Genomic DNA, 288,358 nt, shown 5'->3' with positions numbered 1-288,358 from the left:
TGCAATGGAAACTGAGTACTTACAAGGTTAAAACATTTTAGTTGTTGTTTTCAGACACACCTGAAGGTGCTCAAGGCTCATGCCTGGGGATACTATGGGATTCCAGAATCAAACCCAGCCATGTGTAAAGTAAATTTCTTACCTGCTATACCAGGGGTCTCAAATTTTTGGCCTGCGAGCCATTTGCAGCCCTCCGTACAACATTTTGTGGCCCGCGGCAGGTCTTCAAATATCGCAGTATTCGCAATTATTTGCTTACCGAATAAGCGCAATAAAAATCGCATTAGTAAGAAAAAAAATCACATTAAACATTAGCATACCCTGACCAGTTTCGTTCAGGATCTGCAAATGTTTAATGCAATTTTTTGCGATATTTTTTCTTACTAATGAAATTTTTTATTGTGAATATTCAGTAAGCGAATAATCGTGAATACTTTGCGCCTAGCACTGACGTCATTTCTGCTGCTCCTGCCCACTGTCCCTTGCATTATCGGAGTCCTAAGGGAGAGAAGGGAGAAAAATTTATTACGGATTTAGATTTTGCCATATCTTTATCATGACTTCATCAAAGCCTGCAGTGAAGAGAAAGATTATTGATGAGCACAGACAATTTCAGGAAAAGTGGGAGACGCAGTATTTCTTTGTTGAGCACAGGGGCATCCCCACATGTCTTATTTGCTCAGAGAAAGTTGCAGTGCACAAGGAATACAACTTGAAACGCCATTATTCAAATAAACATGCTAAGAAATGTGCAAAATATTAAGGAAATGAGAGAGCCAAGCGGGTTGCCAGTCTTAAAGCATGTCTAATGAGGCAACAAGATTTCTTCAAGAAAGCAACCAAAGAGAATGTTGCATCAGTAGAAGCTAGTTACATGGTTAGTGAGATGATTGCTAAGGCAGGGAAACCATTCACAGAAGGAGAGTTTGTTAAAAAAAAATGCATGTTACAGGCTGCAAGTATTATCTGTCCGGAAAAGAAAGGTCAGTTTAGCAAAATCAGCCTTTCTGCCAACACTGTGGCAGAGCACATTTCTGACATGTCAAGTGACATTTATCATCATCTGTGTGAGAAAGCCAAATGTTTTGATGCATACTCAGTTGCTCATGATGAGGGCACAGATATAACAGACACTGCACAGCTCACAATTTATGTCCGTGGTGTTGATTGCAATTTTGATTTGACAGAGGAGCTGCTCATAGTAATTCCAATGCATGGCCAGACCACCGCTAATGAGATATTTCGGCATCTGTGTGATGCCATTGAGAATGCAGGTTTGCCATGGGAGAGGTTTGTTGGAATAATAACCGATGGAGCGCCATCAATGACAGGGAGGAAAAATGGACTGGTGGCACTTGTTCAAAAAAAAACTTGAAGAGGAGAGTGTAGAGAAGGCCATTGCTCTTCACTGCATTATCCATCAGCAGACCCTTTGCAGTAAATGCCTGCCTTGTGACAATGTGATGTCTGTTGTTGTAAAATGCATCAACCAAGTCAGATCCAGGGGCTTAAAGCACAGGAGGTTCAGCACTTTTTTAGAGGAAAGGGAGTCAGAATATGGAGATGTGCTCTATTTCACTGAGGTACGTTGGCTCAGCAGGGGAAATGTCCTGAAAAGAATTTTTGAGTTGAGAGAAGAAATGAAAGCCTTCATGGAGAAGGATGGGAATCCTGTTTCTGAGTTGAGTGATCACAAATGGCTCATGGACTTAGCTTTTCTTGTTGACATCACACATAAGCTGAATGTACTAAACAAGATGTTACAAGGCCCAGGGCAGTTTATCAGTGCTGCCTATGACAACGTGAGAGCATTCTTCACAAAACTTGTGTAATGGAAATCCCAGCTCTCTCAGACAAACCTTTGCCATTTCCCAGCATGCAAGGAACTTGTGGATGCAGGCATACCATTCAGTGGTGAGAAATATGTTGATGCTATTTTTAAGTAGAGAAGAAATTTGATCACAGATTTGCAGACTTCAAAAAGCACAAAGCCACTTTCCAAATTTTTGTGGACCCCCTTTCCTTTGATGTGCAAGATGCCCCTCCTGTGCTTCAAATGGAGCTCATTGACCTGCAGTGCAACTCTGATCTCAAAGCCAAGTTCAGGGAGATTAGTGGAAAAGCACACATGCATGGGCAATTTTTGAGACAATTGCACCCAGCATCCCTGAGCTTTCTTGAATGTTCAAGTGCACCATGTACCTTTTTGGGAACACATATTTGTGTGAAAAGTTATTCTCCACATTGAACTTCAATAAGTCAAAGTACAGGTCTAGACTTAATGATGATCATCTTCATGCCATACTGAGGATCTCAACTGCTTTCTCTCTAAAGCCAAATGTGGTTCAGATTTGTGAGAAGTGGCAGCAAGGAATAGGCAAAAGATGCCATGTTCAAAAGAACTGTTCATGATCTTCACTCAATGTTCTATTCATGTTCAGAGGAAAAAATTAAAACTGTTAATAATGACGTTTGAGGACTTTTTTTTTTTTGTAAAATTCCTTATGCTGCCCTGCCTCACCCCGACTTTGCCTCCTGCAGTCCCCAGGTAAATTGAGTTTGAGACCCCTGTACTATACTATCTGTCCAACCCCAAAGTTACAGACAATTTTAATACTGATAAGACATTGATCCTACTTCAAATGGATTATGTTCTCAGTAGGAAAAAAAAAACTGTTAAGCATTTGAAGAGAATAAAATTCATTGGTCAATGAACTAGGTAATAGTTCAAAAAAGATGTAAATCCTTGAGGCCTTTCAATGTTTCTTAAAAATATGTTAAATAATAAAATATTTATCTTGAAACCTTGTCCTATCCTTCCAGGTGAGGTTAATCAATCCCCTGCCTTTATATCTAACCTCTGCCATTTCAATGGGCCCAGCTTCACATTTCCTAAACCTCACAACTGTGTGTGTGACTATGTGATAGCTCCCTGTCAAATTTCACACTGTCAGGGAAGAAAAAGAGCAATTCTCAACCTAACTCCTTAGAGAATCCATGAAGTGTGTTGGGGTGGGTTATAATTACAAATATTTGCCCTCAGCAAAGCAGGAACACAGCAACCCCAGCAGGAAAGCCCACCAAATTCAATGAATGAATACAATGGTATTGATGGTTCAACAGGCATCAACCAACTAAGTAATTTGTCAGAGAATGACTGTTGTGACACCATTGTGAGGATGTTTAATAAGCTCAATAAAATGATAGCACCAGTAGTCAGCAAAGTACAAGATGCCATGGAAGTTAAAATAAGAAAACTATAGCAGAAATGACAGAAATGAAGACTATGACATACAATATAAATATCTCATATAAGATCTGAGCAGCAGAGCTTTTTTAATTCTTCTCACTCTTATTAAATTTGTATTTGTGGGATTTATCTATTCACATAATATTAAAAATTATAGCACATACTTATTATAATATTATTTTTATTTATATACCTGTAGTTTAGAAATTTTTCCTTTATCAATTTATCATTAAAGGAATTTATCATTAAGGAATTTTAAGAGATTAGGTTTATTTATCTGTATGTTTCTAGGTGTCCCCACTTCTACAATAAAAAATAAAGTGTTTCCACATGTAATAAAAAAGAAACATAATAAGGTAATAACAAATGATTAAAGTCATCAGAACTGAAGATTTTTTCCTATAGAACTGAGCTTGCATGGATGGGTCCATGAGATGCTGTGGAGAGAAGCAGGTTCTCTTGTGATGGGTGTGATGTCAGAATGATATATCTACTTAAGGTATGATTAACAGTACTGTAAATCCCAGTACCTCAATAAAAATGGTTTAAAATATAAAATAAAACAGGGGCCAGAGTGGTGGTACAAACAATAAGGCATCTGCCTTGCCCACACTAGCCTAAGACAAACTGCAGTTCAATCCTCCCATGTCCCATATGGTCCCCCAAATCCAGGAGCGATTTCTGAGTGCACAGCCAGGAGTAACCTCTGAGCATCACCAGGTGTGGTCCAAAAGAACAAAAAAAAATCTTTATCTGAGTTCCAAGGATTAAATGTGCTAAATCCAATGGTGTTTACTCAAGTAAAAAACTAATTGTTTTGATCTTTGTTAGCATATTAGTGTAAGTATTACAAAGTAAACATGTACATAAAAGTACTCTTGTCTAGACAAAGAATAGACTCGCAACAAGAATTATCCATGAACCAGAAATATTAATAATCTGACACCTTTTGATTAATGAATAAGGTCCCAATATTGGAACCAGTTTTTAGAGCATTCCCTCATTTTAGAGCACAAAACAATTTTACATTTTATCCTCAACGACAGCAAGAGAGAGTTACAGTTCTCATCAAAGATTTTGGAAAGAGTTAATCTACAAAAGGGTTTCAAAAATTCTAGGAAATATTAAAAAAATACCACATAACTCTGCCTGACATTGTTTTTCCTAACCTTGTTTTTTTATTCATACTTGTCTATAATGAGGCATTCTCTGGGAACTGGATTTATTCCACAGTTCCCAGAAGGAAGAGGGAATTCCTATTCCCCTGTCCAGCAAGGACAGGAGAAGTAGCTTCAGTCATATAGACCTGTGGTAATAATCTACACAGATAAGAGGACAGGAAGAGGCAAGAAACACGAGCACAGCCATTTACCAGCCAGCCAGCTACTCCAAATCTGGAGCTAGCAAACCTGCTGCAACAAGCCCCCTCCTCTAAGCCTTGCCTCCAATTATTCAGATTCACTCAGCCCCCTATCCCTAAAAGGAAGATGGGAAAAAGGAAGCAGCAAGAAGCAATACCAAAGAAAATTATTATAAAGACCTCTCTATCCTTCACACTTTACCTCTGCTTTTTGTTCTGTTTTCAATGCCACTATTTCTTTTCACCATATTTTTCTTTTCTTTCAATTATTTTTTATTTATTTATTAAAATTAACATACATTCAGAATAAAAACAGTTTAATAGGTACAGGGACTGGTGAGACAGTATGGAGTACAGGAAGTATTTGTCTTGAATTGGCCAACACTGATCTGATTTCAAGCAATGATTATGATTCTCCAAGTACTTCTAGGAGTTATCTCTAAGCATAGAGCCAGAAGTAAGCTCTGAAACTTTGGCCCATATTTTTTTTTTATAAAATCTTTATTTAAGCACCATGATTACGATCATGATTGTAGTTGGGTTTCAGTCATAAACAGAACACTTCCCTTCACCAGTGCAACATTCCCACCACCCATGCCCCTCCTCCCTTCTTCCCAACCCTTGCCTGTATTTGAGGCAGTAATTCTACTTCTCTCACTCATTAACAATGTCACGATAGTTGTTAGTGTAGGTATTTTCCCAACAGCACCACTACTCTTTATGGTGAGCTTAATATTGTGAACCTGTCCTTCGACCCTCATCTCTATCGTCTCTGGGCATTATTACAATAATGTCCTTAGTTTTTCTTAAAACCCACAAATGAGTGAGACTATTCTGTGTCCATCTCTCTCCCTCTAACTTATTTCACTCAGCATAATATATTCCATGTAAATCCACGTATAGGAAAATGTTATGACATCATCTCTCCTGACAGCTGCATAATATTCCATTGTGTATATGTGCCAGTTTCTTTAGCCATTCATACGTTGAAGGGCATCTTGGTTATTTCCAGAGTCTGGCTATTGTAAATAGTGCTGCAATATATATAGGAATCTCCATATTGTTTTTCCATAAAGGCTGGACTAGATGGCATTTCCACTAGCTGTGAAGGAGAGTTCCTTTCTCTCCATTTCCCCACCAGCACTGATTGTTCTTGTTCTTTGTGTTCTGTGCCAGTCTCCGTGGTGTGAGATGGTACCTCATTGTTGTTTTGATTTGCATCTCCCTGATGATTAATAATGTGGAGCATTTTTTCATGTGTCTTTTGGCCATTTGTATTTCTTCTTTGTTCATTTCTTCTCCCCCATTTTTTGGTGGGGGTTCTATGTTTTTTTCTTGTTAAGTTCTGTCAATACCTTGTATATCTTAGATATTAGCTCCTTGTCTGATGGGTATTGGGTGAATAGTTTCTCCTAATCTGTGGGTGGCTTTTGTATCCTAGGCACTATGTTCTTTGAGGTGCAGAAGCTTCTCAGCTTAATAGAGTCCTATGTGTTTATCTCTGTTTCCACTTGTTTATAGAGTGCTGTTTCCTCCTTGAACATGACTTTAGTCTCAGTGTCATGGAGTGTTTTACCTATGTGTTGTTCTATATACCTTATGGTTTCAGGCCTGATATCCAGGTCTTTAATCCATTTGGATTTGACCTTTATTCATGGTGTTAGATGTGAGTCTGAGTTCGCTCTTTTGCAAGTGGTTGACCAGTTGTGCCAACACCACTTGTTGAAGAGGCTTTCCTTGCTCCATTTTGGATTTCTTGCCCCTTTATCAAAGATTAGCTGACTGTATGACTGGAGAACATTTTCTGAATACTCAAGTCTATTCCACTGATCTAAGGATCTGTCTTTATTCCAGTACCATGCTGTTTTAATAACTATTGCTTTGTAATACAATTTAAAATTGGGAAAATTAATGACTCCCAAAGTCTTTTTCTCAAGAATTGCTTTAGCTATTCATTGGGTGTTTATTGTTCCAAATGAATTTCAGGAGTGTTTGATCCACTTCTTTGAAGAATGTCATGGGTATCTTTAGAGGGATTGCATTGTACAATGCTTTGGGGAGTATTGCCATTTTAATGTGGCCATATTTTAAATATGCAGATTATAACATATAATTTAGTCAATTTTATTTTATTTTAGTCTATTTTAATGTATAAAGTAACCACATCATCCAAGTCCACATAAAGAAATGGAACCTGACCAGCAATAAAAATTACTTTGTCTCTCTTAGTTATAACTTTTAAGAAAAATATTTATATTGCTAGCTTTATAATAACTTTATTAAAATGGACCAAGTTAGTATATGCAATTTGCTCAAAATTGTTTTTATAAAATTTATCCAGATGCCATTTGTATTTCACTCATTTGCTTTGCTTTTTAATAATTTTTTGTTTTGTTTTGTTTTTGGGCCACACCTAGTAACGCTCAGGGGTGACTCCTGGCTATGTGCTCAGAAGTTGCTCCTGGCTTGGGGGACCATATGGGACACCGGGGGATCGAACCGTGGTCCGTCCAAGGCTAGCGCAGGCAAGGCAGGCACCTTACCTTTAGCGCCACCACCCGGCCCAATAATATTTTAGTTAATCAACCACAAAGTGTGTATTTATTCTACATCTGAGAAACTTACTATTTCCAACTAAGGTGCAAAAGTTATGTTATAAATATTTTTGATAAACAGAAAAATAGAGATTTTAGTAAATACATACCCATTTTTCTATTGTGTGTTACTCAGGAGTGAAACTGTTGATTCAACAGAATAATAAAATCTAGCTTTATTAGACATGTCAAAAGGTTTCCAGAGCAATTGTGACAATTTACTCTTTAAGCTTCGTTTTTACACATTCCTCCCACTTTTTTGTGGATGAAGGTTGTCACACTGGTGATGCTCAAGTGTTACTCCTTGCTCTGTGTTCAGAAATCACTACTGGAGAGCCCATCATTATACTATTGCCCTGGCTCTAAACTTTAGATTTTTAATACTCTAGTTTTTTTTTTCATAACTGTACTATGGTCTTTCTCATTGTGATGAATCTGGTGGCTATAATAGTATACTATTTAAATTTTTATTTCCGTATTTAAAAAATCAATAATATTGATTACTATTTAATATATAGGTATTTCATATTATGCAAAATGTCTATTCAAAACTACCTATTTTCAGTTTCTCTTTTTCTTACTTTTAAGCCATCTATGATTGAAATATTTTTTGTTGGAACTACATTTCCTCCTACTTTGGTCTAATATTTCTCTTTACTTTGAGTATTTCCAAAGTTGATTAATTTAGTCACTTACCAATGCCAATCTTTGACCTATAGAAACTTTTCTTTGATAGGTTCAAGATGGCTGTCACAGTACCAACTAGCATGTCCTCTCAGAACAATAGCAAAAGCAGGAAAGGAAATTAAAGAAATTTTTCTTATATTACTGTTTCCTTTTAAATAAAAAAAGTCATTTCTTGTAATATTATTCATTCACCTTGGGATATTCTCAGATAAAGAGACTTCTCAGTTTTCATGAGCCAGAGTTGAGTCATATTCCATCACCAATACCATTTTCATTGGCAAAGAGAAGCAAAGTATTAAAACTGACTGAGAACAAGAACAATTAATCTCTTGAGGCTAGGGAAGAGGCTAGTAAAACCTTGTTCTGTTCCTGACCAAACTGGTATTTTGTTAACAGGGAAGGGAAAGGAAAAAGTAGCAAGGAAAAATTGCTAGTTAACTAGTCAAAACATTACTAAGTAAGCATATACCTTGTTCACTGAGGAAGCGTCAGTCAAAATTGGAGAATAGTACAAGATGTTTTTCAAAAGTAATTTTTGTAACTTTAGCTTTAATTAACTTAAATTGGAAATATTATAGGTATTTTTACTTATATTTAAATAAAAATAATAAGACTTTAACTCTGAATGACTCTTTGGTCTCAAATTTCTGGCATTCAGATGATTGATTTAAATAAAGTTGAAAATTGTAAACAGGAAAACACAATCATGGAAAGAGTGGAAATTCTTAGACTAAATTTATTGTGGAGCCTGAGCAATAGCACAATGGGTAGGGCATTTGCCTTGCAAGTGGCCAACCCGGGACCAACCCAGTTTGATCCCCAGTATTCCATATGGTTCCCCAAGCCTGCCAGGAGCAATTTCTGAGCTCAGAGTCAGGAATAACCCCTGGGTGCTGCCAGGTGTGGGCCCCCCAAAATATTAAAATATTCTTTAAAAAAATTAATTTATAGTGACAGTGGAAAGAACTACCCAGGTAATTGTAAAGCTTAAGATTTTTTTAATTATCTTTATTTAAACACCGTGATTACAAATATGATTTAGTTGTATGATAACAGTCATATAAAGAACACCCCCCTTCACCAGTGCAAGGTTCCCACCACCAATTTCCCAGATCTCCCTCCTCCCCACCCCACCCACACCTGTACTCAAGACAGGCTTTCTATTTCCCTCATTCATTCACATTGTTATGATAGTTTTCAATGTAGTTATTTCTCTAACTGCACTCATCACTGTATGTGTTGAGCTTCATGTCATGAGCTGTACCTACATGGGAAGATGGGGGGAAATAAGGGTTGGGACTGAGGCAGTAAAAGATTAGATATGAGCTTTGTAGGACAGTATCAAGGACACAATACAAGTTGGATATTATTCATATATAAACTATATGCATACAATACTGTCAATAGGAGACCAAGGAGAAAACATTTCCAGTGACTGTCCCAACATAAACCAGGGCAAGAACAACCCGCCCTCCTCCCAAAGTGCATTCCCTTTAGTGTAGGGAAAGGTAGGGGGAAAGCCTGATGACTCCTATAGAGCCTACCTGGACCAGTGCCCAGGGAAGGCCTGGAGTCCAGGGGAAAAAGAGAGGGACGGATGGGGGCCTGCCAAGCATCCCAGCACTCACCAGGCTAGGGAGAATGCCTTTGGCATGGGGACTCCCCAAACCCCATACCTGGCATGAGGTGGCCTCCAGAATCAAAGAGGAAACCAGAAGCCAGATATCTGGCTACCCTCCTGCCCATGCACCTCTCCCCTGGAATATGAAGTGAGGGGGGAAGCCTGAGAACCCCTAAGGATCCACCTGAACCCACTCTGGCCATCTGAGCAGGCACCCAGGGAGGGCCTGGAGTCCAGGGGAAAAAAAGGGGGATAGCTGGGGGCCTGCCAAGCCTCCCAGCACTCCCTAGGCCAGGGAGAAGGCCTCTGGCATGGGGCCTCCCCAAACCCCATACCTGGCAAGAACTGGCCTCTAGAATCAAAGAGGAAACCAGAAACCAGATATCTGGCCACCCTCCTGCCCATGCATGCCCCCCCCCGGAATACGAAGGGAGGGGGGAAGCCTGAGGACCCCTAAGAGTCCACCTGAACTCACTTCTGGCCATCTGAGATGGCACCCAGGGAAGGCCTGGAGTCAGGGGATAAAGAGGGGGACAGCTTTGGGGCCTGCCAAGCCTCCCAGCACTCAACAGGCTAGGGAGAAAGCCCCCAGCATGGGGTCTCCCCAAACCCCATGCTGGCAAGAGTTTCATGAGCTCAGTTTTCAGACCTGTTATTTCAGTGTGAAAATTTCCAATTTCAGTCATCAAATCCTCTTGATGCTTAACTGTGCTCCAGTCAAGTCTATCAATGCCTTTTTAGTGCTCCCTGAACATCTTCCATAATTTTAATCTAAAATTCTTATTTGAGAGGATACCTAGCTATTTCCTACTTTTTAGATTATCAGAGCAGCCATCTTGATTTCTTTAAACATGGGGGTGTTCTGCAAAATTTCTCCATTGATAAGGCTGTAGATTGCTTCTTACAATGTGGAGAAATGGAATTCAGGGATTAAAAGATAAGTGCGGCCGGAGCTCTGTGCTTCTCGGGGGTGGGTCCTGGAGAGATTTTGATCCTTGGTGTCTCTAGGCTGGCTCAACAGAAAAAAGGCAGAGAGCATGGCCGCCATCCCTTTAAGTCTCTGGGTGCCCAATCACATGGCAGGAATCGGCCCCACATTTGTTGGGTGGGGACATCTTACCGGGTGTGGGTCCTGGAGGGATTATGGTCCTTGGTGTCTCTAGGCTGGCTCAGCAGAAAAAAGCAGCTTAAGATTTTTGTTCTTTTTGAATTGATATTAATGGACTATATAATAATGGGAAAACTACAAATAAAGAACAAACTAGATTCAGAAGCCTCTTACATAGAAGAGTGAAATATATTGTCACATGTGAACCTCTTAACAGCTCTTTTATATATGCAGAATAAATGCTATGTCTCCATGTTTATTCATGGTGAGATTAATAATAAAAAATTAATGAGGAAATAATCTGAATTAATTAACAAATGAAGGCAGAGTATTCTCTAAGAAAACTGCCATATTATGATAATTAAATAAGTATAATGTCACACAATTATATATTGCAGGGAGTTGGTGATAGGACTCAAAGGTTAAGTGCCTGCCTTGCACATACAAGGCCTCCAATTTTATCTCTAGTGCCTCCACGTTACACATTTTATTGGAATTCAGAAATCTTGCTCCCTAGATCATTTATCTAGCATCTATATTCATTATAAATTTTCCATAGACCTATGTAATAACCAAAGTGCCTTAATGATGATAAAATTGATCAAATTGACCTACATTAATATATATAATATATATTATATATAATAATAAAGATCATCATATTTAACCAGTGACTTTTCTCTAGAAGAGAATGGCAAGGGAGGGAGAATATGTCTTCATTGATATAAATAATCATTTAATTATCATTTAATCCCATGTTCCAGGGACATATCTTGAAGGTTACCCCTAAAACCCATAATTTAGGCCAATTTGGCCTAGCAAACATTCTTTGGGAAGCACAAAAATATTATGATTTATTAGACAAGATGGTAGAGAGAGATGAGAACACAGTTTCACAAAGAAGTATCAGGGGCCAGAGCAATAGCACAGCAGTAGGGCATTTGCCTTGCACATGGCTGACCCAAGACAAACACAGGTTTGATCCCGGCATCTCATACGGTCCCTGAGCCAGGAGCAATTTCTGAGCACAGAGCCAGGAGTAACCCCTGAGCATCTCTGGGTGTGGCCCAAAAAACAAAATGAAAACACAAAGAAGGATCAGAGAATGCTACTTCCCAATGAAATTTCTATGATGCTAACTCAGATAATGAGTGTTTCTTGGTGAATTAACTAAGAAGCTTATCATGAGGAAGAAATATCCAGCTGAAAAAGGTAACTCTCGGCTTTCTCAATAAAGAGAGAAATGTGCAGAAGAACAAAGACTCAAGGTAAGAAGTAGACAATATGCTCAGGGTGCCAAGTGGAAATTGAAAATGGTTGATACACTAGAGCTGTTTGTCTTAAGGTCAACAAATTCAAATGTGTGTGATGAGCGAGGTAGGGAGTTCAGTTGTCTATATATAGGCTACAGGGTCAGATGAGGTAGATTTATCTGATTTTATTTGTGTTTGAATGAATTTAATCCATTGAGTTAAAATAGACTGAAGAGAAAAGCCAAAGGTAAAATGAGATTAAAGGTCAAGGGAAAAAAAAAAACAAGAAATATGAAAAAACAATAAACTACAGATGGAACACAGAGCCTTATCAAGATGATTAGAGATAAACTGATAAGTGCCAGATTGGAATAGAGAAAAAATAGACTTCTAAATAGAGAAGAAATGAAGAAGTTTAAGTAGTACATGTCAATCATATCAATCATATTTTTGGAATGATTCACAACAATAAAACAACAAAACTAAAAGGGGCACATGGGTATTTCATGTCCCAGTATACAGATGTCCTGTTAAATATTGTCCCAAATTTACAATTGATCCCTTCAACAACCTATGACATAATTTTTTTTATTCTACCTTATTTACAAATTAGACTTCTGTAGATTAGCTATCCCAACAGCATGTGGCTAGTAAAAGTTTATTAAGGTCTAAAAATCAGCTCACAGAAACTAAGGTTAAACTGGCTTCTTCTTTCAGCTTAAAAGAGAATGTAGCCAGGGCTTGGAGATATTTCTTACATTATTAGGCCAAAATGCTCAACCTTGCCTAGACATGGAGGACAAAGTGACAGAATTCAGGATTCCTTGCTGTGTCTCAATGGTAAAGTATTTGCCTTGTATGCATGCAACTCTGGGGTCTCTCCTAACACTGATCTCCAGCTCTGCAGGTGTGATCCTTGAAGCCACATCCAAGTGTGAAAGACCCAGAGGACCACAGCAACAACAATAACAACAATGAATAACAGAAAACTGATTGACATAAAGGAGAAAGAAAGCCATTTCAGTTTCTACCAAGTAAAAATAAAAAAAGCTTATATTACATAAGACATAGTGATATTTGACCTTCATTTTCTATTCTAAATTGATTATTCTTTAAAATCATTATTATACTGCTGCTTAAAGAAGTTCATTTTTGGCAAAAGCTGGCTCCCTGTGTGTGACACCAGGCGGGGAAAATCCGTGAAAGTACACCGGCCCAGTGGGGCTCAGCTGTGAAAGACTGTGAGTGTGACCTGTCTATGTCTGTCTACTGTCCTCTTGCGTGAAACTCTTGCGAGTAGGGCAAAAAGAGCCTCCTGAAACCTCGCTCGCCCAGACGCCATTTTCAGGGAGGGACTTCAGAGCATAAAAAACGGCTAACCTTTGCAAAAGCTGGCTCCCTGTGTGTGACACCAGGCGGGGAAAATCCGCAAAAGTACACCGGCCCAGTGGGGCTCAGCTGTGAAAGACTGTGAGTGTGACCTGTCTATGTCTGTCTACTGTCCTCTTGCGTGAAACTCTTGCGAGTGGGGCAAAAAGAGGCTCAGAGGAGCACAGCCGCTCCGCTTCGCTACGCGGCCGTGCACTCTTTCTAAGGAAAGAACTCCATTGCAACAAGAAGGAAAAATCACACTAAGAACGGCGCTATATCACAGAAGCAAACATTTCTCTCTGGACTGTCTTCTCTGTTGCATGCTCGGGCCTAAGATTTGACCCAGTGTGAGGCTTCATCCACGGAGGACTCCCCTCCCTTAGAGGCAAGTCAGCCCATCCAGAAAGGGAGGAGCCAGAGGAGTGTGCTGCCTACATCATATAGACAATGAATACCACCACGACACGTAGAAAAACCCACAATACAAGTGTGACAATGGGGAAACAACGCAGGCCAGCATCAGACATAGAGAATGAAGATGACAATTCTGAGGACCAGATAATGACTGAACAACTAATCAACCTCTCAGATAAGGACTTTAGACTAGCAATATGGAAGGTGCTCAACAGACTCCAAGAAACCATGGATTGAGTTGAACAGAACACTAATAAGAACCAAGAAAATATGAAGGCAGAAATGACAAAACTCCAAACTGAAATAACATGTCAACTAACAGGACTGAAAAAGTCAGTAAACAAAGTGAATGACAAAATGGATAAGCTCTGGGACAGGGTATCAGAAGCTGAGAATAGACTTGGTGCTGTGGAAGATGAGATACATAACAATTCCATACAGCAGGAGAGATTGGACAAAAAACTTAAAGCAAATGAGCAGACAATGGAAAAATTAGTCAAAGAATGGGAACAGACGAAAATAGAAGTCTATGATAAGATCAACAGAAACAACTTAAGAATCATTGGAGTCCCAGAGACCCAGGAAGAAAATTTCCAGGAAGAATCAATGGTCAAGAACATCATTAAAGAGAAACTTCCAGAGCTAAAGAATATATGTGATCAAATCCTGCATGCCCGAAGAGTACCAACCAAAAGAGACCCCAGAAAAACCACCCCAAGACACATCCTAGTCACAATGACAAATCCCACAGATAGAGACAGAATTCTGAAAACAGCAAGATCAAAAGGGGAAATCATGTTCAAGCAAGCTTCCCTGAGATTTACAGCAGACCTGTCACCAGAAACGCTCAATGCCAGAAAGCAGTGGTGGGATATTGTGACAAGACTGAATGAAATGAATGCTTCACCCAGAATACTATACCCAGCAAAACTCACTTTCCGGTTTGATGGAAGAATACATGGTTTCACAGACAAAAAACAGCTCAGAAACTTCACAGACACAAAACCAGTCTTAAGAGAAAAACTGAAAGACCTAATCTAAGACAAGACTACCCAAAAGACACACCAAATTTTGAAATAAAGATGGTGTTAAATCCCAGGACAATTCTTTCTCTCAACGTCAATGGACTAAATGCACCAGTTAAGAGACACAGAGTGGCTAAATGGATCAAAAAACTCAATCCAACCTTCTGCTGCCTACAAGAAACGCACCTGAATAGTCAGAACAAACATAGACTCAAAATAAAAGGCTGGAGAAAAGTTATCCAAGCAAACAACACCCATAAAAAAGCTGGAGTGGCCATACTAATATCAGATAATGCAAACTTTATACTCAGGAAGGTTGTAAGGGACAAAGACGGGCATTCTATATTAATCAAGGGGTACGTAGAGCAAGAATTCACTCTCCTAAACATATATGCACCGAATGAGGGGCCAGCAAAATATTTAATACAACTGTTGACAAATCTGAAAAATAATATCAACAACAACACAATAATTGTGGGGGACCTTAACACGGCTTTGTCAACACTGGACAGGTCAACCAGACTGAAACCCAACAAGAATATACTAGACCTGAGGAGAGAAATGGAAGAAAGAGGCCTAGTGGATATATATAGGACTCTCCATCCCCAGAAACCTGGATACACATTCTTCTCCAATGTACATGGGACATTCTCCAGGATAGACTACATGCTGGCACATAAAACATACCTCCATAAGATCAAGAGGATAGAAATTTTGCAGACTACCTTCGCTGACCACAAGGCTCTGAAATTATTTGTGAACTCCAAAGGGACTCAGAAGAAACACTTTAACACCTGGAAGTTAAACAGCCTCATGCTCAATAACCAGTGGGTCCGAGATGAAATCAAGGAGGAAATAAAAAGGTTCCTGGAAACAAATGACAATAAAGACACAAACTCTCAGAACTTATGGGACACAGCAAAAGCAGTACTGAGAGGAAAATTTATAGCTTTGCAAGCACACATCAGGAAGGAAGAAGGAGCTTACCTGAGTAGCTTAATGACACAGCTAATAGAACTAGAAAATGCTCAACAAAAGGACCCAAGAATAGGAAGACAGAAGGAAATAACAAAGCTGAGAGCAGAAATCAACGAAGTGGAAACTCAAAAAACAATCCAAAAGATCAACGAAAGCAGAAGTTGGTTCTTTGAAAAAATAAACAAGATTGATAGACCACTGGCAAACCTAACAAAGAAAGAGAGAGAGAGAAACTTGATAACTCGTATCAGGAATGAAAAAGGAGAGATCACTACTGATATGACAGAGATTCAAAGGGTAATCAGAAACTACTTTGAAAAACTCTACGCCACTAAAAATGAGAACCTGGAAGAAATGTATAAATTCTTGGACTCTTATAATCTTCCACGGTTGAAGGAAGAGGATGTAGCATATCTAAACACCCCCATCACCATTGATGAAATTAAAACAGTAATCAAATGTCTGCAGAAAAACAAAAGCCCAGGTCCAGATGGATTCACTAATGAATTCTATCAAACTTTCCAAGAGGAACTACTGCCAATCTTGGCAAGACTCTTTCATGAAATTGAACAAACAGAAACACTTCCAAATAGCTTTTATGAAGCCAACATCACCTTGATACCTAAACCAGACAGAGACGCTACCAAAAAAGAAAATTACAGACCAATATCACTGATGAATGCAGATGCAAAGATCCTCAACAAAATCCTGGCAAATAGGATTCAATGCCTCGTTAAGAAGATCATCCACTACGATCAAGTAGGTTTCATCCCAGGAATGCAAGGCTGGTTTAACATCCGTAAATCTATCAACATAATACACAACATCAATAACAAGAAAAATAAAAACCACATGATCATATCAATAGATGCAGAGAAAGCATTTGATAAGGTCCAACACCCATTCTTGATCAAAACTCTCAGCAAGATGGGAATGGAGGGAACCTTTCTCAATATAGTGAAGGCCATCTACCACAAGCCAGTGGCAAATATTATCCTCAATGGAGAAAAACTGAAAGCCTTCCCTCTAAATTCTGGCACAAGACAAGGCTGTCCTCTCTCACCACTCCTATTCAACATAGCACTGGAAGTACTTGCTATAGCGATTAGGCAAGAAAAAGATATCAAGGGAATCCAGATAGGAAAGGAAGAAGTCAAGCTCTCACTGTTTGCAGATGACATGATACTCTACTTAGAAAACCCTAAAGACTCTACCAAAAAGCTTCTAGAAACAATAGACTCATACAGCAAGGTGGCAGGCTACAAAATTAACACACAAAAATCAATGGCCTTTCTATATACCAATAATAATAAGGATGAAATGGACATTAAGAAAACAACCCCATTCACAATAGTACCACACAAACTCAAATATCTTGGAATCAACTTGACTAAATATGTGAAGGACCTATACAAAGAAAACTATAAAACTCTGCTCCAAGAAATAAGAGAGGACACACGGAAATGGAAACACATACCCTGCTCATGGATTGGCAGGATTAACATCATCAAAATGTCAATACTCCCCAAGGCATTATACAGATTTAATGCCATCCCTCTAAAGATACCCATGACATTCTTCAAAGAAGTGGATCAGACACTTTTGAAATTTATTTGGAACAATAAACACCCTCGAATAGCTAAAGCAATCATTGGGAAAAAGAATATGGGAGGAATTACTTTTCCCAACTTTAAACTGTACTACAAAGCAACAATTATCAAAACAGCATGGTATTGGAATAAGGATAGGTCCTCAGATCAGTGGAATAGGCTTGAATACTCAGAAAATGTTCCCCAGAGATACAACCATCTAATTTTTGATAAAGGAGCAGGAAATCCTAAATGGAGCAGGGAAAGCCTCTTCAACAAGTGGTGTTGGCACAATTGGATAGCCACTTGCAAAAAATTAAACTTAGACCCCCAGCTAACATCATGTACAAAGGTAAAATCCAAATGGATTAAAGACCTCGATATCAGCCCCAAAACCATAAGATATATAGAACAGCACATAGGCAAAACACTACAGGACATTACAGGCATCTTCAAGGAGGAAACTGCACTCTCCAAGCAAGTGAAAGCAGAGATTAACAGATGGGAATATATTAAGCTGAGAAGCTTCTGCACCTCAAAGGAAATAGTGCCCAGGATACAAGAGCCACCCACTGAGTGGGAGAAACTATTCACCCAATACCCATCAGATAAGGGGCTAATCTCCAAAATATACAAGGCACTGACAGAACTTTACAAGAAAAAAACATCTAACCCCATCAAAAAATGGGGAGAAGAAATGAACAGACACTTTGACAAAGAAGAAATACGCATGGCCAAAAGACACATGAAAAAATGTTCCACATCACTAATCATCAGGGAGATGCAAATCAAAACAACGGTGAGATACCACCTCACACCCCAGAGAATGGCACACATCACAAAGAATGAGAATAAACAGTGTTGGCGGGGATGTGGAGAGAAAGGAACTCTTATCCACTGCTGGTGGGAATGCTGTCTAGTTCAACCTTTATGGAAAGCGATATGGAGATTCCTCCAAAAACTGGAAATCGAGCTCCCATACGATCCAGCTATACCACTCCTAGGAATATACCCTAGGAACACAAAAATACAATACAAAAACCCCTTCCTTACACCTATATTCATTGCAGCTCTATTTACCATAGCAAGACTCTGGAAACAACCAAGATGCCCTTCAACAGACGAATGGCTAAAGAAACTGTGGTACATATACACAATGGAATATTATGCAGCTGTCAGGAGAGATGAAGTCATGAAATTTTCCTATACATGGATGTACATGGAATCTATTATGCTGAGTGAAATAAGTCAGAGAGAGAGAGAAAAACACAGAATGGTCTCACTCATCTATGGGTTTTAAGAAAAATGAAAGACACCCTTGTAATAATAATTTTCAGACACAAAAGAGAAAAGAGCTGGAAGTTCCAGCTCACCTCAGGAAGCTCACCACAAAGAGTGATGAGTTTAGTTAGAGAAATAACTACATTTTGAACTGTCCTAATATTGAGAATGTATGAGGGAAATGTAGAGCCTGTTTAGGGTACAGGCGGGGGTTGGGGGGGAGGAGGGAGATTTGGGACTTGGGTGATGGGAATGTTGCACTGGTGATGGGTGGTGTTCCTTTTATGACTGAAACCCAAACACAATCATGTATGTAATCAAGGTGTTTAAATAAAAAAAATTAATAAAAAAAAAGAAGTTCATTTTTACCATTGCTTTCAAAAGTAAAATCAAAATAACTGTCTCCACAATAAATCAAGAAACTTCACAGCTGGTGAAATGTCCAATATCTTCCAATTAATAATCCTTTTATTAGGAGAATAAGGAGAATAAATCAAATGAGCCCAAGAACAAGGAGGCTAGGTGGTGTAGCTGTGCAGGCTCAGATGTCACCAAAAGTCCATGGACTCTGGTCCCCTACATCCTTGGCTTCATGCTTTATTATAACTGAAGCTCAGAAAGCTAGCTACACAGAGGAATGAAAAGTATACATGAATATTTTAAAGACCTATTCTCCAATAGATACATGTATGTCCAGGTACGCTATTTAATAACTGCTTTTTCATATTTCTATTTTAAAATTACATCATTTCTTTCATCTTTGTCATCAGTCACCTATTTGAGTGCTTCCTCCAAATTACTGGGAGATTTTGCTATTATTGTAAGCTTTGTGTATTTACCTAAAAACATAACTAGTTAAGGACATAGTAGGAAATATTATTAGTATGTTTTTATTGAAAGTATTTCTTAGTAGAGCCTGGAGAGATAATAAAGTAGGTATGGTACTTGCCTTGCATGTGACTGATCTTATTTCAATCCCTACACTGCTTATGGCACCCCAAGACTCAGCAAGAGTGATCCCTAAGCACAGATCCAGGTGTATGCCCAGAACTCTGTCAGATGTGGCCAAAACAATAAAATATAAAGCATTTCTTATCTATTCACATATTTCATAGTTAAATGTGTTGGCATCTTCTTTGGCATGGACTTATGTTCCCTCTAGTTGGTGAGGGTAGATCTTCCACCAGTTGAGCAGTTTTTGGTGCCATTAATCTCTTTGACAGGCTTCTGAATAATACTCATGACAAGAGGTAGAGCTGAATTTCACAGTCAAGAGTGAGTGGGAAAATTAAAATATCATTTTTTGCCATCCATGTTTGGCCTAAGTCCCCCAAAGTAGCCCTGATAAAAATAAATTTGAAATGTGGGTTGTTTTATGTCCAGAAGGTAAAAAATATTCTCTGATGCTAGCTGCATCTTTCACCAACTTGCCACATTTCTCACGTGTCTTTCATATAATCTTTTAAAACATTTTAAAAATAAAAATCCTTCATAAACAACCAACTTGAAATAAGTTTATATGGCCTGTTTCACAAAATAGAAACACAGGAAGAATATCCATTTTCAGGATAAATGAAAACAATTGTTCCCCAACATGAAGGGATACCCCAATCTCTCCATCATTTTCCCTTAATCAGCCTTTGATTAACCTTTTATTTAGAGAGTTAAGTTATGAATCAAAATGCACTGTTGGGCTTGGATGATAACATAATTGGTAGTATTTGCCTTGCACACAGAAGACCTGGGTTTGAACCCCAGAATCCTATATGGTTCCCCACACTTGCCAGAAGTAACTTCCCAGGAGTATCACTTGAACACTACGGGGTTTGGCCAAAAAGAACAAAAGCAAAGATACATCATCTACAGCAACTCCTGAGCAAAGCTGCACTTGAAGCTACACCCTATTCCCATTTTTCAGTAATGCATCTAAAACCATTTCTTTCTCATTCTCTTAAGCATCTGCAGGTTTGCTGATGGATCATTCTTTGTATCAGAGTAAGAATATTCTAGGAGATCCTGAGAACCATTTGAAAGTTTACCATTCTGCCATGAAATTTTGGATAAATTATCACACTATGATTCATGCATGGGAAAGAAGAGCTCATTGATTCACTGAAGAAGTGTTATTAAATAATTGAAAAAATTAAACCCTCAAATTATTATTTTTAATCAACTAATTACATGAGAAAATTATTGGAATGAAAAAGTCAGGGGGATTCTTTAGTAATTTCTTTTTAACAAATGACAAAATTAACTAGTACTTGGAGCTGGTTGAAAACCAAGCCATTTCCTTAGATTGAATTCTGAAATTGGTCTTTAAAGAAATAGGGAAGCTGATGCATAAAGGAAGTTTGCTGTTTCCTCCCCTCCCTAAAATACCAGCTTCAATTTTCACTTTGGCAAATGAGCTCAAGCCATTTGGTCCAGGCCCGTTCTCTGCTGTGCTTTTCATTCACTCTAGCCCTTCTGGAAAAGTGTCATTATCCTGGACTCTGCCAGCTGCCTTAATGGAATAATACACCCCTCTGTGTGCCAAGGGGAACAGCAGGTATTGCTGAAAACAAAGACTACCTGGCTTTCAGATACAGAGAACGCCCAGTCTGGAAATCTGTGTCTTGTTCTCTCCAGCTGCTTGGCAAAACTGAGATCTACATTTCATGAGCTGGGAGCAGCTGTCGGAAGAGAGGCTGGCCAGAGTCTAGCTAGCAAAGAGGTGTTTGAGCTGCTTTAAACCACACACTGGATCTGACACACTATCTGACACACATCTGCAGTGCAGGAGAGACGGTACAGCAGGTAAGGTTCCTGCCTTGCATGCAGCCAACCTGCGATTGAGCCTTTCCAGGAGTGATCCCTGAGTCCTGGCCCCAGGAGTAAGTTCTGAGCACAACCTGGTAATTATACTTATAATAATAATAATAACAATCATTATAAATAAAATTATAAATAATTATATAATTATATATCATATCATAATAATATAAACAACTAATATATCATATATAAAACCACAAAGAACTAACTTCCAAACCTTTAACACTAATAAGCAATAAAAGTTGTAAAACACAAGGTTATCATATATAAAAGTCCATTTTTCCTATATACCAACATTATAAAATGAAATTGCAATTAAAAACTCTTACTGTTTACATTAATACTTCAAAAATTACTTGAGTGTAAAAATAACAAAATAATACAATATCTGTGTGTGGAAAACTACAAATACTTTATAAAAATATTAACTCAATTTTGGGGGTTTTGGGGGGAGTGCCATACCTAGCAATATTCAGGAATCACTCCTGGCTTGGAGCTCAGGAATCACTTCTGGTGGAGTGCAGGAAACCATATGGGATGTTGGGGAGTCAAGTCTAGGCCAACAGCATGCAAAGCAAGAGCCCTATGCACTCCAGCCTTTTAATTCAATTTTTATGCTATCCTAAAACATCTCTTAAAATGAAGTCAACAGGCTTGAGACAAACGTGCATTATTTGCAAATGGTAAATAAACCCTGGTTAAATCCCCAGCATCACATATTCTCCAAGAATGGAGACCCCAGGCCGCTCTTGTACAATACTTGGGAGAATCCCCCAACCCAAATTATTTTAAATGCATGTTGATTAAAATAACAACTTCTTTTCAATTAAATGATATGTCCCTTTATTATTAGCACAATAATATCAAGCCTAATAACAAGCAAAATTTTAATGAAATCACAATGTGAAAGAAAATTTAAAATACTCGTAGCAAAGACAAGATGACCCAGTGTAAGGTGTTCTGTTAATGAAGGCCAGAGTGATAGTAGTGGATAGGGCCCTTGTCTTGATATGGCATTGAAATTCATATTTACAAATATGAATTTATGTAATTCATAATTCTATATGGTTTTCTGAGTTCACCAAAAATGATCCCTAAATGCAGAGTCAACAGTAAACTCTCAACACCAAGAATTGTGCTCCCCTCCCCCGAAAAAACAAGATGTTTATTAATGAGCAAGTCACACATAATGCTGATATTATAGTGGTTTGTTGCTTTTTTATTTATGATAAAAGAAGAACGCTACATTTTAGCTAGATGCTAATGAAATAAAAATTTCAAATTTGTAGTCCCTAAATTTTATTTAAGAATTTGGGGGGAGGGAGGGTTATGAAGTGATAGTACAGCAGCAGGGTGTTTGCCTTGCAAGAGGCCAACCTGGGACAGACCCGGGTTCAATTCTTGGTATTCCATATGGTCTTCCGAGACTGCCAGGAGGGATTTCTGAACACAGAGTCAGGGCTAACCCCTGAGCACTGTTGGGTATGGCCCAAAAGTAAAAACAACAGCAAAGAATTGGGGAACAGAGAAATAGTAGGATAAAAGGGCTTTTTCCTTGTATATTGCTACTCTGGGTTCAATCCTTGGCATCTCATGTTGTCCCCTAAGACTACCAGAAGTAATTTCTGAATGCAAAAGCAAGGAGTAAGCCCAGAGCACTTCTGAGTGTGGCTAAAAAAAAAATGAATCACTTGGAACTGAGAGACTGTCCTCTGTGAGGAACTGGGGCTCAATATTATAATAGTATCATCAAGGGTCAGCAAACTGGAAGTAATAATTTTACTCTGTACAAGACCCTGGTCTAACCATTCTTCACATGCAAACTCATTTAATTTTTACCACAACCATGTGTAAGGGATACTATGAGCATTCCCATTTTAAGAGATGAAGAAACATCAACTCAAAAATGTTAAGAATTTTCCTACATAAAAAGGTGAAGAAAATAAGATTTGAGACAAATAAAGAAATCCTTGAGAATTTTCAGAATTTATTAGAACAGGTACCATGAGAATGATGTCATAACTGGAAGTTTAAAAGGGAGAATATGGCATAGAGGACTACGTCAAATAAATACACTGCCAATACATGACAATAATATCAGTACTGTTGTAAATTATTATATCTTAATTTAAAAAGAAAACATTAAAAAAGTATAGGGGAATAACCAAAAAAAAGTTAATTCCCTTTAATTTGGTATTGTGCAGCTTCTGTTTTGGAAGACTTAAAAAGAAAACCGAATTAAATCCACTTGAATGTCCACCTGTAAGAAAAAAAAAATTGAACCTTTCTTGTTATCTAAGTGAGTTTTTTATGTATAGTTGCTTGTGTTATTTCGGATATTCAACTGTCAGATGATTCTTCCACTAAATTGCTTTTGTAATATGAAAAATGTATTACTACAAACTAATCAAATATATACTGTAAAATAAAAAAAGTCTAGGGCAATAGTACAGCAGGTAGGGTATGTGCCTTGCAAGTGGCCAATCTGGGTTCAATCCCAGGCAGCCCATATGGTCCCCCAAGTACTGCCAAACAAGCAAATTAAAAATGAGTAGACCACAAAAAGGGAAACAGAGGTCTCAGACCTAAAGTCATTTGGAGACTCTTTCTGGCACTATCCTTCATGACCTGTCATGTAGATTCTTCTCCAGTTTCAGGGGGGAAATAAAAAGAACAGAGCCCTACTCTACCGCTTGTCTTAATTATCTTGTGATATTCTGGAGCAGAGAAATCAGCCAAACCCACCAGACATTTGTGAATCAATAACCTGTGTATTAATAAGGAACTGTTGTTTTCAGTCATTAAGCTTGTGATAATTTGTTATGCCAGCATTTAATATATATAGAACCACTTATCCTCTGTCACACAAATGACTGACTCTAAGCCAAGTTTTCTGTTTTCCACTGTTAGGACAGTTTGAATTGGGTTCACCCAACCAAACTGCTTGTTAACATAATTTAATATACAGTGCTTCCTCTCCTTATAACACTGACCTTGTTTGTCTTTCCTGTCACAGTATTGGGTTTTGTTTTGTTTTGTTTTACCTGCTGCTGGTCCAACATCTATTAATTACCCTCGGCCATTGACTCAGGGTCACAGTCAGCTCTGTATTATCTGATCCCCTGGCTGTTGTGTTATCTCAGATGCTTGACATTTGGTTAGCCTGGCTCTATCTTTCAGCAATCTTTTCCCCTCCATCTTGGGTTTTATCATTTTTATCAACGTGTGAGATGTAACACCAACTGAACTGCTAGTGGAATTAGTTTTGTTCCCCACACAACAGCATTGTTTTTTATCCTCTAATTATCTTTTGCTTTGTTATTTGCTTGATTGCAGACTCAGGGAGTTGAAAATGTCAACCTCACTAAGCAATATTGGATTTCCCTTGTCCTTGCAACTATACCATATAGTTGAGTTTTCTATGGTGGAAAAATAGGAATGTGTAGTTTTCTGAAGAAATTTGATCCATGATCAATTTATATGGAGATTCAGTGAAAAGTGACTCCTTTCTCCAAGGAGACCATGCAGGTCACTATGTTCTATTTAAGATTTGAGGGGCTGGAGAGATAGCATAGTGGAAGGGCATTTGCCTTGCAAGCAGTCGACCCAGGATTGATGTTGATTCAAATTCCAGCATCCCATATGGTCCCCCAAGCCTAATAGGAGCAATTTCTGAGCACAGAGCCAGGAGTAACCCTTGAGTGCCACAGGGTGTGCCCCCCCTAAAAAAAGATTCTTGAATCAAAGGCCTGAGTAATAGAACAGATAGAGCACTTGCCTTGCACGTGGTCAACCTGAGTTCAATTCCTTATATCCCATATAGCTCCTAAGCTATAATATCTCTCCACCCCCCAGCGCCACACACAAAAATTTTAATGGAGTTATTTGGGATCACAAAATTAATACAGTGGTAAGGTAGCTTGCATTGCATGCTGCTGACCCAAAGTTGATTTTTGGTTCCTCGTATGGTCCCATGAGCACTGCCAGGATTGATTCCTGAGTGAATAGTAAGGATTAACCCTTGAACAAGGCCAGATGTAGCCTAAAAATAAAACGGGAAAAAATGGAGTTATTTGACACAAACATTTTTTAATTCACTCCAAATTTTAAATATATTTAAATAAATGTTAATGTATATATACTCATTCTTCAATTAAAGTACCTCCATCTCCAATGAGGAAGGTGCCCAAGATTCCTATCTAGCAGATAGATATCAAAAAAATTAGATCCAGCAGAATACAATCAGATGGTCTAAGAATGAACATGGCTTTTCCATGGAGCCTGGTGTAGTTGTAAACAGTATCTCCCTTGGTTATGTGTGCTTCCAGAGGCTTGATTAGGCTGCCATGATTGTCCTTGGAAATATCACTTTATGGTAGATATTCATTTCTGCCCTCATGTTGTCCCCAGTCTTAGGTTCAGATAGGAATGTTACATGCCCTGAGAAAGTCTCAAGATCTAGGACCCTGTCTACATTGGCCATGTCACTGTGTCCATCCACACCAAACATGTGTGAGGTCACACAGTATGAGGTCAAGTTCAAAGTCAAGTTCAAGTTCCTGACTACTAGAATATCCACATCCCCAAGAAATGGAGCGGTATTAGGTTTAAGGAGGATGTGTTGAAGTCTGTGTGGTTAAACAAATACTCAACTCAGGTGACTAGGGCAAATATATCCCTAACCTTGACCTCAGGACAAATGGTGAGTACTGCATCCTTGAAAACTATGGAGATGCCCCACAGCCCCTACTATAACCCCACTAAACCCATTTTCCTTTTTGTAATGAATGAAAATTTACAAATGAATAAATGGTTTGGACATAGAGTCCAACCGAAACAGTCTAAAGATCCTGTCTCCCCGTCTGGAGAAAATTAGAGAAAGTCTTTAAGGAATCAATTAAATAAACAGACTGAGAAGTCTTTTGTTCATATTAGAAGGAAATGAGAAGCTCTTTTGAACGCAGAGCAAGAAGTCTTTGACTACAAAGATAATTTTCAATAGAGTATTTGAAAAGTGAGCAGTTAAAACAATCACGAAATGCCACTACACTCTTATTAGAATGGCCGCAATCCAGAACACTGACAGCACCAAATGTTGATAAGGGTGTCAAACAGCAGGATCCCTCAGAACTCTCATCTGTTACTGATGGAAAAGCGAAACTGCATATCTACTTTGGAAGACAGTTCGGCAATTTCTTAAAAAGCTAAAAATACTCTTACCATATGATACAATGATCATGCTGCTTGGTATTTATCCACATGAATTATCCTTTTATGTCCACACAAAACCCCACACACAGATGTTTCTGGAAACTGAATTCATAATTGTCTAAACTTGGAAGCAATCAAGTCTTTTGGTAAATGAATGGATAAGCTGTGGTGATTCCATACAGTAGAATATTATTTAGAACTAAAGAAAAGGAATAGAAAGTAATTAAAGGGCCAGAGAGATAGCACAGTGGTAGGGCGTTTGCTTTCTATGCAGCCAACCCAGGAGAAACCCGTTCAATTCCTGGCATCCCATATGGTCCACCAGCCTGCCAAGGGATTTCTGAGTGCAGAGCCAGGAGTGCCCTCTGAGCACTGCTGGGTGTGGCCAAAAAAAACCAATAAATAAATAAATAAAGTTTTTTAAAAAAGAAAGTAATTTAAAAATAACAGGAAATGAAAGCAGAAAGATAGTGCAGAAATTAGAGCACTAACACATGTCAATTAACTTGGATTCAAGCCCCAGTAATCATATGACCCTTAAGCATGGCCAGGTGTAGGCCTGAAGTCCTTGTTCAATGCTGGGGTGATCCTAGTGATCTAGAGCTGCATGGATTTCTTTTTTTTATTTTATTTTATCTTTTTTATAATTATCTTTATTAAAACACCGTGATTACAAATATGATTATAGTTGTATGATTACAGTCATGTAAAGAACACCCCCCTTCACCAGTGCAATATTCCTGTCACCAATTTCCCAGATCTCCCTCCTCCCCACCCCCCACACCTGTACTCGAGACAGGCTTTCTACTTCCCTCATTCATTCACATTGTTAAAATAGTTTTCAGTGCAGTCATCTCTCCAACTGCACTCATCACTCTATGTGATGAGCTTTATGTCATGAGCTGTACCTACCAGCCCTCATCTCTCTAGTCTCTGAGATACTGTTAAAAATGTCTTTCATTTTTCTTAAAAGCTCATAGATGAGTGAAACCATTCTGCGTCTCTCTCTCCCTCTGACTTACTTCACTCAGCATAATAGATTCCATGTTCATCCATGTATAGGAAAATTTCATGACTTCATCTCTCCTGATGGCTGCATAGTATTCCATTGTGTATATGTACCACAGTTTCTTTAACCACTCATCTGTTGAAGGGCATCTTGGTTGTTTCCAGAATCTGGCTATTGTAAATAGCGCTGCAATGAATATGGGTGTAAGGAAGAGATTTTTGTATTGTATTTTTGTGTTCCTTGGGTATATTCCTAGGAGTGGTATAGCTGGATCGTATGGAAACTCAATTTCCAGTTTGTGAAGGAATCTCCATATCGCTTTCCATAAAGGTTGTACTAGACGGCATTCCCACCAGCAGTGAAAAAGAGTTCCTTTCTCTCCACATCCCCGCCAGCACTGCTTGTTTCCTTTTTTGTGATGTGTGCCAATCTCAGTGGCATGAGGTGGTACCTCATAGTACTTTTGATTTGCATCTCCCTGACAATTAGTGATGTTGAGCATCTTTTCATGTGCCTTTTGGCCATTTGCTTTTCTTCTTTTTCAAAGTGTCTGTTCATTTCTTCTCCCCATTTTTTGATGGGGTTAGTTGTTTTTTTCTTGTATAGTTCTGTCAGTACCTTGTAAATTTTGGATATTAGTCTTTTATCTGATGAGTATTGGGTGAATAATTTCTCCCACTCAGTGGGTGGCCTTTGTATTCTGGGCACTATTTCCTTTGAGATGCAGAAGCTTCTCAGCTTAATATAGTCCCATCTGTTTATCTCTGCTTCCACTTGTTTGGAAAGTGCTGTCTCCTCCTTAAAGATGCCTTTAGTCTCAGTGTTCTGGAGTGTTACACCTACATGTTGTTCTATATACCTTATAGTTTCAGATCTGATATCAAGGTCTTTAATCCATTTGGATTTTACCTTTGTACATAGTGTTAGCTGGGGGTCTGAGTTCGCTTTTTTGCAAGTGGCTAACCAGTTGTGCTAACACCACTTGTTGAATAGGCTTTCCTTGCTCCATTTAGGATTTCTTGCTCCTTTATCAAAAACTAAGTGGTTATATGTCTGAGGAATCTTCTCTGAGTACTCAAGCCTATTCCACATATCTGAGGGTCTGTCTTTATTCCAATACCATGCTGTTTTTATAACTATTGCTTTGTAATACAGCTTAAAATTGGGGAAAGTAATGCCTCCCATATTCCTTTTCCCAAGGAGTGCTTTAGCTATTCGAGGTTGTTTATTGTTCCAAATAAATTTCAGAAGTGTTTGATCCACTTCTTTGAAGAATGTCATGGGTATTTTTAGGAGAATCGTGTTAAATCTGTATAATGCTTTTGGAAGTATTGCCATTTTAACGATGTTGATCCTACCAATCCATGAGCAAGGTATGTGTTTCCATTTCCACGTGTCCTCTCTTATTTCTTGGAGCAGTGTTTTATAGTTTTCTTTGTATAGATCCTTCACATCTTTAGTCAGGTTGACTCCAAGATATTTGAGTTTGTGTGGCACTAATGTGAATGGGACTGTTCTCTTAATGTTCATTTCTTCCCTATCATTATTAGTATATAAAAAGGCCATTGATTTTTGTGTGTTAATTTTGTAGCCTGCCACTTTGCTATATTATATATATATATATATATATATATATATATATATATATATATATATATATATATATATATATAATATTGCTATATTATTTCTAGAAGCTTTTTGGTAGAGTCTTTAGGGTTTTCTAAGTAGAGTATCATGTCATCTGCAAACAGTGAGAGCTTGACTTCTTCCTTTTCTATCTGGGTTCCCTTTATATCTTTTTCTTGCCTAATCACTATAGCCAGTAATTTCAGTACTATGTTGAATAGGAGTGGTGAGAGAGGACAGCCTTGTCTTGTACCAGAACTTAGAGGGAAGGCTTTTAGTTTATCTCCATTGAGGATAATATTTGCCACTGGCTTCTGGTAGATGGCTTTAACTATATTGAGAAAGGTTCCTTTTATTCCTATCTTGCTGAGAGTTTTCATCAAGAATGGGTGTTGAACCTTATCAAATGATTTTTCTGCGTCTATTGATATGACCATGTGATTTTTATTTTTCTTGTTGTTGATGTTGTGTATGATCTTGATAGATTTATGGATGTTAAACCACCCTTGCATTCCTGGGATGAAACCTACTTAATCAAAGTGACTGATCTTCTTGATGAGGCACTGGATCCTGTTCGCCAGGATTTTGTTGAGCATCTTTGCATCTGTGTTCATCAGGGATATTGGTCTGTAATTTTCTTTTTTCACAGCATCTCTATCTGGTTTTGGTATTAAGGTGATGTTGGCTTCATAAAAGCTATTTGGAAGTGTTCCTGTTTTTTCGATTTCATAAAAGAGCCTGGCCAGGATTGGTAGTAGTTCCTCTTGAAAGGTTTGAAAGAATTCATTCGTGAATCCATCAGGGCCTGGGCTTTTGTTTTTGAGCAAATTTTTGATTGCGATTTTAATTTTCTCAATAGTGATGGGGGTTTTTTAGATATGCTACATCTTCTTTATTCAACCGTGGAAGGTTATATGAGCTCAAAAATTTATCCATTTCGTCCAGGTTCTCATATTTAGTGGCATAGAGTTTCTCAAAGTATTCTCTGAATACCCTTTGAATATCTGCAGTATCTGTAGTGATCTCCCCCTTTTCATTTCTAATACGCGTTATCAAGTTTCTCTCTCTCCTTTGCTTTGTGAGTTTTGCCAATGGTCTATCAATCTTGTTTATTTTTTCAAAGAACCAACTTCTGCTTTTGTTGATCTTTCGAATTGTTTTTTGGGTTTCCATTTCATTAATTTCTGCTCTCAGCTTTGTTATTTCCTTCTGTCTCCCTATTTTTAGTTTCTTTTGTAGATCATTTTCTAATTCTATAAGCTGCGTCATTAAGCTATTCATGTATGCTCCTTCTTCCTTCCTGATGTGTGCTTGCAAAAAAAAAAAGACAACAAACTAAATAGATGTCAAAGAAATCAATCTGGAAAGATTAGATAAAAGTCTTATTCCAGGGGCCAGAGCAAGAGTACAGAGTTACAGCATTTGCCTTGCACGCAGCTAATTTAGGATGAACCTTGGTTCGATCCCTGGCATCCCATACGGTTCCCCAAGCCAGGATTGATTTCTGAGAGCATAACTAGGAGTAAGTTGAGTATCACTGAGTGTGGTCCAAAAACTAAAACCCCTCCAAAAAAATCTGATTCCAACTTCATAGTATTCTGGGAGAAATAAAATATGGAAACCAGTTAGGAGGTGCTAGACTTAATGTGGAGAAAGAGAAGCACAATGAGTCCATCTTGAAGAACTTTTAGGGTAGTAAAATTAGTCAGTATCATTTTGTAGTGGCAGCTACATCACTCTACCCATAGAATATCTTTTCCAAGAGTAAAACCTAATGTAAATTATGAACTTTGAGAAATTATGAGGTGCCCATGCGTAATTTGCCCATGTAATCTTATCAACTTTAACAAGTATTATTCTCATGGGGGAAATGAATGGGAGAGGACATGATGTGCAAGAGGGGTGAATCCAAAGCAATCTACCTTCTTTCAAATCTAAAGCTGGTCTTAAACAAATAGTCTTGGGTTAAAGAAGTTAAGCTGCTAAATAGAGTTTTGAAAATCTTGTTGGTAGTATAAAAGGAAACAGATCTTTGACTTTGATCACTGAAAGGTCATTATTCATCTTGGGTATTTTGATAATGGACAGGCACAGAAACATCAGAAAGGACAGCATGGCTGTGACTATGTTACTTAAGCTACGAAAAAGATGTTTTATTTCATTTAAGATGTGATCATTCGGGGCCAGAGAGATAGCATGGAGGTAAGGCATTTGCCTTTCATGCAGGAGGTCATTGGTTCAAATCCTGACATCCCATATGGTCCCCTGTGCCTGCCAGGAGCAATTTCTGAGCCTGGAGCCAGGAATAACCCTTGAGCACTGCCAGTGTAACCCAAAAACCACAAAAAAAAAAAAAAAAAAAAGATGTGATCATTCAGTACTATTAAAAAAAAACATTGTGGATTCTGGATTTATCAACCAATGGTTATTTCTTATCATACTGTACTAACAGCTAGAAGTCTTAAATCAGAACCCCAGTAAAGTCAACTTCATAGTGAAAATGGGTTTATAGATACTGTGTCTTCACAATCGACAGAGCAAAAGGTCAAGAGTAGAAATTTCAATCCCTGACATTGCATGTCCTCCTGAACACTTCTAGGAGAGACCCCCAAGCCTAGAGCTGGAAGTAGACCCCAGACTCTGCCAGTTATGTTTGCCTCCCCCGCCCAATTATAGTCAACAATGAACCATTATGGCAGTTGGAAGAGACAGTTGGAGAGAGTCGGTTGGCTGTTGAAAGAAATATGGGAGTTGAACTTGGACACGCCCCTAGGCATACCCCCTTGTCATGCTGTATAAAAGAAAAACTTTGACTGTTGATGGGGGAGGGGTGGCAGAATAGTAACCAAAGCAGTGCCTGTTGGCTTGAGGGGAAGGGGAACAGAGATAAAGCATCTGAGTAGGGCCCAGAGAGATAGCACAGCAGTGTTTGCCTTGCAAGCAGCCGATCCAGGTCCAAAGGTGGTTGGTTCGAATCCCGGTGTCCCATATGGTCCCCCGTGCCTGCCAGGAGCTATTTCTGAGCAGACAGCCAGGAGTAACCCTTGAGCACCGCCGGGTGTGGCCCAAAAACCAAAAAAAAAAAAAAAAAAAAAAGCATCTGAGTAATGCTGCCTACTTTGCAGCATTTTATATCTTTCACTTTTACATTTTTTTTGAACCCAGACCTCGCCAAGCCACTTCTGGCTAGTGAACTTTTATCTAACTCTCTCACCCTCTCTCTGGAACCCCTGGGCAGCAGCATCAGACCTCAGACACCAGGAGGAATAAAAGGTGTTCTTAGTTTCTTCTCTTCCCTCTCTCTCAGTCCTGCCTACAAGAAGCACATCTGAATAGTCAGAACAAACGTAGACTCAAAGTCAAAGACTGGAGAAAAATCATCCAAGCAAACAACTCCCTTAAAAAAGCTAAAGTGGCCATATTAATATTGAACGACACAAACTTTAGACTCAGAAAAGTTATAAGGGACAAAGATGGACATTTTGTACTATTCAAAGGATATGTACAACAGGAAGAAATCACACTCTTAAACATATATACATCCAATAAGGGACCAGCAAAATATTTAATACAATGTTTGACAAATCTGAAACAAGATATCAATAGTAATACAATAACAGTGGGAGACCTCAACAATGCCCTATCACCCCTTGATAGGTCAACAAGGGTGAAAACCAACAAGCATATACTAGTTCTGAAAAGAGAAATGTAAGAAAGTGGGCTGGTATATATACATATATATATATATATATATATATATATATATATATATATATATATATATATATATATATATATATATATATGTCATTCTCCAGGATATAGAGACCAGGATATGCTGGCCTATAAAACAAATCTCCATAAAGTCAAGAGGATAAAAATTGTACAGACTACCATCTCAGATCACAAGACACTGAAATTAGACGTAAACTACAAAGGGACACAGAAGAAAAACTTTAACACCTGGAAATTAAACAGATCACTACTGAGCAACCAGTGGGTCAGAGATGAAATCAAAGAGGAAATCAAAACATTCCTGGAAACAAATGACAATAAAAACACAAATTACCAGAATTTATGCAACACAGCAAAAGAGTTCTAAGAGGAAATTTTATTGCTTTGCAAGCACACAGCAGAAAGGAAGAAGGGGCCTATATGAAAAGCTTAATGACACAGCTTATAAAATTAGAAAACAATCAACAAAATGAATCAAAAATATGTAGGCAGAAGGTAATGACAAAGCTTAGAGCAAAAATCAATTAAGTGTAAATCAATAAAACAATATGAAAGATCAATGAAAGCAAAATTTGGTTCTTTGACAAAACAAACAAGATTGATAAACCACTAGCAAAACTCACAAAGGAGAGAAACTTAATAAATCAGATTAGAAATGAACAGGGGAAAATCACTACAGATACTGCAGAGATTCAAAGGGTAAACAGAGACTACTTTGAGAGACTCCATATCACAAAACATGAAACGAAATGAAATGAAATGAAAGAAATGAATAAATTCTTGGACTCTTATAATCTTCCACCATTAAACCAGTATGATTTAACATATCTAAACAGACCCATCACTACTGAGAAAATTAAAATCATAATCAAAAATCTTCCCCAAAACAAAAGCACAGGCCCAGATGGATTTACTAATGAATTCTTTCAAACCTTTCAAATCCTTTTTAGGCTCTTTCATGAAATTAAAAAATCAGGTACATTCCCAAGTAGTTTTTATGAAGCTAACATCATCTTGATACCAAAAACAGCCAGAGATGATGCAAAAAAAGAGAGAGAGAGAGAGAGAAAAAACTACAAACCAATATCCTTGATAAACACAGATGCAAAGATTCCCAACAAAATTCTAGCAAATAGAATCCAACATCTCATCAAGCAGGTCATACACCATGACAAAGTGGGTTTCATTCCAGGAATGCAAGGATGGTTTAACATACGTAAATCAATCAAAATAATACACCATATCAACAAAAAGGAAAAGAAAAATCATATGATCATATCAATAGATGCAGAGAAAGCATTCGATAAGGTACAACACCCTTTCTTTTTTATAATTTTTATTTTGACCAAAGTGGATTAGAAATCTTTCACAGTAATATTTTAGGCACATAGTGACATAGTGACAATCAGGGACATTCCCGCCACCAATGTTGTCCTTTCTCCAATCCTTTTCATAGCATGCATCCCATATCCCCCATGCTCTCTATGTCTAGCAAGTTGTAGATGGGTATCAATTCTGTTGTCATTGGCATTGGATTTGGTGTTTAAATCTGATCTTTTTTTTATTTCTACCTAATGTTCATACAACTTTTTGGTCTTCGTACCCTCCATTATTTCCCCCTCAATTTGTGAGGTGGAACAAGATGGTTCAAGTTATGTGGTTCTGTTTGAAGGAAAGAAAATAATAATAATAAAATAGAATGGGGAAAAATTAAACAAGAATAGGGCAAAAATCAAACAAGCAAAGTCCTTCTAGAGTCCTTCTAAAAGCTGTAAATTTCAATTTAAGGGAAGAAAGGGAAAAAGGAAGAAAAGTATAACAATACAAAGAAAATTAAACAAAAAACTCGAAAAGCACTACAGCAATAAAGACAATGACCACACAAAAACCACGGTCTTAAAATAAAAAACTAAACAAAAACAAAAAAATGAACAGCAATAACAAAACTAAAAAAATTAATTTGTGTTTCGCTCTTTTTTTTCTTGCATAGGCACAGTAAATATTGGGGAGATTATAAAGGGAATTCCCTTGGCCTAAGAGATATAGGGTTTTTCCGGCCTTGAAGTTTACTGTCCCTGGAATAACTACAGGCTCCGTATATGTTCTTTGACTCTACCCTAGGTCCTTTTGTGGTGTCTGGAAACTTTCTGCTCCACCGTAAATGATAAAATCATGCTTCTGTAGCTAGAAATCGTGGTATTTGCACAGGTCAAAGAATGGAACCTAGGATGGAGTCTTTCTTTACAGTTCGAGGAGTTGTGTTCCATCAGTGTTGTTTTAATGAGTCTTCTGTAGTTGGAGGTCTTGGTTTTTGCCCCGAACCTAGGACAAAGCCTAGGATAGAGTCTTTTATTATGTTTCCAGAAGATCTGCTCGGTTGCAGTTGTCTCAGTCAGACCTCTGGAATTAGAGATCTTGGTTGTTGTACGTATCATAGGCAAAGGCCTAGACTAGGGTCTTTTTTATTGGTACCAGGATAAGTTCTTCCCAGTCATGATTGTCACAGTCAATCTTCTATTGATAGAAAACTTGGCTTTTAAACAAATCAAAAGATGACATGTCTTCTGATTTCATCTTATCATTAGAATGTGAGACAAGACAACCTGCTCTCAGACCAAGTTGTTGACATTTCCTCATTGTTAGAATGTCATATCAAAACTGGTGCATGTTGGTGTCAGAGCAGTATTAAGAATGTCCCAGAGAGAGATTGTTTCCTGGAACTGTTGCAGAGAACTGTGTTTGTTCTATGTCTGAAATCTAGGTTTTGGGGTCAGACGGTCACTGTCTAATCACTTGAGATCTAAATTGGGTCCAAATGATATATGTTCAAGGTGGGAGGTGTAAAGTGTGATTTCTTATCCCTAGTAAATAAGAGCTTGTTTCTATACATAAAATTTCCCCATTTTTAGTATGCCTTTGCAAGAAAAAATGGTGCTATATTATATTGCTGGTGCATTTGAAAGGGGTGGGAGTGTCAGGCTCCATCATCTCTGTGCCCTGGTTTTGACCTGAGCTATTATCCCAGGCAAGACATTTTCTTATAGGTTTTTGTATCAAGCAGAACCAAAACAGGTGGAGCTAAGGAAGAAAAGAAAACAGAAACAAGGCAATATATATATGTGTATATATATATATATATATACATACTCACATATATAAAGGAAAAAATAAATAAAAAGAAGTTTAAAAAACATTAAGGGAACAAAGCAACACCCATTCTTATTAAAAATCTTATCAAGATGGGAATGGAAGGAAATTTTCTCAATATAGTCAAAGCCATCTACCACAGGCCAATGGCAAATATTATTCTCAATGGAGATGAACTGAAAACCTTTCCTCTAAAATATGGTACAAGATAAGGCTGCCCTCTCTCACCACTCCCATTCAATATAGTGCTGGAAGTTCTTGCCATAGTGATTAGGCAAGAAAAAGATATCAAGGAATCCAGATAGGAAAGGAAGAAATCAAACTCTCACTGTTTGCAGATAACATGATATTATATTTAGAAAACCCTAAAGACTCTACCAAAAAGCTTCTAGGAAAAATAGATTCATATAGCAAAGTGGCAGGCTACAACAATAACACGCAAAAATCAATAGCCTTCTTGTATACCAACAATGATAGAGAAGAAATGGATATTAATAAAACAATCCCATTCACATTAGGGTCACACATACTCAAATATATTGGAGTCAGCTTAACTAAAGACAAAAAGGACATATATAAAGAAAACTACAAAAAACTGCTTCAAGAAATAAAAGAGAACACACAAAAATGGAGACACATACCCTGCTCATGGATTGGGAAGATTAACATCATTAAAATGGCAATACTTTTCCCAAAGAATTGTACAGATTTAATGCCCAGAGACAATAGAGATGAGGGCTGGCTGGACCTGCTCACGACATGAAGCTCACTACAAAGAGAGGTGAATACAGTTAGAGAAATAACTACACTGGAAACTATAGTGACAATGTCAATGAGTGAGAGATGTAGAACTTCTGACTCAAATACAAGTAAGGGGGAGGAGGGAAATTGGGGACATTGGTGATGGGAATGTTGCATTGGTAAACAAGGTGTTTAGAAAGAAACAGTAAAAAAATACAATAATGTCTTTTCTTTTTCTTTTTTTTATTATCTTTTTTCCCATTTCTTCCAAGATCTCATTTTTCATGGCATAGAGTTTCTCAAAGTAGTTTCTGGTTACCCTTTGGATCTCTGTATTATTTGTAGTGATCTCCCCCTTTTCATTTCTAATCCGGTTTATTAAATGTTTTTCTCTCTCTACCTTTCTTTGTGAGTTTTGCTAGTGGTTTATCAATCTTGTTTATTTTTTAAAGAACCAAATTTTGCTGTCTAATCTTTCAGATTGTTTTGTTGGTTTTCTATTTAATTAATTTCTGCTCTAAGCTTTGTTATTTCCTTCTGCCTACTTAGTTTGGGTTCATTTTGTTGATCGTTTTCTAATTTTATAAGTTGTCATTAAGCTATTTATGTAGGCCCCTTCTTCCTTCCTGATGTGTGCTTGCAACTTTTATTTTGAGTCTGTGTTTGTTCTGACTATTCAGATGTGTTTCTTGTATGCAGCAGAATGGTGGATTTAGCTTTTTGATCCATTTTGCCATTTTGTGTCTCTTAACTGGTGCATTTGAAATTCCATTGATGCTAAGAAAGATAAATATCATGGAATTTAGAGCCATCTTTGCTCAGAAGTTTTGTGTATCTTTAGGCCTCTCTTGTCTTAAAATGGACTTTCAGTTTATCTTTTTTTTTTTAGTATGAACACTTCATGAATTTACATGTCATCCTTGTGCAGGGGCCATGCTAATTTTCTCTGTATCATTCCAATTTTAGTATATGTGCTGCCAAAGCAAGCACTCAGTTTATCTTTTAAGGCTGGTTTTTTTTAGTCTGTTAAGTTTTGGAGCTGCTATTTATTAAGTTATGTGTACTTGCTTCAAACCTGAAAGTGTGTCTGGTTGGGTGCTACTTTCTAGCTGATGCATTCATTTCATTGAGTTTTGTCACTATATTCCACCACTGCCTTCGGTCTTGAGGGTTTCTTGTGACAGGTCTGCTGTAAATCTTTTTTTAATAATATCTTTAAACCCCTTGATTACAAACATGATTGTAGTTGGGTTTCAGTCATGTAAAGAACACCCCCTTCAGCAGTGCAAAATTCCCATCACCAATGTCCCAAATCTCCCTCCTCCCCACTCCATTCCCACCTGTACTCTATCTAGACAGGCTTCCTACTTCCCACATTCATTTGCATTGTTATTATAGCTCTCAATGTAGTTATTTCTCTAACTGTACTCATCAATCTTTGTGGTGAGCTTCATGTCGTGAACTGGACCTTCCAGCCCTCCTCTTTTGAATCTGAGAATTATTGCAAAAATGTCCTTTATTTTTCTTAAAACTCATAGATGAGTGAGACTATTCTGCATCTATCTCTCTCCCTCTGGCTTATTTCACCCAGCATAATAGATTCCAGGTACATCCATGTAATTTCATGACTTTGTCTCTCCTGACAGCTGCATAATATTCCATTGTGTGTATGTACCACAGTTTTCTTTAGTCATTCATCTGTTAAAGGGCATCTTGGTTATTCCTAGAGTCTGGCTATTGTAAATAATGATGCAATGAATTTAAGTGTGAGGAAGGGGTTTTTGTATTGTATTTTGTGTTCCTAGGGTATATCCCTAGGAGTGGTATAGCTGGATTGTATGGGAGCTTAATTTCCAGTTTTTGGAGGAATTTCCATATCACTTTCCATAGTGCTGTAAATCTTAAGGATCCTTTGAATGTAATTTTCCATTTTGATCTTGCTGCTTTCAGTATTCTATTCCTATCTGTGGGGTTCATCAATGTGACTAGGATGTATATTGGGATGTTTTTCTTTGGATCTTTTTTAGCTGTTATTCTTTTGGCATGCAAGATTTGGTTGCATGCAGTCTTTAGCTCTGGGAATTTCTCTATAATGATATCTTTTTTTTTTTTTTTTTTTTTTTTTTTTTTTTTTTTGTTTTTTGGGCCACACCCTGTGACGCTCAGGGGTTACTCCTGGCTATGCGCTCAGAAGTCGCTCCTGGCTTGGGGGACCATATGGGACGGGGGATCGAACCGCGGTCCGTCCGAGGCTAGCGCAGGCAAGGCAGGCACCTTACCTTTAGCGCCACCGCCCGGCCCCTATAATGATATCTTGACTGTTGATTTTTTTCTGGGAATTTCTTCCTGGGTCTCTGGAGTACCAATGATTCTTACATTGTTTCTGCTGAGTTTATCAAAGACTTCTATTTTCATCTGTTCACATTCTTTGAGGATTTTTTTCTGTTGCCTGATTATTTTCTTTAAGTTTCCTTTCCAATTTCTTCTGCTGTATAAAGTTGTTCTGAATCTCATTCTCTAGCTCACTGATTCTGTCCTCAGCTGCTGTCACTCTGTTAAAGAGGCTTTTCATTGAGGCCTTAACCTCATAAACAAAGTTTTTCAGTCCTGTTACTTCAGCTTGAAGTTTTCTGATTTTCATCTTTGTGGTCTGTTCGGCTCAATCTATGCTTTCTTTGAGTTCTCTGAGCATCCTTCATATTTCTACTTTAAACTCCCTATCTGAGGGGCTAACCAAGTGGTTGGTACTTTCAGGTCATTAGAGATGCCATCTTCATTCTCTATGCATGGTGTTGTCTTGCATTGTTTCGCCCTTGCCACAATTGTGGCAATTGTGATTTTTATTACGTGTTTTGGTGGGGTTCATATGCTAGAAGATGTGCATGGCCATTGAGTGAAGTAGTGTGGCCACACTTGTCCAGGTCCACCCTTACTGGGTGGAGACAGCTTACCCTGTGCTGGACCCTAAAGAGATTATATTCACTGTCATCTTCTTGGCTGCCTCATGCAGGAAAGCAAAAAGCAGGGAGTGAGGCAACAGCCGTTTATAATGGCTCTCTTGTGCCCAAATACATAGCAGGAATCAGCCTCCACCCTTATTGGGCAGGGAGAGCTTACCCTGTGCTGAACCCTGAAAAAATTATGTTTGCTTTCCTTTTCTTGGCTGTCTCATGCAGGAAAGCAGATGCTGCAAACCATATTAAACATTTTATAAGGAGGATAGAATAAATAGCAGGAAGGTATTGATAATAAAGGAGAGTATCTGATACAAAAGAATATTGGGATGGGATTCAGTAGCCAAGTGGAAAAGCTGGTATTAAGAATTTTGATCCCATCTTAATGAGTGAGTGAAGTAGAATGCCTATCTCGAATACAGGCAAGGGGTTAGGAAGGAGGGGGGAAGGTGGTGGGAATGTTGCACTGGTGAAGGGGGCAGGTGTTCTTTTTATGACTGAAACCCAACTACAATCATGCTTATAATCATGGTGCTTAAATAGAGATTTTTATTAAGAAATTAAAATATAAAAATATTTAAACATTTGGGGCAAGGTGGCGCTAGAGGTAAGGTGTCTGCCTTGCAAGCACTAGCCAAGGAAGGACCACAGTTCAATCCCCTGGTGTCCCATATGGTCCCCCCAAGCCAGGGGCAATTTCTGAGCGCTTAGCCAGGAGTAATCCCTGAGCATCAAACAAGTGTAGCCCGAAAAACCAAAATAAATATATTTAAACACTGTTGTTAAAAAAAAAAAAAAAGAATCTTGATCTCTCTGAGGTGGAATAGAAAGGAAGGATGGTATAGAATGTTTATCAAATAGCCCATCTTATTCATGCTAGCATGTTTTGTCAACAGCTGAGGTGTCAATGAAGAGGGTAGTAGGAGCTTGAAGTGTATGAGAGTTGAGGTGAAAATGTCAAAAGGAATTGACCTGAGACCAAAAGCTTATGGAAAAATATTTAGTCCCTCTCTGTATTATTCTTTCATAATTCAAAATTGGATTTCTATTATGGTAAGACTAAGATTTCTGTGGCCATAACCATAGCACAGTAGGTAGGGTATTTGTCCTGCACATTGCTGACCTGGGTTCGATCCCCAGTACCCATATGGTCTCTCAAACTTTTTCAGAGTAACCCCTGAGCATCATCAGATGTGGCCCAAAAACAAAAGGAAAAGAAAAAGAGTGAAATAAAAATTTAAGACTTCTCTTAGAATTGAATTGACCACTGGCAGACACTCTTTGAAACTCTTTGAGAGTAGGAGTTGAGAAACAGCTTCCTCCAAAAGCAGAAGCTGTCTGGTCAGATGTGAAGAAACAAGGGATTGGCATCTGATAAGGCCTGACATTCATGTAACCTTGGAATGCCATCAAGATAGCAAAGTGGCAATTCTCACATCTATAACATTTGTGAGATACCCCAAAGTCATTACCAACAACCCTTTACAGAAAAGGAAACCAGATAAGTGATGAAGCCAGGCATTTTGACCCAAGCCTTCCGCGCTCTGAAAATTCTTCACAGAACATGCTGAGCAGCATATTGAGGAATGTGAACTGCACATGTGAGAGAGGCAGGAGACAAGTGACAAGTTTCAGATCACAGGGTTTCTGAAGGCCACATTCTGGAGAAACAGATACATCAGCGACTGGAATGGAAAATTGTCACTAAGTCCTCCTCAGAAGCAACCAGGCACAAACAGACACTAGTGCACATCTTAGTAAAAATGAGTCTTAGGAAAAATTATTACAAGTCTTTGAGGCAGTCTACAACTAAGTGAGGGGAAGGAATAGTCTACAATTGTTGGTGGGAAGAGAGTTATTTGGGTCACATTGAGTGGTTCCCAGGATTTACTCCTGACTAAGTGTTCAGGGATCACTCCTGAAGATTCTAGAGAGACCATATGTGGAGGATCAAATTGAGGTCAGCACCCTCCCTGTTTCTTTGTTCAGCTATTTCGTTTTTGGAAGATTCCTACCATCTCCCCCCGGTGTTTCTCTAGATTCTAGTCTCTTATGCTGAATAGAAAAGCTTTACAGTTTGTCTGAAGAGCTATTCTTCCAAGTTATGGCAAAGGCTGGACTTTGAAAATTGGAGCAATCAGCTTATACCATATAAACTATAGAAAAACAAGTTACAACGCTTAGAAGAAATAAGCAGTTTAATGGAATTATATTCTCAAATTTCACATTTGACAGGTTGAGGGAGGAGTGACTATCTTCTCTATATATATATAAAAAATGAAAACATTGATTGGTACGTGGAAAATATCAGAAAGCCTTGGACTCACTGCTTCTGAGATATGCTGGGAATGCAGATTGGTTTTGTTTCTGTGTTTTTTGAATCACTACCAAATTTATCCTGAAAATGAGAAGCGGAAATGATTTTCAAAAAAGATTCTCCAATTCTGTCTCAAATGTGAGAAAGGCTCATTATTTCTCTGGTCATCTTCCATCTGTCTAATTTCTGTGATACCCTCCCCGTCCACTCCTACTGAAGATACCTCCAGAAACCTCTGGCTCAGCCCTGTTGGGACCAGTTTCCCGATCCTTACTTAATGAATGAGAGGTATATGGATGCTGATTGCAGATAAAGATAAAGCCACAAGATGGCAGTAGCACACATTAGCCTTCTTTGAGGGTCACTTAGACACATTCACGCTGAGAAAAGGGTCCTGACATTGGGTTATAGTGCAGGGGTCAGTCCATAGAGGCTATATTCAGAAAAGGCAAGCAAGAAAACTATCAGAGGAGAGGGGTATCAAAGAGGGTCTTCCACATCTGAATAGTGGCTCTCAGTATCTTTACTGGTAGTCTCTAAAGGTGACATCAACTAGAGAACTTTATAATCTGGACACCTGTCTTCTATATGGTGAGCAGATGTCCAGTTTCACTAGGTAAGCACACAAAGAAGGTTCTAAATGGAAATAAGATTTTCTCTTCTGAGTTGGAGAGATCTTTCAGTAGGCTAAGCACAGGCTTTGTACTAGATGAGGTCTTGGTTTTATCCCCAGATCCATATGTTTCGTCTCATAATCATCATCAGAAATGAAACCCTCTCCCCAAGTATGGAGTCAAGAGTATCTCCAAAGCACTGTTTGAATGTGGCCTGAAAAACAAACAAAAAGCCTTTGCCTATTTGTATTGCATGAAAATATTGGATATATAGAGATGGATGAGTTTGGCACTACATAGCTTTTGAACTGGAAGAGTGCAGGCTGCTATAAAAATAAAAATTAACAAGCAGGCCAGAGCAATAGTACGACAAGTAAAGGAGCTTGTCACACGTATAGTCAACTCAAGTTTGATTCCCAGAATCACATATGGTCCCCAAGAACTGTCAGGAATGATCTTGAGCACAAAGCTAGGAGTAAGCCGTGAGCACTGCAGGGTGTAGCTCAAAAAGAAAAAGAAAAAAGAAAATCAACTATCTGTACCTACTGGTTATCCTTATGTCTTCTTCGGAGACATGATATTTTTTGATGGAATTATTAAGGTTTCATTGTTGAGCTTTATGAGTTCAGTATATGCCTTGGCTAAATATCTTCTCCCACTTTATACAGTGTCTTTTCATTTTAACCTATTTTTAATTAATTTTTTATTTTTTAATTATGAGAACAAAGATGCAAGGAAAGAGGACAAGGTAAAGTTACAGTGGAAGGACAATCACCCATAAACAAAATTCTCAGTAGTCCCATTGCTGATATATTAACTTTGAACTTTCAGCCAAAGAACATTAAGAAAAATAAAACAGAACCCTTGTACAATTACTTTGTCCCTCAAGTCCCCAGATTGTAGTACATAATATTTCTTAGCAGCACACAAAGCAATCTAAAGCCATAAAACTTATGTAACTCCTTAAACATTGAAGGCAAAGTACTTTTTTATATTTCCATGCACATGCACATTAGTTTAAGTTAACCTCAAAAGTTTAAGTGGATTGCTTTTCTTAAGGATTAGAGTCAAAGGAGCACAGTAAAAATGGTGTTAGAGTGGCAATTATTGTTTGCATAGGCCCACCAAAATACGAGGGACATGGAAAGGAAAAGCTTTTGCCTAAATACAAGGAGACCCTACCCCTGAAGTTTTCTGGCATAAGACCAACTCTAGGCTCCAGGCAAACTAGTTTGTCCAATCCAGGTCATTGTTTGTAGTGCTAATACACTTTTATTTTTCACACAGTCTTTGTTGTTGGTATCATGTTGCTGTATTAAAGATCCTGGAACCTGCATATCTTATATTGCAGTCAGGATGGTGCAGAGCATCCTCTCGTTTCACCTCATAATTAAAGGGCAATGCTGAGAACCCTGTCCTGTAAGCAGGTCGTTGTTGTGGTCAAGTCTTCTTAGTGTTAAGGGAAGTCTCTTTTGAGCAGGTAGATGTCAGAGCCATGGTAGGGTCTTTCCTGGTAGAGGATTGCTTTCAGGTGTTCTTTTTTTTTTTTAATTTTTTTATTTTGAATTATGAGAACAAAAGATGCAAAGAAAGAGGACAAGGTAAAGTTACAGTGGAAGGGCAATCACCCATAACATAATTCTCAGAAGTCCCCTTGCTGATATCTTAACTTTGAACTTTCAGCCAAAGAACGTTAAGATAAATAAAACAAAATCCATGTACAATTACTTTGTCCCTCAAGTCTCCAGATTGTAACACATTATAATATTTCTTAACAGCACACAAGGCAATCTAAAGCCATAAAATTTACGTAACTCCTTAAACATTAGAGACATAGTATTTTTTACATTTTCATGTACATGCATATTAGCTTAAGTTAACCTCAAATTTTAAGTGGGTTTTTTTTTAAGGATTAGAGTCAAAGGAGCACAGTAAAAACGGTGTTAGAGTGGCAATTGTTGTTTGCATAGGCCCACCAAAATATGAGAGGCATGGAAAGGAATAACCTTGGCCTAAATACAAAGAGATCCTACCCCTGAAGTTTTCTGGCATAAGACCAACTCTAGGCTTCAGGCAATTTATCATCCAATCCAAGACATTGTCCATAGTGCCAACACACTTTTCACACAGTCTCTGTTGTTGGTATCATGTTTCTGTATTAAAGATCCTGGAATTTGCATATCCTACATTGAAGTCATGATGTGGAGCGTCTTCTCATTTCACCTCACCATTAAAGGGCAATGCAGGAAGCCCTGTCCTGTAAGCAGGTCGTTGTTGTTAAGTCTTCTCAGTGTTAAGGGAAGTCTCTTTTGAGCAGGTCGATGTCTGAGCAGTGGTAGAGTCTTCTGTGGTAGAGGATTGCTTCAAGGTGATGTTATAAACAAACCTCACAATTAAGGGACAATACAGCAAGCCCTGTCCAGTAAGCAGGTCATTGTTCTTGTTAAGTCTTCTCAGTGTTAAGCGAAGTCTCTTTTGAGTAGATCGATGTCAGAGCAGCTGTAGGGTCTTCCCTGGTAGAGGAATGCCTCCAGGTGATGTTATATACAACATTGGATGTTTTGTAGGTGTCTTCTCTAGATCAGGGGTGAATGGAGAATGCCCATTCTTCTGAGGCCTGTCTTTATGTCAATGTTCAGGGTGTAAGCTCCCATTGCACTACAAGATTTGTGTGTTCTCATCTCTATTAGATAAGAACTTATTGGTATGTATAGTATTTTCCCATTTTAGTGTGCCTAAGCAAACAAGAAATAACGCCACGTGGCACTATCAGAGTATATGGGGACGTAAGAACATTTCCAACAATACCCATGACTTGGTTCAAACATAAGCATTAAACTGAGGGATTCTTTCATGCCAAATTCCATATTGAGCAGTTCACAAAGAGAAGATAAAAAAAATGGGAGGGGATCGTCACTGTATAAGAAAATATTCAGCAAAAGTTATACCCATCAAAGAAAACACCCATAAAATGTTAAAAAGACATAAGTGTCCTTTTTATGCCTTTTAAAATAGTTGGGTGGGTGTTAACTCCAGGGCACCACTTTGGTCTGTGACTTAGGACTCTACAGTACTTAAGTTAGAAAGGGTAAATGAGGAGTAATGATGATAGGAGCTAAGGAAGTTAAAGAGAAATATGATCTTTTGAAGGGGTATGCAAAAGGGCAGAGTACAAAATGGACATTCTGCATACATAAAAACATAATTCAATGATAGTGAGTACTATTAATGTTTCTTCTGCGTGCAGGGGCAGTAGCCCCCACGCAATTTTGAAAATATAGACTGGAAAGAGATTACCAGTGACTTCAAGAAGCTGAGAGGCCAGAAGTTCAGAGCCCCACCCAGACCCTCCCTAAGGAGCTGAATAGACAATGGGGGAAAGCCTAGGGTACCTTCAAGCTTCACCAAGAAGCCCAACTCACCGGCTTGCCCAGGCACGTGGCCTGGGGAAGCCCTGGAGATCTGGAGCAAGGCAGTAGAGGGGTGCTGGGGTTACCCAAGTCCCACACACACCCCCAGGCCTGGTTAAGAAAGCCTCTGGCATGGAAGGGGCCTGCCGAACCCCATACTGCTAGACTCCCGGCTCCCAAGAAGGAGAGAGATCCTTCAAGAAGCTGGGAGGCCAGAAGTTCAGAGCCCCACCCAGACCCTCCCTAAGGAGCTGAATGAATAATGGGGGAAAGCCTAGGGTACCTTCAAGCTCCACCAAGGGACCCAACTCACCGGCTTGCCCAGGCACCTGGCCTGGGAAAGCCCTGGAGATCTGGAGCAAGGCAGTAGATGGGTGCTGGGGTTACCCAAGTCCCACACCCCCCCAGGCCTGGTTAAGAAGGCCTCTGGCATGGAGGGGGCCTGCCGAACCCCATACTGCTAGACTCCCTGCTCCTAACTTAAGTTTCTTATCTCATGTAAAAAGTGTTCTATTTGATGTAGCCCAATTTATTTATTTTTGTTTTTGTTGTCTTTGTCTCTGAAATGCAATCATTAAAGAAATCTCTGAGACCATTTTCTGGAAGGTTTTCCCAAGGTCTTTAGTTCACTTGAATTAACTTTTTGTGAATGCTGTGAGATATGGCTCCAATTTCTTTTTACTTTTTGCATGTAACTATCCATTTTTCCTAACACTGTTTGTTGAAGAGATTTTGCTTGTTCCACTTTATGCATCCAGCTCCTTTGTCAAAGATTAACAATTCATAAATATGAGAGTTTGTCTCTGGGCTCTCAATTCCATTCCACTGGCCTGAGAGTCTATCTTTATTCCAGTACTACACAGTTGTAATTATTATAGATTTATAGTATAATTTGAAGTCAAGGTGATGCAATACCTCCCAACTCTTTTTTTTTTTTCAAAATTGCTTTAGAAATGACTATAAGAACAACATTAAGATACCACTGATCTCCAGTGAGAAAGGCATATATTACTATAAAACTTAAATTAAAAAACAGTGATGGTGGGGATGTAAGGAGAAAGGAGCCTCCATCACTGTTGGTGGTAAAGTCATGGGGTTCATCCTCTATAGAATACATTTTGTAGATGATACAAAAGAGTAAGACTAGAAACTCCAATACAATCAATGATTCCACTTCATGACATTTCCACTTCATGACCTCTATCTAGCCCTAAAACACAAAAATACTAATTCAAAAAGACACATGCATACCCTTGTCCATTGCATTAGAACTGTTTGATAATAATATTTGTAATCTCAGTTTGCTTTTGAGGTGCCTAGTAACTCTGTATATTAATACTATAAGCTTATAAATTGCTTCCTAAACTATAATTTTAAACCTAAACTAGGAAATAGACAACCTAGGGGATCTATATTGAGAGACTATCTTTGTTTCACTGAGGCTGCTGAATCTTCTTAGAAATTCCCATCTTCTGCATGGAGATGCCTGATACAGCTCTTCTCACCTGGCCTCTCCCGGACCTCCCCACCCAGCCCTTGACTCCCAACTAGACTGGAGATACTCAGACTTCCACTTCCCCTGATGGTCTCTGAAGCCTAGAGTAGAAGAGACTCCATTTTGATGAGCCAATGTTAAGTTTCCATTTAAGGCTAGCAAAGCTAAGTTTCCATTTAAGGTCTAAATTTCTATCCCAACAATAATGAATAGGTACCAAGGCCTTATAAACCACAATATGCTGCCCTAGACATCTAGGTATAAAAGTGATAAAGTACCCTAGACAACAGCCAATCAACTTAAAGGTCAAGACTTTCTACTTATAGTCCTATATAACCTAGTTTGTGATCCCTGAGCAGGGTCATCTTTTGTGGGAGGTGGCCCTGGCTCGTTAGTTGGAAGCTGTTGGTAGACAGAATAAAGTCTGCTTTGCCTTATTTCAATTGTGTGGTCTTGTCCTTCAACTCCAGACCCTAACATTCTAATCTACCTGGACTCACTCCCACATTTTCTTTATTCCATAATAGTGTCTTCTCCCCACCCTGAAGTTCTTCCCCTTCTTTGCAATTTACCTCACAGCTCTCTTTTCTGTTATCTCACTGCTAAATTGTTTAACTTTTAATTATATATATTTCCCTTCTGGTTTCTCACTAGGAGACACCTGATGACATAGATCTCCTCAGCTCTGTTCACTCCTGGATTCCTAATGCCTGAAATAGTCCCTAAACCAAGGCAATACAAAGTTTTCTAATGAATTAATGATATGTCCAATCATCATAACATCTAAACCTTTTCTGAGGAATGAAATAGACATGTTTTCAAAGTCATTTACTTAAACAGGAATAGTCATGCAGAAGATTTGGGAAGCTGGTTTGAAATCACATGCAGACTATTGAGATGTCTTTTCTTCTCCCTTCTAAAGGGAGAATGGTCAGTTTAGGCCAGTTTAGTTGAAAATGGAACCAAAGGAGCTGCTCATAATGACCAGAAAGATGTTTCTGGCTGTCTAAAAACAACAGTCATATCACAAATATTTGAGAATTGCTTCACTTGGGACTTTAGGTAGAAAAATATTGCTGATATTTCATTTCTTTAACAAGCATGTATATACAACCCAGTTTGTGTCAGGTATTATATTACATCTCAAGAATAACAAATTAAAGTAAAATAGGTAAAATATAAGTTATGATATTTTCTTTCTATTTGTTTGTTTTGGGTTTGGGGTCACATTTGACTGTGATCAGAGCTTACTTCTAGAGGGACTAAGGGTGCCAAGACTTGAACTCAGGTCAGCTACTTGCAAGGTACGTACACCACCTGCTATTCTATCTCTGGACCCCAAAATATCATATTTTTATAAGCCAAGATTTCTCTAGAAAGTGTTCTGAAAAGCATAGAAAGTTAAATTCTTCCCTAGTCTGACAGGCTTGAGAAACCCTCTAGCGAATGTTCTTTATGAAGATTCAGTACATAGATGAGAATGAGAAAAAATGAGAAATGCTGTCATTTAGTCCAAAAAGTATCTGGATTCAAATGTTCAAACTTATATTTGACTACAGATGTCCTCAGGGCATAACTCATAATGACTCTTTGGAAAAATATTCCTTCTTCTAACTAGGTCTAATAAAGAAGTATAAACTAGAATTCAGAAGTTATGAGAAGCTAGAGATTCTCTGCTTTCAGACCTGGGAACAGTAGCAAGAACTCTGAAAATCAGCAGGGCTTAGTATAATTACCTTTATACCTTTGATAGTTGAGGTTTCTAGTAGAACTAGCAGTCAACAGAATATTTCAGTTTCTCTATTAGGTTCTTATCAGAAGTAGCTTTCATCCTTTTATTAACTCCTATAAAGGGCTAAGGTAATGATTGTTTTCATTATTGCAGCATATAAGAGTAAACAAAATATTTAAAGCATTAGATCTTACTTGAAGTTCCAATGATTTCAGAGACTAAAAATCTTTGTCAAAGACACTTTGACAAAGAAGAAATACGCATGGCCAAAAGACACATGAAAAAATGTTCCACATCACTAATCATCAGGGAGATGCAAATCAAAACAACGATGAGATACCACCTCACACCCCAGAGAATGGCACACATCACAAAGAATGAGAATAAACAGTGTTGGCGGGGATGTGGAGAGAAAGGAACTCTTATCCACTGCTGGTGGGAATGCTGTCTAGTTCAACCTTTATGGAAAGCGATATGGAGATTCCTCCAAAAACTGGAAATCGAGCTCCCATACGATCCAGCTATACCACTCCTAGGAATATACCCTAGGAACACAAAAATACAATACAAAAACCCCTTCCTTACACCTATATTCATTGCAGCACTATTTACCATAGCAAGACTCTGGAAACAACCAAGATGCCCTTCAACAGACGAATGGCTAAAGAAACTGTGGTACATATACACAATGGAATATTATGCAGCTGTCAGGAGAGATGAAGTCATGAAATTTTCCTATACATGGATGTACATGGAATCTATTATGCTGAGTGAAATAAGTCAGAGAGAGAGAGAGAAACGCAGAATGGTCTCACTCATCTATGGGTTTTAAGAAAAATGAAAGACACCCTTGTAATAATAATTTTCAGACACAAAAGAGAAAAGAGCTGGAAGTTCCAGCTCACCTCAGGAAGCTCACCACAAAGAGTGATGAGTTTAGTTAGAGAAATAACTACATTTTGAACTGTCCTAATATTGAGAATGTATGAGGGAAATGTAGAGCCTGTTTAGGGTACAGGCGGGGGTTGGGTGGGGAGGAGGGAGATTTGGGACTTGGGTGATGGGAATGTTGCACTGGTGATGGGTGGTGTTCCTTTTATGACTGAAACCCAAACACAATCATGTATGTAATCAAGGTGTTTAAATAAAAAAAAAATTAAAAAAAAATATTTTACTGTACTTATACTATGACCCTTCCCTGTGAATATGCAGGCACACTGTTAATAAATACTTTAACAAATATGATTATGCAAAAAAAAAAATAAAAAAATAAAAAAAAAATAAATGTTTTATCTAATCCTAAAAGGTTATCCCCATGAAGTTTCTACTAATGATACTTCCAACCAATTTCAAGGAGAAAAAACATCCCTATGTGTGTGTGTTGGTGGTATGTGGCAATGATCTAAATCCTAATCCCAGGCCTCTAACTCAGATCTTTCTTAATTCCAATGTCAAACATATATTTGCTTTGGATTTTCTGTCCAAGTCAGTAGCCATTGTCCCCAGGCACCATCAAACACTTGTAATTAGGAAGAAGTTAAGAGAACTTCATTCAATACTGAATTAAGATGCAAGATGAGAGATGAAGAAGGAGAAATGTAGTTTGAGATGGAGATTAGCAAATGGAATTTCCTAAAAGTCAAGTAAAGAAAGTCTTTTAAGAGGACAGAGAAATCAACTGTCATACAATGGTCAGCTGGTCATCAGACCTTGGTTTCGTGCATTGAAACCATCTGAATTTTCCCGAGCTTGTCCCCTGCAAAAAGCAGAGCATGTCTGCATGTAGAGCCTTGGTGTAACCAGCTTACTTGGTAGAGTATAAGAGGCTACAAAAATGTGTCAAATTCTGACTATAAACGTACATCTGAAGGCCCCTTCTAGTTAGCGCATAGACACAGACACAAGATCCAAAAAGCAACCAGATTCCTTCTTATTGACATGGGATTGAGGGGGGCAGCTGTCTTCCTTAACTCCGTGAAGCTTTTCAGACACATCTTCAAACACTTGACAGAGATTTCTGGAAAGTGTCACTTTAATAATTCTTACAGATAGCATTTGCCAAGCCCTCTTCATGCAATCCCTATCACACAGCTTTAATTATTCATCTCTTTGTTTCAGTGACCAGTTATGCCAGGATATGTCCCTGCCAACATTCTTCTCCATGGCTCCCCTCTCCACATTCAGAATATTTGATTCTCATATCATGAATCGACCATGCCTGCCCAAATGAATAGTCACAGGACAGGCCTGATTTCTTCAAAATCAGGAATCTGTTGAATTTCACCAATAAGATAATTCTTTTCAAATGAGTTTGGGGGCATTTTAAAGCTTAGTTAGAAGGGTATTTTAATGAAAAAGGCCATTATTCAGAGACAAAGAGGAAACACCTACTTTCTATAAAAATTTCTAATCATGTTCTTTCTCTTCTCTTTTCAGACCAGATTCAATCTACTTCAAGACCCACAGGGATGGGGTTGGTTTGTTTACTACTTTATTTGTTTTGTTTTTTTAATTCAGGGACAGACCATACCTGATGGTCATTGGTCCTATTCCTGGATGTAGTCAGGGGTCATTTCTAGGGGTTTTTAGGGGCCCCTATTTAGTGCCAGGAGTTGAACCTGGATCATGCAGGACAAGTGCCTTAACCCTTGTACTAGTTTTCTGGCCCTTTATGGTGATTCAGTTCAAGTGTGTTTACCTCAAAGAGGACAGTTCTATCTAAAAACAGCTATTCCCAAGGCCTGTTGAACTATTGTTGCATTTTCCTTTTCTGAGACATAATCAACATAATTTCTAATAAGCATCCAGTATCTAGGCCATTTGATCTGGCACCAAGCACATAATCTAATAAATAAATAAAACATTGATTCAATTACTTTTACATTATATTTAAGTAGAGATTGCAATGCATAATATTATAAGTTAAATTTTTATATTTAAGCATTAACTGAATGAAAGACCTAATGAAGGTGCCAGTACACCAAGGATGGCTCAAAACCTCATCTTGGGCAGAGCAATTTCTTGGTTTAAAATTATAATTAGTAAACAGTTACTTAAATATCAGCTTCAGAGGGGCCAAAGTAATAGCACAATGGGTAGGGCATTTGCGTTGCATGTGGCCCACCTGGGTTCTATCCCCAGTATTTTATATGGTACTCTGAGCACTGCCAGGAGTGACCTCTGAGCACTTTCAAGGGTGACCCAAAAATTTAAAAAAAAACTATTTTTGGTTGATTGCAGATCAATAAAATAAGAGAACAAAGTAAATAAAATTTACTTTTTTTTAAAGCAGAAATCATCCCAGTCTATGCATGTCACTGAAGGGAATATATGGAAATTTTCTGTTGAAAAGAGAATTTCATTTATCCAAGAAGAAAAATAAAGAGAAATGCCAGTGTAGAAGATCATCTTTCTGGAAAAGTAAGTGCTGGAAATTAAGTCTTATAATAGAGTCTTAGAAAAGAATCTCACAATGGGAACTCCTGGGGTCTTTGACAAAGCACTTTCATTAGTGTAAGTTATGTCATCCTTGGAGTGAGCATGTCAAGATAAACACATCTCAAATACAACAATAGCACAGAATGGTCCACAGAGCTCCTTCTTGTCTGGTTTTGAGAAATTAGGAAGTCTGCCTTCTAGTTGATAATCACACTGGTATTTATGGGAATTGCTGTGTTAAGTTACATGAGGTATTCCTCACCAAAGGATCGATTTAATGTTCTGCTCTAAGGCGCATCAATCGTCGGAATAATTTCCTCCTTATAGATTCAGGCAGCATGAGACAACATTTTCAGACATTCCTGGCTGAATTCCAACTCAGTATTCACAAATGCATTGATTTCAGTGGGACATGAGGGAGGAGGAGGGATAGATTAGGGGAAGGAGCAGACACAGAGGCCAAAGCAAATCAAATGAAACTATAGCTCAGCTTCAGCAATTATACCACCTACCTCCTGCTCAGGTTGCATTTTCCATTTGAAAAAAAAAATCATGCTAGCTACATGATTTTATAATCTATAGACATGTGCCTATTGATTCATTTCTTTTAAAATGTATTATGTATAATTCCCTTAGCCCTAAGATGTTGTCCCAGTGTCTTATTTCTAAACTTTGGATATCTACTTAAGCTGAAATCTACAATGTCCTTCTAAAGTCTGTTTATTTTGTTCTGGGGTCACATCAGCAGTGCTCAGTGACCCCATTTTGTCATTGCTCCAGGGTCATTCCTGGCAGTGATCAGGGTGACCATCTGGTGCCAGGGACTAGCTGATGCTCCTACTTGCAGAGCATGCCCAAAAGATCATTGAGTTATCTCCCCTGCCCTCATCTGGAATTCTTTTTTTTTTTGGGGGGGGTCACACCCAGCAGTGCTCAGGGGTTACTCTTGGCTCTATGCTCAGAAATCGCTCCTAGCAGGCTAGAGGGACCATATGGGATGCCAGGATTCGAACCACCAACCTTCTGCATGCAAGGCAAATACTTTACCTCCATGCTATCTCTCTGGCCCCTCAGCTGGAATTTTTTTCTATGGTGTGTGAGCAAGCTAAAATACAATTTCACAAAATAATAATAATGATACATTCTAAATATCATGTCCAACCTGCTACCCACCTTAAAACATATTTACCTAAAAAAGCATGTTTACCTATTCATAAACATTTCATGCTTGTTGTATTATTGTTTGCTTTCTTATTTTTGGACTATATCTGGTAATGCTCAGAGCTTAACTCTGGTTCTGGGTTTAGGGATATCTCATAGCAGGAAACCAGCATGTTCATGGAACTACTATAGGTGGTATTATATTGCATACTTTTCTGAAAGTGTTCATCTTTTTGAGGGTGGGAAGGTCCGACCTGTGATATGAAACTACCACAAAGAATGGTGAATTTATTTAGAGAAACAACTACACTGACAACTACCATGACAATGGTAGTGGGTGAGAGAAATAGAATGCCTATCTTAAATACAGGCAAGGGGTGGGGTAGGAAGGAGAAGGAGTACATTGATGGTGGAACGTTGTACTGGTGAAGGGAGTTTTCTTAGTTTTATATAACTAAAACCCCATTACAAACATGCTTCTAATCATGACACTTAAAGATATTTATAACTGGTGAAGGGGTGTTCTTTTTTTATTATTTATATAACTGAAACCCAACTACAAACATATTTGTAATCATGGTTCTTAAATAAAGATATAAGAAAAATATATTTATAAAACAAAAAAATTATCTTTTAAGATAACTTGTTTTTAAGACTTCAATAGACCTCCCTGGCATAAAATATTTTCTTAAATTTCTAAACTTACCCAAGTACTAGCTGGTTGTACATCCAAGTTTAATTTAATAAAACTTAAACTTGATTTTTTGGTCTCAAAGACAGTCCATATCTCTAAAATTAAATGACTTAGAAATGAACGAAGGTCTAATATTTCACACCAACTTTGCTTTCTATGCTGGAAGATTTTTCTTTTTGTTCCCTGAAAGTAAAATGCATTCATTTGTTCAACCATCACTTATTTACAACCCTTTGATTCATTGAGTCTTTGTGGGAATCACTTATGAGATGGACATATGCTAGGTGGAGATACAACATATCTCATCAATAATGACTTTCTATCTTGAGGTTGTTGTTACTGTTTTGAGCCTAAAGGCAACATCCTCAGTGAGGCTATGGGATCCTCCAGAGATAGCTCAGTGTTCTTTGGAAGCCAAGTGTAATGGGAGATACTGTTCATGCCCAGCAAGCACTCTGGCACTCCGTCTCCTGTCTCTTCATTCATGCTCTTCATTCTTGGAAAAGCCTCTTTTCTTTGTGCTTTGCAGAAATCTATTATTCCCCACACACCTAGTAAGCCCCTCTTATAGGACTCATCACTTAACTCCAAGAAACAGTCAAGGCTTTAGGCTTCTAATGCACATTAACACTTACTGGTACCTTGAAGCAGATGCTGTGTATATCTTAGCGGGTGTGGGGGGCAGAGTCCAGGGTGCCTGTGGAGGATACTCACTGAGTAGATTCAGACTCTTGCTGGCTCATTTCATTGCACTTCGGTCGACCCAGGAAATGGTTCTTCTCCAAGGGTCAGATCAGATGTCTATGGCATCTGATGTTTTCTTTATCTTCTTCTGGCATGAATAATTTATCCAAAAGCATTCTCAAATTCTGAACCATTCAAACACAGGATGAATTATTAACACAAGCTTTCTTGACCTAATCATCTTCTCTTCCTCTTAGACTTTATTCTCCTCACCCTCTTCACATGACTCATAGAAAAATCTATTCTGAGCTCTTCCATCCAACAGCAGCTATGAACTCGGTGTTTGAATCTTTCTATCTAAAGGGGATTAAATTACTTTAGGACAATCACTTCTGACTGTCATTTTTATGATTTAGGATTAAGGGATGATTTTTGCACCCTATCCCATATGAAAAGGGGTGCAAAAGAAATCTCTACTCAAGATGAGGTAATGTGAGGCTAGAATAATAGTATGGCAGGTAATTGTTTGCTTTGCATATGACAAACTGGGATTCAATCCCTGGCATCCCGTGATTCTCTGAGCTCACCATGAGTGATTCCTAAGTGCAGAGCCAGAAGTAACCCCTGAGTACCACTCAGTGTGGTCCAAAAGCAAAAACACAACAAAAGATCAATGCTTAGGAAGTACCCACTGATTACTACCAAAATAATACATCCAAATCATCGATAAAACTAGTTCAAAACTGAAAGAAGAGATAAAAAAAATCAAGGGAAATCTGAGCTCAGTCTGGGTACTGATGATGTCAGACTTGAATTTGTTTTTCCCTCAGAACCTTGGCAGCCTAATGAATGGACACTGTTTGGCAGAGAAATACATTGTGGATGATGCATTAGTGAAAAAACTCAGTGGAGCCACAGATAAAGTTCCCACCAGCTGCTTCTCAGGGATGCATCTCAGTCAACTCTCTGAGAGAAGATCCTTCCATTGACTGCTTTGTTCTTATGTAGCATCTCCTGCTGCCTCAGCCCTGCCTTAATATCAGCATGTTTCCAACCGGTTTCCATGCACTTCCTGTATTTCCACTCACCACTTCCTACTTTCATAATCCCATGGCTCCTTCACACCCCCAATGCCCTCTCCTTCTTTCTTTCTTTCTTTCTTTTTTATTTTTGGGTCACACCTGGCAGTGCTCAGGAGTTACTCCTGGCTCTGCGCTCAAAAGTCGCTTCTGGAAAGATGCAGAATGGTCTCACTCATCTATGGGTTTTAAGAAAAATGAAAGGCACTCGCAATAATTTTCAGAGACACAAGAGAGGAGAGCTGGAAGATGCAGCTCACAACATGAAGCTCACCACATAGAGTGATGAGTGCTGTTAGAGAAATAACTACATCGAGAACTATCCTCACAATGTGAATGAATGAGGGAATTAGAAAGCCTGTCTTGAGTACAGATGTGGTTGGGTTTGGGTGGTGTGAGGGATATTTGGGACATTGGTGGTGGGGATGTTGCACTGGTGAAGGGGGTGTTCTTTACATGACTGCTGTCATATTTGTAATCACGGTGTTTAAAGATAAGAAAAAAAAAAAGAAGGGCCCGAAGAGATAGCACAGCAGTGTTTGCCTTGCAAGCAGCCGATTCAGGACCAAAGGTGGTTGGTTCAAATCCTGGTGTCCCATATGGTCCCCCATGCCTGCCAGGAGCTATTTCTGAGAAGACAGCCAGGAGTAACTCTTGAGCACTGCTGGGTGTGGCCCAAAAACCAAAAGAAAAAAAAAAAAGAAGTCACTCCTGGCAGGCGTGGGGACCATATGGGATGCCGGAATTTGAACCTGTGTTGGCCTCATGCAAAGCAAACACCTTACTGCTGTGCTATCCCTCCTTATTTCTGTGATCAATTGTTATGATTTTTCCATATGAAATGAAGTTTAAATACAGTCAAGGGAGGAGAGAGAGAGAGAGAGAGAGAGAGAGAGAGAGAGAGAGAGAGAGAGAGAGAGAGAGAGAGAGAGAGAGAATCATTGTATACTGGAAACAGAAATATATGTTCAGTCAGAGTGTATGAGTCTTGCTTAGTTCTGCTTTTTCTTTGCCTGCCTCCCCTGCTCCCTGGTCCAAGAACTTCGCTTTGAAAAGACTTGCACTGTGAGCCCCATGGGCAAATAATTAGGCCTAGAGCGTGCTGGGTAATGTCAAGATCAGCACATCCTGTGATGAGTGTGGTTCTGCCGGATATGGTGCCTTCAGGGAGTCAGAAGTCTGGGACTCCACGGTCACTTAAATAAAGTTAGCAATTTGTCAAAGTGACTGGAGGAGGAAACTCAGGAAAGGAGAGGAGGTGTGGGGAGAGTGTGTGAGGCAAGTGGAGCAGAAGAGGGAGGTTGTGCCTTTGCCTCTCAGTCCATCTTGCCAGGGCACATCTGGGTTTCTTGGTCTGGGTGTTGATGACATCAGATTGCATTTTGTTTGTCTCCTTTAGAACCTTAAAGAAAAAGAATGACCTCAACCAAAATGGCATTGGTGACCTAATGAATGGATGCTGTTTGTCAGAGAGACACTTTGTGGATTATGCATCTGTGGAGAACACACAACACCACAGATGAGTTCTGTCAAATGTTTCTCAAGGGACTTCTAAAGACTCTCAGTTGGGTTTGACACTTATGAGGACTTTCTGCACCAAGCCCTTCAGTACTAAAGAATGAAGAGGGGCAGAACTGATGAAACAAGGGTTAAGGCAGGGGTTCCCAAACTATGGCCTGTGGGCCACATGTGGTTTACCAACATTTATCTGGTCACCTGAAGTTTATACCACCACTGCCTGTCCTGCTTAGCAGCCAACTCGACCTTGGCCAGCAGAGCTCATGTGCAGGATGTGTGCCTCAGTCTTTGACTCTCCTCTTTCTCTCTGTCTCTAGACTTTTCCTCTGAGTCTCAGGCAGGGGTCCTGGAGCTACAGCCCACCGTAGCTCCCATTGAAATACTAGTACATTTGTTTATTTAACTTTACTTGTTTTTCATCTTAAATATTGTATTTGTTCCCATTTTGGTTTTTTACTTCAGAATAAGATATGTGCAGTGTGATTAGGAATTTGTTCATAGTCTGGTCCTCCAATGTAAGGTGAACCTAGGTAAAAGCCTAAGCAAAGATTTTCTCTCAACTTTCTTTTTCTCTAATCTCTTCTTTTGGTACGTAAAGCCCACTGGATAGTTGCTCTTGTATTTGACTTGACCTTCCCCTTTCCTGGATTTGGAGTTGGTTTGAATAAAAAAAAAAAAAGAGGGGGGGAGAGAAAGAGAGAGAGACCATGGAGAAGAGAGGGAGCGCATGGTAGAGAGAGGCCATGAGGCAAAAATCAGGCTGTCTCCTATGAATCTCATCATAACTGCTTGGTGTTTTATTTCTCCTCCACTTCCTTGCTTCCTCAAACCCATACACCTAAGGGATTAGAAACACGGTGCCTGGGGTGCCTGGGGTGAAATCACCAACTCATGGATTTTTCTTATTTTATGCTCCAATGATCTGAAGGACACTGAACTGGCCCCTGTTTAAAGAGTTTGAGAACCCCTGGGTTAAGGGGTATGCCTGGCTTGATCCCCTGTACTACATGATTTCCAGAGCACCACCAGGGTGGCCCAGGAAATACCTGGCTCTACATTCATGGCAAAAAATGTGCACTGTGAAGGATATTGGACTAAGACTCGATCATGAACAACTTTGTTACTGCGTCCCCATAATGATTCAATTTAAAAAATTATTTTAAAGACTATACTTTCAGGGATCATCTCTTTAGTATGTGACTAGAGAAGTTTCTCTGATCGTGTAGAGCACCTAAAGCCATGAGGAGGAGCCAGAGGATCCTCTCCTGAGCGTGAAGCCAGCTCGAGGTGTCGCTTCTGCGGCTGCCTCTTGCCATTGATGATCGTTCTCCCTTTCCTCTGGAGAGGGAATAGGGAGAGGATGCAGTCTGAGTGATAAAAATAAAAAATTATTTTAAAGGGGCCAGAGAGATAGCATGGAGGTAAGGCGTCTGCCTTGCATGCAGGTCGGTGGTTCAAATCCCGGCATCCCATATGGTCCCCTGAGCCTGCCAGGAGCGATTTCTGAGCATAGAGCCAGGAGTAACCCCTGAGCACTGCTGGGTGTGACCCAAAAAACAACAACAATAACAAAAAAAAAAACATTATTTTTAAAATGCCCAGGACTTCCCAGGGGCTGTTGAGTGAAATCCAAACACCTCTTTCTCTCCAATAGGTCCTTTCCTGAATTTTATCCTCTTCATTTCACCTTACTATCCAAACCCCAGTCCACTGAAGTGTCCTGAGTATGTCAGTCTAGACATACATAAAAGTCTACACAACTTTTGGGGAGGCCAACTCATTCCTTCAACTGGAATGGAATTCCCTCTCATCCCATGTGTGTAACACCCATTTCTGTCTTTAGACTTATGTTAATGAAGGCACCTCGAAAACAATAGCATAGCAAGTAAGATGCTTGCCTTGCAAGCAGCCAACCTGAGTTTGATTACTGGCATCCTGTATGGTTCAGTCCTAACTGTGACCCTGATTGGCCCTTGGATCTGTACACAGCCTCTTTACCTGTACAATCCAAGAAGGGAAGATATTGTTGATATCCATGTCCCCTCTTATCAGAATCCAACAATATTAATTCCATCATTGCCAGCCCTGTGAGGAGTTATGATATTCCATGTTTTATTTATTTTTAATTTTCAGAGAGGCAGGGCCAAAGAGGTAGTACAATGGGTAAAGCTCTTAACTTGTACATAGCCAAAATAGGATCGAATCCCAGCATCATGTATGGCACCCCTCCCCAAGCATCTCCAGTGTGATTCCCAAGTGCAAAGTCAAGAATAAGCCCTGAATGCTATCATGTGTGACCCCAAAACAAACATCCAGTGTGCAATATGGAAAAAGCAAACCTTGTGCTACAGGCAGAATGAAGAGCTGGGTTTTTTTTCTCTCACCTTTATCTTATCTGGATGTTTCATTATTCCTCAATCCTATGAAAAGAGCAGGTTCCATAAGGCAGGATCTGTCTGAACAACAGACTAGAAAGATCATTTCTAATTATGTCCCTAGGGTGACTGACAACAGTGGTGTCCAGGTCATCTGCTGACTAAAATCAGCTCTTGGCTATGACACGGCAGAGTCTGAGCCCCTTTGCTTTCCTGTTTCCTCCTTCAAACCACGTTCTCTTTTTTCATTTCTCTTGCTCGGTTTCATTGTTTTCTTCCTCCCTTCCCTTAACTGTTGCTTTTCCTATAAAAGAAAGTTCTGCTGAGCCTGTAGCTGCACTGCTAGAGACACAGCTTCGGTGCTCACCCAAGTGCCCCTGGGGCATTTTACTATCTGGTCGTGGTGCCTCCATATTTTTTACTTATGCTGTTCCTTGAAGGTTGCCGCCCCTTTATTTGTGATTTTCATACACATCTGTTTGCATTGTGGCCAGAAATCGATTGTGGATCCAAGATCACAGACTGCAGAGCTGACATGACATGGTGCTGTCAAATGTGTCACTGCAGGAATCAAACTCATGACTTTATTTAAATTATTTTATTGGAATACCATGGTTACTAAATTGCTTATAATATAGTTGGGGGGGTACTTTTTCACAAAGTTGTTTATGATTGAGCTTCAGTAAATGTCCAAAACCCTTCATCAGTGCACATTTCCCGCACCAATGTCCCCAGTTTCTCTCCCACCTCCCCCTGCCCTCTTCTCTGCCTACCTCTGACTTCCTCATTTTTCTTTTTTCATTCTTTCTTTCTTTCTTTCTTTCTTTCTTTCTTTCTTTCTTTCTTTCTTTCTTCTTTCTTCCTTCCTTCCTTCTTTCTTTCTTTCTTTTTCTTTCTTTCTTTTCTTTCTTCTTCTTTTCTTTCTTTCTTCTTCTTATCTTCTCTTTCTTTCTTTCTTTCTTCTCTCTTTCTTTCTTCTCTACTTTCTATCTCTTCTCTCTCACCACCTCCCCTCTCCTTTTAAATAATCTGGCTTGTGAATATTGTTGTATACATATCACGTCCCTCCTTTCAGCACCTAGTTCTTATCTAGAGTGATCATGTGCAACTATCATGATCCTACCATGATAGCTCTGGTCCTCCTGGACTTGTTCTCCTGGTCCTCATCTCTATGGCCTTTGAATACTATTACCATACCATATATTACCATACATATATATATATGTATATGTTATATCCCACAAAAGCAAACTAATAATAAAAAATAGCAAACTAACAACTTTATACTTGCAAGGCACTCTAAATCATGGAATTATGCCCTAGGCTTTCTTTTGGGCATTTCTCAGAAAGCCAAGGCTCTGCCCTTGCATCTCCATCTCCCTGAAAACTCTTCCCCAGCAGGCTACCTCCCCACCTTCTCTGGTCTTGGCCACACAGACCATCCCTTTCTCAGGTAGCCCATCCCTAAAGGCCTGCTGGTGACATGTAAACTCAATTCCCACTGTGTTGCTCTTTCTAAAGATGTTTCTCTCCTTCACATTTTCCTCTCCTTCCCCAATGATAAAAAAATCTTCCAAAGCATGTGAGTAAGCTGGGATCTAGAACCTTCTGCCCTACATCACTAAACCCATGCAGTGATAATGCAAGTTGGGTTCCCTCTAGTGCCATTTCACAGAGGAGGAGATAGATACCCTTCATCAGTGCACACTTCCCCCACCAATGTCCCGAGTTTCTTTCCCACTTCCTGCCGCCCTCTTCACTGCCTACCTCTGACTTCTGCCTCATTTTCACCAACCCCAGCAATCCCCAAATAATTCAGTAACAAGGCCATCGATGGGATTATTCACATAGTTATTCCTAATATGCTTTCATTGCACTTACCTGGTAGGAGCGATTCCATCATCACGAAAATGATTTCCCCAGGGTGAGGCTCGCCCATTGCACTCCAGGTGTGCTGACCCCTGTGATTTCCCCAAATGTGGGAAACTCGACTGCGTAATTTATGGTAGTGAGGGACTGTGTGCGCGTACTTCCCAAGAAAAAAAATTTAAAAAACATGCTTTCATTGCGGGAATTATTATTTTTTCTCTTGAGATTATCTTTCCTTATTGTAATATAAACTCCCCTAGAATAGAACTTTGTTTTTGTTTAATTGTTGTGTTTCAAAAAACAACTGTGTGTTTCCTATGCTCAGTCCAGAGCCTAGTCCAAAGTTGTTTACCAATAGATATGTCTAGTGAATGAATGTGAACTCTAATGTCTGTCATTAATATGTTAAGCATGAAATAAATCTGTAAGATAACCAGAACCCATCACCCATTTATCATCAAATAATAATTATTACACTACAGCTACTTCAATGGGGGTTGAAGATTATTATATTTTTGCAAAGGAGATTTTTAGGGAGATTTTCTTAAGCACATTCACCCACTGCCTTGCTCTGGAAGGGACACAGACAAAAAATAATTAGGACTAATATCTACTAGCTCCAATTCCAGAACAGTGATGTCAGCCGAGTAAGCTTGTCTGTGATTCTGCAGCTAAAGTCACAGAGACAGGCAAGATGGTACCTGACACTGTCCATTCTCCGCACTGGAACCAAAGCTACAGCAGCAGCAAGTTCTGAGAGTCATGAATTCACTTTTAAGGCTTTCTCTGATCTGAACAGAAGGTACAATTGATAGGAGTACAAGTGACTGTCACTCAGCAGTCATTCCCCCACAGGATGCCTCCCCCAACTTGTGCTCCCTTCATCCTGTCCCCAGGCGCCCTAAGAAAAGCAATTGGATGTCTGGTTTGGTTCATCCACTGAACCTGCAAACCTGTCTCAATGCATTAATTCACATTAACCTGCCTCCTCCTGCCTCATCCACCAGCCAAGCCAAGCCACACCCTGATGAAGACAGAACATGCCACAGATCACAAGAGACAGACCTTCAAATGCTCGTACTCAACCTCCTCCTTAAACAAAGTCCAAATACAGTTAGTCGCTTTGTTAACACTCCTGGTTCCCAACCAGATCCTTTAATCAGTTGTTTCAACTCTGCACCGAAGTGCTCAGATTGAATAACATCTTTCCTGAGCAGCGGGCAGCCTGCTGATGCCTTGTGCATCTCTCCAGATACAATCTCTGTCTCTGTGCAGCTGCTGGCCAGCCTCTCCATCTGTCAGGCTGACCCTCTGCCCAGGGCAAAGAGAGAAGCCAGCGGTTTTCTGAGGCCAGTAAAAGTGCTCATGAAGACTGAATTTTACTGGATCGTGGTGCTGAGCCATATTCTACCCCTCTGGTGGGATTTCTTCCAATTACACCTTTCATCAACTCTCCCCAGTCAGACCTAGCACCTCCTATCACCTGGCAGTGATAACATCTTGCAGCACCTTGCCTATGCCATTAAGGAAGTTTCCCTTAAGCTCAGTTCCCTCTTGAGTCCTCCCAGCTGTTCCATCATCCCAAATCACCTGTTGCCAGTAAGGTTGCCAGTAAGAGAAAGCAGCAGTAAGCTGACTTGAAATGGCTTGAACATGGTGAGTCATCTACAGGATTTGCATGATGGCATCACTGCCAACATATTCCAGGCAGAACTTCTTCAATGAAGGGCTCTTGGGGCAGAATGCTTAGTCACAGTCCTGCCTACCTGACTTCTGTTTTAGGGAAGGAGTTGACCATTGGGTAGAGGGAGGTAGAGTAGGGGCAATTGACAAGACAGGCTAGACAGAGTATAATTCACCAGACATAGCAATCTGCAATCAAATCAAGATTGTGGGAACTTGTCTCGGGGCACCCTTTAATAAAATAGACAGACTGTGTTCTTAGGAAACATTGTACTGCAATATAAAATCATGGCAGCCACCTATTCTTTACAAGTCCTAATCTGGTAGCTTTGGGACATTGAGAGCCAGTAGCTTCAATGACAACCTTAGTAAATCACACAGTGAAAATAATTAATGAATTAATAAGACCAGGATACAGAAAAATCCTAAGGCAAACGGCTTAGCTTTCAGCCCACTCTAAACAGAGCAGGTCTACCCATGAGAGGACACCAAGATGATGTTGGTAGTCTCTGACATTGTAGAATTCAAATAGTACTACATCCTCAGACCCTAACATAGATGGTTGAGTATCAGCAGTGATACACCCACTCCAAAATCAAAAACCAAATTGACACCCTGCCAACATATGAGATGACAGGAGTAGAATCTGAATGATAGAAATCATGCATGGCCATATAGTGATTTAGACTAGGGACAAATCAAAATAGAAGTGGTCTAGCTATTTGCAGTAATCTCCAAGAATCTCTAAAAATAACTAGTTCAGAAAATAACTAACATCAGGTCAATAGTCTTCAACTAAAACCAGTTGGTCTTGTTCTATTCTGAGACACCAACACCACACCCCACAGGAGGTAATCACACCCCAGGAAATTCTCTGTAAATTTCTACAATCATTACATAAGGAATTTTTCCCCCTGCAAAGAGTGAAAGAAAGAAATCCCAATTATCCAGTTCCCCCAAAGTGCTGGTGGGTCTGTGGAATCAAGGTCTGCCTACAATGTGTACATTATTTTTAGGGGCCCACCCGGGTGTAGGAAGTTCTGACTCAACATTTGCATTATCCAAACCACTGCACTTTAGAGCACTCTTCTGGTCCTGTTGCTATTCTCTGCTTCCTTTTCCTGTTATGTACTTTCAACCTACTAATTTATTTATTCATGCTTCGGTGAGACTTAAGTTTATAATGGTCAATAAACTGACATCGCTGTTAAATGATGCAAGCTCTCTGCTGGGGAGCATCGCCAAGCTGGAGAGAGCAACTCTGCATTCACCGTGCAAGGATTCTCTGCCCACGATATGGACAAGACCCTGGTCACCAGCTTAATTGTCTATGGCACGGACCATTGTCCACGGTTTGCTGAGCTGAGACCGTGCAATTTACTTGTCTTTGCTAAGAATCCTGATGAAAGCTAAGATGTTGGAGGCCATTAAATATATTCCCATCCGTTAAGTAGGCCAGGAAATTATGCATTCTTTCCACCAAGTTTCTCTACCTGAATTGAAATGTTCACAAAATGGCTGACGGGCAGAGTATAAAATAATATTGATTCTCTAACTTTAGTCTACAACCAGTTTAAAGCTGCTCTATGGTCAAGCACTAATTGGGCATTATTGGGTGTATATCAAGTGTATCATTGGGCACATCAAGTCAAAGTCTTTCTAGCCTAAAATGAAATGATAGACAATTGCAATAAAATAGATCTTAAAGATTCTGGAATTTAAAATGAAGTTCCTGATGGGAAGAACAGAAATGCCTGGAACTAGGGAAAGGCATATTCCAAATCACACAGTTCAGTCTGTCTTTTGATCCCTGTGAGAATTCTAATAAAAGCATCTTCACCAATTATTTGGACCACACTTGTGACTTGGCTTTCTTATGAAGAGCCCTAAAATAACCCAGCTTTCAAGCTCTCTTACCCTCTCCCCACCCTTCACTTAGGGTCCTTTACATTTGGTTGCTTTGTTAGTTTGGGGGGGGGCATGCCTGGAGATGTTCAGGGATAGTTCCAATTTCTGTACTCAGGAATCACTTCTTGTAGTGCATGAGGGACCAAATGGGGTGGGAGGGATAGAAACCAAGTCAGCCATGTGCAAGACAAATGGCTCTACTATGGCTGGTCCAGGAGTCCTCATTATTACAGAGTTCAGCATAATGGGAACCCCATTTCAAATTTGTCCCAAATCATGGTCTACTTCGTTTGCAGAAAGACACTTTGAAATTCTGCAATGTGTGTTTGTGTGTGTGCATGGTACATGCTTGCATGCGTGTGTGTGCTTGTGTGTGTGTGTGTGTGTGTGTGATACAGAGAGAGAGAGAGTGAGAGACCGAGAGAGAGAGAGAGAGAGAGAGAGAGAGAGAGAGAGAGAGGCTTCTCCAAGTAGATAACTCCTACTTGGAGTTATTTACCTTTCTGACTGCCAAGAATTTCTGAGGCGAGATGATCCAATAGACTGAATGGTAAAATTTCAACTCCAGACTCCCCCTTACACTGCTGAAATCACCATATTAGAGTTAAATCTTCCTTCATTTTAAAACATTTTTAATTTCCTTACTTTCTTTCTTAAAAATCACTTTCTTTGAGACCAGAAGTTGCCAACTGACCTGACCTACCATCTGGCTTTTCAGGAAGAAAATAATAATTAGTGTCCTTTAGAAATCTACCTTCTTTAACTGGGAGAAAAAAAAAAAAAAAAACCAAGCACCTTCCAATTGGACCTGAGGCAACTTCTGCCATCCTCTGGTTTCATTCTAGAACCTTCCTGAGAGGATGTGGGTGGACTCAGGAGGGTGGTGACTCAGGGGGTGGTGATGGCAGTATTTCACTCTGGGAAACTGCTTTAGTTTTAGAGCACTCCTGGCTGGTTCTTCTATTACTGTGTTCACTGCACTCTCAAGCGTGTGCCAGTCTGGCTGTGTGTGTTTTGCTCCTTTTGGGTCTGCTCCTGTACATTTGCACTAGTAACTCATGTGGCACTTACTTTTTCTTTCTTCTTTCTTTCTTTCTTTCTTTTCTTTCTTTTCTTTCTTTCTCTCTCTCTTTCTCTCTCTTTCTCTCTCTCTTTCCTCTCTCTCTCTTTCTTTCTTTCTTTCTTTTTTTCCTTTCTTTCTTTCTTTCTTTCTTTCTTATTTATTTCCTCTCTTCCTCTTCTCTCTCTCTTTCTTCCCTTTCTCTCTCTCTTTCTTTCCTTTCTCTCTCTCTCTTTCTTTTTCTTTTTTTGGGGGTCACACCCAATCCCATGAGTAATGCTCCGGGATTACTCCTGGCTCCTATGCTCAGAAATCACTCCCTGGCAGGGGACCATATGGGATGCCGGGATTCAAAACACACCATCCTCCTGCATGCAAGGGAAAATGCCCCTACCCTCCATGCCATCTCTCTGGCCCCTCTTTCTTCTTTCTTTCTCTCTCTCATCTCTCTCTCTTTTTTTTGTGGTTTTTCTCTTTTGGGGGGTCACACCCGGCAGTGCTCAGGGGTTACTCCTGGCCTTCAGGCTCAGAAATTGCCTCCTGGCAGGCACGGGGGACCATATGGGATGCCGGGATTCGAACTGATGACCTTCTGCATGAAAGGCAAACACCTTACCTTCATGCCTATCTCTCCGGTCCATTCTCTCTCCTTCTCTCTCTCTCTTCTCTCTCTCTCTCTCCTCTCTCCTCTCCTACTCCTCTCTCTCTCTCTCCTCTCTCTCTCTCGGTGTTTGGGTCACACCCAGCAGCGGTCAGGGGTTACTCCTGGCTCTATGCTCAGAAATCGCCCCTGGCAGACACGAGGGACCATTTGGGATGCCAGGATTCAGAACCACCGTTCCTTCTGCATGAAAGGCAAACACCTTACCTCCATACTATCACTCCAGCCCCCTTTCTTCTCCTTTCTTTTTCCTTCTTTCTTCTTGCTTTCTTTTTCTTCTTTCTTTCTTTCCTTTTCTTCTTGTCTTTTCTCTCTTTCTTTTTCTTTCATTCGTTCTTTCTTTTTCTTTCTTTTTTTCTTTCCTTCCTTCCTTCCTTCCTTCCTTCTTCTTTCTTTCTTTCTTTTCTTTCTTTCAATTCTTTTTTATTTGGCTTTTGGGCCACCAACCTGGCAGTCCCCAAGTGTTACTCTTGACTCTGTGCTCAGAAATTGCCTCCTGGAAAAAAAAGAAAAAGAAATTGCTCCTGGCAGGCTCATGGCACTATATGGGATGCCTGGAATTGACCTAGGGTCGGCCACAGGCAAGGCAAACTCCCTACCTGCTGTGCTATCACTCTGGACCTTGTGTCGTGACCTATCTCTAGTCCATGTAATGGACCTTTCAATGAAGATGTTACTGGCTCTGCCTTAAAAGACTAAAGAACTAGAAACAAATGGAGATAAAATTAAAATAGAGTAAGCTGCTGAGCCATGATGTTGCTTGCAATGCAACATTTCTTCCCCTCCCCTAGTGGGCTCCTTCTAGAGAAGGAACGCCCCCATTAATTGAAGTCCTTTAGTCCTCTTGCTTCCCCTCCTAGCTCTTCTGCCTAGGGCAGTCCCAGTGTGATACCTAAGACCTCTTAGCTTCCTTTTTACCCTTCCATTCCTCTTTTGCAAAGACCACTGTGCCTCTCTGCTCCTTCAGACAATAAATTCTTCTCATGCAGTCTCAACTTCTGTGGCCAATGAGGCAAGGGACTGTACGTGAAGAGATAAAGCCTCAGTGTACCAATACAGGTCATAATATACCATTGATCTCAGGGACAATCTAAGAAGTGAAATTTTGGGAAAGGGAAAACCTATGGAGAATAACTGAATCCATAAAGGAACTTTGAGCCTCAAATTTTCTTTGTCTGAACAGATGTTCTGAGCTCCAAATTTTACCAGGCTTATTTATAAAAGTTAATCCAATGTTATAACTGAAATTTAAGTACAGTAGCCTGGGCAAAAGCTTTTACCTTAGACTAATAGTATTTTGAATTTAGGGACTTAGACCAGCTTTGTACAGAGCCCACAGATGAGCATAGTTGCTCTCATAGGACCAAAAGCTGATAAAGCTCCATCAGCTATAACAAGCACAAAGCAACTGCAGAGAGGAGCAAAGGCAAGTAAAAAAGCACAAAACACTTGATGGTGGCTGCCAGGGCAATGCACTAAACAGAGTCACATGGAGGGGAACTTGGCAGATGGCAGGTGGTGGAACACAGATAGAAGCAAAAGTACAAGTGACCCTACAGTTAAAACGGGAGAGGCAGAGTTTCCTTAGCAAATGTGACCAAGGAGTTGATTGTGCCTTCAAAGAGAAGAGTATGCTGACTGGTTTTCTTTTTTCTTTTCTTTATTAATGTCTCTTTATACAATTTTATTATTAAACATGATTCTTAGTTGAGTTCAGTATCTAAAGAAACACCCCCACTTCACCAGTAGAGAACATTACATCACCAATGCCCCAAAGCTACAACCTCCCTACACACACACACCCCTGCCCTGTATTTGAGACAGGCTTTTCTACTTACCTTATGCTGGAAAGTTCTCGTTTGCATGACAGAACCCTGAGTGAGGTTCTAGATTCTAACTAGAAATGTCAACTAGAGTCAAACTCCAGCAGACAAAGCCAGTGGGAAACAGGGCTTCTGAGAGCACAAAGGAAAGACCCCACCTCTGCCATGGGTACCCTGATATACGTTCTGCCAGGAGGCAGCCAGCCTCCAATGCTGCCTAGAGTGGCAGGGGACCCCACTGGGCCTCTTCCGGACTACAACAGACTCCAACTTGGAGAAATGCTTCTAGATTAAGTCTCATATCAACTCTCAGACAGGTCGCACTGGTGAAGGGGGTTGTTCTTTTTATAACTGAAGCCAGCTACAAACGTTTATGTTTGTAATCGTGGTGATTAAATAAAGATATTATTTTAAAAAAAACTCTCAGGGGCCAGAGAGTTAGCATGGAGGTAAGGCATTTGCCTTTCATGCAGAAGGTCATTGGTTCGAATCACCAGTGTCCCATATGGTCCCTGAGCCTGCCAGGAGTGATTCTCTGAGCGTGGAGCTCAGGGGTAACCCCTGAGCGCTGCCCGGGTGTGCACCCCCCCCCAAAAAATAAAGACCTCTCAGACATTCCAGATAAACCTTTTATCTGAAGAAGACAGACTGAATGCTTTGTCACCTCCCCACATTGTCATTTGTCACCTTTCCCTCTTTCCTTTCTTCTTTCCTTTCTTCCTTTCTCATTCTTGCTTTTCTTTATTTAAGTTACTTTATTTAAAACACCATAGTTACAAAGGTTGTTACATAAATGCAATTGGATGGATTTTTTTTAATTACAACGTTGTTTATGATTGAGTTTCTGTAATACAACTGCCCAACACCCTTGACCAGAGCACATTTCCCTCCACCAATGTCCCCAGTTTCTCTCCTGCCCTTCCCCACAAACCTGTCTCTATGGCAGACATTTTTCCTCCTCTCTCTGTCTCTCTCTGTCTCTCTCTCTGTCTCTCTCCTCCTCTCTTCTATCTATTATCTATCTATCTCTTCTCCCCCTTTTTTCTTTTAGACACTGTGTTTTGCAATACTGTTATTGAAGGAGTATCATGCATATCACTTTATCACCTTTCAGCTCCATTTGTATGGTTGTCTGCTCCTTCTGCTCTGGCAAACTTCCAGATCCCCTATAAGGTTGTGGTTGTGGTTGTTGTGGTTGTTTGAGTCACACCTGAGTACTCTTGGCTCTGCACTCAGGAATTACTCCTAGAGGTTCCTGGAGGACCATATGGGATGCTGGAGATTGAACCCTGATCTCCTGCATGCAAAGCAAACATCCTCCCATAATGCTCTTACACTGGCCCTAGAAGCCTCAAGTCAGGGTCAGCTTCTTTTCTGAGCTGATGGTGACAGAATCGAGGCCTTGGCCCTGTGTGTGTTCTCATATGTTCCTGTGAAGAATCTAAAGTGCTGTTGTGTCCTTACTTCCCACTCTGTCAATGGTGAGGAACAGAATTCACGCCTCGGAAAGTGTATGAGCCACTCTGCACTCCTGAAATTCCTTTAGAAAGGCTCCTGAGAGACATTTCGTCGAATTCATCCAACTCCTTTTTCTTGGTTATTTTTTTTTTTGTTTGTTTTGTTTTTTTGTTTGTTTTGTTTTTTGGTTTTTGGGCCACACCGGCGTATGCTCAGGGGTTACTCCTGGCTGTCTGCTCAGAAATAGTTTATGGCAGGCATGAGGGACCATATGGGACACCGGGATTCGAACCAACCACCTTTGGTCCCTGGATCGGCTGCTTAAAGGCAAACGCCGCTCGTTGCTATCTCTCAGGGCTCCTTCTTTTTTTTTTTTTCTTTCTTTCAATTTTTCATCTGACTTCTAAAAGCCCTGACAGGAGACGTTGTCCTTTGCAAGGAAGAAAACAGCTTGAAACCCTGTCCCCAGACTACAGAGAATAGAGGGCCCAGCCAGCAATAGCTGCCTGTCAAGACTGCCAACACCCTTTCACAGGACTCTGGTAGGTTTCAAACCTTTCCCTACAGATAAGCTGGTATTGGCCATCTTCGGGGTATTGGCTTGTGCATGGATGAAGCAGAATCAAGACTATGCAAGGCAGCTAGGAAACCAGCGGGCCTGGAGGTTATTGAGTACTCTACATCACAACACAAACACAGTTTTAATCCTATGCCTCCTTAAGAATGGTCTTGGCAGGCTGGGCTGGTGGCGCCTAATGGTAAGGTGCCTGCCTCTGCCTGCGCTAGCCTTGGACAGACCGCGGTTCGATCCCCCGGTGTCCCATATGGTCCCCCAAGCCAGGAGCAACTTCTGAGCACACTAGCCAGGAGTAACCCCTGAGCGTTACCGGGTGTGGCCCAAAAAAAAAAAAAAAAAAAGAATGGCCCCTTAGGCATTCTTAAGAATTCTTTAAGAAGTAGAAAGCCTGTCTAGAGTACAGGCCAGTGTGGGGGTGGGGAGGAGGGACACTTGGGACTACTGGTGATGGATTGTTGCACTGGTGAAGGGTTATATATATATATATATATATATATATATATATATATATATATATTATATATATACATACATACATACATACATACTAATATACAATACTATATGTATATTAAATCAAAGAGGAAAAAGTTAACTAGAGAGAAATAATACATAAAAGAATTAATAGGGGAATCCAGCAGGAGGAGGCTTGGGCGGGCCCCCTGCCATGCCGGAGGCCTGCTTGACCAGGCCTAGTGGGGGTGCGGGACTTGGGTAACCCCAGCACCCCTCTACCGCCTTGGCTCCAGATCCTCCAGGGCCTTTCCCGGGCCACATGCCTGGGCAAGCCGGTGAGTTGGGTCCCCTTGGTGGAGCTTGAAGGTACCCTAGGCCTTTGCCCACTATCCATTCAGCTCCCTTAGGGAGGGTCTGGGTGGGGCTCTGAACTTCTGGTCTCCCAGCTTCTTGAAGGATCTCTCCTTTCTTGGAGCCGGGAATCTAGCAGGAGGAGGTTGGGACGGGCCCCTGCCATGCCGGAGGCCTGCTTGACCAGGCCTAGTGGGGGTGGCGGGACTTGGGTAACCCCAGCACCCCTCTACGCCTTGCTCCCAGATCTCCAGGGCTTTCCCGGGCCACATGCCCTGAGCAAGCCCAGTGAGTTGGGTCCCTTGGTGGAGCTTGAAGGTACCCTAGGCCTTCCCCATTATCATATCATTGAAGTTACTGGTAATCTCTCTCCAGTCTATATTTTTCAGAATCGCTGCGGGGGCTATCGCACATGAAACATTAATAGTACTCATACAAGAATCATTAATAGTACTCACTATCATTGAATTATATTTTTACGTATGCAGAATGTCTATTTTGTACTCTGCCCTTTTGCATACCCCTTCATAATTTCATATTTCTCTTTAACTTCTTTAATCATCTTTTATCATCATTACTCCCCATTTACCCTTTCTAACTTAAGTACTGTAGAGTCCTAAGACACAGACCAAAGTGGTGTCCTATAGTTAACACCCACCCAACTATTTTAAATGGCATAAAAGTGACACATATGTTTTCAACATTGTATGGGTGTTTTCTTTGATGTCTATAAACTTTTGCTGAATATTTTCTTATACAGTGACGATCCCCCCCCCATGTTTTTTTATCTTCTCTTTATGAACTGCTCAATATGGAATTTGGTGTGAAAGAATCTCTCAGTTTAGTACTTATGTTTGAACCAGGTCTATGGGTCTTGTTGTAAATATTCTTATGCCCCCATATATCTGATAGCACCACGTGGCTTTATTTCTTGTTTGCTTAGGCACACTAAAATGGGAAAATACTATATATACCAATAGGTTCTTATCTAATAGAGATGGGAACAGACAAATCTTGTAGTGCAATGAGACCTTACACCCTGAACATTGACATAAAGACCAGGCACAGGCCTCAGAAGAATGGGCATTCTCCATTCACCCCTTGATCTACAGAAGATATTTACAAAACATACAAGGTTGTATATAACATTACCTGGTGGCATTCCTGTACCAGGGAAGACCCTACAAATACTCAAAAGTAACACACCTTAACACTGAGAAGACAACAAGAACAATGACCTGCTTACTGGACAGGGCTTGCTGTATTGCCCCTTAATTGTGAGGTTTGTCTATAACATCACCTGGAAGTAATCCTCTACCACGGTAGACCCTACCACTGCTCAGACATCGTCCTGCTCAAAAGAGACTTCCCTTAACACTGAGAAGACTTAACAACAACAACCTGCTTACAGGAAAGGCCCTCCTGCATTGCCCTTTCATGGTGAGGTGAAACGAGAAGACACTCCACATCATGACTTCAATGTAGGACATGCAGATTCCAGAATCTTCAATACAGAAACACGATACCAACAACAGAGACTGTGAAAAGTGTGTTGGCACTATGATCCGACGATAACTTGCCTGAGGCCTAGAGCTGGTCTTATGCCAGGAAACTTCAGGGGTAGGATCTCTTTGTATTTAGGCCAAGGTTATTCCTTTCCATGCCTCTCATATTTTGGTGGGTCTATGCAAACAACAATTGCCACTAACAATGTTTTTACTGTGCTCCTTTGACGCTAATCCTTAAAACACACCCACTTAAAATTTGAGGTTAACTTAAGCTAATATTCATGTACATGGAAATGTTAAAAATACTATGCCTCTAATGTTAAAGGAGTTACGTAAGTTTGATGGCTTTAGATTGCCTTGTGTGCTGTTAAGAAATATTATAATGTGTTACAATCTGGGGACTCGGACAAAATAATCGCACATGGATTCTGTTTTATTTTATCTTAACGTTCTTTGGCTGAAAGTTCAAAATTAAGATATCAGCATGGGGACTTCTTCTGAGAATTATGTTATGGGTGATTGTTATTCCACTGTAACTTTACCTTGTCCTCTTTCTCTGCAACTTTTGTTCTCATAATTCAAAATAAAAAAATTAAAAAAAAAAGAATAATAAAATAAAATTTAAAAAATAAAATAAAATAAAAAGAACAGTCTTGGCAGGGCCAGATTGATAGCACATAAGGTAGGGCATTTGTCTTGCTCACAGCAGGCCCAGGTTTGATACTGGTCCACCGAGCTTGCATGGAGTAATTCCTGAGCACAGAGCCAGGAATAAACCCTGAGTACTGCCAGATAGGGGCACCCACACACACATAAGGAAAAGTTAATTTGTGTGTGTTTTTTTGTTTTTTTGTTTTTTGGGTTTTTTTTTGCTGTTTAGGGGCCTCGTCCACAGTGCTCAAGGGGCTGGGGTTGGCCACATGCAAGGAAAATACCTTCACTCCTGTACTATCTGTGGCTTTTTTGTGCAGTGAGCACAGTGAGCACTAGTGGTGCTCAGTGGCTACTTCTGGCTGATGCTTCTGTCAGTACTCAAGGGTCCATGAGATATTGGGAATAGAACCCTCAGTCTTCACATGCAAAATATGTAGTGAACCCACTGGACCATCTTTCTCAACTTCAAATCTCAAATGTTTAATATGTATCCTCCTTTACGAACTTGGCTTCTTCCCAAGACTTAGAGACATTTTTTAATATTAACAGATAAGATTTTAATGCTGCATTATAAAATATGTCAACAGTGAGAAAAATCTGCCTGTCTCAAGGAACCAGTATTTTCTAAAGAATCTAAGGCCAATATTAGCAAATACAATATTATAGAAGTGCTATATTACCCGCATGAAGTCCAGGTAGAAAATCCTTTCAAAATGCAAGATATCCCAAGGGATTTTTCTATCACAGTTTCTGAAAAGGGTAGTGATAGGATTTCAAATTCCCTTGAGGGAAACACTCCTTGTCAATATCAGGGGGCATTCAGAAAGAAAATCCACAATTATGTAAAATGGGGGAACATACCTACTGTTCCCACTGCACAGGCCTGTATGGCTAGAACATCTGACTTGAAGAACTTATTACAAAGAACTGAATCCAAGAATCTGGATTTTTTCCCCCTGAACATGAAAACGAGTTGCAAACATGTGAAAACAAATGCTACTCTTCATGTGAAAACAAATGCTACTTTTGAAAACAAAAAAAAATTTGGTTTCCAAATTTTCCATTTCTAATTAAAAATGTTATTTTTGTTATATTGTAATGAGTTTATTGTACTCATTTTGAATTATTTTGAATGTCTCGATTTTGAGTTATAATGTGGTAAATCTTTTCAATAAAAGTCCAAAAAGTTCACTGTATTTTATTCATGAAGAGGCTAATTGTTCCCAATTTTGTATTTTGCCTTTGGGGAAACTGATTAATTTCTAGGTTTCCCCATTTATATTGTAAATACAATCATTTCTCTACATACTAATTCCTTCATTCATTTTAAATCCATTACATGTCCCAGAAATGATATACTAGACATGGGGAAAGAAAGTTTCGGTAATAATTTGTATAATTTTTCAGAATTCAAAGGCATATGCAATATTTGAATACCACTGACCTATACCATGGGGTCCTTCTGGACAAAACAGCCAGCTGACAAAAATGAGGGATGAGAAGATTGCAATGCCTTTGCATTTTTTTGGGGGGGGGGGGCTACACCCGGCGGTGCTCAGAGGTTACTCCTGGCTGTCTGCTCAGAAATAGCTCCTGTAGGCACGGGGGACCATATGGGACACCGGGATTCGAACCAACCACCTTTGGTCCTGGATCGGCTGCTTGCAAGGCAAACGCCACTGTGCTATCTCTCCGGGCCCAATGTCTTTGCATTTTTAATTCACAGAGGTAACATGTCCTTATCATGTTTCACAAGGGAAACATGATATAAATGTTTATATTTATTTAAACTTAAACCTGAAAGGAGATTTAATCTTTGGCCTCTAAATTGGAGGCTTCAGAATGAACTAAACTGAACAACATGGCTATGAAAATGGAGGATTGTTTTCATCCTTATGTTAACAGTGACCTGGGCCCAGAGCAATAGCACAGTGGAGGAGTGTAGTGTACCTAAGACCCACCCATTTCTGGGAGGGGTCTTGGGAACTGAATATTAGGTGTAACCTTACCTGCAAAACCCTCCCATTCCTGGGAGGGGTCTTGGAAAAGTTAGATAAGGCTGGGACCAAGGAAATTCGGCCCCTTTTGGCCGTTTCCTTTGGCCCTGAAGATGGCTGAAGTGAGTTAAGATGCAGGGCTAGCCAAGAATGACTGAATGCTTGAAAGGTTATGAGTAGGCCACACACATGTGGTGGATAGGGCATGAATAAAGTTGTTGCTTCCTGACGCCTGCCTGTGAGTGAGTGATTACGCCGATTACCTGGGCCTGGAACCCGCTGGCTAAATGGGGATGCGGAGCCACGTGGCCTGGAGTAGCAGAAAGAAATCCTTCACCATCCATCGCCATCCAGCTCCATCGTTAATTATTTCATGCTACAGAGGAGGACATTTGCCTTGCATGCAGCTGACCTAGATTAGATCCCCAGCATCCCATATGGTCCCCTGAGCCTTCCTGGAGTAATTTCTGAGCACAGAGCTAGAAGTAACCCTTGAATGAATATGTCTTTTATTTTGCCCCAAGACAAAACAAAAACAAGAGTGACCTTAGCTATGATTTTATTAATGTACCTTTGTAATTCATTCCAGCAAGTTTTAGGAGTAAAATCTCCACTCTCCAGTAAATCATATAGGAAGTACCAAAAGATATTGATTAGCACTGAAACCAGCTGAGAGGGATAAGTAGGTCTTTCTTAAGACCCATTCTGACCAAAACTCCAGGTATGCCAGTATTTTGGTTGGCATTATCAGGACTTTTTTTGGAGTGAGTACAGGCATCCTCCCCCTGTCATCTCAGACTTCCAGAAGACCTAGCAGCTGAAAACACACATCCATGAAATCCAAAATATCTTCTAGAAGAATATTTGCTCACTTATTTGTTTGAAAGACTACTTCCAGTAGTTGGGGGGGGGGTCCATATGGTCCAAAGAATTGAATCTGTGACTCCATGTCCATGTGCTCCAGCTCTTTGAGCCATTTGGCCAACATTAGCATTTTCCTGGACTCCTGGACCAAATGCTCTTTTTTTTTTTAATGCTCCTTTTTATCCCTACAGCCCTTAATGTACATCATTTCTTTTGTCATCTTAATATCAACCATGCTTCAGGACAAATGATTGGCAGTTTAAAGGTAAGGAATTAATTTGCTGTTTCTTCTACTCTTCCTCACCTACAAGAACTCAGAGAGCATGAATGATGAGCAACTTTCGATCTCAACTGATACTGCGTAAGAACCTGCTTAATTCAAACATTCCAGAATGAGGAAATCAACTGCCATGCCACGTCCTCCAAATATCACCTCATTAATACTGATTTCCTCTGTGCTCTGGCTTGGCCTCACCTTTTAGGAGTTTCAAGTGTCATGTTATGAAGCAGTGTGACTTATTGGGTACCCTCAACATCGTGAAGCTAAACTTAGTTTCACTGGGTTCCAGAGGAACATTCCTTCCAATTCATTACACAATGTCTACTTACTGCATTCAATAGCTCCAAGATCAATCCTTCACGCTACTTACTTTTGGAGTGATTGAAGAATGAATTGTTAAATGAGACATTATTAGTTGTGGTGGGCTAGGACAATATTCCAGCGACCACATTATTTCTGCACTGTGTGAATTAGTCTCTAAAATCAAGCAGAACATTTTTTCTTGTCTGACTATATTATAACATAATTGCTAGGACTAATTCAAACAGAAGGACTTTCTTTGTATTAATCATTTTTCAGAGGTTATACCTGGTGGTGCTCAGGGATCACTCCTATCAAACACAGGGATAACAGGGATCAAATTTAGGCTGTTCACATGCAAGGCAAGCACCCTATCCCACTGTACTAATGATTTATGTAATAGAATTTATATAATATAATATTATAATAGAATAGACTAGAATCTCGATACCACTGATGAATGGATCGAGAAATTGTAGTTTGCACACAGGATGGAAAAGTGTGCAGCTCTAAGAACAAAGGGTAGTAACAAAGGGCCAATGACAACAGACTGGAAAAATTTGTCCACAGAACTAAGTTCAGAGAAGGGTGGGAGGGGGTAGAAAGGGAGTAGCCTTAGAGATCTTGGGGAAGGGAGGCAGGCGCTCAGGTGATGGGTGTGGTGTTAAAATTACATACATATAAAACCATCATGAATATTACTAAAAATTACAGTCAATTGGGGCCGGGCGGTGGCGCTAAAGGTAAGGTGCCTGCCTTGCCTGCGCTAGCCTTGGACGGACCGCGGTTCGATCCCCCGGTGTCCCATATGGTCCCCCCAAGCCAGGAGCTACTTCTGAGCACATAGCCAGGAGTAACCCCTGAGCATTACCGGGTGTGGCCCAAAAATAAAAAAAAAAATTACAGTCAATAAAGAGATAACAAATTTTAAATTAAAAAAAACTTCGTTTTTTAAAAAATATGCTCATGTCCATAGCCTACTTGAATATTTTTTAATAGTACTTTTTTCCTTTGGTTTAAAGAAAAATTAAGTTTTCTTCCTAAATTAAAATTAAGTTTCCTTCTTTCCCAATTATTTGACAGATAATGAGTTTATGTTTAAACTTATTTGCAAAATAAGATGTTTGTTGGTTAAAAATCATGTTTAGTAATTACTTCTTGTTTCCAAATATATCATGGGAAAACATAAAGAAGAAAATTCCAGGAACATAATGCATAATTTATAGCAAATAACCCCAAAACTTGGTGACTCAAAAACTACAATAGAGGAAACATGCCCACAAATGCAGTCGCCATGTCTGCACCTGGCTAGTTCCATAGTCTCACTCTAGTCTTAAAAGAGATGTGAAGCAAGTCATGAAAAATCATGGGTACAATGATTGCCTCCTGGCAATCTCAGGAGGAGAAATGGGTCAAGTCCCCACCTTGCTGAAGCTACGTCAGCTGCACTCAATCACCCACAACTGCCACTTTACCAATGGCCCTCCTTAATCACTCATCTATGGCTCTGCAGAGATACTAATCTGACCATGACTCCAGGTATGCTGGTATTTGGGTTGACATCACCAAAATTCTTTTGAAGTGAGTGCAAGCACTCTTCCCACCCCCTGCCTTCTCATACTTCCAGATGTCCTGGCAGCAGGAACCATGCCCTGTGAAAGCCAAAGTAGCAGCCACAATGCTTGTAATTCCTGCACTGAGGGGCCATGTGCCTCTCCAAAATAAAACTATAATAGACATGTAGCCTCTCACATAGTTTCTGTGGGTAAGAATTTTCAACTTTATGTGGGGATGTAGGAACTCAGGTGATGGGTGTGGGATATATAACCATTTTTCATTTGTTATACTTGTTCTACAAAGAAGGGACAAAGGAGAACAAGATGGCACAAAAAAATTAATAATTTTGTGATACACAGGTAGCACTTTAATATCAAAGGATGTAATAATTGCTCAATTTTATTTTTATTTGGGTGCACACCCAACTGTGCTCAGGAAGTTCTCCTAGCTCTGAACTCAGGAATTCCTCCTGAGGGAGCTCAGAAGACCATATAAGATGCCGAGAACTGAACAAAACTTAGCTGCGTACATGACAAGTATCCTACTATCATGACTGGAGGGGTTCAGAAGCATCTCTTGATGAGTGCCCAGCTATGTGTAGTGGGCCATGAATGCCAAGAATTGAACAGAGAAATTTCACATGCATAAAATGTGCTCTAACTCTTGGAGTTATCTCCCCAGGCTCCACTCAATGTCTTTAAACAAACCATCACAACAAACCACAAAGCTGAATTTATTACTCCTTTATTTAAGGGAATGCTAAGGCGAGGTAGACATGGTTTCTTTGAGATGAGTTGGAAGCTCATTTGATAAAAGGCATTTGGGATGTGTGGACTTCAGAGACTGGTTTGCAAAGTGTGATGATAGCAACTATAGAAATAGTCACCAGTGAGATGTGCTAATGGGACCCCTTTCAGAAACCTTTATAACTAGAGTGAGCTTCATTCCAGTTAGATGACTTTCCGAAGTGAAAGGCTAATGTTGACTAGTTGCTTTTTCAAAAAGTACACTCACTGGAATGAGTTATTGATTGGTGATTGATTAAATAGACTTCAAATTAGTTCTGATGGCTTTGTGGCTTTAATAGACATATATATATACATATATAAATACACAGTTTAAAAGACCCTTTTGTTATTTGTTTTTTGCTTGTTGCTATGATTACAAGATAATGGGATTTTTTTTTTTTTTTTTGGTTTTTGGGCCACACCCGGCGATGCTCAGGGGTTACTCCTGGCTGTCTGCTCAGAAATAGCTCCTGGCAGGCACAGGGGACCATATGGGACACCAGGATGCGAACCAACCACCTTTGGTCCTGGATCGGCTGCTTGCAAGGCAAACACCACTGTGCTATCTCTCCGGGCCCGATAATGGGATTTTTTTATTGGCAAAAAAATGTTATCAAGAAAAAAGTCTGGGGCTGGGAAGGTGGCACTAGAGGTAAGGTATCTGCTTTGCAAGTGCTAGTGTAGGACAGACTGCGGTACGATCCCCCGGTGTCCCATATGGTCCCCCCAAGCCAGGGGCGATTTCTGAGTGCATAGCCAGGAGTAACCCCTGAGCGTCAAACGGGTGTGGCCCGAAAACCAAAAAAAAAAAAAAGAAAAAAGAAAAAAAGAAAAAAGACAATAATTTGTAGGAATAAACTGCAACAAAACCTCAATTTTTATAGAGTTCTAAAATAATTAAGTGGAGATTAACCTACCAATAACCTTATGATCCTGCATCTATGTACACAACTGATAATAAATAGGCAAAGATGAGACATTGTTCCGGTCCTGGGTCAACTCACATCTTAGATAATTCAATGCACTAGTCAAGAGGTAAAAACTCAACTGCTTGGAAGTCACAGAACAAAGTTCTCAATGTTTAGGAGTTGCTCTCAACAATGCTCAATGGGCCCCATAGAGCCAAGGATTGAACATAAGGTACCAACAAATTATAAAATAAAAAATACTAAACTTAATAATTAACTAGAGTAACCATAAAGATAGTAAAAGCTTAAAACTTTTAAGGTGCCAAGCCTAGTTTAATCCCTGGTACCTCATGGCTCACCAAGTATAGTTGAATACAATCCTGGAGATGCCTGAGCATTCTCAGAGTACTTTCCAAGCCTACTGAACACCACTTGGGAGATTTGGGGAGCAAAAAAAAAAAAAAATAATAATAATAATAATAATAATAAACAATGAGGAGCTGGGATAGATAGTATAGAAGGTAAGGTGCTTGTTTTTTATGCAGCCACTTTAGACAAGACCCTGGTTCGAATTCCTTTGCAACAAATGTGGTCCCCTTAGCACCACCAGGGGTCACTCCTGAGCCCAGAGCTAGGAACAGTGCCAAGCACTTCTGGGAGTATTCCAAGCCACCCTTATCCCCACCCCAAAGACTGAAAAGAAATGAACTAAGTCATGTAATTTCCTCAAGATATTAATTAATGCCAATTACATGGAAATTAAAATAAATGAAATTAAAATAGCAACAATTTGGGATCCAAAAATACTTAGGAAATTTCGTGCAGAAATTTCCAGTGCAAGTTCTAAAGACACAACCCTGTGGCACCGCTGCTTGGAACCACAGCTGTGCTCTGCAAGAGCAGACTATTAAGTTTGTTGTTTTTCATCCCATTTTCAGAATGTGACTGTATTTGGGGACAGGGTCTTCACCAAGATAATGAAGTGAGTACAGCCATTAAGATGGGCTCTAATGCAATGTAACAAGTTGTTCTTCCAAGAAGAGATTTAGACACAGTTTTGCATATCAACTTGACCTTCCAGCCTCTGGAACAGCTGAGAAAAATGAACTTCCATGGCATTAGAATCATTGCTTACAATATTTTGTTATGGAAGCTCTTGGAAACTCAGACATCCACAAAATGGGACAATACTGAATTTCTGTTATGGGGTGGTTGTACTGAGGGTATCAATCACTAAATGCAAGGTAATCTTAGCGACCAGCATCTCCTGACCACAGGCCCTGAAGGCTACTTGCTACTTGGTCAATGACACTTCCTGTCTACTTTCATCACTCTTTTAAATCAAGGTTTTCTCAGTGAGAACAGGATATTATTGAGAATCTTGCTATGGACATTAAATCTTTCCTGTGGACTGTTCACCTTGCTTCCAATCTTGGAAAAGACAGCCACCCTCTTTCCTGAGTGACAGTCATGTTTACTTTCTGATTCACATGTAGATGAACCACAGTTTGAGGAATGAAAAGCTTTCACTTTTCCTCATCCACTCCATCCCATGGTCTACAGCCGAGAAATGTGTGTTATTTCCAGTGTCAGGCAATAATTCACAGAATCAAAGGAGATAATCAGTTTTAGCCCTACCCTCTGCACTTGCAGTGATAGAGAGTGAGTATCAATTTTTAAGTGCTGTCATCTATTTCAATAAAAAATGGAGACAGCTGAAATCAAAGTATGGTTTGGGGAGAGACAGAAGAGAAGCGAGGAGATGTTGTAAATCTGCCGGGCTGGGGCAGACCATGAAGACAGGAAGATACATAGACCAAGGCTTCTTAAACTATTTCCACTTGGCAATATGAAACAGGTATACAAATCAGTTTTTTTTTTATTTTACTTTAGGTTTCCTGGCTCACAGAACTGACACTGTAGGGTTTCCTACATATCACATTCTAGCACCACACTCTGTACCAGTGTGTATGCTTTCCCTCCACATTGTCCCAGTGTCATTCAGTCCCAAGCCCCTGTGGTAAGCTTCCCACTGAAGTCCAGGTCTCAATTTCTGATGCCCTTGGGCATCTGTCGTTCCCCTCCTCTGTTTCTTTACGACTCACATATAAGAGTGATTGTTTTGTGTCTGTCCCTCTCCTTCTGACTAACTTTACTCAAAGTGACACTTTCCAAATCCATCACATAACAAACAACACATTTTATGATTTCACCTTATAGCTGAACAACATCCCATTGTGACTATATATGATAGTTTTTTTAACAGTTCTTGGACTCTTAGTTTTCTCCAGATTTGGGCTATGGTGATTAGTGCTGCAATGAATCTAAGATGCAGAACACAGGGGTCTTTTCTGAATGGATATCAGCAAGTGGTTGACATGTGCTGAGTCACATTGAAGCTCAATTCCTAGTTTTGAGTCATCTGTGTGTTGTTTTCCCAAAAGATGAGTCAAGTCAACCATCTCTCAAGAAATGAATGAGTGTACCTCTTTTCTGAAACCCACATCAATACTGATTCTTTCAATTCTTGGGGATGTGTGCCAGTGTCACTGATGTGAGACATGGATATTTTGATTTGCATTTCCCTGATAAGTGATGCAGAGCATATTTTCATATACATCTTTGCCATCTGTATATCTTCTTTGAGAAAGTTTTTGTTCATTGATTCCTCATATTTTATGAAGTTGTTTTTCTTTTCTTGTAAAATTTAACCTGTCAGATGAGTAGTGGGCAACTATCCTCTCAGCTGCTGATAATAAACCATTAAAAATAATTTAAACAAATTTTTAAAATGTGTTATACATCCAGTTATACTGTTCCAAACAGCAATACAACTTGCATTTTAAGAAGGGAGGACAGAAAACAGCTGGCATTGACTTGAAGAACTACATATCAGTTATTTTGCATTGGTGAACAAGAAGATTTGGTAGATTATTTGGAATCTGTAAGATGAAACCCAGCTATTAACCCAAAACAAAGGTGGTCCCCCATCTTCCTCTTTCCTTTAAACCTCCCCCATTTTATAGGTAAAAGACCACCTGGATTTGGGACTGGAGCAGTGGCACAAGAAGTAGGGTGTTTGCCTTGCATGCACTAACCTAGGATGAACCACAGTTCGATCCTTTGGTGTCCCATATGGTCCCCCAAGCCAGGAGTGATTTCTGAGCACATAGCCAGGAGTAACCACTGAGAATCACCAGGTGTGGCCCAAAAAGCAAAAAGACCACCTGGATCACTTGACCTTCCTCCTCCGCCTGGTGAATGGCATTGGTTTAATAATAAAGGCAGTCTAGCTTTGGTGCTCAGAGATACCACAAGGGAAGAAGTAAACTGACTCCATGATTCTTTCCTCATTGACTTGGCTTATTAATACATTCTGACTACCTATCTTTAGACCTATCTACCTGGGGGTGGAAATACACATGTGTGGTAATTTCACAACATGGGTATTTATTTTACAGAGTCAATATAGAGGACTAGCTAGAAAGTAAGTAACCTAGGCGATCCTAGTAAACCTAAAACCATTCTTGTGGTCTTGGATAAAAACTCTCCCTAAAGACTTATGCATAGGGATCTAGAACTCTATGGAGATTTATCAGAAACAGATGGGCTTAGGGGCTGGAGTGACAACACAACAAGTAGGGTGTTTGCCTTGCATGCAACAGACCCAGGTTCAATTCCAGGCATCTCAAATTGTCCCCCAAACACTGCCAAGAGTAGTTCCTAAGCACAAAGCCAGGAGTAACCTCTGAGTACTGCCAGGTGTGACCCAAAAACAAAAACAAAAACAAAAAAAAAAAAGAAGAAGAAGAAATGGGGCCTGGAGAGATAGCACAGCGGTGTTTGCCTTGCAAGCAGCCCATCCAGGACCAAAGGTGGTTGGTTCGAATCCTGGTGTCCCATATGGTCCCCCGTGCCTGCCAGGAGCTATTTCTGAGCAGACAGCCAGGAGTCACCCCTGAGCACTGCCGGGTGTGGACCAAAAAAAAAAAAAAAAGAAGAAGAAGAAATAAAAAAGAAACAGGTTAAACTCTATTTTGTCCATCCATTACAGCGAAGAGGAATTCAAAACAAAATTTTAAGATGCATATCAATGGGTAAAAAGGCAAGCTTGGAACTCAAAAGATTTTCAAAGTCCTGTCTTTATATTTCTAAAACTTTCAGTAACTTGAAATAGTCACACAAATTGTGAAAATTCAGGTGACTTTGTTTAATCAAAGAATCACATATTTAAACAAAGAATCATGTATAATTTTAGAACACAAGTGTTTATACATAATTAGGGCTTGCTTTTCTCAATTTTAGCAAGTTTTAAGTTATTCCTTATTTATAAATATGTTGTAATTGGTATGTGAATGACTATGCATTTCATCCTCACCTCTTGACCAATTTTTGTTCAGACATACAATATTTATGACAAATACTCAGCCAGGGGTCAGAGAGATAACATAGTAGGGCATTTGCCTTGCATGCAGTCAACCCAGGAGGGACCCAGTTTGATTCCTAGCATCAATTCCTAGCTATCTCTCTGGTACAGAAGCAATTTCTGAGTATAGAGCCAGGAGTGACCCCTGAGCGCTGCTGGATGTGGCCCAGAAAACCAATCAATCAATCAATCAAGTTAAAAAATATTCATGAGTCTGGAGAGATACCATGGAGGTAAGGCGTTTGCCTTTCATGCAGAAGGATGGTGGTTCGAAACCCAACATTCCATATGGTCCCCGAGCCTGCCAGAGCGATTTCTGATTGTAGAGCCAGGAGTAACCCCTGAGTGCTGCTGGGTGTGACCCAAAAACAAAAACAAAAAATTCAGCCAGGCAAATCATTCTCAGTCTTGTTCCTACCCAGGACAGCTTAGTATATTTACAACAAATGATCCTCTTAATATCATTTACAATACTTCCTGTAAGGTGGTATTACCAATATGTAAAAACATAAAAACACATTTTTTATGGATGTGTCTTCATCAAACATCTTAGCAGTAGTAGGTTAGGAGGAGGAGAACTGGGTGCATCTGTTGCCTAGCAATAAGGACCATTTTTGTATACATGCAATTACTAGCTAAGCACTGATTGGAGATTTATGAATAAAAAGACTGAGAAGACAAAATTTCTTTGCCAAGCTGTTCACTGAGTTACCAGTTGTCAAAGTAACTGTTATAGTGATTTGTATATAAAACCACAATGACAATAAAGACAATGTTTGGGAGAAAAAGTTCTAGGACATATAACTACATCAAGAATGAGCTTGATGATACCTATTCAGGATTAACTGATGTTGACTTTAACACTCATCACACCAGGTGTTTCACTGACCCGACTGCCTCTTCAGTCTAGAAAATGAGCAAGTTAGGCCCACATGTAAGAATGAAATTGTTACTTGGTCTCCTCCATTTGTCTTTCAAAGTAGAAAGCTGTAGATCTCCCCCTTCATTCCTGGTCACAAATTCCTTTTTTTGTTCTCTTAATTCACCTCTGACCAACAAATGATCAATCAATTAAAGAACCACTATGTCAGTTGAGAGGAATGGTTCAATCATGAAATTCACTGCAACATGGATAGAACTGGAAGATTTTGTGTTAAATGAGGTAAGCCAGAAGAAGAAGGATAAACACAAGATGATATCACTTATATGTGGTATTTAGAATAACTACATGAAGAAATGCAATGATTTAAATTGGGGTTGTTGAGAACATGCTAGACCCCAAAGTACAGTGAGGAGAAGAAAAGAAATTGAGGGAGGGAGGAGGATAATAAGAAAAATGGGGCAAGAGCAATAGCACATCGGTAAGGTGCTTACCTTGCATGCGGCCATCACAGGACAGACTCCGGTTCTAATCTGTGAGTCCCATATGGTTCTCTGAGCCTTCCAGGAATGACTTTTGAGTGCAGAATCAGGAGTAACTCATGAGTGCCACCAGTTGTGATCCAAAAACTATATATATATATATATATATATATATATATATATATATATATATATATATATATATATATATATATATATATATATATATATATATATATATATATGCAAAGACAACAGGGGCAGGGGTCAAGCAGTCTCAGGTACACTGGTGGTATTAAAAAATAACAAAACTGGGGCCAGAGAGATAGCATGGAGGTAAGGCATTTGCCTTACATACAGAAGGACGGTGGTTCGAATCCCAGCATCATATGGTCCCCTGAGCTTGCCAGTGCAGATTTCTGAGTGTAGAGCCAGGAGTAACTCCTGAGCGCTGCCGGGTGTGTCCCAAAAACAAAAAACAAACAAACAAACAAAAAACAAAAAAACAAAAGAAATGACAGAACTAAATATCCAAGCCAGAGTTAAAAACAATAAAATCATGAGATCCAAACTATAATAACCAAAATGAAAAATGTTTGTTTTTCTGGTAGGCTGGGAGGTGGGGGGTCATGGCATGGAATAGACTCTGGAAACATTGATCAAGGGAAATTGACACTGGTGATGGGATGGGTCCTAAAACTTTGTATGTTCTAAAACCCAACTATGAATAACTTTGTAAATCACAATGCTTTAAATAAAAAATAAAAAGAATCACCATGTCACCATCAGTAGTAACGTCATTAACTGCTCTGAGAACCGCATCCAGCAATCTCAGGAGGGGAACTGGAATGGAAAATAGCTGAATCAAAGGTGCCTATTTCCAGATGGTGAGAAAGGCCTCCCTATTGTTCCTGCTCAGTGATGGAAATTGTTATTACCCAGATGGACATTAAGGAACAGCAGGAAAGAGGACTCACACCCCCGCAAAAGAAGGCACGTGGTGACGGGGAGTGTGAATTTGTTATTGAGGTAGCTGCACGGAAGTCAGCAGCATAATTTCCTCCCACAAGTGATTCATCTTAAGGAAAAAAGGGAAAAGGCCTGCATACCAAGATGAAGCCTGTGCAGTTAGTTATCAGACATCTGCAAACTGCTTTTCTCTTTTTCCACTCAATCTGCAGGTATTCCAGACTGGTTTGATAACACTGATGGGAGGCAACGAGAAAACTGTGATTTACAGAGACACAGGCTCTTGGATAAACACAGCCAGGTCTGTTATCACTTACAGAAAGTGTCTCCGACGAGGTGACAACGTATGTTATAAATAGTGTTTTCTAAAGAGGCAGAAACAGAATGAGCTGGGCTTGGCACTTGAAAACAGGTTGCCTACAGACTGGAGAGAATTAGTATGCACCATGGAATTATCCCAGCTACCTCGCGTTGCTAATATTGATTTGTACTCAATCGCAGAGAAGGACAACTGAGAGAGAAAGATAGTAAGTATTTAAAAAAAAAAATGAAATTTCCCAGATAGAGACAATCCAACAACCCAAATTCATCCTCTCTTAGGAGATCTTTTATGTCAACCCTTAAGAAAAAAAGAAGGGAGGTTCTCTCCTTCCTTCTGTTCTTTTGTTACTCCTGTCTTTCCTTGCTATTTGGACCATAGACTAATCCATGAGTCATTCTGCAGGGAGAGACAGAGACAGAGAGACAGAGGATGGGGCTGACTGAGAGAAAATGAAAGCTGGTCTCATCACTTGGAAGGACTTGATTTGAAATTGACTAAATAGAGTTGAAGCTAATCTTATTAGCATGCATCAGCTCTCAGATTTCTTTTAGAGATGCATTTGTTGGCTACTTATGTTTTCATAAAAGCTTTTGCATAAGTTTGATGCTTTTAACTTTCATTCTTCGAACAGAACACAGTGGGGAAGAAAATGATTATTCCAGAGTTGCAAAAAGATCCCTGATAAATGCTCTCTAGGGATTCACTGGGGTTCACTCCCCGTCCCCAGAGTTCTGCTGCTGCTCAGGTTGCTTCTAGCAAAGCAAACACATAATGAATGGACTTTATTCTTAGAAAAGGCAAGGCCCACCTTCCAAAATACAAAAGCAATGGTTTGGCAATTTGAAAATTTGTATTGCCAATCTATTGTTGATGTTGTCTTAATATTTCTGGAAAACTTTACCTTTTTCTTTCTTTTTTTTTCCCCAGCCTTCCTACATGCACATACTAGTTTTGAATATAAGTTTTGAAGATAAAGTCTAGTCAGACTCACTTCATGAGCTTTCTGTCTCAATAAACCACATAGACCACATGGTGGTCCCATTAGGTTATACCATAGAGCCACATTGGGTAGGGGCTATTCCAACTGGGTTTCTGTAATTACACTTCAACTAAGATGGTGCAATGCCTACATCCCCTTTAATGAATTTTTCAGAACCTGTCTCAGTCATGAAGTACCATATTTTTTGTACCATAAAACATACTTTTCTCCCCAAAAGATGGGGAAAAAAATGTCTGTGCACCTTATGGAGTGAATGCCACCTGGAGCTGAAGTTTGAGTGCAGGGGACTTTTAACTTTTTAATATTAACAAAAAAAAGTATATTTAAAATGTGTTGGTTTTTTTTCTGATGTAAAAAAGAGTTAGGTAAATGTGTTTAACCAGCTGTGAACTGGCATATTGTAAATATACTTTGGCCTCCCAGACTGGTTGTTCCCAGCAACCATCTCCTGATGTCTCTTGTTTTCCTCATCTAAAACTATGTGCTTCCTATGGTCAGGTGTCACCCCACCCCCATCTTCCTATGTAACCTTACCTGATAGTAAGACCTGACCATTTCTGGGAGGGGTCTTTGAGAGGTATCCAGAGGATTACCTCAGGGGCAAGAAGAGGATTTGGAGGAGGAATTGAGAAGGATTCAGCCAGAGGGAAGCAGAGGGTGCTGGTAGAATAGAGAGATGGGACAAACAAGGTTGAATGCAGGGCTGATTAAGGATCCAGCGTAAAAGGGTTTAAATCTTAGAGGCCACATATGTTGGCCAGGGTCTGAATAAAATTGATGTCTCCTGAAACCTGTCTGTGGATCATTTCCTCGCCGCTATTCTGAATCTTCAGATCCAAAGGCTGAAGGAAATTGTAGGACCATGGCCTGAACCGGTGGAGAAAGGTCCCTCCATCCATTCCATCACCATCCAGCCCCATCCAGGGCTGTTATTCTATAGTCAGGTGCATCTAATAGAGAGAAAAATACGGTAAATCCTGACTGGAAAGGCACAGAACATAGCCCCATATAGAGACTAATATATTGCTAGCTGTTCACTTTAGATCTTCATAGTTTGTCTCTACCTGACTCTACTAACAGGTCCAATTGTGAACTAATTTGTTTTGTGATCATTGCAGGTTCAGTTGAATGAGTCAACAGTTGAATAGGGACAGCAAATTCAGGAAATGAACAGCCTGAATTCAAAAATTATGTGAAATAGAAGTTTTTATAGAGTCTTAATAACAAGGAGTTTGGATATCTCCAACTGTCTCAGTGTCTGCTTCATTCTTTATACAGGCAGATACCAAGGGATGTGGACCAGTTGTAGAGCATGCCTTGCAGCCATCATGTCAGGAGTTCAGTTCATGACATCACCTCATAGTCCAAGTACAAACCCCATGGCAATGTCACTGTGAATCCTGCCTCCAGAACAAAATTCTGACCTCTAATAAGTACTGCAATCAACTGTGTGAACTCTGGTTATTGTAACAATAAAGGTAAGGGAAAGGGAAAAAACTGAAATGCTGTATAGTATGTTTCAAAGACTAAATAAAAATATCTAAATTAAAGTTTGTAATTTGAAAATATAAAGTCCAATATTATATCTGGCATGCAGCAATTGATAAATATATTTTGTCATTTATTATATATTAGTTAAAAACATTTTGACAATAAGGTTTTTGGGGTTTTCTTTCTTCCTTCCTTTTTCTTTCTGTCCTTTCTTTTTCCCTCTCCCTCTACCTTTTTCCTTTCTCTTACTTTTCTCTTTCTTCTTCCTTTTTCTCTCTATCCCTTTTATTCTTTCTCTTTTCTTCTGTCCCTCCCTTGCCTTCCTCTTTCTCTCCCTCTTTTTTCTTTCCTTTCTTCTTTTTTTTGTTTTTCCTTTTTTTTTTTTGTTTTGGGGTCACACCCTGCAGTACTCAGGGGTTACTCAGAAATCGCTCCTGGGAGGCTCAGGGGACCATATGAGATGCCGGGACTTTAACCACCATCCTTCTGCATGTTAGGCAAACACCCTGCCTCCATGCTATCTCTCTCGCCCCCCTTTCTTCCTTCTTTCCTTTCTTTCTTTTCTTCCTTTTTCTTTCCTTCCTTCCATTCTTTTCTTTCTTTCTTTCTTTAAGAATAAATATATTTTTAGTGCTGATGCCAGACAATTCCTGGCTTCGTGCCAATGGAAGCATGTGTGTCAGGGATCGAACCCAAGCCTCCTGCATGCAAAGAATTAGCTACAGCCCTTTGAGTCATCTTCCTACCCAAGACATCTTTGCTTTAAGATTCAAGTTGTCTGTGCCACCAGTATAACAACTGGATTTAACACAAAGAGATGTGTTCTAAAATGAAGTCATGAAATTTTCCTATACATGGATACTATTATGCTGAGTGAAATAAGTCAGAGAGAGATAGACACAAAATAGTCTCACTCATCTGTGGGATTTAAGAAAAATAAAATACATTATTGTAATAGTACCCAGAGATCATAGAGATGAGGGCTGGAAGGTCCTGCCCACAAAGAGTGGTAAGTTCATTTAGAGAAATAACTACACTGACAGCTACCATGACAGTAGTAGTGAATGAGAGAAATAGAATGCTTGTCTTGAATGCAGGCAAGAGGTGGGGGAGGAGGGAAATAGAGGGTATTGGTGTTGGGAACATGGCATTGGTGAAGGGGGGTGTTCTTTTTTTTAATATATAACTGAAACCCAACTACAAACATGCTTGTAATCATGCTGCTTAAATAATTATATTTATAAAAATATTTTTTGTAATAGCAAAGAAATGTGTTCTGCCAGTTTTACTATTTGAAAAACAGAAGAGAGGGGTGATAGCCATCCATTTTTAGGAGGAATGAAAGATATTTTAGGGGGACCATTTACTGGGAAACAAAGAGGGAATCACACATGCAGGGAAAACTCCCTACTGCTAAGCTCTACCCATCCTCAATCCCCCAAAAGGATTGTTAAGTGTTGACATGTGTTCCAAATAAGTTAAATGTTTAGAGCAGCCCAAATAAATCCAGACTATTTACAAGTGGCCTTTCTGAGACAGGGTGCAAATCTTTCGGGATAAAGTCAGACCTTGTAAATGTCTCGCTTCATCACTCCATCCTTGGCAACAGACACAAATTAAAGCAAGCTAATGGGAACTTGAAGTCCAAGAGCTTCCTGAATCATAAATGTATTTTTCAAACGTCTGGAAAAGCCTCAATATTTCTAATCCTGTTTTTCCCCTAAAAATGACATCACCCTCCATAAAATGGTTCAAGGACATGTAACCCCACCCATAATTTACCAGTGCACAGGTGGCACCCAACCTACAGAGGGAGGGTCACAACTTTAAATTTAGTCACTGGATCAACGTGACATAAAAAGCAGCCACCCCTTTGTTAATAGAGCTCTAGGACCTCTAAAGCATTTTGAGCATAAATTCAAGGATATAAAGATCTCACCTCTATTAATTCCAAAATATAAATCTTTAGGCACAGAGTCCTACATTGGCTCCGAGCTGTTTACATAAAGCAACAAACCAGTTATTTGTCAAACATATGCACTGTCTGGCTGATTTCCAAGGTGCTCATTAGCTGCAACACCCCAAGTTAAGTGTATGGGAACATGAAGGACATAAAGGATTCGGAAAAGAAACTATTCCCTGATGAAGACATGCAGAGAGCCACATGTAAGCAAAAAACACAGTGAGACACCATCTCTCAGCAGCAGGAATGGCCACTGCAGCAAGGAGCAGGAACCCAGAGGGCTGGAGAAGGATGTGGAGCAAAGAGAAATCTGGTGCCCTGCTGAGATATAAATTGGAGCAGCCACTGAGGAAAACAAAAGGGTGTATCTCTCAAAATATTAAAAAATAGAAATACCATTTGATCTAGCAATTCTCCTTGTGTGTATTTAGCCAAAAGAAATCTAGAGAGAGAAGCTGGAGCAATAGCATAGTGTGACAGACATTTGACTTACATGTGGCATTGATCTTCAGCATTCCATATGGTCTCCCAAGCTTTCCAGGAGTGATTTCTGACTGCAGAGCCATGGGAAAGAGAAAGAGAAGGAAGGAAGGAAGGAAGGAAGGAAGGAAGGAAGGAAGGAAGGAAGGAAGGAAGGAAGGAAGGAAGGAAGGAAGGAAGGAAGGAAGGGAGGGAGGGAGGGAGGGAGGGAGGGAGGGAGGGAGGGAAGGAGGGAGGAGGGAGGGAGGGAGGAAAGGAGGAGGGAGGGAGGAAAGGAGGAGGGAGGGAAGGAGGGAGGGAGGGAGAGAGGGAGGAAGGGAGGAAGGAAGGAAGGAAGGAAGGAAGGAAGGAAGGAAGGAAGGAAGGAAGGAAGGAAGGAAGGAAGGAAGGAAGGAAGGAAGGAAGGAAGGAAGGAAGGAAGGAAGGAAGGAAGGAAGGAAGGAAGAGGGAGGGAGGGAAGGAGGGAGGGAGGGAGGGAGGGAGGGAGGGAGGGAGGGAGGAGGGAGGGAGGGTGAGAGAGTACAGGAGTCAAGGCACTTGCCTTAAATATTGTCAACCCCATTTTGAATCCCCAGGACCACATTTGGTCCCCCAAACACTGCCAGGATTTAGTCCTGAGCACAGTCAGAAATAGCCCCTGTACTATCCAACATGGTCCAAAAATAATTAACTAAGAAAGAGCAATTTAAAAAAAAGAAATGAAAAACACTAACTCAAACATGCACACCATGTTTATTGTAAGTCTATTTATAATAGTCAAGATATAGAAATTGTTTGATGGATTGTCATGTCTTCATACATATATACATGTATATGTATATATATATATTCCTATATATAATGAAATGTTACTCTGCATAAAAATCAAATGTTGAGGATGCAGCGGTAGCCCGTTTGCCTTGCATGAGGCTGACCCAGAACAGAATTGATCCCCAGCGTCCCATATGGTTCCCCAAGCCAGGAGCAATCTCTGAGTGCATCGCCAGGAGTAACCCCTGAGCATCACCGGATGTGCCCCCCCCAAAATAAAGAAAAATCAAATGTTATCAGTTGTAGCAGTATGAATACATCCTGGGGATTTTATTTTAAGTAAATTAGACAAAGATAAAAACTATATATCTCATTTACACATGTAATGAAGCCCAGGAAACTCAAGAGATTCTAAGAACAAATTGGTAGTTACCAGTCACAAGGAGTGTAAAGGAAGTGGGAAAATGGATCAAAGAAATGAAAAAAAATTGAAATCAGATTTCACTACATAATTTCTGTGCCCTGTTTTTTCAGTCCAAAAACTAATTTATAACATCTCAGGTCACAAATGCTGCAAATCCATTTCATATACTTGTTTGTCACACTGCTGAAAAGGTAAACAGCGTTTGCCAGGGCCACAGGCATGCACATTAATCTGTTCATGGACTGCAAGCCAGGGCCTGGATTTCAGCACTTGCACCTTCTCAGTATGTGCAAACAAACTCTTTGAACATCGCATGTGCCATTTCTACAATGAGTAGATGATGAGGGGTGATGACCTTCTGGAAATCTGAAAAGCCAGTCCTGGGCCGGGCGGTGGCGCAAGAGGTAAGGTGCCTGCCTTGCCTGCGCTAGCCTTGGACGGACCGTGGTTCGATCCCCCGGTGTCCCATATGGTCCCCCAAGCCAGGAGCAACTTCTGAGCGCATAGCCAGGAGTAACCCCTGAGTGTCAATGGGTGTGGCCCAAAAACCAAAAAAAAAAAAAAAAAAGAAAAGCCAGTCCTTGGAACTATTAAGCACATGGGTAATGAAGAGTTGGGATCTTATGCCCCAAGAAACAGTGATCAAAAACTTTCCAAAATGCTCGAGATCAGTGTAAAGACGATTCACTGGAAAGAACAGTGAAGTAAACATGTCTAGCACATGTGGTACTGAGGACATTGAGTCAGACAGTGAAACCAAGGAGACAGTGCAGAATCTTCAGGCACAGAAGAGGAAATGTGTGACTCTGTAATTCACAACACCATAGTAAGTTTTCTCAAGTAGAATATATATAGTGTAATGTAAAGATCAATAATAGGTTGTTTTGTTTTTATTTTTTCAGACCAGAAAATCTTCACTAAACTGCCAGGAAGAAATGATGTGAGCTAAATTGGACTATTCAGTTTTAATATATATTTAATGTATATTCATGTGGACAGTTATGCATCCTAGTCTTGTGCCAAAAAACAATTTGATAATAACTTACTTTTAGGTAACATTGGCACAATTTTTTCAAAGTTTAATGTAATGGTTGCACCCCACTTTTGCGAAAGAGAAAAGTTGGCACAGAATTTGTGGCAATTCTGAAATGAAATATAGTTACTTCATGGGCTAGAAGCCTTTTTTGCATGATAAGGTGCTTAGGTTTTATTTCTGATACTGCATGTTTCTCTAAGGACTACCAAGAATGACCCTTATGTACCATGTAGAAAGTAGCTCCTGAGGGGGAAAAAAAAAGAAGTCTGAAAAAAAATCACAATGTCAATTGTACAATATTAAACATTGGAATTATAATTCTACAACATAGTAAATATAAAGGAAGTAGCTAAAGAACTCTTCCATGAGAAATGCTTAGGTTTAGAGACACTAAAGAGCTGAAAATTTAGGAGCCAGAGCAATAGCACAGCAGTAGGGTATTTGCTTTGCCAAATTCAGAATGAACGTGGCCAATTCAGAATGAATCTTAGTTCGATCTCAGTCCCATATCTCCAAGAGCAATTTCTGAGCACACAGCCAAGAGTAACACCTGAGCATCACAGGGTGTACCCAAAAAGAAAAAAAAAACTGAAAATTTAGGAAAAAAATATTAAGAACAGAAAAATAATTCATGAGACAAATTTGTAGAAACAATATACAGTTCATGAAGTTAATATCTGGTTCATTAAAATAAAAATTGATCAATTTGGGGGAATGATACATAAAAAGTAATCTGCTATTAGACTCACAATAAATAAAAGCTAGAAAACACCAAAGACAATGCAATATTAGTAAAAAAAAAAAAATAGCACGAAGGAAAAATTTATCACCCAGCAAAGATCAAAGTTAGATGGTCATAGAAGGGTCAAGAGCAAAACAGAAGTCAGAAGAAAAATAAACACTATATTGGCAGGGCTGAAGGAAAATGATAATCTGCCTAGAATTATAGGCCTGGCAAGATGGTTTCTCAGTTAGAAGGTTGAAATGTTGACAAATCAATTCCATGAAAACTGAGTTTATCACAGACAGATTCTCACTTAAGGATGTGATAACCCTGCCAAAGGATGTGATAACCTTTCCAAAGATAAACCTGCCAATCTCAGATGGAAGAGCCAAGAGGCAAAGAGAAGGCATGGGAAGTCCATAAGCCTTTGCTTTAAAATATGGAGAAATCTTAATATTGATGCTACAAGTCAGTAGTTGTGGCAACTTCAGACATTGAATACTATCAAGATAAAGAAAAATGTCAGAGGGGCCGGAGAGATAGCATGGAGGTAAGGCGTTTGCCTTTCATGCAGGAGGTCATCGGTTTGAATCCTGGTGCCCCATATGGTCCCCCGTGCCTGCCAGGAGCAATTTCTGAGCCTGGAGCCAGGAATAACCCCTGAGCGCTGCCGGGTGTGACCCAAAAACTACAAAAAAAAAAAAAAAAAAAAGAAAGAAAAAGAAAAATGTCAGAGCAACAACTAATACTAGACTAAAAGCAAGCTGAGGTTCATGTCTATAGGAAGTGAATCTTGACTTTTTAAAAAATTAGTAAAAAAAATAAGCTTAAAATTTAGCTTTGTAGGGACCAGAGAGATAGCACAGCAGAAGGGCATTTGTCTTGCACTCAGCCATTCCAGGATGGATGGTGGTTCAAATCCCGGCATCCCAGATGGTCCCCGTGCCTGCCAATAGCAATTTCTGAGCACAGAGCCAGGAGTAACCCCTGAGCACTGCCAGATCTGACCCAAAAACCAAATAAAAATTTAGCTCTTTAAATACTCAGAGCAAAAGGAAAGAATAAACACATTGTTGGTGCATGCAACCATCTGAATGGATCTCCAGAGCATTGGGAGCAGTGAGAAAAGTCAATCTTAATATCTCACGCACTGTGTGAATCCATTTGTGTAGCAATGACAAAAATGTACAAAAGAGGGTATATTTGGGCTCTCAAGTACAGGACCAGAATGGACTGTGAGCATGAAAAACTCTGTGTGATAGTTACATGATCTAGAAATGGGATCTCATTACATGCAACTTCTTGTGCACACATGCACAAAAACTTTCTGTTTTCTCCCATCATTGACCAATACCAGCACTAACTCCTTGCCAAGCAATGACAGGTGCCATGGATAACCATAGAGAACACAGGGAAGTTGTGATCTATGCCAAAACCCAATGTTAGGGACAATGACACATACATAAATTCAGAGACTGTTACATCCATAAGGAATTATTTTTGCATAGCAGAACCCATAATTCTAGGGGTACAAGTTCTCCATCTGGGTTTTAAATACCTATATAGTATTTATTTTCTACACACTAAGTCCAGTTCTATGCATAATATTGGGAATATATTAGCTATCGAATGTTTTTTTTTTGTTTCAATGTACCATTCTAAATGCTTTAATTATAAATGCTTTGACAATGTTAAAGAATGAAAGAAGTAGGGGCCAGAGAGATAGCACAGCAGAAGGGCATTTGCCTTGCACGCAGAAGGACGGTGGTTCGAATCCCGTCATCCATATGGTCCCCGGAGCCAACCAGGGGCAATTTATGAGCATAGAACTAGGAGTAGCCCCTGATCGCTACTGGGTGGGACCCCCAAAAATAAACAAACAAACAAACAAACAAAATTAAAAAATGAGAAGTATAATTCATGTCTCAAATACAGGCAGGGAGGAGGGAGGGGGAGGGTTGCATTGGTAGTGGGAATGTTGCACTGGTGAAGGATGTTCTGTTTATGACTTAAACTCAACTGCTATCATGCTTGTTATCATGGTGCTTAAATAAAGATTTTAAAAAAAATTATAAATGCTTTATAATCATATAATTATAGAAATTATATAGTCATTAATATATAATTATAAAATGTTTTGATTATAAAATAGAGTACATTGAGAATGAATATACAATAAATGCTATAATTTCTATTTATTAAGTGTAGTGTTGAAAGAACAAATACAATGTCAGTCAAGACTAGGTATTATTAGACAAAGACAAAATGGCTAAGTCTTTGACATCCTCTGTTTGAATCTCAAATTGCCTTCCAACACTGTGAAGAATAGTCAATGTCATTGCTTAAAACTTTGGTGTCCTGTTCACCCTTTCTCCCTAATGCTCAATAGGATTACTGGTCACCAAGTTTAATGCCCACTTAATAATGGCAATATAATCTCTCCCTCCTCCAGAGACTTCCATGGTTCTATTTTCATTTTCCATCATCTCTCCTAAATTACTGTATTCAACCTCTCCACCAACTAATCTTTTCTAATTCACATTTTACTGATGAAATGAACCTTTACTGCATAGAGCAGGCTAAAGCCTTGTGCTCATTTCCAAATCCTTGAAAAGGTATTTTTCAGATTGTTGATGTCACACCAGTCCCATCTCTTGGGTACAAGCACAGAGAAAGAACAACAAGAAACCTTACATTTCTTTTTAGTCACGTGTGCAAATGAGAGCTGTTACTATTGATCCCCTCCTTGTCCAGGGCACTGGGTTAGGAGCTGAGGGGGGATAGAAAACGTGTAAACAAGAGTCCTGTAGCATTACACAATCAATTAATTCCACTAGTTACCTCTGTGTCCATGTGAAATCTTTGTTGTGTTTCTGGAGAGCATCAACAAGTACTGTTAATCCTCTATTGTCTCTAGGCTTTAGCCCTTTAATTAAGTGGATTCATTAATGTACTACATCCTCCATTACGTAAATTTAGCCACAAATAGGGTTGTGCTAGAAAAACTAGTTCAACAGACACTTTATTCAATTCATTTCTGATCGTGAGGATCAGAACAGAACAGACAGCAGAGGTCATTATCTTGATAATGACCTTGAATGTTCCCCCTGATCTCCTTAAGGATATCAAATATTTTCAGGGAAATCAACTTTATCATTTATGGGGAAAACAAAATATTTATTCTCAGTAGGTGTTTCCATACCATATGCGAAGAAAATATGAAGAATGGTACCTTCTCATATGAGATGAGACAGCCTTTCTAAAGCCAGAGTTAAAATGTTCAAGTGTGTCAGGAGTAATCAAATACTTTGGTTCTCTTGAATTGCCAGGGATCTGGGTGAGATTTTCTTTTCTATTTGTGACACTGTCCTAAGAGTGAAAAAACTCAGATGTAAAAGTCGAAGAACCACAGAGTATGGTGGACCCAAAAGGAGAATCAAAAGGCCATGATAAGAATATGAAAGGATGCAGGCCCGGAGAGATAGCACAGCAGTGTTTGCCTTGCAAGCAGCCGATCCAGGACCAAAGGTGGTTGGTGCGAATCCCGGTGTCCCATATGGTCCCCCGTGCCTGCCAGGAGCTATTTCTGAGCAGACAGCCAGGAGTAACCCCTGAGCACCGCCGGGTGTGGCCCAAAAACCAAAAACCAAAAAAAAAAAAAAAAAAAAAAAAAAAAAAAGGATCCAAATTAATGTTTATGTATTCAGAGATGGCCAGGCCAAGAGATTTAGAAAAATTGTATAGAACCATCTCTGAATAACCATTCTAGACTTTCAACCCCTTTAGAGAATCCTGTGTTCTCAAACATGAATCTCTCTTTCTCTTCTGTCACATGTCTCTGAGCAAATTTCTTTCAATAAAACTTTGATTTCGTGCTCACTTTGGCAGCACATATACTAAAATTGGAATGATTGGAAGATTAGCATGACCCCTGCGCAAGGATGACAAGCAAATTCATGAAGTGTTCTATATTTTTTTGAAGAAAAAAATAAACAACTTTGATTTCAGTAAATAAAGAGTAAATGAACTCTGCTAGTGTGTCTGGTCCACAATGCTGTAACAAATAGATGCCCCTGGAATCAAGATCTGTCCAGCCACATGGTTCAGGGATAAAGCATTTACCTTACATGTGTGAGGCTTGGGTTCCATGGCTAGCACCACATGATCCACAGAGCACTACCAGGAGCAAACTCTGATCATCAAGCCAAGAGTAGCTCCTGAGTAGTGGTGCCCAAAAACCAAACAGAAAAAAAGAACTAGTACAGGAATGTTCCCTTTGTCACCTTAGAGTTGACTCGACCACCTTAGGAGAATGATTCTCTTTTTTATTTTTTTTAACTATTTTATTGATTGATTGATTGGTTGGTTGGTTGGTTGGTTGGTTGGTTGGTTGGTTGGTTGGTTGGTATTGGAGCTGCATCTGGTGGTGCTCAGGGTTTACTCCTGGCTCTGCACTCAGAAATCATCCCTGGCAAGCTGAGGGCCCTTATGGGATACCAGAAATCAAATTGGGTCTCTCTGGGTCAGCCACATGCAAGGCAAATGCCCTATTACATACTATGCTATCTCTTCAGCTTCAGGAGAATGTCTCATTGTCTCAATGGGGCTGGCTTGCACAGTAGAGTTTCAAAAGAGATTAATTTGGTTTTTTATTCTTTGTTCATGTGAACCATGCAGTTGGGCAAGTCTGCTGGACACAAAGCCTAGTTCAAGAGTATTCCTGTAACCTGTCCTTTTCCTAGACTTTGGAAGTCAACCATTCATGTGAGCAAGTGAGTGAGCAAAAGAAAGAGAAAGTAATAAGTGTAAAAATAATTAAAATATGTAATGTAGGGCCCGGAGAGATAGCACAGCAGTGTTTGCCTTGCAAGCAGCCGATCCAGGACCAAAGGTGGTGGGTTTGAATCCCGGTGTCCCATATAGTCCACCGTGCCTGCCAGGAGCTATTTCTGAGCAGCCAGCCAGAAGTAACCCCTAAGCACCGCCGGGTGTGACCCAAAAACCAAAAAAAAAAAAAAATGTAATGTAAAAAGTAAAAAAAATATTTTTTTGGTTTTTGAGTCATACCCGGCAGCACTCCAGGTACTCCTGGCTCTATGCTCAGAAATTGCTCCTGGCAGGCTTGGGGGACCATATGGGATGCCTGGATTTGAACCACCATCCTTCTGCATGCAAGGCAAACACCTTACCTCCATGCTATCTCTCTGGCCCCAAAGTAAATATTTTTAATAAAATAAAATAATAAATAATTACACAGCAATACAGTGGGAGAAATCTTTGATTTAGTGTTTTTGGTAAAGACAAGAGCATGTAACATTCATTCATCCAGGAAAACATTTCTGAAACATGGTCACTCTCTTCACAGAAGCTCCCAGTCATATGCTTTGGGATGGGCTGTGTTCAGTTCTTGCTCTCAAGAGGTCTATAGAGATCCGGGCAGACATAAAAGTCTGAGGAAGATGCCTGGGCAATGGGTTTGTTCTAAGTGTTTTGTTCCCTAATTGAATCTGATCATCCCTTTTAAGTATAGTGAAAACCCAATTGTAGAAGGCCTTTCATTTAAAATGGAAAAAAAAAAAAAAAAACTCTGTGATTTCCTCCTACTGGAAATTTAGACAAAGGGGAGGGCCTATTATCTAATAAATTATCTGCATTAAAAATGCATTAGCCATCTATCTTCATAAAATCTAGTGACAGCTACACTACTTACTAAAAATAATGAATAAATAAAACAACACAGTCTTCTCTCCACGAGTCTGCTTTATGGTTCTTTTGAAAGAAACTCGTTAAACTCTAATACGGAAGAAAGGAAACAGCTTTACAATAAATCCATATGTTATAAATAAGAAAATGTTTTACATAATACTTTAATTGGTAATTTAATTTAAGGTCCCCTGCCTTCCTTCCAGCCCCCAAACTGCAGAAACCTAGAGAGTAAATTATGCTGTTGAGGGGGTCAACATACAAGAAGTCCAGCCTCAGGATTTGCTTACCTGCTCTGCCAACCATATGGTGGGATTCAGAAGTACTTCCTGTACCAGCCCTAGCCATGGATATGCCTCCTTTTCTTTATGAAAACCCAGAGAACCCAGTTGTCCCAAGGGCCCCCATTGCCCAGAGTTAGAAAGGTAGATACTTCCAAAGACACACTGGCTCCCTAAAAATTTGAGATATGTTGATAAATTGAACTGAGTCCTGGACAGGCATCCACAAGGACCATGGGAACCCAAAAAGCATCCTCATTAGTTATGGCCTTTGTTTGATTTAGAAAAACAATGCAGCAGTCAGAGCAATAGTATAGTGGGGAAGGCATTTGTCTTGCATGTGGCCAAATCAGGTTTGATCCCCAGGATCTCATATGGTCAACTATGCATCACCAGGGAGTAATTTCTGAATGTGTAGTCAGGAATAACCCCTGAGCATCGTTGGATGTGTCTTTCCCCAAGAAAGAGAAACAGGGTATATTTCCATCAGTGCTGAGAAAGAGGCATTATTTACTCAACAGAAGCAGCCAGGCCATGAGAACACTTGCAGGGCTGCTGTCCACAGCCTACAGAGCCACTGTGGAAGAAAAACTGAGCATCACCAATGGCCTGGGCTCCAGCAAAGAGACAGAGGCAGCAGCCCAATGTGAGGAAGGAAAGGCTGGAAGAAGAGCAAGATGAATCTTTGTGAAATTGGGAATTGGAACTCAGAGTCCACTAGGGTCAAGTAAGGAACTTGTAATTATGAAGTAATAGCTATGAAGGGTAAATCAATGAATGTTTGAGAAAAATATGAAATTGTATCCTTCTGGCTGATTTCAGTCAGCATAATGGTCCCCATCCCAGTTCCATCCACATTGTAGCAAAGAGTGTGATTTCATCTTTTCTGAAAGTTGCATCATATTCCTTTTGTAGATGAATCTCGTGGCCACACTCAACTGTGTATTATGAGATTACATGAAGATGGAGAAAAAAAAGAATTGATAGCAAAACATGAATTGATAACAAACCCTGAGTCCTGCAGTACAAACTCAGAACACCAGATTAGGCAGGAAGTAGATTAAATATGTGTGACACTTGGGCATGTTGATGGTGGTGAGGTAAACATATTGGTGATAAAGTTTCACCAACACCATAAGCCTCAACACCGTTGCAAACCCATGGCCTTAACTACCAGACAGTACTTTTAAAAAGGAATGAAAAGTAGATGGAATTTTCCTTCGCATTTCTCATCCTCTCCTTCCCTCTCACCCTCCATGCTCTCATGCATTAGAGTTCAAGTATTTCCTCTCGTGATTTTCTCCATCTTGCTTCTGCTTTCCTATGGTCTATTTCCTATCTCATCCTTTTTTAATATCAACTACATGATAATATTCTGTGAGTGGCAGGTGTATGAAACAGCCTGTGATTAAATGACCTCAAGTTCCTCACTGGGGGAGAGAGGGTCCAACTCTGACAATTGTCCCCTTGGCCCAATAGGTCAACAGTCAGTGCTAGCCTGTTGCTACTCTTCCTCCTTGGCACCTCCCACAACTGGAGTATTTGACCTAGATCTAAGTATCAAGGCAGACAAAGTTAACCTGGGAGAAACTCAAATACCAAACACAAAGGCTTCCTCCTCCAAACATCTGCATAAGAGAATCATCCTGAACCCCCAGATATGTAATTCTATAGAGTGGTTTTTCCTCTGTGATCCTGTGAGCTGGGACAAGCTTCATGAGAACATTCCAGAGCCACAGGAACATGTTTGGGATGTGTATCGCCAGGGTACAACTGAACCTAAATCAAGGGTGGGTTGAAGCAGTAGCAATGGCTGCCTAATTTGCTGATACTGGCCCTCCCAAAGGTTCTGTGTTGGATGAAAAGGAAGAAAACATTATTTTCTGCCTCAACTTTGGGTGCTCCTTCTTGGTACCACCTGGACCTCCTGAAATCCCTACATTTTGGGATAGAACATAGAGCAAAGGTCCAGGTCACTCCTTATGGACATCTATGTATGCATCATTCTAGGCAGAAGGAAAATCCTAGGAAGTATTTTATTCTCACATGTGTGCACCACCACCACCACATAGAACCACACAATTAGTTACAGACAGTCTTGGTCAGAAGCTGTCATAAAACTATCACAGATTGGGTGGATTATTCAACAAAATGCTTGTTGAATTTTGATTGTTGTTATTATGTTGTTATTTTGATTTGTGGATCCATTCAGCAGTTCTTAGGACCTATTCCTGGCTCTGTACTCAGATATCACTCCTGGCAATGCTAGCAGGTGACCACAATACAGTGCTGGCTTTTGAACATGGGTCAGCAGTGTCCAGATCAATAGTCTAACCCTCTGTACTCTCTCTTTCTGATACCCACAACAGAAATATATTTATCAGAGTTTTACTGGGAGGTTCCAGATCAGGAAGAAAGTTAGTTCCTGTATCTTCTTAAGAAGTTACTATTCCTTGAGGTCATGGAGTCAGTTAGCAGGTGTGAACCCCAAATTCCATCCTGGGCACCACATATGCACCCCACATACACACCATCAAGTGTAACCTCTGTGGCCCCAAAACTCTACTGGGTTGGATGTCTAATTTAAATCAGCAAGATCTTGATTTCTTCATTACCACTAACTACTGACCTATTGGCCACGCAGTCTCAGCTCTGCTAAGAGAGGCCAAAAGTATTGCCTGGTGCATAGTGTAGATGGACTTGTTAAAAATAAGGGTCACTGAAGCTGGCTTTCAAGGCCAGGTCTGGCATCTGAGCTCTGGGAAGATGGAGAGGAGGCAAACTCCTCCCCCATGCTTTTTCATACTGAAGAGGGAGGCTGCAGCTGGACCCAGACGATCCCACATGCCAGGATTCCTGCTCCTTTCCTACGGGTATGGCTGGGAATCTGGGCAGACAGCTGGCCAATGGCCTCCTGGGCTGACCACTTAGTCCAGGAGACCGAGATCCCCCCATGCCAAACTGGTCTTCAGGGCCAGGTATGGCAACTGGGCTCTGGGGGGAGGGGGGAGGAGGGAAACTCCTCCCATATTCATACTGGACTCCCTGCAGCGGTGTCTTTTCTTACTAATACTCATTTTTATAACCGTGTGGGCGTAATGCAGCAAAGCATCTCTCAAACTCAATTCCAAGGCCTGTGAATCAAAAAGTACCTTGGCTTTTACTCCTCACAAGAATATATCAAAAGACTTAATTGGGAGTCTTATATTGCCTATGGAAGCTCAATACCTGTATAACAATACATCTTAAGATGTGTATTTCTAAATATACAAGTAGCCTCCTCCACCACTTGTTTTATTTGAATACCTTTTCTTTTTAACTCAATTTTATTTATTTGTTCTATCTTAATATATACATTTTTTCTCTATCCTTACCATTTTTGGTGCTGCTTGGTACAAAAAGCCTTGACTGGGATAAAAGCTCAGAACAAAACCAGACAACAGAGACTGTGTGTGCAGCCTGTCATCCTTACCCAGAATAGCACCAGCAACATAGTATTACACCATATGTTTTTGTATGGGCACAGTAAAAAAGGGGGGAAACCATAGACACAGAAACAATATCTTATCTTCTAGGGATAAGAACTCACTTTTTATAGCAGAAGGATGCCTCCCATCCTGAACATGTGTCATGTGGATACAACCAGTCCCCAGGAGATTGGACAGTGTTAGTCCAATCTGAAACCCCAGATCTCCGACATAGAAATGATACAGCTCCGGGCAACACCACCAGGAACTAAGCTCCATTAGGAGATTTATAGCACTACTCTGGCACCAACTTGTGCCAGTTTTGATAAAACAACAAGGAAAGGAAAACTTGGCCTAAGACCAGGCTGTCCTACCACATCACCTAGCACTAAATGGAAATCAAAAGAGATACCGTCCTTTGAACTGTGAAAAATAAGAGCACCAACAAAAGAAAACTGACTTTGACAACCATGACTGAACAGAGTCTACCTTGGAACTAATAAGGAAAACCCTACCCTAGGCTGTAGTCCAGGACACATAAAAAACAACAACAACAAGATGTCTTATTGCAGAGGTCCAACTTGGACAACAGAGACTGAGCAGAACCTTTGGATCCATAATATCCTAGGCTTCGGCTTAGGGACGGAACGAAAACAGGGAGCATGTGTTACAGAAGACTGAACACCACACAACGATGGATAGGAACCTCTAGAACCTAGAGACTCTATCCTAGACCCTGACCTATAACCTGCGCAAATACCAAGATCACTAGCTACAGTGGCTTGATTTTCTCACACACAACCGAGAGGAAACTTTCCTGGCATCACAAAAAAGCCTTTGGGATGGGGTAATGAGTATATATGGAGCCAAGGGTTGATACCATGATGGTATGCTTCAAGGATGGAGAAACCCTGAATCTCTTAGGCCATGGGAATTCCCTTTCTTCCCCAATGCTTACTGTGCCTATGCAAAAAAAAAAAGTGGGGGGAACACCAAACCCTACCACTCCAGCACCCATACTTTTTCTTGTTTTGTTTTGATTTGTTAGTTTTTGACTTTATTTTCCTTCTCTTTTTTCTTCCTCTTTTCTCATTCTTTTTTACTCTTGTGGTTATTATTTAGAGATTATTTTTATTTTTATTTGCCGGGTCCATTTTTTTCTTTTTTTCTTCTATTTTTCTTTTCTTTTTTTTTTTCCTCTTAAACTCTTATTTCTTTTTTGGTAGTTGTCACCAAATTTTTTTCTCCCCTTTTTCTTATCCTTTTTATCTCCAATGACAGTGGAATAGATGCTCAATCTACAAGCTGTAAAGTGGAGACCAGTTTCACTAGCATACTGGTGGGTAGAAGAGGGAGATATGGGATGTATACTAAGAACAGGAGCGGAGGGAGGACAGCACTGGTGGTGGAAATGCCCCTCATTCATTGTCACTATGTACCATAACTGATGCACTGAAAGATTTGTAATGCACTTTGGTCACAATAAAAATTAAAAAATAAATAAATAGGACCCGGAGAGATAGCACAGCAGTGTTTGCCTTGCAAGAAGCCGATCCAGGACCAAAGGTGGTTGGTTCGAATCCTGGTGTCCCATATGGTCCCCCGTGCCTTCCAAGAGCTATTTCTGAACAGACAGCCAGGAGTAACCCCTGAGCACCGCCAGGTGTGGCCCAAAAACCTAAATAAATAAATAAATAAATAAATAAATAAATAAATAAATAAATAAATAAGGGTCACTGAACATATTCCCAAGGCTGCCATCCCCATTATCTAATCACCTCTGACTGGTTCCATTTCCATACACCATGACACTGTGGGGCAATATTTCAGCCCCACAACTTACATAGTTGTGGTGAAACAAGCATTTATCGAGAGCAAGGTCAAGGTGAACAAGGCTGAGACTCTCAGCTCAAGGCCTTGCTAATGGTTCACAGAGACCACTAAGCACTTGAGAAATCCTGGAGGCTCCCCAAAGTTTCCACTGAGGGTGCCTGAACCCAAAGAAAGTAGACAAAGGCATTAATTAGTCCCAAATTAACTTTCCTCAAAGCTTGCAAAGTTGTAACCAAGGAGAAGGAACAAGGCTTGTCAGCAAGTAATGGCACAGTAAGGGGTTGGACGTCAGAATCTGGGCTCAAGGCCAAATTCAGGCTGTGGAGCGAGACCTGACCTTGGACATGGTGCTCTGGACTGATTCTGGGACAAATTTCAGATCATGTGAGGTACATTATGAGTCAGCAGAGAGCAGAAAACAGAGATTAGACACAAAGTAGGACACTGGCAAATTCCAGGGTGCACAAGGTAGAATAGTAGTTGTGGATTCCAGCTCGTGCTATGCTTGATGTTTGGAAAATCTACCAACTTCCTGTGTAGGGGCCAGAGAAATAGTGCAGTGGGTAAAGCATATTTCTTGCCTTTAAGCAACCCCACGTTGATCTCCAAAGCATCACTGAGGTAACCTGGGTAGTTTCTGTCACCCCTACATTGAATCACTTACCTGTTTAGCCAAGAATCACCAGGAAATGCCTCTTGAACAGAGACCAGGAAACTCAACCACAAAATAAAATAACAATAAAATAAAACAAAACACTTCTGTTACATTGCTGCTTCTATATAGAAATGGGCCTCCTGTACCCTTCCACTCTCCTTATTTCTACATCTTCTATGTCAACGTGAAAGAAAATCAAACATAGGAGAATTTCTACATCTTGGAAATCATTACTTGGTCCAGTCGCTAGCTCAAGCAAGAAATTGCTTCCTACTTGGGCTGGCAAGGAAACTTTCCTAGATCCCATTCCTGGTTTTTCTCAGACCCTTTGCTGCATGGTGCAAATGATGTATGAGTCCAGAGGAGGGGAAATAAATTTAAGTCATTCTACATCTTAATCCTGGGGCCATTGCATCAGCACAAAGGTAGGTAGATACTTGGTCAGATCATTCATCTTCATCTGAATCCAAGGACAGAATGGCAAGGACAGAGCAAGTTCATGGTGGTTCTCTTTATCTCTCAGTCCCACCTGCCTCCATCAAGCCACGTCTTGCCTTGTCTGAACCTGGATTTACAGAAAGAGTCTCCCTTCATTGTAATTCACAGTGGACCTTCCTTCTGCAGATGCTGGACATGACTGCATCATGGAACTCACAGAAATCACCTCTGTATGATCCTGCAATTTCAGCCATTCAGAGAGCTTTATTTTTTTTATCTTTCAGTGAGGGATGTTATATTCAGAAGTGCTGAGGGGCTACTCTTGGTTCTGAGCTCAGGAGTGAGTGACCTCTGGCAGTGTTCAGGAGACCATATGTGATCCCACTATTTGAGCCAAGGTTGGCCACATGCAACCCCTGTTCTATTTCCCAGTCCCAAGATGAAATTGATTTCTAGATGAGGCTCATAGGATAATCTTTATTATATTAAAGTCAAGGGTGAGAGAGGTAGTGCAAAAGTTAAGGCACTTGCCTGATAGGAGGCCAATCTCAGTTCAAACCCCAACACCATATACAGTCCCTGACCTCTGCCAGCAGTTATCCTTAGGCACAGAGCCATGCATAAGCCTTGAGCACCAAAATTTGCAAAAACACAAAAAACATTATGGTTCAATTGAGTGGAAATAAATGATCAGACTTAAGCACCAAGCCCAATAGTATCAACACCCAATCTACAGCAAGCTCTACACAAAGAAGACCTCCCACACTAGCAGTCCAAGGGGCAAAGGGAGGAGATATGGGATTCATGTTGGGAACAAGGTGGAGGGAGGACAACACTGGTGATGGGAATGGCCCTAATTCTTTGTCACTATTTACCTTAATATTACTGTGAAAGACTTGTAATTCACTTTGATCACAATAAAAATTATTTAAAAACAAAAATTATTAAAAGAAAAAAATGTTGTGGCTCAGAAGGTAGATTCTAGAAGGTCTTTGCTCAGCCCCTACAACCTGTGCCCTTTGGAAAATGATCTCAATGTTTCTAGTCTCTTTAAAAGGGATTAATGATGTACCAGTCTAATGGTTGCAGGAATTCATTAAAGTGATGGATTTGAAACACTTACACCATTGGAAGCTTCCTACATAGCACACATCTGAGTGGTGTTGGCTCCTGGTACCAAGAGTAGCATCCAAGCCTGTGCAAAAAGCTGGTTACTGCTGCCTGGCAAGGACACGTGTCTATAGACAGCACTCAGAGTGTTCCAGAAGACTTGGCTGGCCTGGTGTAGTTTATTCTTGTAAAAACAGTGAGACAAGACAGGCTCAGATGAGAACTCTTTATGAAATGAGAACAAATACACGGTAGAGAAACTGAGAGAACTTTCCTAAGGGCCCAACCCCCTTACCCCACCTACTGGCTTGTCCTCTGCCAGTACCTTCCTGGGAGCAGTAAAGGTCATCAGGTATGACTGCCAGCCTCTGGCCCTCAGAGCCCAGCAGAAGGCATCATGCCCCGATCTGCTGGATAATGTGTCCATAATGATTCGAATGCCAGGATTGGGCCGATGAGGCTTCCTCTGCCAAGCACTGTCAGCCAGAGGCTTTGCAGGTGCCCAGAGAAGTACAGGGCCGGAGAGCAGCTTTCAGTGCTCCCAGAAATTGAGAAATGGAATCTCTCCCACCTGAGCTTGTCTGAAGGATACTGTTCTGAAGGCCCACCAAAATTTCTTTTTTTTTTTGTTTTTTTGTTTTTTTGTTTTTTTGGGCCACACCCGTTTGACGCTCAGGGGTTACTCCTGGCTAAGTGCTCAGAAATCGCCCCTGGCTTGGGGGGACCATATGGGACGCCGGGGGATCGAACCGCGGTCCTTCCTTGGCTAGCACTTGCAAGGCAGACACCTTACCTCCAGCGCAACCTACCCGGCCCCAGCCACCAAAATTTCTAGCCCTCATCTGCACCTCAAGAAAAGTATCAATCTATTTGCATACAAATAAGTACTTACCAGCCCAGCTTGAGAATTAATCACTATGTAAATGAATCCAATTTGAATCTAAAGAATTGAGAGCTATAAGAACTAAAAGTAACTCCCTAAGGCTCTTCAGAAAGCAAAGGGAATCACTGTTTCAGGGCTCACCTTGACCCAAAAGATCATAGTTTCTGCAATGAGTACCTCTCAATATTAGGAGCTCAATGGCGCTGGAGTGATCATACAGCAGGAAGGGCACTTGCCTTGCACATGGATGATCCAGGTTTGATCCCCAGCATCCCATATAGTCCCCTTAAGCACTGCCAGGAATAATTCCTGAATGCAGAAGTAGAAGTAACCCCTGAGAATTGCCCTGTATATATGGCTGAAAACAGAGAAGGGGGGAAGGAGGGAGAGAGCAAGAGCTGCAAGCCATCCTTTCCGTTTCCCACAGCAGCTTTAGACCTTTGCATGGCACCATGCAGATTGATACAACACACACAGAGAAAGAGAGAGAGAAAGAGATAGAGAGAGAGGGAGAGAGAGAGGGAGAAGGAGAGAGAGAGAGAGAGGGAGAGAGAGAGAGGCAGACAGAGACAGAGAGAGACAGAGACAGAGAGAGAACACAGTAAAAAAAAGCATGACCTCTATCTACAGCTACTATGGGTGTGTTTGCAAAGAGATGCTAAAACAGAGGTAAGAAGGAAGGGCTCTATGCCCATTTCACTGGGGAGGTAGAAAGGATAGGATAGAAAGACAGAAGGAGGGAGAGATGTAAGGAGGTAGAAAAGGAGGGAAGAAGGAAAAGAAAGAGGGAGCAAATGTCCTTAAACAGTTAAGGAGTCTTCTAGGGTTAGACAAAAGCCAAGTTGGAAGACAGAGAAGTATGTGTTAGGGTAAGAGGTTCCTGTGAACATAGGCTGACTATGTCTGTGACTGGCCACCCTCCATTTTTGCATTGAATTAGCATGCGCATTGCCTAAATTGAACCAGTTTTGCTCCTCCCAGACTGTAAATTATCCCATGTGCCATTTCTCCAACCCCAGGTGAATGAATCTAAATCAGGGTTGCACACAAAATAATCCAGAACAATCTTCGACCTCATATCAAGAACAAGTTGCCTGCCAAAATAGCCATTTTTATTGAATACAGAGACAATCCCAAGGTGAGGGAGTAAGGACAGAGTAAGGACAGATAGTCCAAGCTATCCTGAGCCAGTCTGTCCCAGGTTTACATGTAAGACAATGTCTGTTTTGGGGTAAAGCCAAGTTATAAACAAACCAATACAAAGGAACCAGGAATGATCTTTGCTTTGGGTAAAATAAAGCATAACCTAACACTGGACTAATTCCAGATTTAATCTCCGGAACCCCACATAATTCCCTGAGCCTACCAGAAGTGATTCTTGGGTGCAAAATCAGGAGTGACCCTTAAACATAGCCAAGTGTGGCCCAAGAACTAAAACAAAAACCAAACATGGAAGAGAAAGAGGAGAAGAGAGAGAAGTGAAGGAGGAAAAGAAAGACACAGAAGTGAAGGAAAAAAAGAAGTGGAAAAGGAGGATAAAACAAAGAGAAGGAGGTAATGGAGAGTCAGAAACAGTCAGTCCCCCAATGCTGCTTCCCCTGGATCTGACTTACCCATTGGAGTGTCTCACTCCAGGCCTGGCTCTGCCAGGGAACCCAGAAGACACTTCCCTCCCCAAATTCTATTGAGACACTGGCTCTTTTATGAGAGCCAAGCAAAGCCTAGCCTGTTCTCATTTCTCAGTCATTCTGCAGGGTTCTGAGCCTTAAAAATACTGCCATGGGGGCCATGCCATGTTTAATATCTTCCCATGCAGCTGCAGGTTTATGGGGCCTCCACTTGTTTCATATTTAACATGGTGGCCAAGCTGGGCTCTGGCCGGTGAGTGCACAGGCCCTGCATCTGGGGTTTCTCCCAAAACTACTAAGAAAGCTGCCCTCTCCTGTGGAACATTGACTCTAGCTTTTCCCACCAGCTGTAATGAATGTTTTCTCTCATCCAGTGAGCAGAGACAAAGAAATGCTGGATGCATTCATGAAAAATGGTGGTCCTCTGAACAAAAGCTCCACACTGCACACCATGATGTGGAGTTCCTGAGCCAGGGAGGTTATGCAAATCCCAGCCCAGTCACTTCCCACTTATGAGCCCCCTTCGCATCTACTTCTGAAGGGTCCTTTCAGGTCTGTGGACTGCCTGTCCCTAAGCTAAACTAAGCTCCTGGCCTAAGAGGTAGATGACAATGACTTAGCCTTCTTAGACATAGTCGCAAATCTCGAACTCTATAAATCCCAAGAGCTGGGGTTGAAGTAGAACTTCATGTGCAAGTTCTTTTCCTGACCCATGAGCTGTGTGACCTAGTGCATGCCAATATTGATTTTGGTTTTGATAATGTAATAGAAACATTGGTATTATTACAATACTTTTATTTTTCTTAAATCCCCATGTATTAAATCCCCATGACAGTATTGTAATAATACCCAGAGACTATAGAGATGAGGGCTGGAAGGACTGGCCCATGATATGAAGCTTACTACAAAGAGTGGTGAGTGCAGTTAGGGTAATAACTACATTGACAATTATCATGACAATGGTAATGAATGAGAGAAATTGAATGCCTGTCTCAAGTATACAGGCAAGGGGTGGGGAGGAGGGAGTTGGGGGATATTAGTTGTAGGAATGTTGCACTGGTGAAGGGAATGTTCTAAAGGGGAGAGAGGGGGGAAGGGGGAGAGAGAGAGAGTGAAAAAGAGTGAGAGAGAAGTTGAAAGGCTTAGGGCCAGAGAGATAGCATGGAGGTAGGGCGTTTACCTTGCATGCAGAAGGATAGTGGTTCAAGCCCCGGCATCCCATATGGTCCCCTGAGCCTGCCAGGAGCGATTTCTGAGTGTAGAGCCAGGAGTAACCCCTGAGCGCCACCTAGTGTGGCCCAAAAAAAAAAAAAAATAGAAGTTGAAGGGCTAAAGGGCTCTAGTTTTCTAAAGTGGGGGAGGGGAGAGAACACCAGAAAATCATGGATTTGCAGAAAAAGCCCATGAACCAATCCCCAGGTCATGGTGTCAAGGCTGGCATTTCTAAGGAACATGAATAGACCTGGCTAAACTAGAAGTATTTTTCTGATGTTTCTAATGGGAATGCTGTCCCTCTGCCTAGCACAAGACAAGCCTTCCTGGGCTGGTGCTGGGGTAAAAGGATTTCCCCTGTCAGACTCCCTTGTAGCTGATGGGTATCCAGTTCAACTTGGGGCAGCTAAGGCCACCCGGTTTAAGCTTCTCTGCGTATTTGGGTATCTTCCAAGCCACTCCCACTGAATGTCTACCTGATCAAGATGGTTAGTTTTATATTTTCAAGATAAAACATCTTTATTTTGGTATTGGAGCAAAAATACAGTGGGTAGGGCATTTGCCTTGGACATGGTCTATCCAGATTTGATCTCTGGCATCTTGCATAGTCCCCCAAACCCTCTAAGCACAGAGTCAAGAAGTGTTCTTTTTTATAACTGAAACCCAACTATTAGCATGTTTGTAATCATGGTGCTTAAATAAAGATATCATTTTAAAAAAAAAAGGAGAAGAAGCAGCAGCAGTTGTAACTAAGGGGCCAGAGAGATGGCTCAATGGACTGAGTGCAAGCTTTGCATGCTGGAGGCCCAGGCTCAATTCCAGCAACTGCATGATCCTCTGAACTCGACCAAAGGTGACCCCCAAACAATGAGCCAGGAAACACCTCCCAAAAACTAAGGAACTAAAAAATTAGAGAGAATAAGTCCTCAGCACTTCTGGGTGTGGCCCCTCAAAAATAGTCAAAAACAATACATCTTTGGTTAGGCCTAACAGATAGCTCAAAGGTCTATAGTGCAAGTAGAAGACCTGGTTTGCTTCTGCATGGCCCCCCAAGCACTGCTGGGATCGAATCTTGGGTTCCAGAATAGAACCTGAAGTTACTGGCATTGTTCAAAGTCTGTGCTCAACCATTGGCCTCTGGTTCCAACCCCACACCTCTCTTCTTTGCACTTGCTACTCGTTTTCCCCCCACATAACTCAACAAGGAAAGAAATACAATAACCTCATTACAAGAGAAACCAGCCCTTGCCCCAAAAATCTTAGTGTGCCCCTCAATTGGATTCCAGTTCATTGGGTGCTCCTTTTGAAATGGATCACTGGCCCTTCAATGATCTGGGCCTGCCCAGAATGTCATGCAAATTGTAATAATAAAGGGAAATATCGACTCGGCACACTCTGCCAGCTGCTTCCTTTCCCCCTGCCATGCCAGATTGATTTCAGCAGTACAGGTCAACGCTGAGTGTTTCCTGCTTTCAAGGCTGACCTCGGCGGAAGGCCTGGCCCTGGCCCCAGGGGAGAGGTGCCGTCTGGACCAACAGCAGAGAGTCCAGCAGGCCGGACAGGAACAGGAAGGGAATTAAATCTGCCCTTGACAAGCTGCTAAATCAATTTCCCCTGGGGACCAAGTTGTTGGGCCTGGCACTGGCTGCCAATGGTCTCATTGATCAGCGGAGCTCAATCCATCAGATTCTGGGGTTCCAGTGAATTCCTCTGATAATCCTAGAAAATTGTGGCAAAGGACAAAAGCGTGATACTGGGATCTAGCTGGCAATAGCCTATTGTTAGCTTTTTTTGTTTTGTTCTGTTTTGTTTTGGAGTCACACCCAGCAGTGCTCAGGGATTACTACTGGCTCTGCACTCAGAAATCGTTCCTGGCAGGCTCGGGGGACCATAAGGGATGCCGGGGGTTGAACCCTGGTCTGTCCTGGGTCGTTTACATGCAAGGCAAGTGCCCTACCGCTGTGCTATCACTCCAGCCCCTATTGCTAGCTTTATCAAGCTGCTCTATGCATATAGGATCAAGGGAAATAGAGCAATAGACCATTGAAGATATATACCCATTTATCAATTCCATATTATCAAAACCAAAACCAAAATCAATACTGGCATGTTTCTACTCATCTGTTTCTTGAGGATGGTGTTTTGATTGTAATGGGGAGAGGCCTGATCTTCCTTATAAAAATGAACTGATGAAATGCCATATTTGGGATCGAGGCAGGACCATCATTACAGGTAACTTGTGCTCGGTCATTATTTGACTCAGTATTTCTTAGTTCAAACCTAATTATTTGACTAGGGGTGTAGCTCAGTGGGGACAATCCACAATTCACTATTCTCAGGTTTGATCAGTGAGATTGATCAAACCAGCCAGCGCCCCCCCCACAAAAGAAACTAGTGAATAATTTTTAGAAAGTTACTGGAGAGAGAGAGAGAGAGAGAGAGAGAGAGAGAGAGAGAGAGAGAGAGAGAGAGAGAGAGAGAGAGAGAGAGAATATGTAGAGGGAATAAGTTGTTTGCCTTGCACATTCTCAGACTGTCATTCCCAGACTTAGGAGCAGGTATCTAACAGCTCGATACTGACACTAATTGATGAACCCCAGAACTCAGAGGGTTCCTGGAACTTGCTCAAACACACCAACACCCCCAAATAAAAGAGAGATCCCATTTTAAAAGTTTGCTCCATATTAACAATACTTAAAAAATTCCAAAACACAGAGCCAGAACTAAACCCTAAGCACCAAATTGTGGCCCAAAAATACCAAAAACAATTTGTTTAGAGAGTTATCACTTTTAGTTTTGTGACAAAGTAGGCTGAGTTTTTCTTAGGAAATCATTCGAAATGGAATGATTTTAAATAATGCTTGAGTGGCCTTTGAGAGGCCCTTTAAGTGGCTGTGTAAAAAAAGAAAAAAATAAACAGGAAGGGCTGGGATATGGCTCGAAGGGCTGGGTGAGCGTTTGCATGTGGAAGCCAGGCATTCACCCAACATGACCAGGAAACCCAGGTGTCCTGCTCATGGAAAATAGCAAGTGTTGTTTCATTTTCTCTGTTTTTCTCTCTTCTTTTGGTGAATTAAGGGTAAAACTACAGTGCTCAGGGCTGCTTCTGGCTCTGCTCAGGTACCACTTTCAGTAGGGCTTGGGAACCATGTGATGCCAGGGGTGGACTCGTTCATGTAAAACAAAGTTAAAGATAAAGAGGGGGGTCAAAGCAATAGCACAGGGGCTAAGGCACTTGTTTACATGCAGCTGACCCTGTTATGATTCCTGGCACCCCATGTGGTCCCCAAAGTCCCATTTGGAATGATTCCTGAGCACAGAATCAAAATAAGCTCTGAGCACAGCGAGGTATGGCACAAAAACAGAGCAAAACAAAGTTAGTTCCTATCATTGGACATGGGGACCAGAGATGGTACAGTGCTTGCCTTGCACATGGCTGACCCACATTTAATCCCCAGAACCACAACGGCCCCACAAGCTCCACCAGGAGTGTGCCCTGAGCACAGAGCCAGAAATATTAGCCCGAAGCATTGCTGCATGGTGACCCAAAATGATACCCCGCACCTAAGTAAAGAAGAGATCATTTTAAAGACATGCTATATTTTAACACTACTTCGGAAAATCCTATCTATACTGCAGATTAAACTTGATTAAAAGATAAATAATTGAAAAACCAAAAGTTCATGGAAGATGGTCCAGGAAGACACCTTCCCTTAGAAAGTAAACAACTAAGCCCATCCAAAGGACTTTTGCCTGAATGAAACCACCCCATATTTCCCTTTTCATTTTGTAAAAGGAAAATCTTTCACCCTCACAAAATACTAATTTGCATTAAACCCAGAATTACAACAACAGGGAAAACAAAGACATTTCCTAAATGCTTGATTGAAGCAGTTTCTCAGGTCAGGTTTTCAAGAAACCAGGTTCTCAATTAGAAGGTGACACACAGGGCTTTTGGGGGGGAGCCCATGCTCAGATGCACTGCAAGGACCACCAGAACAAATCTAGTCATGGCAGGGTTATTCTGTTGTCATAGAGGCCTCACAGCCACCCTTAGGGGACCAGAAGTGGTGATGCCCCTTCAGTGTCCCCAGTGAAGGCTAGCATGCCAAGTCTACTGGCTAATGCCCTTCTCTGGAGGCCACTGGAAAGTGGGTGTAAAATGGGATGACTCTCTTCAGCAAAGAGAAAAAAGAGGCCCTTTTTGTTGTTTTTGTTTGGGTGCCACACTCAGCTGTGCCCAGGATTTACTCTAGGCTCTGAGGATCATCCATGGTGGGTCCAGAGGGCCATATGGGGTGCTGGAGATTGAACAGGGTTGGCTGCATGAAAGACAAGTGCCTTCCCCACTGTAGTCTCTCTAGCCCTCAGAGTGGGAATCTCTACAGGAAACAAGACTTGTTGTTAGTTTACTGGTCTGACCCAAATCAATATTCATACTCTATCCTATTCATACTCTATCCTAGGGTGTGATCTGATGATGAGATATTGGATTATTCCCTACTTGGTATTCCTCTCCCACCCTAGGGTGTGGCCTGGTTCTTGTCAATAAAAGCAAGGGTTTGAGGAAATTAGGGGCTCATTCTTCAATCTTCTTCCATTGAGCTGCATTCCTTAGGAGCAGAAAGCTTGAGTAGATAAATTCCTTGCTGGACTGCTGGATTTCCTGAACCAGGTCTTGTACCTTTTCACTGTGTGAATTATTTCCTACATCAACATTTGCTTCCAGATCTGTGTATTACAAGATCCTCATTTTGGAGCCCTGGGCTCCACTAGCACCCACCAAGCTCAATGAGAAAATAGTAATAATACAGAAGGCTCTGTCCTAATATGTAAACGCTTAGATAATGACTTTCATGACATTGTATTGAGGATATTTAATGAATTCAAAGAAATAAGGACACCGGTGTCAGCAAAGCTCAAGAAAGTAATAATGTCAAAATGAGAAAACTATGATCAGAAGTGACAAATGAAAAAAAAAAAGAAGTGACAAATGATGAAGAATATAGTATGTGATATAAACATACACGCACACACACACACACACACACACACACACACACACCAGAAGGAGGTCTGAGTAACAGAATAACAGCAGCTGAGGACAAGGCACTAGAAGATGAGACCTATAAAACCTCCAGAAAACAACATAAGATAGAAAACAAATGGAGGGGCCGGGGTGGTGGCGCTAGAGGTAAGGTGTCTGCCTTGCCAGCGCTAGCCTAGGATGGACCGCAGTTCTATCCCCCCACGTCCCATATGGTCCCCCAAGCCAGGAGTGACTTCTGAGCGCATAGCTAGGAGTAATCCCTGAGCATTGCTGGGTGTGGCCCAAAAACCAAAACCAAAAAAAAAAAAAAAAAAAAAGAAGAAGAAGAAAACAAATGGGAAGGAAACAAACAGCACTTCAGAGTAGGTTGAAGAACAAGAAGACAAATTCATTGAAGAACCATTAAATAAATCCCAGATAAGAATTCCCCAGAGTTGAGGCAAGCAGGCATCGAGATCCAAGATGCACAGTGTCCTAAAAAAAAAAAAAAAAAAAAAAAAAAAAAAAAAAAAAAGACCCAAATAGAAAACTCCAGAACACATTATAATCAAAATGACAAAAGCCAAAAACAGAGGAAGAAATACTTAAAGCTGCAAGGACAAAAAAAAGGAACTTACATACAAAGGACAGTTCAAAAGATTCATGGCACATCTATCAAATAAAACTCGAGTCAGAAGAGAATGATGAAATAGAGTTAAAAAAAAACAACTCAATGAACACCTCACCAAGAATACTCTACCCAGCTAGACTATCATTCAGATTGGAAGGAATAATACAGATAAGCATTGGACAAGCAACAACTCAGGGAATTCATATTCAAACTTGAAGCCAGTTTTGCAAGAAGCCTTCAATGAGCTTATTTTTGGATCTGTTGTGGTTTTTTTTGTTAGTTTGTTTTTGTTTTTTACTTTGTTTGGGGCCACAGACAGCTGTGTTCAGGAATCGATGCTGGCAAGGCTCAAGGAACAATATGCAGTGCTGGGTGGCTACATGCCAGGAAAGTGTCCTATGTACTGTATATCTCTCCAGCCCCAAAGCAGCTTCATTAAAAGACAAATCAAACTTCTCAGCACTTTGCCATCAAGTATGGCACTTGCATATGGTATTTGTGGTTGCCCTTTACTAGATGATGAAAAGTTTATTTAGTCCTAGCTTGCAAAGGAACTTCATACTTTTCCAATAATGAACTAATGTTTCATTTATATTGAATGTGCTGTTTCTTCGAGTTATTTTGTCACATCTACAGAGATTTTTATTATAAGTTATTACTTATTAATACAAATACTTAAGTTCTATCTAAATATAATATTTAACATAAAGCCAATACTCCCCTTTTTCAGGGTAAGACCCACTTTTATGCCTCCTCAGGCTTATTCAGATATGCCCTTATAATTTTCTTAATTCTCTTTCTCACTCTTAATTAAATTTTGTAGAAGTTATCTATTTCATGTTCATTTTAAAATATATCAGCAAAGAAAATTTCATACTATTAATTTTTAAAGTGTATATACTTATGATAAGAGAAAGTGATCAGGGGCCGGAGAGATAGCATGGAGGTAAGGCGTTTGCCTTTCATGCAGGAGGTCATCGGTTCAAATCCCGGCGCCCCATATGGTCCCCCGTGCCTGCCAGGAGCAATTTCTGAGCCTGGAGCCAGGAATAACCCCTGAGCACTGCCGGGTGTGACCCAAAAACCACAAAAAAAAAAAAAAAAAAAAAAGAGAAAGTGATCATTTGGAAGGGATTGTTTTGCATTCTTTTCTGATTGCTTTGTTTTGTTTTGTTTTGTTTTGTTTTGAGCCATGCCTGGCTCTGCTCTGATATCATTCCTGGTGGGAATCAGGGGACCATATATAGTGCTGAAAATCTAACCTGGTTCCAATGCATGCAAGGCAAGCATCCTACTGGCTGTATTATCATTCTGGCCCCATAAGTTCATTTTTGAAAAACAAACGTTTATCAACTTACAATGATTTACAATTTTGTGACATTTCAGGAATTTACCTTTACCCAACTCTGCATGTAGGGGTCACCACCTCCACAATTAAAAATAAATACACACACACACACACACAAAATACATAAAAGTATAGGATATGTTCTGGATGGAGTGATAGCATAGAGAGTGGGCATTTGTCTTGCACACGACGAACCCAGGTTTAATACTATATGGTCCCCCAGGCCTGCAAGGAGTAATAAAAGAAAAGAAAATAATTTCTTCAAATAGCAGAAGAACTGAGAACACCTCTTAGGCATCTTTATCAAGGCTAGGGGGCAGCCACATATGTAGGCTGTCATGTTGGGGGGTGTGTGGCAGGGAGAGTCTGCTGCCAATGTCTGTCCCCAGAGAAAGATTCAGATGACTGCATTGCCAACTTCGAGCACCAGGCAACTGCAGGGTGGGTGTTGTCTCCTCAAAGGGCACTATGGGTGGCACACAAGCATAGCCACTACTGGCATATGGGGGGCTGTGGATTTTCTGTGCTCGTGGGGAGAAAACTGAGTTCCTGACCAGAGTTAGCGGCCACACCTTGTTACTAGGATGCTGGGCACAAGCCCTAGCTTCAGTTCTATGGTTTGTTTATGACTATTGTTCCTAAAGAAATTCAATTCTAAATCATAGACAGTAAAATGCAGTTTATTGCCCATGAAATATTAGATCCACTTTATTTTATTTATTTATTTTGAAGTTTTGGTCACATGTAGCAATGTTCAGGGGTTACTCCTAGGCTCTGCACTCAGAAATCACTCCTGGTGGGGCTCAGAGGGGTGCTGGGGATTAAACCTTAGTCAAATGTGTCCAAGGCAAGTGCCCTGCCTTAATTAAGCTCCTAAAATCTGCTTGAAAGTAGTAAAACAGGAAGGAAGAAGAGAGGTATTGGGAGAGAAGTAAGAAGAATTTCCTGGGGCTAGAGAGATAGTATGGAGGAAAGGTGTTTGCCTTTCATGCAGAAGGATGGTGGATCGAATCCTGCATCCCATATGGTACCTGCCATGGGCGATTTCTGAGCACAGAGCCAGAAGTAACCCCTGAGCAATGCCAGGTGTGACCCAAAATAAAAAATTTAAAAAAAAAAAGAATTTCCTGAAGAATATAGCGAAGGCAAGATAATATATTTGTTCCAATAAGGCCTGTTGCCAACTACATTCGTAGGGATGGAAATCAACTGCAAGGCCATATTTTTTTTGGTTTTTGGGCCACACCCAGTGATGCTCAGGGGTTACTTCTGACTATGCACTCAGAAATCGCTCTTGGCTCAGGGGACCATATGGGATGCCAGGGATCAAATTCAGGTCCATCCTGGTTTAGCCACATGCAAGGCAAATGCCCTGTCGCTGTGCTATTGCTTAGGCCCCAAGGCCATATTTAAAAAAAATATGTAAACAAGATGGGCCAGAGAAATAGCACAGTGGAAAGGAAGTTTGCCTTGCACATGGCTGACCCGGGTTGAATCCCTGGCATCCCATAGAGTTCCCAGAGCCTGCCAGGAGTGATTCCTGAGTGCAAAGCCAGGCATAATCCCTGAACACTGTCAATTGTCCCCACTCTCCCCACGTCCAAATCAACAAAACAAACCAAAAAAAATTTTAGTACACCTGGGGGAAAGGATGAGGGAATGTTAGAATAGCAGAGATCCCCTTCCTGCTTTGTTTGAGGTCTCCACATGGTCCCAAGCTATGCAAACACCCTCCCCAAAACATCCCCAGCATTTCAGGGCCAGGACATAAAACTGAGAATTGTAGGGAGGGCCCTGTACTTCCTGAACACCTCTAAGAGGGCATCCCCCTGCTCACACACTAAACAAAAAACTTAGAACACAGAAGCTAGAGCTATAGCACAGCAGTAGGGCATTTTCCTTGCATGCAGCCTACTCAGGACAGACCCAACCACAATCTCCGGCATCCTATATGGTCCCAGAGTCTGCCAGGACTGATTTCTGAGCGCAGAGCCAGGAATAAGCCTTGAGCGCAGCTGGATGTGACCCAAAAACAAAACAAAAATAAACAAACTAACTAACAAACAAAAACTTAGACCGCAATTGCCGATTGCATTTTTAAACACATGTACCTGGGGCTGGAGCAATAGTACAGTAAGGAGGGCATTTGTCTTGCACACATGTGACCCAGGTTCAATCCCCAGTGCCCCATAGGGTCCTGCACCACCAGATGTGATCCCTGAGTGCAGAGCCAGGAGTAACCCCTGAGCATCACCAAAATAAACAAACCACAAACCCCCACATTGATCTTATATCAGGTGACATTAGCATTATGCATGATGGTGGCCTTTTAGGCCATTCAATGCCAAACTAGGCGACTTCATGCCAAGGCCCAGTCAGTAGCATCGGCTGCTTTTCACCCAACAGGTCAACCCCATACTAGGACAGCCCTGGGAGATCAGGTCCTTGACTCGGCCCTACCAGATGGGCTGCATCCCATCACATAACCTCTTTGCACTAGGCACTGGGAAATCTGGGAGTCTGACAGGACAGCCAACAATTCTCCCTCCCTGTGCCGGCAGCATTAACCAGCCCATTTTCCTAATCTCCAATTTCAGAATCAGGCTGTGCTGATTGTAAGGGAGCCTAAAGAAAATGACTTGCAATCTTCCAAGTACTTCCTTGTTCTCTGAGATGAGCGATTTTCCTGTCAAGTGTCTGCATGAGACTTGGCCACCATGGATCTCCTAAAGATACATTCTTGGACTTTCCGAATTAATGACAGCTGGAAGGCTCTTATAAAGAGCTGAAGTGATAAAAAGTTTAAGAATTAAAATGGGGGGGGGGGGGCATTGAGGGATTCAAAGAAATTGGACGGTTGGGGCAGGGTAGCACAGCAGTAGGGCATTTGTCTTTCACACTGCTGACCCTGGACATGCCAGGGTTCGAACCCCGGCACCCCAAATGGTCCCCCGAGCCTGCTAGGAGCTATTTTTGAGCACAGAACCAGGAGTAACATCTGAGCAATGCTGGGTGTGCCCAAAAGAAAAAAAGAAAGAAAGAAAGAGAAATTGGACGGGGTATGATAAAGCCTTTATTATGCATGTGGTCAAGCCAGGTTCACTCCCCAACACTATGCATTGCCCCCCAATCCTTGCCTGCGATGATCCCCTGAACACAGAGCCAAGAGTAAACCCTGGGCATCGCTGGCTGTGATTCAAGTCATGTCCAACTGGGAAAAATAAATAAATAAATAAATAAATAAATAAATAAATAAATAAATAAATAAATAAATAAAGCAAGCACGAAGAGTTCAGGCTGAAAGATACTGTGATTAGGGTCCCAGGCTTGATCTCTGGCACCAGGTAATCCCCGGCATCCCACCAGGGTAGCCATGAAATCTTCGGCAGCCTCCAGCTCTTATCTTGAACTTCCAGCCCAGGGGGCTGAAAATCGCAGGTGGAACTCCTCGGTCTCAAGTCCCACTTAGCCTAAGAACTCAGAGCTTAATACATTACTCAGTGGTAGAACTTCTACCACCTGCCTTGTGGGCCTGAGGCTACCACCAGTTCAATGCCAGGCACCACTCCACATGCCAAGTATGGTCAAGATAGCATTTCTGGGGTTCAAGCAATAATAGCACAGCGGCCAAATCCCGGTCGATCCCAGCATTCCATATGCTTTCCTGAGCCCTTCGAAGAGTCAGGTGTAGGCTCTGAGCACCACCAAGTGTGGTCTCAAAATAACAAGAAAGGCACAACTGTTTGGGTTCCCTGGAGCTGAAACAAAGTGCAAACGCTAGCAACACAACCAAATGTGTATAAGTACCACAGCTAGAGTGCACAACTGGGAAAGGGAGGGTCTGGAGGGAGAGAACATTGAGGAGAACATTTGCCTTGCAGATACCTGAACAACAGACCCAGGTTTTATCTTTGGAATCCCTGCCAGGTGTGGTTCCTGAGCACAGAGCCAGGAGTAAGATTTGAACATCACCAGGTGTGGCCCAAACACCACCACCCCCCAAAATAAGGTGGAAAGTGGGGAAGAAAAACGTGTTTAAAAAATTTCCAAATAGGGGGCTGGAGAGAAGGCAGAGTGGTTGAGCATTTGCCTCGCACACGGCCAATCGGGATGGGCCCAGGTTTGATCCTGGCATCCCATATGGTCCCCCCAGTCTGCCAGGAGTGATTTCTGAGTGCAGAGCCAGGTGTAACCCGAGTGCCACCGGATGTGGCCCAAAAACCAAAATAAAAAATAAAAAATAAAAAAAGAATTCCCAAATAAATGTAGGCCTCGAGGAACATTATATTTCTGTCATTCTCAATTCTTTTATAGCTGCTTCAAATCAAATGGAGTTGAAGAAACATTATTTTCTTACCTGGCTCCTAAGGACTGCATGTTGCAATACTAAGCTTGCTATCCTGAAAAATCATCTCTGGCTTCCTTCGTTTCCCTGTACGGGGCTGGAGAGATAGTTCTGGCACTAAGGCACAGACCTTGTATGCAGCTGACCCTGGCTCAATCCCCATCACCACTGAGTATCCAAGCATCAATGAAAACAGTCCTGCAGGCCCCTGAGCCAAACAGGGAAGCAAGTTCCTTCTTTCAGCAAGGAAACATACAGAGAAACATCTAGTCCCTTAAGCAGAGACTTGCCTGAATACTACTAGGACATGCCCCAATCTCCCAATCTTTCCTCCAAGTTTAGTTTCTCATTGTTAGATCCCAGACCCTGAAGGCCCCAAACCCTGAAGCTCTAACTTGCCTTAATGAATAAACCCAAAGCTGATTGAAACTTTCCCAGACCTTAAAGCTATAATAAGCACCAAGTCTGTTGCAGCTTGAAAGTTTATTTACCCCTTCCCCATCCTTTCTCAGCTACTGCTCCCCCTCACATTCCCAGGCCAAATTCTGGAAAAATGAAATGTACTGCAGAGTGGCCAAGGCCTCCTTGTTATGAAAGCTGTTCTGTTTTTCAGCCCAAATGGTATCAAACCAAATTAAGGGGGGGGGGGTGGGGGCAGAAGTTAGGTCATCTGTAAGATGTGCAACATCTGTGTAAGAGATGGACACAGGGAATGAAAATGAAAATTGAACCAATCATGCATACTGTGGAAATTAAACTGTTTATATTAACCAATGAAATAACTAGCCTGCTGAAACCTATTAACTCTATATAAACTGCTTATTAGTTTCATACAGGTCTTTGTCTTGTGAGACAGTGTCTAGCTATAGCTGAATAAACTCCCTTTTGCATTTTACATTATCAGAGGTGGTCTTTGACTCTCAGCGCCAGTCGAGTTATCTGCTCGAACCCTAACGTTATGCGCACAGGAAGAGAATTTCCTGCACCTCACTGTGGAGAAACCAGAAATGGCACATAAAATCCCTGGGTACGCTGCAAACAGCAAGTCACACTGCCAGGCCGAGAGTAAGCTCAGAGCCCAGCAGGGAGCACTAACCAAGCCTGTGAAGCCTCAACTCAGCAATGCAGCAGTGCCCCCAACTGCCAGAGGCTCAGTGACAGGACCAGAGAGAGAATAAGATCACGTGTCCACTCTTTTGATCCTAGGCTTGATGTCTCAAATGCAAGACAGGCAGATCAAGTCCCTTCCCAAGGCCATCTGGTGCTGGGATGATTTCCCTAAGGGAGAGTTGAGTCTGCACAGGTCACTGCCAGCTCAACACTGGTCCTGCTGCTGATGAACCTTTTGTTTTGGTTTTTGGGCCACACCTGGCAGTGCTCAGAGGTTACTCCTGGCTGTCTGCTCAGAAATAGCTCCTGGCAGGCACGGGGGACCATATGAGGCACCGGGAGTCAAACCAACCGGGAGTCAAACCAACCACCTTAGGTCCTGGATCGGCTGCTTCCAAGGCAAACACCGCTGTGCTATCTCTCCAGGTCCGATGATGAACCTTTAATGTGATTATTTCGGTATCCACAGTCAGTCAGTCTAGACACTGAAGGGAAATATTCAAAAGGATTTTAAATATTAGATTGAGACAAAAATACCCACACACACATACAAATAAAAAATGGTTGTGGGCCGGAGAGATAGCATGGAGGTAAGGCGTTTGCCTTTCATGCAGGAGGTCATCGGTTCAAATCCCGGCACCCCATATGGTCCCCCGTGCCTGCCAGGAGCAATTTCTGAGCCTGGAGCCAGGAATAACCCCTGAGCACTGCTGGGTGTGACCCAAAAACTACAAAAAAAAAAAAAAAAAATGGTTGTGGTTTTGGGGCCACACCCAAGTGGTACTCAGGGGTTACACTTGGCAGGGCTGGGAGATTGTATAGGATGCTGGGATCAAGCTCAGGTCTGCCACATGCAAGCCAATTGCACTATTAGCTGTACTATCGGTCCAGTCCCACAAAAGCCATTTTTAAAAGGTAGGAGCCAGAGCAGTAACAAAGCAGGTAGGGCATTTTCCTTGCATGTGGTCAACACCATTTGATCCTCAGCATCCCTTGAGACAACCAGGAGTGATTTCTGAGCACAGAGGGAAAAGTAATGGCTGAGCAGCACTGGTTATGCCCCCCACAAAAAATTAAGAAATAATTAAAAATTTAAAATATTAAAGGCATCTTTTGTACTGGGACAAGGGCTCAAAGGGTTTGGCTTGGCTTGGCTTTGTATGCAGGAGGTCCAGGTTTCATTCGTCAATATCATATATCCTCCAACAAAGCCAGGTCTAGACCAATGCACTGACAGAGGCACACCCCCAATAAAAATGAACCCAAAATAAAGTCAAGGAAGTAACACCATGGTGGAGTACATGTCTATACTTGAGGTCCTGGGTTCAATCCCAAGCACAGTGGAGGAAGAGGAAGGTGATTCTATTAAGAAACATGAATTTAAAAATTGTGGTAAAGGGACCAGAGGTATAATGCCAGCACAAGGCACTTGCCTTGCATGCGACCAATCCTGGTTTATTTATATGGCATTACGACTAGTTCCCAGCACCACCAGGGATCATTCTTAAACAGAGTACCAGGAATAACCCTGAGCACCACTAGGTTTGGTCCAAAAATGAAAAAAAATGGGGGAGCATCTGTGGTGGTAGGGGAGATGGCACAGTGCAGGTTTGATGAGGCCTAGGCTTGATCCTAGCACCACACAGTCCCCAAACACTCTTGGGAGTGGCTGCGAACACCAAGCTGGCAGTCACTTGGGTTTAGCTCAGAAACAAAAACCAAGGGGCCGAGGAATTCAGACGGGTTCTCCCTTCGCCTTACAAACTGGAGGCTGCAAGTCCAGTACCTGGCACCACACCATATGCTGCATGACCCCTGATAGCACCTAAGTGAGTGGTCTCCAAACCCCGTATGTACAAGCCATAACTGAGGTGGGACTTCCAGGAACCACAACCAGGGGAGTAAGGGAAAAATTTTTATTTTCAGTAACAAATGTGGAGGAGGAAAAAGCACTGTTATCATGTATTTCCCATTGGCAGGGAAGATTTAAAAAATGGTAGAAGACCTGCCAAGAAGGCTCAAAGGCAAGAGCACAGTTTGCTGGAGGAGTCCAGCGTTAGTTAGCTCCGAAGCACGGCATGATCCCTACAACCTTGCCAGGACTCTTTCTCAAGCATCTTAGATGTTGCTCCAAAACATACAATTAAATCAGATGATGTGGCCGAACATAAAACTTGAAGAACTCCTCGGGCTCCGTGCTAAGGGCTATGCTGGATGCCCAGCCTCTTGAGTGTGCGAGCAGAGAGCTCGGAGTGCTGCCTGCACCAATATGATCCATCAGCTCCCAATTCCACAAGCACATTCAAGTGGGAGGCACAGTGCCAGGCAGAGCTAGTAAAGAGGAATAGGAGGCACCCAAGGAAAGGGCGCAGAGGTCGGGAAGGACAAGTGGACATACAGACACAACATAGCAGCCAATAGAGGAACCAGGCAAGTCACCTTCAATGTGGAACAAGACCCACAAGTCCATCAGCTCTGGAGACAGCTACACATATTGGGGTTGGGAGAGCACAATACCAGTTCCCCAGGATTTAAAGAGGTGCTGAGGGGCTGGAGCAATAGGACAGTGGGGAGGGCATTAACTTTGCATCTGATGATCTGGGTTTGATCCCAGGCATTTTTATGGTTCCCCAAGCAGTGCCAGGAATGATCCCTGGAATGCAGAGCCAGGAGTAAGAACTACGCACTGCTGGGCATGGCCCTCAAACTAAAAACTAAGGTGTCACACATGAATGGGTGAGGGTATGGAGCACTTGGGTGGGAAGACTGTTAGCAAACAGGATAAAAAATTATTAAAATTAAAAGAGGGAGCCCTGCTTATCACTGTGGGTAATTATTAAGCTGTGTTCAGGGAAACTATTGAATTCAGTGGTATCTAAGCCAGAAGAAAGAGGCAGATCTCCAGCCAACAAGGGCCAGGTACTGAGCAAAGTACCAGCCACTCTGAACCGGCTACTCGTAGAACCATGGCTCCCAGGAAAGCACTGAGTCTCCTTCCTCTGCCTTCCGGGGGATGGGGGAGAAGGAACGGGATGGCGGAGGCCTGGGTCAGAACCCACCTCCTCCCACACTTCCTGTGTAAAACAGAGTCTTTGTCTTTCCCTAGTTTCCTCTGCCTTTACCTAGTTCTCATCCATAGAGAATTTCTGGCCTTTTCTTCAGACGTAATTCTAATAGCTAAACTTTCTAGGTATCTTTGCTCCCTAAATGAACTGCTGTGGGCAAAGGAACAATCAAGTCTGAAGACACAGCATCTTCTTGGCCTGTTCACACTGGTCTTTGAAGACCTCTGGATTTTCCCACAGCGCCAACTCACCACCACATGTTCCTACTCTAACACAAGCTCCTACATAAGCTTCCATGCTCCTTTCTGGAGGTCCCAAGCCATGAAGTGCTAAGTTCCTCTCCTGAAAGGCAAACCCAAACAAGCCACAGAGTTCCCCGCATTCTCAGGAGAGCAGTGAAGCAGCGGCCGGGCCAGGGCACAAGAGACGCCGAGACCTTTGTTACTCAGAAACACAGTGCACGCTCTGCAGAAAGCACATCTGGAAGCCACTCAGTTTCTAATTTTTATTAGATTCCAACAGGAGACAAAGAGGGAGGAGGAGCAGCAGCATGGTAGGTCCTGGACGGGCAGGCAAAAGGCTCAGAACCTCACTTGGGCCCGGAAGTGCATCTGCTTGGTGGCGTTGTTCTGCATCCCTGTCTTCAGCATCCACTTAGACTTCATCCTCTGCACGTACTGCATGTCGCGCCCTCGCACCAGGGCTGGCCCTGCCATGGGAAAGGCGAGAGAAGTGAGCGACCCCATTGGCACAGATCACACAAAACCCCTCTGCATAGTTTCTGAGGCAGGGGATTTTAATTTTTTTTTTCCTATCCAAAGTAAAAATAAGGTGTTTGTCTTGTTTTCAGCCACACCTGACAGTGCTCAGAGTTCTCCTGGCTCTGGGCTCAGGAATCACTTCCCACAGACAAAGAGGACATATGAGATGCCAGGGATCAAACTCAGGTCAGCTGCATGCAATGCAAATGCTCTACCCACTGGACTATCACTCCAACCCCACAAAAAAAGTCTTAATTATTAAATCACCATGATATCGTTTTAAAAAGTTGGTTATAGTTGAGTTTTAATGTTCCAATGTCCACCCCTTCCCCAGTGTTCATTTTACACCACCAATTTCCCCAGTACCCCCATCCAACCTCAACATTCCTCTATAGTAGATATTTTTCTTCTCTCTCTCTCGCTCTCTCTCTCTCTCGTTTTCTTTTAGATACCACTGCTTGCAATACTATTACTGAAGGGGTATCTTTCTTATACCTTACTTCCTTTCAGTTCCCAGTACTCATCCAGAGTAATCAATCATTGTTAGAGTGGTCTCACTCTGCTCTAACTATACTACCCCCTTTCATTTCTATTGTCTTTGAAAATGCAGATTAATAATAATAGCAATCATAATATTATATGGGTGGGGAAAAAAAGAAACAAAGCCCCATAATAGGAGGATAATACCCAATCCAAGTCAGTTTAAATGAGCGTCAAGAATTTAGTCTCTTCATGAACCTCACCAAAAAGAGTGATGAGTTTAGTTAGAGAAATAACTACATTTCGAACTATCCTAACAACAAGAATGTATAAGGGAAATAGAAAGCCTGTCTAGAGTACAGGTGGGGGTGGGGAGGGGAAGAGGAATATTTGGGACATTGGTGGTGGGAATGCTGCACTGGTGATGGGGGGGGTGTCCTCTTATATGACTGAAACCCGAACACAATCATGTTTGTAACTAAGGTGTTTAAATAAAATATTATTTTAAAAAATAAAGAATTTAGTCTCTAATCACAAGGCCCTGGCTGTTTATGTGCAGCCAATATTCACACAACAGAGGCATGCAACATCCTGCAACCATATGCACATGTGGGCAAAAAGAATCTTTGAACATATGGGGCAATAGCAATGAAACAGTGGGGAATGTGTTTGCCTTGCATACAGCCATCCCAGGTTCGATCTCTGGCATCCCATGTGGTCCCTCCATGCTGCCAGGAGTGATTCCTGGGCACAAAGATGAGAGTAAACCCTGAGCGAGACTGGGTGTAGCCCAAAAACAAACAAAGAAGAATCTAAACACAAATGAACATATGCACATATTCATCCCTACACCAGAAAGGATCTGTAAACTCACTCCTCCATTCCGCTAAACCTAAAGGATCTTTAAGTCCAGAAAGTGAAGCCCCAGTTAAACAAAGGGACCAAGTCAGTTCTAGGAGAAATTCTGACTAGAAGGAAGGCGGGAGTCTGGATGGGGACTTCAAGGATCAGTCTGCTGGATTTTAGTCCCCTGGAATTTTCAGGGCCACCAGAGGGCAGTTCTCCTTTCCCCTTCCTCTCGAGTACTGCTATTCCCCCCAAAGCATTAAGGCTAGAGTTTTGGACAAGGTTGGAGTGATGCTAGAACAAAAGTACACTGGGGAGGGAGGGCGCTTGCCTGGCATATGGCCAATCTGGATTCAGTCCCTGGTACCCCATAAGGTCCCCATAGCACCACAAGAAGTAATAAGCCCTGAGCATCAGCAGGTATGATCCAAACCCCAACCCCATCCCCCACAAAAAGAACCTCTATGTTCCTAGTCAGCTGTCACCCATCACTGAAGAAGCTATTTGCTACATAATACTATTGGATTCCTCTGGGGAGCCTCTAAGATGCAACCTTTGGTTGTTATTATTATTATTATTATTATTATTATTATTTTGTTTTATTTTGTTTTTGTTTTTTTTTGTTTTGGGGCCACACCCGGTGTTGCTCAGGGGTTACTCTTGGCTGTCTGCTCAGAAATAGCTCCTGGAAGGCATGGGGGACCATATGGGACAACGGGATTCGAACCAACCACCTTTGGTCCTGGATCGGCTGCTTGCAAGGCAAACGCCACTGCGCTATCTCTCTGGGCCCACCTTTGGTAATTATTACCCCAAAACGTGTAAATTATTTATCTAACCATTCTCTTCTGAAAATATTAAATGGTGTATATGTTATTCCCAAAATATGAAGATTTTAAGCCCTGGAACTTTGGGCTTATTACCATAGATACAGCAAGTGGTCATGGAAGTTAAGCTGCCCTTAGAGATGAGGCACCAGGACAAGGTCAATGGAATTGAATGTCCCTGTCCCTTCCAGTTATGAGTTCCAGGGCAGATCCCCTGTGCTGATGGACATACCTGTGCTGCCCATCCACCCGAGGGCTCTGTACTGCTGCAGGACTCGGCCCACTGTCTTCTGGTTCTTGGACACAGCAACGGCCCTAGACAGCCCAAAGCGCTGTTTGTAGTATCTCATCAAGGAGCGATGACCGACCCGGGCACCTGTTTTTCCAAAGAGAATGTTTCTACATTGAGATCTTCAAAACAGCTTTCCAAAACAGACTTCGAAGAATCTATCGTTCTGAAAATTGATTACACCAGAACAAACTGTGCTCTCTACCTGATAAAGATTAAGAACCACCATAAATAAATAAATTAATTAATTAAATAAATAAATAAATAAGATTATCCCAGAAAGCTTTTTTAAAAAAAAAGTGGGTTGGAGAGGTTAGTCATTTGTCTTGCATGTAGCTGACCTTAGTCTGATCCCTGGTACCATATATAGTCTCCTGAACACTCCTCAACTCCCATCCCAAAGAGAGAGAGTTCAGCCAAGTCACTGCTATGTGAAATCATCTACAGTATGCCCAGAAAACCTACAAAAATTTAAAACAGATGCACTGGAGCAGGTAGGGCAGTTTCCTTGCACAAAGCCTACCCAGGTCTAATCCCCAACACCCATATGGTCCCATGTGCCCAAATCCAGGAGTAAGTCCTAAGCGCACCTAGTGTGGCCCAGAAAGAAACAAACAACAAAAAATGGGTAATATGGACCCAGGAAGTGAGGAGGTCTTAGCTTCTTTTGCTTTTAGGGAAAAAAAAAAAAAAAGAACAATTAAACAGAGGACAACTAATCTCGAAAAGAACATGATGCCATGAAATTCTCTCAGGCTGGCTGATCTGGCTGACAACTCTAGGGCCTTCTCAGAGTGGGGCGGGCAGGGTCCCCCTTGCTTATAGGCACACAGAAACAGGCCAGATCCAGGACTGTACCATCTCCTGCTGCCAAGCTACCACATCATCATAACTCCTGGATTATGTGGCACAGAGCAGCCTGTGAGATGCCAAATTTCATAGGACTGTCCTATGACACTGAAGATCACCAAGTTTAACGAAGAAGAAAAACATCAAAGCTCAATTAGCCCAGTAGATCCTCAGACAATGACTTTAGTAACAACACCAGTAGGAGATAGAACAATCGTCACAAACTGACTTTATTTTCCAAAGTTTCCACAATTCCCTTTACCTTTGTGTCCAAAGTTTCCACAATTCCCTTTACCTTTGTGTTTGAACAATATGAAGTAAGTCTGTTTGTGCCACTAAGTGGGCAGGCTGGGGTGTTGGGTAGAAAAGCAGGGACATTGGTGAAGGGAAGGTCAAAGTGGTGGAGTCGGTGTTGGAACATTTGTATTATGAAACAACTGAAACTCTATTATGAACAACTTGAACACAGAACACAGAACTTAAACTCTTAAACACAGAATAATTCTGAGGTTAGATGTACAAACTGAGTTTGCATTCAGAAAGGTATTGATCCACCTTTCCTTTGCTGAAATTCTCTATTGCTTTGGTCCTCAAGGAGGCAAAGTGACCTGCAGAGAAGAGGTGTCAGTGAGTGGAGACAAGGAAGGCTATGACTGCTCTCAAGAGTAAGGACAGACTGGAGAAAATGATCGGCATCCTCAATCAAGAATTCCCCAAGTGTCACAAATGTCCCCGCCACTTTCTAAAGAGTTGTGAGCAAGCATATTTCGTAGGATTGATGAGAATTAATGGAGCGCTCTGCTGCTTTGTTGCAAGGCTCTGGTAAGAGCATTCGAGCAAAGGTTTTCTGCACACTAGTCCTTACAGGAAAAATGCTGACCCCTCCCTCTATGTGAACTTGACAGCAGTTAAAACTGACCAAGTCAGTATCTTGCGGTGACTACTCAAGATACAGGTTCTAATCAGTGGCAGGAGCACTGTCAGAGTGTACCAAATGCAAACAAGGCTCTCCCAGAAATATCACTCAGACATGAGTAATCCACAGACCACCGAGACAGAGGTTAACACCTCAAATTTAACTCAGCATTTGCACAAGGTACTAGAGGTTAGCCTCGTCCAAAATGAGCAGGAAGAATCTCGTCCTGTGCCATGTGTCCAGCATCTAAGAAATCTTTACATTTACAGAGAGAAATCATCTTCCTTCCTGAGTAAAACCATTATCAGGAGAACAGAAACATGATACACAGATGTGTTTATTCTTAAGGTCTAAAGCTTTAGCTGACACGAGAATGTTCAGGAAAGTCCTCAGACCTGATGAGGTACCTGAATTAATTTTTTAGCTATATGGAAAAGTCGCTACTTTCATGTGTTCCTTTTCTACGCAGACTAAAACATGGCAAAAAGAAACCTTTAATTCAAACGTGAAGCTATGACTGAAGATGGGTTTAAATGTGTTTACTTGATTGTGACTTTCTGGCAACATGAGAGCTACCTTGACTTGAGAGTTAATTTGACTAAGTTCCTAGATCACGTATAAGTAGATGCTGCTAAGGGCTAAACTCCAGCTAAAATCAAGGCACAAGTAGCATAGATCAGTGGTTCTCAAACTACGGCCCACAGGCCACATATCGTATTTGTTCCTCTTTTGTTTCTTCACTTCAAAGTAAGATATATGCAGTGTTCATAGTTTTTGCTTTTACTATAATTCAACCCTCCAACGGTCTGTGGGACAGTGAACTGGCCCCCTGTTTAAAAAGTTTGAGGACCACTGGCATAGACCAATGGTATCTGCTGGAGTCCTATTTACCAGGTAACATTAGGATGTTCTGGGCTTGCAGTGAGGATCACCTCACTACAAGCTAATGCTAGGCAATAATCGATTAATCTATTTTATTTATTTTTTGGTTTTTGGGTCACACCTGAAGTACTCAGGGGATACTCCTGGCTCTGTGCTCAGAAATCACTCCTGGCAGGCTCGGGGGACCATATGGGATGCCAGGATTCGAACTACCGTCCTTCTCCATGCAAGGCAAACACCTCCATGCTACCTCCATGCTATCTCTCCGGCCCCATAATCAATTAATCTAGATTACTTGAACAGCACATGGAAATGCAAGCTAGGAAGACTGGCTTAAAAAAAAAAAAAAGAAGAAGAAGGGGCCGGAGAAATAGCATGGAGGTAAGACATTTGGCCTTTCATGCAGAAGGACGGTGGTTTGAATCATGGCATCCCATTTGGTCCCCCGTGCCTGCCAGGGGCGATTTCTGAGCGTAGAGCCAGGAATAACCACTAAGCATTGCCAGGTGTGACCCAAAAACAAAAACAAACAAAAAAAAAATTTAAAAAAAAATGTGGCTCTCAAAATAAATTTCAATCGTGGTTTTGGCGAGATTTGGCTCAGTTGCTGACCATTGGCCTAGGACAGACTGCAGTTCCATCCCCCAGCTTCCCATATAGTCTCCCAAGCCAGGAGCAATTTCTGACCGAATAGCCGGTAGTAACCCTTGAGCGTCACTGGGTGTTGCTGAAAAAAAAAAAAAAAAGAGCCCTAAAGGGCTCAAATGATAGCACAGCAGGTAGGGCATTTACTTTGCATGCCACCAAACCAGGTTTGATCCCTGGCAACCCATAATGTCCCCTCAAGTCTGCCAGGAGTAATTTCTTTTTCTTTTTTTTTTTTTTTTTTGGTTTTTGGGCCACACCCGGCATTGCTCAGGGGTTACTCCTGGCTGTCTGCTCAGAAATAGCTCCTGGCAGGCACGGGGGACCATATGGGACACCGGGATTCGAACCAACCACCTTTGGTCCTGGATCGGCTGCTTGCAGGGCAAACGCCGCTGTGCTATCTCTCCGGGGCTCAGGAGTAATTTCTGAGCTCAGAGACAGAGTAACTCCTGAACGCCACTGGGTGTAACCAAAAACCAAAACAAAAAACACAAACAAAAAAAACATAAAAAGCCCTGAAAATAAATGTCATTAGTTAGTGCCAAGGTTCCTGATCATTAGCGGGACAAAGCTGAAAACACAGGGGAGCTAGCATCCCTTGACAAGTGCCAATGACAGCTGTCACTCCCTAAACATTGAGCATCATGTGCAAAGAGCCCAGCTTAGCCGTAGCCCTGAACAAGGAGCAATACTTTGTAGAACACTGTGGCCGTCCAACACCCAACAGATGTGCTGTGTCTGAGTCATGGTGAAGTCACCACCTGTCCATCAATCTGTCATCGTGTGATAAGGCCTGATAAGAGCTTCCACTCCCACTGAGCAAACAGTCTTGCATTCAGCAGCGTCAGAGAGAAGCAGAGAACAATTCCCAGGTGGTGACCTCCTTGGAGAAGATCAACTCCATCTTTCTGCTGATCCCCCAACAGTTCCACCTGGCCATTCCAGCCGCCAGCACAGTCGCCGGTATTTCACACTAACCCGCTCCAAAAATGACTCCAAGGGCAACCCACTTTAATATTAATAAACTCAAGGGACTGAGTCAGACCAAAGCCTCCAAGACAATGCTCACAGTGCCCTCTCCTGGATCTTCTGAAACTGGACTTGGACTGTGAGGGTTTGAATAGAGAAACAGGATGAGGATCGCTACTTATGAACCCAAGTGATTAACTACCTCTCAGCCTGCTGATGACAATCCTTCTCACACTAGCATTTTGGACTTATCTATTCATACCCTCAGCAGTGGTCAGAGGAGTTGAAGCGGTCAGTCTGCTCAAAGATATGAGAAGGATGACTCAAAGTGCTGCTATAATATCGCTCCCTGCTTGTCTAATATTTCTTTGGAGTGTTCCCATTTTCCTGGCACAACTCAAAACCCTGCAAGCAGTGTTGAGATCCAGCAGAAGACAAATGGCCACTGAAAGGAAGAATCTCTTTACAACCAAATGAATTAAGGGACTGGCTTTTCAAATGACAAAAGAATTCATTTTAATTATCAGTTATGTCAACTATGTAATGCATTTTCTTTAAATAAATTAAATTAAAAAAATAAAAAAGAATTCATTTTAAAACACACAAATCAACAGGGGGAGGGGAGACCAGAATCTTGGTAGAATTTTATTCACTAAGGCAGTTAAATTTTGTTTAACTAAATTTGACCTAAAGGTTTCAGCACTTAGTGAAGGCATGAAGGGCTGGAGAGATGCTACAGGGGTTGGGTTTGACCCCAGAAGCTCCAGTGAACCCTGGAATCTCCAGAACATCTCTGAAGGGTCTTGGGAACCTGAGAGGTGGCCCAGGTGGTCTCAGCATCACAGGGTCCCAGTAACGCCCTTCCTCCACTGGCAACACTGGCCAAAGAACACCAGCAGTGGTCCTGGGACACCCCCAACCCGAGTATCTCTGGGAGCACTCCCACCCCCAGGAGTGCCATAAATGCAACTGCTGTAGTAGCAGATACTTTCATCAGCCTCCTTTATCTTCATGGCACAAAGCTCTGGGGAAAACCACTGTCTCCCACACCCCACCTCCCGGGAAAATGCACTTTCCCACAGAGGAAAGAAAAACATGACCACTCATGTGGGCTGGCAGCCGCTCCCAGAAGTGAAGACCCTATGGAAAGGGAGGGTCTGCTGCTGGGAAGTCCTTTCTTAAAATAAAGTCTTTAATTGAATCACCATGAAATATACTGACAAAGTTGTTCATGATTAAATTTGAGTCATACAATATCTAACACTTTTCATCAAGGTACATTTCCTGCCACCAATGTCCCCAGTTTCCCTCCTGCCCACCTCTATGGCAGACATATCTCTTTCTCTCTTTTCCTTTTTTTTTTCCATTCAGGACCCAGTGCTTGTCCAGAGTGATTAGTTCCAACTCTCATTGTCACAGTGGTCCCTTCTCTGCCCTAACTGCACTGCTCAACTCTTTGTGGCAAGCTTCCTATCATGGACTGGTCCTCCTGACCCTCATCTTTATTGTCTCTGGTTATTAATAGACTATCATTTTTCATTTTTAATATCCCACAAATAAGTGTGATTATTCTATGTCTATTTCTCTCCCTTTGACTCATTTCATTCTGCATAATACTCTACATATCCGTCCTAGTATAAGCAAATTTCATGACTTTTTCTTAAGAGTTGTGTAGTATTCCATTGTATAGACCAGTTTTTATCTATTCATATGTTCTTGAGGATGTGGGTTGTTTCCAAGTAAATACAGTAAATAGTGCTGCAAAGAACACAGAAATACAGATTTCTTTTCTGCATTGTTTTTAGGGTCTCAGCATATATTTTCAGGAGCAGTACTACTGGGTCATATGGGAGCTCAATTTCACTTTTTTTTTTTTTGACTGTCTATATTGTTTTTCTTTTCTTTTTATTTTGGTCTTTGGCCACACCTGGTGACACTTAGAGGTATACTCATGGCTATGCGCTCAGAAATCGCTCCTAGCTTGGGGAACCATATGGAACGCCAGGGGATCGAACACGGTCCATCCTAAGTTAGTGCCAGCAAGGCAAGTGCCCTACTGCTTGCACCACCGCTCCAGCCCATCTATATTGTTTTTCAAAAAAGCTAGACCGATCGATATTGCCACCAGCAGTCATCTTGTGGGGACAGTCATTTTCTAAAAATATCAGTAATTTTATCTTTCCTTCTTGAGCCTGTGAGGTAGTGACCTAAGACCAAAGCTTCTTCCTCCAGCCTTCCAAGCTCATGTCTAAGCACTATCCTGAGGCTATTATATACTTTAAAAGATACTTTAAAAGAACTTAAAAACCACTACTTTAACAAAAGAAGTTGAAAGTCAGGTTTCAAGATCACCAGAGAAACTAGCCCTTCCAGCCAATCACAGGCCTCTTTCTAGTGAACACTATGATGAAAACAGTGCAAGTCACAGCCCAGGACGGTTGGCAAATTCCAGTCGGCCATGGGGGCTTCTTCAATGCAAGTTCCTGACGCACTGCTCTCCTTTTTGAGAGGACAGAATCCACATCTCACCTGTTCAAGTCAAGCCACTTAGTCAGCAAACATTGAATTGGATCCTGTGTTACAGACTCAATTTTTTTTGGGGGGGAGGGGGCATATCAGCACCACTGAGGGGTTACTCCTGGCTCTGTGCTCAGAAATCTCTCCTGGCAGGCTCAGGGGACCATATGGGAATCTGGGGATCAAACCTGGGTTGGCTGCACATTGGGTTGGTGAACACTCTACCTGTTCTGCTATCACTCTGACCCCCGAGACTCAATTTTGAGACACACCCAGTGATCCGCATTCTCAGAAGGACGAGAGCTGGGACTAGAGCAATTGTTCAATGGGTAGAGTGCTTGCCTTGTACAAGACCAACCCAAGTTCCATCCTCAGCCCTCATATGGTCCCCCAACTCCTCCACCAGGAGTGCACCCTGAAAGCAAAGCTAAAAATAAGCCTTTAGTAATGCCTGGTGACACACACACACACACACACACACACACACACACACACACACACACACGCACGCGTGCTAACAATTATTTTTTGACTTGGTTATTCTTAGGAAGTCCTGTTATCCTAGAACATATTTTCTAGAGTACTACAGGATCTTTAGTTTCAAAAAAAAAATAAGGGTTCAGAATAACCTTTCACTCAGACTGCAATTTTTTCATACAATACACCCATTGTGTGGTTCTTGTAATGCAACATTATGATGATGTGAAATGAAGCCACAATGCCATGCAACTTAGAGCCAGATACTGCTTGCCAGGGACCACCTTATACAAGGGCTCACTGATCCAACCTACAATAAAAAGTGGAGTTCAGGAGACAAGAAACCAAACCCAATGCCTTAGAAAAAATTGTGGGTTTTTTTTGTTTGTTTTGATTTGAGGGCTATACCTGGTAGTGCTCCAGGGATACTCCTGATTCTGTGCTCAGAAATTACTCCTGGCAGGCTCAGAGGACCATATGAAATGCCAGAGATGGAACCCTGTCAGTTGCATGCAAGGTAAACACCATCCCTACTGTGCTATGACTCCACTCCCAGAAAAATATAAGTTTTTAAGCCTGTTTATGATGCTCTGCACTAGCTCTTCTCCCAGGAGAATGAGCTCAGCAGAGGCTCCAATACACACAAGCTTGTTTGCTGCCGTGTATTGCATAGGATGTAGATTCCACTGCACCATACAACTTGCTAATTGGTGGAGGGATAATAACTATCTCCAACAAAGGCTCAGAAAGTCCTTCCAGTGAACTCTTAAAACTGCCCTTAGCTTTGAAAGATGGTTGTTCTAAGTCAAAGGGGACTGTTTAGACCCAAGCAGGGATATTCACTGCATCCCCCAGGACACAGTGGCTGCTCTGTCTCCACCATTACTGCAAAGCTACTGCAAAGAGTGCAGTGAAGTTGGAAAAGGGCTTCATGGTCTAGATCTATTATAGTCTCTGGTAAATGACTCACAAACTTCAGTGAACTTCCATGTCAAATAAGACTAATAGGACCGATTTTCCACATTACCGTCAAGGTGGAATATACCTGCCCAAACATATATACTCCTCATAAAAGTTAGTATTGGGAGGATATAACTTCCCTCGCAATTCCTTTCTCACATGAGTCTAGAATTTCTCCCAGTGTTCAGTTAACCATAAGTAATTATAAACAAGAGTGAAAGCTCCTCATACTCTTGGCCTCTCTTCCTCTTCATTCCCAGGATAAATTCCTACCATGATAAACTCTATTCCCCAACCAGGGAGCAGAATTCATACTCCACACCTCCTCTACAATCAGTACAGAAAGACAAGCAAGGCTCTGTCCAATCAAGATACTCCCAGGTCAGGGCATAAATAATGTCAGGAAATAGGAATAGGAATAGTGTCAAGATTAACAATAGGGGCCGGGTAGGTGGCGCTGGAGGTAAGGTGTCTGCCTTGCAAGCGCTAGCCAAGGAAGGACCGCGGTTCGATCCCCCGGCGTCCCATATGGTCCCCCCAAGCCAGGGGCGACTTCTGAGCACATAGCCAGGAGTAACCCCTGAGCGTCAAACGGGTGTGGCCCAAAAAAAAAAAAAAAAAAAAGATTAACAATAAAACTCTAGACGGGGACAAAAATGGAGTAAGGAACAGAATACACACATCTGAAGGTCTACACATTCCCCAATCAAATGCTTTACTATTCTGCAGGTCTGGAAGGGAATCAATAAAAAACCTGCCTCTCCAATGACCCAGTGGCCTCAAGTCATCTGTGACTAATGCACTTACCAGAAGGCAGAATGAGCTCCATGGTTTCATCATCATATTCCAAGGACTTTTCTGAAGATAACTCCGAGGTCTCCTCAGGATTTTCCCCTTCCTTGTGATCCGGGTAGCTGCTCCTGTTAACAGTCAAATGACAGTGAAAAATTCCAACTCCTACATCACACTGAGCTGAAATGATGTTTGCAAATGAGTAACCCCACTGGCTACCTGAGAAGAGCTGGGGAGGGGCTAAACAGCTGCAAGGAAACCAAGCAGCCCAGTCACCAAGATGAGAAAACAAGCAAGTGCCCAAGAACAGATGACAGGAGAAAGAAAGTATGTACCCATGGTACATACACACAATCTGATAGTGCTCAAAAATGATGTCAAGAAATCTGGGGTTGGAGTGGTAGCACAGTGGTAGGGTGTTTGCCCTGCACGCAGCTGAACAGGATGGGCACAGGTTCGATCCCCAGCACCCCATATGCTCCCCCAAATCAGGAGCAATTTCTGAGTGCAGAGCCAAAAGAAACCCCTGAGCACTGCTAGGTATGACCCAAAAACCAAAAAAAAAAAAAAAAAAAAAAAAATCTGCTGTTTCCTAAGGGACCCTACCAGGAAAGCATCAAGCAGAGTGAAGTTAGCCAGAGGGAGAAAAACCAACGCAAAAAAAAAGGTCTCTCTCCTATGTGGGATAGAAACATGATGGTTGGGTAACAAATATAAAGATCCTGGAAATCACAAGTATGAGAAATGAATTTCAGTAGTGGAGTGGGGATAGAACAGGGAGGGCCCATATGTGAGGTGGAGGGAAGTGCTTAGCCAGGAGGAGGTGGTGCTGAAGGTGGTCGAATGTCATATATGAAACCACGTATTGTCGTGTATTGCAACAGTACTGCAAACCACAGTGTAACCATTTACTGAGGGGGAAAAGGGCAGGTGGGTAGGAGGCAAATAAAATGGAATGGGGAGCACTAGTGGAGGGAAGTGGACACTAGCACAGGGATTGGTGTGGAAACATTGCAAGCCTGAAACTCAATCAACGATAATTTTGTAATTTCAGAGTGACTAAAAATATATATTAATGATTTTTTTGAAAAAACAACAAAAACCCATCTGCAAGGACTACAAGTTGAAATGCTCCAACAAGAGAACGAATTGCTGGATTTTGTCCACAGTAAGAGAGCACAATCAATCAATTGAAAATGAATGCTGGACGGAAATGCAAGCAAAGTCCTGAGTTCCTAAAGATAATCTAGAAATAGAGTTTTAGAACAGGGCTCAGGAGCGAAGTTTCAGGGGCTGGAAAGATAGCAAAGTGGTAGGGCATTTGCCTTCCATGCCAATCCAGGAGGGACGTGCTCAATTCCCAGCATCCCATATGGTTCCCCAACCCTGCCATAAGCGATTCTGAGTGCAGAACCAGGAGTAACCCAAGTGCTGCCAGGTGTGGCCAGAAACCAATACATAAATGGAAAAAAAAAAAGAAGCAAAGTCTCAGGGATGACAAAGACAGTCCAGAAGATAAGTCCTGAAGATAGTTTAACAGGATTAAAAACGTCTACTTTGAAAAATACAATAAAAGGAATTAAAAGTGAAGTCACAAACTAGAAGGAGCTGTTCACAGAAGACACACCTCCTCTAATAAGAGACTTTTAATATAAACTCTTAAAACTCAATAAGAAAAATCCGGGGCCCGGAGAGATAGCACAGCAGCGTTTGCCTTGCAAGCAGCCGATCCAGGACCAAAGGTGGTTGGTTCGAATCCCGGTGTCCCATATGGTCCCCCATGCCTGCCAGGAGCTATTTCTGAGCAGACAGCCAGGAGTAATCCCTGAGCACTGCCGTGTGTGGCCCAAAGACCAAAAAAAAAAAAAAAAAAAAATCCGATTCAAAAATGTCCCAAGATCTTCACAAATATCGTACTGAAACACACAAATGTCAAAAGAGGATGTGAAAACATGTTCCACAGCACATGCTCGGGGGAATGTAATTAGAACAATGAGATACCGCTATACATGGTACTAGAGGGTCCAAAGTCCAGAACACTGCCAGAACCAGAATCCAGAACACTGACGGGTTGATGGCCCCATAACCCAAAACTTGGCCCCTGAACCTAGAACACTGGTACCAGAAAAAGCTGGGGAAGGATTAGAGCAGTGAGAACTCACTGGAGTGATTGTATAAAGGTACATCCCTCAGGACAGTACTTGTGCTGTATGTGTAAGGCTCTGGGCTGGCAATGCACAGTAACCTGAGCACCACTAGCACCTGAGCACTAAGTCACAGGTAGCATCCAATCACAGGGAAGTGTGACAAAAAGAAAAACAAAAAGAAGAGAGCATCCCTTTTCAAATAGCTTCTTCTGAGCTTCTTCCAAACCATGATACATAGCTTCAGTCTGGGCTATGATACTCGCCATATGCTCCCACAATCCTGCTCCTGGGTATTTACCCAAAGAAGCTGAAAATGCATCCACACAAATAAACCAGCATATGGGTGTTTATAGCAGCTTGATTCACAATTGCCCTGACTTATAAAATCAAGATGTCTTTCAATAGGTGAATGAACAAAGTGCTACATCAAGACACTAGAATAATGTAGAATAGACAAGGAAATACAATAGTCATGGGAAAAAAATCCAAAATCAAAGGAAACTTTTTAAAAGCTTATTGCTAAGTGAAAGAAGCCAATCTGAAAAGATTCCATACCATAAATTTTTTTTTATTTTTATTTTTTTTTTTTGGTTTTTGGGCCATACCCGGCAGTGCTCAGGGGTTATTCCTGGCTGTCTGCTCAGAAATAGCTCCTGGCAGGCACGGGGGACATTATGGGACACCGGGATTCGAACCAACCACCTTTGGTCCTGGATCGGCTGTTTGCAAGGCAAACACCGCTATGCTATTTCTCCGGGCCCTATACCACAAATTCTAATTATTTCAACGTTCCTATAAAAGGAAAATACAAAAAAAGTTTAAAAATAAAAGGTTCTAGTAAAGTGATAAAATGCAAGTATGAGCCTCTGGGTTTGATCCCTGACCACGCATACACACCCTCACACCCATCTACATACAAGCGTGCGTGCCAATAAAGAATGGAGAACAGGGGCCAGAGAGATAGTGCAACAGTAGGGCATTTGCCTTGACCCGGGAGGGACCTGGTTCGATTCCCGGCACCCCCAGCCTGCCAGGGACAATTTCTTAGTGGAGAACCAGGAATGACACCGAGTGCTGCTGGATGTGACCCAAAAATCAAATAATCAATCAATCATTCAATAAAGTTAAAAAAGAAAAAAAGAATGGAGAACAGATGACTTCATACATTTGTCCAAAGTCAAACTCAGACGCAGAATAAAGTCTAAAGTACTTAACTGGGATAATGTGTCAATATGATAATAATATTATCAATGCAATAATAATGTGTCAATATAAACTCATCAATTTTAATATACCAACATAAAAGAAATTTTTTAACTGGGGATGGGGGCTTACCCAACAATGGTCAGGACTTACTCCTGCCTCTGTATTCAGGAATCACTTCTGGTGGTGCTCAGGGGACCATATAAGTGCCAGGGACTTAATTCAGGGTTGGCTGTATGCAGGGCAAATGCTTTACTCACTGTACATCTTTCTGGCTCCAGGAATTATAATAAAGAAAAAGGCTATATATGTGGTGATGATGTATGTGTAATATATACATTGTGGTGGGGTAGGTAATGTGATTAGGATATGTGTGTGTGTAACATACATGTGGCTCATGGGGAATTCCCGTGTGTGTGTGTGTGTGTGTGTGTGTGTGTGTGTGTGTGTGTGTGTGTGTGTAACATGCATGTGGTTCAGGGGTAATTCCCATAAGAAACACATTGAAAATCTTTGTAATTTTTTGCTTTTGTTTGTTTCTGGGTCATACCCAACAGTACTCAGGGCTTACTCCTGACTCTATACTCAGATCCTACCTGGTAGGTTCAGAGGGCCAAACTCCAGTTAGCTGCATGCAAGGCAAATCCCTACCCACGGTTCACAGTTCTATTTATAGCCCAAAGTCCTTGTAATCTCCGCTCAATACTGCTGTAATCCTAAAATCTCTTTCTAAAAATCTGCAACTGAATTCTTGTACAAATGTACAAAAAACAGAAAAGAAAAAGGCAGAGCTGGGAAAATTAGGCACAAACACACACACACACACACACACACACACACACACACACACACACACAAGAAAATGGGGCTGGAGAGAAAACACAGCTGGCAGGGTGTTTGCCTTACACACATCCAACTGGGGTTTGATTTCCAGCATCCCATATGGTTGTCCAAGCATTGCCAAAAATAATTCCTGAGTGAAGAGCCAACCAAGTCCAGGGTATCACTGGATGTGACCCAAAAACCAAACCAAAATAAAATAAAGAAAGCAACTGAAGAAACACATATAAAATTGTTAGTATTGGGACCAGAGTTGGTGACACAGCGGTAAGGCATCTGCCATGCTCACATTAGCCTAGGATGGACCACAATTCAATCCCCCGGCATCCCATATGGTCCCCCAAGCCAAGAGCGATTTCTGAGCACATAGCCGGGAATAACCCCTGTGCATCACCGGGTGTGGCCCAGAAACCAAAAAAATAAAAAAAAAAAAGAAAAGAAAAAAAAAAAAAGAAACTGTTAGTATTAAGACAAAATCCAATTAAAAAAAATTACTAGAGATTGGTTCTCAACTACATTACTCATCATTGGGGAAAAGTGAGTTAAAACCACAATGGGATACCCCTACATAGCACCAAAGTGACTAAAATTAAATTTTCTTCACAACTAGTGAGAAATAAGTCAGAAGGCACAAAACGGCTTTAAAACACCAGAAATTTCTGTAGTACCAAACCCTACATGGAGCAGAGATTTCCCAAAAAATATGGCCTACCTCTGGGCCAGAGAGATAGTACAGCAGTTAAGGTAAGGTGCTTGTCTTGCATTCAGCCTATCAGGATTCAATCCCAGGCACTATATACAGAGCCAAGTGAGATCACTGAGCAAAGCTGATGATAATGCATAATATAGGTCCATAAATATTTTTTTGGAGGGGGTTTGGGTAACACCCAATGGTGCTCAGGGGTTACTCCTGTCTCTGCTCAGAAATCGCTCCTGGTAAGCTCGGGGGACCATATGGGATGCCAGGAATAGAACCGGAGTACATTGGGATTGGCCATGTGCAAGGCAAATGCCCTACCGCTGTGCTATCGCTCCAGCCCCAGGTTCATCAAATTTAACATACCACCACACCCCCTCAGAAAAACAAATAGCACACCAACCAAGAGATCTTATGAAGCACCAGAAGCGCACCTCCAACTCATCCCAGTCCACACAGATGAACTTCCTCCACTGTCCTTTAGTATAAAGCAAGCTCACCTAAAGTCATAGAAGTCTGCAAATTCCAAAGCAGCATCCCCATCTGTAAAGAGCTTACAGTGACTCTTGTCGTTCATGTGAGCCTGGACAGCTTCCGTGGAATAAAAGGATTTCCCTTTCTCATTACACCACAAGCAGATCTTCCCAACCCCGACTTTCTCGCCTGCAAAAACAAGTTGAGGGCCAAAATGGGTTCACAGCCAGACTGATTCTCAGTTATTTTCTCACCCAACTTGAATGCACAGGCCTGTTTTCCGTAAGTTAAAGCCTGCAATTAGATCAGAGATTGATGTGGAGTACCAAGGAAGGTGTCTGTCAGCCCTGCCCAAGCCCTCAGTCACATGGCCTTTCACGAGCAGAAGGAAACTTAGAACTCACCCAAGTACTTAATCAGCCCCCTAAGGTCCGAGAGGTACTCGATGTCAGGAATAAAGAAACTGTGCACTTTGGTCATATGAGCCACGTTCTTCAAGAGGGAGCTGGAATGATGGGAACAGAACAAACAGTCCGTGACAGGGAGAGCACCAAGGCGGGAGCTGCTGCCAGCCTCGACATCAGCATCAGCCTCGGCAGCCTCGTCCTCCTCGTCTGCCTCGTCCAGGCCATCAGCATCGTCACATTCCAGCTCTTCCTCGGAATCAAGATCTTCCCAATCTATGCACACAGGGTTGGAAAACAATTACTTCAAGAACTAAAAAAATGGGTGGAATAGCACGGTAGGTAAGGCATTTGCCTTCCATGCAGCTGATCTGAGTTTGATCCCTGATATGCCATAGAGTCCCCCTGAGTGATTCCTGAGTGCAGAGCCAGGAATAACCTTTGAGAACCAAATGGTGTGGGCAAAGAAATGAACGGACTAAAGTAACAGGACACGAACAACAAATGGCCACAACAGGGGCTTTTGTCTATAGCACTGAGCTTACAAGGGAAGAGGAGTCGGAGCAATAATATATCAATCAAGTAGGGTGTCTGCCTTGCACCAGGCCAATCTGGGTTCAATCCCAAACCTGACATCTCATATGGTCCTCCAAGCCCTCCAGCAGTGATTCCTGAGCACAGAGTCTGGAATAAACCCTGAGCACCACTGGGTGTGACAAACAAACCAAGGAAAGGAAAGAGGGGATGATTATGAGGGGTCCCTGGGACTAGTAGAGGGAAGATGATTACTAAGTGAAATGTTGAAATGACATATGTATGTTTAACCGTAATAAGGAGGAGAGAAGAGGAACGGGGAGGAAAAGGGAAGGAAGAGGGGAAGGGGAGGAATCAGCATCCTACTCAAATCAAACCCCGGAATTTCAGGGGTGAGGTGTGATCCAAGTTGCCAAAAAGCTGGGAGGGGGAACTGTCTCCTCTATGTAAGAGTGTAAGGCTGAGTCCTAGTCCCACCTCCCGAGCACACACCACGTCCCCCTTAAATTATTTTTGGCTTCTTTCCTGGGCCGAAAAGTAGACAAGGACACCAATGTCACCGCAGTGATGAGGTAGGGAGGAAAATTAAATAAAAGACTCATCAAACCAAGGAGTGCAGCTCGCGGACTCCAGCCCCACCTTGCACTTTGCAGCTGCCTGGAACCCAAACAAAAAGGTATCATCTGAGCTCTTTAGATGCAAATGCCAGGTGTGCTCCCGAATGGCTGACTACCAACACTGGAACAACAGCAGCCCCGAGTGTCCAGCTGCCAACGTAGCGGTGACCCGTCCATCCCCCCCTGCAAGATAGGACTGATCATCCTGGCAGGGAAGTGACCTGATCACCCCCAAGATCTTGCAAACCTACAACAAGCAACGCCAGGAGCTCAGGAAGACACTTGTCGCGTGCAGAATCGGCGGGAAGAAACGAAGGCAGAGTCCCTGTGATGAGCAGCAGGGACAGAACCTCGCCCCATGCATCCCCAAAACGGGCCCCATGGGCCACCGGGTCCCTCACCGGCTTCCTCCTCCAGGTCTTCCTCCTCCTCCTCCTCCTCCTCCTCCTCCTCTCCCTGCTGCTTGGCCAGCTTCCTGGCCTGCTGCTCGAACCACTGCAGCCGCGGGGGCCTGTCCTTGTCGGGCGCGGGGGCGTCGCGCTCCGGGGCGGCCGGGGCCTTCTTGGGGGACGGCTGAGGCTTGATGGCCCGCTGGATGGCGGCGTTGACGGCGTCCTTGTCCACGGCGCCCGCGCCCAGCCCCTTCTCCAGGTTCTTGGCGTTCAGCCGCGCCACGCGCTGGCTCACGGCCGCCACCGCCTTCCTCTCCAGCTCGGCGTGCCTCCGCGAGCGCAGGTGGTTGTCGTAGGCGTTGAACGAGGCGAACTTCTTGCAGCACGCGGCGCAGTAGGTGGCCGTGGCCTGGCCCTGCTGCTCGGCCAGCGCCCGCTGCGCCCACACGCGCTCCTGGAAGCCCTCGGCCGTCACCGGCGCCATGGCGGCCACCTTGCGCCGCAGGTTGTAGCGGTGCCAGTCCGTCTTGTAGTGCGCCCGCTGCAGGTCCGCGTCGCTGAACGCCAGCCGGCAGGTGATGCAGGTGAAGGGCGCCGTCGCCATGGCCGCCATCGCGCAGGAGGGAGATCCGAGAGACGCGCCGCCGCCTTCTCCGGCTCCGAGCGCCAGCAGGCGAGTCAATATGGGACTTCCGGGATCGTCTACCGGAAGTTCCGATCCGGCTCTGAAGCTGCAGCCAATCAGACGTTACTCTCGCTGGTAGCCACGCCCCCCCGCCACGACCGAACGAGCCGACGCGGTGACTTTCTGGATCGTCTGCCGGAAGTTCCGGCCCGGCTAGAAAGCTGCAGCCAATGAGATGTTATTGTCGCTGGTAGCCACGCCCCATCCGAGCGGCCGAGCCGACGAGGTGACTTCCTAGACCGTCTACCGGAAGTTTCGGTTCGGCTAGGAAGCTGGGGCCAATGAGAGGGGATTCTCGCTAGTAGGCACGCCCCGCCTCCGCGAGCAGCCGAGCCGACGTGATGACTTCCGGGCGAGGTCGTCTGCCGGAAGTTCCGGCCCAAGTAGGTAGCTCGAACCAATGAGATGGAAGGCTCACCTTTTCAGCTGGTAGCCACACGCCCCTCCTAAGTGAGACCCCGGAAGTCGAGAGTAGCTCTAAGGCCCCGCCCCAGTCGGCCAGGACTGGGCGTTGATTGGATAGAACCAAGAGGGTCTTGACTAAGCAGGTCTAGGGTGGATGCTGATTGGGTTTCCCTTTATTTAGAAGGTGGGACTTGATGGAAGGTTTTTAGTGGCATAGCTAAGAGGTTGTCGCGCCCTCCTGTGACTTTATTTCCGGGTGTGATCGTTTCTATGGTGACCTGGAGTGGTTTCAACTGCAGCAGCTCCTGGAGACTTGGGGAGCCCTAGACGATCTCGCACCTTGGGGGACCACCCCCCCCCAAGTTTGGACCGGCAGGGCAAGGGTCTTTGGGACCTTTCTGAGGCTCTCGTGCTGGGCCCTTGGAGCCTATCTATGCATGGCTGTTGGAAGGCAGGAGCTGATCTGGGTCCACCAAAGGAAGTTTGCAACCTGGAGCAAAATAAAGTCCAGAATTCTTGGAAATCTTACACGGATTAATCCCTTTGTTGTTCGCTTTATTTTATTTAATGGGGGAGCAGTGTAGTTACTTGACTAATATGGCTCCATACACTCAGTCCTGACAATGCAGTATTAGATCTCTGTTGGTACTCTTAAGGCTCCACAAGCATCCTAACAGTTAGCAAGCTGTTCATGTCTGTGGATATGTTTCCAGAAGACGTAAATATCAGGGTGTTTAGACTCATCTGCACAGCCTGGTGAAATTCAGAGTTGAAGATGTATTATACCCAAGAGCCTACAGCAACGAAAGACTATAGTGGGTTTTTGGTTTTTTGTTCTTGGAAGATGAGGCACATGGCTGTGCTCAGGACTTTCTCCTGGCTCTGTGCTCACGGATCACTCTTGTATGTGCTTGGGGGTGGGATGGGGATGGGGCACTATATGTGATGACAGGGGTCAAACCCTGCCGGCCCGTGGGAGGCAGGCACTCTACCAGTTCCTACAATAACATTGAATCCAATTTAAAATGTAGTCCCACAAGAGTTGCTCATCTGCTTTAAAGCTTCCCGTAGCTTCCCCCAACTCCAGATAAATTTCAAATGCATCAGTGCTATGGTCTAAATGGTTGTTTCTGCCACTTACTGACTATAAACTTCCTAAGTGATGAAGTCAGAGTGTGGATCATCTGCGGAGTTGGTCGGGTTAATGGGAGTCTGGCATCCTGATCCTGGATTTTCACAATCCCTAAGTGTGAGAAATAAGCTTATTTATCCTGCACCCCACCTAGTATTTAATTATATCAGATTATACAACTAAAAAAAGACACTTTGGGGCCAAAGAGAAGGATTATAGGGCTGAGTGCATAGTCTACATGCAGAAATGCCCCCATGAGCACCTCGAGGTATGGACTCAAAACAAAACTATCAAAATATGTAAAACCAGAACCGAGCAATAGCACAGTGGGTAGGGCATTTACAATACATACGGCCAACCCAGCATCCTATCTGGTACCCGAAACCTGCCAGGAGTTATTTCTGAGCACAGAGCCAGGAGTAACCCCTGAGTGCGGCTGAGTGTGGCCCAAAAACAAAACAAACAAATACCTAAAACCGATGCCTATTATTCCTATCATACGATTTTGCTCAGTTTTTCTACAGGATCTGAGCAAAATTTTTCTAGTTACTCAAAAAAATGTCAAAGCCATATTACACATTCTAAAACTAAATGTTTTCATGAAAAGAGAATAAATTTGGTTCGTGGATATGATCCCCGACTGTAATGAGTCAAAACATTTATTGTTTTCTTATCTTAATCCAGAAACATATATAACATATCTTTTCTGAATGAAAAGCACACCTCAAACCCCTGTATGAAGGGGACCATTATGCACTGTATGCACAATTTATAATCCTACAGTCTTGACTATTGAAGTTATATAAATTATTATAAAAGCTTCTGTCAAAGGAGCTTTTTTGTCTCATTCATAGTGCTAGTACTTTTTCTTCCTACCAATCACTAGTAACACACCCCCCCTTTTTATTTCAGTACTAGGGTCAGACCCAAGGCCTCACACATGCAAGGCACCACATCCCCAGACCCCAAAGAACACTTTTACTTTGAAGTTGACTCTAGTTTTATTGTTCACACAATAAGCCTTAAAATTTATCTTATAAGTGCATCTTATAAGTATCATCTTATTAAAGTGTCCAGGTCATTTTCCGTATCTTCTCTCCCACAACAAATGAAAATAATCTTTACATGTTGTGATTTCATGACTACGGATACTTTTTATTTACTGTATTTTAATTTTATGTTGGGGGAGAAACATTGATGTCAAGATGAATTTGGGATATATCCTATATGCAAAACATATATTCCAGCCCTTTGAGCCATGTCCCTGGTCCACAAGGATACTTTAAATAAATAGTCATACATGTAAAAAAAAGAGAGAGAGAGAGAGAGAGAGAGAGAGGGAGAGAGGGAGAGAAAGGGAGAGAAAGAGAGAAGAGTCCTGGTAACAACTATTTTATAAACGTAACTGTATTTTTCCTCATGTCCAGAAACTCTTCCAATAGAATTCGGCATATTTCTCCAAAATCCACATGGCAGGATTTCATTTGTACCAAGACAGGCAAGAGAATGAAGGCACAGGTTCACTTTGTCTCAACAAAGGACACCAAACACAGCCATGAGGCACTAAGGACATGGAAGCAGAGTCCATCACAAAAGAGCAAGTATTCAAAGTCTGTGAAAACTCACATTCCCTTAACATTTGGCAAAATTCAGTCTAGATCATTTAATACCTCCGAAAGAACAAATAAATAAGAGATTCTACATTAAAATATCAGATTGCCTATCATTAGTCTCCAGAAACTTGAGGCAAGGAGAGGGGTCATTGGTGGGGGAGGGCCAGAGTTCTCTACTCTTGACTCAACCTTCCTTTCTGAGGGCCGCAGACCCCCAAGATGGCAGCAGTCTTGGAAAATTTAAGAAGGCTGGTCATAGCTGACATGGTCCCTCAACACTACTGGACATTTCTACCACAGAAGCAAAATCCACATGGTTTCTACTCTTTAGTCCACTGTTTTAAAACACCAAGTCCAATTTCTTTGTTTTTTTGGTTTTAACTTTGTGGTGCTGAGGATCAAACACAAGGCCTCACACATGCAAGGCCACCATTTTCTGTCTTGTACCACTGGTCTTCATCCCGAGCCTCTGGCTTGATTATTTCAAGGTGACCTTAAAAAGCTTAAGATAAAGAAAAAATGTGTTCCAGTCTCCCACGAAGAAACAGATTTCAATGACAAATGAAGACATTATAAAGCCAAGCAATTTCCTCTCCTCAGGAAGCTGGAGATCATCAAGCCAGTCACTGCTTCTCTACCATGTGATGAGGACAGGACAAAGCTTGTTTCACGATTCTGAGACATTTTCCCGTGACACAGCATGAAAGACAAGTGTGGAAGCTTGTTCTGAGCAGGTGAGGTAGACCTACTCTCCCACCCTCTCTTTACAAGGTGTGACAACTGCACAACACAGCTCAGGTTTGATGAGTCGCTCAGACTCGCCATCTAAGTGAAATTTAATTTCCTGCCTGTAAGGGCTGGTACCTCACTGCAAAGAAAAGGGTCAGCGGTCAATAGGCACATCACTGACAAGGAAGCCTGAGTCCAGAGCTACAGAAGAAAATGGAAATACATCCACCCAGGCCAAGGAGTGATTTATATTTCAGAAGTTTTCCCTAAGGGATTCCTTTAGAGATTATGCTCCAAGTTCTTCAACTTAGAGACATCTTAATATTTTATTGGTCTTTTTTAGATTAAAATCAAGCAAAAAATTTTAACTGTTCCCAAGCATGAGAAACATTGTTGGAGCTAGATCAGCATGTATTTGAATTCATAATTTATATTTAAGTGATTTACAATAAAATATATGCTTAAGAAATGAATTTTAAAGCAAAAAAATGAAATAATTATAGAAGAATCTCAATTTATGTTTTCTTATTGTTTTAAAAACAATCCTGGGGGCCAGAGCAATAATAACACAGCCGATAAGTCATTTGCCTTGTACCAGCTGACTCGGGTTTGATCCCCGGCATCACTTATGGTCCCCCAAGCCTGCCAGGAGTAATTTCTAGCACAGAGCCAGAAGTAATCCCTGAGCGCTGCCGGGTGTGACCCAGAATCGAAAAAAAAAAAAATAAACAATCCCTAATATGGGTCACAGGGGGAAATACTACGGAAGAGTGCATTTGCCTTGACATAGCTGACCGGATTTGATCCCCAACTTCCCATATGGTTCCCCCGAGCACTGCTAGGAGTGTTTCCTGAGTACAGAGCCTGGAGTAACCAATGAGCATGGCCATATGTGGCCCCAAAACAAAATAAAAGCAGACAAAAAATTAAGTCCCTAATTAAGTCTCTAATTCCTCTTGAACAACGTAGTATACATATATGTCTGTGAACATATATACACATATATAGGAAGTTCATTTCCATGCTAATTACATAAAAACTCAGGAGGCAGGGATGTAGCTCAGTGGCAAAAGGCATCGCCTGGTATGTGTGAAGCCCTGGGTTGGATTCCCCAGCACCAGAGGGGGAAGGGGGGAAGAAAACCAACTGGGATCATGGGTAGGTGTCATCTGCTAGAAATCCAATTAATTCATTCACTGCAGAAGGGGAGCTAGTATGTCCCCAATCTAAAGTAATCAGTAAAGCTCAAGTTCAGTTCCCCCCCTTTTTTTTCTTCTTCTTCTTTTTTTTTTTTTTGCAAGTTTAAAAATTTTGGTAGTTTATCTGTTTTGGAGTTCAGTCTAATGACCTCCTCCAAGCAGGTTCGAGAAGAAGCTGGAAGACTTGTTGGTGGGTGCAGCTTCTGCCTCTGGCTCAGCTGAGAGTCCCAACTCACTGTCGATCTGATCTAGCTCTGACTGGTCCAGGAGTTCGAAGTCATCGGCCTCTTCAGAGTCTGTGTCCTCTGCAAGGACGGGTAGTGCCTGGGTCAGCACCTGCTGCACACCCTCGACCTTGTTTTTGATAGCAGCTGTCACGGCGGCCGTGATGACATCCCCAGCCAGGTTTGTCATCAGCTGAAAGTTTGGGTCACTGCCAGGGGGCAGTGAGGGGCCAGCAGCCCCCACCTGCCCCTCTCCTCCACCAGGAGGGCATCTGTCCCGCCTTGCCTTTCTGCTCTGGGGCTCCCCAGGTAAACCAACACTGAATTCCTCTTCATCCAGGGTTCCTGGGCCTTTTTCCAGAGCTGGAAAATCTGGAAAGTCTCTAGAGAAAACTTCCTCTCCAGGTCGTTCAAGATCTGCGAAAGGCAGAGAGAAAGAAAGAGAGAGCAAATGAGAGAGAGCACTTGGAGTAAAAACGCCATCTGGAGGGAAATAATGAGGCCTGAACCCAGATGAATTGCAACAGTGCTAAGAAAGCTCAACTTTCTAACCTTAGGAAAGGTTGACTGGTGAAAGGGTTTGAGGTATTCTTTTTTATGACTGAAACCCAACTAAAAGCATGTTTGTAACCATGGTGTTTAAATAAAGATAATAATAATAATAATAATAATAATAATAATAATAATAATAATAATAAAGAAACAACATTGATGGAGAATTTGGGCATTTTGTTAGTGGTGACGAGATAACTTTGTACAGCAATATCATAAATGTTAACACTATTTTATAAGGTTTCCTAAATGAATTTGAAATATATAATGTTGGGCCAGAGAAAGAGCACAGCGGTAATATGTTTGAATTGCAGGCAGCCAACTCAAGACAGACCGGGATTGAATTCTCGACATCCCATATGGTCCCCTGAGCCTGCCAGGAGAGATTTCTGAGCGAAGAGCCAGGAGTAACCCCTGAGCGCTGCTGAGTGTGACCCAAAACCAATATATATATGTGTGTTTATATATGTATAATGCGATTTCCAGTACAAAATTGTTCATTATAACACACAATATATATACATATATACATTTATATATATATATAAAATAAAGAAAATCCAACTTTATAAGCTGATGGTCAAATCCCAACACTCCAGGGTTCCATGAATGCTAAGCATGATCCCAGCAGCTCTGCAGTGGGAAATCCCTGAACACTAACAGGCAATTTTTCAGCTGCACCACAGCTGGCTGTATGGGAGCAACATGAAGTGGGGTGAACACACACATATAAAAGCCCATCTGAAAGTGTGTAAGTGCTGTGGCCAGGAAATGCATCATCTGGAAAGCACATGTGAGCACTGGAGGGGTTCCTGAAGATACCACAACCTCACCTAAGATTGTGAACTCTGGTGAGAATGTGTGTAAACACCATAGCTAAATGATTGCACGGTCCAAAGTGACAGCATAGTGGGTAAAACAATTGCCGTGCTTGCGGCTAAGCCTGGTTCAATCCCCAGTACTCCTTTGGGTGCCCTGAGAACAGCCAGGAGTAATCCCTGAGCACAGAGCCAGTAATCTCTTGAACAGAGAAGAGCAAATCTAAGTAAGTTTTAGCAATGTGGCTTGATATGTGACCACCTTCCTCACAAGCATCAAGAGACAGGGACTTGTGAAATATCCATCAGCATCAGAGTCAGCCACAAAGGAAAGGGGGAAGGGAATACAAATTAATAAGAAAGTCAAAATTTTTCATCAGATAAAGGATGCCAAAGCTGAACCTAAATGCTTCTTTCGAGCCCTGCATAGCCTCCATCCTTCTTTTAGAAAAAGTACATCAACACTTTATGCAATTAGACAGGTCCATGGACTACGTGGCTGGCTTCTCTCATTTAGTAGATTTTCATGCTCTGTCCCCCAGCATTTTCAGTGCTTCATTTTTATAGCCCAAAACAGTACCTCATCTAGCCATGAGGATATCTGAGTCAGGGACAGTGGCCTTCATGTACAATCTATGGATGATATTGGCCAGCCCAGTGAGTTTTGACCACTGGCATGTTGGAGTAAGTGGTTCTTACTTTACTCAGGATAATTCTTCTTTGCATTGTGCTTGTCCCTCTAGAGACAGGCCCTCTAAATTGGCCCCCTATCCCTACATGTTCTCCACTCACAGGGGTGGTCCTACTCTTCCCAATAAAGATCTTGGGTCAGAGAGACTTCTGGTTTCGATCCCACAACTGGCCTATATGCCTGCTGGTACCTTTTGCCTTATTGCAGAGAATTTGTGGTGGAAGTTCCTGAACCTGTTTTATCTCCCTAACCTGGTGTGCATCATTTCCAGTGTCGATAATGCTTCCAGACCCACATTCCCTAATTCCCTGGAAGGGGGCATGAGGCTTCTACTACACTGCCCCATGGAACATGTCAGTTGGCAGATGTAGCAAGGTTGAAAGCCAGTGGACTGTCTTTGGTTCTACCACCTTGCTGGTGTGTAAATCCTTATGTGGAAAGAACTCTGAGATAGCCCATCTAGATTTGTGTAAGGACACTCCATGACATTCTCCAGTAATAAATGGCCCCAGTGCATTAAGGAACCCCATGTACTATATATCCTTCAGCGGGTGGCAGAGTGAGCTATCTGGGACATTCATCTATATGTCCTGAGATGCACCAACAAAGGTGACTTTACCGTCCGAAGTATCTGTCTGAGGAGTGTGTCCTTCCGAGATGTTGAAAGTCCCATTGTCGGTCCAGGAAACCTCAGATACATCCGTGTCCGATACAGACAACAATTTGGCATCTGCTGTGAGGCTAATCTGGAGCGATAAAGATATCAGGGCACCTTTAAAAGGCCAGTGGAAAATTGTTTTGGAAAAACCATACTAACATCAAGAAAGCTGGAATATAAACCTGAGAAGCATTTTCCTTCTGAAATTATTTCATCATCTCAGAGAATAATCAACATATAAGAAAAACCCCTTCGATTTTGGTGGACCTTGATATACTGATCATCAAATCACATGGGAACAAAAGGAAAACTAAACAGAAAGTACCTTAGGACAAAGAGCTGAAAAGTCTAATTCGCTGTCGTCTTTGTGACTTTTTTCTTTAGCTGCTTCTGTTGAGAAAACATTGGGCAGCTTTCAGTTTCCTGCCCAGCTCAAACGTGATGTAGCTTATCCATTTGATAACCTCAGCCCACAATTCCTCCTTTTGTCCAATGCCTCCATCTAAGCATATGTTGGCAAATAACATATATGCGGAAGTTTTATTTCCAAGGGAAGCACTTTATGGCTTGGTGCTTCTCAGGGATTGGGCCTGAACTAACAGGAGCATTATAGGGACTTTAGAAATGCAGATCTTAGGTCTTCTTCCTAGGCCCACTGAATCAAAAATCCAGAATGGTGGATGAGAAGGTGGGTTAAGGATCTGGAGTGAATAGGAGGCCTGAGTTCAGTTCTTAGCGCAACAATCCTAAACACAGAGCACCATCAAAGGAGCCCCCAGCAAAAAACAAAGTCCAAGTCCTGGGTGGAATCAGAAATCCACATATTTAATAGGTCCTTTCAAGCAATTCAATGCTTGATAGTATTCAGCATATCAGCTAATGGGCCTCAACATAAAGTGGAAGATAAGAAACTGGGAGTGTGGCTCAGAGGCAAACTGCAAGCAGGAGGCTGGGTTTGGCCCCTAGTTCCAGAAAAACTAAAGCTAAGCGAAAACTAAAGGGAAGTGAACTATATTGGCTTTTCCGCAATTTTTTTTTGTTTGTTTGTTTTTTTACTTTTTGAGCCACACCTGATGACGCTCATGGATCACTCCTGGCTCTACGCTCAGAAATCACTCCTGGCTTGGGGGACCATATGGGACACAGGAGATTGAACTGCAGTCTGTCCTAGGTCAGCTGCGTACAAGACAAATGTCCTACCACTGCACCACTGCTCTGGCAGTGTTTTTTTTTTTTCCTTTTCCTATTTATGCAATATCCTAATAAGACAATTTAGGGGGGCCTGCGAGGTGGCGCTAGAGTAAGGTGTCTGCCTTGCAGGCGCTAGCCTAGGACAGACCTCGGTTCAATCCCCCTGCTTCCCATATGGTCCCCCCAAGCCAGGGGCGATTTCTAAGCGCATAGCCAGGAGTAACCCCTGAGCATCAAATGGGTGTGGTCCCCCTGAGCATCAAATGGGTGTGGTCCGAAAAACCAAAATGCTCAGGGGTTACTGGCTATGCTTAGAAATCGCCCCTTGGGGCCGGGAAGGTGGCGCTAGAGGTAAGGTGTCTGCCTTACAAGCCCTAGCGTAGTGGGGACCTCGGTTCGATCCCCCGGCGTCCCATATGGTCTCCCCAAGCCAGGGGCGATTTCTGAGCTCATAGCCAGGAGTAACCCCTGAGCATCAAACGGGTGTGGCCCAAAAACCAAAAAAAAAAAAAAAAAAAAAAAAAAAAAAAGAAATCGCCCCTGGCTTGACGCTGGGGATTGAGCCAAGGTCTGTCCTAGGCTAGCGCCTGCAAGGCAGACACCTTACTCTAGCACCACCTTCCCGGCCCCAGGAAAGTAAATCTTAAATAGCAAAAATAAAAGGCCAGAGTGACAGCACAACAGGTAGGACATTTGCTTTGCATGCAGCCAGCAAGGTTCAATTCCCAGCATTCCAGATGGTCCCCAAGCCTGGCAGAAGTGATGTCTCAAGACAGAGCAGGAGGAAACACTGAGCACTTTGGGGTATGTCCCAATACCCCTACCCTCAAAAGAAAACCAAGAAATATAATAGATAAATGCTGTCTACCTTTCTCTGGCAAGTTGAATTATAAAGTCAATGTATTATGTTTAAGAAAAAAAGAAATCTTAAGAGGAAAAGGCTAATCCTTAGAAGAATTTGTTTCTGTAATGTGTAGTAAGAGGGAAAAGGATTCCTGGAAAACAGCAAAGTTTAATTTATAATAGATGGGGCTTGTTTATGCATGAGGTAGGAAATCCAAACTCTACCTACCAGAGCGCTCACGTTTTTTCTGATTAATATAGTCTCCAATTCCAAAATCTAGCTTCAGCAGAATGGACTTGATTTTGCTGTACACTTTTTGCCCAATGTCATTACACTTCAACAATGGGCACAGAAATGCGAGCAGCACTGCAGATAAGAAGGAAGAGAATGAGAATCAGAAAGCTCCCCCTCAGGATTTCACAAAGCAATGCCCTTAGAAATAGTGCCTAGTTCTCTTACTCACTAGTTCACTCACTCTCATACATTTATAGTCTTGTTGTAAAACACCTGCAATCAGATCAAGCCCTTCCTGTCCATACTACTTTTACCCTCAAAATGTACCTATATACACAAGTATAAACCGAGTTTTTCCAGCACAAAATTTATGCCAAAAACCCCGAACTCAGCTTATACATGGGTCATACAGGTTATTCGATTCAATGCACAGTCTCCAGTCATCTTCTGCCGTCTGCTGGAGAGGGGAGGTGCTTTAGCCCAGTCCACAAGTAGTGGCTGAGCTGAAGAGGTAGGCGGCTGAACTGAACTGGATGCCACTGAACTATTTAACTCACAATATTCTGCGCTTTGTATGAGACCGACCGCAGTGATGATGATATCTACGAACTCAGTGATGATGACAATGTCTATGCTGAAACCCTCAGATCAGATAAGGCTGAAGCTCTGTTTGGACCTACAGATGATGAGGATGAGAAATCCAGTCTTAAAGGATTTTTAACCTTTGTGATTTAGCTTAATTACCTGTTAGGCTACAGTTTTCTGTACTTTAAAGTTTTCAAATTACTGTTGCTAGTTTACAATTTTTCTTTAGCAATAAATATTGAAAAAACATTTAACCTACTGATTTCTCAATTACTGTAATTGTTCTGGGTATATATTTTTACTTTTGAAATTTACCAGTGGCTACTGCATTTCCCACATTGGCTTATAATCAAGTCACTAAGTTTCCCTAGATTTTAGGGTAAAATTAGAGGGTTCGGCTTATACTTGGGTCGGTTTATACTCGAGATTATACAGTAATATAGGTTTGAGCTTAGATTTCCTTTTTTGGCATTTGCCATTGTGTTATGTATTGGGAATAATAAAATGAAAAAATCATCACATTAAATGTATGTCCATTGCTTTTTATTTGTTTCTATCTGTGTGTGTATCTAGTTACCCTTTTAACATCTATCCATCTACCTACCTATCCATATATCTACCTGTCTGTCTATCTATCTTGTAAGTGCTGGAAATTGCACCCAGGCCCTCATGTATTTCAGGCACAACATAACCAACCACTAAGCTACATCCCCAACCCATTTGCCTTTTCAGTGGAGTTGCCAACAAAGACAAATGCTGTCCAATACTTACGTAGTAAGTAGCTGAGTATAACCCCCGGGACGTAACTTCCCAAGACTGTAAAAAATGTGCACATGCTGCAGACCACGAGACAAAACTAGAAATAACAGAAATAATGTTGACACGGATGCATTACCCCAACACACATTAGAGCACAGGGTGCAGACACATTCCTTTCTCTATGAGTAATTTATCCTGTTGTAGCAAATGTTTTTCACAATAGAGCTCTCTAACTAATGACCATGTTCAACCTGCCCTAGTCCACTCTGAAGACTTAGTAATGACTATTTGGAGATTCCAGAGGCTAATTTTTTGGCACAAAGAATATCTCTCATGAATCATGCTATTGGCAATATTACTGCCAGATAGGAGACAAAGGAGAGTAAGAGATGTCCAGAATCTTTTCCAGAATTTCTTTTGAAATATAAACAACCTTAAAACTAACTCTCCAAGTTCTCGCCACTTCTCCAAGCCCCATCCCAAATTCATGATATGGAAGCAAGGCATAATAGTTATCAATAATTCAAAAATGTACAAAGCTAATGTACTATTAGGATAATTCTATTAGCTGTTACTATCCTCCTTTCTTTTTTTTTTTTTTTTTTTTTGGTTTTTTGGGACACACCCAGCAGTGCTCAGGAGTTACTCCTGGCTGTCTGCTCAGAAATAGCTCCTGGCAGGTGGGGGGGGGGGGGAGGATATGGGACGCTGGGATTCGAACCAATTACCTTAGGTCCTGGGTAGGCTGCTTGCAAGGCAAACACCACTGTGCTGTCTCTCCGGCCCCACTTTCCTCCTTTTTAACCACATCAACCTCTCAAAATGGCCCCTCTTTCTAGGCAACTTGAAATCAATTGTAGATGAAATGAACTTCCTTAAATAAACAATGTCATTATTTTCCTTATCTATTAAATATGAACCCCCAAAAATGTCTTGGTTATTATAAGACATCTAAAGACATCTAAAACTAAATGAACTGAAATACAAGTCGTCATCAGCTTTCCATACTTTAATCTTAAAAATCAAGCCATTCTATTTTGGGGGGGGGGGTGTTAAGCTGATAAAAAAATTGATTAATGGTATATCAAAAATAGATATGTGGAAGGGAAACTAATTCTGACAATAACAAGAATAAGTGTAAGAAGAGCTAAAATATAAACTTTGACTCTTATTTCTTGGCATACGAATAAAGTAGTCAAAAGGTGAACAAAAAAACAATACTGAGATATTTCAATAGCAGCAGACATGAAAAATAAAGACTTCTCCTATGATAAAATAAAAATTATGGAGCAATATGGCAATAAAAGACGCCACATCCTTACAATGACTTGATGTCTGGAATTCAGTTCTGTAATCATTAGTAACTAAATGACCCCAGGAGAGGACTTCAGAGCTGTCTGTGTGCTACCTATCACTATCCACAATGCCCATCCGTGTTTGAATTAAGGTTGACATCAGGGGCCGGGCGGTGGCGCTAAAGGTAAGGTGCCTGCCTTGCCTGCGCTAACCTTGGACGGAACGCGGTTCGATCCCCCGGTGTCCCATATGGTCCCCCAAGCCAGGAGCAACTTCTGAGCACATAGCCAGGAGTAACCCCTGAGCGTTACCGGGTGTGGCCCAAAAAAAAAAAAAACCAAAAACCAAAAACCAAAACCAAAACAAAAACAAAAAGGTTGGCATCAATATAACGACCTCCAAGATTGACCTCCTAGGAGTTGGGTGGGGGCACCAGGGTGACTAAGGAGAAACAGGAAAGGTACCACCTTGTGTGCTGCCCCCTAGGACCTTTTACAAACCGAAGCCAACTTTTTCACTGAGTCCTCACCATTACTTTTATAGCACTTTATATCACTTTGAATGGTTTTGCTAGACCTGCCTTCTTCCTTCCTTTCTCCTTTCCTTTGTTCCTTCCTTTTTCCCCTCTCTTCCTCCCTCCTTCCATCTTTTATTCCTTCCTTCCTGCCTTCCCTCCTTTATTCGTTCCTTCATTCTCTTCTTCCTTTTTCCCTCTTTCCCTCCTTTCTTCTCACCTTCCCATATCCAGTGGCTCTGGGGTCGCTCCTAGGAAATTGGGAAATTATGTGGCATCAGGGATTGCTCCCATGTGCTCCAGCCATTTGAATCCTCTCTAACCCAAGGTTTCATTTCCTTTTTTTGTTTGTTTGTTTGGGTTTTTTTTTTTTTTTGAAGGGGGTTACACCTGGCAGTGTTCAAAGGTTACTCCTGGCTCTGTGCTCAGATATTGCTCCTGGCAGGCTCAGGGGACCATAGGGGATGCCGAGATTCAAACCACCATCCTTCCACATGCAAGGCTAACACCCTACCTCCTTGCTATCTCCTTTTTTCTTTTTTTTTCCTTTTTTCTTTTTTGGCTTTTGGGACACACCAGAAAATACTCAGGGATTACTCCTGGCTCTTCACTCAGAAATCGCTCTTGACAGGCTCCAGAAATCATATGAGGTGCCAGGAATGAAACCAGGGTTCATCCCGTGTTGTTCGCATGCAAAGCAAATATGCCCCATCACTGTGCTGTTGCTCCAGCCCTAAGGTTTCATTTCTTAAATAAATCATAAGACTCTCCACTTGATTTTCTGCTGCTGAGTCACACCTGCCAGTGCTCTGGGGTCACTTCTGGGCCCCCTACATGCAAAGCAAGCTCTCAGTCTACTGAGGTATCTCTCTGTCCCCAATAATCTTCACAACTTAAATCAAAAGTGATTAAATGCATCCTCTCCAAAAGTACCTCACCATATTATGTATTCATTTCATTTCATCTCCTTTGCAGAACCAGGAGTTAGTGCCTAAGCTGACTTCCTTTATTTTTTAAGCTGACTTTCTTTTTTTTTTTTTTTTTGGTTTTATGGGCCACACCTGGCGGTGCTCAGGGGTTACTCCTGGCTGTCTGCTCAGAAATAGCTCCTGGCAGGCACGGGGGACCATATGGGACACCGGGATTCAAACTAACCACCTTTGGTCCTGGATCAGCTGCTTGCAAGGCAAATGCCGCTGTGCTATCTCTCCGGGCCCCAAGCTGACTTTCTTAATAAAACTTGTATTTTTCTGCTTTGCCTAGTTGCTAACAATAATCTTCATGTTAGTTCATGGGCAAGATAAAGTAGAAAACAAATTACACTTAAACCTAGGAGAGTGAGGATTTTCCAGTGTTACCATTGAACCTTAAAGTAGAAAACAAGGGGCCGGGCGGTGGCGCTAAAGGTAAAGTGCCTGCCTTGCCTGCGCTAGCCTTGGACGGACCGCGGTTCGATCCCCCGGTGTCCCATATGGTCCCCCAAGCCAGGAGCAACTTCTGAGCACATAGCCAGGAGTAACCCCTGAGCGTTACCGGGTGTGGCCCAAAAACCAAAAAAAAAAAAAAAAAAAAAAAAAAGTAGAAAACAAATTACACTTAAACCTAGGAGAGTGAGGATTTTCCAGTGTTACCATTGAACCTCTCTGGGAAGAGTTTTTGTGGAATTCTCTCAGTTACTTACACAGAGAAGTAGACACATTCATATTGGAGGTTACTCATTTTTCCCAAGTGTATTGCATATGTCAAAGAAGATAAAGTACTTCCCCTGTCTGAAGGGTCTTACCTTGCCAGGACTCTGCTGTTTAAAAAGAGACATTTCTTGAAGAAATACGCTGAAATTCATCCATGATTCTGTAATACATTGACTGAACCTGGGTCTTTCTTCTGGTTTGGTGTTGACAACTTCCCAGCTAATGAGAGAAAGAAAAAAAAAAAAAAACTCAAATTTTAGTAACTCATTTAGTATTCAATGCTTCAGGACAAAATATTAAATATCAAGAGCGTTCTGTTGGCCATACTTTCTGGAAAGCCCTGCAAATCCTGAGCGAAACAACCCAGACACCCACTTAGACTCAAGCTAAGAGAAGAAGCTGAACAATTAACTACACAATCACCCAATTGCAATATGGGAGGGTGGTGGCTTGGTGTTCAACAACAGGGTCTATTCCTGAGTTCACTCGTTGGAGGTATCACTCAGAATAGTACTAAGGGAACCATGCAGTTCTGGAGAGCAAACCCAGGTTTCCTGCATGCACCTCAGTCTGTTGAGCTGTCTCCAGCCCAGATATCACTCTTAGGCTAAAATCTATAAGCAATTTACCCATAGGGCTTTTGAGAGTTCCAGAAAGAACAAACAAAAGAGCCCTGCAATGAGAAGATACAAGTGTCTTTTTTTTTTTTTTTTTTTTTTTTTGGTTTTTGGGCCACACCCGGTAACGCTCAGGGGTTACTCCTGGCTATGCGCTCAGAAGTCGCTCCTGGCTTGGGGGACCATATGGGACGCCGGGGGATCGAACCGCGGTCCGTCTCCTAGGCTAGCGCAGGTAAGGCAGGCACCTTACCTCGAGCGCCACCGCCCGGCCCCAAGTGTCTTTTTTTCTAAGGTGCCAAGTGGGTGCCCAACAAAGGGAATGGGAAGAAAGACATTTCTTTCTGGAGGAAAGACACTTCTTGAGGAATGGTGGGAAGAATTAGAAACCTAAGCCAGACAGGGTCTGCATAATTTGTTCAGAAGTGGTTTCCACCTGAAGGATTAGAAGGCCACAGTAGCTGTTTATAAAACAAACAAACAAACAAACAAACAAAAAACCTTAGAATTCATTTAATCAACACCAGCGGCGACATTGGTACCAACATGCATTCTCAATATCTAAAGATATGGAACCAAATTAAACAAAGGTTCCTGATAGTATTATTAGAGGAAGTCCTGAGCAGTTGCAAGGTTGCAAGGAATCATAGCTCATAGAAAGCCTAATCTCTATATTCAACTCCAACAACCTGAAGTCAAATTAACACTTGACTCTACTACATAGAAATTGTGTGAGTCTATTGAGCTGAAGAGCACAGTGTTACAGCCCAGTGTTACAGCACTGCCTTGCACACAGCTAAACACATTTTGATCTTGGTACTGCATATGGTCCCCCAAGCTTGATCAAGAATGACCATGCACAGAGGAGTTAAATTCTGACCACTGCAGGGTGTAGCCCACAAACAAACAAACAAACAAACAATAATGCTTAGGGGACATTTGTGGTGCCAAGAATTGAACAAAAGTTGATCACTGGCAAGACAAGTGCCTTAACCCCTCTAGTATTTCTCCAGCCCTTATACCTATTTCCCTTCACAGATATACTTAAAGATAATGTTCGATTTTGTACAAACTATACTCATCTTTGTATTATTGAAAGACTCTAGAAATGGAATTCATAGCCACTGTGCAATTTCCATGTGCTATACATAGTAGTTGCCACTAAGGGGTGCTGTCAGACTGGGAAATGTCATCTTCGCACACTAAAGACTATAAACTACAGCCTGTTTCATCTCTTGGACCCAAAGTTTCTGAGTCATTGGGAAAAACTAATGCTGAAACAAATGAATCTTGGAACAAATACATAAAAATTCTTGTCAGTCTTTCCTTCTGTGCACTGCAACAAATCCAGCCAATCCAGAGATTGGCTCCAGGGACCTAGGGATGGTTAAGTCATGGCCCAAATCTTTTTCTTTTTTTCTTTTTGGTTTTTGGGTCACATCCGGCAGCGCTCAGGGGCTACTCCTGGTTCTATGCTCAAAAATAGCCCTCGGCAGGCTCAGGGGACCATATGGGATGTCAGGATTCGAACCACCATCCTTCTGCATGCAAGGCAAATGCTCTACCACTGTGCCATCTCTCCGCCCGGCCCAAATCATTTTATACACACGCACATGTTCTCACGTATTTGTGCACATACACAAACACACTGTACATGAAGCCCACTTTTATAAAAGGGCATCTAGTTGAATCTAGAATTACAGGTGGAAAAACAAAAAGTGGAAAATCAGGTTGCAGTATGCCAAGAGACCTGGGTGTATGCCAAGAGACCAATTGGTAAAAGATATCCTTGCTTTAAAACTTCACTTATTTTATTTGGAAGGGGTTGGGGCCACACACTGCAGCACTCAGGGGTTATTCCTGTCTCTGCTCTCAGAAATCACTCCTAGCAGGATAGGAGACCATATAGGAGGCTGGGGATCAAACTCAGATTGGTCCTAGGTCAGCCACGTACAAGGCAGATGCCCTAATGCTATGCTATCGCTCCAAAGCCTAATTAATCTATTTTAATTTGAGTTAAACACCAGGGCTTAAAATTTTGCTCATAGGGGCCTGGCAAGGTGGCGCTACAGGTAAGGTGTCTGCCTTGCAAGCGTTAGCCAAGGAGAGATCGCAACTGCGGTTTGATCCCCCAGCATCCCATATGCTCCCCCAAGCCAGGGGCAATTTCTGAGTGCTTAGCCAGGAGTAACCCCTGAGCATCAAACAGATGTGGCCCAAAAAACAAAAAATTTTGCTCATAATACTTGTTTCTGGCATTCAATGTTTCAACACCAATCCCACCATTAATGTAACATTCCCTCCACCATTGTCCCCAGTTTCTCACCCACTCCCAAGTCTGTCCCCTAGGCAGGAACAAAATAATTATTTTATATTGCTTGTTACAACTAAATGGCTAATAGAATTAGAAAAAAAATACTTCAGTAAAAGAAAATTTGTGAAAATGATTATATCTCAACAAGGTTATTAAGAAGTTATTGAGGAGGCTGGAGAGATAGCATGGAGTTAGGGCGTTTGCCTTGCATGCAGGACGGTGATTCGAATCCCGGTATCCCATATGGTCCCCCAAGCCTGCCAGGAGCAATTTCTGAGTGTAGAGCCAGGAGTAACACCTGAGTGCTGCTGGGTGTGCCACAAAAACAAAAACAGAAAAAAAGAAGTTATTGAGGGCTTCCAGAGTTGTTTATTGTTACTGAGCACTCTGCGTTGTTGTTGTTTATTAAGATTAGTTAGTTGGCTTCTATGCTACTTTCCTATCTAATCTGGTGTGTTCCCTCTGGGCTGTCAGTATTGAAAATTTTAGAGGAGTCACATGGCCACGTATGCAGTCACATGCATAGAACTTCAGGATCTCAGAACTGAGCCTAGGAGCTTGAAAGGGCAGCTGCTGTGGGATAAGGGTTTGACTACTGAGACTTCCAGCAGTATGACAGAAGGGGACAGGAAAGAAGAGGCTGCCTGCCCCAATTCCAAGAAGAACCCCCAGAGGTTTCAGTCCCAGAACTGGTGTACCTGGAATATTTGTTGGTTTGGTGGCACTGCAGAGATTAATCATGAAGCAGTGAAATTGAGCCCCTGGCATGGTGGTGGCTGTGGGAAAAGACCCTCTTTGAATTGTACTGTTTACAAACAATAAAACTACACAGTGCAGGAGCAGAGAGATAGTACAATGGTAAGACACCTTGCATGCAACCAACCCAGATTTGATCCCTGGCATCCCATCTGGTCTCCTGATCACTGCCAGGAGTGAATTCTGAATGCAGAGCCAGGAGGAAGCCCTGAGCATTGCTGGTGTGACAAAAAATAAAAACAAAATAAAATAAAACAAAAACTGAAAAGCACATACTAGTGAACTGAAAAGTCAATACACACACACACACACACACACACACACATATATATATATGGAAAAGTCAAATGCATCTTTATAAATTATTGCTAATTTTAAAAAGCAAAAAATAGGTTTTCTAAAGATGGCTCAAGTCCTCCATACATTTCTCAAGCTCTAGAATTGAGAATGGGAGGGTAGCAGATAAGAGAAACGAGTATGGGAACAGGGTAGAATATGAATAAAACCTGGGGGGGTCTGGCATTACCAACCTGAGTGTGAAGACAAAGCCTTCTGCGTAGCCATTTCCTTTTTGCTTTAAGTTGGTTTCTATTTATTTGCCTTTTTGGAACTTGCATAGACAAGGTAAGTGTTAAATTTTTAAGTGAGAACAACAGAGAACATCATTGTATATACATACATACATACATAGATTCATGTATACAAAACCACATGCTTTGCCACAGAGCTATGTGCCAGCTTTTTTTGTTTTGTTTTGGGGCCACACCCAGTGGTGCTCACAAGTTACTCTTGGCTCTGTGCTCAAAAATTATTCCTGGCAGGCAAAGGGGACCATGTGAGATGCCAGGGATCAAATCCGGGAGGGTCACGTGCAAGGCAAATGCCTCTCTGCTGTGCTATTGCTCCTGCTCCCCTGCCCAGTTTTTATTTTAAAATTTATTTTGAGGCTAGAGTGATAACACAATGGTAGGATGTTTGCCTTGTAAGCATCTAACCTAAAACAGACTCAGGTTTAATCCCTGGCATCCCATCTGGTTCCCTGGGCCTGCCAGGAGCAATTCCTGAGCGCCACTGGGTGTAGACCCAAAATTTAAAAAGCACACACACAAAAAAAAAAGGTAAAGTATTTTAACTTGTTGCCTGGGAACCATACCCAATGTGCCCAGAGGTTACTCCTGGTTCTGTGCTCTAAGGTTGCTAGGGTTTATACCTAGGCCTCCACTCTGCAAGATACACACTTGGGTGTTGAGCTTTCTTTCCATATCTCCGTTTGGTTTGGTTTGGTTTGGTTTGGTTTGGTTTGGTTTGGTTTGGTTTGGTTTGGTTTGAGGCCACACCCAGCTGTGTTCAGGGTTTACTTCTGGCTCTGCACTCAGAAATCACTCCTGGCAATGCTCGGGGGACCATATAGGATGCGAACCTGGGTCAGCATTCAGGATTGAACCTGGGTTAGCATTGTGCAAGGCAAAGCTCTTGCTCCGGTCCCTGTGTTTAAATTTTTTAATATAATTTGGTGGAAAATAATAACTCATTAGAGAGTGCAACCACCAATTTAACTGAAATGGCAATGTTTAGCAGAAATCAAAGACAAGAGCAGGGTGGAAACATTCAAGTCCAGGCTCTTGATTTTACCACTTAAATAATGGCAGCTCCAGGCAACCAGTGTGGCACAAGGAAAACAGCAAATCTGGGTGGACTCTTACTAGCTCCTTCGTCCTTACAAGCTGCCTCAACCTGCTCTTAGATGTTTGAGGGCAGGCCCAGACACATTGTCCATGGCACACAAGGTCACAGAAGGTCCCCACGACACGAGGATATCACAAACCCTCACGTGAGCTTTGGGATGGCTTTCTGGACAGGTCATGGTCTCCTTCTGAGAGAAAGAACATGAGTGCAGGACCCTGGGAAGGGCTGGTCCAAGTGCCAAGTGACAGAAATAGAAATATCTTAAAAGCAGTGTTGGGTTCCCCGGTCACGCGAAAGCCCAAGGGACTTAGATTCCTCCTCTCTGTATGAGTATGCTTCTGAGTCAGGGCCCCCAAAGAGGGTTTCCATAGCCTGTGATGCCCATACTTCTTGCCCATGTGCCAGGCAATGCATGATGACACCTGAATGTATTTCCAACCCAATTCTCTCTCCTCCCCATATCATCATCACCATCATATTCTGATAGGCAGAAACCATAGTAAATAACATTTGACCAAGAGAGTGGAAATGGAGAAGGACTGGAAGAAGAAAAGGACTGGAAGTGGAGAGGTGCCAGAAGCAGAGAAAAGCCAGAAGTGGAGAAAAGCCAGAAGTGGGAAAGAGATGAAGCAGAGAAGACGTATAAGTGGTGGAGAAAGGCTGGCAGTAGAGAAGAGACTGAAACCAGAAGGGCGGGAAGTGGAGAAGAGACTGAAGTCAGAAGGGCCAGAAGTGGAGAAGAGACTGAAGCAGAGAAGGTCTTGAAGTAGAAAAAGCCGGTAGGTAGCAAAGGAAGTAGAGAAGAGCTGGCAGCTCTACAGCCTGGTTGCTTCTCCTCATATTCTTCCATAGCAATGATCTAACACAGTTAATGCTTGTTTGCAAGGTTGGCCCCTGGTGAGGCTGTAAATTCCACGAAGGACATCTTGGGTGCTGTGCTACCAGCAATAGTGAAAGGAGCCTTCCATTTCTGCAGCATACAACACACTAAATATCAAATGTGGGCCAGAGAAAGAACGCAGAAGTGAGGGTGTGGGCCTTGCATACACACAACCTGGGTTTTATCCTCGGCATCCCATCTGTTCGCCTGAGCTCCTCCGGAGTGATCCCTGAAGTAAGCCTTGAGCACCACCAAGTGTGGTCCAAAAATATAAAACAAAACAAACTCAGGGGCCGGGCGGTGGCGCTCGAGGTAAGGTGCCTGCCTTACCTGCGCTAGCCTAGGAGACGGACCGCGGTTCGATCCCCCGGCGTCCCATATGGTCCCCCAAGCCAGGAGCGACTTCTGAGCGCATAGCCAGGAGTAACCCCTGAGCGTCACCGGGTGTGGCCCAAAAACCAAAAAAAAAAAAAAAAAAAAAAAAAAAAAAAAACCAAACTCAAAAGAAATAAGGATGGGCCCGGAGAGATAGCACAGTGGCGTTTGCCTTGCAAGCAGCCGATCCAGGACCAAAGGTGGTTGGTTCGAATCCCGGTGTCCCATATGGTCCCCTGTGCCTGCCAGGAGCTATTTCTGAGCAGACAGCCAGGATTAACTCCTGAGCATCGGCCGGGTGTGACCCAAAAACCAAAAAAAAAAAAAAAAAAAGAAATAAGGATATCAAATAAACAAATGGATGGATATCAACAATGAATAGCAAGTGAAGAAGAGAAGGCCAGTGACTATTTAGCTCAGCTACCATGTATGATGTTTCTCCACCTATCTAAATGTTTCTTTCTTATAGATTAGTGTGCCGGCAATAGAAAATACAAATCCCAAAATCAAAGACACTCAATTTTAAAAGTCAATTCTCAGTGTGTTATTTTTAGGAGGGAGGGAGAAAGCAGAGGTGTTAGGGGAGGTTTATTTTTTGTCTTATTTTCTTGTGATTTCTGTTTTTTTTTTAATTAAATAATTTATGTAAGCACTATGGTTACAAACATATTCATAACCAGGTTTCAATCATAAAATGTAGCCCCCCTTCACCAGTGCAACTTTTCCAACACTAGGGGAGCTTTTCAGCCACATCCACAGAACTCACAGCACATTATACCCTATACCACATATACACGCACCATCCCTATCCCCAACACACCATACCCACAGACCATCTCATCCCTTATACACAAACACCATTGACATCCCCCATGCCATCCCGACCCCTACATGTACCCCCACACCATAATAAACAAAGCACACTTTACATTTCCAATATCCCCCAAGAACTCGTGCTGCAATCAGCATTTCCAAAGATTTTGCTTGTGTAAAATTTTGTTACACTAGTCACAGATAACAAACCTGAATTCGCTCAATCTGGCTTTGTTTCTAACCTCTATGAATTGGACATTGACGCCAAATAGTATTTGTGTATGGGAGAAGGGGTGAGTTAATGATATCATGAGCCTACATAGACATTCATTGTGGGGGTCACACCCAGCATTGCTTAGTGACTGAGCGAGGGTACATGGGGAGAATCCAACTCAGGGCCTCACGCATGTAAGGATCATGTCCACCACTTGAGTCGCACCCCCAGCCCCTTAAAAATTTCTCAAAAGAAAGACTTGACTAAGTTGTCGTTGATCAACTAAGACTAGCAGCTGCCTCCCCCCATTCCTATAAATAGGTTTAGCCTGGAAGCCGCCAAACCGCTCATGCCTGCGGGTGACGTGTTTGCCGCATGCTCTCTGCGGGGAGCAGAACATCTGCTCATGTTAAAGCCTGTCGGATTTTTCTTAGAAAGGTCAGTCAGTCTCCAGTTACAGGTCCCAACATTTCTTCGGGCAACGTGTTAGAATCTGTTTTAATCCTGCCGATACATCACACGTCCATTTGCGTGTGCGAGCGTGTGAAGGCAGAGGAACCAAACACACAACAGCCTGGGCACAAACATGAAATTAGAGCCATGACAAAGCAAATAGGATATGTCAACTGGAGGATTAAATAAGCAACACGAGATTAAGAAATTACATGGCACTCAGCGTAAAACCTTCCCTTTCTCGGCACCATTTGCTACATACATGGAGCCGAGTGGTGACAGGGGAGGAGGCTGGAGGCCTGCACCAGGATTGGGAGGCTCAGCCCACATCCTTGGTTCTGCTTGTATCACAGAAGAACCAGAGATCAGCCTAAATGTGAAACAGTCCCTTTCTTTTGTTCCTCTGCTCATCTCAAATCTCCGCACCACCCCTTCTCCAGTCCACCCCATGCATAAATCAGCACAAGATCACATGAAAGTTCTTTTTTTTTTATTATCTTATTTTTTATATTTATTTTATTCTAATTTTCTCCATGGTAAGTTTTTTATTTTATTTTTTATTAATATATTTATTTAAGCACCATGATTACAAATATTTTTTTTTCATTTTTATTTTGACCATATTGGCTTACATATCTTTCACAGTAGTATTTAGGTACATATTAACATTGAATCAGGGGAATACCCATCACCAAGTTTGTCTTCCCTTCACCCCCATTCCCTTCCTGCAACCCATATCCCCAACCATCACCCCCTGGGCTGCTAGAGTAAGTGGTCCCCTCTGTGTCTAGCTAACTACTAGTAATCATATATCTGTTTGGTCTTGGTACCCTCCCTTGTTTCCCCCTCTATTTGAGAGGTGGAGTTAGATAATTCGAATTATGTGGTTTTGTTTGAAGGAAAGAAAAGCAATAGAATGGGGTAAAAAAATCAAATAAGCTGAAAATGGGCAGAGTCCTTCTAGAGGCCTTCAGCCTCAATTTGAGAGAGGACAGGAAAAAGGTAATTGAAACACTGCAACCATACAGAAAGAAATATCAAATAAAATACCCAGTGAGCACTACAGCAGTAAAGACAAGCACCACACAATAGTCTTGGTCCTGAAATCAAACCATGCTGAATGCAAGAAAAAAAGAGAAAGATAAAATAAAATAAAATTGGAGACATCAACTTCAATATCTACACCAAAATAAAGAAGTCAAAAAAATCAATCAATAAATATATATGTGGATAAAAGGATTATTATTTATTCCCCCTGCATAGGCACAGTAACTATTGGGGACATTATAGAGGGAATTTCCTTGGCCTAGGAGATACAGGGTTTCTCCACCCTTGAAGTATATTGTCATGGGGTTACTATAGACTCCTTGCATGATAATTTACTCTCCCCTCAGTGCTTTTGTGGTGTATGAAAGACTTCTGCTTCGTCATGGATGGTAAAATCAGGCCTCTGTATCTAGAGATCTTAGTGTTTGTACAGCTCAAGAAATGAAGCTTATGATGAAGTCTTTCTTTGTGGTTCTAGCAGATCTGCTTCTTACAAATATATTTTTAGTTGGGCTTCAGTCATAAAAAAGGACACCCGTGCACCGTTGTCCCCCATTTCTATCCTCCTCCAGCCCCTGCCTGTCTTCAAGATAGGCATTCTATTTCTCTTACTCACTACCATTGGCATGATAATTGTTGGTGTAGTTATTTCTCTAACCCCCCAGTGGTTCTGATGTCATTCTATCCTCCAACCAGAGGCCACTTAGAAGGCTTTGCCAGCATTATCATTGTCACAGATTTTTGCTTTTTTCCTTTTGTAATTCTGTCCCTTCTCTGAATCCACCAAAAAATGTAAAAGCTCGCTTCAAATTTAGGAAAATTTAAATCTGGCTGACCTGGAAGCTTGTATTTGGAGGGTGTGACTATCTCTTTCTAGAAGATGGGGCCCTTGGCATGCTAGTGCTTTGATTGGGCAGACACCTTTCTATAGGCCCTTGGCAGCCCATGACATTCATTGCAGAGGCCTCCTCCAGCCCTAGCCTCCTCAATCCTCATTACTGTACTGAATAAAACCACCTCCCTGACATCTCTTTGCCACTTTCTGTATAGGTGATACATGTTCCTTAGTCACACATGGGCATAAATATGTATGAGTATCATGAAAAACTATGAGAGTATTTCTGATCTGTTAAATCACCCTAACACTGCTGGGTATAAAAGCACACTCCTGGGCCAAAGCAGTGGTGCTAGAGGTAAGGTGTCTGCCAGGCAAACACTAGCCTAGAAGGGACCGCGGTTTGATTCCCTGGCGTCCCATATGCTCCCCCCAAGCCAGGAGCGATTTCAGGCATAACCCCTGTGTGTCAATGGGTGTGGCCCAAAAACAACAACAAAAATAAGAATGAAACAAAAATTAAAAGCAGACTTCTTACTCTTGTCTTTTTGAAGCTGTTCGATAGCCTGGGCCACCAGCATGCTACCCAAGTGGTGTACTTCTTATACTGTCTCTTTTCTACTCAGTTATTCCTCTGTTTTCTCTGTGGTTTGGTAGCTTTTCTTTTTTGACCAGGGATCCAACAAACCCAAGAATGTTGCTTGCAAGGTAGAGCCTAACCTGCATATTCCATCAGTCTGAAACCTTGGATAAATTTTTATCACTTCTTCCAGGCCTTGGGAAGGCACCTTGTTAACACCAAAGCAAGAACCAACCAGCTCTCACAGGGTTTACAGATTAAGCACCTCTCTCAGGCCTCATTTCTCTGGGTCTGACAGTAGGATGGTTCCACTGTAGTCCTAAAGATGCTATCCGAAGGTTAAGAAACTTTCCTCCTGCAAACAGAAGGTGCTATAGCCAAGACAGTTTGCTAATTTCACTGCAAGCCTTTCCCCCACTTCTATGCTGAATCTGATGTCCCTCCAGATTTGGGTTTCAACAGCTGCTTTTGCAAGTAGCTGCTTTCAATTAGCCTATCTAAGTTGTGGCCTCTTTCTATAAAACCAGAACTTGCATTAAAGACATTAAAGGAGGTCTTACTTTCCAGAAATCTTTTTACAAATAATAGAGTTCTGATTATTTGTTTATGTGCCATGCCCTTTGGTGGTTATGGGCTTATTCCTGGATCTTACCTCAATGATCATTTCTGGTAGACTTAGAGGGGGGACCCTGTGGGATGCTGGGGATTGAACCCTGGTTGGCCCCATGCAAGGCAAGCATCATTCCCACTGTATTATCTCTTCGGCCCTCTAATTTTTGAAGAGACATCCCCCTTTTACATATGTTCTAAATAGGAAGAACAGACCACCCAATTAGACTAGTGATCAAGAACCCCAGGAGGCTTATTTTTTTTTTTTGGTTTTTGGGCCACACCCGTTGACGCTCAGGGGTTACTCCTGGCTATGCGCTCAGAAGTCGCTCCTGGCTTGGGGAACCATATGGGACGCCGGGGGATCGAACCGCGGTCCGTCCTAGGCTAGCGCAGGCAAGGCAGGCACCTTACCTCTAGCGCCACTGTGCTGGTCCCCCCCAGGAGGCTTATGATGAAGGCCAAGAGAAGATGGAGTCATGCAGTCTGCCGATACATGACGGATCTGGAGAGAATCATGCTGAGTAAAATGGGTCAGAGGAAGAAGGACAGACACAGAATGATCACACTCATATGCAGGATAGAATAAAACATAGTAGGGGAGTAACTAGTGCCTGGTGGTAATAATAACGAAGAACAGGAAAACTGGTCCTGAAAAGGAAGCTTGTTGTTGTGAAGGGATGTGTGAGAGGTCACAAAAGGGACCACTGTGACAATGATAGAGGGAAGTGGTCACTTTGGACGAGTTTGCTGAAAAGAGAAAAAGTGATGTATGCAATACCCTTTTGGTAACTGTACTATCGACCATTGTGCCTGACAGGGAAAAGAGAGCGGGAAAAGTGCCTGTCATAGAGGTAGGCTGAAGGGAAGGGGAAACTGAGATGCAGTAAAGAGAAAGGGACTGTACTGAGGGATTGGTGTCAGAACACCTGAAACTCGATCACAAGTACTGTAATTCATTGTAATTCAATTTTCAAAAAATAATTTTTTTAATGAATGTGAGGCCAGAGAACTAATATGCAGGTTTAGGCAGCTGTCTTGCATGCTAATGACTCTGGTTCAAGTCCTTGGTGCTACATGTGGTCCCCCAGCACCACCAAGGATCCCTTGCTATTTAGCATAGTCAAGAATTGGCTCTGAGCACTGCTGGGTATGGCTAGAGAACCAAAGGGGAATAAAAGAAAAGAAATTTTTATGGGAGAATTTGTTGTCTGTGTGATATGCAGGGAGTCCTTCCTGGGAAGAGGACACAGTGACTCTCAAATGACAAGGTAGCCTGCTGGTGATCAGTGAGAAGCCACATTCCCACTTTGGTCCCTGAAATGTGCCACCATCACTGCTCATCTCATATTGTAATGACTTAGCACAAGGGCGACCATCTTGTCCCCAGACCACCACTTGGCTATTTGTCTTCCTTAAAACAAACTCCATAAATAACCCTTACAGATATCCTATGATTTTGACCAGATATTAGCAACCATCCACCCTGGAAATATCAGTTAAAATTAAAACCAGGGGCCGGAGAGATATCATGGAGGTAGGGCATTTGCCTTGCATGCAGAAGAACAGTGGTTCCAATCCCCGCATCTCCCGAGCCTGCCAGGAGCGATTTCTGAGCGTAGAGCCAGGAGTAACCCCTGAGCGCTGCTGAATATGACCCAAAAACCAAAAATAAATAAATTAATTTAATTTAATTTAAACCAAGGGCCAGAGCGATAGCACAGTGGGTAGGGTGTTTGCTTTGCAGCAGACCCAGGTTCAATACCTGGGCTCCCATATGGTCCCCCAAGTCTGCCAGAAGTGATTCCTGAGCACAGAGCCAGAAGTAATCCCCTGAATACCACTGGGTGTGGCCCCAAAACAAACAAACAAACAAAAAACTAATGCCTACTAAATAATCAAGTCCAAAGAGAAAGTTTTTCTTATGACTAATCAGACTAACCTTGAAATTCCAACTGAATTCACCCACTACACTGTGGCAATGGTAACCTAGTGGCAATAAGTGCTTCTGTTTGTACATCTGCCCAAGGTGGATCCAGTGCTAGGGGTGAAGTCCACATCTTGTGTGTACAAGGCATGAGCTATACCCCTGAGCCCTGTTCCAGCCTCCAGTGTGATATTCTACCTCTTGATCAACTTGCCCTTAGCCTCAAGCAAAACTAGAGTTGAAGACAAAACTAGGGACAACTATATCTTCTCATGGAAAAGGAGCGCAATCCAAAGAATCCAAAAATCAGTAAGTGCAAGGATGATTGTGTGTGTGTATGTATGCGTGCGTGCATGCGTGTGTGTGTGTGTGTGTGTGTGTGTGTGTGTGTGTGTGTGTGTGTACTGGAGGGTGTGAAGGGCACGTGCTATTTAGGAAGGGTGGAGGTGAAGGAAGCCTGGAGGTGTCACCAGAAGTCTAAAAGTGGGTGCCTAGTGTGTGTGGGGTAACCACTTTGTCTTCAAACCCCGTATGCCATTCCCAGCACCATCAATAAACCCCAGAGGACCCCAGCACCACAGTTGTTTGTGATCATCCGTACCACAGAGAATAAAAGAGATTTGAAGCACACATTCCTGGAAGTGCTGGGGGGGAGGGGGGAGGGACTCCCAGACCATGTTCTCTGATAGTTTTCCTGGAAGTTCTTTGGACTGAACCCAGGATTCCTGCATGCAAAACATATACCCCAAGTAGAACTTAAACATCATATTCCAACCTACCTGAGTTCAAAAACCCCAAGGGAGAGTCACAGGGTAATGAGTGGAATGGGACTAAGGGTATCAGATGGCATAAGAACATCCTCTATTCTGAATGAGGCTGTAATTACTATGGGAAGAAACCAGTACAGAGAGAGTTAAGGGCAGGCAGAGACTGTATTTCATTCAGAATGAAGTTAGGAGCAGAATCACTCCACAAGTCACATCCTACCTGCCCCACCTCCCATACTCCGAGTTCAGACTATCTTGGTGTGATTCCAAGAAATAGCAAAAAAGGCTCATCAAAATGCTGGGTTCTTTCCAAAGAAATTGTTATAAAGGAGAATCATTGCTCTTCTCGTCATAAATGAAATCGCATTACCTTTTAATCTATTCATCGTGAACAAAACTATCTTGTTCCAAAGTGAAGAGCCCATAGCCAGAGGACATTCCATGCCTTAAATGAATGACAAAGTCCAGGTAAATCTTAAATTCAGGGCCAGAGACAGAAAGAGATTTAGGTGTTTGCCTTGCATGTTGACTGGCCCCAGCTTAATCTCTTCATCCTGAACACCACCAGGAGTGATTTCTGTTCCCTGAGCACAGAGCCAGGAGTAAGCCTGCTGGTCCAATAACAAACAAAAACTTCAGTTCACTTTGAACAGATAAGTCAGAGGCCAGTAGTGAATAATGTTTAAATTCATTTGTGAATCATATCTTGGAAATCATAAGATCATATGAAATTAATCTTATTTAAACAATGTATGCTATAGAATGTGGGGACAGGGCCAAAGAGATAGTACAAAGGCACAGCTCTGGCTTTGCACATGGCCAATCCCTTTCTATAGCCCCTGTACCTGGTATGGTCCCTTGAGCACTACCAGAAGTGATTCCCTGAACACAGAGCCAAGAGTGATTTGCTGAACATAGCTAAGTGTGGCCTTAAAGTAAAACAAAGAATGTGAAACAAAGTGATATAGCCAAGATCAAGGACACAGTCTTCTAAAAGTCAAAGGAGGCATTGGGAGAAACTTGGGGCTCTGACTGGTGTAAAATGAATTAAGCGTCATTTTAAAAAAGACCCTCATTTTGAAAGACCCTCTTTCCCTTCAAAGTCCTGGACTGCAAGTTATCTGTAAACTTCCCTTTCAGTCACCCAATCTTCCAAGATTAAAACAATCACATGACCAAGGGAATGTGATTCAGTGGCTAGTGGTCTCAGTTGAGCTGATACTTGGGATGTCATTGCAGAAGGAAGGGAAGTATCTGCTAGAGCCAGCAGAACCTCCCACTGAACACTTTCTGATCTTCACCGGTTTTTATCATTTCTCAGGTAAATTATGCAACCAAAACAGTCAATGAAAGACAAGCTGACACTTGTTTTTATTATTTGACTAAGGAAGTTGTTTGTTGCTATTGTCAGACTCGACCTTAAGGCATTACAATTCACCTGATCTGTGGGCCAGAGCCATAGCACAGCGATAGGGCATTGACCTTACACACAGCTGACTCAGGTTCAATCCCCAGCATCCCATATGGTCCTTGGAGGCTGCCAGGAGTGATTCTGATTGTAGAGCCAGGAGTAACCCCTGAGCACCACCATGTATGTCCCAAAGTCCAAACCCAAAACAAAACAAAAAAATATAATTCAGGGGGGCCGGGCGGTGGCGCTAAAGGTAAGGTGCCTGCCTTGCCTGCGCTAACCTTGGACGGACCGCGGTTCGATCCCCCGGTGTCCCATATGGTCCCCCAAGCCAGGAGCAACTTCTGAGCACATAGCCAGGAGTAACCCCTGAGCGTTACTGGGTGTGGCCCAAAAACCAAAAAAAAAAAATATATATATATAATTCAGGTATCGGAGAGATAGGATAGCATTAGAGCATTTGCCTTTCATGCTGCCAACCCAGGTGGGACCGGTTCGATTCCCAGAATCCCATATGGTCCCCCTACCCTGCCAGGGGCTATTTCTGAATGCTGAGCCAGGAGTGACCCCTGAGTGAGGCCCAAAAATAAATAAATAAATAAATAAATGAAGTTTGAAAAAAAATTTTAAGTAAGTAGCTCTTATTCCCAAGGTTGATCAGGATATAGTGGAAGAGGTAGCGACATTTCATGTATTTCTTGTATTCACTTGTTAAGGTCTCAAGGTTCAGAACTTTTGTAGCTAATTTTATTTATTTATTTATTTTTAAACACCTTGATTACATACATGATTGTGTTTGGGTTTCAGTCATGTAAAGAACACCACCCATCACCAGTGCAACATTCCCATCACCAATGTCCCAAATCTCCCTCCTCCCCACCCAACCCCCGCCTGTACTCTAGACAGGCTTTCCATTTCCCTTGTACATTCTCATTATTAGAACAGTTCAAAACGTAGTTATTTCTCTAACTAAACTCATCCCTGTTTGTGGTGAGCTTCATGAAGTGAACTGTAACTTTCAGCTCTTTTCCTTTCATGCCTGAAAGTTGTTATTGCAAGAATGTCTTTCATTTTTCTTAAAACCCATAGATGAGTGAGACCATTCTGCGTCTTTCTCTTGTAGCTAATTTTGTGGTGGGGGATGAGGGAAGGTTTAAGTGTCAACAATGTCAGAGAAGACCTTCAAGTCTTCCAAGTTTAAATAAACAAAGATCCCTCACACCCTACCCTTTGGCCTGGTAAAATGTGCTTTTTTTGCTCACCAGCCCCTCCCCCCAGGCCTATCATCAGAGCATGCTAATGTGTCATAAGACTTTTTCCAGAATCTTCCCATAGTACCTTACAGGAATTCCAGGCACCTCTTTCCACACATAAAAGTTGGGTAGGAGAGAATGAGGCCATTTGTCATTAAACCCTACACTTTTGTTTTTTGGAATAAAATCGCTTCCTAGTTTCCTTCTGCTGTGCCCAAAAAAGGGATTATCAGAACTTCCTTTATCGTCAAAGCCAGTGTTTGTTGTAGGTCAGTTTACTGAGCAAATCTCTTCTTGTTTCAGCAAGCAAGTTGATTAGTTCTAGGTTTATAATTTACCTATGGGCGTGTTCCTTTTGTAACAAAATTTATATCTCAGAGCCTTCCTTAGCACAAACAAGTATGCTCTTAACAGAACATTCTCAAAATGTTTCAGAATAGAATGACTCTTTAGAACTCATCTTCAATTTCATTTCCTTGGAAGGAAAATGATCAGTCATTGATATATATATAACATGTCAAATGTCTTGCGGATTTTGTTTATTTTGGGGTTTGGGGCCACACAAAGTTATGTTCAGGGGTTACTCCTGGCTCTACACTCAGGAATTACTCCTGCAGTGTTCAGGGGACCGTATGGGAAAAAAAAAAAAAAAAAAGAGTAGAAGCCAAGAGTCCTACCTGCAATATTATTGCTCTGGCCCCTGTAACATGCCACTCTCAAAACAGTGTGTAGAAAGGAGAATCATATTTTAAACTACATGCCTTAGAAATTACAAAGTGGTGAATATGATAGATTGCAAATAGAAACACATCTGTAATTCCTGTAAGTTTCTCTAAAGATAGACTTTATCACATAGCTCTTTTTCTGGTCTTTTTTTTTTATCTATTGTTTCTTTTTTGTAATTGTTGTTGTTTTTATTTATTATTTAAATATTTGTTTATCTATTTTTTTGGATCTGAGAGCCATACATAGCAGTGTAGATCCTGCTGGCTAGATCAGGGGGTACAGACACCATTGCCCAGTACTCAACTCTCACTCCTGGCAATACTTGGGAGATCTTACTGGTGTTGGAGACTCAATCTTGGTCTAGTGCATGCAAGGCAGTACAAACAACTCCACCTGCTGTCCTAGCTCTCCACTATTTCTTTTTTTCACACAAGATTCTTTTTGTTTGTTTTTGGGCCACACCCAGCAGCACTCAGGGGTTACTCCTGGCTCTGTGCTCAGAAATTGCGACCGGGCAGGCTAGGATGACCACACAGGGTGCTGGGGATCAAACCCAGGTTGGCCTCATGCAAGGCTGTGCTACTGTTCCCGTCCCAACACAAGATTCTTTATCTCACCTTCTTTGATTATATCAATTTCTAAACTTTTTTTTTAATGTCTATGGTTACATTGCAATATGAACAGACTCTCAAGGAGTTAGAAATCCATGCTTCTATGTGTTTTATTTATTTGTTGTTGTTGTTGTTGTTGTTTCAGGCCATACTCAGTAGTGCTCAGGAGATACTATGCACTCTATGCTCAGGAATCACTCATGGCAGGCTCAGGAGTGCCAGGGATCAAACCCGTGTCAGCTGCCTGCAAGGCACATGCCCTACTGCTGTGCGGTTACTCTAGCCCAGCTTCTATGTGTTTTAATTCTCACCACATCCAAAGTTCCAAATCATCCCACCACCCAAAAGAACCCCTTTCCCATTCCTCCCAGCTACCCACACTTCCCTCTGAAAACCATTATAATTTTCAGTGAGTCTAGAAATTAGTCTGATTGAGGGCCGGGCGGTGGCGCTATAGGTAAGGTGCCTGCCTTGCCTGCGCTAACCTTGGACGGAACGCGGTTCGATCCCCCGGTGTCCCATATGGTCCCCCAAGCCAGGAGCAACTTCTGAGCGCATAGCCAGGAGTAACCCCTGAGCGTTATCGGGTGTGGCCCAAAAACCAAAAAAAAAAAAAAAAAAAAAAAAAGAAATTAGTCTGATTGCATTTTATTTTAGGTATTTTTATTTCTCCCCAGTAAAATCAAATGCTGAGTCTCTCTTCAAGTCCTGACACTTCCCTTATGATCCATTTTCTTTGTGTGTCAGACAATATCCTTTGTTAAATGCAGAGTAATAGTTCATCAGATATGTAGGTCACTTCTTTACCCAGTTATTTGTCGGCAGAAATTGAAGTGGATCCTATGTGAATTATTGGGACTAGAGAGGATGCAAATACCCTTTAGAATCTGGTTTACACAGCCTTCAGTTAAGTACTGTATATATTCGAGTATAAGCCGGCACAAACTTTGTGCCGGAAAAACTCTAACTCGGCTTATATTCGGGTCATACAGGTTATCCGAATCAAATGCACAGTCTCCAGTCGTCTTCCGCTTTTTGGCTTTTTGCTGGAGGGGGCGGTGCTTCAGCTCAGTCCACAAGCTGCGGCTGAGCTGAACTGTATGCCCGGGAACTATTTAACCCAGGATAGTCTGCGCTTTGCATGAGTCTGACAGCAGTGACGATAATATCTGCGAACTCAGTGGTGATGACAATGTCTATGCTGATGCCCTCACATCAGATACAGCTGAAGCTCTATTTGGACATATAGATGAGGAGGCAGAGGAATCCGGTTTTGAAGGATTTTAACCTTTGTGATTAAGCTTGATTACCTGTTAAGCTATGGTTTTCTACACTTTATTTAAAGATTTTTTTTTTTAAAGGACTGGAAAGCACCGGCGAGACTCAAACCACCAAGACTGGTTTCAAAGTAAAGCTTTCTGACAGCGAAGTAACTGCTGAGCTAAGGCCAGTCCTTATTTAAAGTTTTAAAGTTTTTTTGCTAGTTTATAGGTTTTTTTAGCAATAAATATTGAAAAACATTTAACCTATTGACTCCTCAGTTATTGTAATTGTTTTGGGTATATATTTTTATTTTTGAAATTTACCAGTGGATGCTGTATTTTCCACCTTGGCTTATACTCGAGTCACTAAATTTTCCTAGGTTTTAGGGTAAAATTGGGGAGGGGGGGTTGGCTTATACTCAAGTATATACAGTACCTAGTAGGTCATCTCTTGCTGGCTCAGGCTATATATCCATTTGAATTGTCTTTTGATCAGAAATTGAGCCCGGGCTTCACACATGCAAAGCAAGTGTTCTTCTGCACTTGCCCATTTTTAATTTTTTATTTTTACAGCATTGACTGTATTTCACACAGAGATGACACCAATTTATCTCCCTAGCAACAAGATAGGAATCCATTCCCAAAGAGGACAGAAATCCCTTGAAATCCTGCCTCCACTTCAATCAGAACCGTAAAAGGCTACTGACTTAGGCCAGAGTGACTATTTCAGAGGCCGTACTAGGGGGAGAAGCCATTTGGGGTCTCTAGTCATCCCTGACCTTTTCCTCTCAAAAATTGCAGCCTCTCTTTCTAAACAAACCGCCCTCCCCAGACTGGACCAGGCCATGCCATTCATAGCCTCAGTAGCATCAGCCCGCAGGGTACCTTGCAAAGGTCTAAAGCAGCAGTGGGAAGCAGGGAAGATGGCTTGCAGCTTGCTCGCTCGCGCGCTCTCTCTCTCTCTCTCTCTCTCTCTCTCTCTCTCTCTTTCTTTCTCTCTCTCTCTCTCTCTCTCTCTCTCTCTCTCTCTCTCTCTCTCCCCTCTTTCCCTCCCCTGTCTCTGTCTCTCTTCTCTCTCTCCCCCTGCCTCTGTCTGTCTCTCTTCTCTCTGTCTCTCTCTCTGTCTCTCTCGCCGTCTGTCTGTCTGTCTGTCTGTCTGTCTCTCTGTCTCCCTCTCTCTCCTCCAGCTAACACTAGTCTGGGAAGTGGGGGAGGATGGCATGCATTTGTCTTTATTCCTGTCTCTCTCTTCCTCTTCCTCTCCCTCCTTCTCTCTCTCCCTCCCCCACCATCTAACACCACTGTCCCTGCTCTCACCTCACAGGGCCTGAATCCAGGGCCAGGGAGCCATGCCCTCCATTTCCCAATAAGCAGGGCAGAACATTTTGTGACCCAGAGGTTTGCCCACGCATTGCTACATCCAAGTCTTGCCCCTCGCCTTTGCCAGTGTGGAATTCAGAGAGGCAAAGAGTGTGGGGTAGAGCTAGAGAGAGAAGGAGGCTGGCAGGAGTGAACACCCCAGGGGAGGAAGAAAGAGTCGGGCACAGATCTTGCATGCAGGAAGCCCAGGTTGTAGCCCTGGCACTACACGATCACCGAGCATCACCTGGAGAGACACCTGAGTAGCCCCCCACGACTCCAGCATTCCTTCAGGGGTGGCCTCTCAACATTGGCCCCAACTCCTTTTATCCTTCCATCTCAAAAAGAAAAAATGGAACTGAAGCAATAGCAAAATGGTAGAGCATTTATCTTGGACCTGGGCCTGACTCAAGTTTGATCCTCAGTATCCCATATAGTTCTCAGAGTCTGCCAGGAGCAATTTCTGAGTGCAGAACCAGGAGTAGCTCCTGAGTGCTGCGAGTATGGCCCCAAAACAAAACAACAAAGAATAAAGAGAACAGCTAAGTGCAGAGCCTGCATATTTTTAGCAGGTGGTATATCTTCACCCAGAAAAGATCTCACTCAAGAACATCCTGCTGGGATGAGAAGGCCCAAAGCTCTCTCAGAAGGAAACCTCATGTAGAAACTGTGTGGCCACTCGAATGAGGTGCACCTGATGGGGGAGGGGAATAGCTGATACACAATTGAGGTTTAAAAAACTAAAGGCTGGTGCGGCCTGGAGACAGATGTGGAGGTTAGAATGCCTGTCTTACATGGAAGCCAATCCCAGTACACGCAAAGGCACCACATATGTTCTCCTGAGTATTATCAGGTACAGCACTGGTGGTACCTAAGCACCGATGGGTTGTGATCCAGGTAAACCCTGGCATTGTGGGGCCTAAGTGATTGTTGACCCAGGCAAACCCTGGCATTGTGAGGCCTGAGTGACACAACTCTGGATTCATGGACCCACACATGAAAAGTGCCAGGTTGGTTGGTAAAAAACTGTTGGAAGTGGTTCTTGGACTCCCTGGACATTGCTTAGGAGGCTCCTCCTCCAAAAAAGGAAGTGAAGGAGAAGGAAGAAGGAGGAAGGGAGAGATGGAGGGAGAAAAAAAGAGAGAAAAGGAAAGAAAGGAGGGTGGAAGGAAGGAGGAAGGGAGGGAGGGTGGGAGGAAAGGAAAGAAGGAAGGAAGAAAGGAATGAAGGAAGGAGGGTGGAGGGAGGGAGGGAGGGAAAAAGGAAGGAAGGAGGGAAGGAGGGAAGGAAGGAAGGAAAGAAGGAAGGAAGGAAGGAAGGAAGGAAGGAAGGAAGGAAGGAAGGAAGGAAGGAAGGAAGGAAGGAAGGAAGGAAGGAAGGTGGGAGGGAAGGAAAAATGAAGGAAGGAGGAAAGGAAAAAAGGCAGGAAGGAAAGAAGGCAGGAAGGAAGGAAGGAAGGAAGGAAGGAAGGAAGGAAGGAAGGAAGGAAGGAAGGAAGGAAGGAAGGAAGGAAGGGAGGGAGGGAGGGAGGGAGGGAGGAAAGGAAGGAGGGAGGGAGGGAGGGAGGAAGGAAGGAAGGAAGGAAGGAAGGAAGGAAGGAAGGAAGGAAGGAAGGAAGGAAGGAAGGAAGGAAGGAAGGAAGGAAGGAAGGAAGGAAGGAAGACAAGATGAACAGATTTATTTAATTATCTCTGCCTGGCTAAGGTGACTTGTAATCTTCCCTCTTGCACTCTATTATCTTGGGCACAGGGAGCTCCACTCACTGTTGACACCCCCATCTCCCCCCAGAAGTTGATAAATACTTGTCCTCATACAGGCATGTTTAGACACCCTGGAGGGGGGGGGGGGCGACCAGAAAGTCAGCACAGCAGCAAGGAAGCTGGCCTTACAAACAACTGACTCCAATTTCATACTCGGCACCTCGTAGGGTCCTTGAGCCTGGCCAAAAGTGATTTCTGAGTGCAGAGGCAGGAGTAACCCCTGACCACTGCAGCTGTGGACCAAGACACAAAAACTAAAAATGAAAACAAACAAAAAGAGACCTCTTGGGGCAGAAGCCAAGAGTCCCTATGACAGGGCTTCTGGGAAGAACATGTGGACACCAGGACAGACCATCAGGGCACCCCTGGGCCATCCCACAGGGCATTGTATGGTGCCAGAGACACAACAGACGAGCACTATATAGGTCAGTGCAGCCAGACACTCACTCATCTCGACCAGTGCCCAGATGGCTGAGGGCTTTTCCACAGATGTGACCTAGTTTGTGTTGCTTAAGGAAACACTCAATTTACGTAAGTTCTGGTTTTTGCAGATGTACAATGAGCCATTGACTCCGCTAAACAACAGCTATGGATTTCCACTTTAATCTACAAAATGCACCTCCCAAGTATTATTACCCCCCATTCTCTTGATAACAATGAAACTCAGAAAGGTCAAGAAACTCACCCACGTCAGCCAGTGTCAATAGTGAGACTGAAACCTACAGCTGAAATGAAAGACTTGAAGCAGAGAAGCCTCAACCCCAAGTGATTTTTTTGCTTAGTCACTTCTGAGCATGTGCAGGTCACACAGTTCTACTACCCAGCAAATCATCTGTGACTGTTCACACAAGACTATTCATGCCTGTTAGGTAGAGACACATCTGTTTTCCAGGTTTTTTTTTGGGGGGGGGGCGCACATCACAGCTGGCCAGGTCTTGATGTACCATTCCCAGCTGGGCTCAAGAGACCAGATGGTGCCAGGGATCTAATCTCTCTCATGCAAAGAACACAGTCTACTGAGTGCTCCCTCCCTCTGCATCTGCAAGTACTTTTTGCTTTATTTTGTTGTTTGTCATGTTCTTTTTGTTTATTTGTTTTAGGGCCATACTTAGCAGAGCTCAGAGCACTATATGTGGTGCCAGGGATCAAACCAGAGTGGCATGGCTGAAGAAACCTCAGGCAAGGCAAATCCCTTACTTCCTGTCCTATCTCCCATCCTTTTTGCAAAATTTTTGTTTGTTTGTTTTGAGCCCATACCCATCAATGCTCAGGGATTGCTCATGGCTCACTCATGGCTCTGTACTCAGGAATCACACCTGGAAGTGCTCTGGCAAGCATATGGGATGTCGGAGATTAAACCTGAGTCAGTGTGTGCAAGGCAAATCTACCCACTGTACTATTGTTCCAGACCCTGCATAAAAAAAAAATAGAAAACGGAAGAGAGAACTTGATAAAAGGTCAGACAGATGGTTTGATGGGCTGGAGCACACACTTTGTATATGAACTGGAAGTAACCCCTGAGCACTGTTGGGGAGGGCCCCAAATCCACTCCTCACCAAAAGCTTCAATCTAGCTATCCTTTCCAGTGATAACTAAAGAAAAGATATAAAAGCAAACTTTAAAGAAATACCTCTCTGATATTAAAAAAAGGAAACGTCTTAGTCTAATCTCAAAGAGACACCAATCATCCCAGGTAAGCCCTGTGTCCGGGCTGAGATTTCTGGAGCTTTCTAGGATTGGAGTATGTAGGTCCCTCCCTGCAGAGAGGCCCAGTGCTCACTCAAACCTCCAGCATATAAATATAAACAACCCAGTTTCACAACTACGAGAGATATTTTGCTGCTGAATCATTCCAGTTTCATGGCTCCTGGAGCATGAGGTCACAAAGCAGCCACATGACACCTTCTAATTTCATAGGTGAGAGAAAGTTGTATAGAAGCCCACTTAACTCAGTGAGTAAAAACATTGTTAATATAGAAGGTTCAGGGGCTGGAGTGATAACACAGTGGTAGGATGTTTGCCTTGCATGCAGCCAACCCTGTATGGACTTTGGTTCGATTCCTGGCATCCCGTATGGTCAGGAGCGACTTCTGAGCACAGAGCCAGGAGTAACCCCTAAGCGCTACTGGTGTGACCCAAAAACAAAACAAACAAACAAACAAAGGCTTAACTAGTACCAAACAGCTCAGGAAAATCCTCAGATAGTAATGTTAATAACACCACTGAAATATATGTTGTAAAAAGCAATTTAAAGTAAATTATTTTATAGGTTCTACAGGGACACATAAGTGGAGGGAAGGTCACATTAGTGGTGAGATCGCCATTGGAAGTTAATGATAGTTTCCAAGCACATAATTTCAATACAACACTCTTCCCCTGTGTTCCCATCTTTCTCCCCCAAGGTGTCCAACACCCCTCCCTTAAAAACCTCTCCACACTATCATAAATTCAGTTCTTGTGAATCAGTACTCCCACTATATTACCTTTGAACCTTTGTTGCTACCTTGCTATGTATCTTTAAGCCCCACCTATAAGAGGTTGTTCTGTATCTGACCCTTTCTTTCTGACTGATTTGATTCAACACAATCTCCTCCAGTTCCATCCATCTTGATGTTAAAATTACATGATTTGGTTCTGTTTTTGGATTTGCATTGTATCTTACTGTATCCACCCCAGTTTAAGAGAATGGGAGAATGGGGCCAGAGAGATAGCATGGAGGTAAAGCGTTTGCCTTGCATGCAGAAGGACAGTGGTTTGAATCCCGGCGTCCCATATGGTCCCCTGAGCCTTCCAGGAGCAATTTCTGATCATAAAGCCAGGAGTAACTCCTGAGCGCCACTGGGTATGATCCAAAAACTAAAAACTAAAAAAAAAAAAAAAAAAAAAGAGTGGGAGTGAGGGGCAAGCGGACACAGACAGACCCATGAGGGGACAGAGACTGGAAGGAAAGACAGTATTGGAGATTCTTCTGGGTCGGAGCGGAAGTTTTGGAAGCCCCACACTTCATAGTGGCACTCCCATTCTGGTCATGGTCTTCACCCCATTTTAGTGATGCTGAAGAAGAGAAGTCTCTCTGGGTTTTATAAAATAAACTTTGAGAAATAATTTTGGGGGGAGTGAGTTTTGGGCCATCACAACTGGGGAGCGGATCATTTGGGGAAGCACTGAGCTGGTTAACTGGTGCTTAAGATATCACCCAAAAACAACCTCTCTGGCGACAAGGACAGATCACACTGTTCCGTGCTCCTAATCAATTTCAAATATTAACCCAGCTGATCAAAGGCGGGTTTCAAACGTGGCAAACATTTCCCAGGCCTCTTCCCATGGCAGCATTTGCGTGGTTGTGAAAGCAATCATTAATTCCTTCCACTGCCTAGTACAGGGGGTGTCTAATGCCACACACGGGGTGAGGGAAGAAAGAGAGACACAGACAAAAACACTGACTGACTCAGCCTCCGTCACCTCAAGGTCCAAGTCTACCTCCTCTTCCAGATTCCACCTGCCTTGACCTCATGTGGGTGGCTGGACATGGATCCCATGGGAGTCTCAGCAGACACTCAAGGATGGCTAAAAGCCAGGGCTGCCTCTGCTCCTGAGAGATGGCTGTGAAACACTTTGAGAGACCCTAAATCCTGCTTAGCCTTTCCCTCTTCCCTTCTGAATACCTTCCACAGTGGCCCTTCCTGCGGCACCCCACCCTGTGACCAGCAGCCAACACTCAATGATAGCCTCGACAACTTCTTTATTCCTCCCAACCTTGCTACATCAGCACCAAGGGCACCTGAACTTTCTTAGAATACAAAAGCTGAAATACATATGTGTAGGAGAATCCCTCTGTCATAGATGAGGAATACCACTGACATCTCAAACTCTAGGGTTTGTTTTTGTGTGTGTGTGTGTGGTTCTCATGGCAAGTGCTCTGATTCAGGGCCACATCTCCAGCCCTGAAAAACTTTTATCTTTTCTGATATTTAATAGAGATAGCATCTAATTGGGGCCAGAGCAATTGCACAGTGGGTAGAGCATTTGCCTTGCACAAGGCCGACCCAGGAACAATCCAAGTTTGATCCCCAGTCTCCCATATGGTCACCCAAGTCTGCCAGGAGTGATTTCTAAGAAAAATACCAGGAGTGACCCCTGAGAGCTGCTGGGTTGGACCCAAAAAAAACAAAAACACAAACATCATCTGAGAGAAGGTGGATCAATCATGGAAAATGAAGCCTCTCCCCCAACAGAAAGCCAAATGGAACAGTCAGAGTATCTGGATTAAAGAGATATGGTAAAGCTCAGATAGTATATGTATTTACTTTGCACATACGTGATTTATTCCAGTTCAATCCCCAGCACCACATATGTACCCTCAAGCACTGCCAGGGGTCACGTATGAGCAGGAACCAGAAATAGCCCCTAAGCACGCACGCGCGCACACACACACACACACACACACACACACACACACACACACACACACACACACACACGCACAATTAATCCATCAATCAATTTCTTTGAAACCTTCCAAGAGGAAAATTCCATGCAACTGCTAAGGCTGTTACCTAATACTAACAGGCCAATGTGCTCAAAAGGGCTTTGGAATCACCCAAGACCCGTTTCTGCCTTCTGAGCCCTCAACACCTAGTGGGCAAACTGGGTGCCCTGAGAGCAGCCCAAAGTGCAGGTGAGCAGCAGCTGTAGACTTTACTGTCTGCCTCAATCTGTGAAGTCCAAGCAGATCGATCTGACAAGTCCATTGACATTTGCTTCTTCCCCACCACTAAAGCAACTCACCATCCTTTCTGTAATGTGACTGACTTCTTGTTTAAATTTAGCTCTGGGTCAAACATTAAACAGATCATCTCAACCACCTACGAACAAACCAGCTTCTAGCTGGGGCTTCCCTTGAATGTTGTTTCTCTTGTACTAAGATCAGCAAGAGACAAAGGTACCTTCCTCATAACTGACTAACAACAACAAACACAACAAAACAAAACAAAATACAAGGGTTAGGGGCCAGAGCAGTGGTGAAGCAGTAGGGCGTTTGCCTTGCACGCAGCTGACCCAGGATGATCCACGGTTCTATCCGCCGGCATCCTGGTCCCCGGAGCCAGGAGCGATTTCTAAATGCATAGCCAGGAGTAACCCCTGAGTGTCACCAGGCGTGGCCCAAAAACAAACAAACAAAAAAATACAGGGGTTAAAGAGATAATACAGAGGAAGGCTCCAGCCTTGCATGTATCTGACCCGGGTTCAATCCCTTTCAGTCTCTGATACCACCTATGATCTACTGAGCCTCTCCAGGAGTAATTAATCCCTGAGCAAGCCCTGAGTTCTGGCAAGGTTAGGCTGACTCCTATCCCCCACCCCCACCCCCCGCCTGTCCAAATCAAAATTCAAACAAAACAAAACCAGTACTGGCACCTGTCCCACTCTCTACACCCGCAGTGAGTCTGTCTCCAGTTACTCTTGCTATAGGTTAACACTGACATGAAACCAAGTTTCTACAGCAGGCCTGTGCTCTGATAATGACAAAGGAGGAAGGAGATTAGAACAGCTGGACCACAGCTGGAGCAAAGAGCAGAGGGCGCTTGCTTTGCACATGGCTGAAGAAGGTTCAATCTTCAGAATCCCATATGGTCCCCAAGCACCTGAATAATTCCTGAGTCTGAGCATTGCTGGGTGTGGCCCAAAACAAACAAAAAAATGAGAACAACCCCAGAGAAAAAGAACCAGAGAATGGGCCCTGGCTATGCACCTCTGAACAACAGAAAAGAATCCTCTCAGGACCAGCGAAACAGTATAGAGGGGTGGGCAGGGGAAGACACTGGCCTGGCATGTGACCAACCTGGGTTCTATCCCCAGCACCACATATGGTCCCCTGAGCCCTCTAGGTGTGATTCCTGAGCACAGAGCCAGGAGTAATCCCTAAGCATAACCAGATGTGGCAGCAAAACTAAACCCCCCTCACTGGCAAATATATGCTCAGCCTGTGCTATTTCTCCTCCCTAACTCTGAAATATCCTTTGCTTTATCTGGCTGAAGTTCTGTCTTCCCTGTGCAGGCTGCTCCCCACTGAGAACACGCTAGGCCTCAAGCTACAGCTTACTTCCAGGTCATAACAAAACCATGTGGATGAACCAGTGAGAATGGGGCACAAACACTTTTGGGAAGGACCCAAACTAATAACTGACTTGTTGGCTTCAGGTCCCAATTCAAAGCAGCAAGGAATATTCCTGGCCAGGCAACCCTTCTCTCATCTTATGTTCCCTTTTTCCCTCTTCTGGAGCTCCCAACACTTTCTGAGGCTTCTACCTGTTGTTCCCTACTTCAGAGTCAATCTCTTGCTTCCCCAAGGCTCCATCTTTCCTTAGAGACAAATACCACAAGGGTATGAGGGTTTCACCAGGTAACAAGAGGAAATGACTACCAAGGTTCATTTGACTGCTCCTTACATCTCTGGCTCTCCCTGTCATGTCTATGTCCTTCTGAAAATAAAAATGGCTGCCTTGGAGTCTCTGGACCATCAGAAACATTTATGCACAAGAAGAAAGTGTCCTGCCATATGGTCCACTATATAAGGCTCCAGTGACAGCAATTTGGGACCAAATTCCCAAATGGGTTCAGAGACAGAAGGAGGATTTCGCCAGACTCTTTGGCCACAACAGGGATTTCTTTCCAGACATGCCACCAAAGAAAAGGAAACTGGCATTTCCTGCCCCATTCAGCCAGAAACAGCTCCTCTGGAGAGGACTTTCCAGCCGACCTTCATACATGCCCTGTCCATCATGTAGGCACCCATCTTCTTAGGGAGAAAACAGATGCAGAAAGCCAAGCACAGGCCCAAAGCTAGACCTTCCTTATCTCATCTATGGAGAGTAATGTTAGAAGATGCTCTACTGCAAGGGGGTGTCCAGGAATTTCTCTTTTCAAGCAAGTTAGACCTTGGTAGAAAGTTATTAAATCTCTACTTTCCGGGGCCGAAGAGATAACACAGTGGTAGGGCGTTTGCCTTGCAAGCAGCCAACCCAGGACTAATGGTGGTTCGAATTCCGGCATCCATATGGTCCCCTGTGCCTGCCAGGAGCAATTTCTGAGCACAGAGCCAGGAGTAACCCCTGAGCACCACCGCAGGGTCTGGCCCAAATACCAAAAAAAAAAATCTCTACTCTACTTTCCTTTGTTTTTTGAGGGGGCCACATCCAGTAGTGCTCAGAGCTCACTCCTAGCTCTTTCTGAGCTCTGGGATCACTCCTGGCAAGCTAAGAGGATCATATGGGATGCTGGGGATAAAACCTGGGTTGGCTGCATGCATCTGTACTTGGCTCTCTTTGCTTTTATTTGTTTATTTATTTATTTTGCTTTCTAATCCTTGAAAAAAGATGTTACTTGTTAAGCCTGTATCTCAGAGATCCATTTAAGAATTAGTGGTCAAAAGTCTAATTTGCGGGGCCGGGCGGTGGCGCTAGAGGTAAGATGCCTGCCTTGCCTGCGCTAGCCTAGGACGGACCGCGGTTCGATCCCCCGGCGTCCCATATGGTCCCCTAAGCCAGGTGTGACTTCTGAGTGCATAGCCAGGAGTAACCCCTGAGCGTCACCGAGTGTGGCCCAAAAACAACAACAAAAAAAAAAGTCTAATTTGTGATGCTCTTTTCCCCCCACCCCCCCCACCCCTGGCTTTTGGGCCACACCTGGCAGGCTTGAGAGACCATATGGGATGCAGGGAATTGAACCCGAGTACATCTAGGTTGGCTGCATGCAAATGCCTTTCTAGTGTGCTACCTCTCTGGCCCTGTGATTCTGTATTTTATGAAGGCAGCCATGAGTCCATGCCTGCCATTGTAGAATTAATTATTAATTATATAGAGTCCTAGTGGTAGAGGATGGTGGTGGGGCCTTTCTCAGCTTGGCCTGGCACCTGCAACCCCTTTATCCCGCAGGTCTGTTGGTATCAGGGTAATGGCAAGGAAATGATCCACAGCAGTCAGATGAAATTTCTGGAGACATCCAGCTTTATTACAAGGCCCAAACCACTATGTGCATATTTCATGTGGCTTCTAAGCTAAACAGCCTTCTTCCTACTCCTCAGCATCCATCTTCTGTCTCTGATCTCCTTCCTTGCTGTGTCTCCCCGCCCGCCCCCCAGGCCACTCTTAATTACCAACCACAGACCCCTCCCAGCTGTGAGAGGGTCTCACCATCCAGATAAGATTAGCATTGGTTTTGGGGAGGGGTAACAGCCATATCTCTGATAGTTATGGCAGATGTCAAAGGCTTACAAATATCTTGTTCCACAAGTACTTCTTTTGAATGTTTATTCTGTAACAAAATCTCCTACGCAGAGTCAATGGAAACAACAAAATGCAGAGAAAAATGTTCTCAAAGCCTAAGTTCCATCCCTAGTTCTGCATAAGGTTGAGTGATCCCTGAAGGCAGAGTCACAAGTCCTGAACACTGCTGGGTGTGACCCCCAAACAAACAAAAAGTCCTGTTCTCCTACTTCATGCCTTCAGACTTGTTAAAATGTCAGAAGTGAAGAAGTAGTGGGGGGTGGGAGAGAATATAATCTATATTGTACCAGCCCATCATTTTTCTAAAAATAATTTTTAATTTAGGCACTGTAATTTACAAAGTTTTCCATAACAGAGTTTCAGACATTCAATATGCCAACACCAGCCCCACTCCCAGTGTCAACTTTCCTTCACCAGTTAAAATGTTCTGGGGGGGGGGGGGGCTTTAGGGGTTGAGGTTCCCCTCCCAGTGGTACTCAGAGGCCCACAGGGCTACATCTGGTAGGGCTCAAGGAGACAAGGAATGCTGGGAATCAAACCCAGGGCCAAGAACATGCCAGGCAAGCCTTATCACTTGAGTCACATCCCTTCCCCCTGAAAATGTTTCCTAAATTTAAGTTAGCCCCCAACCGAAATCTAGACACTTTTCAAGTGTCATCTTTTAAGTATTTAACAACTTTTGTTTCATTTTGTTTTGTTTTGGGGTCACACCCGGCAGCGCTCAAGGGCCACTCCTGGCTCTATGCTCAGAAATCGCTCCTGGCAAGCTCAGGGGACCATATGGGATGCTGGAATTCGAACCACTGTCCTTCTGCATGCAAGGCAAATGCGCTACCTTCATGCTATCTCTCTAGCCCCTTAAAAACTTTTTGTTTGTTTGTTTGTTTGTTTTTGGGCCACACCCGGTGACCCTCAGGGGTTACTCCTGGCTATGTGCTCAGAAGTCGCTCCTGGCTTGGGGAACCATGTGGCACGAGGGGGATTGAACCGAGGTCCGTCCTAGGCTAGCGTTGGCAAGGCAGACACCTTACCTCTAGCGCCACCACGCCAGCCCCATCCCTTAAAAACTTTTTATAAGCCGGAGCAGTAGCACAGGGGTAGGGCGCTTGCCTTGCAGGCAAACTACCCTGGGTTCTATCTCTAACATCCCATATGATCCCCTGATCATTGCCAAAAACCAAACACCCAAGCAAAACAAAAAACAATTTATGTAGAAAGATGTTACAACATTCACTAAAATATCAATTTTATCTATACTTTATGAACTAGACAAAAATAAACAACAGTTGTAAACAAAGGAGAAAAAGCAAACATTATAGACATAACTACAATTTTTTACATACACACATACACACACACACACACACACACACACACACACACACACACACACACACCAGTAAACCCCAGGCCAGAAAAAGGTGTCTCAACTATCAAGGCAAAAAAAAAAACTTCAGCTTTGAGATTCCTAAATAGTGAGCAGCTTCCACTTTGACAAGAAAATTGGCAAGGGCCCCTCGGCCTCTTTGAAAAGTCTTCTCTATTAGATATCTGAATTTCATTGACCCTCGTTATGTTTATACTAAACATACTGGAATCATAGAAAATATCAATAGAGCAATGGGTGGGAAATGAGCTTTTAATAAGACCACAACTTTGGGGCCAGAACAGTGGTGCAGCAGTAGGGCATTTGCCTTGCATGCGGCTGACCTAGGATGGATCATGGTTCAATCCCCTGGTATCCCATATGGTCCCCCAAGCCAGGAGTGATTTCTAGGGGCAAAGCCAGGAGTAAACCCTGAGTGTCACTGGGTGTGGCCCAAGAACCAAAATAAAGACCACAACTTTGCTCATATTAGTAGAAGTTGCCTTTTCCCAATCTTCTCTCCTGTGACCCCATGCTATAGATATAGAACTAAGACATTCATAACAAAAGCTTTGGGGCTAGACAGAGAATACAGCAAGGAGGCACTTGCTTTGCAACAGCCAACCCATATGGGAAGTTCAATCCCCAGCATCCCATATGATCCCAAGAGCACTGCCAGAAGTACCAGTAATTTCTGAGTACAGAGCCAGGTGTAACTCCCAACCCACACCACCGGGAGCACCACTGAGTGTGGCCTAACACCAAAATAACAACAAAATCAATAAAGCATTTATGTAATTATTGTACTACAGCTGGGGGCCAAAAGATCACATTTTCAAAGATAAAAACAGTGACAACAAAAAATTCTTATAATATCAAAACTGATATATCAGATTAAGAGTTACCCTTTAGAAATAAATGTCCCTTGGGGCCGGGTAGGTGGCGCTGGAGGTAAGGTGTCTGCCTTGCAAGCGCTAGCCAAGGAAGGACCGCGGTTCGATCCCCCGGCGTCCCATATGGTCCCCCCAAGCCAGGGGCGATTTCTGAGCACATAGCCAGGAGTAACCCCTGAGCATCAAAGGGGTGTGGCCCAAAAACCAAAAAAAAAAAAAAAAAAAAAAGAAATAAATGTCCCATCCTTAAAATGAAACTACTTTACAAATTGTCACTTAGACTTCCAACGAATACCTTCTCCAGTTAAAAACAAACGTGAGGCTAAAGAGATAGTACTGTGGGTAGGGTATTTGCCTCGCACATGCCCAACCAGAGTTTGATCTCCGACATCCCAAATGGTCCATAAATACCTCCAAAAGTAATTCCTAAATGCAGAACCAGAAGTAGCCCTGAGCACACAGGGTAAAAACTACCCCCTCCCCAAAAAACAAACAATCAAACATCTGAAAAGTCCAGCAGAGTTGACTGGGTGGCAGAGCAAACACTTTTTAAAAATGTTCAGGTAACAGGGAGTAGTGGAGGAGGGAGATCCGGGGCATTGGTGGTGGGACTATTGCACTGGTGTCAGGGGTGTCCTTTTTTTTAACTGAAATCTAACTACAATCATGTTTGTAATCCTGGTGCTTAAATAAAGATATTAATTTAAAAAATAAAATAATTAAATAAAAATGTTCAGGTCATGTCTGTCTGCCTCATGCCAGAAAGGGACTTGTTTAGCATCTAAATAGATGAGGGTAAATCAGACCATTTCAGAATTCCCTTCCTCATAAAGAATACCACTTACTAACTGCAACTAAAAGCTGGTAGTTTTTAATCTTTTTTCCCCACCTTCAACCATTTCCCAAACCAGTGACCATCATTTCCAGATGGAAAAGGGGCAGAAAGAAACAGGAGAAACTGGGACAGAATAAGCCAGGAGCTGGGAACATTCTTTCCGACACAAACATACATAGGAAAGGATTTTTTTTTACCTTTGCTCTGGTCCCAAGTCCTCTCCTTCAGGCATTTCTGCCCTTTTAAAAACAGGAAAGAAAACAGCAAAGAAGGCAGGACACCACCAGCAACCAGGCTCTTCCTAGTCAGGGCGGCTCAGATGATCCGAAATGCCACTAATGCCAGGCGCCTTCCCTTTAGGGAGAAAAGCACGCCTCCTCTTCCTCCCGGGACTGTTGCCTTCAATGAAAGGGAGCGCCGTGTTCTTATGACTGCCCCCTTCTAAAAATAAAGAGGTCACCTCTTACAAGTGCGGTGACAGCAACACACATGGACAGCCCAAAGCCAGCGTGGCCAGGGGGAGGTGTCAGCACCGGTGCTGATCTTTCTGGAGATGACTTCACCCAGGCCTACCCTTTCTCTTTCCTTTTGCTTCCTGGCATGACAAGGCAGCTCAGCTGAAGGGGAAGGACTGTCAGGGTATTCCTGCCTCCCAGGGAACCGAACCGGCTTTACAGGGAGCAAAGGCGGGTCTCAGAGGTTCTCTGAAACTGCCCAGTCACTGGGCACCCAGAAATTTGACTCTTACGGAATAAAAAGGCCCAGGAACAATTGTGTTCTGCAGGATTTTAGTCTGCAAGAAAATCTTTTTTGCGCCCTGGAAGGCACCTGGATCTGAGTCCATGTACCCCTAACTTTGGCACAGAGGGAGCTAAAACATTTGGAATTCAACTCAGCACTCTCTAGAAGGACCCCAGCCTTCTTCTTGCTACTACTTCTAGGAGCTGGACAGAAATTAGTTCTTTTTGCCTTTCAGAGGCCAGGAGAATATTGCTCACATCCTTGCCCTGGGCAAGCCCAGAGCACAGTTGGGTGTGGCCCCAAATAAAAACAAACAAACACTTGAAAATCCCCAATTCGGGAATGCTCAGCAGGATGGAAGCACTGGGTTCTCAGGGAGGAGACCTAGGTTCTGTCCCTGATACCACAAGGTGACCTGAGCACCAGAGGAAGCAACTCCATGAAGAGTTAGTGTATTTTTTGTTTGTTTGGTTGGTTTGGTTTGGGGGCTCAGGGGTCACTCCTGGCTATGCACTCAGAAATCGCTCCTGGCTTGGGAGACTATATAGAATGCTGGGGATCGAACCCATGTCTGTCCTGGGTCAGTCACGTGCAAGGCAAACACCCTACTGCTGTACTATCACTCTAGGCTCCTACCCCTGGAAAAGAGGAGAGGAACCTTTGAGCAACACGAGGTCTGATGCCCCAAAAGCAAAATAACTATGTTAACACTTAGTGGGACTGGAGTTATAGGATAGCAGAGAGCTGGCCTTGTAATCAGCCAACTTGGGTTCAATCCTAGGCATCGTGTATGAGCCCCTGAGCTCACTAGGGGTGATTGATCTCTGAGGTTAGAGCCAAGAGAAAGCCTTGAATATTTCTTAAATACAGCAACAACAAAAACCGAGACTTAAAGCCCATTTGTTCTCATTGCAAACATTTAGTCAGACACTTTAGCAAGAGCTGCTGAGTAAGGTTCTATATGCTTTTTTCACTTTCTTTATTTGTTGTTTTTATGGGATGCATACCCAGTTGTGCTCAGGGATTATTCCTCTCTCTGCACTTATGCATCACTCCTGCCAGGGGTCAAGGGACCCTATGGAAAGTTGGGATTGAACCCAGCTTGTGCAAGACAAAAGCCCTACCCATTGTCTCATCTAAGAGAGACCATAACAGGCTATAGACTTCAATCACCAACAACTGTGTCCCCCACCTCAGTACTACCACCCTCCCCCAACAGACATACACCCAGGTCCCAGTATGGATTTGAGAATGAATATCCCTGAGCATCATGGGTGTGGCCCCCAAACAAAAATAAACAAACAAAACCATGTTCCTCTGACCCGTGATTCCAAATCCCAGCAATAATCTCTATTTAAAGCATCTTTCACATTTTCTTGATTTTGTTTTGTTTTGTTTTGGGCCATATCCAGAGGTGCTCAGGGGTTACTTGTAGCTCTGCCCTTAGGAATCACTCCTGGTAGGCTCTGGGGGGACCATGCGAGATGCCCTGGATCGAACCTGGGTGGGCCACGTACAAGACAAATGCTCTCCCCACCTTTACATTTACAAAGTGACTGAATGTTAAGAACTGAAAAGTCAAAACAAATAACATATTATTTTTTTCTTGGGTGTGACATGTGATCTATGTATGTTCCAACAGGAAGAGATTTTATTCTTTCGTCATAGGGGACAAGGGTATACGCCCAGTGATGCCTAGAATAGAATCCAGATCTACAGGCAAAGCTCGTGCTTCAGTCCTTTGAGCTAGAAACGGTTTTTTAATATTTTACACAGGATCTAAGGGCATGGACTTCACAGTTTAAGTTTAAGTAGGACAAACATGCCAACCAGGAGAGTACAGAGAAGCGGGCTCTGGATACAGACGCATCATCCAAGCAAGGCGCTGTGTGATCAAGGCAACAAGTTGAAATAAAGGGGCAGCTCCAAAATTTATCTGCAGTGAGAATGTTCCAGTTTTTATATTGAAATTTATCAGAAGGGCTGGAGCCATAGCACAGTGGGTAGAGCGTTTGCCTTGCATGTGGCTGACCTGGATTCCATCCTCAGTATCCCATATGGTCCCCAGAGCCTGCCAGGAGTGATTTCTGAGGCCCACCGGGAATGGCCCCAAAACAAAGCAAAACAAAAGTGATCTAAAAGTGGGTTGGAGAGATAATCCAGCAAAAAGGGTGTTTGCCTAGCATGCAGCTGACCAAGGTTATCCCTGGCATCCCGAGAGACCCTGGGGTCTCCCAAGATAGCCTTCTAGGAATGATCCCTGAGTGCAGAGGCAGGAGGGAGCCCTGAGCACTGCCAGGTGTGGCCTAAGATCCAAGATCTAAAAAATTTATGGGAGAAAAAGCTAATTCTCAGTCTGAGTGTTGGCTCAAATAACTAAGCATATATTTTGCAAGTGGGAGACTTGGGTTCGATCCCTGAGTGATCCACAGATTCTCCAGCACTGCTTCCTGTGGCCCCAAAACAGAAACAAAAAAAGTCCTTTTTTGTTATGTTTTGTTTCGGTTTTTGGGTCACACCTGGCAGCACTCAGGGGTTTGCTCCTGGCTTTGCGGTTCATAAATCGATCCTAGTAGGTTTGGGGGACCATATGAGATGCCAGGGATCCAACCCTGGTCAGCCACATGCAAGGCAAATGCCCTACCTAATATACTATTGCTCCAGCCCCTATAAAGTTCAATTCTATCAGCAAACACTCTCAGCTCTGACAACCCCATCCCATAAACACATTTGATTCCGGTGTGCAGCACCAGTGGCTCACACTTGATCAAGATTTAGTGCAGTGGTTCTCAAATAGTGGGGCGGCGCCCCCTGAGTGGGGGAGGGGGAGCACGAGGCTCCGTAAAGGAGGGTGCGTTTGACCTTGGCAAACACTGCCATAACAAGCTAAGCCCCGTGTTTATGTCTCTGTATGTCTCTGGAGCTGAGAGTTGCTGTGTCCTGCTTCAAGCCCCACTTTGAAAAGCTACGCATTGCTCGGGGGGAGGTGGCGCAAAAAATGTTTTCTTCTTCCTAGGGGGCATGACAGAAAATAATTGAAAAGCACTGGTTTAGTGACACAAACTGTGGAGCCTCGCCAGTACCCATGGGTTTGTTTTCCTAAGCTCCCATTTCACCAGGTCTGGGCTATCTTCACTATCCAATACAGCTGTTATGGAATTGAGTTGCTGATGAGGACAGAACTGACTCTCTTTCAGTAACCAGCCTCTCTCTCAACTTTCTATTTTGGGGTCACAGCTTAGTGCTCAGGGGCTGCTTCCCAGCAATGCTTGAGGAACTGTGTAGTCCTAGGGACCTAACCCAGGCCTTCCAGTTCAACACAAGGGTTTGAGGATGTACCAATGATCTGGACAACCTCTGAAGTATTCAGAGCCCTCCAGAGATGCTGGGGGTGGGGGTGGAAGGGAAACCACATGGTGCTGGAGATCAAGCCAGGTTTGGCGACTTTTAAGACACGTGCTGTACCCCTGTACTCTACCTGCCACCCAAACATCTCTCTCCTTGAAAGAGCAGCTCAGTGGTTAGTGAACTAAAAGAGGAATCATTCATTCCAAGACTAATTTCCTAAAATGCTTCCTGGAAGTATCTGAACCTTCAGGCAGGTTGAGATGACTTTGTCTCCAAGATTCCTTTGCTGATTTATGTTTCTGCTAATTTCTCTTCATTTCTGTCTTATTTTGTTTGGGTTTTGAGCCACATCTGGTGGAGCCTGGACTAGCTGAGGTCTTCTTGGGGACCCCACAGATGGTCCATAGAAGTGAGCCTCCTGCAGGCAAAGTAGACACAATCTATGAACTGTTTGACGAGCATTTCTTTTTTTTTTTTTTTTTTTTTTGGTTTTTGGGCCACACCCGGTAACGCTCAGGGGTTACTCCTGGCTATGTGCTCAGAAGTTGCTCCTGGCTTGGGGGACCATATGGGACACCGGGGGATCGAACCGCGGTCCGTCCAAGGCTAGCGAAGGCAAGGCAGGCACCTTACCTTTAGCGCCACCGCCCCGCCGAGCATTTCTATAATCCTTTTTCATTCGAAGGGCAAAAGATAGACACAAAAGCCAATTAACAAGACTACACTTGATGGGCCTGCTGAGCCCTTTCCTCCTTGCCCTGAACTTTATTTCTTGACCTAGCCTCCTCTACCATTGTCCTCCTTCCACCAACTATGACTCCTAAGATGACAAAGGTTGCATGAAGATCTTCAAGACCAGACTGAACCCCAGATTCCTGATTCTCTCTACTCTCTCGTCTCCTGCTTACACACACAATGACTTGCTCCTCTCTTCAGGACTCACCTACTGCCCCAATTCTATTGTGTTTCCCCTTCACCCTGCAAACCTGAAAAATCTCATGGAAATCCCACCAGTAACCCCACATTTCCTTCCAGGGATTAACCTCTGACCTCTGACCTTCCCAAAGGCTTCGAAGCAAGGGCAGGATAGACTCAGGCCTTGCATGCAGCCAACCCTGCTCAATCCACAACACCATGGAGTCTACTGCGCTTCCTTGAGTGAAGACCAGGACATAAACTCCACATTCTCAGGGAGTCTCAGCTAGCTGAGAATTACCGGGGGTCAGGAAAGGGGCTTCCCCCAAATAAAGCTAAATTTCTAACCAGTGGTCTTTGCTCTGGTCATGCCTCACCAGTGACAATTCACCTTGGACACATACTTTCATATAAAAACACACAGACACACATACACACACACACACACACACACACACACATCATCATCATCATCAGCCAGACATTGGCTTTTTCTCATCACAGTCACCTACCTCCAGGGTCAGCTGGTACTCACTGTCCATCTTGTCTGGCTTCACCTCCCCAGGGCACCGCCTTGCTGCTTCCCAATTGCCTCTTTTTGTCACTCTTTCCATCTTGTCAGAAAGGTCCCTATTTGCCAGTGCTCAGTCCCAACACACTTCCAGCCCTTCCCAATCCCCTCCTGTGCCTGTAGGTGCCTCTGGGAGCTAGTGGTCCCCAGAGCAAGCCATCCTGGACCTAGAAGCAGACAGAGGCCTATCCCTCAATATTCCTAATTCCATCATCTGGAAGGTCAAGACTGCCAAGAACCCAAGGTTCCTGCCTTCCCTCTTCTCACTAGGCTATCTCCTCAGAACTCTCTCTTCTTCTTCCAGAATTCAAACTCATGAAGACTCCAGAATTCGAACCCATTCCAGCTACCCTACCCCTCACTTTCTCATGGTAGCATCGCACCCCCATTCCATATGGGCTCAGCATTATCAAGGGGGTTTGAGGCTTAGAGAGATGATAGCACAGCGTAGGGGAGTGTCTGCCTGGCATCTGGGTAACCTGAGGTTGATCTTGGACTCCACATATGATCCCCTAAGTACTACTATGATCCCTGACCAGAGATCTAGAAGTAAATCCTAACCACCACTAGGTGTGGCCCAAAAAGCCAAAAATAGTGGGTAGAAGCAATAGTTCAACTGGTTAGGTGCTTGGGTTACACTAACCCAGGTTCAATACCAGGCACCCCAAGGTCCTCTGAACCTTGCCAGAGAGCCATTAGTAAGCATTGAACAATGGTGGTTATGGCTTCAATAAATAAATAAATTAAAGGTATTTCACTAAAAATAAATTAAAATATTTTAAAGCGGGCTGGGGTGCCAGAGAGATAACGAGCAGTAGGGCATTTGCTTTGTATGTGACCAACCCAGGACAGACCCGGGTTCTATTCCTGGCTTCCCACATGGTCCTGGAGACTGTCAGGAGAGATTTCTAAGAACAGAGCCAGGAGTAACCCCTGAGCACCACTGGGTGTGACCCAAAAACCTAACTAACTAAATGTTTAAATAAAAAATAAAGGGGGTTTGGGCCTTGAAATCAGCCATGGCAGGCCTGGTTAATCCATGAAATTGGCCAAATCCCATCCCCAAGCTACCTTGAGCCCCTAGTAAGGACCCATATCCCTTCCTGGTGGGAAACGAATTCGATCCTCAAGGTGGTTCGAAGGCTTCACTACATACGCAAACCCAGACCTAAGCCTCTAAATGCCACCGGGTTAAGAAACCAAACCCTCAGCACACGCCATCGCCGCCAGCCAAGCCTTCCCAAACGTGGCAGCCGCCTCCTTCCTTCCGCGAGAGCAGCACTTGGCTCGCAAGCTGTGAAGATATCGGTGCCTACCTGGAGGTGCCCTGACAACCCAGTCACGGTCTCTGTCCACCCTGGCACGTCACTGCCTCAGCCGGGGGCAGCCACTGTTTCTGGGCAAGTACCGTCTGAAGCAAAGGCGTCTCCCCCACCCCAAACCCAGCATGCAGTGCACGTGTGGCCCTTCTAAAACTCTCTCATCTGCTGCAGTTTTGCACATCAAGAAAACACAGTGAGATACTGGACTGTGCTGAGCTTCAGAAGTTCTGGGTCTGGACCGGATCTCAGCTCCACAGAACATGCACGACCCCAGCACTCACCGAGCGGACCTAGTGGTCATGTGCAGGCAACACCATGCAGGTGTGTGATGCTTGCTCGCTGCAACAGGAGTAACAAAGGGAAGGGAAGGAAGAATTTTTCTGTTCGTTCTTTAAATAAGAGCCCCTGGATCTTGCCATATTTTCCGTCTCTTTGCTGTCTACTTGGGATCTAATGTCCTGGTTTCCTGGACATGTGTTCCTTCTCCAGGCTTGGGGGATGGGGGTTGCAAATTTGGAGACTGTGAGAGTAAGGCATTAATGACTATTTGCCACCATAAGAAAGTGCATGGGATCTGAACACAAGCACAGTGGGAAGGGCACCTGCCATGCATGCAGCCAACCTAAGTGTGAACTTCAACATCCTATATGGTCCCCAGAACACCTGCAGCACAGGATAAACCTTGAGCATTGCCTCAAAAGAGAGAGAGAGAGAGAGAGAGAGAGAGAGAGGGAGGGAGGGAGGGAGGGAGGGAGGGAGGGAGGGAGGGAGAGAGAGAGGGAGGGAAAGAGGGAAGAGGGAGGGAGAGAGGGAGGGAGAGAGAGAAAGAGAAGTTCAGATACAATAAGTTGGGGTGGGTGGAAGTGACAAAGAATTAATTTGAGTCAGTGAGTAGCTGGGGAAAGGTTGGGAAGAGGCAGAGACAGGAACTATCACCTTGGGGGCACCTGGTGAGATCAAGGGGGGGGGGGACTATATTTATAGAGACCAATGTGGTCACTACTAAACTTGCTTCTGGTTCTTTCTCTTCAGGGTCCTGAATTGGTCTTTCTGGTTTCTCATTTCTTTCTACCCTAACTAAAATAAGTTGAAATGCTTCAACTATTCAAGTTCTATTCTTTTATTCTTTATTGTCCTTCTCATTCATCTTTCTCCTTCCCACCCAACAAAATCCCTTCTTAGAAAGTTCCAGCAGGAGAAGCTTCTCTTCTGGGTTCCAGCGTCCCTCACCAGGATAGTCCCTTTCCAGCATAAGCCTATGCTCTGGTTCTTTCAGGTTCTCATCTAAGATTGTAAGTGTGTTTCATGGAGAAGATCCTTGACAGAGACCTGGAATCTTCAGTTCTGAGAAACAGCACTAAGAGCCACAGGACAGAATGAGCTCTGGCAGGCTGCCAGCTCTTAGCAAACAGGAGGAAACTGAGACACCTATACCAAGAATTGAACCACAGAAAAAGAGAATTTAGGGGCCGGGCGGTGGCACTGGAGGTAAGGTGCCTGCCTTGCCTGCGCTAACCTAGGACGGACCGCGGTTCGATCCCCCGGCGTCCCATATGGTCCCCCAAGCCAGGAGCGACTTCTGAGCGCATAGCCAGGAGTAACCCCTGAGCGTCACCGGGTGTGGCCCAAAAACCAAAAAAAAAAAAAAAGAAAAAGAGAATTTGAGGCTGCCCCATGCAAAGCTGGAGTCACTCCATTATGAAGCACACGGCTCAAAACAAGCCCATGAAGAGGTGGTACTGAAGAAAGAAACTGGTCCTCAAACTGTACTATGCTTCAGTATACAATACTATCAGCTATAAGAAAAGACAGAATTGGGGGCCAGAGCGATAGCATAGCTGAAAGGGTATTTGCCTTGCATGTATTTGACCCCGATTTTATCCCCAGCGTTCCATATGGTCCCCTGAGCATGCTAGAAGTAATTTCTGAGTGCAGAGCCAAAAGTAACTCTCGAGTACTGGATGTAATCCAAAAACTAAAATCTAAAAAAAAAAAAAAAATTAAGAAAAGAGAAGTGAGGGGGCCGGGCGGTGGCGCTGGAGGTAAGGTGCCTGCCTTGCCTGCGCTAGCCTAGGACGGACCGCGGTTCGATCCCCCGGCGTCCCATATGGTCCCCCAAGTAGCCAGGAGCAACTTCTGAGCGCATAGCCAGGAGTAACCCCTGAGCGTCACAGGGTGTGGCCCAAAAACCAAAAAAAAAAAAGAAAAAAAAGAAAAGAGAAGTGATAGCACAGTGGGTAAGGCATTTGCCTGTACAGAGCAGACCTGGGTTCAATCCCAGCATTCCCTATGCCACCCCCCCCCAGCCTACCAGAGATAATTTCTGAGTGCAAAGCCAGGAGTAATAATCCCTGGGCACTGCTGGGTGTGGCCCAAAATGTAGACACACAAAAAATAACAATGATAATAAATAAAATAATAAAGAAAGAAAAGATGGAATCATGCAATCTGTCTTATGAGTGAAGTTAGCCAGAAAAAAAAGGACAGACCCAGAATGATTGCTCTCATATGTGAGAGAGAAAGACTCATAATAATAAGAGAGTAACAAATAGCCCAAAGCAACTAAATCTGAAAACTGTTCTAAGAAATGAGTTTACTGTGGGGGGGGGGGGGGCAGGGGGAAGAGGCTGAAAAATGGGAGGGAAAGGGACAATCTGGTAAGGTACTAGAATTAGCTGTGCATAAAGCCCTACCCTTGACAGTACTGAAAGTCTTGTGACAATAATAAAATAAAACAGGGCCAGAGCGATAGCACAGCAGTAAGGTGTTTGCCTTGCACGTGGACAACACAAGATGGACCCCTGTTCGAATGGACCCCGGTTCGAATCCCAATGTCCCATATGGTGCCTGAGCCTGCAAGGAGTTACTTGTAAGCACAGAGCCAGAGTAACCCCTGAGCACTGCTGGGTGTGACCCAAAAAACAAAAATAATAAAAAATAAAACAAAGCAAAAATTAAAAATTCAATCTCTGGAGACAAAGCCACAGACTATAGATTTGCCACAGTCATAGCCTATTGAACTAGGGATTATATAACCCCCCTTTGTTGATCTTCCTTATCACAGTTTGCTGAGGTCAGTGTTAAAACATTAATTTTCATTCCTTAAATAGCTCCTGATTCGATGTTTCCTGGCTGCACATTTACCCAGCATTTATAGGGAAGCCACAGAGAAATGAGACTTGAATTTTAGCTCAAGGCCCACTCCTGGTTAATTATTATTTCCATATTGGAGGGGCTGGGTGGGTCTCCAGGAAGGCCCTTCTGGTTCCTTCTACCTTGCCCCATTTGGCACCCTGGTGGTTTGGGGGAGCCCTGGAGGAAGCCAGGGACAGGGTGAGAGGGTTTAGTGCCAGCCCTGGCTGGAAGAAAGGAGCCCATTTCCTCTAGCATCTGGGTGTTTTCTGAGGAAATACCTCTGGGGTTCTGGGCCTACTTGTGATCTTTCAGAGGTTCTGTTGGGAGAAAAGCTGCCTCTTGAATTGAAAGAAGCCCTTTGGGGACTCATAGCAGCTTTCTGGGGGAAGGCAGGTTCCTCAACTAGCCTGAGGTTCCCCTCCTCTCTACCAGGATCCTCGGAAACCATATTTCCTTGTTCACCCAAGTCCCTGGAAGGAAATTCTTCCAAGTGTGGAGCAGAATCTCTTCTGGCAAGAGTCACATGTCTCAGGAACCCATGATGTGGTTCATTGGAGAAGTACTTGCCTGGCATGTGTAAGATCCTGGGTTCGATTCCCATCTACACACACACACATACACACACACACACACACACACGTGTACATGCAATGTGCTTTAAGAAGCAAAACTGTTAAAATGTAAGAACCAAGATTCTCTCATAAGTCCATGATAAGGAACTCTAGACTAAGATGAGTCCATACCCTAATAAAGTGTACTATCCACTCCTAGCTGAAGGCAGAGAAAGAGTTAATTCAGAAATAAAACCAAAGGGGCCAGAGAGATAGCACAGCAGTAGGGCATTTGCCTTTCATGTAGCAGATCCAGGACAGATGGTGAATCGAATCCCAGCATCCCATATGGTCCCCTTAGCCTGCCAGGAGCAATTTCTGAGCACAGAGCCACGAATGACCCCTGATCCAGGTGTGACCCAAAAAACAAAAAAATAAAACCAAAGTTGGTGCCTCCAGGAATAAGTAACCAGGGGTTCAGTGGGTTTGGAATGTTCTATCTGAAAAGGCTCTCTTAACAACCAAGGTTTGAATCAGAGTATCCCTTGACAGCAGGGTTAGAATAAAGAGTATCCCTAGACAACCAAAGTTGAGCCAGAAAAATCAGTGATTAATTAAGACGTCTATACAATGAAATGATTGTACTGTTAATGCTTGTGATTTCTATATAAACTGCTTGCAGATTTGATTGGGGTCCTTGCCAAGACTTCCTTAGTTGGATGAGGTGGGACCTCAAGTAGCTGAATAAACTCCCTTTTGCACTTTGCATTATTGGAGGTGGTCTTTAACTCTCAGCGCCGACCTGAGCATCAACCCTAGCAAAAACAGTACACGGCCAACCTGGGTTCTACCCCTGCAACCCTTGGGGACCCCTGAGCCCTGCCAGAAATGATCCCCCAATACAGAGCTGGAAGCCCTTAATACTGCCCAGTGTGGTTCCTGAGCACCGAGACGGGGTGAACCCTAAGTACTGTCAAGTGAGCTAATCAGATTCCTTAATTTCAGCTTTCTGTGTTTAGGAGGACACACAGGTGCTCCCTGGGTCATGTCACCCACATCTGCCCTTCTGAGATGGGGACTTTCCTCCTTTCTGCTGGGCTGTCACCCACATCTGCCCTTCTGAGATGGGGACTTTCCTCCTTTCTGCTGGGCTGTGTACTGGGGCTTTCTCCATCTGTGGAGAAGCCTGCATTCTCTCTTGAGCATGTAACTATTTATTCTCTCTTATCCTCTCTCTCTCTCTCTCTCTCTCTCTCTCTCTCTCTCTCTCTCTCTCTCTCTCTCTCTCTCTCTCTCTCTCTCTCTCTCTCTCTCTCTCTCTCCTTCCTCAGTATCTCCAAATAAAATCTATTTTTACTTCTCCACTCGTCTCCTTCAGAAATTCTGTGAGGGAAGGCTACAGACTTAAAAGACCTGAGCAACTCTAGGACTGACTTTGCTTTTCTTACCAGGGCAAGGCCCACAATCCTGATCTCAGCCACTTCCTGGGGTAACTGAGGTAGGAAGAGAGGAAGCTGCAGATTCTCTTCTTAGGGTGTCGCCTTTCTCCTCCCTACTTCATATAAGTCACCTGGGGAACTCCACCAACGTCACTTTCTCTTATTGGTGAAGTTCTAGTACAATCCGCTTCCGGTTAACCATTGGAAGCTCCTGACATCCCCAGACTTCCCAATGGTGGGGTGACAGGTGGCTTTGAGGGCTGGTGCAGGTCAGAGGCGTCTCCACACGAAGCTCTTTCTGTTTCTACGCTTTACTGATTTTGGTGTTGGTGCTGTGTTTGTTGAGTCCTATGCAGCAGTACTCAGGCTCAGTGCTTGGGGGCTCAGTGCAGGGGTGTTTGGGGACCATAAGAGCCAGGGATCAAACTCTGAGTCCTCTGCTCTGTAGCCCTTTGATCCATCTCCTCAGCCCCTCTCTTCTGCTCTTGGAAAGCAAGTCAATTTTCAAGTCAGGTGGGAGGGTTGCACAAAGAAAAAAACTCGCAAATGGTCTAGGCTCCTCACCATTCCCTCCTCCCTCACCTCTTCTTCCTTCAACCAGAAGGATACTGCAGACTTCAAGACACAACCTCGGCTCTAAGAATATTGTTGTTAAATTATGGATCATATTTGTTCAAATCCATCCATGCTGGCTTCTGACCACATGCCCTCTCTGAGCCCCGGGAGACATGGCAAAGCTGCCTCCTGCATTCAAGGCTCCAATTCAGACCACATGTTCCAGAGAGTTACTACCCACAGTAACCCCCAGCTCCCTGAGATGATCTGCTCTCTTCTCCCAGTCTCAGAGGCATCACTGGCTCTGCACCCTAAGGGAAAGATGAGCCTCAGTGTCCCCATAGGAGTGTTCCCCTCATGGCCCTTCTGCAATGTCCTTGCCTCTGGCCACTTTCCTCCACTCCGGCAAGATTTCCAGGATAGAACCCAAGTGCCTCCTTCCTATCCATGTGTGCCATGTCCTTCGGTGTTTTCTTCCTATTCAGGGACCTGGAGGAAGTCCATGGCTTAAAAATAAAAACCAGACTTGGCTTCCTTTTAGCATCAGTCCACGTTGGCGCTGCATGAGAAATAGAACAAGGGGTAGGGAGGACGTTTGCCAAATTCCCTTCACATGGCCAATCCTGGTGCAGTTCCTGGCACTACATGGCCCCTGAGCACTGCCAGGAACAACCCCTCATCTCAGAGGCAGAACCCAAACCTCATCCCACCAATAAATATGCAGAAAAGCAAAGCAGGGTGAAGCCTATTGCCAGTCTTGTCCCAGGACTCTGCTGGGACGCTCCTGGGTCTGCTCACCATGAACCAAGTTGTAAGATGGCACCTAGATATTAACCCAAAACAAAGGCAATTCCCCATCTTCCTCTTTCTGTTAAATTTCTCCTTTAATATGTAAAAGCCCACCTGGATCACTCTGCACTGCCCCACCCTGGTGAATTTTGTTCTGGGATAATAAAGAAAAGTCAATTTTGGGGAGATTTTAATTTGTTTGGTTTGGGGTCACACCCAGCTGTGCTCAGGGGTTACTCCTGGCTCTATGCTCAGAAATCATTCCTGGCAGGTTCAGGAACCATATGCAATGCCAGGGATTGAATCCCAGGTCTGCCCTGGGTCAGTTTCATGCAAGGAAAATACCCTACCACTGTGCTATCTATCGCTCTGGCCCCAGAAAAGTCAGTTTTGGCTAGGCACTCAGAGAGACACCATGAAGGAAAAAGTCACTGATGCCATGATCATCCTTTCCTGACTGGCTTGATTTATTAATCTGTCACCGCTACACTGATTCTTCAGACATGTCCACCTGATGTTGGAGATAGGTTGTGTAGAGTGATCTCACAACTTGTGGTTTTTATTTTACATCAAGGAACATTCATTTATTAGTCTGTAGAGCTGGTTATCAGACCCAGAGCTCATGGATGCAGTCTCATGCAGTCCACAGGCCTGAAAATTTTCTTCTATCACACTCAACTGTGTGTTTTTTCATATACTGAAGTCATAGGTGGCTCTGAAAAGCACGGCAGGCAATGGTCAGCCTCACATTATGCTCCTCATGGGCAGTGAGAATGCAATTGCAGAGAGAGAGAGAGAGAGAGAGAGCAAGTGAGCAGGATTTGCAGGTAGAAAGTTTGGATTTTAGCTCTGGCTTCTCATATCACCAGGGGTATATCAGATTTCTAAGTTTTTTTTTAATTTATAAAAGATGAAACAAAACAGAAGGGGTTTTTGTTGTTGTTGTTGTTGTTGTTGGGTTTTTGTTTAGTTGTTTGTTTTGGCTTTGGGGGCCACACCCAGTGGCGCTCAAGGGTTACTTACTCCTGGCTTTGCACTCAGAAATCGTTCCTGACAGAATTGGGGGGGACCATATGGGATCTAGGGGATTAAACTCATGTCAGCTGCATGCAAGCAAGTGCTCTACCTGATGTGCTATTATTCCAGCCCCAATACAGAAAGTACCACACAGGGTTCCAAAAGCACCACAAGGAACAATTCATGTGCAAAATCCATACAGTCAGCCCTGGTTTGAACCCCAGTACCACACAGGGTCTCAAAAGCACCACAAGGAGCAATTCATGTGCAAAGCCAGAATTGAACCCTGAGCATTACTGTATGTGGGCTTAACCCCCTACCCACAAAACAGTACAATAGTATTAGTATACAATATATATAATATAGTATACAATAGTATAGACTGAATTAAGATTAATTTAATATAACTGCCACTTCGGTCCCAAATCTGATGAAACAGGAGCAGGTAGTATCCGATACCAGAACCAAGGCCAGGAAGTGAACATTTCCCCAAGTCTCCAGGAATCTGAGCCCCCTGAACTCCCATCTGAACATTCCCACTTCCTGTAAGGAGGGACACAGGGCAAGCAGCTCCTTACTATGTATGATGCTGCTGCAATTGAGAATCAACCAAAAGGCAAAGTGTGTTTGCTCTGGGCACAGCAGACTGGGAACAAGTAAGAGTAGACAAGACAGGGCCGCTTGCAGCCCGTGAATGGGATGTGTCCAATTGTGAGTGTTGGGGGCAGAGACTGGGCCAACTCTGGCTTTTGGGCTATCATCACTCAGGGCTGTTTCCTTCTTAACCTTTTTGGATTTTGGCCATACCTAATGGTGCTCAGAGCTTACTCCTGATGGTACTCAAGGGACCATATGGTACTGGGGATTGCATTCATGCAATAAAAAAAAAAGGAGTCCACTATATGGTGATGGACAGACACTGATCAGTCTCACTAGCAAACAGGAAGTTCTACGTACAGACCTGGTTTGTATGATGCCTACTAAAAATTGACATCATGTTATCACCCAACATTATTTCCAAATTTAAAAAAAATGCTGAAGTTTTCACCACTGGAACTTGTAATTCTGTAGTCAGTCCATTTATCAAATCATCCCATTAGACACTGAGACGAATAGAATGCTGGGCCCAAATAATAGTATAGGTATGTAGGTAGAACACTTTCCTTGCACATGACCCAACTGGATTAGAACCTCGGCATCCCATATGATTTCCTGAGCACTGCCAGGAGTGATTCCTGAGTGTAGAGATAGAACAACCCCTGAGTACCACCAGATGTGGCCTCAAAACTAATTATAATGCTGTATGTCAGTGACATCTTGATAAAACTAGAGAGAAAAAAATGACAAAACTATGCTTTTGGGTCTGATATGAAGATCTTTAATCCATTTGGATTTGACCTTTGTGCATGGTTTAGATGGAGGTCTGAGTTTGCTTTTTTGCATGTGGCTGACCAGTTGTCCCAACACTACTTGTTGAAGAGACTTTCCTTGCTCTATTTTGCATTTCTTGCCCCTTTATCAAAGATTAATTGATTGTATGTCTGGGAAACATTCTCTGAATACAGTCTATCCCACTGATCTGAGGGTGTATCTTTATTCCAATACCATGCTGTTTTAATGACAAAACTAGGAATAAATTAATCAAAATGATTACTACTCAATTCTAGTTTTGTTTTAGTCTTGTTTACTTCTGGCTCTGCATTCAGGAATCACTCTAGAGGGCTCAAGGTTGCTGGGAATGACACCCAGGTTGGTCGCATGCAAGGCAAGCACCCTCCCCACTGTATTATCACTCCAGCCCTACTCTAGTTTTTTGTTTTTTTTTTAAGTGATCTATCACAACTTAGTCTTTTGTTGTGGAAAGTGTATTGTCCCCTAAAAGTGTCTTTGGTTTCGATAAAATCAACATGAGAGGAGAATGAGAAACCAACACTTCAAAACTAGCATTACTTGGCAGTTTGCAATGAATGGATGATGAAATCATGCAGTTTGCTGCAACCTGGTTGGAACTGGAAGATCTCATATGGAGAGACGTCAGAAGGAAAAAAGACAAACAGGATGATTTCACTTATCTGTGGTATACAGAGTTTATGAAAGTGGTATATAGTACATAATAATGTATATAAAATATATAAGCATATATGTATATAAAATATATAAGGCTCAGAGCTTGGATACCCAAATAAATTCCCTTTTGCACCTTGCATTATCGGAGGCGGTCTTTGACTCTCAGTGCTGGATGTCAATTCAAACCCTAACAGTATGGTTCCCCAAAAAATAAACTAAAAAATGATTATTTTTTACTTTCTGTCTGTGTTTAGCTATTTTTCCCCACAGGGGGAAGTTCAGGGCCACACCTTCTGGTACCTGGGGTCTTTCTGCTCTGTGCTTAGAGGTCTCTCTCCCCAGCCTTATTTAAGTTTTGTTGTTTCTTGGCAGGCCACACCTGGTGGTACTCAGGGGACCATATGGTGGTGCCAGGAATAGAAGCTGGGTTGGCCCCTTGCAAGGCAAATGCCCTACCTGTTATACTATGTTGCTCCAACTTAAGTATTCTTGCTATTTCCTATCTATATTTTAACTCCCTTTTTTAAAAAAATATTTTATTTTTATTTATTTATTTTTGATTTGGGGGCCACACCTGGCAGCACTCAGAGGTTACTCTAGCTAGGCTCTGCACTCAGAAATTACTCCTGGTGGGATCAAGGGACCATATGGGATGCTGGGGAACAAATATGGATTGGCCATGTGTAAGGTAAATGCCCTTACCTGCTGTGCTATTATTCTGGCCCCTGAACTCCATTTTTGGTAACTAGATAAAATCTAAAAAGAAAATACTCAAGAATTTTACCTTTAAAAAATCCTACAAACGGGCCCGGAGAGATAGCACAGCGTTGTTTGCCTTGCAAGCAGCCGATCCAGGACCTAAGGTGGTTGGTTCGAATCCCGGTGTCCCATATGGTCCCCCATGCCTGCCAGGAGCTATTTCTGAGCAGATAGCCAGGAGTAACCCCTGAGTACCGCCAGGTGTGGCCCAAAAACAATAACAACAACAACAACAACAACAAATCCTACAAACATGAATCAGGAAGATAGATAAAAGGCTGGAAAACAGGCTTTGAGTGTGGGAGGCCTAAGTTTGATCTTCAGCACTATATGGAATCCCAAAAACCCATAACACCCACCTAAAGCATCTGGAATAGCCCCACTACCACCACCACCACTGCAGCATGAATAGTAGGAAATCCCCAAACCATCACAACAACAAAAAAATCAACAAATAAAAAGAGCTTCAATTCTCTGTTCCAGCTGGCACATTTTTGTTTGGTATTTTGTTTTTGAGCCACACCCAGTGGTACTCAGGGGTCATTCCTGCTTTGCAGTCAGGGATCACTCCTGGCTGTGTTCAGAAGACTATATGGAATGCTGGGGATCTGCCAGGTGCAAGGCAAACGTCCTACCCACTGTGCTATTGCTCTGGCCCCACGGTTGACACTTCTGAACCAAGAGGAGTATTGAAATGTTTATTTAAAAACAGTCACCAGGAAATAAATTAGACATCGGGAGCTGACAAGAACCTGTCGTGTTTCCAAGAACAGGAGTGAGTGTGTCCGCATGCCTAAGGCAGTTCTGAGGTGCTGGCGTAGTCCCCGGAAAGATCTCAGGTGGATTAGCAGCCTGGCCGTACTATGGGATAAATACTGCGTTGCTAGGACTGTGTCTGCCTGCTTTGTGGGTCACCCAGAGTATTATTAGCTCTGCTATCAGGTGCAAATCAAACCAAACTCACTATGAACATGCAATTGCACAGGAGAGAAATGCTCTTTTTTTTCTTGTTTTGAGGGACAGCTGGTGGTGCTGGGTGGTTACCCCAACATCAGTGTTGGGGTATGGGGCTCACCCATAAAAGCTAATGCTTCAGTCCTCCCCACTACCTCTCCAGCTTCTAATTTAGCCCAGAGGCCTTCAACTTCCCTGTGTTTGAGTCTTGGACTGAACAGAATTTGCCCTTTCAGCCTTCTGAGTACTGGATTCTTCAACCTGTTCGTTTTTGGGGACAATATCTGGGTTACTTCTGGCTCTGCATTCAGGAATCACTCCTGGTAGGCTTGGGGGACCATGTGGATGCCAGCAATCGAACCCAGGAAGGCTGCATACAAGGAAAACACCCTCCCCACTGTGCTGTCTCTCCAGCACCTCGTGTCATTTTCACCTCACATTCTCCATATGGTTTTCTTCTATCACTGGAATCTTTTCTTTCAAGATTCTCTAGACTATCAACGCCAGAGGAACAAACTGGGGGTTCCGAAGTAGATGAAGACACAAGTTTTGGCCTTTCCATTCCTGAGCACCTGGGGTGCCCTAGTCAGGCCCAACACCTCAGGGTTTCAGAAACATAAGTCCTTGTTTTGAAACCAAAGGCCCCATGAGCCAAGGCTGGCTGGAAGGATTCTTAAACCCCCCGAATTCCTCTTAGGAGCCCCCCAAAAGAAAATTCACCCAAGACAGACTTTTCCTCTTCACCCTTTTAAAAAACAAGTGCATGGGGGCCGGGAAGGTGGCGCTAGAGGTAAGGTGTCTGCCTTGCAAGCGCTAGCTTAGGACGGACCGAGGTTCGATCCCCCGGCATCCCATATGGTCCCCCCAAGCCAGGGGCGATTTCTGAGCGCATAGCCAGGAGTAACCCCTGAGCGTCAAACGGGTGTGGCCCAAAAACCAAAAACCAAAACAAAACAAAACAAAAAAAAAAAACAAGTGCATGGAGCCAGAGCGACGGCACAGTGGTAGGGTGTTTGCCTTGTATGCAACCAACCTAGGACAGACCCGGGTTCAATCCCTGGCATCCCATACGGTCCCCCAAGCCTGCCAGAGGTGATTTCTGAGCACAGTCAGGAGATAACCCCTGAGCATCGCTGGATGTGGCCCAAAAAACAAAAAACAAATAGGTGCAGGCCCGAGGGGGGGGGAAGAGAAAGAAGAGTGGGAGAGAGAGAGGAGAGAGAGAAGAGACAGAGAGAGGAGAGAGGAGAGAGAGAGAGAGAGAGAGAGAGAGAGAGAGAGAGAGAGAGAGAGAGAGAAACAAACAGCAACAGAGACAGAGGGAGGGAGAGAGAGAGAGCGCACCCAGCAGGTAAGGCTCATTCCTGATACCTCATGCAATGATGGCTAACCTTTTTGAGCCCAAGTGCCCAAACTGCCGCACAATGCCTGGTTCTCCCAATGTCCCAATGGCCAGTCCAGCCCTGTTGTCAGGATGAGCTGCAAAGCAGACACCGGCACACTCGCCTCCCACTGAGCACAGCATATCTTAATTGGGACCTTCCCACGTGCCAACTGAAAGGCCTTTGTGCCACATCTGGCACACATACCATAGGTTCACCATCGAGGCCTCATAGGGTCCTTGAACACTGCCAGGAGGGATCCCTGAGCACAGAGCCAACAACAGTCAGCCCTGAGCACTGCTGGATGTAGCCTTAAAATAACAACAAACCAACCCAATGCATCAAATATTTCCTATCTTTCTGGGGAGATCTGGGGAGCTGGACTCAGGAGCTAGCTGGCATCATTCACATCATAGGGCTGTGTGGATGCACCTTCTAGAACCTTCGAAGGCTCATCTCAAGTCACTCAGCAGGGAAGGTGCTTGCCTTATACGGGCCAGCTTGGGTTTCAGGAAGGCATCCAAGATGGTCTCCTGAGCATCACCAGGAGTGCTCCCTGAGCTCAGAGCCAAGTGTAAGCCCTGAGTATAGCAATGTGGCCCCAACTCCAAATGACATAAAATGAGATTAAGAGTGATTAACTTGGGGTTGGCGAGGTGGCACTAGAGGTAAGTTGCAAGCGCTAGCCAAGGAAGAACTGCAGTTCGATCCCCCGGCATCCTATAAGGTCCCCCCAAGCCAGGGGCAATTTCTGAGCACTTAGCCAGGAGTAACCCGAGCATCAAACGGGTGTGACCGAAACCCCTCCCCCCCAAAAAAGTGATTAACTTGAGGCTAGAGCATGTGATTGACCCTGGGTTTGATCCTCCACATCCCTTATGCCAGGAGTGATTCCAGAGTACAATCAGGAAGTAACTCCTGAGCACTGCTGGGTATGGCCCCCAAACAAAACAAACAAACAAAAAGTGACACATTTTCCTGATGCCCTGATTTGCAATAACAAACATACGATCATCTTCCAAGCCCAGAGCAAAGGGACAGGTAGAGAGAAGCTGGGGCTCGCCATGTCTGAGCCCCAAGATCAAGCAGGTGAGGGGTGGTCTCCGGGTTAGCACTCCCTGGGCCAGGTGGCATGTGGGCCATCCCACTGCTGAGAGCAGGTGCCATATAGAGTGGCGGTGAGTGGCGACAGACTGGTGGCTCAGGCAGCCTGGTAGAGGCCACCCACGCAACCATGTGATAATGTGTGAATGAATCAGAAGAGGCGCTGGGCTCATGGCAACATTCACACTTCTGGGCCAGCCAGTGAGGTTCTGGTTCTGACTTTTTGTTTGTTTGTTTGTTTGTTTTGTTTTTGAGCCACACCTGGCAGTGCTCAAAGGTTAACTACTGGCTCTGTGCTCAGGAATCATTCCTGAGTGATTCAAGGGGCCATATGGATGTCAGGGATCAAACCCAGGTCAAACACGTGCAAGACAAACCCTCTTCTCACCTTGTTATTGCTCCAACCCCCCCACCCCCATCTAAGTTGTAACTTCAGGCATTCTGTATGATCCACTGAGCACTGCCAGGAGCAATTCCTTGTGTAGAGCCAGGAGTAACCCTTGAACATCGTCAGGAACTCCCCTTAGCAGTGCTTAGGGGACCATACCCAATGCCAAAGATAGAACTGGGGTCAGCCACATGAAAGGTGAGTGCTGGCCACCCCGCTACACTACAATCTCTCTCTGGTCCCCCAAAGAAGGGCTTAAAATTTGTCTTGTTGGAGGATCATCTGGGGTCAGAGGGCAAGCGCATCATTGTACCCACTGCCAGGCTAGCCACACCATGGCATAACCCCAACTCAGCCCTTTCTAGGATGTCCCCCAGCCCTCAAGGTGTCAGTCCTCCCCACTGGCCTTGTCCCTTACTGTTGATTAAAATAAAGAATACCGCATTTTCCGGCATATAAGGTAACTTTTTTTTTCTTTGGTTTTTGGGTCACATCTGGCAGTGCTCAGGGGTTACTCCTGGCTCTATGCTCAGAAATCGCTCCTGGCAGGCTCAGGGGACCAAATGGGATGCTGGGATTTGAACCACCGTCCTTCCACATGCAAGGCAAATGCCCTACCTCCGTGCTATCTCTCTGGTCCATAAGGCGACTTTTTAACCCATGAAAAACTTCTTAAAAGTCAGGGGTTGTCTTATATGCCAGTGTACAGAATGCTGAAACTTATTCTAGCTTCAGGGACGAGTGACCCTCCCCCCTCTAATCTACAGCATCCCTCAGTTCAGCTTTTATGGGACACAGAGGAGGCGCTCTGTTTCCCTCTAGCTGTCTTATTAAACACTGCACCCCAGCCAGCTGCTCTTGGAAGAGCCCAATCTCCCTGCTCTCAATGTAGATCACCGTTTTATGTTTACATGTTTGATGACAAATAGCCTTATGTTTATAAGTGACAGTTTTCCAGCTAAGTACATGCATGACATAAGCATTTGAATTAAAATTTCCGTATTGAAATCAAATCTCACATGTTTTTTGTTTGTTTGTTTTGGTTTTGGGGCCACACCCGGCGGTGCTCAGGGGTTACTCCTGGCTGTCGGCTCAGAAATAGCTCCTGGCAGGCACGAGGGACCATCTGGGACACCAGGATTCGAACCAACCACCTTTGGTCCTGGATCGGCTGCTTGCAAGGCAAACACCGCTGTGCTATCTCTCTGGGCCCAAATCTCATGTTTTTTTTTTTTTTTTTTTTTTTTGGTTTTTGGGCCACACCCGTTTGACGCTCAGGGGTTACTCCTGGCTATGTGCTCAGAAATTGCCCCTGGCTTGGGGGGACCATATGGGACGCCGGGGGATCGAACCGCGGTGCTTCCTTGGCTAGCGCTTGCAAGGCAGACACCTTACCTCCAGCGCCACCTACCCGGCCCCATGTTTTTTAATTTCTATTTGGTGTGCATTAAAAGAGAGGTAGGCTTATATGGCAAATATAGCCCAAAACCTATATTTTAACAGGAAAAGTAGGGAGTTGTTTGTTTGTTTGTTTGTTTGTTTTCGAGTTTCCCACATTTGGGGAAATCGCAGGGGTCAGCACATCCGGAGTGCAATGGATAAGCCTTGCCCTAGGGAAACCACCTTTGTGATCATGGTATCTCCCCTGCCAGGTAAGTATTAGGGAGTTGTTTTATACGCCCAGTTGTCTTTGTTTGTTTGTTTGTTTGTTTGTTTTGGGGGGGAGTTTTTCTTTTGGGGGGTCACACTCAGGGGTGTAACCCCAGCAGTGCTCAGGGTTACTCCTGGCTCTATGCTCAGAAATCACTCCTGGCAGGCTCAGGGGACCATATGGGATGCCGGGATTTGAACCACCGACCTTCTGCATGCAAGGCAAACGTCTTACCTCCATGCTATCTCTCCGGCCTCAAGCCCAGTCGTCTTATACGTTATATAAAGAGAGATCCACCTGTTGGGTGAGGCCACCCAAGGCACTGTTTCTAACCCCTTAGGTGGAGAGGTCTAATGAAGAAGGGTAGTAGTGGAGGAATAATCCAAAAGCAGTCAGTTAAAGTTTTGTCGAAGTCAGCTTGCTTTATTCCATGGCTTTTTCTCTGTCATAAGTCTTTCTGCTATCTGCTTTCTTTGCCAAGCAGTTTCTCACTGCTTCTCCTTTGGCTCTCTTTCTTTTGCTGCATCACCCCCACTCCTTCCAGCCAGTCTTTCTTATCCTTTTCTAAAACAGCTCGACCATCATCCAGGAAGACTTTTACATACTAAAAGAAGAGCTTAGGGGAACAGAAAGTTAAGATAAGGGATACCTTACAACTTACCAAGACAAGAGGCAAGAATCAGCCTAGTCCAGGATGCCCTCTGCAGACCAACCAGTGTCCTGGGCTCTCAGCTTCCAGTACCATTGCCTCATCACATATCATTGTTCCCCCAAATGCAGCAGCAACAGAGGAAGTGCCCACAGAGTCACAGCACTGGGAGTTGGGGATATTCTGTCATTTGTACAGCTGGAGGAGCAACAGACACCCCAGGAAATAAGGTTGGGACCCCACCAACAAATATCTCCTTGATTTTGTTATGTATTGACTGATTTAGGATTTGGGACACACCCAGTGATACTCAGGGCTTATTCTGGCTCTGCACTCAGGGATCACTCCTGGTATTGCTCAGGGGACGATATGGGGTACTGGGGATCAAACTCAGGTCACTAAGCTCGAGGCCCACCACTGTACTATTTCTTGGCCCCAGATGCTTCATTTGAATGTCAGGAAGAGATAGAGCAAAGAAGTCTAGATTGAGCCTCTACAGAGGTGCCTCACACTGTCCCCTCATCTGAGATGTCTCATATGTGAGCACAATCTGCGGTGCCCAGGAGCTGCCAAAGGCCTAATGACCATCCCCTGGACCAGGGGTCCTCAAACTTTTTAAACAGGGGGCCAGTTCACTGTCCCTCAGACCATTGGAGGGTCTGACTATAGTAAAAACAAAACTTATGAATGAATTCTTATGCACACTGCATCTATCTTATTTTGCAATGAAGAAACAAAACAGATACAAATACAATATGTGGCCCGCGGGCCATAGTTTGAGGCCTGGACAATCCATTCCCAGCACTAGCCTGACCATACTTTTGCGAGAGAGAGGCTCAAATTGTTCTATAAACATCTAAACCCTTTCTCATCATTGGCTCATAACATTGTATCTTGTTTTATTATTATTGCTATTGTTGTTGTTGTTGTTTTATTTGGGTTCTGGACCATACCTAACTGTGCTCAGGGTTTACTCCTAGCTCTGCACTCAGAAATCACTCTTTATTTGTTTTTGTTTTGTTTTGTTGTTTTGGGCCACACCTAGTGGCACTAAGGGATTACTCCTGACTCTACACTTAAAAATTGCTCCTGGCAGGCTCGGGAAACCTTATGGGATGCTGGGAATAGAACCTGGGTCCATCCCAGGTAGGCTGCATGTAAGGCAAATGCCCTACTGCTGTGCTATCTCTATGGCCCAGGAATCACTCATTGGCAGGGCTCAGGGGGACACTCTGGAGTGCTGAAAAACAAAATAGAATCGCTGTGTGTAATATTAAAAAAAAAAGGCAAAACAAACAAAAAAAAAAACAAGCCTCTTGCCCTCTCTCTCCCTCTCTCTCTCTCCCTTCTTTCTCTCTTCTTTTCCCTCTTTCCCTCTTCCCCTTTCTCCCTTCCCCTCCCTTTCCCCATCTCCCTCGCTCTCTCCCCCTCTCCCTTTCACTCCTTTCTCCTTTCCCTCTCCCTTCCCTTCTCCCTCTCTCTCCCCCTCCCTCTCCCTCACTCCTTTAAAAAAAAGTAAAAAAAAAAAAAAATCCTCTTACTATCTCTCCAGCATGATTTTTATCTATTTAATTTGGGAAATTTTTTTGAGGGGTCACACCCATCAGGGCTTGCTCCTGGCTTTGCCCTCAGGAATCACTCCTGGCAGTGCTCAGGAATCATATGGAATGCTGGGGATCAAACTGGATTTGCCTTATGTAAAGGAAACACCACCCCTCTTTCCTATCGTTCCAACCCCAGGCTCAGCATATTTTACAGACAACCCACTTCTTTTCCAGAAGGGGCTATAACAATGCTCCTTTACACCCACTCTCACACCTAACTCCTCTCCAAAAAACAGACAAGTACATCTTGCAGAATAGTGTGTCCACTGTGCAGAGACAGAGACTAAGAGATCAGAAACTGGGACCAGAGCACTAGCACAGCAGTTAAGGGGCTTGCCTTGCACATGACTGATCTCTGAGCACAGCCAGGAATGATCCCTGACTACTGAGTCAGGAGTAATCCCTGAGCACCACAGAATGTGATTCAAAAACCAAAGGGGGAAAATGATGTTAGATTATACCTTATTTCACCCAATACAAAGATCATCCCTGGCTCCTTTGTATCTGTTTATTTACAACTTGGTTTTACCCCAAAACAGAGATTGTCTTACATGTAAACCTGGGTGGGACTGGCTTAGGATAGCCTGCACTATCTGTCCTTATTCTGTCCTTACTCCTCCACCTGGGATGGTCTCTGTACTCAATAAAAATGAAACGTTCTGGCAGGCAACTCACTCTTGATATGGGTAGAAGATTGCCCGAATACTTGTGTTTCATCCTCAGCCTGGTCTGGTTTATTTCGTGCAGTGCCTCTGCACGAAATTAGACTCATTCACCTGGGGTTGGAGATCCTGTGTGTAGGGTGATTTTACAAGAGATCCCAGAGACTGTGCTAAGTCAGTATGTCTGGAGCCCTCCACTATCAGATGGACCAGTGTCTCTTGCAATAAACGTATTCTGTTCTGTTTTAGTTTGGTTTGGGGCCACATCCTGGCTCTACACTCAGAAATCGCTCCTGACAGGTTGAGGGACTATATGGGATGCCAGGAATCAAACCGGGTCCCTCCCAGATCAGCCGCATGCAAGGCAAGCACTCTACTGCTGTGCCATTGCTCCAGCCCAATAAACATATTCTGTTCTTTTACTGCCCCGCCTCTTGGAACCAGCCAGTCTGAGGGCCACCTAGATTGTCCCTTCAGGAGCAATATTCTGAGATGGCATCTGTCATGGAAGTGTCAGGCTTGGCCCTAGGAGGGAGAGGAGGCCACTAGGCTTTTCAGCCAACCATGCCCAGGACCTCTGTGGATGCCCAGCCTGGGCCATAGCTCTGGGACTCTGCTGGTGGGCTGTGGCAGCCTGGGGTTCAAGGATAGCACGGACCTAGGTGGGTCTGCAGGACTGGAGGTGATGTTTACACAGCCCTGGGCCTGCTCTCTGCTGCTGGGAAGTCAGCAGGAACCGCCCCTGCAAATGTCCCACGAATAACACACAGGCCATTAAGACCTTCAAGGTCAGCCCAGCTCCCATGTCTGATGTCCTGTTCGTGAGCTCCGGGATGAGAACAAGAGCTCTCCCTAAGCTCTCTCCAGCGGGAGCCTAGGCGCCTGGCACTGGCTTCCTGGAGGGAGAGGAGAGCTGTGAGTGAGTGCTCAGGGCAGCTGCGGGATTAGGGCTCCTGGCAGCCCAGCAGAGTTTTGTTCTGGGCAGGAAAGTGGCATCCAGCCCCTGCTCTATTTCTTGCATGCAAGGAAGACCAGGCAGCAGGGACAAGGGAAGCTGATCTGGGTTGAATGCCTGCAGTAATACTGCTCAAGCCTCCTCAAATCTTTAGGAGTTAAGTTTGCTACTAGTAAACCCATTCCATATTAAAATGTTTCTGTCTCACTTTGTCACTGTCTCTGTCTCTCTGTCTCTCTCTGTTTTGGGGCCATATCCAACTGTGCTCAGGGCTTACTCCTGGTTCAATGCTCAGGGATCACTCCTGGTGAGGCTCAGGAAGCCATAGGGGTAGCAGTGACTGAACCTATAGGTTGTCCAAGACAAGTGACCAGCCTGCTGTAAAGAATTAGTGCTGAATTGTTTTTGGAGGAGTTGGTGTGGAGAAGTATGAGGTACTAGGGATTGAGTCTGGTCCTCTCATATGAACAGCATGTGCTCTCTCCCTTTGAGTCATCTCCCAAGCCCTGTCATACCCATTTAAAGTTGTTTTTTTTTTTTTTTAATTGGGGCTTTGGGGCCATACCTAGAAATTCTCAGGGACAATCTGGAGTACTGAACTGGGGTCATCTATGTGAAAGGCAAGTTTCCCTGTTTGCTGTACTATCTCTCCAGTCTTGTGATACCCATTTGAGAGATGGATCCAGTATGGCAGAGAAGCCAAATCAAGCCCATCTTGCCCCCATCCGCCAAAGACAAACCACTAATGCTCCCACCCCCTAACCAACAACCCTCACTACCCTGCTGCGAGTCACAGGCTTCACCTTCAAAGTCATCACTGAAAAATCTAGAAGCCTAGACTGGAGAGTTAGTACAGCAGGGAGGGCATATGCCTGGCATGCTGCCAATCAGGTTTAATCCCCAACACCTCATAGGGTCCTCTGGGCACCCCCACTCCCAGGAGTTAAGACCAGAATGCAGAGCCTGGTGTGGTCCAATAACAAAAATAAGAACCAAAATAATTAAATAATTTTATATTTTTGTACATATTGCTAGGGTCAGACATTTTTGCTGATCACAGGATGAACAAACCAGCCTATGGATCACGCTGTCCCACTCCAACTTTATTTGTGGCTTGACCATGTTCACTATAATCTCAAAGGAGAAAAAATATCTTGTAAAAAAAAAAAGGCAGGGCCCGGAGAGATAGCACAGCGGCGTTTGCCTTGCAAGCAGCCGATCCAGGACCAAAGGTGGTTGGTTCGAATCCCGGTGTCCCATATGGTCCCCCGTGCCTGCCAGGAGCTATTTCTGAGCAGACAGCCAGGAGTAACCCCTGAGCACCGCCGGGTGTGCCCCCCCCCAAAAAAAAAGGCAAAAACAACAAAAAGTCTTATTCCAAGCATTCCAGTAACTTTCTTTGTGTATGTATTTAGATGTACTATAAGTAGTTGGTTTGTATGAGATGGTTAAAAAGGCCAAAAATAAAAGATTTCTTTTTTTTTTTTTTTTTTCAATTTTTTGTCTATGAAGTTGCTGTTTACTTTTTTTGGCCTGTTCAATGTACATGTGATAAATGCTATCCAGCAATAAACAGGAATTAAAAAAAAAAAAAAAAAGAAAGAAACCAGAAGGCTCCTCTGTTGGCCTAGAATTTTTCAGACACTGTTGAAACTGCCTTCTCAGGGGCCAGAAAGATAGCACATTTGCCTTGCATATAGCTGACCCAAGAGGGACCCGGTTGGATTCCCAGCATCCCATATGGTCCCTCAGCCTGCCAGGGATGATTTCTGAGTGCAGAGCTAGAAGTAACCCCTGAGTACCACTATGTGTGGCCCAGAAACCAATCAATCAATCAATAAATAAAATTTAAAAAAAAAGAATAGAAACTGCCTTCACAGCTTACAACCTCACTCAAGAAACTACAAGGGTTGGGCCAGCCCTTTCCATGGGCAAACTCTTATGGACTTCAATGAAGGGAAACCCCAAAATGAAGGAAGATTCTGGCTTTCGAGACCAAACAAACAAGCTATTTCACTCTAGTATTCATGTGCTCTGGTGAACGGGCTCCAGAGTGTGGGCGGTTAGCCCTGGGAAGCCAGAAATAAGCTGTCACGAAAAGGACCAGGTGCCCTCTGGGAATAAGTTCCAGAACATGTTTCCTAATTGAGGTGCAGATATCTCTGGCCAGACAGGAAAGGTCACAACAGCCAGAGAACAGCCACACCCAGCCCACAGGGCTCCCCCAACCCTAGCTCCAGCTCCGGTTCAATCCTGGCCAGTCCAGTCTCCTTCCCAGCTCCATCAGGAAGCAAGACATCCGGCTGATCTGGCCATGACACTTCCGGCCACTGCAGACAGCTCCTTCCTCCCCTGAACAACTGTTAAATAGGAAGGAGCAGTTTATATAAATAAGTCAAATAAGTGCACACACCACCTTCCCCATGAAACAGGAGGAAGTAAAATGTATTGGTGCCTGCAAGGAAACAGACTAAGGTTGGTGGCTGGGAAATTGGGGACAGTGGTGGAGGGAAGGTCACACTGGTGGCAGGACTGGTGTTGGAACAACTAATGCCTAAAATGACTATACCAGGAACAACTTGGTAAATCACAGTGTTATAATAAAAATTACAAAGCAAAAACAAAGATGCCTGAATAAAACAGTACATTTATAAATAACTTCTTTGTTTTGTTTTGAGCCACCCCTGGTGGTGCTCAGGGGTTATTCCTGGTTCTGTGCTCAGAAATCGCTCCTGACAAGCTCAGGGGTCTATATGGGATGCCGGGAATCAAACTCAGGTCTGTCCTGGGTCGGCCTCGAGCAAGGTGAATGTCCTATCGCTGTGTTATCTCTCTGAAGAAAAGAACTTTTCTGTTTACAGTAACGTTTGTTTTCTCAGATCACAAAAGGTGAGTGGCAGGCCTGGCATGGGAATGATCTGGGTGGGCTCCCCAGAACTGTATAAAGCCCCAAGTTTCACCAGGAGTGGCCCTGGTCACCAAGTATTGGGAGAGAAGGTGAAATAGGAAGCAGTGTTGGAGTAGAAAGAATAACAATAGGGACTGAAGTGATAGCACAGTGGGTAGGGCATTGGCCCTGCATGGAGCTGACTCTGGTCTGATCCCCGGCATCCCATATGGTCCCCTGAGTCTGACAGGAGTGATTTCTGAGTACAGAGAAAGGAGTAACCCTGAGTGCCACCCTCTCGGCTGTACTATCTTTCCAGCCTCCTAGAATGTTCTTATACTCTGGAGTGCTTTTATGTTAGGATGAAAGATGGGGCTCTAGTAAGAATGTGGGTGTTTCAAGCAGATTTACAAAAATAAAACCTGAGTTGTTTGTTTGTTTGTTTGTCCCACACACTGTCAGACTCAAAGGACCAACCACATGGTGTGGTATGCAAAGAAGGAAGGTGTGTGCACTGACCCTGAAACTCCATCCCCAGCTCTTGGCATCCCTTCTTCTTCTTTATTTTTTTTTACGTTCACATCCCGTAGCACTCAGGAATTACTCCTGGCTCTGTGCTCAGAAATCGCTACTGGCAGGCTGGCCGGGGAGAGGGAACCATATGGGATGCCGGGAATCAAACTACTGTCCGTCCTGGGTAGGCTGTGTGCAAGGCAAATGCCCTACTGCTATGCTATCTCTCCAGCCTCTTGGCATCCCTTCTTGATGATGCATCAAATTAGAATAAATACCGTATTTTCCAGCGTATAAGACGACTTTTTTTTTTTTTTTTTTGGTTTTTCGGGCCATACCCGTTTGATGCTCAGGGGTTAATCCTGGCTAAGCAAACGCTCAGAAATTGCCCCTGGCTTGGGGGGGCCATATGAGACACCAGGGGATCGAACCTCAGTCCTTCCTTGGCTAGCACTTGCAAGGCAGACACCTTGCCTCTAGCGCCACCTCACCGGCCCCATAAGACAACTTTTGAAACAAAAAAAAGTCAGCAGAAAATCGGAGGTCGTCTTATACACCGAGTATATCCCAAAAAATGTTTTGATGTGCCACTAAACGAAAATTGTCTGAATATTGCCACAAAACAAATTTTCCAACTCGATCCTGCACCAATCACTGCAAGGCTGCTCGGACTGCCTCTCTAACTCAGCCAATCCAAGCAGGCTTTTTAATGCATGCAAATTAGACAATGTTCTGGACCCGAATCTACACTGTAAAAAGCCTTCTCAGATTGGCCAGAGTCAGAGAGGAAGTCTATTACAGTTTAACCATTGAACTTTGCTTGTTGTGACTGGCTCACTGTGGTACATGAGCACAGGAACACATGCAGCGCATGCAGCACAGGAATGTTCTGTCTGATACAGCAAATATAGGCCTAAACCTATGTTTTAACTGCAAAATTAGGGGTCGTCTTATATGCCAGCAAATACAGTAGCTTCTCCTTCCTGCCTCCTTCCCTTCCTTCCTCCCTCCTTCACTTCCTTCCTTCCTTCCTTCCTTCCTTCCTTCCTTCCTTCCTTCCTTCCTTCCTTCCTTCCTTTCTTCCTTCCTTCCTCCCTCCCTCCTTCCCTCCCTCCCTCCCTCCCTCCCTCCCTCCCTCCCTCCCTCCCTCCCTCCTTTCCTCCTGGTGATATTCTGGAATTATTCCTGGTTCTACTCAGGAGACCATATGGGGTAACAGGGATTGAACCCAGGTCAATGGGGCGGATGAAAGGCAAACACCCTACCAAGCCTACCTCTCTTTTTTTTCTTTTCTTTTTTGTTTATTTATTTTTTGCTGCTTTTGGGCCACACCTGGGACGCTCAGGGATTACTCTTGGCTATGCACTTAGAAATCACTTCTGGCTCAGTGGACCATATAGTACACCAGGGATCGAACCAAGGTCTGTCCTGGATCGGCTGCATGTAAGGCAAATTCCCTACCACTGTGCTAACGCTCCAGCCCATTATATTTTGTTTATTAATATCTTTATTTAAGCACCATAATTACAAAAATGTGTGTAGCTGTGTTTCAGTCATAAAAAAGAGTATATCCCCTTCACCATTGCAACCTTCCTACCAACAATGCCCTCCATCTCCCTCCTCCTCCCACCATCTGTATTTGAGACAGACATCCTATTTCTTTCACTCACTACCATTGTCATAATAGTTGTCGGTGTAATTATTTCTCTAACTACACTCTCTACTCTATGTGGTAAGCTTCATATCGTGGGCCTGGTCCTTCCAGCCTTCAACTCTATTGTCTCTGGATATTATTACAATACTGTCTTTAATTTTTCCTAAATCCTATAGATGAGTGAGACTATTTTATGTTTATCTCTCTCCCTCTGACTTATTTCACTTAGCATAATAGTTTCCATGTCCATCCATGTATAGGAAAATTTCATGATTTCATTTTTCCTGACGACTGTATAGTATTCCATTGTGTATATGTACCACTTTGGGGGGGGGGGGTGTAACACCCAGCAGTGCTCAGAGTTCAGATCACTCCTGGCAGAACTTGGGTGAACCATATGGAACACAGGATTTAACCAGGGTGTAGAGATGTGTGAGGCAAGAGCTTTACCCACCATACTATCTTTCTGGCCCCTAGAATGAGGCACTTTCTCCTTTTAATCTGTATTCCTTGCCTGAAAACAGTCAACAGACTGTCACACGTGCCAGGGTCATTTTCAGCCTGCAGAGGCATTTTAAACCCTTGTAAACTTGTTAAGCACAAATCAATGACCTCATTAAGCTTGTTGACTCAAACAGAGCCATGTATTAAGTCAACAATTGATCAAACTCGAAAGGACAGTGTGTCCCAGACTGATGGTGAAAAAGGGAGAAGGCTGGATTCTGGGTGCAAGAGAAATAAGGGTTCCTGTCACCCTGAGGCTACAGGCCTGCATAAATAAATCAACCCCCTCTTCCCATTCAGACCCACTGATCCCGAGCCCTTGGGGATACTGACAGCTGTTGGAGTTGTCACCAGGTAAGATCCAATCCGGGAAAGGCTGAGGTTGGCTCTGGAGCAGCTGGGAAGGAAGAGGGGTGAGAGCAGGAAATTTCAGGCAGAGCTAAACTGGGCTTCAGGATAAGGCAACAGCCAGCTTCTCTCTACGCTCCCATCGGAAAACCTCATTGGCCTGAACACAAGCCCCGATTCACGACTGGAGGGCCGTAGTGATAGCACAACAGTGGGGTGTTTGTCTTGCACGATGCCGACCCGGGATGGACCCAGGTTTGATCTCCGGCATCCCATATGATCCCCTGAGCCTGCCAGGAGTGATTTCTGCGTATAGAGCCAGAAGTAACTCAACTCCTGAGTGATGCCAGGTGTAGCCCCAAAACAAACAAACTGGTTCACAGATGGGAGACTGGACAGCAATTAGGGCACCTTCTGGCATCACCATACTGTGGCCTTCTCTGAGTCTCTCTGTCTCTGTCTGTCTCTAATCTCAAATTTGTCATGTCTCAAATCTCATGTCCTGAGATTTGGTGATAAAAATCTCACAGGGAGAAAAATGCTACAAAATGAAGGTTTCCTTTGGACCATCTGTTTCCTCTATTTCATAGAGTACTTAAGTTTCTCACACTTCATAAAGACCAAGATTCACCATCTGAAGGGTGGTAAAGCTGTCTGAAGCCACACGCGTTTGCAGTTTAAACACAAGATAGCATTAAAATGGGCTTTGGAACACTGGGGGAATGGCATGCTGATGCAATAATGCATAACGTCTGACATCTGCCCCACTTCTAAAATGGTAACTCCAGGTACCAGATCAATCTGGTGACCTCCTTGGTCTCTCTCCTTCACCTTTTTCTCCCATTGGTTTAAAATGATCACTTCCAGGAGCAAAATCATGTCCATCTAAATATAACTGTGGGCTTTCCCCCTTAAGGCAGGACATATCAATGAAAACCATCCCCCATGATGCAAGACTCGTAGCTATTTTTATTCCTTCTCTTCCTTACTGAGGAGCAAAGAGCAATGGAATCGGGCTACATTTGCTTGAAAGGTTTATTAGCACAGCACCCCCTCTCCCGGGATTTCTCTGACCTATGAGTCCTCTCCACCTCATTCTACCACTGAAGAATGCACAAAACCATCTTTCCAGCCTCAGCAAGGCAAAGGCACAGAGAGATGGTGCCCCCAAATTCACTTCCTTTATTCCAAAGATGTGCACCAGTAGCTTGCTCCTATTAAAGAGCAGAATTCAAGCTCATTCTGGGGGCTGAGTGATAGTACAGTGGATAGGGCATTGAACTTGCACACAGCCAACCCTGCTTCAATCCCCAGTTTCCCTTATGGTCCCCTGAACACCGCCTAAAGTAATTCCTAATCTCGAAGTCAGGAGTAAGCCCTGAACATCGCTGAGGGTGGACCCAAAACAAAACAAAAACAAAGCATAGTCAGGCTGAGATAAAAGATACTTTCCAAGGGGGAGAGAAGTTTAGAGGAGCTGCTGACCAAAGATGCTGGATTCTGAAAATTAAAATTGCATTTTTGTTTGTTTGGCTCTGGGCTCAGGAATCACTCTTGGCAATGCTCAGAGGACCGTAAGGGATGTCAGGAATTGAACCCCGGATGGCTCTGCGCAAAACAAGTGCCCTCCGCACTATATTATCTGTCATTCCAGCCCTGAAAGCTGCTCTTTCCATAGCCTCAGTCATTGCCAGCTCCCTCTGCATAGTTCAGCCCATGCAGAGATGAATCTCGGTTCGTTTTCACTGACAGTCATGCATTTTGCTAACATTTGATCCCTTTGCACAAAGAACAAAGGGACGTCAGTGTCTGATCCAAAAAGAACTCCTGCATCAGCAGCATTTTTTTTTTATTTTTTTTTTGTAGCAAGGGGAAAAAAGAGAGAATTTGCCAAAGAATCTACTTCTTCCAAGTTCTCCTGCATATCCAGCCAAGACCTCAGATCAAAGTACAGGCGCATGCAAGCTCACTCCAAAATCAGGATCTTTCACAAAGCTCATTAGCTTCCTCCAAACAGAAAGGTATACAATGATGCCAACCCACCACTGAATTCTCCAATCAGTACACGTTCTGAATTTTTACTGGGGAAATCTGTCCTGGAATTGAAAGAGAGCAGACTTAAGATATTAAGTTCCTGAAAAGAGCATTGCTGGGTGTGTCCCCAAAACAAAAACAAAAAATCTCCCAAATCAATACCCCAATAGTATATAGCCCCTTCAGTCCTGGGGATTACCTGGGTTCCCCAGAAAGGTTTGGGGTCTCCAGGGCCACACCTGGAATGCTTGTGGGTTACTCCTGGATCTGAACTCAGGGGTCACTCCTAGCGGGCTCAGGGATGCAAAGACTGAACCCAGTTGGCCACATGCAAGATAAGCACCTTGCCTGCTTTACTATCGCTCCAGGCCCCAGGCCCAATATGTTTGAGCTACTGGCCAGATTGCCTGAGAATTACCAGAAGGAACTTCTAGTCCTCCTGAGCACTGCTTAAAAGTCCCCTCTCTCCGGTGTCCATATGGTCCCCCGTGCCTGCCAGGAGCTATTTCTGAGCAGACAGCCAGTAGTATGGCCCAAAAACCAAAAACTAAAAAAAAAAAAAAAAGTCTCCTCTCAAAAATAAAATTTATGCTGGGTAGAACTAATTTTGGTCCAACATTCCAGAAATTCCTATCAAACTCTAGGGTTTTGGGGGCTGGATTGACAGCACAGAGGTAGGGTGTTTGCCTTGCACACTGCCAACCCAGAACAGACACACAGGTTTGATCCCTGGCATCCCATATAGTCCCCTGAGCCTGCCAGGAACTATTTCTGAGTGCAGAGCCAGAGTAACCCCTGAGCACCGCCTGATGTGGCCCCAATACCAAAAACAAACAAACAAACAAAACAAAACAAACCCTAGGGTTTTTAAAAAGGTGGGAGCTAAAGTATTTATCCTCTGAACTGGGGACATTGGTGGCGGGAAATGTGCACTGGTGAAGGATGATGGTCTCTGTATGACTGAGACTCAACCTGAACAACTTTATAACCACAGTATTTAAATAAAATAATGCATAGGAAATAAAAATAAAAGGCTGGAATAATAGTGTAGTGAGCAAGGCATCTGCCTTGCATGTGGCTGACTCAGGTTCAATACTCAGCATCCCATATGGTCTCCTGCTCTTACCAGGAGTGATTCCTATGTGTAAATCCAGGAGTAACCCCTGAGCACTTCTGGTATGGCTTCAAAACCAAGAAAGAAAAGGAAGGAAGGAAGGGAGGGAGGGAGGGAGGGAGGGAGGGAGGGAGGGAGGGAGGGAGGGAGGGAGGGAGGGAGGGAGGGAGGGAGGGAAAAGTAAAAGAAAAGAAAAAACAGTGAGAAGAAAAATAAAAGAAAAAACAGAAAGAAGAGAGAGAGAGCACATGCATCATCCTCTAGAACAAGTAGGGAGGAAAAAAATCAGGTGCCCAATAATAACAACCAGACCTGTGTATCAAAGAAATAGTCTGAGGAGTTTGGCAAGGCAAGCCAATAGAGAGCTTCTGCATGGAAGCCGGCCCAGTGCAATAAGAGGAGGAGCAATGCCGGGTAAACAATGCTCCCAAGTTCTTTCCTCCTGGCACATGGCGGCATTCACATGCTCTGCTCTGGCCACATGTGCAATGTTATTCTTCTTGGCTTTGGATCCAACCATGTGACAGGCTCTGGTTGACTGGAAAGTGAGTGACAGGCTGAGACTCATCATGTGCATGAAGGGCTGGGCTCGGGCCTCTCCCTTCCCATCGTATTTGCCCGTGAAGAATATACCTAGGATAGGGGGCCAGAGCAATAACATGATAGGTAGAACCTTGCACATACCTGGCCCAGGTTCAATCCCCAGCAACCCATATGGTCTCCCACACCCACCAGAAGTAATTTCTATTTTTTCCCTTGGGCCACATCAGGGATTACTCCTAGCTCTGAGCTCAGAAATCACTCCTAGCAGGCTTGGGAAACCATATGGGTTGCCATGGATCAAACCCTGGTTGGCCACGTGCAAAGCAAATGTCTGTGCCATTGGTCTGGCCCCCAGGAATGATTTCTGAGCACAGAACCAGGAGTAACACTGAGTACTGCTGGGTATGGCCCAAAAACTAGAAAGAAAAGGGAAGGAAGGAAGGGAGGGAGGGAGGAAAAGAGAAAAAAGAAAAGAAGAAATCATTCTACGTATTTATAGTTAGGGGGCCATTCTCAGTGCTGGGGGGTTACTACCCAGCTCAGTGCTCAGGCATGACTCCCAGTGGTTAGAACCTGGAACTCCAGCATATAGCCTGTGCTTCAGCCTTTTGTGCTCTCTAACCCCAATTAACAAATAAAGACAAAAACAAAAAGTGAGGTTGGAGGGTAGCACAGCTGCCTTACTTGTGGCTGACCCAGGTTTGATCCCCGGCATCTTCTATGGTTCCCTAAGCTGTTGAGTGTGTTCTCAAAAAAAAAAAAAAAAAAAGCATGATAAAGTTTATTTTTTATTTGGATTTTGTGCCACACCCAGTAATGTTTTCAGGAATCACTCCTGGTGAACTCAATGGGATTATATGCAGTACTGGGGCTTGAATCTAAGTCAGCCATGTGCAAAGAAAGCACCTTCACCACTGTATTATGACAGGCGGGGATACTCACCACTATACTAATGAGAGGATGGGCGCTTCCACTGTATTATTTCTCTGGTCCCTGATGAAGACCATTTTCAAGGCTGTTGACTTTGATCTTGTATTAAATCACCTTAATTTTTTGTTGGTTTTTGGGTCAGACCTGGCAGCACTCAGGGGGTTACTCTTGGCTCTGCACTCAGAAATTGCTCCTGGTAGGCATGGGGGACCATATGAGATGGCAGGATTCAAACCACAGTCCATCCTGGATCGGCTGCATGCAAGACAAAAGCCCTACCACTGTGCCATCTCTCCAGCCCCAAATTCACTTTCTCCATTGTCTAGAGTCTCCTTTGTGGCCATGAGTTAAAGTTCAAGAGAACTTAAAGCCACTTTGATATCAGGACTGTGTGTGTGTGAGACCTGCCCAGGACCCACCCAGGGCATGCCAGTCACAGAGTGGGACCCACCCACAATCACCAAGTGACCATCCAAGGGGGATAGGGTGCGTAAGTGAGGGTACCAAGTGAGTGAAAAGGCTCCATGCCAAGTTCAACACCAAAATCTCGACACAAACCCAGGAAGAATGTGTTGCACATGAAGGGCATAAACAGATTCATCCCAAAACAGGGCTGGCCGCTCCCTACTGTCACGAAGCAGCACTGAGACCCCACACCGTCTCCGTGTATCTGGAGCCACTGCTCGGAGGAAGGATGGCCGCTTTGCTATTTCAGGCTACTGAGAACCCAAATTGGGAAAGTCCTGTGATGACCCCAATCCAACTCTAGATTTATTTCTCCAGTTAAAAATATAAGTGTATTGGGCCACACTCAGCGGCGCTCTGGGGTGACTCCTAGCTCTGCACTCAGAAATCACTCCTGGCAGGTTTAAGGGACTATATGGGATGTCAGGGATCAAACCCAAGTCAGCCACGTGCAAGCCAAATGCCCTACCTGCTGTGCTATTGCTCTAGCCCCAGGCCAACTTAGTTTCAATCCCTGGCACCCCATATGGTCCCCTGAGCTCCTCTAGGTGTAATCCTTGAGCACAGAGCCAAGAGTAATTCCTAAGTCCTGCCAGATATGACTCCAAAACAATAACAAAAATGTAAGTAAAAAATATAAAAGTAAATAAACTAGAAATATGAATATCAATGTCTTTTCCACTTAAAAAACTCTCATAATGGAGCCAGAGCGATAGCACAGTGGCAGGGCATTTGCCTTGCATGCGGCCAACAAGGGGCCAACCCAGGTTCAATTCCTGGCATTCCAGATGGCCCCTGACCCTGCCAGGAGTGATTTCTGAGCACAGAGCCAGGAGTAACCCCTGACTGCCGCCTGGTGTGGCCCAAAAACAAAAACAAAAACCTCTCATAATGACTGAGTATTTCCATCCCTAAATGGCCTGTCTGTGAAGCCATTTCCAGCAAGATGACTTCATTCAAATTTGGTCTCAGGGAAAAATAATCACACAGATATGCCATCTATTCAAAATAAACATCCATTTCTGACCAGATGATGTTGAATCAGAGAAGCTCCATAATTCAGCAGATGACTCTTCAGTCATGACTGAAAATATCACTCATTTTATTAAACATAACTACTTTTGGCCATCTGTGGTTATTGCACAATTACATATTTATGAAAATATATTTGTATATGTCTCATATATATGTGTGTACATTGGCATATGTACTTAACCATACTGATGACAAATTGCTGTCACCTTTATTAAAATGAGAGATAATATATATTTTCTTTTTTCGGGGGGGTCACACCCGGCAGCATTCAGGGGTTATTCCTGGCTCTATGCTCAGAAATCGCTCCTGGCAGGCTCGGGGGACCATATGGGATACCGGGATTCGAACCACTGTCTGTCTGCATGCAAGGCAAATGTCCTACCTCCATGTTATCTCTCCGACCCTTTTTGTTTTGTTTTGGGGTCATACCTGGTGATGCTCAGGGCTTACTTCTGGCTCTGCACTCAGAAACTACTCCTAGCATTCCTTAGGGGACCATCTAGGGATATTTCAGGTTGAACCCAGGTCAGCCATGTATTCTACCTGCTAGGCTATCTCTTTGGTCCCCAAATGAAGATAGTTTTCATCAGTAACTCCTCAGGAGCTAACCGCTTTGGAAGGAAAACTGTTTGGAAGCAGATATATGGCAAACATCAAGAAAAAGCTTTTAAAAGCATATTTTTACTACAGGTTAAAAATACACCTCAAGACCCTAACAAAAATTTGCAACTCAGGAGAAGGAGACGCCAAAGGTACTTCTTGTACCTTAAATAACACGAGACAGCTCCAAAAGTTAAGTTTAAAAATACTCTTTGAGAACGCAGCCAAATGACAGCAGGATTATAAGTTCTTTCTCCCAGTTGTTCTGGTATTAGAAACGGGCACGAGGAAGAGCCTTCGAAAAAGAGACTAAGAGCCCGCACATGAGCAAGCTGGCCACAGGAGGAGCTGGATCCTGCATCTCTCTCTTTAACTAAACACCTCTAGATAGTAACAGTCATTTCCCTTCTCCCTGCTTAGTTCCTCCTCCTGAAAAACAACAGATGAGGCAACACAACTAAAATGACAGAGGTCTGGAACATTCTTGAATTACTCCTTTTATTTTTGGGAGGGCGGTGCTCAGGAGCTAGTCCTGGTTCAGTGCTCAGGAGTGAATTGAGAATTGAGCCAATTAACTACCCTGCTTTCCCCAAAATAAGAGAGAGTCCTATATTAATTTTTGCTCCCAAAGATACACTAGACCTTATTTTCAGGGAATGTCTTATTTTTCCATGAAGAAGAATACTACACACATTTATTGTCAGATGAATATAAAGGAAATTTATTACCTGTATACGGTACAGTAGTACGGTAGTTGTCAATACAAACCAGACAAACTGAATTCTACAGATGTCAGTCAGGGCAGCCCTAACAACCAGCTATGGTAACTTAATTTTCATTCTGAGACAGAAACTAGGGGGGCCTTATTTTGGGGGGATGCCTTTTATTTCACCTAGTACAAAACCTGTAAGTAGGTCTTATTTTTGGGGAAACATGGTAGGATCATTGGCCAGATGCAGGACCAGCACCTTAGCCCTGAACTGTGGCTCCAGCTCCTGAGTTCTTCCTCTAGAAAGAAACAATTTTATTTTTTTATTTTTTGCTTTGGGGGCCACACCCATTGATGCTCAAGGGTTACTCCTGGCGATGGGCTCAGAAATGGGCCCATATGGGACACTGGGGGATCGAACCGAGTTCCGTCCTAGGCTAGCGCTTGCAAGGCAGGTGCCTTACCTCTAGTGCCACCACTCTGGCCCAGAAGTAACTTTCTTGATACTTGAGGTGTTTAGGCTGAAGGGACTCACCTTTCTACTGGGAATTCCCTGCTTTCATTTTCCAGCAGAGACATAAGGATGAGGAGTTGAACAATCAAGCACCTACCCTATTGAACTCTCTCCCATTTATTCACTCCACTGACAGCCTGTCCTCCCCTTTCAAAGCCCAGCAGCAAGTCCAAGGCAGCCATTGTTGATTAGGTCACAGTTTAGGCCCAGGATACGGAGAAAAAGGACCCCTGAGCATCCCTGGTGAAAATGAAAATGGCTGAACTCTCAAAGGCTTGGGAGTCCTGTAGACAAGAAACAAGGCTAACAACCCAATGCCCAAGAACAGATGAGGAGATAAAGAAACTGTGGTACGTCTGTCTATACAATAGGGTACTACACGGCTATTAGGAAAAATGAAGTCGTGAAATTGGATATGGATATGGAGAGTATGATGATGAGTGAAATGGAGAGGAAGAGACATAGAATAATCACATTCATTTGCGGGATACAAGAATAAATAGTATGGTAGTAATATCCAGACACAATAGAGAGGGCCAGGAGGATCAGTCTATGGTAGGAAACTTGTCATAGAGAGCAGAGGATGCAGTTAGGTCAGAAGGGACCATTATAAAAATGACAGTTGGAGGGACCAAAGAGATAGTATGGACGCAAGGTGTTTGCCTTGCGTGCAGAAGAACAGTGGTTTGAATCCTGGCATCCCATATGGTCCCCGAAGCCTTCCAGGAGCGATTTCTAAGCACAGAGCCAGGAGTAACCCCTGAGTGGTGCCAGGTGTGACCCAAAAACAAAAACAAAAAAAAAAAGATAGTTGGAACTGATTGTGCTGGACAAGAATTGGGTGCTGAAAGAGATAAAGTGATAGACACAATCTCCCTTCATTAACAATAGTGCAAACTACAGTGTCTAAAAGAGAAATAATAGGGAAGAAGAGAAAGGGCTAGGGAGTTAAATGCCTTCCCAGAGGGTAGGCAGAGGAAAGGGTGGGGAGGGAAACTGAGAACATTGGTGGTGGGAAATGTTCATGGGTGAAGGGTGGTGGACATTGTAAGACTGAACCTTAATCATGAACAACTTTAAAACCACATGTTTAAATAAAAGGAAAAATATATGAGGAGAATATGAATAGTTCTCCCCATCCCCCCCCAAAAAAAGCAATCCAACACCCCCCTTACCCCCAAAAAGAAACAGAAATACCAAACAATTTAAAGAATTCACTCTGAGGCTTTTATCCCAGGGGTATAAAAATACTCATTCAAAAGAGCATTAGTTTCCCTGTGTTCATAGCAAAAATATGGAGTCAGGGGGCCCAAGCAATAACACAGCGATAAGGCATTTACCTTGCACGGAACCAACACAGGGTGGACCCCCATTCGAATCCCGGCATTCCATATGGTCCCCTGAGTCTGCCAGGAGCAAAGTCTGAGTGCAGAGCCAGGAATAACTCCTGAGCACCACCAGGTGTGACCCAAAAACAAACAAACAAAAAATGGAGTCAGGAGCTAAAGTGATAGCATAGTGGCAGGGCATTTGCCTTGCAAACAGCTGAATCCAGGATGGACATGGGCTTAGTTCCCGGCATCCTGTATGGTCCCCGAGCCTTCCAGGAGCAATTTATGAGCACAAAGCCAGGAGTAACCCCTGAGGGTGGCCCAAAAACAAACAAACAAAAAATATGGAGTCAACTTAAATGCCCACCGTCAGATGGCCAAATCAAGAGACCTTCATCTCTCCACTACCAAAAATAAGACTTTGTCTTTCAAGAAAATAAACTCCTGTTCTTTGGGGCCAAAGAGATGGAGTTGGAGATGATTATGCTAAGTGAGGTCAGCAGGGCAGTGACATAGAGTTACGGAGTCTTTCTGTCCTGTGGAATATGACTTACAGAAGCAAATGCACAAGCAGATCTCAGTGAAACTAACTCTCAGAAGTGGGGTTCCCAGAGGGCAAGGAAGGAGGGGAGGAGGGGTGGATGGGAGGGACATTCTTGGTGGGAAAACAGGGCACTGGGACTTCAGTGTTCAGTCACACTCACATGGAGTATGCTGTTGAGTCCTTATAATTATGATGTTATATTATATTATAATTGTGATGTTGCAAAGAAAAAGTCACTTTAAAAGAAGGGGAATGGGGCCAGAGTGATAGCACAATGGGTGGGCGTTGGCCTTGCATACGGCCAACCCGGGTTCAATCCCTAACATCCTATATGTGCCCCGAGCCTGCCATTAGTGATTTCTGAGTACAGAGCCAAGAGTAACCCCTGAGTACTTCTGAGTATGGCCCAAAAACAAACAAACAAGGAATAAACAAAGAACAGGTAGTGCAGTGAGAGCAGAGAAGGGACCACTGTGACAATGATGGTTGGAAAGGATCACTCTGGACAAGAACTGGGTGCTGAAAGGAAATAAAGTGATATGCATGCATGATACCCTTTCAGTAACAATATTGCAAACCAGTGTCTAAAAGAAATAAAAGGGGGGGACAATAGCACAATGGTTGGGCCAGCACCTTGCATGCGGCTGACCCAGGACAAACATGGGTTCGATTCCCGGCATCCCATATAGCCCCCCAAGCCTGCCAGGAGCAATTTTTGGGTGCAGAGCCATGAGTAGTAACCCCTGAGCGCCACCAGGTATGGCCCTAAAAGAGAGAGAGAGAGGGAGGGAGGGAGGGGGGGAGGGAAGGAGAGAGGGAGGGAGAGAGGAGAGAAGAGAGAGAAGATGTCTATCCCAGAGGCAGGTAGGGGAGAGGGCAGGAGGGAAATTAGGGACATTGGTGGTGGGGAATGTGCTCTGATGAAGGGTGTTGGACAATATATGACTGAAAATCATGAAAAACTGTAACGATAATGAAAAAAACTGTATTATGAACAACCTTATAAAGCAGGTTTAAATAAAGTATTTTTTAAAAATAAAAAAATAGTAAATGAATGGATTGACCTGAACTTTACTCCTCCTGGAGACCCTGAGGGAGTATTCCTGTCCCATACTCTAGGCTTTTGACCAGGCCACCAACCTCTCTACACAGCCAGCCCAACAGATGCTTCTTTCCTCTTCACTGACCTCTGCCTCCCTCTCCTGATGCCTCCCGTAGTTCCACCAGCCACAGGGATGACCCTGAATCCCACACAAAGACCTTGCACTATGGGAGGACCAAAGCTATAACTCTGGGTGTGGGAGCTGGACACCAGTGGGGACAGCCTGATCCCATTCATCACCACCACCACCAGATACTCACACCAGCAGCTATCATTCTGGCACTCTCCTTTATGTCCTTCTAGTTTTGGAGACACACCCGGCAATGCTCAAGAATTACTCTTGGATGTAAACTGAGAAATCGTTTCTGGTGTTACTCAGGGAACTCTAGGAAATATTGAGATTCAAACCTGACTTGGCTGCATGAAAGTTAAACATCATACCTACTGTACTAATGTTCCAATCCTTCTTTTTGTTTTGGGGACCACCCTGTGCTCTGCTTCAGGACCCTGGCTCTGTGTTCAAGGGTTGCTCCTAGCAATGCTTGAGGAGCCATGTGGTACCAGGGATTGAACCCAGACCTCCCTCCTGCTTGCAAAGTGAGTGCTTGGCCTGGTGACCAGTCTGGCACTTCTCTAATAAGTAAACTGGCCATTATTTTACCTGTCCCTCGATATCTGAGGACAGGCACTCACCCCAGAGTCCCTGCTCTCTGTCAAGTAAGCAAATTCTCTGGGATTCATGGCTCAAAGCTACTAAGAGCTCTAGAGTTAAGGCCTGATATAGGCCCAGGCATTTCCTAGAAAGAAAAGAAACAGACACTAGCAAGAGAAGAAAAAGTTTGGAGTGGGTTTTTTTTTTGTTTGTTTGTTTTATTTTGTTTTGGGACTTCACCTGGCCTGGCAGTGTTCAGAGGTCACTTCTGACTCTGCATTCAGGAATCACTCCTGGCAAGCTCAGGAAATCATACGGAATGTTAGGATCAAACCTGGGTTGGCCCCTTGCAAGACAAGCTTGTTGTACTATCGTTCTAGCCCTGGGAAGGAGAGATTTTTTGAAAAATACACAATAAAGAACCTTGAAATGATTCCACAGCAAAAAGAATCAGAAGGGTAATGAACTCAGAGTAAGTGATAATGTGTTGTCAGGGGCAATACTGGCTTGTTTCTAGACCAAGAAGCTTGGTGGTGTGTCACTGATGTGCGTGAATGCCTTTACACCTCACCCAACTATCCCGTTCACAAGTCTCAGCGGGTGCAGCCTTTTGTCAGTTCTTCTGTTCTTGACCAGCCTCTCATACCCTTCTGCTATATAGGCACTGTTAGACTCCAGACCCTGAAGATTCCAGACCCTGAAGCTCTAACTTGCCTTAAGGAACAACAAGCCCAGAAAGTTTCCCAGACCTTGAAGCTATAAGAAGCATCAAGCCTGTAGCAGCTTCAAAGTTTATTTACCCCTTTCCCCTCCCTTCTCAGATACTGCTCCCCCTCGTATTCCCAGGCCAGCCAAGGCCTCCTTGTTATAAAGGCTGTTCGGTTTTTCAACCCAAACGATATCATACCAGATAGAGGTGATGGGGGAAGAAGTTAGGTCATCTGTGAGACGTGAGACACCTGTGTAAGGGATGGGCGCAGGGACTGAAAATGAAAATTGAACCAATCATGTATTGTATACTGTGGAAATTAAACTGTTTGTATTAACCAATGAAATACTTAGCCTGCCGAAGTCTGTTAACTCTATATAACCTGCCTGTTAATTTAATACAGGGCGCCTTTGTCTTGTACAACAGAGTGTCCAGCTATAGTTGAATAAATTCCCTTTCACATTTTTTTTTTGTTTTTTTTTTTGGGGGGCCACACCCGGCGGTGCTCAGGGGTTACTCCTGGCTGTCTGCTCAGAAATAGCTCCTGGCAGGCACGGGGGACCATATGGGACACCGGGATTCGAACCAACCACCGTAGGTCCTGGATAGGCTGCTTGCAAGGCAAACACCACTGTGCTATCTCTCCGGACCCCCCTTTCGCATTTTACATTATCAGAAGTGGTCTTTGACTCTCAGCGCTGCCAGTCGGGTTATCTGCTCGGATCCTAACAGCACAATTTGCATTTATGTGCAGATGCTTGCATACGAATTCAGTTTTTTATACATATGTATTTCTTATAAATGCATTTCCTCTTTTCTAATGCTTCTGCCTCCCTGGACTGCGTGGGTCATAGGAATAGTCCAAAAACTGGTCTGCTATTTCTTACTTAGCCTGCCAGCTGGAGGCTGTGTTGTTGCTCAGGCGCCCCCTAGTGGTCCCTAGCATCATGAGAGAGCCTAAATAATAAAGAAAATATGTTTCTGAACTAGGTTATCAGAGCCCAAGGATTGGCAGAGCCTTTATACACATTTTCAAAGATTCACTGGTATGGCTTAGGAAACTATTCTCAATATTAAAATGAATAGTTTTCCCCCTTTTGTTCTTTCTGTGGCTGAAAGAAAATTCAGGAAGTACGAGCAGCAGTGAATAATCTGGTTTTCTAAAAGAAAGAAAAAAAAAAAAAATTCAGGGCAGGAAATGTGGCTCAAGTTTTCAGTGCACTTACACAGTATGTCAAGGTCCTATATTATATGCTCATCACTGAATCTCCCCACCACCATCACCAAATGGCCCCACAAGAACAAAGTAATCTTATAACCTCAGTATTGAGGAAATAATGCGTGTAAACATGTGATGTAATCACAAGGCAGAGCAGTAGGGCACTTGCCTTGCACGAGGCCAACTTGAGACCAACCCAGGTTCAATCCCTAGCATCCCATATGGTCCCCCAAGCCTGCCAGGAGCAATTTCTAAGCACAGAGCCAGGAGGAAGTAAACCCTGAGTGCTATTAGGTGCGCACCTCCCCCCCAAAAAAAGAATAATTCCTAGGTGCAGAGCCCTGAGCATTTGTATTGGTGTGGCTCCAAAGAAACCAACCCAAAATGATGTGTGATTAAAAAACATCATTCTACGGCCAGAGAGAGATCATGGAGGTAGGGCATTTGCCTTGCATGCAGAAGGATGGTTTGAATCCCGGCATCCCATACGGTCCCCTGAGCCTGCCAGGAGCAATTTCTGAGTGTAGAGCCAGGAGTAACGCCAGAGCGCTGCCAGGTGTGACACCCGCCCCCCCCCCCAAAAAAAAAAAAACCTAAGCAAACACCATTCTAAAAAACCATATAAAGATCTCAATAGCTGGGCCAGAGAGATAGTACAGTAGTAGGGCATTTGCCTTGCATGCAGCCAATCCAGGGTGGACAGTGGTTCAAATCCTGGCATCCCATATGGTCGCCCAAGCCTACCAGGAGCACAGAGCCAGAAGTAAAATCCCTGAGTGCAACCAGGTGTGACCCAAAAACAAAACAAAACAAAAAAAGAACTCAAAAGCCAGACCGTTCTTTAAGAAATACAGTGGGGGCCGGAGAGATAGCATGGAGGTAAGGCGTTTGCCTTTCATGCAGAAGGTCATCGGTTCAAATCCCGGCGTCCCATATGGTCCCCCGTGCCTGCCAGGAGCAATTTCTGAGCATGGAGCCAGGAGTAACCCCTGAGCACTGCCGGGTGTGACCCAAAAAAAAAAAAAAACCAAAAAAAAAAAAAAAAAAAAGAAATACAGTGAAGCACGGACAAGCAAAGGAATAAGGCCAACACAATCTTGACCTATCTTGCCTTGTGTAAGGGGGGCAGCGGGCACTTTGAGAGGGGATGTGCACTGAGCACTCAAGAGATGATAATGTTTTAGGACATGTGTGCCTGCTGCTGGCAATCTTCAGCATACCAGCCACAGCCAGGACACTAGAAGGAAAGGGTGTAGGCAGTAGGCTAGTTTAACAAAGAGCCAATGAACGGGCAGACTGGCTACAGAAGCCGGGGGGGGGGGGGTGTTCAAAAAGAGAAAGATGTGGAGCGGGGGGTGGGGGGGTGGGGGAGAGAAAGATGCTCTTAGATTCGTTTATTCGTTTATTTTCCCTTTTCTGGAAGGGTTTTTGGTTCACACTCTGATGGCTCTGTGCTCAGAAATCTATCTTGGCAGGCTCAGGGACCATATGGGATTCCGGGGATTGAACCCGGGTCAGCTATGTTCCGGGCAAACACCCTACCCACTATGCTATCGCTTCTGCCCAGATTTGTTTTTGAGTCTAAGAATAGCCAAGGCTTGGGTTTAGAGCAGCAGGACCCAGATGCAGAGCTGGATCTGGATGGCAGGTGGAGTGTCCACTTTCTCCTGAATCAAACATTCTCTGAGCAAGCAAGTCTCGTGAATCAGCACTTGTCCCCCAACAAGCACCTGAACTCTTCACCCCCTGCTCACAGTGAGCCCCAGAGAGAGTTTAATGAGAATATGTTCCCTACCCCTCAGACTCAACTCAGACTCCCCAAGGATCTAGGGAGGAAATTTCATCACATAATTACATGTTTATCCTCTGTCTTCAGCCCAAGTTTCTCAGACTATACCTGGGAACTCAGTGCTGGTTGGGGGGGGGTCCCTTCCCCCACTAGTACCCCTGATTTATTTCTGGGATCTCATCTTCCCCAGATGCCCATTTCCTCCCTGGCCTTCAGCCCTGACCTCTAGAAGCTGGGTAGAGCTTGTCTCTCTCCTGGTAACTGGAGCCCAGCTCCGGACAGCAGCAAGGTGAACCAGATTCCCGGAGCAGAACAGGTCACCTCCCAGGCCTCACCTGCCAGCGGGACCCGCCCCTCCGCCCCAAGTCTTTTCTGCTCCAAGAGAAAAGTGAGGCGTGCCCAGGAGAGGGAAAGTGGCATCCCAGGGAGACCCACCTAGAAAACCCAGGCACATCCTCTGTCCTCTCACCTGCTATCCCTGGCACCACCTACACTTACCTGAGATCAAGGAATGTTGTTTCTAAGGAGGAGCAAATTGTCTTCAAATGCTCCTTGATGGCCTAATCTTAGTTACATAACACCCTGTCAATTCTATTTACTAGGGTTGCACTAGAAAATAAAATAAAAGGAAAGGAAAAAGAGAAACGAGAACTCCAACTTCCTGGTATAAGAAATAATAAACTCCCCAGTTCCTGCCCCAGGGAACCTCACTCCATGAGGTTCCCTCTGCTGGAAGCTCTTCCTGAAAATAGGATCCTCAGCTTGATGCCACCAGTCTTTATTTCATCATCTTCAAGCATCAATCACCACCAGGTGGTCCTCCTCTTCCTCTTCCTCTTCCTCTTCCACCTCCTCCTGCCCCAAGACTGTCTTTCCAATGTCACATTTTTGGGGAATTCACATGCCTTCTGCCTCATTCACCTCAGGAGATCTTTGAGACCTGGGCTAATTGTTGTCACTCTGTTTTTCTTCCAAAATGAGTGGAAGAAAGAGGGTCGACAAAGACCTGTGACAAGTATTTGCTGAAAGAATGGAGTGATGACTGGAGCCAGAGTGACAGCACAGCAGAAAGGGCATTTGCCTTGCATGTGGTTGACCCGGGTTCAGTCCCCAACATCCCATAGGGACCCCTGAGCCTGCCGGGAGTAATTTCTGAGTGCAGAGCTAGGAGTAACCGTTGAGCATCGCTGGGTGTGGACCAAAATAAATAAATAAATAAAGAATGGGGTAAGGGTGACTTAATAAAAAAAATAATATGGTGAATAAACAATAGATTGGTTTACCAAAAGGGCTGAAGGAAACATACTGAAAATGAGCTTCATTTCTTCATTTCTTGAGGATAAGCTTCAAAATAGTTTGCATTTTCTTCTGTAGACCTTTTTTTCATTTTTGTTTTTTCGTTTTTGTCTTTTGGGTCACACCCAGCAGCACTCAGGGATTACTCCTGGCTCTGCACTCAGACGTTGATCCTGGCAGGCTCTGGGAAACCATCTGGAATGCCAAGCTTTGAACCCGGATCTGTCCTAGGTTGGCCACATGCAAGGCAAATGCCCTACCACTGTAATATCGCTCTAGCCCCATGTACACCTTTTTTAAATATCAAAATTCTAAGAGTTTAAATCAGGAGGACATAGAAGAGCTGCGAAGCCAACTTACACCCTAGGTACACTAGTCTTCGGGCTGAAGACTCCAGGCTTTCTTGCAGTGGGGGTGGGCAGCCTCTCCCACCACCGTGTATGGCCAGTAATGTTGGCAGCCATACCGAGACCCCACAGTTTCTGGCATATAAAAGGCCCAGATTCATGACTGATCTCAAGAGATGACAAACTAAAGAACCCTCAAGATTCTACAAATCCTGGAGCATGCAGACATATAGGAGGCCACATAACATTTTTTGAATTCCACAATATGGACAGCCAAATAGGAACACAACAAATGAGATTTTAAAAAGTAGCACAAAAGCCCACTGAGCTTAGTAAGCAACAACAATAACACAGACAGTCCAACTAGGCTCAAACAGCTCAGTAAATCTTCTGATAATTATTTTAATAACCCCTGGTGAGATTTAACAATTTTCACAACTTTCTCTCATTTATTTTATTTATTTATTTATTTATTTATTTATTTATTTATTTATTTTGTAGTTGTTGTTCCAAGCCACCAAAACCCAGCAGTGCTCAGGGTTTACTCCTGGTTCTGTGCTCAGGGATCTCTCCTGGCGAAGCTTTGAAAACTTTATGTGGTGCCATGACTGTCCCTGCCTCAGACCTTCTAGATGCTTCTGTGCTCAGATTCTCTTCCTGTCTTTAATTTATCTCCTTTCCAGAGCACAACCTCATTTCATTTATTCCTTTTTTGAGGAAAAATCACATTTTGGTTTTTTATTTTGGGGCCACACCCAGTGGCACTCAGGGGTTCCTGGCTCTGCACTCAGAAATTAACTCCTGGAGGTGCTCAAGGGACCATATGGGAAGCCAAGGATTGAACTTAGGGCAGCCACATGCATGCTATCCCTCCAGTCCCAGAAAAATCGCTTTTTTTAAAATAAAGAAATTTAATTTAATTTTTTAAATTTTATTTTATTGAAACAATTATGATCAACAGAATCCTTCATAGTTGAATCTGAGATATACAGTGAGTCAGGGCCCTTCCCACCACCAGTGTCAATCTCCCTCCACCAATGGACCCAGAATGCATGCTATTCCACCACCCTTTTCCCCCTGGCTTGCCAGTATAACAGGTCCCTTTAAGTTTAGATTGTTAAAGTTTAGAAAAATCACTTTTTTTTTTTAAGAAAAATATGGAGAGAGACAGAGACAGAGAACAGTCTTCTCCCAAAAGGAAAATGCCAAGGGACACACTTCAGGCTGAGATATGGGTGATCCCCCCCCCATAAGGAGACCCCACCCTCATCCCTTTCCAGTGGGTTTTATTGCATGTCCCCACCCCCACCCCACCAAACTACATACTTTTAGACCTGTGGTTCAGGTTCAAAGCACAGCTTTAAAGTGAGCTGACCAGCTCCGGATGAAGTGAGTTGAGGAAGGTCAGGCCCAGCTCAGCTGCTGGGGTGGGAGGTTCTGTCCCATGAATGGGCCCTGTCTTCTGCCCAGAAGGGAGAAAGGGCCGAACTGTCAATTGAGCGGCAGATGACTGCAGAATTGTGCTCCTAATTTCTCTCCTAACTGGGGAGAGGTTTGGAACTAGCAGGGTCAGACTTTCCAGATTTAGAAAAATCGCTTTGTTAAGGGAAATATGGAGAGAGAGAGAGAAAGAGAAAGAGAGAGAGAGAGAGAACACAAACGCAGGCTTTTCCAGACGCTGACAGACATCTTCAGAGCAAGTTATTACCCAGTATAGACTAGTTTATGAGAAAATCCAGCATATTCTGAATTTAAATGATTTTTATTTTCCTAAGGAAAATATTTTTTCCAAAATTTTGATTTTTATTAGCAGTATTTTAGTCCATTTTGTTAGGGCCTACACACGGTAGTGCTCAGGACTTTTCAGGGATCACTCCTGAAGGGCTCAGGGGACCATAGGAGGTGTGAGGGATTGAACCCGAATTGGCTGCATGCAAAGCTAGCACCTAATCCCCTGTCCTATCTCTTTGGCTCTCAAATGTGACCTTTCTTGTATGCAGGATTTTCTTTTTAAAACTCAAGTTTTAGGGCCAGAGTGATAACACAGCAGTAGGGCATTTGCCTTGTATGCTGCTGACCTGGGACAGACCCAGGTTGTTTTTTTTTTTGGTTTTTGGGCCACACCTGGTAACGCTCAGGGGTTACTCCTGCCTATGCGCTCAGAAGTTGCTCCTGGCTTGGGGGACTATATGGGACGCCAGGGGATCGAACCGAGGTCAGTCCAAGGCTAGCACAGGCAAGGCAGGCACCTTACCTCTAGCGCCACCACCCGGTCCCAAACAGACCCAGGTTTTATCCCCAGCATCCCATAAGGTCCCCTGAATTTCTAGGAGTGATTTCTGAGAGAAGAGCCAGGAGTAACCCCAGAGAGCATCCGGGTGTGGTCCAAAAACAAAACAAAACAAAAACCAAAAGCCTCAAGTTGTAAAAGCTTGCTAGTTGGGGCTCTGTATAGTTCTGGCTAAAATCCAACTTGAGAAAAAAAAACTTTAAAAAATAGTTTCTAGGGGCCGGGCGGTGGCGCTGGAGGTAAGGTGCCTGCCTTGCCTGCGCTAGCCTAGGATGGACCGCGGTTCGATCCCCCGGCGTCCCATATGGTCCCCCAAGAAGCCAGGAGCAACTTCTGAGCACATAGCCAGGAGCAACCCCTGAGCGTCACAGGGTGTGGCCCAAAAACCCAAAAAAAAAATAGTTTCTAAATATGCCTTTATAGAACAGTCAAATCACAAGGGAACACATTTGAAAATATGACAGCGATGAGGTCTAGTTCTTTCAACGCCCAAGTACAAATTAGTTCTAATGGCAACAAAAAAGAAAGGAAACCTTTGTAGCTACTATATGACTAATGCTTTTCCTCAGTAATCCATCCATCTTTGCCATTCTGATATGATTCATAAAAATAGAACATGCAATTTCACACTAAGTTTTGTCCTCATGGAAGGCTAAATCCTTTTCGCTTTACTGGAAGCCAAGTTTTGAGCTCAAGGATTTCCTTAATTCACATCTCTCAAACAGTCCATTACATCTGGGCATAGGGTGCATATTGGGACAAGTTTGGGACTTGGGCATTATAGCCATAGACTCTTGACTTCTGTCCCTGCGGGAAAAACAACCAGCTGGAGCACTTGGCCACTGGGAGCTGAGGAAACAAAGGGGTAGTTTGTACTGGATTCCAAGAATCATGGCCATACACTGCTTCTCCCAAGAACAGTGAGAGAATGGGGGGGGGGGGGGGGAAGTGAAGAAAAAGGAGGAGGAGGAGGAGGAGAGACAGAGTGGCAGGTACACAGATAGAGAGTGACATGGAGAGAAGAGACAATGAGAGAAAGAAGAGATAGAGAGATACAGAGCCAGAGAGAAAAGACATGAGAGAAGAGGCAGGGACAAACACAATTCCAAAGCTCCTCCTGTCTCTTTATTTTTTCTGTCTCTCTTTTAGTTTCCATTTTTTACTTTTGGGGCCACACCTGGTGCGCTCAGGAAACCATATGGAATGCTGGGGATTGAGCCCAAGATTGGCCACATGCAAGGCAAGTACCCTGCCCATTGTACTATTTCACTGTCCCTGTACCTCCTACTGGCACTAGATAGACTTCATTCTCCATTCTCCTCAGAAGAAGCTCAAAGTGAAGTGAAGCAATCCACCTTCAGACGCATAAACAAGCCCTCTGCTCCCTTTCTTTCAGGACACTTAGAAATTGGGGGACACCTCTCAGAAAATTCCAGAACTCTTAGACAGCTGTGGCAATGGTCAAAATGTTTTGTTGTCATGCCACATAAAGGATCTTTTCTATCCATTGAGGACTGAACCATAAAGCAAGCCTGACAGAGAACAACTCGTTGCTCCATCAGAGCCCAACCAAAGTAGTTGAGATCTAAAAGGCCTTCCCTGACAAGTCACCCTTTCCTGGCACCGCAGAAGTCCGGCTTTAAGCGCTCACTTTTGAAAGGGAACACGCACCCTTTCTCCTTTACTAAAAGGATTTGATTCTGTCAGCTGCCATATCACATGCAGAAATAGAAACCTTTAGGCTCTGTGGGCCAGGTTCCACTGCAATGGTCGGTCTGAGTCACGGCGGTGGGTTGGGTCTGCTGGCAGGAGGCTCGGCATGAAACCGGAGCCTCTGTCGAGTGGCTGTTTATTGTTTATGAAAGAAATAGGTCAAGGGAAGCCCTTCTCAGAATTGACCTGCCCAGAAGAAGATTTTTCTCCAGGAATATTTCAGGTACAAAAAAAATGATAAAATGATTATCTAACATCTGGCCACAATGGCTCAAATTCTACCGTTTATATTTTGTTTTATTTGGTTTGGGGGACACCTGATGGTGTTCAGGGGTTACACCTGACTCTGCACTCAGGAATCATTCCTGGCAGGGATCAGGGGTCCATATGTGGTGCCAAGGATCGAACCCTGGTTGGAAGCATGCAAGGCAATTGCCCAATCCTTTGTGCTATCACTCTGGACCCTATTGTTGGAGCCATCAGAAGCCAGCTGTTAGCCTGCTGGTCAGGGCGAGGTCAGTAAACACAGGTGACCCAGTTAATCCCATGTCAATCATCAGAAGAATGACACGTTTGCCACCCTGGCCACACTGGGTTGTTATTGTTTTGATTGTTTGATTTTTGCTTTTCATTTTGTTTTTGTTTTGGGCCTCACCTTACAGTGCTCAGGGGTTACTCCTGGCTCTTCACTCAGAAATTGCTCCTGGCAGGCTCAGGGGACCATATGGGATGCTGGGGATTGAACCCAGGTCATCAATGTGCAAGGCAAATGCCCTACCGCTATACTCTCTCCAGCCCCTGGTTTTTGCTTTTGGATCAGTGACCGTCTCAGTATTTTTACTCATGGTTCTTTGCTCAGGAATTACTCCTGAACGGGGAACCATCTGGGATGCTGGGGATCAAACCCAGGTTGGCCTTATGCCAGACAAATACCATACTTGCTCTAGTCAACCACACAGTTTTAAGCCCAGCTTCGCTGACAAAAACAAACCCTGTCCCCCAAGAGTCTCCTTAGCTACAAAACTATGAGCTCTTGGGAACACAACAAAGGGAGGTCTCCATGTCCCGCTTTCTTGAGACCAAAGCGACAATATGGTGTAATGAGGTGACAAGAGCGTGGGCTAAGAAACATCCTCCACATCCAGAAATCAGCACTGGGCTCAGGGAGCTTAAAGACAGACTATGCAGCAGTCTAAGTGTCTTTCCCACATTAAGCACACTGTATGGAAAACCCTTCAAGAATTTACCGTATTTCTCATATCATAAAACATACTCCTCCCCCACACACACCCAAGATCGGGGAAAATGTCTGTGCATCTTGTGGAGTGAATGGTCCCTGGAGTTGAAGCCTAAGTGCAGTGGTGGAGAGCAGGTACTAACCACTTGACATCCACAGTGTGACACCCCCTTTATTGCACAGACATGTCACATAGGACAAGCTATGTTCTTTCACCGTCACATAAAGAGCTTTCGTTGAAGACTATTTGGTTTGTTCACTGCTACAACTTTTGTTTTGTTTTCCTCATCTAAAAACTATGTGCATCTTACAGTCAGGTACATCTTATAGAGCAAAAAATATGTATGTATCTGGGAAGCAGACGTGTGTATCCCCCCCCCCCCAACACTGTGCTACCCTGACCTGCTCTGTCAACCAAAAACTAAACTCGTTTGTATAAATATTCAACTTTTTGGCAAAAATTGAGTCCTGACTTTAGCTGTGTCAGATTATAGGCAGCTACCGTTGGTAGACGAAATTGGAAGGACTAGAAAAACTGCTGCACTATTACAAACAAAGTTTTTGTTTATTTATTTGTTTGCTTGCTTATTTGTTTAGAGGAGGCCACCAGGCAGTGCTCAGGATTTACTCCTGGCTCAGCATTCAGAAATTAATCCTGGCAGGTCCAGGGGACCATATGGGATACCAGGAATCAAACCTATATCAGCCTTATGCAAAGCAAACACCCTCTTCGCTGTGCTATTGTCCGACCCTCTAGGTTTTCATTATATTTTATGTTTTTAACTCCAAGTCGTCCATACTGGGTGGAAGATGCGCATGGGTGTGGAATCTAATTCCTTTTCCCATTTTCATTGAGGACCAGTATTTGCAATACTATTACTCAGATTTTTCAAGCAGGCATCATTCCAACACTGAACCCATCACCAGACATCAGACACCTAGGACCCTCCCAACCAAGCTCATTCTGTGTAAAGCTCAGTTTTGTGTTTTGTCTTTGGGTTGTTTGTTTGGGGGCCACACCTGGCTGTGCTCAGGACTTATTCCTGGCTCTGTTCTCAGGGATCACTCCAGATCGGTTTTCATGGACCCTGTGAGGTGCCAGGGATCAAACCGGGGTCAACCACATGCAAGGCAAGAGCCTTCCCTACTGTGCTATTGCTCCAGCCCCGTATGCTCAGTTTTATAGAAGAAATCTCCAGTTCCAATGACTTTGACCATTTGTCTCTTCTTACTACGTTTCTTTCTATATCACATGTAAACTCATATTTTTTAAATTTATTGGTGACACCTACACACTAGCTAATCACGTAAGCATACACCCTGTTTTAACATCCAGAATTCACCACCTGTCTTCCCTAAACACAGAAGCACACACCCTGTTGTCATCCCCTCTTACAATCTACCTGATTGGCTGACACAGAGTACACCCCCTACTCTTCCTAATATAAATACCCCTTTCCCACCTACAATAAACAGAGCTACTCCCCTGAAGTGGCTGGTAGATTCTTCTTTATGAGTGCTCTATTCACCCAGGATCCAACCTCACCAGTAACTTCTACATCTTGGGATCTGACTTCACCAGTATCATTTACAACACACATAGAAATGAACAGAACTAAACTCCTGAAATTCCACAAAACTGTAAATCTATAAGTCAATCAAATGTTCCCCCAAACTGAGGCTGCCTCTTTCACTACATCCAAGCTACTCACACCTCACAGGAAGCAGGAAAGAAACCCCTGATGTAGACACAGCCTCCCTCCTCTGCCAGTTCCCCAACTCTATGTGCCTCCATCAGAACAAGAGAACCATGGCAATCTGGGCTGGGCCCACTTCCATCTTCGTGCTCAAGTCAACTGCATTTTCTGTTTCCTCCATTATAAAAATGACGGTGATCTTAAGTTTCTGCCACTAAAACCCTGTGCCAGAGTCTCCACGGCTCCAGCGCCCCCTCCTGAACCTCCCACTTCCCTGCCTGGAAAGAAGGCTCCCTACCTTTCACTGAGGCTTCTCCACAGCTGAGCACCTGCAGACAGAAGAAAGGAAATAGAAAAGGTCAGAAAGATGCTTGAGTCCTGGGGCCCGGCTCCACCTAGACTCAAGAGAACATTATTTTTTTTTTCTTTTTTAGGGGGGCCACACCCAGTGATGCTCAGGGGTTCTGCTGTCTCTTCAGTCAAAAATTACTCCTGGAAGGAGGACTGAAGAATAGCATAGTGGGGAGGGTGCTTGCCTTGCATGCAGCTGACCTGAACGAAATCCCAGGTTCAATTCCTGGCATCCCATATGGTCTCCTGAGCCTGCCAAAAACGATTTCTGAGTGCAGAGTTAGGAGTAATCCTTGAACACCACCAGATGTGACCCAAATCCCCCCCAAAAAATAAATTACTCCTGGAAGGAGGTCAGAGCAATAGCATAGTGAGGAGGGCTTTTGCCTTGCATGTAGCTGATTCTGTTTTAATTTCTGGCATCCCATATGGTCTCCTGAGCACTGCCAGGAGTGATTTCTGAAAGCAGAGTCAGGAGTTACCCCTGATCATCACCTAGTGTGGCAAAAAAAAAAAAAAAAAAGTAATATTCCTGGTGGTGCTCAGAGGTCACTTTTGGCTCAGGAGACTATATGGAATGTGGGAGATGGAACTCAGATTGGCTGTATGCAGGGCAAATGCCCTCCCATTGTGCTACTGCTCGGCCCAAGATAGTTTGTTATGTCTTGACTCTGTAGGCGTTTTCAGCTGCTATATAGGCCCAAACAAGATCACTTGAAAAAAGTATCATATCTGTCTCATTTGCTTTTTTCTGTTTAAAATGATTTTTATTTTGAGGGGGCACAGTCACACTGGAAGTGTACTGGGGCTACTCCCAGCACAGTCCTCAGGAAGTTACTCCCGGTGGTGCTCAGGCAGCCAAGGATTGAGGCCAGGTTTCCTGCGTGCAGAGCAGGCAGCTCTGGGCCTTTATTCCGTCTATTCAGCCCCTTCACTTGCTTCCTTACCTCCTCAATGACTCTATAGCCACCAGCTTTTCAACAGAAGTTACATTTGGCTCTGTGCTCAGAAATCATTCCTGGCAGGCTCTAGAGACCATACCCAGGATGGTCCATATCCCAGGATTCAGCTGGATGCAAAGCAAATATCCTACTCACTGTGCTGTCACTCCAGTCCCTGAATTTTTTTATTTGTTTGTTTTGTTTTGTTTTGTTCTGCGCCATACCCAGCAATGCTTAGGGCTTACTAATGGCTCTGCATTCAGAAATCACTCCTGGTGGTGCTTAGGAAACCCAATGGGATGCTGCAGATAGAACCCGGAGTCAGCTGCAGGCAAAAGCAAGTGCCCTCCCCTCTGGACTATCTCTCCTGCCCCCATATTTTCACTCAGAAGCCCAAAATGCGGCTCTTAGTGCCTTCCATGTCCCCGTGTTTGGGCCACACCTGGAGGCACTCAGGGGTCACTCCTGGCAGGCTCAAGGATTGAACCTGGGTTGACCGCCATGTGCAAGACAAATGCCCTACCTGCTCTATGTACTATAGCTCCAGCCCTTGGAAATGTTTCGATTCTTCTTGAGATCAAGCCCCCTAGATTCTGTTTCTCAAAATTTCTCACTTCCTTCTATTAGCTTTTAACAGCTATGGGGGAAGGTGCCACTAGGCAGTGGAACCTGCCTGGCTGCTGGCTCTGCTCTATCCCAACCCCCTGGGAGCACCATAGGAGATGCCTCATTCTTGGTGGTTACAGACCCCTCTAAACAATGCAACGGGGCCTAGCGATAGCACAGTGGGGAGGGCATTTGCCTTGCACATGGCCGACCCAAGTTTGATTCCTGGCATCCCGTGTAGTCCCCCGAAACTGCCAGGAATGATTTCTGAGCGCAGAGCCAGGAGTAACCCCTGACCATTGCCAGGTGTTGCCTCAAAACAACAAAACAAATAAACAAACAAAACAACGCACATACACAGCTCAGAAGCATCCACAGGGCGACCAGCACTCACTGGTCTGAATGACCAGACCGAATGAACCAGGCTGAATGTTGGGGTTGGATGAGGAATAGGGGAGCCTCACCTGTGCTGTATTTCTTTGACACCACTGCCCCAAGAGTGCACAAAGAAGGTCCCCGCAGGTGTGGCTTGCTGGTCCCCCAGTTTGTGGTGAAAATTTGGGGAAAGGACTTGTACATGTTGGGTTTGGTTTTGGTTTGAGGTTTTGAGCATCCTGTATGGATCCCTGAGCCTTCCAGGAGAGATTCCTAAGTGCAGAGCCAGGAGTAAGCCCCGAGTGTTGCTGAGTGAGGCCCAAAAGCCAAAAAGAAAAAAAAAGATTTGCTCAAGATAACAACAGCTAAGTCAGAGCCAATGGAATCTATCCCTTTGCTCCTCTCCAAAGGGTGTCTGCTCAGAAATGAGACCTTTAGCAATGAGACATATCCATGAATTCCCAGGCCTCTTACCTCTTGCTCTGGACAGGACCATGTCCTTTATGATCTGCATGATGACACGACCCAGGATGAGCATGGAGAGCAGGTGGTACACTCTCCACGGGGTCAGGGCCAGGAACCTGCGGGAGATGCACAAGCCATGAGAATGCGTAGTCAGTACTGACTTCTGGGACCAGGGAGATTGCATCATATGCTGGAGCACCTGCTTTGCCTTCTGAGGTCCAGTTTTGGTCCCTGCTGTCACGTGGCCCCCAACCACCCCAACCACCACCAGGGGCAACCCAGGCACTGAGCTGAATAGCCCCTGAACATTACCAGGCAAAGTCACTGGAGGAAAAAGGGAAGAGAGAGGAGAGGGGAAGGGGGAGAAGAGGAGAGGAGCAGGGGGAGGAGGGGAAGGGAGGAGTAAGAAGGAAGAGGGGAGGGAGGGGGAAGAGAAGGGAAGGGGAGGGGAGGATATTGTATAAGACAAATTTGTTGTTTTTTTTTTTTTAGTTTTTGGGCCACACCCAGCGGTGCTCAGGGGTTACTCCTGGCTTACAAGACACCGGGATTTGAACCAACCACCTTTGGTCCTGGATTGGCTGCTTGCAAGGCAAACACCGCTGTGCTATCTCTCCGGGCCCACAACTTTTCTGGCAATGACTTAATTCCACTCCTTAAAGAAGCTGTGAGCTGTGAGCTGTCGTCCTAGCTGAAGCTGGTCCACTTATTTAAAAAAAATTTTTTTTTGTTTTTTTTTGGGGGGGGACATATCTGGTGGCACTCAGAGATCACTCTTGGTTCTATGCTCAGAAATCGCTCCTGGTAGTCTCAGGGGACCATATGGGATGCCAGGGATCGAACCTGAGTCCATCCGGGGTCAGCCACATGCAAGGCAAAAGTCTCACGGCTATGCTATCACTCAGGCCCCTATATTTTTTAATAATGTATTTAATCGAATCACCCTGAGATACACAGTGACAAAGTTATTCATGATTGAGTTTCAGTCATACAATATCCAACACCCTTCACCAGTGCACATTTCCTACCAGCAATGTTTCCCTCCCAGAAAAAATGTCTCAGTCCCTCCTCTCTCTTTCTCCTTCTCTCACTTCCTATTTTTCCCTTTTAGACACTGTGGCTTGAATTGTTACTGAAGGGGTACCATGCACCCCAGCTTCCTTCCTTACAGCACCCAGTTCTTGTCCAAAGTGATCAGTTCCAACTCTCATGGTCCTAATTGTCCCTTCTCTGCCCTTACTGCATTCACTGCTCTCTGTGGCAAGCTTCATTCCATGGATCCAATTCCCTCCTGAGCCCTAAGAGGCCCCTAGAATCAGACTCCCCTATTGTCATGCGCCTCAACCCCAACACATCCCCTCCTGCTGCATCCCACCTTTACTGGGAGATGGGGAGAGAGCGGCTAGGTCTGTAAGGCCTGACAAATGAGGGCGCCAGGAGAACCAATGCTCTGACTTTGACGCAACACTGCCTGCCCCGGGGAGCAGGAAAGCAGCCATGTAAACAAGCACATTACCCCCAAGAGCCTCCTGAAAATTCGCGGGTGTGGGGGGAGGCAAAGCTGTCCAGAATAGCCAAGGCAGCTCCAAGAGAAGGTGGGTGCCACTGCTGACTTCCAGTGTTAGGGTTAGGGTTAGGATTAGGCACAGATATCCCTACTGGGGAGCAGGGGTGCTCAGGACAGGGGCTGCAGCTGTAATAGAAGCCCAGAAAAGGGGCTGGAGTGGTAGTACAGTAGTAGGGTGTTTGTCTTGCACACAGCTGATCCAGGACAAACGAGGGTTCAATCCCCGGCATCCCCAGAGCCTGCCAGGAGCAATTCAGAGTGCAGAGCCAGGAGTAACCTGAGCACCACCAGTTGTGTCCCAACCCCCACCCCCAAAAGAAAGAAATGGGCCCAGAAAGCTTAATCACAGGGTATATTGTTTTGTTTCTGTTTGGGGACCACACCTGGTGATGCTCAGGACTTACTCCTGGCTCTGTGCTTGGGCATCCCTCCAGGCGGGCTCAGGGAATCATATGGGGTACTAGGAATCAAACTCGGTTCCACTACAGGTAAGGCAAATGTCTTACACTACATGCCTTACACATGTACTATTGCTCTGGCCCCCAAATCATGGAGTCTTTAGAGACCTGGTGTTGAGGAAGCCTCAGGATCTTTTCCAGAGAGGTGGCACTTGATTTCACTGGTACCAAGTATGTGTGCAGTTTCTCCATATCCTCTGGGCATCTCCTTTCCGCCCAGTGTGAAAACTGTACCCTAGGATCTTTATTTGGAGGTTAAAAACGGCAAACATCTACTCAGGTGCCTGCTCCCCATTTCTTTCTCTCATTCTTTTTTTTTGGGGGGGGGCATGCCCAATGGCAGTGCTCAGGGGTTACTCCTGGCTCTGTGCTCAGAAATCACTCCTGGCAGGCTCAAGGGACATTATGGGATGCTGGAAATCGAACCCGAGTCCATCCTGGTCGGTGACATACAAAGCAAATGCCCTACTGCTGTGCTATCACTCCAGCCCCATCATTCTATTTTTTCTTTAATGAGAGGCTACAAGGTGTGTTGGACCACAACTAGTGATGCTCAGGGCTTATTCCTGGCTCTGTGCTCAGTGATGATTCCTGGAGGTGCTCCGGTAACCATATAGGGTGCTGGGGACTGAACCCAGGTCAGCTGTGTTCACCAGCTGAACTATTTTGCTGGCCATTTTATGTATGTTTCCTATCAACTCAGCTTTTCATGCATGATCTTGCCACTGATTTTCCTGCCTTGCAGACATGTGTGGGTTTGGGGCTACCTGCTCAGGCTGGGCTAAGGAGAAATTCCCAGTGAGGTAGCAAGTTGAGAGGCCCTGGGCACTCTAAGGGATGTAGGACACATTTTTGTGATGAAAAAGACAGTGGGGTGGGAGAATAAAGGTCTCCAACCTTACCAAGGAGTGTGATGCAGTCTGATCCTTCTGTGGCATCCTCAGAATGGGTGGGGACATTCTGCATGAACTAGCCCAGCGCCACACCCTATACCCTCCAACAGAAACAGCCCAGCTCTGAGACTTAAACTGATTAAACTGCCAAGCCACCAAATCTGTTCCAGATCTATGGTTCCTGGACTAGGTGACACCTCAAAATTTCACAGTAGTGGGCCCGGAGAGATAGCACAGTGGCGTTTGCCTTGCAAGCAGCCGATCCAGGACCAAAGGTGGTTGGTTCAAATCCCGGTGTCCCATATGGTCCCCCGTGCCTGCCAGGAGCTATTTCTGAGGAGACAGCCAGGAGTAACCCCTGAGCATTGCTGGGTGTGACCCAAAAACCAAAAAAAAAAAAAAAAAAAATTTCACAGTAGTGCCAGCCCAGTAGGATCATAGCCTATCTGATGGGAAAGATTACCAAGCTCGGTGAGCCTCAATGGTAACAAGAAGACTAGTTAAAAAAAAAAAAAAAAAAAGATAGAAAAAAGAAAAGAGGAAAGAAGGAAGGATCCCTCTAGTCAAAACTGAGCTGAGGCTGGAGTCACAGCCTCTCCACAGAGGGGAAGGTGCATGCCTTGCATACAGGATACCCAGCATCCTATAAGGTCCCAGGAGCCCACTGGGAGTGATTCCTGAGCACAGAGCCGGGAATGACCCCTGGACAATGCCGGTGTGGCCCAAAAATAAAAACAAAAAGTGGGACAATAATGCAATGAATTCTGAGAATGTCAGAATGTCAGCAAGACCTGGTGAAAAAGGCCAGAAGAGAGTGCGGGTGAGCCAAAAGGGAGTTTGTGTATTTAGTGGAGAAAAGACCCAGGTCAGCAATCAGTCTAGGGCAGTGGTTCTCAAATAGTGGGTGCAAGGCTCCGTAAAGGAGGGGCGTGTTTGACCTCAGCAAACACTGTCATAACAAGCTAAGCCCCGTGTTTATGTCTCTGTACGTCTCTGGAGCTGAGAGTTGCTGTGTCCTGCTTCAAACCCCACTTCAAAAAGCTATGCATTGCAAAACGTGCTCATTGTAGCTATTAATCCAGACATCACCTCTGATTAAAAAACCAGCTCACATTATTTTATATACTTTTGTTTTGCAGGTTAAAGTTTTTTTTTAATAAAGTCACCCGGGGAACGCAAAATATGTTTTCTTCTTCCTGGGGGGCATGACAAAAAATAATTGAGAAGCACTGGCCTAGGAGTAGTGGGGCAGACAGCGCCACCTATTGCCCAATACCTGCCCTGGCACCCTCTCTCAGCTGGTCTGAGCTGAGTAGTGGGGATTTGTAGTTGATTCCAGTAACTGCTGCTGGAACCAAAGGCCAGACTGGAGGGACTGCAGAGACAGCACAGCGGTAGGGCACACAGCAGACCTGAGACAAACCAGATTTGATCCCTGGCACCCTATATGGGCCCCCTACTAGGAGTGACTTCTGAGCAAAAAGCCAGGAGTAACTCCTGAGCGCCGCTGTGTATGGCCCAAAAATAAAAACGAACAAGCAAGCAAACAAACAAACAAACAAAAAACCCAGATTGTAGCACAAAAAGGAACCGGAGGAGAAAGGGCCTCTAAAGGGACATGAAACTCAGGAGCACAAAGGGGAAGAAAAGAAAGCAAAGGTCAGTGGACAATGATATTGGAACACTGTACACCTGAAATGTAATCTTTTTTTCTTTTAAGTTTTTTTTTTTAGTTTTCTTTTTTGTATTTTGTTTTTGTTTTTGTTTTTTTCTGCCACACCCGTTTGATGCTCAGGGGTTACTCCTGGCTAAGCGCTCAGAAATTGCCCCTGGCTTGGGGGGACCATATGGGACGCCTGGGGATCAAACCGCGGTCCTTCCTTGGCTAGCACTTGTAAGGCAGACACCTTACCTCTAGCGCCACCTCTCTGGCCCCTAAAATGTAATCTTAAGGAATGTTTATAAGGTTGTGATTCAAAGTAATTTTAAACATTTTATAAAAGAAGAATGTGAAGGTCAGGAAGCTGCAGCTCCAGGCTTAGGTTTGGATTTGGTTTGCTCACAAATGACAATGCCTGCACGTTGTCTGCTGGGCACTTGGCTTAGCTGAATTTGGGGTCTGGCTAGAGCCAGGATGCCCAACAGCTAGACACATTCCTCCCTCAGTCTAGCAATTTTTGTATTTGATTTTGGGTTTTGTGTTTTGGGGCTACACCTGGAGGTGCTCAGGGGTTACTTCTGGCTCTGTACTCAGGAATCACTCCTGGCAGGCTCAGGAGACCATATGTGATGCCAGGAATCAAACCCAGGGTAGCAATGTGCAAAGCAAATGTCCTTCTCGCTGTGCTATCGCTCTGGCCCCCATAGTTTGTGTTTGGTGGGGGTGAGAATCACATGGTGCTGAGGCTTGAACATATGCCCCATTCCTTGATAGTCTGTTCTGTAGTCATCCTCTCCCTCCAGTATAGTGTGTGTGTGTGTGTGTGTGTGTACATGCACGCATGTCTATAGGTAGGAGGGGACATTGCATAATGAGTGTATATCTGTGTGTTGTGTGTATATGTATCTCAATGTTTCAGTGTGTAGATATGTACATGAATCTCAGGGTATGTGTGTTGTGTGTACATGCATGTCTATGTATAAAGGGAGACTTGTACAATGATTAGGTGTCTGTGTTGTATGTACATGAATCTCAAATGTATTGGTTTGTAGATATGTACATGAATCTCAGGGTGTGTGTGTGTGTGTGTGTGTGTGTGTGTGTGTGGTGCAAACATAAATCTGTGTATCTATGCTGTGTGTACATGAATCTTTCCATGCTGCTGGGGTGTATCTATGTGTGTGGTGTTTATCTGTGGGTGCGTGGTTGTGTGGTGGCCACGTGGAATCAGTTTCCCTGGTTCTCTAACACAAGGCTGAGAGAGCCCCACTCAGGTGACCTCGCAGGGTGATATTGCCAGAGACCTTTTCCTTCAGCCCAGGGGCACAGAGCACTCACAGTGTAAAATCCAGCAGCTCCAATCACCCAGATGTACCTTGGGGTGTTCCCTTGCAATAAGACTGTGGGCTGGGCACCGCAGGAGAAAAGGCAGCAGGACCCATGCCCAGTGAGTCGATGAGCCTTTGTTGGGCTGGGCAGGAAGACGCTACTGTAAAGCTCCTGAGAACCAATGAAGCTCAGTGGGGAAATCCCACAGGCAGAAAGACATCTGTTTTCACACACAAACACACACACACACACACACACACACACACATACACACACCTGCAAGCATTGACTTCTTTATTTAATTTGTTTGTTTTTGTTTGGGGCCATACCTGGCTGTGTTGAGGGTTTACTCGGGCTCTACATTCAGAAATCATTCTTGGCAGGCTCAGAGGACCATATGGGATGGTGGAGATCGAACATAGGTTGTCCTGGATTGACTGTGTGTAAGGCAAACATCCTACCACTGTGATATCTCTCCGGCCCCATTTATTTAATTTTATTTTATCAGTTTGGGGCCACACCCAGCAGTGCTCAAGAGTTATTTCTGGCTATGCACTCAGCAGTCACTCCTGGCAGTGCTCAGGGTACCCTACGGGATGCCAAATATAAGGAAAGGGCCCTCTCCATTGTCTTATCACTTCAGTCTTAAAAGCTTTTTAAATACCTCCACAACCCCCACAGACAACAGTCAAGGTTAAGGAAACTGGTAGGAAAGAAATGAAAAGAAAAGGTAGATGAGCTCGGCTAGAGGGTAGAAATTTGGGTAGGGGAGCAATAGCACAGCAGTGGGGGTGTTTGTCTCGAGTGCAGCCAACCCAACGGACCTCAGTTCGATTCGTAGCAGACCATGTGGTCCCCCAAGCTTGCCAGGGGCGATTTCTGAGTGCAGAGCCAGGATAACCCCTGAGTGCTGCCGGGTGTGATCCAAAAACAAAATCGAAAAGAAATAAAAAGAAATTTGTGCAAGAAGAAAGTCACACTACACTCAGGGTTCTGAGATGACCCCCCCACCCTCAAGTGAAGGACTTAATCCAGTGGCATAGGGGAGTAACCCTTACTCCCCCATAAAAGAAGACAAAGGAAGTTAAAGGATCTGCCTTAGTGCCTCGCCTCATCCTGCACTGTGAGAACTGAGTTAATAATCCACCCAAGTCTCTGGCAACTCCCAGGTTCCCAGCCCAACAACCTAGACAAGTCCCCAGAGAGGTGTGTTTGTTTGCACCACTTTCCTCTGTTAGCCAGCCTGGAGCTGCACACAGCAGACAAAAGAGGTGCTAGGCACCCCGAAAGCCAAGTAGCCTCTCCCTCCATCCCCTCCAGGCCACGCATGGGCATACATAGGGCAGAGCCAACTGAAAGAGCTGACTCTCAAAAGGCAACAAGAAAGAAAAAGCAGTGCCCAGGAAAGCCCTACCATGGTCCCACAAAAACACACGCCTCTCCTGAGTCTGCAGCACCCCAGTGTCTGCAAATGAGGCCCCCAACACCCAAGTAAGGAACTGGGGGTCCCTAGAGGCAGCAGGAAGGCTCTGTGGCTCCTTCCCAGAGCTGGTGCACTGGACAGTGACCATCGGCCACTAAGCATGAACTGGTCCAGGGATCTCATGGGAACAGAGGGGGCATGCCTTGAGAAGATGGACCCCAAGCACAGCACACCCTATGGGGCCCCCAATCCACTCTGCCTATCTGCCCTCCACTATGAGCTCCGCTGACAAGCAAGGCAGGATACGCTGGCAGAAGGCAGGTGTTGGCAAAGACACGGAGTGAGGCCAGACTAGGTCCATCCCCAAGTTCAACCCCAAGGAATACCCGGTCCTTCAAGTCCTATCACCACCTTTTCTGGTCTTTATTCCTACTTGGATATTTGGGGGGCTTCATGAGGTGTGCTGTGTCACTCTGGAACACTGAAGTCACATCCATAAGAGCTGAGGTGTTATGAGTACCCAAGGCTCAAATATGAGGCCCCTTTTACACCTCCAGCCCTTTGAGTTGTCTCTCCAGCCTCTGTTCTGAAATTATATGGGGAGCGCTCCCTGATGTGCTCGGGAGTCCTACTCCTGGAGGGGCTCAGGGAACCACACGAAGCATCAGGATCAAAGCAGAGGCAGCCAAGAAAAGTGTCCATCCCCCCCACCCCCCAATCCCCACTTGCATCTTCTCTGACTGAAGCCTCTGGACCTTCTGCCATTCCCAATACCACACCCCTAGCTCCATGGGAAAGCCCAGGGGCCCATGTCTCTGGCTTCAAACACACCCACCATGGCCAACACCCAGCAGCAGTAAAATGCTGTCTCATTCAAAAGTTGTTGAAAGGGCCCATTACTAAAATTCAATAATCAGCTAAGCAACAAAGATAAACAGCCATCATGAATTCCCAAAAGCACATACCTAGAACAGTAATAGCTTGCCAATTAAAATATATCATTTAGGGCAGGAACAATATAGCACAATGGGTAGGGACATTTGTCTTGCATGGGACAACCCAGGTTCGATCCCTGGCATCCCAGATGTTCTCTTGGGCACAGCCAAGAGCAATTTTTGAGTGCAGAGCCAGTAGTAAGCCCTTAGCATCACTGGGAGTGACCCAAACACACACACACACACACACACACACACACACACACACATATCAAGATTGGGGGCCAGAGCTATAGTACATCAGGTAGGGTGCTTGCCTTGTATGAGACCAAACCAGGTTTGATCCCTGGCATCCCATATGGTCCCCTGAGCACAGCCAGGAGTAACCCTGAGCGCCTCCAGGTGTGGCCCCTCCAAAATGATGTATAAGAAGTGCCACAATTTATTGATCTCCCTGGGGAGATCATTGGAGGCTAGGAAAACAATGCCAAGAACTGAAGTCGTCTCTGACCTACATGATGCCCCAAGTTCAATTCCCACCACTACCTGGTCCCCAAGTCATCGGTTGTTTCTCTGAACATTTCAGCACAGCTGGGCCTGAGCACCAGGCTGGATACCAGCATGGAACCAACAGAAAGGAGTATCATTGGGAGGACCCCCTAGCCCCTGGACTCTACTCAAGAGAGCCCCACATTCATTTACTTTTCTTGTCTTTTCTTTTCTTTTTTTTTTTTTGGAGGGGGCACACCCAGTGGTCCTCAGAGGTTACTCCTAGCTCTGCCCTCAGAAATCACTCCTGGCAAGATCTAGGATCATATGGGATGCTGGAGGATTGAAGCCGGGTCTGTCCCAGATCAGCTGCATGCAAGTCAAACATCCAACTGCTATGCTATCACTCCATTCCCCCTGCCACATTCATTTTCTAGACATACTTTCTCCTCCTCTGCTTCCTTCCCTCTGCTGGCTCCCATCTCCTCAGGCAACCTTAGTCTAAGATCTAAGACTTATAGATCTTCACTGTTGTCTCAATTTGCTTTGATTATTCATCAACTCTACAACCTCTGCACATAGGGGTGGGAGTGTTCAGTCGTGGCCTTTTCCAGGCCCAGAATTCCAATCTGAGCCAAGTTAGGACCCTCTGGGAGGGTGAGAGAAAGACTCTCAGCCCTCGGGGTCTCACGACTCCTATTTCCTCTGTGTTCTCTCAAAGCTCTCTCTCTCAAGGCAGGCAAAACAAAGACCACAGAAAGAACTCGAGGAAAAAAATTAAACGGAAACAACTGTGTGGGATCTGGGAAGGCCCATTTGGCCTTTCTCTGACCCTGATTTTACTGGCCACCCCCACCCTTGGGAGCAGTAATAGACTCTAACTCAAGAGAGAAGGAAGGAGTGACCATGAGCGTCTGGAAGAGATCAGTGAACAGGGGACAGTCAGATTAAACCAGGAGGGTGAGCACATCTGGAGAAAATGAGAGAGAGAGAGAGAGAGAGAGAGAGAGAGAGAGAGAGAGAGAGAGAGAGAGAGAGAGAGAGAGAGAGAGACTGTTAACCCCATATGTCTGACCCTTAGCAAAAAGGAAAGTTCTAGAAGCTGAAGTGATAGCACATCAGGGTGGGCGCTTGCCTTACACACCACAGACACTCCAGATGGTCCCCCAACCCTGCTGGGAATGATCCCTGAGTGTAGAGTCAGGAGGAAGCCCTGAGCACCACCAAGTGTGGCCCCAAAACAAAACAAAACAACCACAGAAAAGTCTGATACGGGAAGAATAAACTGCTCTGAAAACATGTATGTAACATGTATGTGTGGAGAGAGGCTGACTTCCTATACAGCATCTTACACATTATTTCCTGAACAAAACAGATCATTAGCCGTGTGTGTGTGTGTGTGTGTGTGTGTGTGTGTGTGTGTTTCCTTCGTGGATCCAAGAGTTTTAATATATTTTGGCAAAATAGGGAGCCAAGCCCACCAGAAAGTGAAAGGTCTAGGTGCCTGGCACCACCACGGAATCACCACCGGCCATGAATAAGCTGGCAGTGCCCGGAGAGCGGGCAGTGCTGACCTCACCCAGAACCCAAGCCACAACCAAAGACAGAACTCAGAGGAGGGAGGGAAGAAGGGAAGCAGGCTGGGCTGAGCAGGGCAGCCTGGAGAGGGTTTGAAATCCGTCCATCCCAGTCCTGCTCCCTCAGCATTCACTGCACCAGGCGTGCCTGCCCACAACCACCTCCAAGTGAAAGGGCCCCAAATACTAGACTCACCAACCAGGGTGCCCACCCTACACCTTGGTCTACGTTGCGTCAGGATTTCTTTTTTTTTTTTTCCGGCCACACCCGTTTGATGCTCAGGGGTTACTCCTGGCTAAGCGCTCAGAAATTGCCCCTGGCTTGGGGGAACCATATGGGACGCGGGGGGGGGGGGGGGGGGACGACACTGAACCGAGGTCCTTCCTTGACTAGCGCTTGCAAGGCAGACACCTTACCTCTAGCGCCACCTCACCGGCCCCTGCGTCAGGATTTCTAATGTACCAAGAAGGCACCTCCGGGGTGCAAAAGACCAGCATGAAAGAAGGGTACCAGAAACAGCTACTGGCTTGCTGAAGGAGGAGAGAGAAAAAGGAGAGACTTAGGGGACCAGGTGGCAGGGACCTAGGTGGGTGGGTGCTGACAGCAAATCCCAGGAACCTCGGTCCTCAATCATTGGTGGGCAATGCAGCCAGATGCAGGAAGGCTCAAAACCACTGGTCCCCCCCCCCCCCCCCCCCCCCCGCCTCGGTTCTACCTACGGGTCTGTGGATACTCTGCAAGGCCAGAAGCCAGCCCGTGCCTACAGAAGATTCAGGAATTGCTCCTGTCTTGGAGCTCAGGTCTCGATCCTAGTGGTACCCAGGGAATTCCTCTAAGGTGAGGGTTGAACTAGACCAAAACCTGCAAGGCAAGCACTACACCCACTGCGCCATCTATCTGGCCCCCCAATTGGGCTCCATCCAAGTGCCTACTTTGATGTCAGTTTCCTCCATACCCACCCACCCCCAGGCTTTCCTCTCTGTGCCCTGCTTCAGTCCCAGAACATTCCAGTTGGCACTTCCAGGCAACTGAGTCTGAAGCATCAGTCCTGAGTTCATCCCTTTCGGTATTGGTTTGAACTAATGTCATTCAGGCCCACGAGCCCAGATCCCCCTCTCCTCTCGTATCCTCTGGCTGAGATCTCAGAGAGCTGTCGAGGGTCCAATCAATCAATCCTTCATTGATCCTCCAGGGCTTAGTCACCCCTTTTTTCTACCTGCAGCATCACTCAGTGGTCCCCGACTTACCCTCTGAGTCTCCCTGAATCCCTCTCCACTTCCCCTCCCCACTGTATGTCCTTACTTCCTAAAGGCATCAGAATTGCCCTCGACTTCCCCCCAGCTCATCACCCCCAATCTATCCACGGGAGGGAGTCCGGGCAGAACTTGGCTCTGTTGCAAATTAAAGCTTTTAGTTGGGCCACTGGACTCCAGGCAATTCCACAAGCACCCAGGTCTTCTCTCACCAAAGGCCTTTGTACACAGTGTTCTGGAACATTCCACAGCAGAGGCAGCTGCTTGGCTCCTTCCCTAGTTTGCTCTCCAGGGGTCCACTCAAGGTCACTCATCAGAGAGGCTGAATTGGCCACTCCCCCAAAGAGGCCCCTCTGTGTCCCTTGTCTCTGCTTCCTTTTCTCCCCAAGTTCCTGGCAAATTCACAATTTGTGTTTGATGATCGTTTCTCTTCCATCAATTTTAAATTTCACAAAGAAAGACAGACAGTTTTCTTTTGTTTTGTTTCTTTTTTTGTTAAATTAATTTTAATTAATGAAAAGATTAGTGCTATACATGCAAGAATTACTATTGATTTGAATTAAAAATCAGAGTTATCAACATATCTAGAATATTGCAATATTTGTTTCTTTTTGCTTTGGGTTGTTTGGTTGTTGGTGGTGGTGTGTGTGTGTGTGTGTGTTGGTGGTGGGGGGTGTGTGTGTTGGTGGTGGGGTGTGTGTATGTGTGTGTGTGAGAGAGAGAGAGAGAGAGAGAGAGAGAGAGAGAGAGAGAGAGAGAGAGAGAGAGAGAGAGAGAGAGAGAGAGAGAGAGAGAGAGAGAGAGAGGGGCACCTATGATGCTCAGGGTTTTCCTCCTGACTCTGTGCTTAGGAATCATTCCTGGCAGGTTTGGGGACCGTATGGGATGCCAGGGATCAAACCTGAGCCAGCTACGTGAAAGGCAAGTGCCCTCCCTGCTGTGCTATCCTTCTGGACTTCCAGTATCTGTTGTTTTTTGCCCACTATCAACTCTCTTAGCACTGGGACAGTCTCTACCTTAATGTACACAACAGTTTGCAGTGAATTTGTGGGGGGTCTTGACAGAGGGAGCTAAAAGGATGGGATGTGGGTGATAGAGACTTCTGATTGGCTCTGTCTTCCTTTTTTTTCGGGGGGGGGGGAGGCCACACCCAGCGGTGCTCAGGAGTTACTCCTGGCTGTCTGCTCAGAAATAGCTCCTGGCAGGCACGGGGGACCGTATGGGACACCAGGATTCGAACCAATCACCTTTGGTCCTGGATCGGCTGTTTGCAAGGCAAATGCCACTGTGCTATCTCTCCGGGCCCAGGCTCTGGCTTCCTTAGCACAGCCCACCAGCATCCTCCACAGATGGTCCAGGGCTTCACTTTCTCCTCCCTCCAAGGCACATATAACTCCCCACACACCTCATTCTCTGCCTTTCTCACTCTCTAGTTAAAATCTTCTGGTTAAAACCCCATCTTGCTTCTATAAGTTCTTGAGCACATAATATAGAAACATTATGAATAAATGAAACATATTTGGTTTTGTACATTTTTATGAACTGTTCATCCCAGCTCCTGCCTGCCTCATTATTCATAGCTCATGGAACATGACTGGTTCTTCTGTGCCATTGAACACTTGCATGGTACTACAATGATTTGCTTACTAATATGTTGGATCAATCAGTTTCCATTCTAATAAAGATATTTCTTCTTTGCTGACGCTTGTCACTCATTGGATAGAAGCACCTTTGGATTGGAGTATCTTTTGGTTTTTTAGGATTGTTTTTGTTTGTTTGTTTTTAGGCGATATCTGGCAGTGCTCAGAGACTACTTCTTGCTCTGCAGGATCCAGCAGCATGCAAGGCAAACACCCTACCACTAGCCTAAAGCACCTTTTGGATTGCTGCCTTACCCTACCTTTTCTCCACCCAGGGTGTGATCTTTGGGTTGCCAGTAAAGCCCCCAGGGCTCAGGGAGAAACAGCTTGAGCTGTTTCAGTTTTCCACTACTGAGAGATCTGCTTGCTGGTGTCAGTGCTAGAAGCAAAAGGCTTGCACTGGAAGTCCCTGTTTGGGCACCAGTTGTAAAATAAGTCCCCATGTTGTGAAATCACCCCACACATCATAACTGGTGGAGGGGCTGGAGTGGTAGCCCAGTGGTAGGGCATTTACCTTGCATGCTGCCAAGCCAGGTCATACCCCAGTTCGATCCCCGGCATCCCATGTGGTCCCCTAAGATGCCAGGAATAATTTCTGAGTGCAGAGCTAAAAGTAACCTCTGAGTACCACTGAGTGTGCCCCCCCACCCACCAAAGAAAAAAACCATTTGGTGGAGCAAGATCCAGGTAAACTTTTACATATCAAAAGGATAGGTGAAAAGGAAAGAGGAAATTGGGGGAATGCCTTTGTTTTGGGTTAATAGCTGGGTCTTATCTTACACTAATGTTTTTCTCTCTCTGGGTACTGGAAAGTGTTTTAGTCACCCTGTGTTCCCAGTAACAATAATACACCTCATTTAATTGAATTCAGGAAATAGTCATGAAGGATGAAATGAAAGAAGGCAAGCCTGGAGCAAAAGAAAGTAGAGGGTAAGTTATCACCTCAAGAACGGAGTCATGCTCTTTCATGAAATTGAAAAAAACAGGAACACTTCCAAAAGCTTTTATGATGCCAACATCACCTTGATGCCAAAACCAGACAGAGATGTTGCCAAAAAAGAAAATTACAGACCAATATCCCTGATGAACTCAGATGCAAAGATCCTCAACAAAATTCTGGCAAACAGGATCCAATGCTTCATCAAGAAGATCATTCACTACGATCAAGTAGGTTTCATCCCAGGAATGCAAGGATGGTTTAACATACGTAAATCTATCAACAGAATACACAGCATCAACAACAAGAAAAATGAAAATCACATGATCATATCAATAGGCTCAGAGAAAGCATTTGATAAGGTCCAACACCCATTCTTGATCAAAACTCTCAGCAAGATGGGAATAAAAGGAACCTTTCTCATTATAGTTAAGGCCATCTACTAGAAGTCAATGGCAAGTATTATCCTCAATGGAGAAAAGCTAAAAGCCTTCCCTCTAAATTCTGGTACAAGACAAGGCTGTCCGCTCTCACCACTCCTATTCAACATAGTACTGGAAGTACTTTTGATAGCGATTAGGCAAGAAAAAGATACCAAGGGCATCCAGATAGGAAAGGAAGAAGTCAAGCTCTCACTGTTTGCAGATGACATGATATTATACTTAGAAAACCCTAAGGACTCTACCAAAAAGCTTCTAGAAACAATAGTTGCATATAGCAATGTGGCAGGGTACAAAATTAACACACAAAAATCAATGGCCTTTTTATACACTAATAATGATAGGGAAGAAATGAACATTAAGAAAACAACCCCATTCATATTAGTGACACACAAACTCAAATATCTTGGAGTCAACTTGACCAAAGACATGAAGGACCTATACAAAGAAAACTATAAAACCCTGCTCCAAGAAATAAAAGAGGACACACGGAAATGGAAACACATACCCTGCTCATGGATTGGCAGGATTAACATCATTAAAATGGCAATATTTCCCAAAGCATTATACAGATTTAATGCAATCCCTCTAAGAATACCCATGACATTCTTCAAAGAAGTGGACCAAACACTTTTGAAATTCATTTGGAACACTAAACACCCTAGAATAGCTAAAGCAATTCTTGGGTAAAGGAATATGGGAGGCATTACTTTCCCCAACTCTAAACTGTATTACAGAGCAATAGTTATCAAAACAGCATGGTATTGGAATAAGAAGAGACTCTCAGATCAGTGGAATAGGCTTGAGTACTCAGATAATGTTCCCCAGACATACAATCACCTAATTTTTGATAAAGGAACAAGAAATCCTAAATGGAGCAAGGAAAGCCTCTTCAACAAGTGGTGTTGGCACAAGTGACTAGCCACTTGAAAAAAAAAGTGAACTTAGACCCCCAGCTAACATCATGTACAAAGGTAAAATCCAAATGGATTAAAGACCTTGATATCAGATCTGATACCATAAGGTATACAGAACGACATGTAGGTAAAACACTCCATGACATTGAGACTAAAGGCATCTTCAAGGAGGAAACTGCACTCTTCAAACAAGTGAAAGCAGAGATTAACAGATGGGAATATATTAAACTGAGAATCTACACCTCAAAGGAAATAGTGCCCAGAATACAAGAGCCACCCACTGAGTGGGAGAAACTATTCACCCAATACCCATCAGATAAGGGGCTAATATCCAAAATATACAAGGCACTTTACAAGAAAAAAACAACTAATCCCATCAAAAAATGGGGAGAAGTGGGGCCGGCGTGGTGGCGCTAGAGGTAAGGTGTCTCGCTAGCCTAGGATGGACCGCAGTTTGATCCCCCAGTGTCCCATATGGTCCCCCAAGCCAGGAGCGACTTCTGAGCGCATAGCCAGGAGTAACACCTGAGCATCACCAGGTGCGGGCCCCCCCCCAAAAAAAAAGGAAAAGAAAAAATGGGGAGAAGAAATAAACAGACACTTTGATAAAGAAGAAATACAAATGACCAAAAGACACATGAAAAAATGTGGGGCCGGAGAGATAGCATGGAGGTAAGGCGTTTGCCTTTCATGCAGGAGGTCATCGGTTCAAATCCCGGCGTCCCATATGGTCCCCCATGCCTGCCAGGAGCAATTTCTGAGCATGGAGCCAGGAGTAACCCCTGAGCACTGCCGGGTGTGACCCAAAAACCACACACAAAAAAAAAAAAAAAAAGAAAAAGAAAGAAAAGAAAAATTGGTCCACATCACTAATCACCAGGGAGCTGCAAATCAAACAACTATGAGGTACCATCTCGCACCACAGAGAGTGGCACACATCACAAAAAATGAGAACAATCAGTGCTGGCAGTGATGTGGAGAAAAATGAACTCTTATCCACTGCTGGTGGGAATGCCGTCTAGTCCAACCTTTATGGAGATTCCTCCAAAAAATGGAAATTGAACTCCCATATGATCCAGCTATACCACACCTAGGAATATACCCAAGGAACCAAGGTAAAATACAAAAATTCCTTCCTTACACCTATATTCATTGCAGCACAATTTACAATAGCCAGACTCTGGAAACAACCAAGATGCCCATCAACAGATGAATGGCTAAAGAAACTGTAGTACATATACACAATGGAATATTATGCTGCTGTCAGGAGAGATGAAGTCATGAAATTTTCCTATACATGGATGTACATGGAATCTATTATGCTGAGTGAAATAAGTCAGAGGGAGATAGACGCAGAATAGTCTCACTCATCTATGGGTTTTAAGAAAAATGAAAGACGGGGCCGGAGAGATAGCACAGCGGTAAGGCATTTGCCTTGCATGCGGAAGGTCGCTGGTTCAAATCCCGGCAATCCATATGGTCCCTCGAGCCTGCGGGGGGTGATTTCTGAGCGTAGAGCCAGAATAACCCCTGAGCATTGCCAGGTGTGACCCCCCCCCCCAAAAAAAAAAAGAAAAATGAAAGACATTCTTGCAATAATTTTCAGAGACAAAAGAAAGGAGGGCTGGAAGTTCCAGCTCAAGACATGAAGTTCACCACAAAGAGTGGTGAGTGCAGTTAGAGAAATAACTACACTGAGAACTATCATAACAATGTGAATGAATGAGGGAAGTGGAAAGCCTGTCTAGATTACAGGTGGGAGTGGGACGAGGTAGAGGGAGATTTGGGACATTGGTGATGGAAATCTTGCACTGGTGAAGGGGGGTGTTCTTTACATGACTGGAACCCAACCACAATCATGTTTGTAATCAAGGTGTTTAAAAAAAGATAAAAAAGGGGGGCAGAGAGATAGCATGGAGGTAAGGTCCCCCGAGGCTGCCAGGAGTGATTTCTGAGTGTGGAACCAGGAGGAACCCCTATGCGCTGCCAGGTGTGACCCAAAAAAAACAAAAAACAAAACAAAACAAAAGAACGGATTCATCTGTGGCCCCATCCCCCCATTCTTACTGTGCAACTTGATCTTACCTGCAAGACCCCGCCCATTCCTGGGAGGGGTCTTTGGAAGGTTAGATAAGGCCTTTGACGGAGGGAATTGGGGTCTTTGCCAGGATGGAGGTTGGAGGTGACATGGATGAAAGAAGTAAGATGCAGGGCTAGCTAAGAATGGCCAATGCTTAAATAGGTTTATGATATAGGCCACACCGATGTTGGCCAGGGCAATAAAGATGTTATCTCTCTGGAAGCCTGTCTGAGTGAGTCTGATTCCCACCGAGACCACCTGAAGATGATGACCTGCCGGTTAATGGAGGATGGAGCCACGTGGCTGGGGCCTAAGGACAAAGGTCTCCACCATCCAAGCCCATCCTAAGGGCTGATTTTCTACAGTCATCCAGCTCCATAGCCTCAAAGCCCTGGAATATGCAGCCACATAAGCAATCATGTGACACCCCCATAATTTTAATATTGACATCCCAGTAGGTAAACACCACATTAGATGTGAGATAATCATAGAAGCCACATAAACTCAACAAACCAAACCAAGAAAAGAATACTCTACTAGCAATAAATAGTTTAGTAAACCTTCAGACAATGATGTTATGACCCCACTGTGAGATATGACAGTTGTCACAAATTATCTCTTAATCAAGTTTTTATTTCCAATAATTCCATTACCATTTAGGTGTGCCAAGCAATATTCAGTAAAATATTCATTCAGACTTCAGAGAGGTTGGGAAACTGGTGGTGGGAATATTCCATTAGTGGTGGGATTAGAAAGAAGAGAATAGGGGCCAAAACAATAACACAGTGGAAGGGCATTTGCCTTGCACACTGCTGACGCAGGATGGACCTGGGTCCAATCCCTGGCATCCCATATGGTCCCCCAAGCCAGGAGCAATTTCTGAGTACATAGCCAGAAGTAACCCCTGAGCATCACAGGGTGTGGCCAAAAAGCAATAACAACAAAAAACATGCCCCCAATAAAAAATAGAAGAGAATATTAGGCCGGAGTGATAGCACAGCAGTAGGGCATTTGCCTTGCACAGAGCCTACCCAGGATGGACCTGGGTTTGATTTCTGTCATCCCATGTAGTCCACTGAGCCTGCCAGGCCTCAGCGACTTTTCTTTGGGGAGGCACACCCAGTGACACTCAGGGGTTACTCCTGGCTATGCGCTAAGAAATCACTCCTTGCTTGGGGACCATATGGGATGTTGGGGGATCGAACCATAATTCATCCTGGGTCAGCTGCGTGCAAGGCAAACACCCTACACTACCGCTGCACCATTGCTCCGGCCCCAGGGCTCAGTAATTTCTGAGGGCAGAGCCAGGAGTGACGCCTGAGTGCTGCAGGATGTGGCGGAAGGAAGGAAGGAAGGAAGGAAGGAAGGAAGGAAGGAAGGAAGGAAGGAAGGAAGGAAGGAAGGAAGGAAGGAAGGAAGGAAGGAAGGAAGGAAGGAAGGAGGGAGGGAGGGAGGGAGGGAGGGAGGGAGGGAGGGAGGGAGGGAGGGAGGGAGAGAGAGAGAGAGAGAAAAGAAAAGAAAAGAAAAGAAAAGAAAAGAAAAGAAAAGAAAAGAAAAGAAAAGAAAAGAAAAGAATATTGCGGCCTTCTAAAGACTGTGTGCACTCGTCTCTGCTTCTGCCCTTTAATGGGAGAGATTTCCGGCCAGCAGCTTTCTCTCAACCAGGACAGAAGGTGGAAGGCGAATACAAATAATTCGCAAGTGTTAAGCTCTTTTGTGAACACCTAGAAAATTAAGCTGTAGAAGTTAATAAAACGCTCAAGCTGAGTTCCTGTCAAGAGGTTTATTGAGGGAGCAAGCAGAGTTTTTATGCCCTGCTTCAGTGGGAGGAGCAAAAACATAGGATTGAAACTTAAACCAATCAGATTTGTACAGGTACAACGATTTTAACCAATGGGAGCAGACACATTTTGATGGCGGGAAGGATAAGGAGGAACCTGGCAGGATGGGGGGAGGGGAAGCAAATCCTTAATAGATCTTACAGTTTAAACCTTACAAAAAAACAGGTTCCATGGAAAGATTTAAGGAATCTAGTTAAGCCAGATTCTCTGTGGTGAGCTAAATTTATTTGCAGGGTTCTTTTGGCTCAGGGCTATGCAAACTTTTTGTGGCTTGAATCAGACGGTGGAAAATCCATTCAGAGTTCCATTAAACATGTGGGTGCTCGGTCGCTCACAACTGTGGAGGACAGAAAAGAGAGAATATCATATCACAGTCGCCCCCCCCACCCCAGGACTTTCAGGGTCTTGGACACTCCCAGAGCTATCCCCAAGGTGGGCCGAGCTAAGTTGACAAAAAAAGTACCTCTGAAGGAGAGTATCACCCTATGCCAGTGGGACTCTGGAACCTCCAATGCTGCACCCTAGTGTGGACCAGTTCAAGTGGGAAGACAGACAAGCTCCAGCTAAGCCAACTGCATCCCTGGGGATTCTGTTTGGGCAGGTACAGGGTGACACCCTATGTCTACATCCCTTTATGTGTTTTTTTTTCTCCAACCCCACCCCCAAACCTGCCCTTTATGAATGGATGACTCTCAGGATTTGATTCCATTGGTCCTCGGTTAGTGTTGTGACTTTTAGAGTTGTTCCCTGGGGGACCATCTCTGTAGATGGTGGCAGTGATATCACTGTACAGGGCTGGAGGGGGCTCCTCCATTTCTGTTTCTGTGCTCATTTCCACCTTCGTTTGTTTGTCTGCATCTCTAACAAACAAGAACTCGGGTCACTAGTGTTGAGCAAGGATGCCAGGAATGGCCCACAGGGCTCAGAGCAGGACACCCTAGACTGGTTCACCTAACCAGGAATGATTGTGCAACCTCTAAACTCCCTCTAGGGGGCAGCATGCAAAGGCCTTCCAGTGGGCCCAGCAGGCATTTCCAGGGCACAGATGCCCAGTCTGAGGTGCAAAGATTCCTGCCAACGATAAATCTGGGTAGTGCCCTCAGGCACATCACTCTTGCACCCCGATTACTCAAGTAGCCTGTTGTGTCGTTCCTTGGGGGGTTTATTGGGATGTGGTCCCTCGATAACTTTGCTGTAGGGTCCAGTGTAGACGCCATCACAAATGAGTGTATTTCACTTGTGCCCAGTGGAGAGGGACATACGCTGCCCCCCTCGCCTATCTGAGGTTCTAGAGTCCCTCGGCGTCATGGTTAGTCTGCCACCCTGCTACAAACGCCCACTGCATGCAAGACTGATGCCCACATGTTCCCACTACCAGGTGTCTTTCCTGATTGCCACCAGGTCAGGACAGGGTTCAAGCAAACACCTACCAGCAAGTGGACGGTGCAGGTGTGGCTGACCCACTCAACAACAAGAAAGAACGACGAGCCAAAACACGCCAGAGGAATGAATAGGGCACAAGGAGCGAGAAATTGGTGTCACTGAGGGAAAGTGGGGCACAGGCGTATAAGTCTTATCTCACTGATGACAAGTGGGCCCCTTCCTAGAAGCGGGTGTTGACTGTAGAGGAACTCAAGGAATTCGTCTGGAATGATAGAATGATGACTCTTGTGGCCTCCTGAGTGAATACACTTGACGGGTCTTAAGTCTTTGAAGGGTCCTCAGTGAATAGTTCCTATTTTTATTGTTTGTTTATTTGATCTTGGGCCTCACCCAGCAATGTTCCGAGCTTACCCTGGCTCTATGATCAGAAATCACTCCTGGCAGTGCTCAAGGGACTTTAGGGGATGTCAGGGATCGAACACAGGTCAGTTATGTGTAAGGTAAACCCCTACCTGCTATATTACTGCTCAGAAATCTAATAGTTTCTTCTCTTTTTTTGTTCTTGTTCTTTGCTTTTTGCTTTTGGAGCCACACCCAACAATGCTCAGGGCTTATTCCTGGCAGTGGCTGGGGGGACCATATGGGATGCCTGGGATGGAACCTAGGTCAGCTGCATGCAATGCCTTCCCTGCTGTGCTATCATTTCAGCCCCAAGTAGTTCCTATGTTAGAAACAAAGCCCACTGGTCTGTCTCCCTAGGTTCCTCCAGTGTCATGTTGTGCTTAAAACTGGTGGGACTGGTTGTGTCTGGAAGGGAGGTGAGAAGCCTGGGGCAGGCGTGGGAAAGAGGTTGTCCCACTGTTGACTCTTTCTTCATGCTAAACTTTTGAACTATAGGTGGCATCAGCTATTTTATTTTTTCTTCAAATAGCTGAAATTTACAGTTAAGATTTAAAACCCACATTCTTGCTGGGCTGAGAGAAATGGAAACACGCAGTGGCCTGAAAGAGGGACTGTCTGCTTGCTCTACTTCAGGGCCTGGAAGTCCTACATGCAGACTGACCCACTCCCATAAGCACTGAGGGAAGAGTTTATATATATGTATATAATTACTTTATTTAAACACTGCAGTTACAAAGTTGTTCATAATAAAGTTGTTTTTTTTCCCCACAGTTCCAAAGTTGTTGAGTTTCAGTCATACAATGTCCAACACTCTTCACCAGTGTATACTCCTGCTACCAATGTCTTCAGCTTCCCTCCCTTCCTCCCTTCCCCCTGACCTCTCCCCTACCTGCCTCTAGAGCAGACATTTTTGTTTGGTTTGGTTTGGGTTTTGTTTTATGGGTCACACCTGGTGGCGGTGCTCAAGGGTTACTCCTGACTCTGTGCTCAGAGGTCATTTCTGGCAGTGCTCGGGGGACTATATGGGATGCTGGGGATCAAACCCTGCTTGGCTGCATAAAAGGCAAATATCCTACCCACTGTGCTATGGTTCCATTCTAAAAATGGAGAAGATATTTTTATCTAATATTTTTTCTTTTGGGGGGGGGTTTCGGCCACACCCGATTGATGCTCAGGGGTTACTCCTGGCTAAGTGCTCAGAAATTGCCCCTGGCTTGGGGGGACCATATGGGACACCAGGGGATCAAACTGTGGTCCTTCCTTGCCTAGCGCTTGCAAGGCAGACACCTTACCTCCAGCGCCACCTACCCGGCCCCTGGAACAGATATTTTTGGAAGAATATTTAATATATATTTTTGTTTGTTTTGTCTTGTTTTGTTTTGGAGCCATACCTCAGGGTTATTCCTGGCTCTGTGCTTTGAGATCACTCCTGGCAGGCTGGGAGGACCTGGGGATTGAACCCGGACCAGCAATGTGTAAGGCAAATACCCTACCTGCTGTGTTATCACCCTGGCCCCAAGAACATTATTTTAAAAGAGTTGTTTGGATTTTAGAATTTTTTCATCACATACAGGGAAGAATGTGTACATATGTATATCCATACTCAGAGGATTTTTGCTGTTGTTGTTTGGGCTGCACATGCCAGTTCTCAGGGCTTACTCCTGGCTCTGTGCTCTGGGATCACTCCTGAAGTGCTCAGGAGACCCCATGCAGCACTGGTGATCGAACCCAGGTCAGCCACTTGCAAGGCAAGGGCCTAATCTGCTGTACTAATTCTCAGGCCCCAGAGTGCAAATGTTTTAGCTCAACCACATGTAGCCATCATTCAGGTAGATAAAAAGAACACTGAAGTCCTCTAGCCAAGACCTTCTACTTGTCTTTTTTTTTTTTTTAATGTTTTTTGTTTGTTTTTAGGCACCACCCAGCAGTGCTCAGCGGTTAGTTACTCCTGAATCTGTGCTTAGAAATCACTCCTGGCAGGCTTGCGAGATGATAAGGGATGACAGGATCATGGCAAGGTCAGCCTACATGTAAGTCAATGTCCTCCCTCTGTGCTATTGCTCCGATTCCTGAGAATGATTCTTTTATTTATTTATTTATTTATTGGTTTTTGGGTCACACTATGCAGTGCTCAGGGGTTACTCCTGGCTCTGCATTCATAAACAACTTCTGGCAGGCTCAGGGGACCATATGCGATGCCGGGATTTGAGTCACCATCTGTTCTGGACACCATTCCACTATGCTATCTCTCTGGCCCCATGAGAATGAGTCTTGAGCACAGACAGAGTCATGAAAACTTGCAGGTGTAGCCCCAAGACAAAAAATATATATACACCACAATATACTTCTTCATTCAGGGGTGGGTGTACTCAATGGATGTACATGTACATGTAAGGTCCTTGGTTTGATCATCAGGAACACACACACACACACACACAAGTCCCTGGACACTGGAGTGGTAGGGAAAGGAAATTGGGCCACACACACACACACACACACACACACACACACACACACACACACACACGTCCCTGGACACTGGAGTGGTCGGGAAAGGAAATTGGGCCACACTGAGCATGGCTCAGGAGCTGCCTAGTCCTGGCTCTATGCTCAGGAGTGACCCCTGGTGGTAGAAGGAGTTGGTAAACTGCAAGGCAAGAACTTAATCCGAGTACTCTGCCCGAGACTAAGACACATTTTTGTCTACAGTGCCTAAGCAAAAACAAACATACAACAACAAAAAATTCAACACTGGAGTGACCAGGATCTCTCCCCTTACCTCAAAGTATTTCCAAAACACCTCATTAGCTCCATCATTTTTTTTTTTTTTTTTGGTTTTTGGGCCACACCCGGCAGTGCTCAGGGATTACTCCTGGCTGTCTGCTCAGAAATAGCTCCTGGCAGGCATGGGAGACCATATGGGACACCGGGATTCGAACCAACCACCTTTGGTCCTGGATCGGCTGCTTGCAAGGCAAACGCCGCTGTGCTATCTCTCCGTAAAGAATTTTTTTTTTGGTGTTTTTTTTTTTTGAGGCCACACCCATTTGATGCTCAGGGGTTACTCCTGGCTAAGTGCCCGGAAATTGCCCCTGGCTTGGGGGACCATATGGGATGCCGGGGGGATTGAACCTCGGTCTTTCCTTGGCTAGCACTTGCAAGGCAGACACCTTACCTCTAGCGCCACCTCGCCGGCCCCTTAGCTCCATCATTTTTACTTCACTCTACCAAACTATGACATCAGTTAAAATACCCAATACAGGGGGCTAGAGCGATAGCATAGTGGGTAGGGAGTTTGCCTTGCATGTGGCAGGCCCAGGTTTGATCCCTAGAGTGAGTTCTGAGTGCAGAGCCAGGAATAACTACTGAGAGCCACTAGGTGTAGCCCCAGGAAACAAGACAAACAGAACAAGGATGGGGGCTGTGGGGGAAAGTTCAAGTGGCAGAGCCAAGCTTAGCATAGTCAAGGCAAGTTCAAACCCAGTTTGGATGGCCCAGTAATACCCTATGATCAAACAAAGGCCCATTGTCAGGAGTCACTTTCAAGGCTCTGAGGGTGAGGCCCCAATAAAAAACTAAGAAGCTGGTTTGGAGTGATAGCACAGCAGGTATGGTGTTTGTCTTGCATGCGGCCTACCCAGGTTCAATCCCCACATCCTATATGGTTCCCTGAGCCTGCTAAGAGTAATTTTCTTTCTTTCTTTATTGATTTTTTTTTTTTTTTTTTGGTTTTTGGGCCACACCCGGTGACATTCAGGGTTACTCCTGGCTATATGTTCAGAAATTGCCGCTGGCTTGGGGCACTATATGGGACTGGGGGGATCGAACCAAGGTCCATCCTAGCCTAGCAGGCAAGGCAGGCACCTTAAGACATGTGCCACCGCTCTGGCCCCCAAGAGTAATTTCTGAGCACAGAGCCAGGAGTAACCTGAGCACTACTGTGTGTGGGCCAGAAACAAAAAAAATAAGAAATTGAAGCCAAAGTGATACAAGAGCAGGCAGGGCACTTGCTTTGCACACAGTTGACCCACTGGATCCCTGGGTTTGGTCCCGGGTACCACTTATGGCCCTAAGTCCCTGCCAGGTGTGATCATTAAGTTCAGAGTCAGTGAGCTCTGAGCACTGCTGGGTGTTCCCCCCGTCAAAAAAAAATTAACTAACTTAAAATAAGGATGGAAGACATCATTCCTGAATAATACCAAATATACCTTACTAACACCTTATGTAAGAGTCATTTTTCTCAGTATGTTATTAAGAATTTATCCCAGAAACTCTTGTTACAGAGATATAGCTAATGGCTTACTATCAAGAGTTCCTACAAATCAATAGTAAAAGAAAAAAGGCCAGTACTCAACCCCCCAAAAAAGAAAAACAAATATATTAATAAACGGGCAATGCAAAGGTCATTGTAAGGGTGCTGAAAGATAAGAGGAAAATGTTCCAGCTTAGAGGAATTCTAATAAGAGGGAAACCAAAATGCCTTTCTTAACTTACCAGGTTTGCAAGATCCAAAAGTTGATATAATACTGTCTGAAAAGACACAAAAAGCCACACACCTAGCTCAATAAGGTGCTACTCTTCAAAATTATTGGTGTCTATTCCCTCTGATTTAACAACTTCACTTCTAGGAATTGATTCCAGAGAAATTATACAAACACCTGGGGCCGGCCTAATAGTACAGTGGGTAAAGTGCTTGCCTTGCATGCAGCCAACCCAAAATCAACCCCCAGAACTACCTATGATGCCCTGAGCACTCCAAAATATATTATATTTCCTGAGTCAGGAGTACATCTTCAACACAGGTAGGTGAGCCCAAATCTCTCCTCAAAAAGAAATTATGTAAAACTTCTGTTAAAAAAAAAAGGGAGGGGGGTGCTGGAGATATAGCATGGAGGTAAGGCGTTTGCCTCTCATAAAGAAGGTCAGTGGTTCAAATCCCGGTGTCCCATATGGTCCCCTGAGCCTGCCAGGAGCAATTTCTGAGCGTAGAGCCAGGAGTAACCCCTGAGCACTGCCGGGTGTGACCCAAAAAAAACAAAACAAAACAAAAAAAAGAATGGATGGGCTGAGATTACTCGTTCTAATTCTGAGATGGTGAAAGTTTGGGAGTACTTGGTGTATCAGAAGACTTTAAGGTTAAAATAGGGGCCAGAGAGATAGCATGGAGATAGGGCCTGTGTCTTGTATGTAGAAGGATGGTGGTTCGAATCCCAGCATCCCATATGGTCCCCTGACCCTGTCAGTAATGGTTTCTGAGCGTAGAGCCAGGAGTAATCCCTGAGTGCTGCCAGGTGTGACCCAAAAACCAAACCAAACCAAAACAAAACAAAACAAAACAAAAGGTTAAAATGAAGAGTTATGGGGCCAGAATGATAGCACAGTGGGTAGTATGTTTGCCTTGCATGCAGTCTACCTGGTTTCTTTTTTTTTTTTTTTTTTTGGTTTTTTGGGGGCCAAAAAAACCCTGAGTTGCTCAGGGGTTACTCCTGGCTGTCTGCTCAGAAATAGCTCCTGGCAGGCACGGGGGACCATATGGGACACCGGGATTCGAACCAACCACCTTTGGTCCTGGATCGGCTGCTTGCAAGGCAAACGCCGCTGTTCTATCTCTCCAGGCCCAGTCTACCTGGTTTCAATCCCTAGCACCCCATGTGGTCCCCCAAGCCCGCCAGGAGTACAGAGCCAGGAGTAACCCCTGAACACTGCTGGGTGTGACCCAAAAACCAAAAAAAAAAGGTTAAAATAAAGAGTTATGGGGCCAGAATGATAGCACAGTGAGTAGGGTGTTTGCCTTGCACACAGCCTACCTGGTTTCAATCCCTAGCATCCCATGTGGTCCCCCAAGCCTGCCAGGAGTACAGAGCCAGGAGTAACCCCTGAGCATCACTGGGTGTGGCCCCAAAACCAACATAAATAAATAAAAATAATAAATAAGGAGTTTGTGGTCCTGTACAATGGAATTAATTCTTCGCTGCTGAAAAAGAACAGGGAGTGATGGCCAAGATACACTCCGAAAAGGAACTGCCCAGCTAGGATTCCACAGTTTGGAAAGAAGATTGTGTATTTGTTAAATATGCAGTGTGGAAAGAGATACATGGGCAACTGGTAACATAGGTCTGGGTTGGGAAGAAACTAGGGAGACAGAGACATGCCTGGGAAAGAGATGGTCTAAATGTTTATCCTTTTGTACCTTGAAACGTTTTGCCTGTAGACTGTATTTCCTTAGTCCCACGGAACTAAACGTTCACTTAAGTAAGGGGCTGAGTGAGGGGTGCTAAGGAGTTTAAGACAGTGGGTTTGTGTCTATCTGGACACCAAACCAAGCCAAACAAAACAACCCCCCACCCGGAAAAAAATCCACACTGGAAAAAAATGAGTCAAATAAGCAAACTACAAGAAGACAGACCAAACAAACAAATAAACCACGATGGAAAAATGAGCGTCCAGCCTAGTCTACCTATCCACAATCTTCTTTTCTTATCTGAATACTTCATAGAACAATTAAAAAAAAAAAGACAAAACCAAAAGAAACACAAAGGGTCCAAGAACCCCATGTTCCTCCTCAAGACATTTTCAAGGGCCCTGCTAAGAAACAGCTCCCTTTAGGAGGACACCAGGTCTCGGACAGACCCTGCAGGACACTCTAGCGGTGCAAAAACACACCTCGATTTTCCAACTTGGACGGCGCACAAGATGAGTCTGCAAAGTCGGGGATCACTTGCAGAAGTTTTTCTGTTGATTTTGTACAGATTTTGTACAGAACGCCAACTAGCACGGTTGCAAACAAAGGCCAGTCTCCGCCCCCCCTCCCCAATCTCCTCCAGGGCAACAGTTGGTTGACAAGTAGCTTCCTCCAGCGAAAGGGCCAGAGAAGCTCCCCAGGACCCGAAGGGAGGAGGGTCAGGGCCTAACCTAACCTGTTGCTGAGGGGCGGAGGGGGGGACCTGCAAACCCAAGTTTCTGCCTCTCTTCTGTAGTGGCCTAAAAATACGATTTATTTTCCGGTCTGGGCACACCCAGGTAGAGGCCCGAGGGATGCACACAAACCACCTGTTTGTCTCAGAGGCTTCCCACGGGCGGGGGGAGGAAGCCGAGTCACCCTGAGCCTTCCCTTTGGGGATGGAAAAAACAAGCCACCGGCTAGCCCGTCTCATCGCGTCTCGGGTGGCTGGCGCAGGAGGCTGATGCCCCAGAAGCCTGACTGGCTGCTAGCTGCCGGGGGCCACGAACCCGGGTGAGGTCAAGTTAGTTGGTGGGTCGGTCCAGGGCACTCTCAGGAAGCAGAGAGACAGTTCCAAAGCCAAAGGCCCGAGTTTTGCACAGGCTGTGCACACCCCCACTCCAACCCTGGATGCGCACACCCCGGGGAATGCTTCCCCAGGGTGGAGGACGCAGCTAGGCTGCAGCAGAAGATTGCCAGCGCTTGTCTATCTCTCTAGCTACCTGTGGCCAGCTCTGCAAAAGTGGGGCTCGGAGGCAGAGCACTGCGTCCTGCGCGTCTGGGTTGCACCCCGACCCTTCCAGCCGCATCCCCGGGAGCGCGCGCGCCCTAGGTGGCCAGGAGGTTTTCCTTCCCACCACCACCACCACCACCACCACCACTCCAAGTCTCACCAGAACAGCAGGTTGGCCCCCAGGAAGCCGAGCAGGCTGCGCCACGGCCTTTCCCAGCTCAGCAGCTCATCGGCGCGGCCGCCCAGGCACTGCAGCGGCTCCGCCAGCAGCCAGGTCGCCGCGGCGGCCACCGCGCGCGCAAACGTCTCCACCTGCCGCCCCGGGGGCTGCGGCGGCTCCTCGGGGGGCGCCCGGGGCGGCGGCTCGGGGCATCCAGGCGCGTCGGGCGCGGCGGGCACGGCGGGCACCGGGCTCGCCATCTTCCGCGGCGCTGGCACAGTCGCTGGCGCTGGCACGGTGACGCGCGCACCCGGGTGGCGGCGGGGCGCGCACCGGGCTCCTGTGACGTCAAGGCCGGGCGGCGGCGGCGGGGGCGCCCCCAGGGCCAGTGGGGTGCGGCCGGGGGCGCGCAGGGGTGGAGCCGGCCGCCCCGGGATGCGCGCATGGGGCGGAGTCCCGGGAGGCGCGCATCGCGGCTGGGGACCAGGACACACACACCCCCAAAGTTTTCCCTCTGTGTAGGAGCGAGCAGAGGCACAGCTTGGTTTGCTCCAGCTGCAGCTCGCCCCGTTTTGGGGGGTGTTTGGGAGGCGCCCCTTTTTCTGGCTGATTTCACCCCTACCGAGTAACCCTTCTGCACCCCGGTTTTCCCCGTCCTTCGGGGTTTTGGGGTGCGCCCCTTTCCCGGCTGATCTCACCCCCACCGATGACCCTTCTGCACCCCGGTTTTCCCCGTCCTTTGGGGTTTTGTGGTGCGCCCCTTTTTCTGGTTGACTTCACCCCCTGAGTGACCCTTCCGCCACCCCAGTGTTCCCCTCCTTTAGGGTTTGGGGGTGCGCCCCTTTCCCGGCTGATTTCACCCTCACCGAGTGACCCTTCTGCCACCCCAGTGTTCCCCATCCTTTGGGGTTTGGGGGTGCGCCCCTTTCCAGGCTGATTTCACACCCACCGAGTGACCCTTCTGCCACCCCAGTTTCCTCCCAGATCCCGGTTCCTCAGGAACCGCCTGCAGAGCGGAGAGGTCTTGAGGACTCTGACAAGAACGGGATGTCAATGTTGGGGTGCAGAGGAAGTCTAAGAAGCATAGGAACCCTTGATGAAGCACTGGGCCCCCCTCATTTCCTCTCCCGGCTGCCTCCCCAAGGCCAGGCGCATCCCCCGCAGTCCAGGTGCCTTTTGGTGGCCTCACACACCTGCTCCAAGCTTTGGCCAGGTCACGGGGCCAAAGGTGCCTTCCCTCGAAGCCCTCTGGGCTCGGTGGCACGGCCTGAATCGGGACAGGGGGAAGGCGGAGGAGCGGTGACCTCGGAGGCCCTGTGCTCCGGTAGCCAGTGGGTTGTGGGGCGGGACCAGCGGACCGGCTGCCCTGAGTTCACTTAATCGCTGCAGTTTACAGCTAGCGCTTCTTGGTCTTTAGATCTTCAATCCTCTTGTTTTCTTCTTGAAATTCTCTAGAGCAAAAATATATGCCCCTCCTCACCCACATACCCAGAGGGGTCCACTACCCGACAGACACCTAGTGCCTGGGCTAGTGCCTAGTCTGCCTGTATGACTGCCTGCCTGCCTGTCTCCTTATTTTGTTTGTTTGTTTGGTTGGTTGGTTTTTGGGTCACACACAGCAGTGCTCAGGGGTTACTCCTGGCTCTGTGCTCAGAAATCGCCCCTGGCAGACTCGGGGGACGACTGGGGGGACCCCGACCACATGTCGGGATCAAACCCAGGTCCGGCCCAGATTGGCCGCATGTCTGTGCTATTCCTCTGGCCCCTCTGTCTTCATCTCTGGCCCCCAGCCTGCTTCCCCACCCCATTGTTGGGACTCCCTCTCATAGCAGTTAGAGCCTGGGGCCTCAAGGGCATCTCTGGGGAATGTTCCAAGGCACATCTGGGTGGTCACTGTGCGTGTTCACATCACTGTGGTACTTAAGAAAGAAAATCCGTGTGCTCTGTTTTGCAGGAGTGTCCGTTTTTCTTTCTTTCTTTTTTTTTTTTTTTTTTGTTTGTTTTTGGGCCACACCCTGTGACGCTCAGGGGTTACTTCTGGCTATGCGCTCAGAAGTTGCTCCTGGCTTCTTGGGGGACCATATGGGACGCCGGGGGATCGAACCGCGGTCCGTCCTAGGCTAGCGCAGGCAAGGCAGGCACCTTACCTCCAGCGCCACCGCCCGGCCCCTGTTTTTCTGTCAGGGTGACTTGCTTCTCCGAACCCTTCCTGGATCACTCCAGGGCTTTCTGCAGCCTCCTTCGTGCTAGCCAGGGAGCACAGAGTAAGTAAGTTAAGTAAGCAGAAGCGGTGGCGCAAGCAGTAAGGCGTATGTCATGCCTGTGCTAGCCTAGGACGGATCGAGGTTTGATCCCGAGGTCCCATATGGTCCCCAAGCCAGGAGCGATTTCTGAGCGCATAGCCAGGAGTAACCCCTGAGCATCACTGGATGTGGCCCAAAACAAAACAAAACAAAACAAACAAAAACAAAAAACTCTCCCCTTGCTCATGGCCACCCCTGGTTCGAACCGTGACACCACTTGAGCACAGACAAGCACATTCCTGGCAGAGAGCTCGGAATAGTTCTGGGTCACCAGCGGAAAGGAAAGCTGAGTGATTGATGAGGATGGTCAATCGATGGATTCTTCAGGACTGATCAGGGATTGATGGCTCTCAGATTATATGGGGGGGGGGGAATCAGATCTACCAACTGGATTAAGTCTGAAATCTGGAAGGACCCTGATGTGAATTCCCTTCACCTGGTGCTTTATTTCTAGCGACTTTTAAAAAGTTTGTAACATCAAGTTTCTCGGTTGT

The 288,358-nt window shown here is 43.7% G+C and overlaps 2 protein-coding genes, 4 non-coding genes and 1 pseudogene across 6 annotated transcripts; 3 read left to right on the top strand and 4 right to left on the bottom strand.

Moving 5' to 3' along the window:
* Positions 1-37,700: 37,700 nt before the first annotated feature.
* Positions 37,701-37,807, bottom strand: LOC126002138 (U6 spliceosomal RNA). The gene has a single exon (XR_007492913.1). It is a non-coding gene; the product is annotated as a U6 spliceosomal RNA (small nuclear RNA).
* A 21,268-nt stretch (positions 37,808-59,075) lies between these two features.
* On the top strand, positions 59,076-59,289 carry LOC126002960 (small nucleolar RNA U3). The gene has a single exon (XR_007493530.1). It is a non-coding gene; the product is annotated as a small nucleolar RNA U3 (small nucleolar RNA).
* Positions 59,290-62,161: 2,872 nt separating this feature from the next.
* Positions 62,162-62,325, top strand: LOC126002845 (U1 spliceosomal RNA). Its single transcript, XR_007493464.1, has one exon. It is a non-coding gene; the product is annotated as a U1 spliceosomal RNA (small nuclear RNA).
* A 37,484-nt stretch (positions 62,326-99,809) lies between these two features.
* Positions 99,810-99,913, top strand: LOC126002237 (U6 spliceosomal RNA). The gene has a single exon (XR_007492997.1). It is a non-coding gene; the product is annotated as a U6 spliceosomal RNA (small nuclear RNA).
* A 29,264-nt stretch (positions 99,914-129,177) lies between these two features.
* On the bottom strand, positions 129,178-148,864 carry ZNF622 (zinc finger protein 622). The gene is made up of 6 exons (XM_049768263.1): positions 148,206-148,864; positions 146,654-146,920; positions 146,276-146,438; positions 140,904-141,016; positions 131,822-131,965; positions 129,178-129,384 (listed from the first exon to the last, which is right to left on the bottom strand). Exons 1-6 carry the CDS (start codon positions 148,807-148,809, stop codon positions 129,257-129,259), a joined length of 1,419 nt encoding a protein of 472 aa, XP_049624220.1. The 5' UTR covers positions 148,810-148,864; the 3' UTR covers positions 129,178-129,256.
* Positions 148,865-154,079: 5,215 nt separating this feature from the next.
* Positions 154,080-285,821, bottom strand: RETREG1 (reticulophagy regulator 1). Its single transcript, XM_049769020.1, has 9 exons — positions 285,562-285,821; positions 256,732-256,838; positions 254,283-254,313; positions 164,109-164,235; positions 160,528-160,612; positions 159,166-159,303; positions 157,228-157,292; positions 156,864-156,990; positions 154,080-154,600 (listed from the first exon to the last, which is right to left on the bottom strand). The coding sequence occupies exons 1-9, from the start codon at positions 285,819-285,821 to the stop codon at positions 154,101-154,103; spliced, it is 1,440 nt and encodes a 479-aa protein (XP_049624977.1). The 3' UTR covers positions 154,080-154,100.
* Positions 220,222-220,347, bottom strand: LOC126002868 (uncharacterized; annotated as a pseudogene).
* Positions 285,822-288,358: the final 2,537 nt, after the last annotated feature.

This window comes from Suncus etruscus, chromosome 2, assembly GCF_024139225.1.
Source record: "Suncus etruscus isolate mSunEtr1 chromosome 2, mSunEtr1.pri.cur, whole genome shotgun sequence".
NCBI classification, from domain to species: domain Eukaryota; kingdom Metazoa; phylum Chordata; class Mammalia; order Eulipotyphla; family Soricidae; genus Suncus; species Suncus etruscus.
Note: the sequence above shows the minus strand (reverse complement) of the source record. Positions and strands in the feature narration are given on the sequence as shown.

Excerpts from the sequence above, each read along its gene's own strand:
- ZNF622 (XM_049768263.1), bottom strand. The coding sequence starts at position 148,809 with ATGGCGGCCATGGCGACGGCGCCCTTCACCTGCATCACCTGCCGGCTG. Across the intron at positions 141,017-146,275 it reads GCAGACTTCTATGACTTTAG|GAGCAGCTACCCGGATCACA; the intron begins GTGAGCTTGCTT and ends GACTGTTAACAG. Across the intron at positions 131,966-140,903 it reads GGAGCTCATTCTGCCTTCTG|GTGCCCGGGTCGGTCATCGC; the intron begins GTAAGTGCATTA and ends TTGGAAAAACAG.
- RETREG1 (XM_049769020.1), bottom strand. The coding sequence starts at position 285,821 with ATGGCGAGCCCGGTGCCCGCCGTGCCCGCCGCGCCCGACGCGCCTGGA. Across the intron at positions 156,991-157,227 it reads TTTCAGCTCTTTGTCCTAAG|ATTAGCCTCACAGCAGATGC; the intron begins GTACTTTCTGTT and ends TTATCGCTCCAG. Across the intron at positions 154,601-156,863 it reads TCAGACAGATACTTCGGACG|ATCTTGAACGACCTGGAGAG; the intron begins GTAAAGTCACCT and ends TGCCTTTCGCAG.